This window comes from Indicator indicator, chromosome 6, assembly GCF_027791375.1.
Source record: "Indicator indicator isolate 239-I01 chromosome 6, UM_Iind_1.1, whole genome shotgun sequence".
Taxonomy (NCBI): domain Eukaryota; kingdom Metazoa; phylum Chordata; class Aves; order Piciformes; family Indicatoridae; genus Indicator; species Indicator indicator.
The window spans coordinates 6,195,240-6,439,425 of NC_072015.1; the positions used below are offsets into that span (position 1 = coordinate 6,195,240).

General features: G+C 42.3%; 5 protein-coding genes across 5 annotated transcripts; 1 reads left to right on the forward strand and 4 right to left on the reverse strand.

The window, feature by feature from the left end:
• Positions 1–5,352: 5,352 nt before the first annotated feature.
• LOC128967745 (MARVEL domain-containing protein 3-like) lies at positions 5,353–24,059 on the reverse strand. The gene is made up of 4 exons (XM_054381952.1): positions 23,903–24,059; positions 22,789–22,903; positions 18,983–19,152; positions 5,353–6,047 (listed from the first exon to the last, which is right to left on the reverse strand). The coding sequence occupies exons 1-4, from the start codon at positions 24,057–24,059 to the stop codon at positions 5,353–5,355; spliced, it is 1,137 nt and encodes a 378-aa protein (XP_054237927.1).
• Positions 24,060–49,926: 25,867 nt separating this feature from the next.
• On the reverse strand, positions 49,927–150,204 carry BCL2 (BCL2 apoptosis regulator). Its single transcript, XM_054381782.1, has 2 exons — positions 149,623–150,204; positions 49,927–50,061 (listed from the first exon to the last, which is right to left on the reverse strand). Exons 1-2 carry the CDS (start codon positions 150,202–150,204, stop codon positions 49,927–49,929), a joined length of 717 nt encoding a protein of 238 aa, XP_054237757.1.
• Positions 65,489–66,013, forward strand: LOC128967571 (peptidyl-tRNA hydrolase 2, mitochondrial-like). The gene has a single exon (XM_054381737.1). The coding sequence runs from the start codon at positions 65,489–65,491 to the stop codon at positions 66,011–66,013; it is 525 nt and encodes a 174-aa protein (XP_054237712.1).
• An 11,960-nt stretch (positions 150,205–162,164) lies between the features above and the next one.
• Positions 162,165–184,234, reverse strand: KDSR (3-ketodihydrosphingosine reductase). The gene is made up of 10 exons (XM_054381760.1): positions 184,127–184,234; positions 176,220–176,309; positions 175,012–175,068; positions 171,456–171,521; positions 171,209–171,304; positions 169,975–170,166; positions 168,146–168,229; positions 164,805–164,888; positions 162,606–162,707; positions 162,165–162,284 (listed from the first exon to the last, which is right to left on the reverse strand). Exons 1-10 carry the CDS (start codon positions 184,232–184,234, stop codon positions 162,165–162,167), a joined length of 999 nt encoding a protein of 332 aa, XP_054237735.1.
• Positions 184,235–200,699: 16,465 nt separating this feature from the next.
• Positions 200,700–223,582, reverse strand: VPS4B (vacuolar protein sorting 4 homolog B). The gene is made up of 11 exons (XM_054381661.1): positions 223,533–223,582; positions 221,043–221,154; positions 219,555–219,702; positions 218,243–218,310; positions 214,309–214,428; positions 213,961–214,117; positions 212,352–212,500; positions 212,102–212,183; positions 206,115–206,334; positions 203,439–203,576; positions 200,700–200,834 (listed from the first exon to the last, which is right to left on the reverse strand). Exons 1-11 carry the CDS (start codon positions 223,557–223,559, stop codon positions 200,733–200,735), a joined length of 1,323 nt encoding a protein of 440 aa, XP_054237636.1. The 5' UTR covers positions 223,560–223,582; the 3' UTR covers positions 200,700–200,732.
• Between the last annotated feature and the right edge of the window lie 20,604 nt (positions 223,583–244,186).

A 244,186-nucleotide genomic window follows, 5' to 3' on the forward strand; every position in this document is an offset into this window, starting at 1 on the left:
GACTCCGCGCGGGCGGGGACACGAGAGACGGCGGCAGTTTAACTGCTGTGTAGCTGCCATTGTGGCGGAGTCGCCCAGGCGAAGGGCTCCAGAGCGGACGAAGCTTCCCGAAGCGGCAAAAGAGCACAGAGAGGGAAGGCAAAAAGGGGGGGAAGAGCCAGGGGCTGCGTATCTCTCCGTCCTCCCCTCAGAACAAGACGAGCGTCAGCTCCTGGCTTCAGGCGGCTGCGACTCGCCGTGGGCAGGGACAAGAGAGCCGGCGGCATTTTAAACCTCGGTGTAGCTCCCATTTTGGCGAAGTCACCGAGGCGAGAGGCGCCACAGCGGAGGATCGCGGGGGAGGGATCTTCCCAAGGCGGCCAAATCGCGGCGAAAGAGCAAAAAGGGCGAAGGTGAAAGTACAGGTAGAGCCCAGGGTGTCCCTTGCTCCCCTCCAAGAGCGCGAAGAGTGTGAGCTTCTGGCCAGAGGCGGCTGCGACTCACCGGCGGCATGCGAGACGGCAGCAGTTTAACTCTTGTATAGCTGCCCTTGCGCGGAGGCGAAGCGCTCCAGGGCAGACGAAGCTTCCTAAAGCGGCAAAAGGGCGGGGAGAGCCAGAGGGGGTGTGTCTCTCCGTGCTCCCCTCAGAATAAGAACAGCCACAGCTCCTGGCTACGGGAGGCTCCGACTCACCTGGAGGCAGGTGAGAGCCTTGGTGTCCCTTGTTCCCCCTCACCCAGAGCGTGAAGAGTGTGAGCAAGAGAAATCAAAACAGATTTTAGGGCCTTGAGACAGTTGGTAAGGGAATCTGGGGCACAGGTTATTTTTCCTCTCTTTCCAATTGCGGGCAGTGACGTTGGAAGGAACAGGCAGATCCAGTCTGTTAAGATACGGCTCTCTGGCTGATGTCACCGCCAATTTTTTTTGTTTGTTTGTTTTTAACCAGCGGGATGGCCTACACAGCACCAGCCTTGCTCATATCTAATGGCAGACACCTTTCTTCAAGGGGAAGAGGGTTCTTGCTCAGGAGATTGTAGGGCTGATTGACAGAGCATTAAACTAGATGTGAAGGGGAAGAGGGATAGCAATATCAGGCTTGTCTGTGACAAACTATGGAATAACATCCCAGGGTAGATGGACAAGGTGCTAGTAAGGGCCCCTTAAGGGCTGTGCCCTTAAATGGCACAGCTAATTCAAGCAGGGACAGGTGTCTTGGGAAGAGTATAGGAATGATGTCCAGTTGTGTGGGGATGAGATCAGGAAGGCCAAAGGCAGCTGAACATGGCAAGGGAGATAAAAGAGTAACAAGAAGGGCTTCTACAGGTATGTCAACAAAGTTGAAGTGTACACCCCTGATGAGCAAGACTGAGAGTACCAACAGATGAGAACATCCTTCTTTCTAAGATGGAGAGAGATAAATTCGATGGCTGGACTGTTCAGTGGATAAGGAATTGGCTGGATAGTTGCATCCAGAGGGTAGTCATAAATGTCTCAAAATCCAGGTGGAGACTGGTGACAGGTGGGTCTGTACCTGGGATCACTGCTAGTTAAGGTCTCAATGATACAGACAGTGGGATCGAGTGCACCCTCAGAAAGTTTGCAGGTAACACCAAGCTGAATGGTGAGGTTGATAAGAGGGATGGGATGTCATCCAGAGGGACCTGGACAAGCTGCTGAAGTGGGTCTAGGTGAACTTCATGAGGTTCAGCACAGCCAAGTACAAGGTCCTGCACCTGGGTCAGGGCAATCCCCATTATTGGCTGGGGGATGATGTCAGAGAGAGCAGCCCTGGGGAAAAGGACTTGGGGCTACTGGTAAGTGAAAAGCTGGACATGAGCCAACAGTACTCACTCACAGCCCAGCAGGCTAGTCACAGCCTTGGCTGCATCAAAAGAAGTGTGGCCAGCAGACCAAAAGAGGTGACTATGCCATTCTGCTCTAGGGAAGCCTCACCTGGACTACTGTGGCCTGCTCTGGACCACTCAACACAAGAAGGTCATGGACCTGATGAAGAGGGTCCAGAGGAAGGCTACAAAAATTGATCAGAGGGCTGGAGAACCTCTCCTGTGAAGACTGGCATTAACACTGGAGAGGAGAAGGCTCTGGGGATACCTTACAGTAGACTTCCAGTACCTGAAGGGGCCTACAAGAAAGCCAGGGAGGGCCTATTTGCAAAGGTTTGTAGCACTAGGACAATGGACAGTGGTTTTAAACTACAGAAGGGTAGATCTAGATTGGACATTAGGAAAAATTCTTTACTATGTGGGTGTTAGGACACTGGAACAGGTTGCCCAGGATGGTGGCAGAGGCCCCATCCCTAGAGACATTCAAGGTCAGGCTTGATGGGGCTCTGAGCAACTGGATCTGCTCAGGGATGTCCTTGCAGCGGTATTAGACCTTTAGAGGTCTCTTCCAACCCAGTGCATTCTGTGATTTGTAGTAATGAAGGGCATCCTTTGACTTACCCATTTTGCACTGTCAGATGCCAGAACCATTTACATCAAATGCCTTGACAACGTATGGACCTTGGAAGGAGTCTCATGTTTTATTTATGATGGGTGATGGTGAGCATCTGTGACACTTTTTATGCTGTGCTGGCATTAAGCTGCTGCAGTACACTGAACACCAGCTTTCTTGGGAGCTGGATATTGTGAGAGATGACTAACAACAAATGTCACAGCTGTCATAAACAATACAGTCATAGCCCCTTCAGTAACTTACCTGAGTCTTGAAAAGGAGACACACAAGTTCTGCAGCTGAGTGGTCAGAGTTACTAACTGTTGTGTATCTATAGCTGTACTTGGCTTACAGTGAATGTAAGTTGGGGTAGGAAACTACAAGAGTAACATTAATGAAGATAAATCTGCACTGGGGGTAAATAATGGATCACAAAATTGATAAGGTTGGAAAAGACCTCTAAGATGCTTGAGTCTAACTGTTGACCTACCACCACCATGGTATCACAGTATATCAGAGGTTGGAAGGGACCTCAAGAGATCATCAGGTCCAACCCCCCTGCCAGAGCAGCATCACTTAGGGTAGTCTGCACAGGAACACATCCAGGTGGGTTTTGAAAGTCTCCAGAGAAGGAGACTCCACAACCCCCCTGGGCAGCCTGTTCCAGTGCTCTGTCACCCTCACTGTAAAGAAGTTTCTCCTCAAGGTGAAATCTTCTATGTTCTAGTTTGAACCCATTGTTCCTTGTCCTATCACTGTGAACCACTGAAAAGAGCCTGGCCCCCTCCTCCTGACACCCACCCCTCAGATATTTATAGACATTGATCAGATCCCCTCTCTGAGGGAAGTCTTCTCTTCTCAAGACTAAACAGCCCCAGGGATCTCAGTCTCTCTTCATAGGGGAGATGCTCAAGTCCCCCTAATTAACATTTGTACTGCACACGTATTTAAGGATTCAGTAAAGATTTAATTTTCTTATCTACAGCCTCTTCTAATCTTTTGAATGTGTCACTTCAAAGAGCAGATTTTTTTGTTTGCTTCAGTTAATACCAGTGTGTCATCATGTAACTAAGCTGGTGTTTAAAATGTGCAATATGTAGAGGTAGTGTAGGAACAAGTGTGCAAGCAGAAATGCCTAAGTGATTAGCTGTGGCGTTAGCTGCATGCCAGACATCCCTCTAACAGATTTCACAACTGTCTGCAGCATGCCACCAGAAGTCTAGGTTTGATCTAAGTGCTAGAAATCTAAGCCTTAATTTCATGAGAGTCGTAGCAAATTTGGAAAAACTCTCTTCACTCCTGGCTCTTCTTAAGCATAATAATGCTATGAAGCTTGTTGATGTTCAAAGTGTTAAAGAGATCTTTAAGATACTATATAAATGATAAATGCTTATTGTAAAGGCTTATGTAATCACTTCTAATCAGAGCCATAACATTTTGTTTGGCTTATGTAATACCTCAAACACATTCTTTAAAGATATATGTGTGTGTAAATATATATATGTATATTAAAAAAGTATATATATATATATGTATGTAAGCTCTACTATGGTTCAGTAGAGCCCCACCTGGGCAATTACACTAAGCCAGAGTGAGCATAGTGAGAATCAAAATTGCCTCTTCCCTCCTCTCAAGCTAACCAATCTTTTGTACTTCAAGAGCAGTCTTTTTTTCTCAATTCCTCATCTATGAACACTAGTCATTTATTTCATCTGCCTGAAACAATAGATAATTGAAAGATATTCTCTTAAAATTAATCTTCTCAACCCTGGGTTTATAGAATTACTGCTGTTCACTCATGTTTCATGTGTTTAGATACTAGGCAAGTGTTTTCTGTCAGTCTTACATCATGGCCATGGAAAACTCCAGGGTAGCCAGTGTGTTCTCTACTCAGGCTCTGCCACCACTGGCTGTGGAGTCAGCCAGCCAAACCTTGGTTTTAGGTATTTACAGAAGCAAGTGGTATATTTATTAAGCTGATAGCTGACCAATATGCTGCCTCCTAGGTTCTGATCCATGCTCAGTGAGGTAGGGAAAACTTAGTAGGGAACTGGAGGAGAAGCAAAATGCTGCTTTTGAAATAGCATCTAGTTCTTCCCAGCAGCGTTCCTCATGTAGCATGATTGGCATGTGCCAGCTCCCATAACTCAAAAGAGAAAACCTTTCACTAGCCCAAGTGAAGCAGGTGACATATGTGGATTTGGCTGTGATTCAGAAAAGCACTTGAGTGTCCTTTGTTTTGTGAGCGGTGTGGCGTAAAGCGATGGGGTGTATTGACAGGCACAGGATCTGTTGGAGGCTGCCCATCCTAGCTGTGTATTCAATTCCTTATGTCATGGGAGAGGAAAGGAAATGTTTGTTAGCACAAGTCCCACAGCATCTTAGTGTCCGACTTACAATTCCTTATGTCATGGGAGAGGAAAGGAAATGTTTGTTAGCACAAGTCCCACAGCACTTTGGTTGCGATCTAGTAACAGCCCATTGCTGTTTGGATTTTCTCTGTACAGGATGAAAACATTACAAACACATTTTATATGCTGGAGACCAGCCCATCCTAGCTGTGTATTCAATTCCTTATGTCATGGGAGAGGAAAGGAAGTGTTAGCACAAGTTCTACAGCACTTTGGTTGCGATCTAGTAACAGCCCATTGCTGTTTGGATTTTCTCTGTACAGGATGAAAACATTACAAATGCATTTCATATCCTGGAGTCCAGCTTGAGCAAGAAAACCTTGCTAAAATACCTGATCAATGTCAATTTAATTACATCAGGCAATAGCAGTATTGTTACATCTGGTGATTTGGTAACACACTTCAGCACCTTATAGGACAATACATTGTGGACCGGTCGCTTGTTTAGCATGTGACACCCAGTGTCTGGTACTCCAGCTCTCTGGCACAGTATCTGAGCTAACTTCACACTAATGTGGCAAGAGCCTGGATGTTGTGAGAGCTTGCAATGGTTCTGTGGGCGGCATGTTGGTTTCTGACACTTCTGTCTCTAAGGCTGCACTGAGCCTTAGCTATGTGGCTGTGGAAGGCCCGGACTGTTCGGATAGCAAGGATGCAGACCACAAAGCTGGCAAAGTACAAACAGGCAGCAGCGACACCAAAAAGGCCGACAGCTGCATCCCCACCCTGGACCACACAGTTCATTGAAGTATAACCACGTCGTGCATACAGTCTCTCGCGCCTCTTGCAGACTTCTGTGGAGTTCACCTGGCTGACAAAATGTAGATAGAGGCCGACTGCTATGATGTATGAAGTGCCAGCCAGCAGGTTGAAGGCACATTCACCTGCCAACAGCCCCATCCTCAGCTGTTGGATGGGTTTTGCCCCCACAACAAGGAAGACAAGGGTAAGTACTGCTGCTGCTAAGCTGAAGGAGACTCCACCATACACACAAGGAGCTCTCATCTGGGTGAACTGCATGTCTAGCTCCCTCACCTCCTGGAGCTCTGTGCCCTCAAAGGGGCTGTAGGCTGAATTCAGATTAAAGGATCCGATGCCAAAACCACCAAAGGATGTGAAGCCTGCAACAGAGGCTTGGGCAGCAGCCACACAAATCAGCACGAGGATGTTAACTGTGATTTCCACAAACTTCAAAATGCCTGTAAGGAGCCAAAAGATGGGAATAGGTGTAAAAATCTTGTGCAAACTGAGGGTGACAGAAGTACACCAGAAGCACAGACAGAGGACACGATTACTGAGGTAGTCGTCTTGGCTTAGAGCTACGGAAGAGCTCTGCTTTAATAAAAAGCAAGAGCTCTTATGGGTCTATTTCAGAGGTTGGGCAAGTAACTTCAAAAAAATTTGTCAGTGTGCTTGATAAATGGATCTTCATGTGGGGGAAGAAATCCATAAAAATTTTACTGTGCTTGTGTTATTGCCAAGTTAAGCACACAGGGACTGCCTTTTGGCCTGTAACTACTTGGCATAAACACATTGAGCAAGAAATTTCCAGTATGAACAAAATCCTGAGGAGAAAAGTGTCAAAAACCTAGAAGGTTCTAATGGCTTAAAATTGTGCAAGTTCTTTGGGTTCTTTAAAGCTTGTTTACTGTTTCTACTTACACTTTTTTTTGGGTCTAAGCTTTTATTAATTTAAACTTATTTGCTAACTAGATGGAAAGTCCTTCCAAGATAAAAATTTCTTCATGAATCTGAAGTAGTTCTTGATTGCACCAAAAACAGGAAAAGGGAATGAAGGAGGCAAAAAAACCCTTATATGCAGAGGTAAATTAATTTGATACTGAGTCATGAGGTCTCTTCCACACTACCACCTTCAGAAGAAACCTTTATGACTCCTGAGCTGTCTTGTCTTTTTCTTATGTTATGCTACCGTTAAAGGTAACCAAGGATTTTTAAGGGGGTATGGGGAAGGAAGTGGATAAATTACTTCTTTTTGTTCTGCCAGGAAGGTGCAGCGTCTGTTGGATAAATCTGATTATTCTATGACAGCTCACTAGGGGTCAGACTAAGATTAGTAAACATGATGGATGTTGCACCATAGCATAGCTAGAGTTGCCTATTCTGGAAATTAAACCCCTAGTGTATCATGCATGTTGCTCTTTGAGTTCTTAAATTAATTACAGAATGGTGAATCTTATTATTTCATGCAGTCTGACAGCCAAGAACATAAGAAGCCCAATGCTGTGGTCCTATATTTATCTTTAAAGTAGGGCAGATTCTGAAGTTTGCATACAGATTTGGATTTGATGCTGCTACCATTGATCATTGCGGCGTTTTCCTCTTGAGCAATGGCTCAGATGCTCTCAAAGCTGTACAGGCTCAAAAATAATGGGCTGAAGCAGCACATAGGGTAATTAGACAAATTCCTCTTGTGTTGCCAGATGTTTCTAATCAAAGGAAGCCAGTGACAGCCGCTATTGAAGGATTATTGGTTATTCACATTCTGTCCCTTTTTTTCCTTCACAGGCTGAGGTAATTAGCATCTTCCTGATGCTGCTTGCTTTTCATGGGAAGCTGGTTGCAATAGTTTGACAAGGATCTTTGGCCACTTCAGAAGTTCTCTGCTTTCCCTTGTACCCAGATTGGTCTTAGTTCTGCTAACCCAGCTGTAGGTAGGTACCAAGCCCATTCAGATCATGGCCTTGCAAACAGAAGTACAAAGAGAAGCACTGATAATGGTGGTAACACCTGGGAATAAAATATCTGATGCTCAGCACATTTGATTTTGTGTGTATATATATATGTATACACAAGTGCATTCACATACAGATTTCACATTCTACAAAGAATTAAGTAGAGCAGGCAGAGTAGACAGAGTGCTGTTTTTGAGGAGGAAATAAGTGTGGAGTTCTGTGTATGTGTTCTTCAGAAGCGATGTTGATTTCTGCATGACAGTGTGCCTTTTCTTTGACACTTCCTCACAACCCTTTCTGTGAAGCAAAGCAATAACCACGCTGGTTACCAAATCTGTTCAGGAGGCTTCACGTATTTCAAAGGAAATATTTGTGAAGTTAAATGTAAAGAGAAATTTAAATCTTGGTCCATGAGACAGGATCTGGAACTCCTTGTACCAAATTCAAACTGCAGCCAAAAGACTCCACGTTTTTAATGGGCACAGAGTCATTACTTTACCAGGACTGTTCAAAATATTGTGAAAGAATAATAGCTGTACAGGACATTCGTTGGAACTGGATCAGATATTTTTGTCTGCTCAGCTGAGTTGTACAATATGCCTTCCAAAAACAAGCAGTCAACTGAGGTCCTCAGGGCCCTTACTGTTTGACACAGAAGGCCACCTCCCTTTTTAAGGGCTGACTACTGATTTCATAGATGCTCCATCAGGAAGCAGTTCTTACCAAGTCTACAGGGAGGAAAGCCTGTTTGATTAAAGGAAACATAAATTTTAAATGTTCGGGAACTTAGAAGTTGGGAACTTAGAAGCTGGGAATTCATGGCCAGTCAGTCTTCTATCATAGAATTTCCTTTTTCTCTGTGAGTGGTGAGGCACTCTTATCTGTTGAGCATCACCTTTTCCTGTACATTAGTTTGCTGTGCTTCCAAAAAAGGCAATTTTCAGCTGTTGTATTCAGCACCTGCTGCTAACCTCCCCACATTTATAATAATCCCAATCCTCAATGACACTGCTACAAATCTATGTATTCACATAAATTCTGTATGCAATGCCTTAACTTTTAATTGGTAGTACCACACTAGAGCTGGCAAAATGTGTCTGCTCATGGAATGACAAATATGATCAGTGTAGGTTTACTGTATTTAACTGCAGCAGAAGATGCCTTAAAATGAGAGCCTTGGAAAAAATATCATTAGGGTGTTCAGGTTAGACAGGTTTTGTATGTACTTGAACAGTTTTCACATATGCCTGCTATAGAATTGATTAGAGTAACTAAACAATGGAGAAACATTCATTAGCAGTTACTCTACCAGTTATATATATCACACAGTTTAACTTAAAAAAAAAATTAAAAGTGCAATAACAAAAGCCTCCTGTATTAAAGAAAAGCCTAAAATGATAAGCAGTATGTAGAACCAGTTAAGAATTACAAGTCTACAGTGACAGCCAGAGGGTTTTTTGAAAATAGCATGCAGTTTGTGGAAATCTTTAAGGCTTTGCACATTCATTAGGGCTTTGATGGAAATATTAAGCCTATAGGATGTTCAGATCTTGATCCAGACACCCCAAAAGTCTCATGCAACCTTGATCTGCAATAGTTAAAGGTGATACCCAATCCTACTATACTAGTACAAACAGGATGGACAGACATGAGAAAATAAGGAATAAAAGGGGAGGTAAGTTTTCAATCTTAGCTCTGTCAAGGTGTGCTAGCACACACATACTGACCTGCACATAGCAGTATATTGCTGGATGAAAAGACTGAGTAAAAGCCATACTTCTGAGTCTCTGCTGCCATTCCTGCTTTCACAGGCCAATTAGCTCTGGCATCTTAAGAGTTATAGCTGCAGAAACTAGACTGCCAAAAGGTCTTCCTATGGGAAAGTTACTTATCTCTACAACTATTCCCTAATCCCATGCAACAATGAACACATTGCAAGACTTGAGTGTAAAAGGACAAAAGGTCTGAGTATCTCAGAATTCCAGTGGTTTGGTGGTGTTTTGTTTTGCTTTGCTTGGTTTTGTTGTTTCTTTTTTTCCCTTTGAAGTTCAAAATCTTCATCTGTCTAAAATTTTACTGATTTGTATTAAAATTAGCACAGTGAACAGTTCACCTGGTCAATTAACCCACTCCATACTGAACAAGTAACAAGACTCACTTCTATTTCCTTTTCCATGCTTCTTTCTAGCACCTTGTTTCAGTACTGAAGGTGAGGAGAATGGCTGCAATCTAAAAGCCAGTGGATATTGCTGGAGCTTTCTAGAGAATTATTTCATTCATTCCATAAAATCTAAATCTGCAATAGATAGTAACTTCAAAGTATCATATTTATTAACTTTGAATTCAGGTACATGCTGGGCTATTGTCAAAGTATTAACCCAGTGATCAATAGTTTTCACACAAATAATGAGCTCAGCAAAGCAGCCAGGCAGGCTGTTAAGAATACAGATCCACAGGCCACTGACCTTACTCTAATGACTTCTATCCTTGGCTGGGCAGTCACCACTTTTCTCCCCTGTCCAGTAATAACTCTGGTCTAGCATTAGGCCCTTCCAAGAGCTGTTTTAATACATTAAAATAGCAGGGGGAAAAAAAAAAACTAACCCTTTTCTTGTGTGCTGCTGTTTTTTCCTGCAACTTTAGCAACCTGAAGTGACTCATAGTGTATCTGATGAACAATCATGTTGGCATGAGTTTAGCTGGGGAAAAATAACACAGGATCATAGGAAAAATAGAAACTCTTTTTCAGGTGATTGTGAGCTGTTAAATCTGCATGCTCTGCCTCATGAAACTACACTGCAGCTAAATGTGTGGTACCTAGAAACTCAACTGTGTGCTCAAGTCTCCTATCAGAAGCTGTGAAGAGGCATCTTCATCCCAGAATTGTGGCAGGATCACCGTACGTGTACCTATGTGTGTACATAAAACGAAACAGGCAGTTCATGTTTGTTCCTGTGTTTCTGCAGCTGACAAGACTCAAACTGTAGGACAGTCACTTCTGACTCTGCTGAACCTACCCTAAGAGAGGACAGCCATCAGAGTGTCTCACTCTACTGCATCTTAGCACAGTAGTCACTTTTTTCACTTCTGCAAGCAACACATGGACTCTTTCCTTGACTCTTCTGGGATCATTCCCTCCCCTTGAGTTAACGTCCCTGTGTACTTCTGAGGTATTTTATGTTCATCATTCTCCACTCTGGCTTGCTTTCTGCCTTTGCAGGCCACATACTGATGGGACCAGCAGTACGCATCTGGCAGCCCAGGGTATGTCTAGCTGCCCCTTTCAGACACCTGGACCCAGCAGCAGGGCAGCAGCACTAGGATTTGCCCAGGTCAGTGGTGCCTGTGTCATATCCTGTTAGGGGTTACTCCAGGAGAAGGGAGGAGAGGAGTGAGAGGCTACAACACATGCATTAAAAAAATCATTCTCCCAACCATTCTCACTAAAAGTTGGGGTAGCTTTCTGCTTTTCAGAGTTTTGTTTTGGTTTTGTTCCCCCCTCAAAGGAGCGGACAAGTATTGTGACCATATATATAGTGACTTACAAAAGCAGTAATCAGTCCTGAAAAGGATCTCAAACTCTGGAATTCTCTTGCTAGGGCAGGTCTCCCATTCCTCGGAATGAAGGCACAGCTCAACGTGCAGCTTTGGTTACCTCTGCTAAACTGAGTTGATGGCAGGAGGAATAGATAGAGGAAGGTGGAGAAAATGTCAAAGGAAAGAGGGGGTTTGTTCTGCTTTTGGAAGGGGACAAAAATGTAACGAGTGAGGAGGAACAGTGAAGAGCTGAACAAGGGAAATATAACGGAGACAACAGTCACAACATTAAAATATTAGATCCAGATGCAAAGTATTAACACACCTTGCTATCAGTATTAATTCCTTTGTGTATGCCAGTACACAGCAAGAACTTAGTGAAACCATTCAGCCAACTTCACTGATGCAGGATCAGGCAATACATAACTTTGTCATAAACAAACAAATCCCTCCTAATCCTCCCACTGGTTTTGTAGGTTTCTGTGTTCTTCAGTCAGTGGTGGGATTTAGCTTTCACTGAATTATGCTAAATGGCATGTACATGCCAAACACATTTATAGTAACATAAGAACTCTTTCTTAATGGAAATTGATGGGAAAATAGTTAAAAACTGGGAAATTGAATTATTTGTGTGCTTTAGAAAGAAACATTATTATTATCTTTAATAAGTTGCCCCTCTTTACTCAAAATAGTCACTCAATGAGGAAATCTCAAAGGAAATCTCCTATTTTATACTGTCTCATCCTCTAAATAGTGCTGTTCAATTTTCACAGGAAAGGGTGGACCTTATTTGTAGAACTACTGCATCAGCCTCTATCCCCATCGTTTCCCACCACTGTTTCACACGAAGACTTACTTGCCATCAACACAATTTTGGTACAACTCATCCTCTGCCTGGGAACAACAACTTTGATTTATGTGTTCCCAGTAGTTCTTTAAAGCATAATTTCTAGCATGTTTCTGATTTCTCTCCTGTTAACCAAGCATTAGTCACCCTTCACGATCTTGGAAAGGATGGAAAGCAAAAGGTCTTGCATTAAATTGTAGCACTTGGCAATACTGATTTAAATGCAACAGCTGTAGAAGGCTGTATGTGTATTTGTAACACTGGTTGGTCTCTACAGGGTCATCTCACATTCTGTGTTTCAGGAAATGGCCTTTTTTGCCTAAGGTACCCATAGTTCTTTCAAATAGTAAATAAGTACTTTGTAACAAAAGAAACTTGCAGGAGTTTTTGAAAAAAAAAAAAAAAAAGAGTTCAGAAACCAATGAAAAACCCTTGTTCTTTATGCCAACTTTCCACAGCCACTCCCTCCACTTGAACTGAAACTGAGCCACCTTTAGAAAGTACAAAGATTGGAGTGTTATTGCTCTTTAAGTAATCATAGTCTGGCTGAAGGCAGGCCAGGTTGGAGGCTTCTGTGAACCTGAGCTCATCTGGTTCACTTTACCAGTTGTAGGTTGCCACACTTGGTGAGCAACATGCCTGACTGGGCGGATTTTCCTTCTTTACATGAGCTAAGATCTTCTGCTCAAGAAGTGGAGCTACATTCAATAAATACTCTGCTCTGTCAAGTAACTTTGAGAGCCACCTTCTAAAAGACAAGAGTTTTTCTTGCTTCCCAGAATTTGGGTCAGAGGTGGGGAAGATAAACCTAGTGGTCTTCCAATAAAGATGGTGCAAGTCCTGTTCTATGCTGGTAGAAAACACTTAACCAAGATTTCTCAGTCGGGAGGCGCAGACTAGAGTCTAACACATACCTAACAGCTAACATCAACTTTGCTAGTTCCCCTGCCAACTTTAGTGAGTCTTAGCAGCTGTAGTTCTCCCTTCTCTAAAAATAATAGTGTTCATGTTAGCACAGGGCCAAGTGGGGCATGAAAAAAACCTTGATAGAAAGATTTGGGCAGAGTGAAGTCCCATATTTTGGCAGGGTAATGGTTTGCTAACGGTAGCATTTAGCATCTGCAGCTAGTGTAGTTCCCCTGTATGTTTTTATAGAACTAACTGCCCGTGTCTATTTATATTGCACAGCAAACATGACTTACCTTCAAGTGAAATACTTTAACTGCAGAACACAGAGATTATCTTCAGCTTTTCCACTATACTTTGTTTACTGTGCAATTTTAATGATGCATTTTGAATAACTGGTATTATTTTAATCTGTACAGCTCCATCCAATTCTCACAACTAATATCCTCTGTCTTCACAATTACAGCATTAAAAAACTTGATGACAAATTCAGTTAGTTAGTCATCCTGTTTAAAATACACTTTGTAACAGCTAGGGGTGGGAAGTAATGACACTATAGGGGACCTTAGTGCTCTTTTCATACAGGAGAAATATGTTGAAATTAACTGCCACAGGAACAATGTCTGACAGATTTGAGGACAATTTAAAAGAGCCAAGTATGGCAGACTGTAGGGGCAAAATGCGAAGAAGGTGACTAAAAAACACAGTAATTTCTAATCCTATTGGATGCCTCCACAGAAACGTAAGTATCCTTCTGACCACTTCTGAAAAGATCTAATGCACACTACTGAACGCACTTGTCGAATGCTTGTTTTTTATCTACAACGTTATCTGCAGTATGTGCATTTAATGATCCTTCAGTGGTTTTGAATATACAGAAATGAAGCCACAGGATGTATTTTACTTCAGCCCACTAGACCACTAGTCTTCCCCAATATTTCCACAGCACTAGAAAGGTTATAAGTGCTCAGTAAATACTTCTCCCCTTCTGTTCCTAAATCCAACTCCAAGCATCAGGAGTGTATCAGGACATAACAGAGCCACACAGCAGCAGAATAATGATTATGAACAATGAAATAAATCAAACTGAGTGTCTACTGGTGTGAACCCTATGTTTAGGGTGACTTTTCATCTCAGTATTTTTTTTCTGGTCTATGAGGTTTTGCCAGCATGTATAGCTACAGGGAAAAAAATGAACTGTTCTGTAAAAACAAAAGCTTATAACTGTTTACATTTGAATTAATGCTGGCTTGTTAAGGCATGAACATATCCTGGAGAAAGTCATTCTTACTCCCTAATTCTATTTCCTCCTCCAAACAAATTCAGTTTGTTATTTCTTCCTGGCTATGCTTGAAATTTGAGAATTTTCTTGTTAGTAACCATAATGCTGTCTTTTTCTGAGAGGAAATTGGTCTGAAGGTTTTAACAATTATGGTTGTTAAAATGTAGGCTAAATGCATGATTGTTTGGAACAGCCTACAACATGCTTAAGAAATCTGATGCTATTCATAGTGCAAAGCTGTATTCATGGCAGCAAAGAACAGAGATTCAGTTATACTTGTTTCCCCACAGACTGTTTTCTAACCTTTTCAGTGTTGTCTCTATTAAATGCCAAGTGGGTTGAAGAATTAAAAAAAAAAAAAAAGTTATTAGCTCAGAAATTGTGACCAGTACAGTACAGTTCTCTACAAGGCAAAAGTGTAGTAACTTCTTAAGTCATGCACTGACCAAAGATAGGAGAAACTTAGTTTACCTTCCATGTTTATGCAAAACTAAAGGAAATATTTTTATGGCATTGCTCTACCTATTTCATACCAATATGCATAATAAAATGAGAAGTTTTCTAGGTCAAGTGACCAAACATTTATGACCAATTTAAGATCTGCTATTCAGTCTTCACTCAGATTTTGCTCTCTTAAGGTGAAAGAAGCAGCATTTCAGCCAGCCTTGAACAGTTCTCTCAATTGCACTGGTAACCAAAAGCACTGAGTGGTTATATTTTCAAAGGGCCCAAAAGGCAAGTGTGATTTCAAACTTCACATTTCTACAGCAAAGAGAGAACTAAGAAATTTTACCGGTGTTGCTAAAAGCAAGCTGAATGTTTTGTTCTGAAAGAAGTTCTGCTCTAATTATACCCTGGCCAAAAGTTCTTGTCTCTTTCAACATGTGCTTTAAATGGCATGCATTATTGGGCAGAAGTTGTAAGAATTTTTTGTTCACAAGCAGTAGTTACTTAGTTGATAAAAGGTCTGTCTTTATCAAGAACCGTTTATTTCTAATTCCCATATAATTATGTAGAGCATCTAGCCAGCTTGACACCAGTCTATAGGCAGTTCCTTAAGTTTCCCTCACTCCTACAGAAATGCAAGGTGGCAGACTTGTGTGTTTCTGTTCCCTCTTGAATCTAATATGCAGATCCACAAGAGTAACGTCCCAATGGAAAAAAAAAAACAAACAACCAAACATAGAGAAACGAGACATAAAGATAGTGTAACAGGGAAGAGTCAAAAGTTCATTAGAAGGAAGTCACCTGAAAGAAGCAGCAGATTACGAAGAAAGGCAGTCCAAGTGGTAGTGCTCTTAAATAAGTTCCTGTAAGATTAAAAGATTCTCTCACAGGTTAGCAGGAATAGTTACATGAAAATAAAGAGTAGGAGGAAACAAATAGTTTTCAAACGGTTAAGACAGAAATCTCTGGATTTTGCCTGCCTGACACTATTTGTGCCTATGTTAACAGTCCATTGGGAGTGGAGTCAGAGCTGAAGACCTAGGGGCTACATAATAGGCATTTTGTGGGGAGAAGTACTTCATTTTAGCTCAAGTTTGGGACAAGGGACCATAGTTAGATGTCACCCTTGGACTTAGTTGTAACTGAAGGAAATATAGTTTGTGCATCCTGAGATTGCTCTGCAACAGGGCCCAAAGAGCTCTAGTGAGGACTCCAAGCAAATTCAGCCCAAAAATACACACCAAAATAATATGGTAGATGCACAAAGTAATGACTTGAAAAGATTGAAAAGTGAAATGGTGAAATCTGTTTTCATAATCACTATTCTTTAGTCTTTAGAGGAAGCAATAGGAATATAGTGACAGAAAGAAAGGGAAGAGTTCACTCTACAACCATAAATCTCATGGAGAAATGAAATACTGCCTCTTCAAGTGGCACAAAACCTGTAGAACTTTGATAATGTGGAGGCCAAACATTCAAAAGGGGATTCAGAAAAGATTTAAATAAATTTGATACATCTGTAAAGGAATATTAAATGTAACAGAAGTGAATGCAGTTTTCCAGTTCAGAAAATTCCACTAGTCTGAAGTTAGCAGAGTATCCACAGAATTGTCAGGGTTGGAAGGGACCTCACGGACCATCCAGTTCCAATGCCCCTGCCATGGGCAGGGACACTTTCCACTAGATCAGGTTGCCCAGAGCCACATCCAGCCTAGCATTAAAGACTTCTAGGGATAAGGCTTCCACCACCTCTTTGGGCAACCTGTTCCAGTGTCTCACCAGGCTTATGGTGAAGAACTTCTTCCTAATGCGTAATCTAAATCTCCCCTCCTCTAGCTTGGATCCATTCCCCCTAGTCCTATCGCTACCTGACACCTTAAAAAGTCCCTCAGCAGCTTTCTCATAGGCCTCCTTCAGATACCAGAAGGCCACAATAACATCTCCTCTGAGCCTTCTCTTCTCCAAACTGAGGACAGCTCACTCTGTACTGGCCCGAACTCTTTTGGCCCTCACAAATCTGCACTCTGGTACATCGTTTGAAAAGATGTGTAATTAGGTGCCTTGTGTGTTCCAGTACTACTGCGCATGTGATCCTACCTGAATAGCTTTGAAATAGATATTGCTCATAAAACACTTTAACGTTCTTGCTCCCTTCTGTTGTCAAGATGAAAAGATTAAAAGGAGCAGAATGTTTTGAAGTTTCTTAGATAGTATCAAATGTCTCCACTGGCTAAAGGGATCAGTATTAATTGTTTCTTCCATTGTATCTAGATTTGGTTTATTTTCTTAACATGGTTGGGCAGCAAGGAATAGCAAAGATAGGAGAATGTCCTTTTTCTGCTGTTGCCTGCAGCTAAGGTATTTGAAGGATCCCTGCTAAAATAACTGCCTATTTCTGAAACTGAGCTTTAGTGTTTTGGGATATTGTTGGCAAAAAGCATGGCTGAAGAGGGAAGTATCTGGGTGGAGCAAATCCTTTTCAGAGCTCTGGTTGTTTAGAATTCCCCTCCAGTTTGCCAAACCAGTCAACATGCACAAAGAACATATTTCCTGGGCAAAATTAAAAACCAACAACAACCCCACAGTGAAAGCAGAATGATGTATGATCAGAAACTAAAGTCCAAATTTCAGTTGCTGCTTTGGAAAAGACTGTGCTACATCACTTATTTCCCAGCCCTGTTTGATACTAGTTTACTTCAGAATTATGATAATAGGGAAGGGGGATTTTACCAGAGTGCTGATAAATCATTGGTGAAGGAAAGTGATGGTTAACAAATGTTTAAAGGAAGTTATAACATGTGAGTTGGAGCTCACATGTACTGACATCTAGTAAACAATTCATGTAGCTTTTAATTTATAACATTTACTGTGACTGCAGGGAATTAAGAATTCTGCATAACAGTTCTAGGAAATTCTAAATCTTTTCAAATCAAACTGGGGAGTAGCACTGTCAATCTTATCACTCTTCAATATACTTTCATTTAAAAAAAATTAAACTGCTAATAAAAGTGTTTATTATCTACATGATTTATTTTTCCCCTTCCACTGCAAACTCAGACATTAAATTTTTGGAAAATACTGAGCAATACCTGGGGGACGGGTGGGAGTGAAATCATCATCATCAACTGATGCGTCCAAAACTAGACCATTATGAGAATATTAATGATGTTTAATGCACTGAAAGAAGTTAACATGAGGGTGAAAAACCCCAGCAAGTCACACTAAACTGTTAAGTCTAAACAACCAGTGAAACTGAAAACTAAAAATAACTCATCACTTTATTTTTCCAAATTTGTGATAAAGCATGAAATTTTCTAGAGCTTCTAAGACAAGTTAAAATAATTTACTGCTGTTGAAGAAGAGACCACTGATACAATTTTATCAGGGATAAAACATCAGTATGGCTTTACATTATTAAATTATACTCTACCAACTGCTGGACTTAAACCTCAAGATGGAAAACCAACTCTGTACAAATACACAGCACGTTTGTAAGAAAAAATAGTTCATCTCACTCTTAAAATTGTTCATAGACTCACGTACAGAGAAATATTAAGACGAAATTGTGTGTTATTTAACTTTCCCTCATGGAGTAAGAAAATAATCTAACATTATGTGTTTTAATTTACATCTAACACCTAAACTTTTCATGAGTTTCTCTACTGGCAGACACTGAAAAACTGTTTATAGACTCCAGCCAAAGACTTGGTACTCAGCTGCAAGTTTTAACTCAAGACTACAGTGGGCCTTTCCTATGAATAAGGTGAGAATTTGCATTGTCCTGAAAAAGGGAAAGCTTTAAAAGAGTAATGGATGTTTTAGCTTTTTTGTTTGTTTACAGGAATAAGTTTACTAAGTGTTAAGGCTGATTTTCTCCCACAATAATGCTAACTTCTCTGCTTCGGGTAGCTACTTTCTAGATAAGCAAAAATCAAGTTATTTCTCAAGAGCTGCTTTATAGGACTCTTGTCCACAAAATAGTTGTCTCTTGCAGTGTTGCTTTATAAAGATATATCAGTGATGACTGGATTAAATCCACAGTTGATAAAAAAAACTGAGAAGATTGTATCATAAATAAACAAACTGGTGTCAAAGCTTCAACATTTATCTTTAAATTGCCTACAGATGCAAATATCTATTCCTAAATCTTAAAGGTTAATCCTTGCTGGACAACCTGAGTGATTACCTACTGTGATGCTCTGGATGCATATTCCAGAGGTGTCTTTTCAAGTCTTGCCTTTAGGTGCCTAAAATGTGCTAGTAGTCTGTAGTCACTAAATTGAACTCCCCCAGTTTATGGTTTGAATTTTTTAAAATATTCTTCTATCTTTATTTTGTTGTGCTTCTAAACACAGAAACCAAAACTAAGACAAGTCCTTCGAATGAGAAGGGTAAATGGCAGGTGGTAATAATCTCACATACCTCTTGTTGTGCATACCTTTGAACACTTCATTGAGAAAGTTTCCTTAGGAGGATAACACTCTGGTGGTGGGCCAAAATACTCTCCTGCTGCTCCTGAGGTTTTAGAGTAAGCATCTGAACAAACAGTAGCAGTCCTGGAGTGCTGGCCAGGTTGGATGTCTTCTGTTGATCTACAATGGTTTAAACAACGAATGTGTATTTATTAGGTCATGCTCTCTTTCCTGAACATTAGAACATGAGAAAGTGAAGATGCTCCTATTAGTGGAACCAGCTCATCTGCTTCATAGCTATCTCACTTTTTTTTTTCTTGCATGTTTTGAAAGCAAATATTCCAAATACTTGCATAAATCCATGTTCATAAGGATATTTGCATTTTGATTATTCTTATTTTGGAAAACTGTACTCATGATTGAAGTGTGTAAAGTAGCACAACTATGTCACGGGCAAGCATTTTATCATGTTTGTACTTCAAATTACCATGCCTCACAAAGATGCCTTTTAAAAAAAATAAAGATTTTAAAAATGGGGGTTGGAGGGAAACCCTATTTAATTTTTTTTGAGGTCACTGATGATATTTAAAAAGGAATCCAAAATTGATCCCCCCAAAATAAATCAATTTCTCTCTCTCCAATTAGACTGTTCCTTTGTATACTTCAGAGTGGATAGTCCACTTTGCTGCAATGACATACAGCTCCACATCTGAAGCCTGACGATTTTTAAGGTTGGTGAGATTTAGACTATCCTATTGGAAAAGTGCTATTTGCCTTTTTTAAATTTGAGCTAACGCTCAGGTTAAATGAAACATGAGTTGTAAATTGTTGTGTCTGGTCTAATTTAAATGTTCTCCCTCATCTGAAGAATCAGGGTATGCCTTTTTCAAGGTACAGCTACAAGATTTTGTTATTAAATCATGTAATTTCAAGTCTCATTCAGCATTACTATTTTCAAAGGTCTTCTTCCTATTATTTTTTATCTTGAATTTCTTATTCAGCATTTTCAACTACAGTTTTGTTTCCTGCACTTCACTAAGGTTTACTTTAATCCACTTCCAGATTCAACTTACAAATATTATCTCATTCATCTACATTAAATCATGCTCTTTGTCATTTTCATTTTAAGATATTTAATAATAAGTCCAATGTGAACATCTCTGCATGTAGCTGCCAACAGCTCTATTTGGCCAAAACATTTCTGATTTTTCTGACCTTTGTCCTGTGTCTTGTGCAACCACCAAAGCATCCTGCGCAGCTGTGTCACATAAATTAAATAAACTGTGTGATTTATAAGACTTCCAGTTAACATGAAAGCAATCCCTTTGATACTTCTGATGCAGCTGCTTCTCTCTATTGTATCCTGCTACTTGCCAGAAAACAAGACAACACAACAAAAAATTACCAAAAACCTCCTAATGTTCAGCAACAAGAATATAATTAGGAAATGATATTTTTTTGTTTTAGAAGCATGTTTTAGGTGTTTTGGGTTTTTTTTTTTCCTCACAATGGCCACCTTTGCTCCTGTTTTTCTTCAAGATGTTCCACTTCTGGCCAGTGCAACTTCTCCTCAGTAATGAGATCATTATAGGAGTTTCAGACAGAAATGCATTTGGAACACGGTCTGGCTAGAAAGCTTTGCTCATAAGGAGCAAAAGCACCTGGCACCCAAATTAAAGCCTCCACCACACGCTTCCCATCTAATTCATTATAGTATCTGGAGGTCTTTTGGTCAATCAGCCTTACAAAAGCAGCTGGTTTTGTTGTGAGAGTTAAGCAGGAAATGCTGTTTTGCTGAGCCAAACTCCAATGCAACAAGTGATGGAAATGTATTTAGATTGATTGTAGTGAGGGCTGGTGCCCCCAGATTCTCAGCCTGACTCTTAAGAAATACCACCATGGCTATTACAGATTTGTAGCTACCATGTCCCTTTCTCTAATCCCTGGTGGGTACAAAGGTGTCCACTAATTTTCAGACTATGTGTTGAGTAATTTAAAACTAGCAGCAAAATCAGGATGTCCAAAGAAGTGCTTTAAGAAGTGGTGTTTTAATTTATAGCTATCCTTGCACAAATTGCTTATGTTATGCTATATATGAAAAATCCACATCAACATCCTAACACCTTTTTCTTTTTTTTTTTTTACCTCCCCACAGTGCAGTTAATACATTCTTGGCATTAGCTGCTCTCATTTCTAATATGTTCAAGGTAATTTAACTATATCCCCTCCTGATTACAGATTTTGCTAAGGACAGTAATTCTGTCCTGAGGATGATTCTTAGGCTGACCTTTGTTCCCATTTATCTCATATTCTTCATGATTTAAGTGAGACAGAGGAAGAATTTATTAGCTATTTTCAAAATACAGTAGGATTAACACCATCCAAATGTTTTATACTTAGCCATAAGTACTCCTCCTAGTCCATGCAGTACTCTTCACTGATGCTTTTATTCTCATTCTGGTTTTCTTGCTAAATGCATAATATCAGGGAGTATTTCAGTATGACAGATTTTCAATAATATTAATTATATTTATCTCCTCTCCTTCCTTGCCTCCATTCTTAAATTGCCCTACAATCATGCCCCCAGAGACTAACTGGGAATGATGAATACCTTACTGCCAATTTGACAGTGGTCTTTAGAATTACAGATGTCTCTCCCACAATGCAGTCATTTCAAGGAAAGCCCTTAAAGAAAAACATCCTATGCTCACTTATGACATACTATCGGCTATCCAGGCTGGAAGAGCAGTGTAGTATCCCAAGAAAGTATTTGTCACTTCAAACCTATTAGTTGTTCTGCTTTTTGCGTGGATAGGGCCTGACCCACTATCAAGTGACACAAAACAGCCTTAAGGTGTTTAAACAAGTACTTATATACTAACTGTGATTACTGAAATGAATTTTGGTTTAGATTAATATGAATTTGTTCACAGATGAACTGGAGCAGCTGGAGAGTTCAGTAAGTTCATCCACATTCTGGTCTCCATCACGTAGCATTCTCATTTAAGCAAGGCATATTTGGTAAGCCATGTCTTGCTGTCACCTACTGAGCAGTTTCTTCAGTAACTGTACTAAAACAAATGGTCATGCTTCACCCACTTGCAACCCAGCTTAGAATCAGAGAATCATTTAGGTTGGAAAAGACCTTTAAGATCTTCAAGTCCAATCATAAACTCTGCACAGCCAAGCAGTCCACCACTAAACTACGTCACTAAGCACCGTACCTACACATCTTTTGAGTGGATGATGACTCAACCACTTCCCTGGGCAGCCTGTTCCAGGGTTTGACAACCCTTTCAGGAAACAATTTTTTCCATAATGTCCAATCTAAACCTCCCCTGGCACTACTTGAGGCCATTTCCGCTAGGCCTATCACTTGTTCCTTGGAAGAGTAACACCTCTCTACAACTTCTTTTCAGGTAGAGAGCAGTAAGGTCTCCCCCTCAGCTTCCTTATTTCCAGACAGAACAACTCCTATTGCCTCAGCTGCTCCTTGGAAGACTTGTTCCCTAGACCATTCACTAGCTTCACTGCCCTTCTTTGGACAACTTGATCCAGTTAACCCCAGGAAAGTCACATCTCTGCCTGTGCTGCACAGCCTATCTTTCTGCTCGTTCTCAAACTCAATATAAGGAAAAAGGTTAATTTTCTACATGTAAAGTAGCTCCCTGATTCTAAATGTGATGTGCTTCTGCTTCATGATTTCAAGGCTGAGTAAATGCTTTACTATTGTAATATGAAGGTATTTAAAGGCAGACAAAGATGACATACACTACAGACCTGCTGTGAGGTTTCTCTAAGGTGGTAAAGACATACCTTCCGTTGTATGGGTAAAGCTTTCTCACTCTTCTGTCTTCCTTGTATCCGTGGTTCTCATGGTGCCTGTTCTGCTTTTCCTGGTATCGTCTCCCGGCATGAGACATCTTGTTTTCTTACCTGTATTCTGTCGTTCTAAAATAATTTCCTGAGCCAGAGAAATACAACTGCTTCATTTTATAGCCCTACTTAAAGTTACTCATTGACCAGCACTCGCATTCATTTCATACTGATTCAAAACTTGGTAGACTTCCTTAAAAACAGAAGGAAGTAAAACCCTTTAAGGTATGAGTAAAGTAACTTCATTAAAGGAGGAAGTTTTTCCTTGCATTTTTCTGTTCGTTGAGGAACTGGAATGTTTCTATATTCAATAATTATTGCACTTAGTTTATTTACTGGGTCTGCTCTGAATTTCCTGCCTTTTGCTGCACAGACAAGATGTGGTGTCCACTCAGAACATGAATTTTGGCTTCTCTGATGTTGTCTCTTACACAAAACATTAACCCCAGCAAACGCCAGTGCATTCCATGAGAATGCATACAACTGCCACACACAGCAGGCAAACCTGAGTGCATAGGTCACAGCAAAGGTCACCAGCTTTGTCCTGGAAGTTTCCAAGAGGAGGGTAACCATGGCTGTAAACAGATGCAGCACCAAATGTCACCTGAGATCTGGATAAACGTTAGGAATGGGCAAAGCTGGGCCGGGCCAAAAAATAAGTTGGTGAGAAGATACATTTTTGATAATTTATCAGATATTACAGGGATGTTATTTTCTGAAAGTGTCTTTACACTTTTGAGTGCAGTACATTTAAGCTCAAACCTGTAAAATACAGATATGTAGAGTTTAAACATCTAAGCAATCTTTATTTTCATTTGGCTTCATCACAGCTCTTCAGCATTACTGCAGAAACGCCTGCAGTTGATTAATTTTGACTGATCGAGCTGAGGACTTGCTTAATGACTTCCATCTCCTTTATTTGTTCTTGGCTAACAAGGAGTCAGTGTCTTCCTCTGCGGGAGCTGAGGTCCTCTGCTCTGGGCAAAAGCTATTTAGCGAGAAGCAAGCCCTGCACTTTTTCCCCATGGGCGGCTTTTGGTGTCGGTCCAATCACCTCCGCCACAAGCCTTCACCCACCGGGAGCGACCCTGCCAGTGGGGACCCGGCCTGAGGCCCCAGAGCTGAAGCCGCGGGCGCTGCCCCGTGGCCAACGCACACCCTGCACCTCCCCACGTCCCGCTGGGAAGGGAGCTGCGCCCTTCGCTATCCATCCGCCGGCCAGCAATAGCCCCGTGTCTCCCTCGCTGCCTCGGCACCCAGGAGGCGAGAGTCAGCGGCACCCACCCCTGCCGCCCCTCACCTGAGCCCGCCTAGCAGAAGCTCCCAGGAGCAGCCGGGCCGAGTCCGCCCTTCCTTCGTCTCCCTCTCTCCCTTCCTGCCCGCCCACCTCCGTCCTGCCTCCCTCCTACGGCGGGCCAGCCCCTGGCGCAGGTGCTGCCATCCACACCGGATCTGGGCGCTGGCGGGGCGTCCTCTCCTTCCTGGGGACGAGCGCTGTGGGATGACGGAGGGGCAACTGCTTCCCGGCCGCTCTGCCTGTCACCTGGGCTGCTGTTTACTGGATGAAATAAGGTCCCTGGTCACCATAGTGTTGAGGAAGAATATGGTAAGCAGGGCCCTGAGAAGATACAAAACTTGAAGGTTAATACAGTTAAAGTTCAAGGGTCCCACCAGTTGTCTGGGTTTGTTTTGGTTATGTTCTGTTTTTAAAAAGTCGACTTAATTGGCTCGCGTTGCACCGGGCGGGAAGATCTGCTTCAGGATGTACAAAGGATAGGGGCGAAAGAAAATGGGGGGAACTCGTCACCAGGAACAAGTGGATGGGAACAGGCTGTCTTATGCTAGGCATTGAAAAGGGAGGTAAGCAACCAAAGTCTCCACTGGTGTAAGGCCATATTTTAGCTGAGTGACCATTTGAATATGTATACTCTCATTTCTTGGTGCCCTTCTGTGGTGGATCTCCACGGGCTTTGTCTTCTGCAATGTTTCTCTTACAAAGGATGCAGTGTCCCCTCAGGATGCTTTCTGCTGGGGATATACCTATTTACCTATTTTTGTAGAGAACCTGGGGCAGACCGATGCACTGGTATTGCAGTGGGGGAGCTCACCTGACTGGAATGTGGTCACGGATGGCTATGTCCTTTTTAAGAAAGACAGGTCATCAAAGTGAGGTGGTGGAGTTGCTCTTTACATGAGGGAGCAACCAGAGTGTATCGGACTCTGTCCAGGGGTGGATGTTGAGAGTTTGTGGGTGCAAGTTAAGGGGCAGGCTAGCATAGCTGATACTGTTGTGGGTGTTTATTACAGACCACCTGTTTAGGACAAGGAAGTTGATGAGGCCTTCTACAGGCAGCTGACAGCAGCCTCGCAATCACAGGCCCTGGTTCTCATGGGGGGATTTTAGCTACCCAGGTATTTGCTGGAAGGCCTACCCAGCCAGTCAGCCAGCCACAGCCCAGGAGGTTCCTCCAGTGCTTTGATAATATCTTGATGCAAATGGTGGGTGAGCCAACTAGGAGAGGAGCACTATTGGACCTGATACTCACTAACAAGGGGGTTGCGGTTGAAGCGGTGAAGGTTGAGGGTAGTCTTGGCTGTAGTGATCTTGAGACGGTGGAGTTCAGGATCTTGTGTGGTAGGAACAGAACACCAAGCAGGATCACAACCTTGGACTTCAGCAGGGCCAACTTTGGCCTTTTCAAGCAATTGCTAGGGGAAATCTCATGGGGCAGAGTTCTAGAAGGCAAAGGAGCCCATGATAGTTGCTTAGTATTCAAGGACCACTTTTTCCAAACTCAAGATCAGAGCATTCCAACAAGTAGGAAGTTGAGAAAGGGATCCAGGAGACCCACATGATTAAATAGGGAACTGCTGAGCAAACTCAAGTTACAAGAAGAGAGTCTACAGATCATGGAAGGAGGGGCTGGCCACTTGGGAGGAGTATAAGACTGTTGTCAGAGGATGTAGGGAGACAACTAGGAAGGCTAAGGCCTCATTGCAGCTCGACCTTGCAAGGCACGTCAAGGACAACAGAAGGGGCTTCTTCAAATACCTTGCAGGAAAAGCTAGCAACAGAGGCAATGTAGGCCCACTGCTGAATGAGATGGGTGTCTTGGTGACAGAAGATACAAAGAAGGCAGATTTACTAAATGCCTTCTTCATCTCTATCTATGCTGCTGGAGACTGTCCTCAGGAGCCCCAGGCCCCTGAGGCGCCAGAGGAAGACATGACAAAGGAGGAGTTTTCCCAGGTTGATGAGGACCAGGTTAGAGAACAGTTAAGTCTTCTGGACATCCATAAATCCATGGGTCCTGATGGCATTCCTGGGGGTGCTGAGGTCATTGACAGACCATTCTGCACCATCTTTGGTAAGTCATGGTGGATAAGGGGTAATGGGTCGAAGTTGAGGCATAGGAAGTTCCATGGAAACATTAGGAAAATTTTTTTTTTCACTGTGAGGGTGACAGAAGACTGGAACAGGCTCCTCAGAGGTGTTGTGGAGTCTCCTTCTCTGGGGATATTCAAAACCCAGGATGCGTTCCTGTGTGATCTGGTACAGGTGATCCTGCTCTGGCAGGGGGGTTGGACTGGATGATCTTTTGAGGTCCCTTCCAGCCCCTAACATTCTGTGATTCTGTGCAAGCAGTCCTGGATACTTGCTCCAATGTAAGAAAACAAACCAAAACCCCCCTAACTAAAACCCAATGTAGGTATAAGGTACAAGGTCTATAAACAGACTTCCAGGGACAGATTTCTCCATCCAGCTAGGCGGGGCACTGCTGGAGTCTATTCAGACCAATGGGAACCCTGAGCTCCTGAGGTCAGCAGGACTTAAAATCAGGTTTGGAACATTATTTTCCCTACACTTTTGGTGTTGCTTTTACATTAGATCTGTTTTGTTATTGTTAAGAAAAGAATTTGAGTTGAAGCCTTTATTTTATTTTTAAGTTTTTCAAGAGATTTTGGTATCCCTTGGTTCTGGAATGGGAGATTGGGATCTAAGTAATTGGTTATGTGTTGGAGAATCTTTTCTGTCCTAGTGGAAAAAGAAATCACACTACCAAATACTGCTTCAGCAAAAGAAATATGAACGATCATGACAGATTTAGTATGAATATTGTGGCTTGGTATGTGCTATTACAAATACTGATTTTTTTTTTTTTTTTAAGCAATGGGAGTCATCTTTAGGCTTCTTTTATCGTCTTTAGTAACATGTGAATTTTTTTTGATTGGAAGTGGTTTCTATTCTAAGGATGAGTCCTTCCCAGCATCTTCTGAGCAAGTTCTGATTTAAAGATCTTACAAGAAAAGGTGTTTTTGTCACACTTAATCTAGAGACTGTCTGTGCAATAGCTGGCTTAGGGGACATGTCCAAAACAGACTGAAGGCAGTGAGGATGTTTTTCTTGAAAGCTTGAATCCTGAAAGACTGTTATTTGTTGGCCCTTTTGAATTTATGTGATATTGAAGCATGAACCTGTAACACCAGCCTAGGTAATGCTCTGCATCAGTACAGCTGTCACTTCATGCTGATTTTCCTCAAGTTCTGCTGTTGCTGGCCACTCAAGCTATATCTGAAACCTTAGCATTAATTTTTTCCCCCTATTCTGAAGTTGTAGTTGTAGTAGGGTGAAGCCATGTTTCCTCTTCTAAAATGATGAGCCAAAACCAAAACAGCTTTTGAAACCTGAAAAACTGTTAGCATTAAAATTTCTCCCTCATTTCTTAACAATCCTTTCTCACAAATTCCATCTCTATTGTGCTAAACTTGGGGGAACCCCTGTCTATCTTGGAGACTATCTGCAATCCTATGCTTAGCTCTCTATAATGTACCACTTTAAGGTAGAAGTATTTCAGCACTGAAATTTGCCTTCAGAGTAGACAATGAGTACTCTTGACTGCTCTAAAATGCCCTGTGCTGAATCTTCATGAGTTGCCCTGAAGGTTGGTTTTAGTAGTCCTGGGCTTATGATTCAGGATGCCAGCTTTGTAAATTGCACAAAACTGCAGTGAAAGGAGCTATCTGGCAGCTCATGCCTTTTCCCTGCCTCTTGGCATTATACCTTACATTCCATTTTATAGTAGTAAAATGTTTATGAAGTTTTATGAACATGGTAGGAGCTCTTGCTTCTTTTACAAGAGGCAGGAATTATGAGCAATCTGACTTCTCTCTCACTTAGTCTGCTTTCCCATCTAGTGATTTTCTTTTCTCCTCTGGATGTAGGGGATATTTGTTTGTGGTCAAACCCACCTGGGTTGGAGTCTACACTCTGGCAATCATTTGAAAAATTTCTTCTGCATAGAAAATTTATGAATGCATGGAGATCTGGGTTCAGTAAGCTTAACAGGTATCCACACGCTTTGTTCCTGATTGAGTGGACCTCAGAGCTATTTACATCTGGTTGATCTGTCTAGGTCTGTAATGTTGGCAACTGTATGCACTGAGAAGGGGAAAGAGGCATCAAATGTAGGTATGTAGTTCATGCAAATGATTTGTCACAGTTTCTCTTGACCTCCTGAAAAAGAAATCCAACAGTGGCATCCTGTGGCCCAAGCAGTTCATGGCAGGTGAGTCTGGTGTAGGACAGCATCTGCCTCTGAGGTCTTCCTGAACTGAGTGGGAAATGGATCAACTTGTTCCTAAGTTAGCTGACAACAAAAATTCTCCAGTAAACCAGGCCGTATTTTCAACTTGAAGTTCAAAGTCCTTATCTGCTTTTTGACAGGGACTTTCCACCAATTTACCTTGCATTCTGCTATTTATTTTTCTCCCAAACACTTAGATGTTTGGGACAGAGAGGATAACTTCAGTCGTGACCAAGGAGACAGGGCTTCTGTGTTGGTGTCTTTGTGCTGCTGAACATTTCCTCAGAAAAAAAAGGAGGAGAGAGTGTGAGTGCCATGTTTTGAACTAACCTGCAGTTTAGTGTGGCATGCTTGTTCTAACAATGAATGTTTCATGAAAGTCCATGGCAAGAAGACTAATAAGAGTTGTTTTTCCTCACACCAGCATCATATCCAAGTGGTTGCTCCCACACACACTCTGTGTGCATGTATCTGTGTGTCTCTTGCTTTTTTCAAAATCCTGGCCTTTACTTGTGATTTTTGTAGTTCCTCACCAGCAGATATTGGCAGCTGTGACTACCAGGCTCTCTGAAAGCTTGCAGGCATGCCAGAAGGCGCATTAGCAAGGACCATACAAGCTCACCTGCACTCCTGTGGGCAATTGCCAGGGAAGCTGCTGAGGGCCTCATGTTTTCCTTCTCTTCCTGGTTTTGCACTAGCTTCCCTTCTGTAAGAGAGGTGGTATTAAAGTGAAGTCTTTTAAAACCTCTTCCTAATTCTTACCTTTGTATGCAGAGGAGAAAATGCTACTGAAGGCTCAGCATCAGGCAGGAGCTTAATTGTTGCCTTTAATAACAAGTGAATACTCATTTGATTTTTATGAAATTGCTCAACTGAGCTTGCCACCAAAGTTTCTCGCTAGCATTAATCCCTGGTCTGCCTCTTAAAACATGAAAACAAACACATGTTAAGACTGACTGCAACTCCAGTGATGTTAACCCCTGCTCATTTTTGTCAGTTAAACTGACAGCCAAGATAAGAAGAGCCTGTGCTGGTATTGTCTCTTGCATAACAAACCACTCTTGACAAAAGAAGCAGCCTCCTGTCAAACGAATTTCCTTTACAACTGCCGAGGGAACTATTTTTAGTTTCATCTGATGTTCTTTACTCCTTAATCATCTGGTTCACTTTTCTCAGTATTTTTCTTTTTCTCCTTCTCTGCCAGCTTCATTGCTAGGTACTGCTAATAATATGCAGAGGAGCAAAAGGACAATAGGCTCTGAACCATTCCCTGTTAGCATATGTCTGCAATGGAATGTTACCAGCTTCTCCACATCCAGCTCAGCTCTGGTTTGTGACATGAGGGAGGCTTCAAACTTAGATTATGCCCCAAATCTAGATGATGGATGTACAAGACCAACAAGTATATGAGATCAGTTCTGGTCAGGAAAAGATTTTAGCTAAGGCTGCATTCAGAAAACACACTTTGAGTTGCAGGAGGGGAGCTGCAAATGTCCAGCATCAAAGCAACATCATAAGCTTATGACTTCAGGCAGTGAACTCTTCATATGCCATTAGCAAAGCCAGGCCAAGCCTCGCTTTTCTACTGGAGATAAAATTAGAGTGCCTTAGGAGTGATGGTGTTTATTCCGTAGGTTTTGACTCTACAGCACTGGCTGCATTCCCTTTTGGTCTGTTTGACCCACTGCATGTTTTTTGTCTGTTGAGCAGCAGAATGATTCCTGTCTGATAGCTGAGATATAAAACAGAAGTCCTGCCTATCTCCATTAGAGATTTTATAGTGTTATTTGCCAGAGTAAGAGTGTCTTAAGGCTTTGGTTGTTCAGAAAATGACACTGCTTTTCTTGGTTGCACATCATAGTTCAGTCAAGTCCATCATTCTTTGCACTATCTTTCTAAAGCCTAATTCATGTATTATGTATTCCATACCTTCTTCCTCCACAGTATGCAAGAGCTTGACAATAATGAGTAGTTGTATGCTCATGGTGTTTCTCTAAGGTACAACTTGCTATAATACCAGTTTTACAGCTGCATTTCAGCCTCATAGAGGCAAAGTGAATAGCCTGAAGTCAAAAAGGAAGCCTCTGACAGCAAAGGGAATTATGCCTCTGTCACTTGAGTGAATGTAGTGGTCCTGAAGTTAGTGTACTAGTTAACATTTTCCAGGGAAGAGACACAATTCTTATGAAGGAATTACTAGAAATGGTCAAAAATTTTAACCATCACTATTTTCTGAAGAAATTGTACAAAATTTTGCAGAAAATGCATGTGTTTCGAGAAAGTGAATTAAAATGTGTTGGATGCAAACCAAAATGAGTTAGGTTTATAATGTTCCAAGAGATCTGTTGTTCCCCAGTGGAAGAAAAAAAGGAAAAAAACCCTCTTGGGAAAGCATACAAAAATGGGACCTGGTTTCTCAAAGGGAATGAGAATGCAAATGTATCATTGATGGAAAAACAAAAGTTATGTCGCATCTTTTCTTCAGGCTTTCCTCTCTCCAGTCTTAGTCCTTTTGTAACTGCCTAGTGTAACTGCCTAGTGTAAGAGTGACTAATCTCCTTAACCCTAAAAAGTACACACCTGCACACTGAACAACACTCCTTAGCCAAGGAGAGTTATGAAAGAGTTGGGAAGAGGTCTTGTGACTGATGACAGTGGCTCCTTGGGTCTTCAGCTGCTTTACTGTCTGATAGAATTGAACAGGGATCTCCTTCCACTGCTTGAGTTTGGATTACATGGTGCACTCCAGATTCATGCACTTGTACTGGCAGTCACCTGGTGTAATTCCAGTTTAAGCATAGCAGAATTCTTTATGTGCTTCTCAAGGGTTAGTTACCCCTGCTGTGGTATACAGCACTGTGCAGCCTACAGGCTGACATAAAACTGTTCCTGCTATACTTTTCCCCTTTGTTCCATTGCTTTTGTCAGTGTAACTTTTTAGGTTCAGCTTTACCAAAGCCTTGGTGAGCTCTGTTTATTATTTTGTTCTTTTCAAACCCCTGAATTAGATTTTGTTTTAGGAGCTGGAAGTGGAGGAAGTACTAGAAGCAAGGTTGGGTTTGTATTTTTCACGGTGCTTGAAAAGTCTGCCAGAGAGCTGTCGGCTACTGATGATATGACATACTGAAGAAGACAAGCAAGAGTTCATGATCATTCAAGATCTGCTGAAAATCAGATTGAAACATGGCTAGCAGTGATGGCTTTTTAAAGAGAAAATGAGTATTATGGATGTTGAGACTTGTTAAGTGTATTTCAGCCCTTGCTGTGGGAAGAGCCTGTCATTTCAGCTTCACCTGCATCGCTTGAAATTTTCCTCTTTGCCTCTCTTACTCAGATTTTTAGTGTTTTCATCCAAGTTCAACTGTCACATCTCTTGCCTGGATGCCTGGAGGAGACACTGCCCTTATGTGCTGGCACATGCAGACTCCTGGTTTCCCTCCCACTTGTGCATATAAAGCCTTTCTTTCAGGCATTTATCCCCTTGCTCAGTAATCCACGTCCCTGCCTCTGTAGGCTTTTGTTTTCTATGAAAAGGAGCAGTTCCATCTTCTTTCATATCGGTGGCGTGAGAAGTAGCAAGAAACTTCTTGGTGGAGAGCCTAGTTCCACCAGGTGAAGAAGGTCTGACCTGCAAAATTTCTCATGGCATGTTAAGAGGTTTAGGGCAAAGATATCAGGAAGAAATTAAAAATCTACTTTCAGAATGGCTACGAAACAAGAAAGCCAGAGGGAAAAAGCAAATTTCCTCTTGCACCATGTAAAGAGTCTGGATACTGAAGACATCACTAGCTGAGTGCATATGAGAAGTCACTAGCAATCATTAAGATCAATTAGTCTTATTATTGAGCCCATGATAACATCTGTGGAATATTCAAAGTGATGGTAGGCAAGCAGAAGAGAAAAATTAAAGAAAAGAGGTTCTGCTGTGAACACTCATACCACCATCACCCAAACAATACTGTTATGTAGAAACTGGGTCAGAGATACTCTTCCCCCTCCATGCTGTCAAAGTTATTTGAGAACCCTCACAATAGAAAAGTTTGGCTTCTGCATTCACCGAGCAAAATTCATTTGTGTGTCTTGTTCAAAAAAAGATGCTGGGTAATGTTCAGTTGTGAGCACAATGTGACAGTTCAGCTGATCTCTAAAAGCTGGTTTCTTGGTGATTTTCTTTTTGCTTAATAAGGCACCACTGGTTTTGTTTAGCATTGCTAAATTGACATGCTGCATCTGTGTTTAGAAGCCTTAAATCTCTCTCTTCTCTGTGTTAGTTTTAGGAGATACAGCGATAGCCTTCATTCAAAGTTCAAAAGATTGCTTTAAGTCACTTGAGATGTTACTGTCTCTGTTGTCTTACTGATGTTATAATCCTAATTAGTTTATGATGGTATAAATCTAATTAGTTTATTTGCTTCAAGAATAATTGAAATCAAATGTATTTATTTGGAAGTACGGCTTGGATGTATTCAAACACAGCCCTCTGCATTCTTCTCACTGTCCTATTTAATCCTATATATGAGTCTTTCATCCTTGTCCCATTGGCAGTCATCCTTCCAGTGTGCCCTGGGATTTTTTTTGTCTTGTCTGTCTCGTCTCTTTCAGAAAGTCCCAGTGGGTCTAACCTGTCTAGAAAAGAAAACCAGGCTATGCTTCATACTTGCAAAAATGGTCTGCACAGGTTGTCAGTGAGCACAGAACCCGAGTTAGGCTTTCAGGACATTGTTTGGTGGTGGCTGTCAGCACTTGTTCTAAGGGAGACACAAGTGAAGTGAAATATCACAATCCAGAGGTCGAACCTGTTTTCTAGTATTCAATTGATATTTTCTATTTTATTCTCTATGTTCTATTATTACACTTTATTTTCTATTTACCTTCAAGCTGCCCTCAGCATGCAATTCTACAAAGTCAGCACATGTTCTTACATACTTTTTACAGAGAATGCCAAATTGCCTAACATGATGGACAGTGTTGCCTTCAGATGTCTGGGACACCTATTTGTTCAAAGAGCCAAGAAGGCTGTTTGAGCTATGGATGATGGGAATACCATACCCTAAGTAGTTGCAGTGCAATTTAAAGAGACATGATTGGGGGTGATGAAGGAGCAGGAGAAGGAACATAGTTTCCTTGCTTCTTGTGTAGCTTCATTCACTCCCTAGACAAGATAATTGTTATCAAGCAACAGTGAGAACCTTTCTGCCTATTCATGTCTAGCACAGTTCTGATTTTTCATCTTACTGTATGTTAGTGTCAAGGTTGGAAAAGACCTCAGAGATCATCAAGTCCAACCTATGACCCAGCATCTCATGACTAACTAAACCACGGCTTCAAGTGCCACATCCAATCCTTTTTTGAACACTTCCAGGGACGGTGACTCTACCAGCTCCCTGGGCAGCACATTCCAATGGCCAATCACTCTTTCTGTGAAGAACTTTCTCCTCACCTCCAGCCTAAACTTCCCCTGGCGCAGCTTGAGACTGTGTCCTCTTGTTCTGGTGCTGGTTGCCTGGGAGAAGAGACCAAACCCCACCTGGCTACAACCTCCCTTCAGGTAGTTGTGGGCAGCAATGAGGTCTCCCCTGAGCCTCCTCTTCTCCAGGCTAAACACCCCCAGCTCCCTCAGCCTCTCCTCACAGGGCTTGTTTCATCAGTGAGTATCTCTTGAGCTATATTTCTTAAACAGGTACACAGCTATTTCTGTCAACACATCTTCCCTGCATGCTCACTAGCAAGAAGGAATAGTAATTAATAGTAATTTTTGCCATTCCACCCTGTTGTCTACATTTCGGGTGAAACAAGAGGGAAAGCCATTTGCATGCTGAAGTTTGATGGCAGAATGACTTCTCTTGTTATTAAGGTTAATCACTTGCTGTCTCTGGCAAATACTCATCTATAATAATCAAGTTCAGTAGATATGACATAGTTTTTTGACAGGACAGTATTTCTTAATAATTTAGTAGCATTGCACACATAAAAAAATAGTTATAATTAACTCTCATCCCTAAAGTTGAAAGAACTTTTCGGTTCGTTGGAGGCTGCTGGCCAATTCTTTTATCTAATTGGATGAAGTTCCTACTTCTTCCCAGTTGTATGATGTCTGCTTTTAGACAGTCATTAAGTGCAGCTGTACTCAAAAGTTTGTAACACCAGCCCTGGTGAAGACTAGGCAGGAATTTAATAGCCATTTTGTTCTCTCTTTCTCATCTGATCTCAGTTCATTTTTAGAATCAGTCAGGGTTGGAAGGGGCCACAAGGATCATCTAGTTTGTGGTTGATGTGTGCCCAATCATCTTTTCCTCATACCGAATTCTCTCCCCTCCAGCTTTTTATTATGAATTATCTTAATAATTAGAAACTAGACAAATTGCATAAGATTCATCTGTCTGTTTTGAAACTGGAGAGTTTGCAACTTGCTTTCAAGGAAGAAGGATTTAAAGTAATTACTTGTTTCTGTGATGCATGAAAAGGTGATTTTTTTTTTCCCCTTCATTTTAAAGCTGGCATTAAGATGCAATCACCTAATTGCTGCAGTGTTCTTTAAATCTTCAGAGGTATTAAGCTGATTATACAGGTAGAACAGCAGTACCATAGTTATATTAAGCTTTTGCACTTAGATGGATTTTTTTTTTGCAAAATAAATACTTCTGTTTTTTTTTTCCAAAGCTCCACTTTTGTCAGTATAACTGCTTTTTAGTGACGTTCTTATTTGTAATTTTGAATTCTGCTTAGTAGAACATATATACATATATATATGTGTGTGTGTGTGTGGTTGGTTGGAAAGCTGCACCTTGGGAGAGGGACCTGGGGGTATTTGTTGCCAGTTGACTAAATATGAATCAGCAGTGTACCTAGGTGGCCAAGAAAGCCGATGGCATCCTGACTTGTATTAGAAACAGGTGGCCAGCAGGAACAGGGAGGTGATCATTCCCCTATACTCACCACTGCTGAGGCCACACCTTGAGTACTGTGCTCAGTATGGGCCCCTCACTATAAGAGGAGCATTGAGGTGCTGGAGCATGTCCACAGAAGGGCAATGAAGCTCATGATGGGCCTGGAGCACATGGCTTATGAGGAGCAGCTGAGGGAGCTGGGATGGTTCAGTCTGGGGAAGAGGAGGCTGAGAGGAGACCTCATCACTCTTTGCAACTCCCCGAAGGGAGGTTGGAGCAAGGAGGGGGTAGCCTCTTCTTGGTGTTAAGTGACAGGACCAGAGAAAATTGTTTCAAGCTGTGCCAGGGAAGGTTCAGGCTGAATGTTAGGAAATATTTTTTCCCTGGAAGGGTTATCAAACATTGGAATGTTCTGCCCAGGGCAGCAGTGGAATCACTGTCCCTGGAGGTGTTTAAGCAGTGTGTGGACCTGGTGCTTATGGAACATGGTTTAGTGTTGACCCTTCAGTGCTGGATGATGGATTGGACTGGATGATTATTGAGATCTCTTCCAACCAGGAGTATTCTGTGATTCTGTATTCTGTAATACAAAGTCTTCATCTGCAAAAACTTGATTTTGTCTATATGCAAATCACGTTTACAAAGTAAGATTCACCATGTCCTTCCTGCTATATAGATAGATCAGTTTTAGGAGTGATTTTATAACTTCCATGGACATTTTCCTTCCACCTGAGGACTATTCTAAGATTCCCTGCGGAACTTTGACCTGTATTATTACCTTCCCTTACCATGTTCCATCTTCCCATCAAATAAGGTCAGGGGACTGGAGGAAAGAAAAAAAAAAAAACAACCAAAACTTGGGGAGAATGTTGTCTCACAGCATTGATTGTTTTGTGAGAGAATTTAACTGTGATGGTAATCGTTGTCTGTGTAGTCTGGTGGCAGGGAGACCCTTCTTACAATAAGGAGGATATTCATCAGTGCTGGAGCCTTAAGTCACAGCTATGTATGTCTGCAGTGCAAAAGAGAGGAGACAGCAAAGGAGCAGAGTGAGACAGCAGTGGAGGAATTCGAAGGGACTCTCTCCTAAGCCAAATCCCAATAACGAGGAGAATTTCCTTCTGCTGGTGTGCCATCTCCCAGCATCAATATTCCCCTCAAGTTGCAATGCTCTCAAGACTTGACCCTTACAAGGTTCACAATGCCCTTAGCTCCACCTAGGAGATAAAGATGCAAGCGTCTTGCAAAATCCAAAGCCCATTATGAGTGGAGAGGACCTGCTGAATCTGCTTTACCTTATTGTCCTCCTTTGGTTCATGTAATTATAAAGAGATACTGGAATTGAACATGACATTTTGTTTCTGTTCCTGTGAGAGTATGAAAAATGAGGAATGTTGTAAGCATGTCCCTGGTTATTGCTGTCAGTAGACCTTTAGTGGAATTCATGTGTGGAGGTTGGTTATCAATCTTCTCTATAATGATACAAACAGGTGGCTTAATTGATTCTTCTCATATAAAACTTAATCTCACCTTGTCTCAGATGTAGTTTTGAATAATAAATGTTTTTACTTGAAGAATTAGAATCATAGAACATGAGAGGTTGGAAGGGACCAACCCCCTGCCAAAGCAGGATCACCTGGGGTGGTCTGCACAGGAATGTGTCCAGGCGGGTTTGGAAAGTCTCCGGAGAAGGAGATTCACAACCTCTCTGGGCAGCCTGTTCCAGTGCTCCATCACCCTCACTGTAAAGAAGTTTCTCCTCGTGTTGAGGTGGAATCTTCTATGTTCAAGTTTGTATCCATTGTTCCTTGGCTTATTACTGTGCACTGCCAAAAAAGAGCTTGGCCTCCTCCACTTGACACCCACCCCTCAGATATTTATAGACATTGATCAGATCTCCTCTCAGTCTTCTCTTCCCAAGACTAAGCTAATTAAATGTTAACATCTCTTATTTTCAGATAGTTGGCTCCATCTGTAGACATGTTTCATTGTGTGTTCAGCTTGTTTAGACAAATATGAAACATGAGTGTTCTTCTTGTTTAGAGTCCCATAGTTTTTGTTGTTTCCCTGTGGGGCTGCTGCCCCATGTGTGAATAAGATAAGCTTGCCTGACATTCATAAACGAGAACATTTAGTTCTCTTCTATCCAGTAAAGATAAATTTTATAACTGACTTCTACCACCCTGTTATCTTCAAAGTATGCAAGCTTATTTTTATAGGAAATACTTTACGTATTAAAACAGTTCAAATAACACTGTAACATTTGTTTTGTCAGCTACAGTCATCATAGGCACATCATTAAAATGACAACAGTAGCTGCTCTGTGCTAATTTTGTAATGTTTTGGCAGAACTGAAGACTTGTGCTACGAGTCATGGGTGATTCATGCCACTTAATTGGATGGGTCAATAAGATAAATACCTGTGGTCTTTGGGAAATGAAAATGACCATGAGCCAGCAATGCGCTCTTGTGGCTGAGACGGCCAGCGCCACTCTGGGGTGTATTAGAAGGGGTGCAGTTAGTAGGTCGAGAGAGTTTCTCTTCCCCCTCTACTCTGCCCTGGTGAGGCCACATCTGGAATATTGTGTCCAGTTCTGGGCTGCTCAGTTCAAGAAGAACAGGGAACTTCTTGAAAGAGTCCAGTGCAGAGCTGATGCTGAAGGGAGTGGAACATCTTTCTTATGAGGAAGGAGAGACTGAGGGAGCTGGGGCTCTTTAGCTTAAAGAGGAGCCTGAGGGGTGACCTCTTTCATGTTTGTAAATATGTCAAGGGTGAGTGCCAAGAGGATGGAGTCAGGCTCTTCTTAGTGATGCCCAGTGACAGGACAAGGGGCAATGGGTGGAAGCTGAGGTATAGAAAGTTCCATGGAAACATGAGGAAAAAATTTTTCACTGTGAGCGTGATGGAACACTGAAAGAGGCTGCCCAGGGAGTTGTGAAGTCTCCCTCTCAGAGATATTCAAGACCCGCCTGGATGCATTCCTGTGTGATCTGGTATAGGTGATCCTGCTCTGGCAGCAGGGTTGGACTGGATGATCTTTGGAGGTCCCTTCCAGCCCCTAACATTCTGTGATTCTGTGATTCTTTCTTTTGTGACTTGGAGTTTGTACACTGGTTTTGTTTAGTTGATGGAGATAATGGAAAAAGCGCTGACTGATTTTCCTAACACTTGTGTGGTGATAGTTGTTGGAGGATGTGGTGAAGAAAAGTGGGCTTTAATTTCGGATTTGAAGTGGGTGGGTGAATGGATCCTCAAGGCACATTAATGAAGTTATGCTTCTGTGAAGTGTGAAGTCTGTCTGTCATGTTCTCATTGCAGTGGATGTGTCTTTATGAGTAAATTGCATTGGAGATACCTCTGCAATTGTCAGCTGTAATTAAAGAAAAGGATGATTCCACAGTGGACATAGACTTGAAAATGAAGGACAATTGGGGTTTTTTTGTGTGGGTGTGTATGCTTCTCTTTGCCAAAAGTCACATCTTTTTTGACTAGCTAATTTTTCCCAAATAAAAAAACTAATTGAATCAAGGACTTTTTTTTTTTTTTTTTAAATAAATTTTCTTCCATAAGAGAGAATTTTAGGGCAAGTGAATGAAGACTTTTTGATCATGTTGGTGGTATTCTGGACATGCATAAAGAAATCACTTCCAGAAATCTTTTTGGAAAGCAAGAGGTAAAATGTCACTTGTCAAGCATGCAAAATAAGCAAAGAAACTGATACCACTTAGACCAGGGTATGTCTGTGTTTGCATATGTTGTGCTCACTTGTGGTACATGTCACAGCTCTGTGTCATGTTCCATTTTCCTAATATGTTTCTGACTGCATTATGAGTTTTGGTGTTGTTTTCAAAGAGGTTTGCAAGTATTGAAAGGAACAGCTGGGGTTTTGTCCTTATAATGGATAAGAAATTTGGGGTGGCTCTCTGTTTTGGTTGTTTTTTGTTCAGGCACAGAGCTTCCCAACACAATTAACTTGAACCTAAGAAAAATAGATATTTGAAGAAAGATGCATGTGTTTCTCAGTTAGCTGAATAACCTTGTGTAGCAGTTAAAGCTGTTCTGCAGCTATCAATGGCTCTGCTTCCAGAGCAAGTACTAAAATATCTTCTGGTAGGTCCAGCTGATATTAATGGGACTTTCCCATGTGCTGGGTAGATGGTGATGGGAGTAGTTTTCTAGTTGGTAGCATGCTTTGAAAAGCATATGATACGAAGAAGACCCTAGATCTGATGAACCTTGGATGCCATCTCATCTTGTTGAAGGTAGCTATGTAGTTTATTTCCTTTTCTGCTTCTTGAATATCTTTTATGACTTCGGGACTGACGTTCCTTTCCCCCTCCAGAAAACAAGGAAGCAGCTGCAAAGTTATGAGATCTAATTCCAGCACTGGAAGCTGTGACTTGGATGTAACTGGAAGCAGTGCTGTTTGTCCTTGGTTAAAGATTGATTTTTATGTCCCTAATGAAAACACTGGGAGAATTTATTGTGCTGATGTAGAATCAGAGAATAATAGAGTTGTCAGGGTTGGAAGGGACCTCAAGGATCATCTAGTTCCACCCCCCCGCCATGGGCAGGAACACCTCACACTAGATCAGGTTGCTCAGAGCCTGGTCTGGCCAGCCTGGCCTTAAAAACATCCAGGGATAGGGCTTCTGCCACCTCCCTGGGCAACTTGTTCCACTGTCTCACCACCCTCATGGTGAAGAACTCCTTCCTAACATCCAATCTGAATCTACCCATTTCTATTTTTGTTCCATACCCCCTGGTCCTATCATTACCTGACACCCTAAAAAGTCCCTCCCCTGCTTTCTTGAAGATGTAGATAGTAGTGAGAGTGCAGGGCTTGTTAGATACTTTTTGAGGCAGAGGAATGAGAAGGAGCTGAAAATGAGCAACTTTGTTTAAAATACTTCTATTTCTTTTCAAGAGCCCTGTTTTTAAAGTGTAAAATGTACCAGCTTCTTTTAGAGCTGTGTGTTGGAGGCAGTTGGGCCTGCTTCTAACAGGGAGTTACTTAATGGGAAGAAAATTTGCAAGGACTGGAAAGAAATAACAGCTGCTTCTTTAAAGTGAAAATGCCAACAAACCATAACATTTAAAAAACATAGCAAGACCAGGATTTTTTTTTTAAAAGCCCTGGATTAAAAGAAATTAGGGATTACTGAGTGGCCCAGTCATCTCACATGTATATTCTTAGCTGTGGAGGAAATTCAAAGTTTGATGCCATATAGAAAGTAAATCCAGAGCCACATGAACTACTGGCCAGTTTCCTTCAGCATTAATTTACAGTCTCATGAGAGAACAACTTGGTTTACTGCCAATTTTGGCTTCAAGTGAAATTATCGGAGGACAGAGGAGTGCAGGCAGTGGTCCCTTTTCGGCCACACCATCTGGGCAGTGGAGCAGGTGGCACAGGCTGCTGGCTGGGCTCTGTGGCAAGCATTATTGAGTATGTCTGCACCCCAGCTCCCACTGAAAACCAGCATTAATTATGCTGCCTCACTGCTGCTTCTCTTCTGCCTGTTGGGTATACTACAGGGGATTGTCATATTTATGCTACGAAAGTGGGCTTGCCAAAACTTGTGCTTGAGGTTGGTTGGCATCTTTTGTATTGCTGGGTTCTGCTGGTGGGTTCCTTAGCTGTTGTTTGGTTTGTTTTTTTGGGGGGGAGGGGAGATGCAATGGATGTGGCACTGTTCAGGAAGAGAGGCTGTTTAGCCAAAGTCACTTTGATATGCTATTTGCAGTGCTGTGGGATCCCATAGTAACATAACAGGTGTGAAGGTGTGATCACAGCATCACAGAATCTTAGGGGCTGGAAGGTACCTCCAAAGATCATCTAGTCCAACCCCGCTGCCAGAGCAGGATCACCTATACCAGATCACACAGGAATGCATCCAGGTGGGTCTTGAGTATCTCCAGAGAGGGAGACTCCCCTGGGTAGCCTCTTTCAGTGTTCCATCATCCTCACAGTGAAAATTTTTTTCCTCATGTTTCCATGGAACTTCCTATACCTCATCTTCCACCTATTGCCCCTTGTCCTGTCCTTGGGCATCACCAAGAAGAGCCTGACTCTATTCTTTTGGCATTCACCCTTGACATATTTATAAATGTTAATGAGCTCAACCCTCAGTCTCCTCTTCTTCTAGCTAAAGAGCCCCAGCTCCCTCAGTCTCTCCTCATAAGAAAGAGACTTCCTCAGTTTAGCTGTAAGGATGCTGTTGGAGATGATGTCAGATGCTTTACTGAAATCAAGATAAACCACATCCATTGCTCTACCATCATCTATCCACCTGGTTATGTCCTCATACCCATGCCTGCCCCCAATTTCCAGTGATATTGTCTTAAAAGAAGCACATTTCCAAACTGCCGTCTCACCTGTTAGGGTCTCCTGCTGTTTTCTTTCCAAACTATTCAGGAGTCATATGTAATTTTATTTTCTTCCCTATTTTATTTTTTTAAATACTTCTGCAATGCTACTAAGATTTGAGATGTGCAAGATTGTTAAAGAAGGTAAGTTAAGATCTGACATGAGGGTGGTGAGACACTGGCACAGGTTGCTCTGAGAAGTGGGTGCCTAGTCATTGGAATTGTTCAAGGTTAGGTTGGACAGAGCTCTGTGCAACCTCATCTAGTGGATGATGCCCCTGCCCATGGCAAGGCGGTGAACTTTGTATTAGATGATATTTGAAAGTTTCTCTCAAGCCAAACTATTCTCTGTTTCTATGAAATGCTGTGCAGTTCGAATGTTGCTAAGCAGAGACAACTAGAGGTATATACTGTCACAGAAGTTTCTTGGAGTGCTGAACTCCATAAGAGAGCAAGAGGTTTTTTGACAAGTGTGTTGTTTTCAGGGTTTTTTGAGTAAGCTTTTAGTAAACCAGGGATGATTATTTCTACTGCAACAGTAATATACAGACTAGTTTTTTTGTCCGTTTTAGTGCTAAATGTGACATTTGCTCCTTTCACAATTTCTGATGTAGTTGCCCCAACCAACATTTAAGGGTCTATCAAAGCTGTTGCCATCCCAGTGTCAATGGGTAACATTATAGCATGTCCATGGTCTGTAACAGACTGCATGTGCACGTGTTGACCTTTTATGTGTTTGCATCAGATATGATTATGTCTTAAGACATTGATATTGTGTTTCAATGGTACAGTAAATCTGATTATGGGATTTGTGATACATGACTGAAAGAGCAGTTTCTGAAGGAGTGGTTGCATGGGTTGCATATACTTAAATGCATTATACAAAGTGCTGCTCCACTGTAACCCCTGCTGGGTCAAGTTGACCAAACTTCCTTTTCCTCTCCTGTAAGTTAATTTTCTGCCACTTTTCTGTGGGAGAAAGTTAACTCACAGTAGAGTATGGTATCTGTGATGAAGCCTGTTAGTGCCATTCTACATAGATGATGCTGAGCCAGGTGTCATTCATCCCCCTGCAGTCTGAGTAAACTTTAGCATGGGCTGTGGCTGCTTTGACAGAAATGGCATCAGGTGTCTCTTCATGATCTGGATGAAGCTATCTCAAGGATGAAGCTATCTCAAGTCAGTGGTCTAGCAATGCAGAGACCACTACAGTGCTTCTGATCTTGCATAGCCCAAGATACCCACATTGGACAATATTGTTAATGATCCACTAATAGTATATTACACCTTATCTGCCAAAGGGTCTTCATTGTTCTCAGGGTGGTGAGAACAGTACTATTCTGGAAGGTACAGGTGGAGAAGGGAAAAGTTTACCTACTGGATATATTGAGGATCGGTAATCTTCATAGAGTAGGAATGGACAGGTGGGGAGAGATGCATGAAACTCCAGATGACCTCAAGAAAATTACTAACTAGGGAATTGGGCATCATGGAGAACAGGAGGCTCAGAGGAGACTTTACTGCTTTCTGCAGCTGCCTGAAAGGAGGTTGTAGCCAGGTGGGGGTTGGTCTCTTCTCCCATGCAACCAGCAACAGAACAAGAGGACAGAGTCTCAGGCTGTGCAGGGGGAAGTTTAGGTTTGATCTTAGAAAGAAGTTCTTCACAGAAAGAGTGATTGGCCATTGGAATGGGCTGCCCAGGGAGGTGGTGGGGTCAGCATCCCTGGAGGTGTTTAAGAAGAGACTGGATGAGGCACTTGGTGCCATGGTCTCGTTGATTAGTTAGGGTTCGGTGATCAGTTGGACTTGATGATCTTGGAGGTCTCTTCCAACCTGGTTGATTCTGTGATACTAGGAGACCAAAAGCCTGCTGCCACAGAGGTATTGTAGTGCACTGCCAGCAATGCAGCAACTATAGAGACTTAGAGTGCTTGAAGCCATTCAAGTGTATTTTGAGAAATGAACTTTCTGGTTTTGGCCCAGCAAAACTTGTTTTAAAGATGCTTCTACCCAATCTTTGATAGCCAAAACCCACCTTAGTAATCAGGACTAATGTTCATTTTGTCTTCATCCAGATTTATTCTCCCCATCTGTTCAGTGTGCTTGGTGTCAGTGATAAGGCAGGCATTTAATCATGGGTGCTAATCTGCTGGGTTTTTAGATGAGTCATCTGACTGGGCAGAAAGAGGAGAATCACTGAACTAACTCACCTGGTTTTGCTGAACTCTGTTTGCCTCCCTAGGGAAATTTAATCCCATTTTCCTTTGTTGGGTTTCAGCTAGAAAAAAAGACAGTGCTGAGGCTAATTTAATCCACATTTCCTTCTTTTTTCAGTCTCACTGAATAGTGGAGGGTAACTGTCCGTACTTGCAGAACTGCAAATTTGTTTACCTTCTGCCTTGCTGAGAATTTAGTAATCTTGTTCTCTGCCAGATGGTTTAATCCCAGAGCTCAGAGGACAGTCTATTAGTTGTGCTCTGCTGCTGCTTCTTTCAGTTTTGGGCTGACATCTTCCACCTTCTCTGTCTTTGGGGACACAGACAGAGGGGTACATGATTTGCATGTGTTTGAACTGTCCTTGGAAGGCGTTAAACTACTGACTTCAGGCATTCTCAATAAGCGTGTCCATGACAGCACAGTGCACATGCTAGGCTGCAAAACATGCTCAAGAAGCTGGGTAAATCCTTAGGGCAGTACAATAGAAGTTGCCTGAGCTCATTTAGCTATGTTCTACATGAACTAAAGCCACAGAAGATACATGGCAACAACTGCAATTTGAGGGCAAATGAATATGAGCAATATGCCTAAATAACTGCTGGTAACCAATCCTAACTGTAAGAAACCTTCAGTGGTAACAAATATACTTCTCTCCTGTTGAAACTTGCTAATATGCATTTCCAGCTCCTAGAAAGGACAAAAAGTAGTTTTAGCAAATAAATAGAAGAGTCAGTGGATGCAAACTTGAACATAGAAGGCTTCCCCTAAACATGAGGAGAAACTTCTTTACAGTGAGAGTGATGGAGCACTGGAACAGGCCAGGGGGGTTGTGGAGTTTCCTTCTCTGAAGACTTTAAAGACCCACCTGGATGTGTTCCTGTCTGGACTACCCTAGGTGATCCTGCTTTTGGCAGGGGGGTTGGACTCGATCTCTGGAGGTCCCTTCCAACCTCTGATATTCTTTGATTCTGTGCTGCACCTTGCGCAACACATCAGAAGTATGGGACAGCAGAATGGGTGGCACTGTGCTTAGGTCCCAAAGCGTGTGATACACCTGTGGTCTGTATTTCACACAGCAGCAGCTTATCTTATCAAACTTGGGTAATTGCATCTCGATGCACAGAGGTCTTTGAGGAAGGCTGGCAAATACTAAGCACTATTGAACAAAACATGTCCATAGAACTGTCAGGAAGGAAATGTCATGTTTCATTTATGGCATTACACTCAAAACGTTTGGGTAGGTTTTTTTTTTATCAGCAAATCCTAAACAATGAAACTGCAAACCAAGTAACTCACAGTGTGCTTTATTATTTTTTCCACAATATTAACTAGACAGACACAGAAAGTTTAATGGCAGCATGTTCTTATAACATTTTAAAGACAAAGAACAACATAACCATATTAAATGATGATAAACTGACAAACTACAATACCATACATACATCAAACGAAAGTACTGGATAAACAGTATCTGCTTATGTACATTTATGCTGGTGATAATTAAAACTCAAATGTTCAGGAGAAACAAAAAGAAAAAAAAGGAAAAAAGCTATTTAAATTATAAAAAAATACAGTTTTATGTGAAATGCTTAATGCTGTATAGCTTTCGGAAAAAGATTTCATTGTGTGATGAAGCTGCATTAAACCATAGAAGTATGGTTTAAACCCAATACGGATTAAAGTAGCTTTTTTTTTTTTTTTGTCTTCCTTGTTATTTCACCTTGTTTTTAAGAAAGACAGGAATGAAAAACAAAGCTTGGGTTTTGCAATGAATAATAATTTTTATACTCATAAATCAAAAGATTATTCATTTTTCATATAGTACTGAGCTGTAAACTCATAATACAAATGAATCATTTTGCTAGCTTGTTTAAAGATAGAGGATAAAAAGAGATAGGCTTTAACTGTGCTACTTCAGAATACCTTTAAACGACAGATCTTCTAGGTTTGCAGAGTGCAGGTGCACAGCTAAGCACAGTGTCATGCAAGCATGCAGGCCCTATGTATAGCTGACTCCCAATGCCTCAGCTAGGGACACTGCATGCATGGCAAGGACTGAGGGTACTGAGTCAGTCTATATGTTCTATGAACTGCATCAGCTTCATGTTTCCTTTGCACATCTGTTTTCAGATTTCCCCCCCCCCCCATAATTTCTCCTCCTTAGTGCAACCCTTCTCCAATCATGTGAACAAATCAACGAACTTTTACAATAATTGGATAATTTATAGGAATTTACAAATTGTTTTGTAATTGAAAATTTCAAATAATTTTAGTCATGTAGTGCACACATTTGTAGCTAGTTTTAGTTAAAAGTTATTTTCCAACCACCTTGGTGAACTCCTGTATCATTATGAAACTGTAGATTTTCTTACATACTGTTGTCATTCTCCATTATCTTCTAGTCCCCTTTTTTATCTCTGTATTGTGTTACTTCAACTGCCCCATTACTCCTTTAGTGAATCCAGTGCTGCTTCTACTAAGAAATGTACTCTGTGTCAGTTCTGATTTCAGAATACATAATGTGCAGAATTTATTCTTTTTCAATCTATTCCTAAGTTACTGATCTCTTACAGATTGTAGGCAGTCTTACAGATGATTTTTTTTTCAGAAGCAAACTATTTTCATCATTTTCTTAATAAATGGAATGAAAAAGAACTAACATCAAATAAAGTGAAGGCAGCAAAACGAACTATTTATCTTAAATTGCTCAGGATTTTCTGTTTTGCAAAAGACTGCCTTCAGAATTAGCAAAGTTTTATAGTGAAGAATAATTTGGGGGAATCTGTAATGTTTTCCTCTGCCCTTATATCATCTTTTTTTTTTTTCCAAGGGAAAGGATATGAGATGAACAAATTCCAAGTATCAGTCATTTTTAACCAAGGAGATATTTCAGTGATTTGTTTGTTTTCTTCTACTTCTTGACCTCCTCCTTTGTTTTCTTCCGACCTTCCACACCTAATCAACTTAAGAGTTGTCCTTCTTTTTTTCATTGTTTGCTTTTACAACTTGAGTCTGTTGGGAGTGGTCAGCTGTGTGTGCATACATAGTGACAGGGGATGGTGTCTCACTGAACTATAGTCTTGGAGCATCAAATTCTATAAGGCATTTTGTGGGGAAAAAAAAATCTTATGTGGAAGCGTAATGAACAACAGGAAAGACAGGAACTATTGCAAAAGAAATGCAAGAGGGAAAGGAGAGGATTTTATTAAGGAAGTTCAAGGTTTTATATACATTCAATGTTTCTAATATGTTTCTTAATAAATGTATTATTAACTATCATTATTCCTAATGCAGCCACAATACTGTACTATTCTGCAGTCAGGATGGGAAAGCTTCATTAGCTCTTTAATAAAATAAAATCATCAACAGTCATCATGACTCTTCTTTTTGCCTGGTATTAATACACTGGAAAGTCCAGTGAGTAGACACATCAGAACACAAAATCCTCAGTATTTATTTAAATGTGTATCATGTGTATTCTTCATATTATTTCTAAAGCAGCTTTAAAAAAAACTTTTGCCTTTGAAAGGTATTATAAAATAAACCCCATTCAAATTCTAATGGTAGTATAGCAGCACTGGAATTGATAGGTACTCTCTTACTACTTTTGACAATGTAAACCTTTAATAAAATAAACACTATTGAAACAATTCGAGGTCTAATAGTTCAGAAACTTTAATGGGCATATAGGCACAACTGAAACGAAGACCAGATTGTGAAACAGAACATTAACTCGATACTGGCTACCTCCAGTTGTGAAATTGGCTTGCATCAAATTCAGCTTGGAAGCTGAAAAAAGCCCCAAAGCCCACATTCAATTCACAACATTTGCTTGCTCCCACTTAAAATAATTTTCAGAGGAACTTTACATGAGCATGCCCACTTCTGACAGAAGCACTCTGAAAATATTACAAGTGCTTTTTTTGTTTTTGTTTTTTTTATGATGGGATTTTTCATTTTTGTTTCATGAAGCTTCGGTCACATTTTTTGAGTTCTTAGAAATATTTCCTTTCTATGTTTCTAGAAAATTAAAAGTAATTTCAAATTTGAAACGTAAGCTCACTCCATCTTTGCTCATACAAAGTGTAGGTGCCGTTAACTAAATAGCAGTAAAAAAGCTGAGATGTACAACTCTTAAAAAAAACCAAAACAAACAAAACCAAAAAACAACCAAACAACAAAACAAAAAGCAGCTTTGAAGACACAACATCAACTACAGCCTTAACATTGAACATATTACATTCCCAAGTTAATGGACATATTTTGCATATAATGCCACAAAGTTATTTGACTGAAATCATGAGGTTGGATCCACAGTTTATTCACTGTATTTTTTTTTAACCCTTAGAGCACTTATTTATGTATTGTACGGTGCATTTCATCCAGAGGTTTGCAACCTTTTCTTTTTATGTCTGGACGTCCACTTACCCACAAATCCCAGATTTCAAAAGTTTCATAGAAAAAATAGGAGTGCTTGACCTAAACATTTGAAGCTAGACATTTCCATGCCTCAGGGCAGCCCATGGGACACCCTTCAGACTCTTTGACATCTTTGGGACTCCTGGCGCCCATCCGAGTGCACGGAAAGCCCCACTCTACAATGCATTGACACATCTGGTTTCAGAACACGGGTCTGTTTATAAAATGTACTCAGTATATGGAGTACTCTGCGTTAATTTTACTTGAGTTGCATTTTGCAACGTGAGCAGATAACTTCACCCCCCTGATCCCTTTTCCTCCACCCTATTTTCGCTTGAAATGACAGTACCTGCGTGATTGAGGTGTCAGACAGTCTCTGTCCAGAGAGAGGATTTGGAGTTTCTTCATCATCTTTTCTTCTGCAGACAGTCTTAGGACATTATTAACATGAAATAATTTTGAGGGCGAGGGCAGGAGGATAAAGCTCACTTTCTTTTCCTGTTGTGAAAATGAACTTGCTTTTGGTGTACAGTTTGATAAACAAGGATAGTCAGAGCTAATCTGTAACTCAGCTGAGGTCTGCATCTTGCCAAATAAAATTAAGATCTTTTTCAACTTTCAGGGATTTAGAGACTGCATCTAATTGGTTTCAAACCCCTAGAGGAACTCAGTAAGTAAACAGGATTAGTTGCAGATATGAGCCCACTATAGTGGGACACAGGTCAGGTCTTCAGACTCCAGCTCTGCTCTGTTGAAGCAGGCACTTAAGGTCTCCTGATGTTTCTGTGTCAGTAGCCATAAAAAAAAAGTTTTACTTCTGAGAAAATCATTGGAACGGCAATTTCCTGCAAGCCCCACAGATTTAACTTCACACTTCTGTTAAAGAAAAAAAAGGCATTTGATTTGACATGGATTAGGAAATTGTGATTTTGATGTGATGGCACAACTGATAACTTGAAAATGCATGTTTACAAGGCATAGGCAATCATATTTCCAACTGTGTTCCTGTAGGCATAGTCAGATGTCCTTCAAGAAGTTGCCATCTTGACTCCATGTATGTACCATGTTGAATCATATACTTTATTAGTTCTTACCAGCAGGACAGGGTGAGACCTTTGTTCATGCTGACCTTGTCTTTCAGATCCCTCCCAGCCATCTGGAAAAATGGAAGGAAAATCAATACAATTATGCAGCCTTCAGCAGCTCAAGTAACTGCCCAGTAAGTATAAGCAGGTAAGTCTTTGTCAGTATATTTGCTCTTCAGTGATAAAATAATCCAGCCAGCTGCATCAATTGAAAAAAAAAAAAACAACCTACAAGACTTTGGGGCTTATTAAAGTTAAGAATAACAACATGATGTGATGACAGATACAACTTGCAGAGTTTCTGAAAATAGCAGGTTAAAATGTAAATATCTTTTAATAAATAATTTTCCTGCAGTGTAAAAATAAATGATATTTCCTTTGGCAGTAATAGCTGATTTAATCTTTAGCTGGGAAGTTGTTTTGCTCATAAAATATCATTGTGCTACAGAAAAGAAAAAAGAAAATTGTTTTGTTATTTTGAAAGACTTTTGTGATCCACGATAAACCGGCTGGCTCTACTTATGTCCGAGGTAAGCGCCAAGAGTGATGCAAGCTCCCACCAGAACCAGACTCAGGATAGTCTTCAGAGAGATCCAGGAGAAGTCAAACAAAGGCCTCATACTGTTGCCATACAACTCCACGAAGGCATCCTAGAAAGGAGAATAATGGAATATCAGAATTGTAGACAGAGAGAATCACAGAAACATTTGGGTTGGAAAAGACCCTTGGGATCACCAAGTCCAACTGATAACTCTTTCCTTGGAAAAGTTTTTCCTAATGTCCAGTCTAAACCTCCCCAGATGCAGCTTGAGGCCATTCCCTCTTGTTCTACCACTAATTAGCTGTCAGAAGAGACCAGCACCATGTCCTTTCATGTAGTTGTAGACAGCAGAGAGGTCTCTCCTCAGCCTCCTGGTCCTCTTTTCCAAACTAAACAGCCTCAGCTCCTTCGTAAGATTTTTTCTCCAGGCTCTCCACCAGCTTCGTTGCCCTCCTCTGCACTCACTCCAGCACCTCCATATCTCTCTTGTATTGAGGTGCCCAAAACTGAACACAATACTCAAGGTGTGGCCTCACCAGAGCTGAGTACAAGGGGACAATTGCCTCCCTACTCCTGCTGGACACAACATTTCTAATACAAGCCAGGATGCCACTGGCTTTCTTGGCCTCCTGGGCACGCTGCTTGCTCATATTCAGAGGGCAACTTCCTCACTCTCAGTGGTTATCCAGCAATCACACCAGCACAAAACCTGCCATACAAACCTCGTGGCATAGTGTTTTGGGAGCTGTGGTTTTTGTGCAGTGCTTAGCACCAATTCTTCTGCCTATTTCCTTACAAATATTCCTAGAATTACTTATGGTCATGACTTCTGCTCTAGGAAGACCCAGTCTAACAGCAAAGAGAGGTGCAGAATATGTAAATATGACTACCACCATTCTGGCTCCTGAATGTTGTATATGCAAACAAAGAAGGTAAATGGACGTTCATTCTCCAAACTTTTCGTTTCCTCTGGATATGGGGCATCTCTAATCCTGGTTGATTTTGCTGAAGATAAGGCAGTATTTATCTGGTTCCATTGGGATGGCTTCAGAAGACTGTGTAGTAGCCACAGATATTTCTTCCACATACATCGAAGCTTTAGGGATGTTACATATTTGATTCCTTTTGTCACCAAAGCAGGTGACACCTTGGATGTGGCAGTGGATTGGTTGTATGACCCATTGGGTCAACCAGATGACCTGATAGCCCTGCATAAAAAAGAGCTCTCTTGCCATGGGATCCTCTTGTCTGACTTGCCTCTCGTCCTACAACTAAGACATTCAGCCAGAAGAATCGGGGAAGTATACAGTGGTGCCATTTCTCACGGCTGCCCACAAGTCACCTGGTGTGAGGCCTAGGGGGAGTTCAGTCCCTCAGCCCAGCCCAGCCCAAACCACCTTAAGTTCCTCCTCAGAGCTGCAGTCATCCGTGTACGGAGAGTAGTTTTGTAAAGCTGCTCAGGGAAAGCCTGGAGGTGCATATAGACACCAAATGGACAGGCTGTTAAAGTAGCAAATAAGTTTTTGTGACTCATAAACTCAATGAGGTTTGATTGGGCTGAGCGGAGTAGTGGTACTCTGCATGTAAGGCTGCAATTCCTAACACACATGAAGTTTCAGACCGTTCCTGAGAGACAGATGAATTATACTGTATAGCATGAAAGCAGTAAAAATGCCCTAGTTAAATTACTTGAAAAGTGTAACACAACTGAGAGCATCATTTTAGGGAAACTGTTTTATTGTGTAGTCTACTCCCAAACTATTGAGATAAACTCATGATATATCTATTCAATGTGGGGGGTTTCTGTCTCAAACTTTATTACTCCAGACTTCGTGTTTTTGGCAGAAATTTAATATTTTCTTTTTATGTTGCAGTGCCTTTAGCTGTTTTATAATGTTTCTATGCTAGGAGGTAACCTTCCTTCTAAAAATGCATATATGTTATGGTTCACAGAAGGAATTAAGGAGAGAAGGGTCTCCATTATCAAGATCACAGTATGACAGCTTTACTGACATCCACTGCTCTTCCCTCATCTACCAGCTTGGTCATAACTTCATAGAAGGCTATCAGGTTAGTTAGACAAGATTTCCCCTTGGTAAATCCATGTTGGCTACTCCTGATAGCCTTCTTGTCTTCCATGTGGTTAGAGATGACCTCCAGGACAAGCTGCATCTTCCGGGCATGTTAATTTTCTGTAAATTATGTAGTTAAATTACCCTCCATCATTAGGCATCTCTAGTTACCGTCAGAAGAGCATTTGTGGGCTTACCACAAGAGGGCGCGTAAGGTTTTTTAAATATTTTGCCATTTTGACTCCTGTTCACTAGACACTGAGGTTGAAAGAAATAAATTACAGGTATTTCATTCCAAAATATGCTATCACATTAAGTAGTATTGCTGCATATTGTTGGTAAGAGTGGATGCCAGTAGGTAGGGGTCCGTAACAGAGCAGCTATAGACTTTGGCCAGCAGATTTGACCTGAAAAATACATCTGTGCCTCCGGCTATTTCTCAACGCTTGTTCCTCCAGGCTATCGTTTTCAAACTTGGATTCTTAAGTGAAAGCAGCTTAACCTTTGGGAAGTAAAGTTTTAATGCAAATTCTTCGTTCTGGAAAAGATTTGGCAACTTTTGCTCAGCTACTTAGTTTGTGAAATAGATGTTTGCAAACTCTGCCCTTAATTTTCTGCTGTGCTGTCGCAGAGATGAAAAGGCACACTCAGTTTGCTGTGTAGCTCTTTGTAAAGCTGCTTTTATTTCTCCTTAAGGCTATGAAGTAACATAATATCCTAAAACACTACAGACTGGGCTAAATCCTGTTGTCACCACTGCAGACCGAGCAACTTCCATGGGAGCTCTGTCTGCATAGGGAGTTCTAGAGTAGGCCTCTTAAAAATACAAGGGTAAGTTCAACAAATGGTAGTATTACTATGAGTAGAAAAGAGAGGAAATTAAAAACAAACACACAAACAAAACCCAGACACAAGCCCATGGAAATGCAAGTCATGTGAAAAGATTTTAACATTACAAACATTTCATGGTTTCTTTCCATGGGGAGGGTCTCAGTTCTGCCTATTCATGACAGCTGATGCTCCCTTCTATCCCCATTTAGAAACAGCCTCTCAACTTTGTCTGGGAGACCATTTCTAATGATTCAGTAGAGCTCCTGATATTGGGCATGAAGATGGATGAAAAGTTACAGTAAAACCTCAAGACAAGGCAAAAGTACAACTTAATACATGGCTCAAAAGAGGAATGTTAATGAAGTATGCAGTACAATATCAGAACAATAACATGAATCTAACTTAATGGTGTCTACACTATATATTACAAGTAGCTCTTTATGATTGTTCCCCCTCCCCTTCTCAAACATCCTGATTAGGCCTATTTCCGAAGCTTGTTTGAACAGCCTGTCACTATTTGTTTAAGTTTCAAACCTGTTTTAAATAAACACATCCATTTTATGTACTAAAACAAGGAGGGGGGGAGGGAACTATGCCTTGTTGCTGAAAACTATTTTAGCACAGAGCGACCCTAAACAGAATCTCAACTATTTTGTAAGGTTTGTCTCCTTCTGTAACAAACCCATGTATTTGTCACTAGATTTTTGTCACTTAAATGGTTCAGTTTAAAATAAGAGAATTTCTAGGTAAAATAAAATTAGGAAAGCTGCTTGAAACAATGTCCTCTGACAACTGCTCTTTATGATTAAAGCAAGGGACCCCTCAGCAAACAGTCTGGGCCAAATTCTGTCTTGGTCAGCCTTTCTGGAAGTCTTACACAATTGGAAAGGAAATGTTTGCAGGCCTTGCTTTTAAGACCTACCTATTCAAAATTCAATGGAAAGTTGCATCCTGGATGTAAAATTAGGATAGTCAGAAATTATATGGAAAAGATCTCTTCATTCAGCTCTGTAAGTTTTTAAAAAGTAATTTCTTAAGAAGATTTTATTGATCAAATCTGTCCACTGCTGATTGCCTATGCAATTTCATGTTGACTGTTTCTGCGAAGCATGAAAGATACTCTGCCTAAACTCCTCTTAGCACCAAAGCATTGGAGATGCCTGCCTCAACTACCTGGGCTTGACTGGCAGAGGCCAGGAAGATTGCCCTGAGGGCACTCCTTGCTCCCCTTTTGTCTGTTAAACTATATGCAGGGAGGACATAGGGTGATCCTGGCTGGAGTTCCTGGAATTAAAAGGGAGCACAGGGCAAAAATGGAGTTTGTCACCCTCAGAGGATTAAGAGGCAAAATAGTGTGCTAAGTCAGGCCAGTCTTAAGGCATTTGGACCACCCTACCCTGCTCTTCCACTGGCCCAAATTTGGCAGCTCTGATCCAAGAAACAAATGTCATCTTTAACTACACAGGGATTCGTTGCTTGTGCATTGAGTTTGTTTAGTCTCTGTCCTTTGGCAGCTCAGCCTTCATTCCTGCTTGAGAAGCAAGACATAGCTCCTGGACCACAGCAAAGTACCTACTTCCCATAGGCTGAGTCTAGCGAAGCATTATGGATCTGATGGCTCCTTACTGGAAATAGAGAGGGAGAAGGCCTGGCATTTCTGACTGAGAGGGCAGTGAGGAGAGCAAACATGAGGAAGTAAAGGCTTCCTTTTTCTACCTGAATCAAACAGCTGGTGAGGAAGTGACTTTATTTCCCTCGTTATCATTGGATTGGCAGGATATCCTCTTGAGCCACACTGTATTGAATGAAGAGCCAGCAAGACTTCCCCATTTTACTGAACAGCAATTACCTTCTGGCTATTTTATGCCTCTCTCCCTGTGACTCCAAAACAAACAAACAAACAAGCACACACATGCTAGCTCCTGGCTTCTGAAGAAACTTGCACAGGTCTGAACGAGGCAGCATGTCTATGTGATGTGGGCCAAGAGAGGGAATGGCATAAGCTCTGATGCAAATATTTAGGAGCTGAATGACTTTTCCCTCACCCCTGCTTCCATACCAACAATGTTCCCAAATGGTAACTCATTTCAGAAGAGTTTGTGGAGGTAGGGAGGGAACAGACAGAGCTGGTTAAATCATCCCACGTTTTCTATGCAGTGAAACTTCATTAAAATGTCATCTTGAAGCTAACAAGAAAAGTTCTTGGAACACAAAAAATAGACAAATCTGTAGCTGTTGTTTTCCCAAAGAGTTGATGAGTCTTTTACGTCAGGCTTAAGTTGTGACTGCATGCAAACGGGGCCAGCTCAGATCTTGACTGCGTTGTGCTGAGGTATGGTGTTTTGTGAGGTTAGTATCTTTCAAGTGACTACTATCTTTTCATGCCTGGGAGAGCCAGCATACTGGCAGTCCACCCAGATGCACATTATTGAATTACAATTGGAAGGAAAAGAAAGTGTCAGCAGGCAAATCCTGCTGACCATGGGCAGAGAACTTTCCTAGGGACTCACTTCAAATCCCCGTCTATATTTTTCTTTTCTCTCCTCACCTTTCCCTGTAGTAGAAATGAGTCTGTTTTAATTCTTTGTTTCCACAATGTCCAATACAACCTTAGGTCTGCATCTGATGTGTAGGTTGATGGCTGTATACACTTTTGTTTCTCCAGTGATATCTGAGGTTTTGACTGCACAAAACTTGTTCTCAGCACAGTGGTCTTGCCTAACGTCTTTGTTCCTTGTCCTTGCTATCTATTCATGTAACGTCAGCCTGTGATTTTAGGGGCTTATCTTGTAGGTTCTAGCCTTGAAGTGTGTATGTGAACAGAAATCAGTGGACTGACTAAACATGGCACTCAGATGGGGACATCTAAGAAGCAAGAACTCATTGTGGTTAGGTTTGTTCACAAAAACTGATGCATATGCCTAGAAATGCATAAATGAGGATGACTATTCCTCCTCTCCATGCTCCCAGAGAATGACTTCTCTGGACCTCTGTGAGATGAAGGACAAACCCAGGCTTTGGGAATTGGTCAAGGCACCTTTTTAAACACAGAATTTGTAAGGTGCTGGTAATTCAGCTTGCATGGAAACTCATGCTGTGTTCAGTCTAGGCTGCATTCTTGTTAAACCAAGTCAGCATGAGAAATGTTGCAGTAATTTAGTCTTGGCGTCTCTACTTAATTCAGTTAGATGTGGCTCTGCAATATGCAGAAGACCAGACCTAGTGGAGGCTGCCTTGTTTTCTCATTCCTGGAAAGGCCCACACTAAAATGAAGTATTTCTGGCTTCAACATAATGACTATAACATCACTATAGCAGCTAACTGTTGATACTTAATGTGTGCCACTTCTGAGGGAGCAATATTTGAACTATTAGACACTGGAATAAACTCCCAAGGGAGGTGAAGGATTCCCCTACATTAGACAGTTTCAAGACCCAGCATGACAGGCTGCTGGGCCATCTCATTTAAACTATATTCTTATCCTGAAAGGTTGGATTAGATGATCCTTGAGGTCCCTTCCAACCTGGTATTTTATGACTCTATGAATATTAGTATTTATGAGAGAAAGAAGGCAAGAAGGTCTTCTATACCACATGGTCAAAGCTGCTATACTTGATCTTCTACAGTTTTGGTTTTGTAATCTTCATGGGTTGATAATCTATTCAGTTAATTTGCTGTTTGTTTGCATCAATACTTAGCATTTTTTACTTTTATTTTCTGAGGGTGCTTGTCTTAGGTAAGTACTAGAAACTCTGTGTAACTCGTACCTAGAAAAAAAACATGTCCCTGCACGCGTTTTTCACGAATCTCAGTTACACTAGAAAACCACTCAGTTTTAGGTCACCTTCTCCATCCACTCAAATTTATCCAACTTGTTCTAGGGAGTTTGAATTCATATACAACAGTAAATTTTGCAAACACCCATGTATGGATTTTTGAATCACTTTGGAAAAGAGAACAGATGTCACAGTTGCTGGGGGAATTCACTTCATCCTATAACATCACTCTTACACCTGCATCTTCTGAAAAGAAGCTAGAGGCATTAAGACCCGTATCAAATCTTTAGAGTGGCTTTAAAATGAAAGTAATAACAAAACTGGTCTGAATGACAACGTAGGCCTGTTTCTCTCAAACTCACATCTGAAGTCTCTGTCTTGCTTGTAATCTACTTTCAATACAAGTACCCTTACACTGGATATAGCCTACCTAATTTAAAAGCCCCTGAGAGATCTGACTGCAGCAGTACATTGGCAGTAGAAGGAAATGTGAACACATGCCCTGTTATATTCCCTGTGGGCTCCAGCAGCCTGTGCTGCTCTCAGGCTGCCATGAAAGAGTTAAGTCACATAAAGTGCCTGAGAAATGGGAACTGAAAGTAGATGCTTGTAGAAATGCTCAGAGTGCTGTAGCACAGCGTTCCTCATCACAGCCAGGAAGGGTTTTATTCAACAAGTGCATCCAGCTGTGCCAGGCTCAAGGAGTGGGTAGAAGTGGAGGTAGGGAGGGGAAAGCAAGACAGCAAGGCTGTCAGTCTGGTGAAGAGGGCCTGGCTCAGGGCAGCCTCAGCCAGAAAAGGCAGAGTGTGTGTGTGTGAGCAAGGATGGAATCAAACCAGTCTGAGCAGGTTGTCCTGCTGGCTGAACCACAAGGGACCAGTCATGCATTTTTCTGCTTGTTTTAAGATCCCTAAGGGAAACACTCCATCCCATATTTGTTGTCTCAACACTCAGTTGAGCCCTTTGGCTTGACTAACTCAGGCTCAGCATTGAGCAAGAGTAACATTTTGCTGGAGCAACAGCCGTGGTGTGCCTTGGTGTTTCAGCAGTAACAGGTCATGCACAGCCACCAGCACCTTGGGCAGAAGTGCCACCTGTTCCTCACGTGACTTGAAGCAGACTCTTCCCCCCACCCCCGTCCTAGATCTTGTGACAATCAGCTGATTTACAGGAGTAATGAGACAACACAGCTAACTGATAAACTTCACAATAAATCTGCAACATAAAGAGTAAGTGCAAAAATAATGCTGTAGACTTCAGTGGCCAGTTACACTTCTACAAGCAGCCACCTGGAAAATATGAATTTGCATGTGTTTTCTTTGGCAGCCTACACCTAATTAGCAGCTCAAACCATTTGTGCTCACCTGTAAAAGCCTTATTTGAGGCAGAGAAGAGGCAGCAGGTTTTGGTTATTGCTTTCTCTTGCCATTTCCTAAGTCAGCCCTTGAGTACTGCACTCCACCAGGTGCTGTGTGTCAGCGTTAGCTGTAGGGGAGGCAGACATGTCATGGCAGTCAGGCAGCCTAATGGAGCAAGCTGCAAGTGTCCCCCTTCCTACCTGGTGCATGCAAGCCTCTCCGTGGCTTGCTCCATGTTTTCATCATTTCACAGCTAAGTGATAATGAGAAAATAAGGAGAAGCACCTGGTCTGCATCTGCTCAGAAGAGATTGGTTTTCAAGCCTCCCCTCCTCTCTCTCTTCTTGTCCCTTCTGTTCACCACTTCTGCAAAAGCTCAAGACCTGGGAGACAAATGGAAGGTGAAAGGACCAGGGAAAGGAATGAGGAGAGTCTGAGGCAAGTGAGAATTTAGATGAAAACAACTGTCTAACTAGGACAGGTGAAAACTGCTTCTTGCAACAATGAGTTGAATCCTACCTTTAAGCCAAGATAGCTTTATGAGTTGTCTTGCCTTATGGTGAGCTCATAGGTCAAGTGGCTGGTAAATCTCGAATTTTGGGGTTCATCCAGAAAGTTTTTGACAGATGTTACCAGGTATGAACTAATAGGGACCATATGAAAAAAGAAGGATGAGTCGGAATGTAAGAATACAACTCGTGAAGAGACTGAAGGACTTTGTTTTGTTATTTCAAATAGCTCCAATTCATTTGCATACACAGTTGTAATCTATTAACTATGACCACTAGATTTATTCAAATGCCACCAAGCAAAACCAAAATATGAAGACTCAAACAAATGCAAACCGCCTCTGCCTCTCCACCTCCAAAACCAACACCAAAACAAGCAACAGGCCCTACAGGAGAAGTGGGATCTTCTCCCATCCAAAAGTGAGTACCACTGGGATGTTTGAAAGCAACAACCTTCTACCCATATGCATACTTTAATTCCTCTGTAAAAGGAAATGTCATGCTGATAAAAGAAAGGGCACAAATTCTGTTGTGTTTCCTCTTAATAGGGTACTTTAAAACTGAAAAATGTTAGAGGCTAGCAGGAGAGAAGGAGTTATTCTGTACTTCAGGGAATTTGCTAGTGTCACTATTCTGGCCCAATCCCTTGATGGAGTCATGTCTTATATGAGCTGCAGGAGTCTGCCAGCATGGTTGAAGTACCTCCCAAGCAATGTGAGTTATACTGGCATAAGGACTCCCCTATTTGGTGTAAGTCTACATAGTGGGGAAGGGAATCATGCCAAAATAGTTATCTTTGTAGGCTTGGGATGTGATATTTTCCCCATGAGATAGTTATGCTGGCCAGACTTTGTCATGTAGACCTTAGGAACTTTTACTTGCAAAAGAAGACTGTAATTTATTTTAACCAGATGTTCAGCACTGATCTGTGTCTGTGCATTCACAGTGGACTGCAAGTGATTTTTACTGTGAAAGACATATACCTAGGATACCAGTAATATTTTTGAAACATAATGCTGAATCTTTAAAGCTACAGTGAGTCTTCTCTCTTTTTGGTGGTGATGGGCAATTCCCAATGAAGTAAGCTGGTGTTCTGGGTATTGAGTTTTGCTTCCATCAATCAGATCCCCTACAGGTCTTGTAAGGCAGAAGTCTCAGCTCTCCCATGTATCAGACACTCACATCAACTGCTGGAGCAAGTCATGCAAATCATGGTTGTTGGGATGAGAGGATGGTGACAGGATGAGAGCTGAGGTGACCTAGGATCTCTCCTTCTTTCAGTAAAAAGCAAAAGGTATGGGTGCCAGTCCTTTGAAACAACAAATCCCTCTTTGTTTTCTTGCATGGTTGGTGTTCTTGAGAGGAAGCAGGGGTTTGCTACAGGACAATGATCATTGGAGTGGTTACATAGCTGTCACTGGAGCCTGAAGTACCTACCACTATCAGCAAGTTGCACACAGGCATCCTTGGGAACAGCTGAAATACAGCTTCGCATGCATTCCTATGGCCAGTCATTCAAAACAGAAACTAAAGGATTTGGTTAACTGCTGTTTGTTTTTTTCATAAGCCTACATGTCCTTGCAGATCATTCACAAAGGGCTGAGTGTTTATATTTCCTGTTGACATCCTTTGAAAAGGAGATGCCAATGGAAATTGGATCTTTTAATGAACAATTTCTGTGGATAGCAAGTCAGATGAAAATTCATGAAGGATTTAAATCTATCACTGTGACCTTGAACTAACAGCATGAGGAAGGAGAAGGCTGTTAACTTAGGCAGGAAAGACTGGTAATTACTTCATGTGTTGGTGTTTCCAAGTTTACAGAAGTTTCATGCAAAATTTCAGATACTCAATGAAAAACAAAATCAGGAATATGAGCCAAGAAAAAAATGAATTACCTATGAAATCAGTCTTGAAAGCTTTCCCACTTTCTAAAATAAGACCCCCACAGACGGCAGATCAAAACTGATAAAGGTCCAAAGCTTTAGAATTTACATTTCTAAGTGCAGGTGGGTCTCAGTGCAGAGTGCAGTTCTGTGGAGAGGAAGATGAAGCTGATCTTGCACTTCTCTTCCTGGAGAAGAGGAGGCTCAGGGGAGACCTTATTGTCATCTACAACTACCTGAAAGGAGGCTGTAGCCAGGTGGGAGTCGGTCTCTTCTCCCAGGCAACCAGTGACAGAACAAGAGGACACAGTCTCAAGCTGTGCCAGGGGAAGTTTAGTCTGGATGTTAGGAAGAAAGTCTTCACAGGAAGAGTGATTGGCCATTGGAATGTGCTGCCCAGGGTGGTGGTGGAGTCACCATCCCTGAAAGTGTTTAAAAGAAGACTAGATGAGGCACTTAGTGCCATGGTTTAGTTGATTAGATGGTGTTGGGTGATAGGTTGGACTTGATGATCTTGAAGGTCTTTTCCAACCTGGTTAATTCTGTGATTCTGAGATTCTGAACAAGCAGGGGCAGGTATAGGAGTGCAACTACTATAGGCATATTGGAAATGTACTGCAGGTGGGCTAACTATTGCTGCTGTGAAACCAGTGCCACCACTATTCAGAGGCTGCTGAAGTGTCCCTGTGCAGAGCTGCAGTATGCTGTGTAGAAGTGCCTTGGGGCACTACTGGAGAAAAATCCATGGATCCTGCTACAGTCTTACAGCACCACCTTCCCTGCACAGCAGTGTGTGCTGTGACTCTTGTGCCAGCAGCTTCTGTTGGAAAGCCAACCTCTCTTGTCCAGTCACTTCAAAGTTGCCTCGAAAATCTCCTTAAAGCATTGATCTGCAATTAAAGAACTACCCTTGCATAAAGAGTCAGAGGAAGTGATTACAAGAGCTGAGGGATTCATATGTGGTAAAAGGAGAGGGATGAGATCTGCAAGTAGGTACAAGAACCATCTAGAGGATCACAATAATGCCTGTGTGCCACCACCTCCTGTGTCTGTCTCTCTTTGGGTGATGACCTGTGCCCATCTTGATGCTCTTTTCATTGGAGTTCTGCCATTGCTGTCAATGTGCTGCTTCTCCTTCAGATCTTCCATCACCCATATCTGCTGCTTCTACCCCTGAATGGGATGGTTTCCATCAGCTTGGCTATCAATTGGGGATTCCTGCCACAGGAGTAACTCTCAGCAGGCAAATTATGGAATCTGATGTAGAATTGACAAAACCCAGCCAGGAGCTGCCTTCAGAACCTCCTCTAATTAACTGTTGCTGCTATAAATTTAGGCAAACCCAGGAAATCACATGCAAAATTCTCTCTGATTTGCTATCTAATCTTCTTCTATCTAGGTTCTTATACCACACACACTTCTATGGTATCTGAGCATCTGGGTGCTGGATGCAACTGAGTTTAAACCCTTTTCAAGCTAGCAGTCTAAGCTGCAGTCCTGACACTTCTATGTATAGCCAACTGTTTTGCTGTGAGCAAATTGTGAAGAAGCTTCTTCAAAGGCTCCTTGAATGTACCAGCTTCTCTTCTCTTCCTTCCCCACACAATGTAAGATTGGGAAACTTGCCAAGCATCATGTTAAACTGAAAGAGATGTTCACATTGCAGTGAGCACAGGAACCAAGAGAGCCCAGTCTGCCAGAACCTTACCCTAGCATTCCCAAGAAGCTCATGGCATTAAGACTTCATTTTCTTGTGTGCCTGTAGGCTTGTCTAGGAGATGCTCCACAGAAGGCCAGAAAATCATTGCTTTCTCAATATTAAATACAAACCATTTGTTAGCTTCAACATTTTGAGTCAATTTTCTTTCTTTTTTTTAAGGTTGGAGGCATTTGATCCTGCGGTTGCTGTCACTTGAAACAGATCTTCTGCTTTCAGAGGATTTTAGCTATACCCTTTTCTGATGACTGCACAGTCAAAGCAAGAGCACAGACAGGGGCCAGCAGTCAAAAAGGTGATGAAAAGAACCTCTATCATTCTGGTTGAGAAATACTAGACACGGGTTTGATTGATTTAAGCCCAAGTAAGGCAAGAGAAAAATTTCAGAACTTATCTACACTTTAACAGTAAAGAAGCAATCCTCCCTCAGGGGGAAACATTCATACAGATATCAAAGTGTATTCTGACTCATTAACTGAAATATGTTGTGCTGGTGGAAGACAGTTAACTATCAGCAAGATTTTGTCTACATAAGGGTCTGCACCAGCAGAATTTATATCCATCCAAAAAGTCAGATGCATAACCAACATGGACACACCAGGCAAGGCATGAAACATGGGGGGAAATCTGCAGGCTGATGTTTTGGGCTCCATGTTTGATTTTTACAAATTTGTGGTTTAAAAGTTCCTGTAGGTCTATAATGAGAGCAGTTAAAATTAAAAGAAAAAACAAACAATCTGGAGTAAGACAAGCATCAAGAAACTGAAAGAAACATAAAGCTCCTTCCTTTTTTTTTTTTTTTTTGCTATTTATTCCCACAACTTTAGCCATAGAGGTGGGGGTAGGGGAGGGGAAGACGCTGAACTGAGCTCGTAAGCACAGCATTAAGTTGATTTGACTATTAGAAAACTTTAATTTAAAAGTTTTTCATGGGGTTTCTGGTATTTATTTCCTTATTTACTTCTTGACCCTATTTAATACTTTGACTTAAAGGAAGAAGGCTTTCCACAAGCAAGAGCATTAAAGGTTCAGATTAGTTAAAGATGAAATTAGACTATTGATTCATTAAAGCCCAGTGTCCTCAGCATCACCAGTGATACTATCATATATTAAGCATATCAAACTGTTAAGGTGCCTGAAGTGAAGAAAAAAGACACTTTCAGTATAGGCATGGCTTTTGACTGGAAAAAACACGCTACTGCTTTGCATTCTTTTTGCCTCATGTTTTCTGCCCCATCCAACTGGCCTTCCCATGTATGCAACAATCATGGGAGGGTTAGGGACTCTCTTCTCATGCCTGCCTAGCCCTGAACATTGATTTTCAGCCTAATTTTGTCATCTTTGTCCACTCTCAAGTTGTATCTCTGAACTTTCACCCTTTCAATAAATTGGATTTTTTTGCATGCTTTGTTCATGTACTCACTTTCCTCCTTCTGTGTTTCTTCAAGTATTCAAATGTGATTCCTTCGTTCTGTGCCTGTGTAACCATCCTTCATTCGTTACCTGTTTTCACTCTTCATTTTCACACAATCTGCCTTGCAGTTTCCATAAAGCATTGCAGTAGTGCCTTTCCTTGCCGATACATTGCTTATTCCGGTCTGCAGAGCTGAAGTTAGCAGATGCAAATACATGATTGTAATTGTGCTTGAGCTGGGGTCTCAGCAGGTTTTAACTGCAGCTGGCTGCCACAATGCTGAGTGCAGCCTAGGTGGATGTAATCGCCAAGTCTCCATGGGCATAGTGCCAAGGGGACTCTTCAAGGTTGTGATAGCTTGCAATTAAGACTATGCCTGCCTGTTACTTGGTAGGACCTCCAATACTCGATTTGTGTCTCAAATGAACCTAAGTTAAGGTGATGTTCCTCTAGAAGCAAACAGGGTCAGGTAGGAGTGTTTGAAACAAGGCTCAATGTAAACACCAGTCGTGTCTGGCTTGGGCACTGTATGGCTGTAGTTCAGTGCTGCCCAGTGAATCCCAGCGTGTGAAAGGCGCAGCAAATCTACGTGCTTTATCAGGAAGTTGGCAGCTGCTGTGCCGTATGAGAAGCTCTCTGAAGACTTTCACACTCCTGGGAGGAGGAGCAGCTCATAAAGCTGCTTCATACTGGTGAATTTTTAAGGGTACATGTAGGAGAAAGATGAAGTTGCTCTTTGTTGAGTTTCTTAGATACTGAAACATGTATTTATGTCTAATGCTAACATATGTTTGTAAGGAAAACTAAACAGCATCCCCTCACAGACATAAAACGTATGACCTATGAACATAGGAGCTGCTATACTGAATTAACCTTGTGGTCCACCTAGAAGTCAAGACTTAGTGAGTCAGCTACGATCTGTTTGTGATTAATTCCAGGTTGATTTGTTTCTTCCTTTTGTGTGTCACTTTTCCAGGATGCTGTCATGCCAAGTGTCAAGAAATCTCTCTCCTAATCTGTGTGCCTCTTGAGCTATTTGGCCAAGCATAGGGAAGTAGCCAAAGTCCCTATTACCACAATTTTAACAGTTCTTTTGCCTTCAACATTGCTCACTCCATTTCCTTTTCTTAAGCTGGATAATAGCAACAAAGACCTGCTAATGTCTTTCCAAAAGTTGTTAAAATGCTCTGGAATTTCTGTTTTAGCGTTTATTTATTAGTCTTCAGAGATTCAGTTGCCTAGTCCTCCCTATTTAAAGTTCAGCTAGAAAATGTTCATGCTATCCTTCCATACAGTTTGTAGGTAGATAATGATGATACTGTTCCACTACATTTCCCTGCTGCCCATTATTATTGAAACCATTCTCCTCAGCAAAATACTGATTGTTCTTTTGCTGTTGAGCTTTTTACAGATGTCTAAATACTTAAGACTTACTCAACTCCTTTTTCTGATACCTTTCTACTTCTACTGAATTCCCCTTTATGCATTTACCAAAATTATGACTCTCCAATGGTCATAACTGGCATCATGTTCTCTGAATTCACAAGATGCTACCATATATATACAGATGTCTTCAATAGGCATATCTGAGTAATATGTTCCCTAGATCCTCATAACTTCTGGCTTATTTGCAGAATCTACTTCTGTTCTGGTTCTCTCCATTTTCTAAGGCTCTTTTTATTTTTTTTCCCTTCCCCAGAAGGTTTCCTCACTCTATCTAACAAATTAAAACACTTTCTTGCGCAGTCTTTTCTGGCCTCATTCAGAACTGGCATAGATCTCACTGCATATGAAATGGGGAACAACTGAGCCAAAGCCATTAGCCTTGTCTCAGACCCAGAGGTTTTTATCTAGCCAAATGATGTTAGTTTCCAGACAGTTTCTCTTACTTAACAGTAAGAAAAGCTCATCCAGTGTCTCATGATATTCATTATTTTGGCTGAAATTAGGAAGCTTGCTGAATTAATATTCTTCATGACTCTGTTCCTGGGGACAGCAGGGGGCATTTATCTCACCAGTTTCATTTTGACCGGTGGCAAAAGCCATCTTCAGGCTGGGGCCTTCCTGGGAGACTTCAGCCAGCCCAAAGTCAGAACGGCTGCACCTGCCAACAGCCTGGGGAGTGAAGCTGACATCATGGGAGAGTCTGGGGAGTTCAAGATGGTGCTGATTGTCCACAATGATTTGAAGACGGGGAAGGGGAAATTAGCAGCACAGTGTTCCCCTGCTGCTGTTTCTGCCTACAAGCAAGTTCAGAGAAGAAAACTTGAGCTCCTGAAACAGTGGGAGTACTGTGGTCCTAAAGTGGTCCTCAAAGCTCCTGATGAAGACACTCTGATTCAGCTCCTGGCTGATGCTAAACACCTTGGACTGACTGTGAGCCTGATACAAGATGCAGGTCATACTCAGATAGCTCCAGGCTCCAGGACAGTCCTTGGTATTGGACCAGGACCAGCTGATTTAGTAGGTAAAATTTCTGGTGCGCTAAAACTCTTTTAAACTGGGCACCACAGAAATCTGAACACATTCGTGTCTATCAGTCCTGCAGGGATATACCCCAAGTTTGGGGATTTGTCCATATATTTTCTCAGTATAAATAAAATAACCACTTTTTTGTAAAAGAAATATATAATTTTTTCCCTGCCTGTGACAGGGGGGTTGGAACTAGATGATCCTTGAGGTCCCTTCCAACCCTGACAATTCTATGATTCTATGATTCACTCTCAAAGAATTGCATTTTCTGCTCTATCTGTGAAGTGTGATCTGACCCTCTGCTCTGTAGCTGAGCTTCTCTTCCAGAAACTGTTGTTCTTAAAACAAAGCACAGGCCTAAGTGCTGCTCTTCCCCTCACAGATGACCTTCCAGCTTCTGAGCTTCCTCAATTTCTCACAAACATCTGTGGGATTTCAGAACATTTGAAAGTAAAGAAGCAGAAGCTTTGTAGAGATCAAGGGTCTTTAAGAGAAGGTAAGATATTTTCTCCTGATCCCTAGTCAAAATAAGAGTTAATGCCTTTTAATCTATTTGCTTAAGTTTTAATAAAGTGGTGGGCTTTTTGGCTGGACAAATAACTGTCAGAACTGTATTGCCTAAGAGACTTCTTTCTCGTTCTTACTGTAATGTATCCTGTTTCCCTAAGGCTTCAAAAATATGCTTTCAACTTAGATTCTTAAACGCATAGGTAGACACATAAGTGAATAAAAGGAGTTTCACATGGGAGACCTCTTGCCTAGGTTGTCTGAGGTTAGGCAGGTGCATCAAAAATCTCGAGGCAAGTAATAACATTACAAAGCTACAGTTTGAATGGGGACAAAAGAAGCTAAATTCTTGAATTCTAACATTATGCATTGATAGTAATTTAATTAAAATTGTTGGGATTTAAAAAATACTTTCTAAAAAGTGTTTGAATTTCCTGCGTTATTTATTTGACAAGGATCAAAGTGCAGCAATGAGACTGTAAGAATAGAAAAAAATTTTCAATAGGAGGGCACAGGAACTAACCACATTAATTAGTAACCAGCTAACTGGAAAAGGAGTGAATAAGTGACAGGGAAAATGCAGGGTTAGAGATGCAGCACCCCCAGTCCTCATCATACAAGAAACAAAGATTTCAGTGATGTAAGTGAATATAGTAAATCCAAGGCTGGTAAGAGGAAGTACTGTTTTATTATATCAAGTATTTAGATTAGATGATTGTTACAGGATGTTGAGAAGCGAGTTGAGCAAGCTTCAAAGAATAATTATGTATTTCTACAGTGAACAAAAGCTGTTAATAGTTTTTCAAAATAATAGTAGTAGTAGCAGTAGTAATAATGGTGGTAATAGCAACAACAACAACACTACTACTACTAATACTAACAATGCTACCAATACTAATAAATACTACTACTAATACTAATAATAATGGAAGGATTATACTTAAAGTATTAAATCAATCTTTGAATTCTTGGGATTAGTGTGAAGTATTCAGGGGGACTATGCAGAACATGGGGAAGGATGGCAGAGAATAGCTTATCCTACATCCAGCTCTTGTGGCATTTCTTTGCCTTCATCTGAAACAGGCAGCACTGAGCACAGGCACAGAAACAGTCTGTGTGGAGTGGATCATGACTGGTGAAGAAGAACAATTTTTAATACTTGTGTATTAGCTGAGCAGGAGAGTTTTGTGTCCATCAATGTTTTTAAAAAAAAAAATTCTAAACTTTTGTGTTCATCTGACTAAAAAAAGACTCTGATTGAGACAAAAAGCTGTGGATTCCTAAAACAAGATTTTTTATAGAAATTGAAAAAAACTGAAGCAACACAGTACCTCTAACTTAAGGGAAAAAAACAGTATGTCTTTTCATCTGGAAAACAATGTCACTATTTAGTATTTTAAAAACCCAACAACCTGATGAAATGTAAATGCTAGTCATAATAAAAATATATTTAAAATGAGTAAATTCTTTAATTTTAAAAGGAACACTTTCATAAAATACATAATAAAAACAAGTAAGCAGAGTAAAATCAGTTTTCTCCATGCACCTTATCCAAAAGGAAGGAACTGAAATTAAGCATATCATGACAACAACATAAAAGGAAAGGGTTATATTAAAATAATAATAGTAATAAAAAAGCCCCCAGCTGCGTCCTCAACTGAAAATAAAGTAAATTGAAAGCTGTGGCAGTGTATAAAAATGCTACTGCTCACATATGGCTGCCTTCACTCCTTTGTCCAGTGTGGCTCTGATGGTTAGTTGTGGTTTTTTAACTGAATTATTTACAGCAGGGGACCATGCTCTCCCAGGCTGCTCTGAGGACCATCCCTTGCCACCTAGAGAGGCATCCCTGCACTGCATTGGACTGGGGTGGGTGCTGGAAGAGGCCACAGAGGTATAGCTGATGGTTCTGGGGCAGATAAAGCTCCACCAAGCTTCAGACAGACAATTGAATCCTGTGCTGTACCCAGGACCAGAGGGGCAGCCTGAGTGCAGATGCCCTCACTGAGAGCCACCCATAGCAGCCCCAGATGGTCTCCCTGCACATGATGGCACTGCAGAAGGCAACACAGAGTAAAGTCTGCAAGGCTGTATTGGTCTTTGTTTCTTCTCTACTCTCCCTAGAGGACTCCTGAGTTTACTTTCAATTTCTACCTTCCCGGAATCTTTCATTTCCTACCTTCCTTAATTATGCATCCATATATTACATATTTTAAGACTGAAGCTCATGAGTATTTTTAATGACATCAAGGCATCTAAAATTGCAGTTAATGTAGTGGTGTCTTTCTCATGGTCAGTCATTCTTCCCAGTCTTCCTCTGCCCTCCCTGCATACTTTCACTTACCTCTTTTCAGACCACTAAGCAACCACTATCAATCACCTTTCACGCCCCTTCCCACCACTTTCACTCTCAGTCATTTGCCCTCTGCCCTGACTCTGTCAGGATGCACCTCATCAAACCACAGCAGACGCCCACCCTTTCTTACTCACCTCCCAAACCCCTTCATACAGGCAAGCATGTTCAACAGCAGCTCAGCTACAGCTGTTGGTACTCTGGTAAATGTAGAGAATTCAGAACAAGAGAGGAGATAACTTAGTGAAATGTGCACTAGGTGGGAAATTCTTTACTCAGAAGATTTGGCAGGTCTGACTGTCTGAGAGGGATTGGGGAGTGCAGGAAACTCATCTGCTTGAAGCACTTCTGCAAAGCAACAACTACACCCAGAGGTGGGTCCCCTTAGGTTCAATAAATACAGTGACTGAGAGACAGAGAAATTCTTCCCAGAAGATGATTCAGAGAAGCAGCCTAATGTGTTTACCTCCAATCTACTCTCTGGAGAAACTTATCTTCCCCTCTGCTGAGTGTATATGGAAAGCCCTTGCTACCTACCTGAATGAGAATGCCTCTTGTAATCTTTGTATCTCGATACATCAACTCTGGATGGTGGGAACGAAGTGCTTAACTGGGGCTTGTGGGGAAGTGTTCCTGGAAAGTGAGTGCTACAGCAGCTGTGGAGGACTGCCCACAGCGGGAAATTACGAGTGCCTCTGCACGTGCACAGAGCTGGGAACTTCCCCCCACTGAGGTTGTCCATGCCTGCTCAGATCAAGGATGGATACTCTTCTGTCTCTTACTCTTGTAGATAGGATCATGGTACTTTTGGGGGGCAACTGTACATCATACCAAGTGGGTTTAGATTCCTGCATTAGTTTCCTGCAGTAAAAGAAAGACTGCCATTTGCATTTGCATATCGCCTCAGCTATTGAGTGGAGAATGGTAAGAAGTTTCTCAACGATTCTTCAACCTGAGAATTGGCTATCTTTTCTTTCAGCCAACTGTTGAATGAAATACCACTTCAAGCTAGGGGAGGCACTGTTTGACAGAACAATAGGTATCTCTCCACACCTGTCAAGTTAAAGAGTAACTGGAAGGCACTATATTCAGATCTGTTATTGTCTTAGGTAAATATTATGTGGAATCCAAACATGCTTTTCCCTATAAATAAATCTAGAGGCTAAACACTGGAGATATCTGTGTGTATATCTGTATAGCATATGTTTGTATCTGCATATGTGTATTACATACATGGCTATATGTACATCAATGCGTGTGTATGTATGCTGAATGGTTTGAACAACTGAGTGAATAATCAAGACCCTTGTAGAGAAATGCAATTTAGTATTTCGTTACTGTTTTCCCACCTAATGACCATCCTCTAAACTAGCCTGGTTCATTAGCAGAGTCCAGCATTGAATGGTTACAGATGCCATATATCCATCTTAGTGCAAAGGCTGAGTGCTAGAGCCTGCACTTCATTTAAGCACCTGTTTCTTACACAGCCTTGAGGTCAACAGAAAGAGTTCCCCTGTTTTCATTTGACTTTGATCAGGTCCTTGATGTGCTAAACTGAACTTTCTCACAGTTCAAAGACAAATCTCCCATCTGCATAAAGGACAACAGAGCAAAGCTTACTGCGTTATCAGGGGTATGAGGGTAGTATCGGCACAGAAACCAGACAGACCTTGGAAGTGAACCATCGACACTGTGCACTGAGGGTTTCAATTATGAGGTTCACCTAACCCCAAAAGCCTGCTGCTGCAGAAGACCACAGGTGTTTCATTACTCTTTCTTGGTTCTTCCTATCTTTGCAGACATCTCAGAGGCACCGTGCATAATTTGGGTTTATTCGAGCTTTCTGCCTGGGACTGTGACCTGACCCCACATCACTGAAGAACAGATCTCATCCCATCTAGCCTCTGTGAGATCTTACAGTTCTTGTCCTTCACAAATACTTCTTAGCCCCTCTATTGCCAATTAAATCAGCCTATTGTGAAGTAAAGAATGATAGCAGCATTTGCTATGTCCACACATCCCCTAAACCGATAAAATGCTCGCTATATATTAAGAATGTAAGTGCACTAAGTCCATTCACAACACACAATAAGTGCACAATTCAATTAACTAATGCAATTCATATTTCATTAGGATAGAAGCTGTTTGTGACCTTAAACGGACAACAATTCCATGACAGCATTGCAGAATTTTAATTAGACAGGGAAAATAACAAAGAAAAATGAAACAGAGGGAAAATGCACTGCCTGGCAGAATTGTTCCACAGAATTTAAAAACAAAAAATGCAGTTGTTCTAAGTCCTTCTCCTCCTTCCCCCTCTACTAATGATGTAGAGAACAAAACATTATTGCCTGCCATTGCCTCTGATTAACCATTTGGAGTGAAGGCCACCTCAGCACTTGTGGTATGCACCTTGTATTTATCTAAGCAAAGAGCAGCTCCCCTAGGCAGGATACAGGATATTTTTTTTTAAATCAGTTCTATTTTTCTATCAGTTTTGTTTCAAAGGTTAAAATACTGGGCCATAAAATAATTTGTGAAGGAAAGTGGTGAATCTGCAACAACAGATATTATTAATAAAATGTGAGTATGATTAATATAAAACAGCACACAAAATTTCAATATATAAAGGACTGTAACTTGAGAGGATTCCAATACTAAGCTGTGATTGCTGTAACATTTCTTTTTGTGATGTTCTTAAGAAAAAGAGATTAATAAGTTTAGTTATTATGGTCCTGCAGTAATTTCATCCTTAGTCCAAAGTATTACCATGTGTGCTGACCCTATGTGAGAAAAATGGCTCATTACAATTTGTAAATCAGTTTGATTGTTTTACTATCTAGTGCTCAAACTGCACTTTGTATTACAGAAAACATAAAAGGATAAGATCCCTTGGTTTTTGAGTAGTGCATTTAAAGATGACAGAAGGACGAAACTCCCAGATTAGAGTTTGTGGTCTGCAAAATATGCTCTCTCCCCTCTGCTCCTCTCCTGTACTGTGACTTGTGTTTTGAAGATAAAATCAGTAAACAATTTTTGCACAAAGCTGGCCAGATTTTGTATTAAAGGCAAGACGCTGTATAGGAAACAATTGGATATGTGGCAAGATGTGTCTGTTTAATCAGGGCATTTGTTGATCTGGGTCAATAACAGGACGGTTATTTGTCCCTGGACAGTGAGAGGCAATGGCAGCAAATGGCTTATAGTAGACCAGGATTGGGTTTGATAAACATGTCCAGATGGGTTTGATTTAAATCAGTAAATATATTGCTTGTAGAAAATTATATTTTTAAATCAATTTAAACCCAGTGTTTACATCTGCCAGTTGCTAGATGCCCCATGTATATCCTTAACATAATAGTTGAACCGAGAGTATAATCAGTAAAGGAAAATAGCTTTGCTTTCTCCGACCTGATGTTTTTCTTCTTTGTGATACATTAGGTCAGAGCCTTGCTGTCTGTATATTAATATCATTTAGTAGTGCTTTTCTCAAAATTACTGTGAGCTGAAGCTATTTCTACTGGAACAGATGAAGTTACTTTACTTGCAGTAATGTCAAATAACTTCTTGATGTTATGAAAGCGTCAAAACAGTACAGCTGCTAAACGCAAGAGATCGTAAAAAGGGAGTTTCCAGAACTCACTGATATTAGCTGCTCACCCATACATTCCCTTCCTCTCAAGTTTCAAGATGAGATTATTATATAAAAAGGCTAATTTGTAAAAAAAAAAAAAAAAAAAAGAAAAGAAACTGTCTGAACAACTCTGCAAATAAATGAACCTGGGGGAATTCCCACATCTGTATGTGACCTCTTGATCAAAATAAGCCATCCTCAACCCAATAAAAATTCTACTATTTTTTAAATACTTAAGTCTTCACTCGATCTGGTATCTGACCAGCACAGCTCATGCTTTAGCAAAGCTGAACTTTGACTGGCTCAGCCTGCACCAGACCCCTTACAGGCTAGAGGGGTGACTGCTCAAGGACAAGCAGTGCTGTGGGGACCAGGGTGGTGGCCACTGCTGCGCTGAGTCCCTGTACCATGGAAGAGTTCAGCCCAGGCTGTTTATTTGTAATGAGGACCATTGTGCAGCCAAATTGCTCTGTGCAGCTTCCTTTTAATTTTTTTCTTAAGTTTTTGGCTTGTCTGATGGAGGACGAGGAAACATATCCCAGAAAAACTGCCTCTCTTTGGACTTGAAGGGGCCTCTTGCTGGCCTTGAGCTGACGATGTTTGAGACATTGTGCTGTGATTATTTTTATTTTTTTTTTCCCACAGACTTCTTGCCAGGCTTTTTATTTTTTTCTTTTGCAGTACTGCAAAGCTAGAGCCACCCTAAGGCTGCGTTGGGATCTGCTCTGCACTGCCAGTGTTGCCACCGATGGCTTTTAGATAGAAGGAAGCTAAGGCTAAAGAGCAGAGAGTACTTCTCACCCCACATTGTTCTCAAGACTATTTCTGGTGCACAGGAAGGGCTCACAAAATGACCATCCAACTTATTTTAGCTAATTCCATACATGACTCAAAGTATTCCAGAGCTGTGCCTCAAGCCTTGGAGAACTGATGGCAAATTTTCTTCCCTGGTTAGACATAGAAATGAAAAGTATGACAATCCAGGAGCTGCCTGGAATTGCTTTATTATAAACAGGGGGGTAAAACAGCCTTCAAATGATACATGAGAATTTTAATGGGAGCAGGTCCAAATATTGTATTCTAAAATGAACACTCTGATAATCATAACAATGTGGTTTGAAAAGCATCACTTTAAAAGGTCAAGCTATACCACCCTCTGACTGCAGATTGAAAGCCTAGCGGATATATTGAGTCATACATATTGTTCATTGTCATTTGCATTTGGTGAAATCCCTGCATTTTACCCAATTTAGTAAGCAAGCACCGCCTTGGGCTCCCTTGGCAATACTTACCTTTAAATGCAGTTGGGCTAAACCAGCATCTCAGCCTAACCTGCACCAGTCAACCTCTTTTTGCTCTTTCGATCAGTGTTTGTCCTTCCAAGCCTCCGAGTCGTTTTGCGTTAAAGGAGAGGGAGCGGCACCCTGGAGTCCCGTAGGTATGCCAGGCTTCAGGATACTTTAGTGCATGCTGGTCCGAACAAAATGACCATCCCTATCAGTCTGCAGACAGCCACTAGAGCACCACCAAACTTCCTATTTGTGTGGTTAAATACCAGCTTAATTCTACCAACCCATGTGAGGGTATGTGTCATGTTTTTGGCCTTAACTGATGTCAAGCACACTTTTTGCATTCCAACCTTTTTTAAAAAACAATCCTCAGGATGTGACTGTGTGGCCTTTTCCCTGATGTTGCACATCAGAGAGTCACAGAATGTTAGGAGCCAGAAGGGACCTCGAAAGATCATCTAGTCCACCCCCCCCAGCCCTGGCCAGAGCAGGATCACCTATACCAGATCACGCAGGAACGCATCCAGCAGGTCTCGAGTATCTCCAGAGAAGGAGACTCCACACCCCCCCCGGGCAGCCTGTTCCAGTGTTCCATCACCTTCACAGTGAAAAAGTGCTTCCTCATGTTCACATGGAAAGTACCACCTATCAGGGACTGCTCAAATTTCCAATAACCATGTGAGTGACATAGCCAACTAGAATATGAAGGAAGCTGTCCTCACCCTTCTAGGGGCTACACCTGAAGAATAAGCAAATTCTGTGGGTGTTTAAGCTTTTTTTTAAAATTTCCTATGAACAATGTCAAAATGACTCATTTGTGCTTCAGCTGGAATGCATAGTTGGTAACCACTGGCAGGGAGCAATTGTATTTCTAGATTTGTAAATAAAACCAGTCCATACCATGCCAACTCTTGGGTCCTGTTACTGATGTGAGTTTTTGGTGGGAAGGGCAGGACAGGGGCTCAGTTGTGGCAGCTGGGTAGGTCTGGTAGCCACAGCCACTGCTCGCTGGCAGGGGAAATGAATTGTCCAGCTACAGGGAGACCAGGAGGAGGGAAAGGAGCAGACGCACTGATAGAGACTTTCCAAGCGTTTTGCAAATAAAGCCCAACAAAATCAAAACCCTTTACAGTGATGCATGGATTTGCAAAGGAATACAAAGCCTAATGCAAAGACCACTGAAGGCAAAGGAAGACTCCAGTCATGCATGTTCCAAACTGAACTCTGTGTGGAGGGCTGTCAAAACACATGCCTTGACAAACACACATTTTAAAACTAGCTGGTTTGCTGACTGAAGGAGTGTAAAAACACATATATATGCCATGCAGAAGAGCTTTCTCAGGAGAGAAATGACCTCAAAGTCCATTTATAAAACCTAATGCTTTTATACTGGCCTGGAAATAATAATGTTGTTTGAATATTCAATGAATATTCTCCATCCAAGAAGGTATGTCAGTCACATGCCTTCTCCCTAATATGGACAGAAAAGACAACGCTCAGAGGATTTCATTTAGACCCCTAACCGAACCAACTCAGATGGAAAATTTGCACTTGAAACCCACTGACTTGCTGCCTCTCTCCATCAGCCACCAAAAGGAGCACACTGGCACCATACTGGGCCAAAACACTGTGCCATCTGTGGATCCTTCTTGTTTTCCTACTCTTCTTGGGCTAGGGCAGCTGGGCTGCCATGCCCAGCTCTCTGAGTGCCTCATTTGCCCATTGACTCCCCAGTCCCCACCGAGGCTGCAGCTCATGCAGCTCTGCATCGCTTCCCTGCCACTGGGCCACACAAAGTTTCTCTGAGATTCACTACATCCCTTCAGTGATGCCTGTTCAGAGTTACCCACTGATGAGTAATAGTGTGTAAAAGTCAATTACATTCATATCCTTAGTTGCCTGCTACTTAAAATGTTAATGATGGGGAAACTTGCCCTACAGGAATGAGGATGGGGGCAAACTTTTATTAGCCCCACATGGGCGTTTATCTGTTTTTAATGCTACATTGTCCCAGGGAAAAAAAAGTGCCATTGTTAACAGCATTGCAGGCAGTCAGCTGCACTCAATTTAAAATTAAAAGGGGAAGAAAATATAAACGAAAAAGAGAAAAAAAAAAAAAAGGGTCTGCCTGGCACACTGCATTATGGCAGGCTATGATAACTTGCCCCAGAAATTTTTTATTGAATCCAGCCCTTCAGTACAAAAGAATTCATTAACTGCTTCATGACGTAAAGTCTGCTAAAGATATTACACTCACTGGCTAAAGTGAGGCTGTTCCCATTACCACCTAAGTGTTACCTTCACTGATCAGCATTGAGTCCCAATTTGCCTCTGTGAATCAAAATTATCATATTATGCACACAAATAGAGCGTCTCTGGTTCTGACTCGAGCCCATGCTATGTCCCTGCCCATCATAAAGCTGCTGAAGTTTGGGACTCCCAGAACTCAGCTCAGAAAAAGTCAGACTAGGAGTCTTATGTGCAAGACTAGTGTTTAAAATCAGCTGGGTCTGGGACTCTTGTGGGCTGAACTCCCTCACCACTCTCAATTGGTAGTGCAAACAGACTCCTCCTCCTACCTTCTCCAGCACACTGCTTGTGCCACACAGAGTGCACAGAAACCATTGTGCCAACTCTATGCACCACCGTCATCTCACATTGCTTAGTACACCTACTCTTGGGGCAGAGCAGGATCCACTCCAAAAAAGTTACATCACTGTAAAAACTAGCAGGAGCAGGTGTCTTCTGCATGAAAAACTGAACTACATGAATGCAACTTCTCTGTTACTGGGGGAACCTCACATTTGAAAATATTCTTTTTTTTTTTGGCCTTCAAAAGGCTGAGGACAAGAGAATCCAGTGTGAGTCTGGAAAGTCTGGATACTCTAGTATCTTCCCATCAATTTAAGGTTTCCATACATTTTCCAGTTTGCACATCACTGATGCACACATAGTGCTGAAAGAGATGTGGCAGTGGATGTTTATTATATTTACTGACCAGGTGGCCCTGGTCTAACTACCTGAATTACCCTTTGCTGCCTTCTATTCATCATGTCAATTTAATGAACAGAGAAGCTGGTGGCTGTCAAACAGCCAGCCAGGAGAAACAAAAGGGAAGTCAGGTACAGCGTCACCCATCTTGAACCAGCCCACTGGTATCTTTTATATGGCTATAACCATTCAGCTCCCCTGTGATCCCAGTGTGAATGAACCAGGGCCACTGCCAAGCAAACAGATAAGAGTCTAGAGGAACTGATCAATATATTTAGATAAGGTGCAACAGAAATACGTAGCAACCTGCCTCTTTGTCTATGCTTGATAAAGAGAGGACAGGAAAATAAAAATCCCTCTATTGGCTGCTTCAGGCTGACTTCTTCTCTGACTTGACAGTTAATTGACACCACTGTAACCATGGAGTTAGCCTAAGTTCAGGATAAGGCAGTAGCTTTATTAAGAAACTCTAGCACAGAAATGCAGTCCGAAAGTCCTAGGTCTCCTTGGCAAACAAATCCTTTGAACTCAGCTCAGCCACCTGCACCTTGATATACACCCTTTTTACACAGAAGATGTTGGAAGTTTAAAAATAATTCAAAATATGTCAGTCATGCTTGAAATAGCCAAATGAAGATTAGAGAAAAGCTGAAAAAAAAAAAAACACCAAAAACCCCAAACCCAACAGCTTAACTGAACATGATGTGACATTAAAGGGTATGTAAATATTTATACGTAATTTTATAGCACTCTGCCATATACTGTACTTCTTTTGCTCACACATCAATTCCTGCAGTAACTAATTGAAATTTCTGCAACTCTGAAAAGGACCTTTATTGGGACTAAGAAAACAAAAACTAGGACAGCACTGAATATGAACTACTTTTGAGACAAGAGCCACTTTTGTGACCAAGCCTGCATTCCATTCTTTTGCTGTTTTCTTGCAGAGAGGAGGCTGGGCAGTTTTAAATAATGGAAGAGTCTGTTTATAGAACAAACTGGAAATGAGACTTTACCTGCAGATGCTGAGTACATAGCCAAAGCCTTCCTCTGGCTTCTCTTGAGTTTATTGTAAAGCTGGAGAAGGCATATTTCATCTTCCTCAGCTACACGCATATACATGTGCACACAGAGGACAGAAAGAATAAGCCTTTTTGTATAAAATCCCTTCTGTATTTAGATGACCATTTTTCTGCTGTGTCAAATTCAGAACACAGTGCAAACCCAAAATATAGAGAAGAGTATTTTAAGATCTCTTTAGTTTTTCAGGGGATTTTTGCCTTACAGATAAAATGAAGACCATAAGCTTACCTGTGTCTTGTGTAAGAATCTCTCAGCCTTCTTTGACTGTATGTTTGTAGGACAAAGGCTTTAGCATAGGAAATTCCCTGGTTACATGTCACAAAAAGGCTGTTGCTAATCAAATTTAACAGAAAAACTAATTGCTTATGGGGGGAAAGGAGGGGGAGCCCCAGCTACATCGTGTAGCATCCATGTTTGTCCAAATGTATTTACTGCAAGCACACACTTGTATTTATTACCCACCAGAAAAAAACTCAACCCAACACTGAAGTGCAAGGTGTATGGACAGTTACTCCATCTACTCAGTTCTTTTAAAAACAACTTCTCCTCAGTTTACTAATGTACTTTATTTAGAGCCTGGCCCAAACTTTCAGCTGCAGTATTTTAGCCTCAGTTTTCATCCACTGAGTCCAGTAGATTCCAAGTATCATTTCAGCCTGAGAGATGTCATTCGTTCATCCCTTCGGACCTGCATTATCCTCATGCTACTACTCCCATTTTTGGGAGAATAAAGACTTGGTCCCTTCCTTGCTTACTACAAAATGACCTACAAACTACACTACAAGAGAGTGTCCCTTTTTAAGTGGATTTAAGTGGGTTATTGAAGCTTTCCCATTTTGTTTTAAAATTAGTCAGTAGAAGAGGATGAATCCCACATCTTGTGCCTGGGCCAACATCAGGTTGCAGGGTCGGTCTGCAATGATGTCTAACACAGTTACTCAAGGCAAAATGAAACAGCATTGACAGGAAACAACATAGATGAGGGCTTGCCACATAACTCAGGGCCATGGGAAGATTCCTCTGGGATGGCCACTGCAGACCTCGTTAAGTTAAGACCAGCTCAATGCTTCTTGAGCTTATGCTTCCAGACTGCAGGATGCAATATTCACAGTAATTACAACCCTAGCATTTGGACTCATAACAAAAAGAAGCAACTCATGGCCAAGTGCAATTGTAAGTACCACTTATATTTTAGCAAAGCCTAAGCCAACAGATACATCCCTACAATCCAGAAAATGCTGAGCTACAATGTTCCTTATTTGCCTGCTAGAGCCTGGGATGCTCTAATAACTATGACCTGCAATCACATACTTCTTTTTCTCTGAAAATTTGCTTTAAAGAATCCTAAATTAACTGTAGACATAATAACGATTCAAACTGTCTTGTGATCACCTAGGGCAGGCACGTTATCATCTGTCTGAGCACAACAGTGTGCACAGGTTGGGGTTTTTCTCCCAGGTCAAAAAGCAAAACCATTCTCTAGAAAAAAAAGTACTGCAGAATGTACTGTGACAGGGGTGGTAGTGACACTGTCTGGTTAGCAAAGACTAATGCTCACCTTTAGAAGCACTGTTTCAAGTGAGACGGAGATTCCTGGGGCAATCCCCATGCTGACTTTGCGATACTGGCTCCAAAGAAAGAAAAAAGTATCATTAAAATAGGGAGGCATCAAAGGCATGCAAGAGCAAAGCTCTTAAGGAGAGGACAGAGTGATTCACTATCCCCTCTGCCTCTAAGTCACCTGAAATTCTGAGAATAGCCCTCAACATCTGTTTCCCAGGACAGACACTTGAGGAAAAAAAAAAAAAAAAGAAAAGAAAAAAGAACATGACCCTGGGAGCGTTCTTAGCTGCACCTTCAGAGGCAGAGGGGCACATCCTACTCAGAACCCCCAAAAGCAGCTTCCTTTGTGCGGATGCAAAATGCCCCTCTCTTCTGCCCATGCTGCAGAGCAATTTCCAGCACAGGTAAAGATAAAGAACACCATGATAAAGTGCATTTTAACTGCACAGCCAAAATGCTCTACATCTGTTCAGCTTGGATGGGTTCAGTGATTCAGTTAATGTAAGCTCAGGCTAGACTGAGCCTATTAAGTGCTCAATTAAGCCAGATCCACTGCATCTCTTTCTTTATTTTCTGCATAACTGGATTCGTTTTTTTCCATGACACAAGCATTTCCCTAGCCTTTTGGAAAAGGCATTTAGTTGCAAAGCAGAGTAGTAGGAAATTGTTTGCTTTCGGTATGCTGTGACGGAAATAAAGTCACCATGATTGATTAGTGGAAGTTATTTTTCCCAAGATGTCAGGCTCGTGATTCAGAAATGAGCCATCTTGAGCGTCAGAGAAAGTACCTACAGAACCACCAAAATGTGCATGACGTACAGCAAAACAAATGCCAGAAAGAAAAAATGTGTTATAAGCTCGAGCTGAGCCATGCAAAGCCCAGCGAACGTTTGCTTGTCACAGTGCAAAGCAATGGTTACAGCACGCAGAGGAAATTCTGTCTACTCCGCAAGAGTGTGAGTCTGGACTTAAAACTAGGTGAATGGATCATAGCTTCATCTGGTGTAAGTCAGAAAAGCCTCAGAGATTTCAATCCAGTTATTCTTAATGAGCTCTTGTTGCGTATTGGCAGAGACAGTTGGTTTACAATGCCACAGCTTTGAAAACTCCTAAGAGAGGCTTCATCGTTTTAGACTTCTCCATCAGGACTTCTTTATACAGATTTGTTGTTTGATACTCCACAGGAGACAAAAAGCCAAATAACTCCTGTCTCATATGGCTACTGCCGACAAATTGACAAAAGCACTGACATAAAACTCTGCTCAATTAAATTTGGGAATGAAAGAAAAAACCTGATAGGGGGCAGTGAGGGGTAAAAAATAAAGCCCACATAGCAGATTGCCTCCAGCAGCTCTTACAGGTCCTAGGAGCTCCTGTGACACAGACAAACTGCACCTCCCGAAGCAGACATGACAGAGAGTTTCCCTTGAGGGCTGTGGCAGTAGCTTATGAATGTGCAACTTCATTAGCAGCTGGTGACCCCATTAGAGGAGGCTCTTCCTTTCTTGGCTTGGACAAAACTCTCCAGGGACTGCTATATGCCATGCTCAGAGATCTCATTGCTGGGGTGAGGTATAGGATGGCTTTCAAAGTCACCTTGAGGAAAGACTCAGTAATTCCAAGATCATCCTTTGGACTTGCAGAAAATAATAGCATTTCGGTTTGGGTTTTGCCAAATTGAATTGCTGTAACTTGTAGAGATACCTATTCTGCAGTATGGAAACCACACACTCATCCTCCCAGGTGAGGAGCTGACACTGAAAGTCTCATGTAGCCTAATAAAGCTCCTCTTTCTATAATTAGGGGAGAAGTGCAAGACTGTTTATTTCTAATGTGACTTTATACTGTGATTTTTTTTGTCAAAAAACAAACTGATACAACAAAGAAACTGATAAAAGAAAGCTCATAATGTAGATCAGTTACAGAAGAGCAACTGTGTTCTTCACAAAGGACTTTTGATGTAGGCAGACAGCAAACAGTGATTTAAGATGGGCTGGGCTTGTGGGGTGGTGATGGCAGGGGACATCTGTGGCAGGCCTGAACTCTTTGGCCGATTAGCTCAAACCATGACAGATCTCAGAATCCTGCTTTCTGGGGACAAGGGGTTTTTAGGAAGCCTGTGGCACTGTCTGACTAGTTGGGGGATGCTGCTGAGACCTGGCTCTGCCTTCTTGTCCCTTTACAAAATGGAGAAGAGGGAGTAAATCACCCTGCAATTAGTGCTCCTGGTGGGATGGAGGCAGCAAACTAAGCATAGCAGGCACTGAGACTAGGAAGATGGTAAAGAGTCAAAGATCTGCTGAGCAGAAAGAAGCTCTGAGAGCAGCAGGGAAGGAAAGCTCATGCTGAATGTCATGTTTCTCACTACTGAAATCTGTTGGGTCGTAGATGCTTTTACACAGCACATAATGCTTTAAGTTGGTTTGTTCAGTTAAGCACTGCTAAAGTTTTGACCCGAGTTTAAATTTTGGCTGGAGACACAAGCAACAGCAGTTGCATTCAGCAAAAGCCTACAGTGATAAAAAGATGTGGTGAACATTGTACTAACAGAGTTTCAACACTGTGCTCTGGCTGCTCCTGTGAGGTTCTCATATGTACTTTGGAGAGAAAGAGGATATATATGTTGTCACTTGTACATGATGTATCAACTGCTGCTCCAAATGCATTCATCTGGCATGATTTTTTGTTTCTTTCCTAAAAATCTCCTTTTATGGCTGCCATGCAGTAGATCTGTTATTTTTAAACTACTGCATTTTTCCCCCCCTTCTTAATACTCATCTGATTGTTCAGAGCTCAACCATGGATTCTCAAAATATACATCTGCATTCTTCCACAGCTTCATGCCGAGTTCATTCTAGATTTTTATCAGTAAGCCTGGGAGGTTTCATGGCTTCAGCCCTGGCAGCTACAGGTGGGAAGTGCTGATTCATTAGCAAGCAAAGTTTGAAGGCTGCAAAACAACCTTCTGCCATGGCACTGGAGCTGATCAGTAAGCTGTCTCGCTGACCTACTGGAGTTTCCAATGAAAGGCAGTTTTCAAGAAGTATCAGCAGTTTAGAACTGCTGGTATGAGTGAAGGGTAGTTTTTTAAAACTGCCCCAAACTCTCCCCTCTTCCCACTTTTGTGCTGCTGTTCTACTCTGGAAACTTCTTTTGTTGTTTGTTTCTTACTGCTGACACTTTCATTTAAGAGAGCTGTTCTTCAAGGCAGAGCTATGGCTGATGTGATGTGGTTGAGCTCTGCTGACTTTTCACTGGAGTTGCACCAGCTTGCACCACCTGGAACATAGCCCTCTCCACATTTTCAGACTCAGATTTGCTGTATTTAGAAGCAAAAATGAATTTCAACAGTTTCTTAATCTTGTTAGCTCTATAAAATTATGCAGCAGGGCAGTGAATAGCAGCTGGCAGGCATCTGTTACAGAACAAATTTTATCAGTGAATGGAACATCTCCTCAACCATCTGTTCGTAATGTGTAGAAAGAGGAATTTCCACTGCTAGTGACTTCAGCCACTGAGATATTTGCTGGAGATCTCATGTGGTCATTCAAAAAATACCTTCAACAGTCATCTAATCAGCATAATTCAGATGAGTATGGACCTCACTCAGATACACAAAAATGAAAGTTTACAGGTTGAAGAATTAGCACTGTGCATAACACTGACCATAGAATCATAAAATTATTGAAGTTGGAAAAGACCTCCAGGATCTTTAAGTCCAACTGTTAAAACAACACTGGCAAGTCCACCACTAAATCATGTCCTTAAGTGCCATAGCTAAATGCTTTCTGAACACCTCCTGGGATGCTGATTCAACCACTTCCCTAGGCAACCTGTTCCAATGTTTAACCATTCTTTCAGTGAAGATTTTCCTGATGTCCAGTCTAAACCTCCCCTGGTGCAACTTGAGGCCATTTGCTCTCAACCTGTTGCTTGTCACCTGAAAGAAGAGACCAACCCCCACCTCAATACAACAGAATCACAGAAACACAGAATTAACCAGGTTGGAGAAGACCAAGATCATCACTTCCAACTGATCACCCAACATCACCTAATCAACTAGACCATGGCACCAAGTGCCTCATCCAGTCTCTTCTTAAACACCTCCAGGGACGCTGACCCCACCACCTCCCTGGGCAGCCCATTCCAATGGCCAATTACTCTTTCTGTGAAGAACTTCTTTCTAAGATCAAGCCAGAACTTCCCCCTGCACAGCTTGAGACTGTGTCCTCTTGTTCTGCTGCTGGTTGCCTGGGAGAAGAGACCATGCCCCACCTGGCTACAGCCTCCCTTCAGGAAGTTGTAGAGAGCAATGAGGTCACCCCTGAGCCTCCTCTTCTCCAGGCTAAACAGTCCCAGCTCCCTCAGCCTCTCCTCACAGGGCTGTGCTCCAGACCCCTCACCAGTTTTGTTGCCCTTCTCTGGACACGTTCGAGCAACTCAACATCTTTCTTAAACTGAGGGGCCCAGAACTGGACACAGTACTCAAGGTGTGGCCTTACTAGTGCTGAATACAGGGGCAGAATGACTTCCCTGCTCCTGCTGGCCACAGTATTCCTGATACAGGCCAGGATGCTGTTGGCCTTTTTGGCCATCTGAGCACACTGCTGGCTGATGTTCAGCCAGCTGTCAGCCAGCACCCCCAAGTGCTTTTCCACTGGGTAGCTTTCCAGCCACTCTGCCCCAAGGCTGTAGCGCTGCATGGGGTTGTTGTGACCAAAAAGTGCAGAGCCCAGCACTTGGCCTTGCTGAACCTCACACCGCTGGCCTCAGCCCACTAATCAGCCTGTCCAGATCCCTTTGCAGAGCCTTCCTACCCTCAAGCAGACCAACACTTCCACCTAACGTGGTACCATGAACAAACTACTAAGGGTGCTCTCAAACCCCTTGTCCAGATCACTGATAAAGATACTAAACAGAACTGGCCCCAATACTGGTCCCCGGGGAACACCACTCATGAGTGGTCACCAATGGGATTTAACTTTGTTCATTACCATTCTTTGGGCTCAGCCATTAAGCCGGTTTTCTACCCAGTGAAGAGGACACCTGCCCAAACCATGAGTAGTCAGTTTCTCCAGGAGAATGCTGTGGGGGGTAGTGTCAAAGGCTTTACTAAAGTCCAGGTAGAAAGCATCCACAGCATTTCCCCCTCATCCACTAGGTGGGATACCTTAGAAGGAGATCAGGATCTGTGGCAGTTTAGGCTGGGTGCCTCCTGTTACTGCCACACAAGTTACACCTCCGGTGTCCCAAGTGTCCAACCCAATAAGGGGGACACAGGAAAGGGTGTACTTCTACCCATAAATCCTGTGCCATATAAATCCATCTGCAAAGTCATTCTCTCCCTCTTTCTTCCCTCTCTGCTCCTGGAGGAGATGCTCTCTTATCGGGTAACAGTGGGGGAGTATCTCATCTCAAGGCCTCTTAGGCCTAATGCCAGGAGGAGAAAGGAGAGTGGGGGCAGTCTCAGATCTGCCCAGCCTGAGACTTGCCTAGCAGTGGGAGGGGGAAGAGCGAGCCCTGGGGGTTTGGGTGGACACTCAGGTGGGGAGAAGGGAAGAGTTGGGAAGCCTTTGGGTGTTGTGTAAGGGACTCTGTATACTTTGGGATATTCTTGGCACTATGCTTGTAGTGTTTTGTAGTTTCACCAATTGCTTTTCCATTTAAACTTTCCATCTCTCTTCAGTCTATTTGTGTGAGTGTCATTCTTTTGTCCCTCTCCAGGCAAGAGAGGATCTGTCTTGCCTCAAACCAGCACAGGATCAATGAGAATATAGTATCAACCAAGGAAATGTATGACAGAAATTTAAATGCATCAGTATCCCTAAACTGATTGACAGCAAAAATTAGCAATAAAAAGAACTGATAAAAACAATTCCACAGCCAAGTTTAAAACAAACAAAGCCTAAAACTCTTAGTCTAGAAAGAGTGATCTTTCTATTAAAGAAAGAGATACAGAAGCAGTGTTAAAACATAGAATTGTAGGGGGGGGGACCAAAAAGACATAAATTCAGTTAGTATAGGATTCAGAAATCAGCATAGGAGTCTGGTGTGAAAAGCCTAATGCCTGTTTCCATGGTCCCAGCCCAGTCAAAGGAGTATGAGGTTTACCCAGGGGGGGAACACCACATTTGGGAGCCACGAGTGAGACTGTTGAGGGTAACGTGGCATGCTGCAACACTCCATTTGTCTCTGTCCTGGTTTGCTCTTGTGTTTCTGGACCCATAGCTAGCTTGGAGTCTTCACACCACTCCCCACACAATAATGGCACAGCGTGGTTTGGAAAGGTTCCACAGCTCAGAGACACATGGGAAAACTCAAGAGAGAATCAAAAAAATCATCCGGGGCTGGGAGACAAGACTACCACTGTGAACCATCTACCTGCTGTGATCATCTGTACAATGTTTCTGAGCCACTTTATGCCCCAAAACAATGCAATTTTCAGGCTTTTTGCATGGGTGAAATTTATGCATGACATGAAGGCAAGCAGTCCAGATGAATTAATAGTCACTATGCCTCTAAGGAGAATCTTACTCTTTCCCACAGATAAGAAGCATATTTAACTACCCTCTAACAAGCTCTTTCCCAGCCAGTGGCAGGTGACAATGCAGTAAGACTTACTCTTCATCTCCAGGCAGAAGGGATGCAATGCCACACTGGGGTTGGTCCAGTGGCAGAAGAACTGCACCAGCCCTAACAAACACAAGCTGGAAGGTGTTTAGATACTTCTACAGATATTGTAGTAGATTTGCCTACTCACACAGCCTTTGCAGTAAGTGGAGACCACAAGCTCTTAAAAAGAAGTATAGGCAGGAGAGATCTTGAGGGAGCAGGAGAGGATGCTTATAACCATTGGAGCTTCTGTCTGAGCCCCTTTTCACAGACAGGGAAAAAAAAGATCAATGGGAAGAAAGTTCAGCCATGAACCATCAAGAGCGACACTGCTGTGAGGAGGGCGAGTCTGGGTAGTGCTATAGGAGCACCACTGCTATACAGTACTGCCACTGGGCTGCTTAAATTTCAGAGTGGGGAGAGGGAGAGAGTCATATATTGTAACATGTGAAGGCTGAAAGGTTTTGCAATGAACCTGAAGGATCAACAGCTGTAGACATGGCATGGGTTGCACTGGGCCGACAGCTAGAAAAACAAAATCCTGTGGCATGGAGATCTTGAGAAAGATTTCTGTGGAGAACTTCAGAAAGATTGCTGATAACTAAGGACATCTTCACATATCCAAGTAGAGGGTATCAAAGCCACAGGCTTTCTAATCAGCCCCAATACTACATGTGCCTACCCACCTTGCCCAGGGACAGGCTTATCCATGACAGTCTCAAGTCTTGCAAGCACCTCGTCAACAGCATTGTGTCCAGACAACCCTACACGTGGTGCTGGGGCTGCCCTGCTCAGAGAAGAGGAAGTTTTAAACACTTAAGAAGGGACTTAGAGGAAATCTGCTGTCTGAGCAAAGAGCTAGCCCGAAGAAAACATAGGAGACAAAGCATGCCCTCAACCCAAGGCCAAAGTGTGAGGACAACTTAGGATTGCAGAGCAGTGCCTCTGTCCTCAGGGAGCTTAGCCACTTACATTTGGAAACACTTACTTTCCTTCAAAGAAAAAAATAACCCAGAGGCCTGTACATTCCTCTTCCTTCCAAAATTACTTCTCTGATCTAACTTGGGGGGTCTGGGCTCACCACACTCTGCAGGGATATGAGAAGACCTAGGATCATTCCTCTCCCAGCCCAAAGGGATTGCAGACCACCATATCTCACTTTGTTTCAAACCTGACACTGTGGGTTATCCTGAGGTGAAAATGCAGCAAGCCCCTCCTGCTCTATGGTTTCAACAGCTCACAGCTGAGCTATTCAGACAGAGGGAGGACCAAGCCCTGTGAGGGAGCAGCAGATGCCCTCCACCAGGAACAAGATGCAGCATATACTGCACCACAGAAGGGCTGCCTGCCCAAAAATTCATCTGTTCACCACCATCCACTAGAGCAGGAAGGTGATAAAGACATCATCCCTGCTTACAAACCCTGTCTCCCTCTAGTATTAGCATTTATTGGGGTAGGTAGCAAACTATAAATCCCCACATACCCTGCTTGGTAACTTGGGCCATAAAAATGCTTTATTATCACTGGTGCAGCTCCTTTAGAGGCATGCAACTGTGTTTTCCTTCCTTTCTTTGAAAGCTGGCAGGAGCATTCAAGGGAAAATAATTCCTTTATTCTTTGCTTTTGCAGAGGCTTTACCTTATGTATCTAACATTTCCCCTAGAACAAATCTACATCCCCACTCCTAAAGCTGTGAAGTGAGAGATGGATGTAAAGGAACTCTTGTAAAAATTAAAAGTTTTCACGTGCCTTTGAGGAAGTTTTATGTGTTTGTTTCTTTATGCAGTCATAGATACATTAGAAGGCAGTAGACAGAAGCAACAGAGTTTACTTAATTACTCTTTTTAAACACTTGCTCTGGATTTAGTTAGGTCCTGTGCTCTATAGCTCCTATATCTTCAGTTGGCTTAAAATTGGAACTATTGCTCTTTGACCTAGGACTGATTAGGGTTTTCTAGACTCTTGCCCTAGATGTTTGTAATACAACAACCCAGGTCACCCAATATCTAATTAAACACAGGTGGAGCTTGAATTTCTTACAGGAAGACAGTAGAAACCATTTTGAGCAGTTTGAAAGGGAAAAGAGTGCATTGGCAGGGAAGTGCAGAGAAGATGGTGGGGAGAGGAGATCACCTTTCCATTAAAGTCAGTTGCAGTGCATTTAACCTCTTCCAGAGTGTCACCTAGTATATTAATTTTGACTTTTACTAGCAGACATGTTCCTAAATATTTAACTGATCTGTATGTGAACTTTTTTGGGGGGTTTGCTAGTATCTCTTGCATTGCCAGTTTCTTTGTGTGGGTGAACAGCATTATCTGTAACCAGGAAGCAGCACTACAGCCCTCAGTTAGAAGATACAGGTAGCTAATCCTTACCCACATCTGTTTTTTTCTGAACCTCAAATGTATTTTGGATTAGGTTATTGATCCCTATAAAAAACATTTCATTTCCCACCTTCTCCTGCCTGCAACTTCATCAATGACAAAGTAAATGTCTAGGCTTATAGTAAAGAAAATACAAAAGCAAAGAGTTCTTTCAGTTCCACTTAAATATGCAGCTACTTCCAAATAAGCAGAGCAATCTTAGTAATTCTGTTCCAAGTAGACAGTTTCATACTCTGGTTCCAAACATGCCACAAAACTCCTTCACTGCAACTGAAAACTGCACTCAGAAAAGAGCTCAAACTCTGCTCCAGATTGATACCTCAGGCAACTCTTGCATTTTTTAGGTATTTAACAGTCTTAAAGACAATGGATTACAGACATGATGTTTTCTTGCTGCCAGAGTGTAGAGCTGGACTTCAAATGGGGGATTCCACCACTATGGTTGTGAGCCATGCTCCTTGCTTCCTCATCAAAACAGTACCAGGGCGTTGGATTTATACAGAGATTACTGTCACAGGTAAGAAGGGCAGGTGAACACCCATGTCTGTTGGCTGGCAATGGGTGCCTCATGTCCCCTCCAAATCCCCTGATGACATCCCAATTACAGCCAGGCACTTGCATGTGCTACAAAACCCTCTGAAGCCACCCTTTGTACAAACATCTTTGTGCCACCTTAACCTGAATTGCCTCCTCAGCACTCTCCTTTTGAGTGTGAGAAAACAGCAAGAGGTAGAAGGGGCCTTAGAGCCATCTAGATGAAAGTATTACTGGTCTGAGATGAAATGGGGGATAAAACTCACCACTTTGCTGTCAAGGGTCTCCAGCACAGCTGGTTTCAGGAGACCACCCAGCCAATGCCCTAAGAGACAGGGAGGTCAGAGTGACATCAGCCTTCTTGTAATAGTGAAACACTGGTGTCTGAGCCTCTGTATGATATTGCAATTTGTCTTGGGAACATGGAAAATGCTGTCAATGAGAGGCTGTGTTTCTACATGGAGGGAGTTGTTCGACACCTATGGGCATAAGCATTCAGTATGGACACAAAGTTTGCCCACATTATAGAATTATAGAATTGATAGGGTTGGAAGGGACCTCAAGGATCATCTAGTTCCAACCCCCTGCATGGGCAGGGACACCTCACACTAGATCAGGTTGCTCAGAGCCCCATCCAGCCTGGCCTTAAAAACCTCCAGGGATGAGGCTTTTACCACCTCCACAGGCAACCTTTAGTGGCCTCAAGCCATGAAACTCCCATGGAAAAATATCACAGCAGCTTCAGCTGTCAGCCCTGTGGGGACCTTCCCTGCCATTGGAAGCTGGCAACAGGGCAGGGGTGCCCTGCGTAGGTCTGTCAGAAGTACCAGGGCAGAGAGGTGAGGGTACATCAATCCTGCAGTCAGGGGCAAGGTCACTGTCACTGCAGAGGTTTTTCCTTCCACGCTCTCCTCCACCTGCAGGAAGCCTCTCCAGTGTGGCAGGGTGATGGGGCACAGCGCCAGCCCGCGCCTCCCCTGCTTCTGAGAACCCCCAGCTCTCACCACTACCGGCCTTCCGCGAGGCCAGGCACCACAGCCGGCACGGCGTTTCACCGGAATCCCTGACTTTTGGCTATTTACATCCTTTTCTTAGAGAGAGACAGGAAGCTGAGTGAATCAGAGCCATCTATGGTAACCTCCACCCCAGCTTTTTACAGGCTCCCCAGCAGCACCTTGCATCTCGATGGAGATACCTACAGTTGGGCTCATGCTTTGTACACCACTGTGACAGAAGTGCCCCAGTCTCCTCCAGCCCTCCTGCGGCAGCAGGGAGGGACCAGGCATCCTGTCTGCCCTGGTGCACAGGAACCTCCTTGGGTCCCCCATCCTTGCTAACTGACAAAGCTCCTGACAGCATTTCCCACAGGAGGCAAAAGCAGAAAGCAGAGAAAACAGGTCCCTGAGCAAGCCTGTGACATTCCCACTGCTGCAGTGAAAGCCTTAATCCCAGGCGTGCAGGGGCGTAAGCAAGGGGCTGGGAGGGAGAATGCAGGCAAAGTGCTTCACAGTAAGATGGCCAGTTTCACAGAAAACTAGAAAGCAACTTGTTTCTCTGAATGAGCATGTGGCATAGGAAAACACACCACCAGAGGAAATACAGCCTTCAGACTTCTCTTGCAATACCTGGCTGACACAGGGGGTTAAAGGCTTGTGGGCTCTGCTGCACATGTTCTGCAGAAAAGTTTTCTTCCCTCTGAAACCTTGAAGAACAAGCAAAGAGCATGGCAGCAGCTTACAGTGATGCTTCCCCTGAGACAAAACAAACTCAGCACAGGGACGGGGTGCTTCCTTTGTGTGAATGAATCGGATTTACTATCTCTCCTTCTGCCCATCAGATGGAGGAGGCTATCTCTGAACCCAAGTGATGCATCTGTGCACTTATCACTGCCCTGTTTTAAAGGACACCTCTTGCTTCAGGGAATCATTTTGTCTGCCAGAAAACAACTGCAAGGAGAAAACAAACACTGCATTTGGGCCACCTTTGTCTGATCCTCCTGTCATAGGCCTTATTAGCAGAGGGCTGGGGCTATGAAGAAGCTCAGCTAGGATCACTCACAGTTGCCGAGATTCCTGGCCCTGAAATAGGATTCCCATTGGCTCTGGAGGCAGCTCTCATCTGTACCAAACTCACTTGTGAAACACGTGTAGGGTCCAGAACACTAAGTAATGGCTGGGCGTTTTCCTGGCAGCTTCAGGGCCAGACCCTGGCAGTGCCATGCCTAATGCTGCAGCATGTGAGGTGAATTGGGCGATTTGCTGTGCAGACACAGAGTACTGCAGGAAAAGTCAGCTGCCTACACGTGGCACTTGCAGAATCTCAAGTATTTCCTATAAAGCTCTATCCAACGCCTGAAAGGTAGCAATGTTCAGCCAAGCAGGGAAACGATGCCAGGAAGCTCCCCTGTCACCCGAGAAAATGCCCTGTCCTGCAGGCTGCTGGCTCCTGCTTGTGCTGCTGGACACAGCTCCCAGACTATGTGCTGCCTCATGCAGCAGGTCCAGTACTTGGATGGGGAGCCAGAAACACTCAGGACTTACGAAGGCCAAGTCCTTTTTGCCAACATAAAAAATTTATTGGTGTGTCGGGAAGGCCAGAACAACACAACCTTTGTGTCTCAGCTGAATCTGCAAAACAAAGCATGTGTCTTCTCTTTTACTGTTCTGAACAGACTAATGAAAATTCAGGGAAGAAAGGATCCATAAGTCACAGTGACAGAACATCCAAAATAACCTCTCCAATCCAAAGAACCCTAAATTTGCAAAGGCTCCAAAGGTGGGAGAACTGAGGTTGCCTGTTCTACATCAGAAACAGTGGGCAATTGAAACAGAGGCCATATGTCCTGCCCCTCTCAAGAAGGGAAGACTGCATTCGCGAGCCACGCTGCACTGTCCTAAGGTACCTGGAGAGAACAAATGGAAATATTTTCTTCAGTGGCAGGGGAGTGACAGGGAAAGGTGAAGCCAAATCGCTCTGAGCCAAGTCGCTCTAGCCCTGCCACAGACCCTCCCACACCTAAACTCTGTCTCAGTGTGGGTCCTAGCAGACAAAACACAAAGCTCCAGTTTTACACCAGTCCAACTGCCATTATTAGAAGACAAGCAATCCCTTAGCTATAGAAGTCAGATTTTGTTTGTTTGTTTTTCAGGAAGGGAAAAAGGAAAGAGAAGAGAAGAGAAGAAAGGACTTTACGATAATTCATTATATGGCAGGATTTCACAGTAGTCACATTGCACAAAACCCAGCAACAAAGCAACGGTTTGGGTCTTTCCTGAACAGATACAGCAGAAGACACTTTTCTATCAGCATCATCAGAAGTGACAGGCTGTATTTTTTTAAACTAGCACCAGGATATATTTTCTGCATTGTGAATGTCGTCATAACAAGTCAATAGCTTGGGCTGTCAACTCCTTAGCCCCTACACTAATTCTGAAACTAAATACCCACACTTACAAACAAACCAAAATATTCTGGCAGCCCAAGCTCACATAGCTCTATAGAGTGCACACCCTTTTATTTTCTTCATCTAGCCTGCCTCCCAATAAACAATCATTTCATTAAAAAGGTACCTTGTTTAGAAATTCAGGCAGACTCTAGGATCCATACGTGTACCAAAGGAAAGGGTTTGTTTCAAAGTTTCATTTGCTCTGTGGTTTCAGTCATTCAGTTTATCAGAGGGTGTGATTTATTAGAAAAATACAGTTGCTGAATAGAAATTAAAAATCCAGTGACCTTTCAATGCAAGCAACAGCACTTTCACAATACGTTCCTGATTAGAAAAGAACATCAAATGACCCACATGCTGGTAGCTGAGCAACTGCAAAGCTGACTCTTTGCAATCTCCAGAATCACAGGATTTTTTTTTTCTTTAAAAAAACATAAACAGTCAGTGTTCATGTTCCCAAGTGGAAAAAGTGTCTGAGGACCTTATTTACAGACTTGGAAGGACAAGCTAATCCCTTGTCCTTGTAGCCAGTTTTAGGAACTTTCAGGTTTTTCTTGGCAAATACTCAAATGCAACACTGATGTCTTGCTCAGGGTAGCTTTAGTCAACATGTTTTCTGTTAAACTCACCTGCAGGGTGAATCGAGCAGTTGTGTGGCCGTATTACTACCAAACAGTTATTTCAAAGAGTAATCCTTATAGTTAACAAAATGACAGCGGAGGCCTTGGCTTAGATATGCACCAGGAAGAGAGCATTTTCTTAGAAAAGCATAGTTCTCAGTAAATGATAAACCACAGAGCTACTGCTGTGCACATTAAACCACAAGGCTATATTTATACAGAATTAAGGGTCTTAAATCCCACCTACACCCCCACTCCTCAGCTTCTGCCATCCAAAGGCAAGAATTTTCAGATGCACATCTAGCATTTTGACTCCCAGCACAACCTCCTGACCCACCCTATTAGGCATCCACGGGGAACAAACTCTTTTTCCATATGCCTGTTTAATTTTAGGCATTTGAAATGTCTCCACCACTTATTATTATTGATCTTCTGGGTTACAGTGGTGCCGAGAGGCCCTACTGTGCCAGTTCCATAGCAAAGTCAGAGTCCCTCCCTCACAGAGTTGCAGTCCAAATAGACCACAGAGACATCAGGAGTCAGAGGAAGCAAGTGCTCTGATCCCAAACACGTACAAGAGGAAATAAATCAGTCTCCAAAACAAGCAAGCATCTTGATTCAGAAATGCACAGTAAAAATACCCGCGCTTAACCCTTCACAGAGACCTGTGGGACTAACAAACTCCACAAACTCCTGCTTGGTATGTGCTACAGCCCAGTCTCAGCTGGTGCTGTTACCCCATGCAGTGGAGAACCATGAACAGCCTTTACAGCATGATGGTATCCAAAGTTGGGTCCACTTGAGCTGCATGGTTACACAAAGTACTTGGCAAAACAGTTTTTGTCCTGGGGGGAGGAGAGGGCAAGGCTCATGGAATGGGACAGCACAACAACCATGAAGATATCTTCCTATGCCTAATGCAACAAGCTGCCAGCAACATTACTTTTGTAAGCCTCTTTTTCACTCTTTCGCATAGGCAACAAGAAACAGTAACACTGCATCTGCATAGTGCTACCCACATCTGAGCTGCAGAGAAATAGAACATGCTCAAGGAGAAAGAGATTCATGGAGCACATCCTGCACTCCTCCAGGCTCATGCATGTCTGTCTTCTTCCCATAAAAAACAGGGGGAGGAGGAAAACGGCACATGGGTCTTGTCCTAGCACAACCTTTAGCCATCACTTGAAGACAAGGAGTCAGAAGGTAGAGAGACTCAATTGAGGCCCTGTTAGCATATTACATCATTTTAAGAGCAACACAGAGTTTTCTAGGTGACTATTGAGTCCAAGGTTAATCCTGCTGTCAAGTAGGAAAGGTATCTGAAAGAAAAGAGCACCTTCCAACGAAGCATTTATTGGCAGGGCTTCTCAAGAGACAAGAAGCTCTGTACGACCATGCACAAGACCCACTCTCAATCCAAGCTTGCAAAGACTGTGTTCTCCATCTGACAAAGTCTAACAAGGCCTATCTGTCAGAAGAGGCTCCTGGTGATAACAGTCAGAGTTTCTGGCCTTCAGCAATAAATACAGCAGAACTGAAAGCTGTTTCAATACTTCAACAGTAAAAACCAAGATGCTCTTCACAGGGTAAGGTGGCCATTGGTTGGACCAAAGCCTCAGAGCTACTATTGACATCTTCCCTCAATATATTTGTAATGTTGGACAGTATTTTCTGTAAAATTACAACTTCCTGCATCATATTGGTACAGACTAATGCTGGACATCCAAGTATCAGTGGAACAGGGCCCATGAAAAGCAGCAAGCAAAACAAAAACCAGTTTCACAACTCCCTCAAGAGAGCCAACTGAGCTGTGATCACAGAGGATAGAAATTAAAATGCAGTTATAAGCAGGACAGAGGCTGTGTAAAAGTGGGATGTGTCAGCTCACCCTGGCAGTGCCTGCCCAGGGCCCACAGACAGGGCTGGCGCAAGGCACAGCCCTGAGGAACTCTACAGTAGGTTGTGTCACAATCTAAACAGGCTATGGGCACTACTGAGCAGTTACTAATTATTACACTCATTAGTTTGAGTTGTACAAAGATTTTATGTATACACCTCTGACCCCATAAGGCTGACAGGTCTGGGAGGAAAGTGGAAAGACTCCAGCACTGCCTAGGAAAAAAAGCAAAACCATTGGGTGACTCACTTTTTTCATATTAAATATGATTGTTTTTATATCTGTAAAGATATTCAATCCCACAGAGACTCCTCGAACAAGTTTGCTCACTTCACAAAGCAAATAATTTTCTTCCTCTTCAATCAGCTGATTCAGTGGGGTACCTGTTATCAAGGAGGCACAAAACATGTGAGGCTGGGCTGAAGGTGTGAGGTTGACCAAGCCAAGACACTACATACTGCAATTTCCAGGCTGATGAGGAAAGATGCAAACATGGCTTAAAACTACTCAAATCACCCAATGTGGAAATACAAATCTAATTCTGGTATCAAATGAATTCTGTATTAACAACGTATTCACCGGCGGGAGGAGAGAATCATAGAATCATAGAATCAAGAAGGCTGGAAGAGACCTCAAAGATCATCGAGTCCAACCTGTCACCCTAAACCTCATGACTATCTAAACCATGGCACCAAGTGCCACGTCCAATCCCCTCTTGAACACCTCCAGGGATGGTGACTCCACCACCTCCCTGGGCAGCCCATTCCAATGGCCAACCACTCTCTCTGTGAAGAACTTTCTCCTCACCTCCAGCCTAAACCTCCCCTGGCGCAGCTTGAGACTATGTCCTCTTGTTCTGGTGCTGGTTGCCTGGGAGAAGAGACCAACCCCCTCCTGGCTACAACCTCCCTTCAGATAGTTGTAGACAGCAATGAGGTCTCCCCTGAGCCTCCTCTTCTCCAGGCTAAACACCCCCAGCTCCCTCAGCCTCTCCTCATAGGGCTTGTGCTCAAGGCCTCTCCCCAGCCTCGTTGCCCTTCTCTGGACATGCTCCAGCAATTCAACATCTTTCCTAAACTGAGGGGCCCAGAACTGGACACAGTACTCAAGGTGTGGCCTAACCAGTGCTGTGTACAGGGGTACAATGACCTCCCTGCTCCTGCTGGCCACACTATTCCTGATGCAGGCCAGGATGCCATTGGCTCTCTTGGCCACCTGGGCACACTGCTGGCTCATGTTCAGGCGGCTGTCAACCAGTGCCCCCAGGTCCCTTTCCACCTGGCTGCTCTCCAGCCACTCTGACCCCAGCCTGTAGCTCTGCATGGGGTTGTTGTGGCCCAAGTGGAGGACCCAGCACTTGGATTTGTTGAATGCCATCCTGTTGGACTCTGCCCATCTGTCCAGCCTGTCAAGGTCCCTCTGCAGAACCCTTCTACCTTCTAACAGATCAACACCTGCTCCCAGCTTGGTGTCATCTGCAAATTTACTGATGATGGACTCAATCCCCTCATCCAGATCATCAATAAAGATATTGAACAGGATGGGGCCCAGCACTGATCCCTGGGGGACACCACTAGTGACAGGCTGCCAGCTGGATGTGGCACCATTCACCACCACTCTCTGGGCTCTGCCCTCCAGCCAGTTCCTAACCCAGCGCAGAGTGCTGCTGTCCAAGCCACAGGCTGCCAGCTTGGCCAGGAGTTTGCTGTGGGGGACAGTGTCAAAGGCCTTGCTGAAGTCCAGGTAGACTACATCCACAGCCTGCCCCACATCCACCAGGCTGGTCACCTGATCATAGAAGGAGATCAGGTTGGTGAGGCAGGACCTGCCCTTCCTAAATCCATGTTGGCTGGGCCTGATTTCTTGGCGAGAGGAACATTTTCGTCACATCTTGAAGGCAAATGGGAAAGCAACCTTATGCTGGAAATACAAATACTGTTTCAGTAACCTATACTATATCTAAAGAGCTTTCTGTTTGGGGATAATTAACTTTCTTTCCCTCCAGGCGTTGCCTTATGTAAGTGCTTTAATAACAAGGAGAACAATGACTGAAAGTCATTGTGGTCTCTAAGCTCACATGCCCCATAACTTCCTAATGGGAGACACTTTACACAAGTTTTATTCCCTGATCTGCACATGCAGCCCCCACTGAAGTCAGTGAGAACCCCATTTATGCTTCCCCAAGAAGAATTTCACCCATAATGCTTAACTACAATGAGCATGAAACAAATCCATCTTACTGGCTGGAAAAATGCCCTAAGTATTTTTAGACAGTAACCTGGAGGACACTCCAGATCGCTGGGCTTACTGTGGCTCAGCTCTAATTTATGAAGCAAGAGTCTGGCGAGAAGAACAAAGGCACATGGATGCAGCTATTGCATATCTTATGATCAGTTCTTAAATGGAAAAATGGATGAGATACCTGAGCTCAGAATAAAACTGTTCCAGCCAAGGGAATACACGAACTGAGTGGGTCTTGAAATGTTTCAAGGCAGTAAGAAAACATGAATGTGCACTCTAACCCTACACCACTACGTATTACATAATTATTATTGTAAGAAGGAAAATACTCTCTTTTTTTGGTGAATTTACTGAACAAGGAAATCCTTGTTTCATTTATTCAAAACAAATCAGAAAGAAAAAAACCCCACCAAGCAGACCAGCAGTTAAGAGATGTGGAGAGGATAGACAGAATCTCCCACCCATGGATCTAAAACTGTGTGTTGGATAAGAGCATCACACAGGAGAAGTCACAGATGAGGGACCAAGCAGTTTGTGCTTGCCATTCAGATTATCCAGCACCAAAGATGAAAAGTTCAATTGCTCCATAAAAATAAGAGGGGGTTCTATCATATGTCTCTGGCCTAGCTGTTTATACACCTTTGGCATTTCTGTAATCTCAGGAACTTGCAAATATAAATTTAAAAGAGTGGCTTAGATCTGCAGAAACTTTAAAATGTAAGTGCCTGGGGAGATGAGGAATCCCTTTTTAAACGGAAAGGAAACTGTAAAAGGGAAAATATTAATGGACGTTTAGCAAAAGCCTTCCTGTTGAGATCAGTTCAGCTACAGAAGAAGTTAAAACACTGGATGTATATAAAATTTTACTGGCTGTCATAGATGTTTTGCATCCTCACTTGCAATCTTCTCTGGTTGGAGCTTCCTTTGTAACAGATCACAAAATCACAGAATCATCAGGGTTGGAAGGGACCTCGAGGATCATCTAGTTCCAACCCACCTGCCATGGGGGGGACACTTTCCACTAGATCAGGTTGCCCAGAGACACATCCAGGCTGGCCTTAAAAACTTCCAGGGATGGATAGGAACCATACATAGGAGCAAATAGTTTCCCAAATACTTCAATTATCAAAAAAATTAAGGTATGAGACAGGGGAAAAACTTTTCACTCTTGAAAGAGGCGAGCTGAACAAAATGCACAACACTCTGTGCCTTTTCAGCAAACCATAACCATTTTGCACAGAGCAGAGGAGGTAATTTTACCTCTTTGTTCAGGTACCAACAAATAGGAAGGCTGGGAGGAGAAAAGCTACCCAGCTGTTTCCAGAAATGTTAGTGGCATCAAAAAATGTTTGGTTTGATTCCCCATAACATCCCCAACTCCAAATAATCCTTCCTTTACCATCTCACCGGAGATTTGAAGAAAATTGCACCTCCTTGCAACTGTGGCAACTGAAAGGACCTTATTTAGATTCCTCCCCCTGGCTCCACTTTGCACTGCGAATACATGGCTTCAACAGCATTCACGAAGGGATTTTTTTCCTCCTCTGGCTTAAACAGTGAATGGCAGAGCTCCGAGTCTGAATAAACAGTGTGGGTGGTGACTGTTCTGTGAGGCCCATGTAAAGGATGCAATCATTTTCTGACTCTGTTCAGTATTAAATCATGTGAAACCAGCTTGATTACCACACATAACATTGACTCTGTTACAGGCTATAACGTACCGCGTATCCTTCCCTAACTTTGCAGAAGAAAAAAACCCCACAATTAATTCTCCTAGCTTCAAGTGTTTAATTGTGTATAAAGTTCATTGACCTCACTAGTTGCTGTCAGATGATCTTGCTAAGGCCTGTGAAAAACATCCCAGGAATGCAGTGATGTGGGCAGAAACAAAGTGAGTTCATGCCACAAAATGCTTTAAATGGAACAAAATCAGCAACCATCCAGAGAGCCTGCACTGAAAACAGGACTACAGAATAATTGCTGGTTTAAGCTCACCTAAGCACAGCTAGCCCTTGAAAAGGGACTATTATAAATCATAGCCTTTAAAAAATAAATCCTTTAGGGATCCTGCATGTGACTACATGAAGTAACTTTTGTTTACTGGGAAATCTTTGCAGCTGACTGGGAGTCAATGTTTTGGAATGACTGGTGAAACTGGGACACGTAGGAGATAAGCACCAAAGAAGGGAACCTGTTTCTGTGCGTTGTCCGGTTCTCATTAATGGCGACCACAGATAAGTAGGTTTGCCACAGCACAACTCTATTTATTCCTCAATAAAAATGGAAATAGGACTGCTTATCTACACGCAGACATGCGATGCTTTTTCTAGGCAGGGAAGCCACTGTTAGCAGGAGGAATTATCACGTATTTGACACGTACGTAAGCACGTACGCTGCTGCATTACAGACATCTCTCTGAAACGCAGCTTCTGAGCTGTGTTATGGGAAAGTTTGCCCTGAACGACCCCAAAGAAATGTGTTGTGTTGCCCATTTCATAGGCCATTACTGAACTAATAAGATGAGCATGAATTCTGTTGGTAGCGCCTATTAATATATAAACTGCTCCTATTACATACTTATCATGACCTACACAATTTCAGAGGGATGTCACAGCCCAACTTTCTAGAGAAGCAGTGCATGAACCACTCACTGATTAGATGGCAGCTTTCATTAAGCCTTACATCTTAGCACAAGTTGAAAACACATCTGCTAAGTCTCTGTCAGATAGTGAGATTTTTGGGACAGAGACCAAAACCACCTATGGGCATGGACAGCATTTTGACCATACCCACTCTGGGCTCAGGGTGATGCAGCCAGATGCAGGTTGCCCAGGAAGGTAGTTGAGGCCCCGGCCCTGCAGATATTCAAGGTGAGGCTTGACACAGCTCTGGGCAACCTCTTCTAGTTGAGGATTCCCCTGCTTACTGCAGAAGGGGTTGGACTAGATGACCTTTGGAGGTCCCCTCCAACCCAGACCACTCTATGATTCTATGAACTCCGTATCTCACCAGCACTCTCATAGAGTTCACTCCACTCCTAGTGGTTTTGTGAGTGCCTCCAGTAGAGAATAAGCTTTTCCATGAAGTGTGACCAGGCAAGTATCACTGCAGGTCCCTGCTTCATAGACATTGATTTCCCATCTTCTTCTGTACGGTTCTTGCTGCTCCTTCCCTTCTCTCCAAAGGCTGGACTACATGAGGAGGGAACATACAGCTAGTAGACAGTAACATGGTGATTGAAAAGCTCATCTGATGACCTAGGAAATGGGTTTTCATTGCATCTAGTATGTTGTATGACAGCAGCAATCATACTGCTGGGGTTTGGGGGAGGCACTATTGTATGAATCCTTTCCAATATGCTTCAGATATTTTGCATTTCTTATGGCGGCTATAAGAGATAAGCACCTGAGTAAATAATTCTGGTGTGACCATTTTCCATTTGGTTATTTGGTTCATTTTGGTGATCATAACAGGCTTGGATTATAACTCCTACCATCTGGAATTTAATCTTCTTCACAGACAGATAAAACCAGATAATAGCCATATTAAATTGTGGATTATGATTTCTCTTGGTATTAAGTTCTAAAGTCTTACCCCAGAAGGGTATGGGATTAAGACAACCTATACTATTAAGTGCACTGGAAAAGATGTAGTTTATAATTTCTTACATCTATTTTGTCTACTCATTATCAATGATAATAGTGGCCTTAATCTTTTAAGAAAATACTCCAATCAAATTCTGTACAAAGCATATGTGGGAGAAGGGGTTTTATTTAATTTTTGCTTTCCACTGCCCAGTTGCATGTTTGGGGGGAAGAAGAATAGAGGAGGAGGGAAAACCAGGAAGTATGATGCAACTTCGTGTTTATGGGAAAAATATTTAGAGGACAAGATATCTATGAAATCAATGGGTTCCAGGTCTCGGCCAGTGTTTCACGCTTCTCACAGATGATGACATATTGGAATGTTTTCACAAACAGCAAGAAGCCAAAATGGGGTTTCTGCAGCTGCAAATAGGTTAGAAAACTCTAACACAAAAATTCTAGAGGTACTTCTGAAAGAAAACTGTAATACACGACTACATACCATCCTTTTGGATTGTATTTTTGCTAAAAATAGAGCAAAATACCTAAGCATTAATGACAACAAATAGATTTCTGAGCAACACCCACACACTTAAAGGTACCATGAAGACTTGGGTTGAGTTCAATCATTTCCAAAGTTCAAGACAAATAAACTGTAACAAAGGACTTAACCTAAGAAAAAGCCTATTTTATTACTCAGAAAACTGTGCTCCACCAGAATAAACAGAGAGAACTCATGAGGTTTGTAGCTTCTCAAAAATGGAGAAGACATTAAACTTACCTTAGGGGAAATTCATACATATATATCTATATTTATATATATATTTATATTTTTAAAAAAATATATAAAACATATATTAAAATATATTTTTATATTAAAATATATAAATATACTTTTTATTTATAGATATTTATACTTTTTATTTATAGATATTAATATGTACATATATGTGTGTGTATATATATATAAAAATAAAAATTAATACACTATGCAATACCTGGACATTGAGATTTCCTCTTACTGGAAAATACCAGTCCCTTTTTGTTAGGACCTGAAAAATACAACACTAGTAATCCAAGATCAGCTGGTAAAACCCAGATAAACTCAGGAAATCATCTGCATATCAATTCAGAAATTCTTGCCACATCACACTCTTCAATTTTATTTTAGGAAATCTAACACATCAGGGAAGCAGAAGTTTTATGTTAAAAAAAAACCCTGTACTTCAATCATATTTGTTACTAAATAGCACCTTGAATCCTATCCTCCCATCTCCTGCCTGCTGTTTAAATCTTAAATGGTTTTAGCAGCCCACTAGCTAAAACGTCCTTGGGTTAGCAGCCCCTGTTTTGAACCATCTGAATGCTGCATTTCTAGACTGCATGATGAAGAGGGTTGCTATGTCTGATAGTTGCTGACACAATAGAGAGCAAAAGCAGGTTGAAATCTGAATTAAGATGACAAGCATTATCTATATATACATGAATAAAGTATTTTCTTTATGTAAGGTTAATAGATAGTATAGAGGTAGAACATTGTTTGGATACTGCTTCAAGATTATAATCCTAGTGTTCCCATGGGATACAGCAAGTGTTTCTATCCCTGGTCATTTATGAACCATTGGACCTTAAACCTCTTGCTGCTTCTTTTCCTTAGGAAAGTTTTGCTGGCTCAGGTCCAGCTCTGAACATAGCCGGTCCACAGCCTTTGATTATTAAAATATTCAGTGCCTGTTCATTTCAAGAAGTAAGTCTACACAATCCACTTCACAAGGCTGGATTTGTGAAGTCTGATCCAACCCCATCAGACTCAGCAGTGTTATCCTGATTTGCACCCCTTCAGGATTTTCAATCTGTTAACAAAACACCAAAAATTTATAAACAAACAAACTGACCCCACATTCTCATTAAGATAAAAAGGTGAATGGAATATAAAACAAAGGGAGATACTGCTGTCACTTCAAGGAATGAAGATTAAAGTACTCCAGTGGCCTCATCAGATAAGACTTAGGATTTTCTTGTCTGACACTCTGTTTTAATCCATTTTCCAGTTCTATATAAAATGAATTATAACTAGATCTGTATAGCATTTAAGGACATAAATCTATCTTACCGTGTATTTGAATTTAAAATATAGAGAGTCAAATATCTTTCATGCTTAAAAAAAAAAAAAAAGGAAGTGAAATCTCAGGGGGAACGGAGCAATTACCTATTTCAGTCAATGTGTGAAGATTAGTTGGGAACAGAGCAATTACCTATTTCAGTCAACGTGTGAAGATTAGTTGGGAACAGAGCAATTACCTATTTCAGTCAACGTGTGAAGATTAGTCAAATGAATGGGGCTAACAGGCCCACCAGCTGGAAAAATTAAACTGAAAGCCTGCTTCTGAATATATGCATTATATCACCCTTAGCCAGAATGGCTTTAATTATTCTTAAATATAGCAGTGGAATGAGAAATAAGAAAATCTTAAAGCTCTTTTCTTCTACAGCGCAGAAAGAGATGAAAAAATACTATCGCTATTATTTTTATTGCCTTCAGACAGATGGGTAGTCTTCCGAGTCATGGTAACCCTTCTTGGCTTTTTTATATCATCTACTTAGCCCAAGAAGCTAAAGATATTTTTTTAAGTGCTTGTGAATGCTGTCATTCACCCATCATGTGCTGGGTAGTAGAGTTGGGCCCATTTTGAAGGCAGGGATAAACACAGCTGCGTCAGTGACAAAGCATGACTGCTGGCTGAGCCCCTGCTGTCAGTCCCCTGCCTGGGCTATCAGGCCACTCAGAGAAGTCAAGAAACGTAGGGCAGGATACTTTTCACTTAGCTTCAGTTGTCTTAAAACTGCAAGTCTAGACAAAGTTAATCACGTAGATTTTTTCCTGGATGAATCATCGCCTACCTATTTTAGGACAAGATGAATCACTTTCTGAAAGCATCTGTCTGCTGGATGCCTAATTTTTAGGTATCTCAGATCCATCCTATGCAGAAATGCACAACCATCTCTAATTATTAAATATTTAATAAACTCTATGACGAATCTATCTAAGGCAAGTAACATGTTTTACTTAGTGTTTTTGATGGTAATTTTCATAATCTCAACAATTTCTCCTGACAGAAACAAACAAAAGAGCCATTACGCCTGAACAGAAAACACTTGAAGAAACTATTACTTCTTCAGACACACCACATAATTGAAATAAAATCTCTCAGTTCAGATGGTATGAAAAAGAATACAAACACATAATTGAACTCAGCAGCAAACATGCCTTTTTTTGGTAGCTGTTAGCTTTTTAGATATGTTTTAGGAGGGAATGAATTTACATTTGTGCTGTTTCTCCAACCATCTGCTACATGGGCTCCTTGAATACATGCTGTTGGGAGACCCAGTGTTGCCTGAAGCAACACAGAGCTCCTGGGTCAACCCTACTTTAATGCTACAGCTGGACACAAATCTCTGCTGCCTGCTAAAACCTGTTCTTGTTCTCCCTCTACTTTTGACATCCAGTCCCAATGAAGATGGTGAAGCTCAATACAGATTTAGCTGCAGAAATTAATTGCTTTAGGACAACAGAGATGATGGAGAGTTTCCCCTCTCAGGAGAACTCCCCAGTGAATTCCCATGTGAGAGCCCTTCCAAAGGAAGGAAATGGAAATCCTTTCCAAGCCACCAGTCAAAAAAAAAAAATCACATTGAGTTTTGGAAAAAGTAATTCTGAGAGGTTTATGTACCCTCTGCTTTTGACCCTTAAAGGTTGCACTGATGTTAAGTTTTCAGATGGCTTTTCCACAACCAAAAAACTTCTCTGCAACCAGCTCCAGCAGCAGAAGCCTTAAGGATATCAGTCAGAGTGAGACTCAGCCCCATAAGCCTTGGCAATGCTGCCAATGTATGTGAAACCCCAAAGGCCTGTATAACTCAGGAAGCCCATCTAAGCAGAACCAGAGACACACAAAAGCATTTTCACTCCCACAGGGATAAATGCCTTAGAGATATTCAAAAGGTACCCAAAACAGCAAGTCAACACAGTGCCTCAAACTCTAGCTAGTAAGTGTCTACTTCATGACTGATTTTACTCTTGCCGGTAATCCCCAGGGTAAAAAATTCTCCCTGTTTCATACCAAACTGCTACCAATAGGTTTTAGAGAGGTTCTGCACAGCTTGGGGATTTTTCTTCAGCATTCTAAAGCCTACACGATGAAAAGCAGTGACCAAAACTGAAAGCCTGGGCATTCTGCACCATATATTACTGCTTTGCCAGGGTTTTGGGGTTAGAGACTAGGAAATTATGACCTCCTGCTCATAAAGTTGCAGGTTTTTAGCATGCTCTGACTACTGCACCATTTGTTCTTTGATTTCATAGGCAGTAGGCACAGAGGTGGTATGGCTTTTTTTATTTAAATCTCTTTAAGAAAAATAATCCTTTAAAACCTCTCAGCAGAATTGGACTTGGAAGATGTGCAGAAATCACAGAAGGACTTCTCCCCTCGTCCCAAAGTGCAGCTTCGCTGCTCTTAACATTGTTCAGTTGCCTTTAAAGCAAAGCTTCTGAACGTTACCTGGTGTGACTAATATTCTCCAACCTAATAGCATAGTGGCAGAAAAAGATTAAAGCTCTGGGAACTACCCCAACTGAGCTATATGGACAACAGCATCAAATTATTGTATTGCTGATAATATTAATGGAACAAGTCCCTCCACAGGTGTATGGGAAAAGCCAGTGGTTACGGGTGAGCCTGAACAGAGCTGTACTTTCCACCAACCCTGTAATATCTTCTCTATATAAATTGCTGACAAAAACACAGAGGCTCTCGAATCTTCTTCTACTTAAGCACTGAAATCTAGGAAAGAGATTATATTGCATTTTACCTCACAATGAACTAATTTCTTCTCAGCATGTCCATTCCAGCACCAGGGTTGCAAGCTATGCTATGACAGTCAGAAAACCTGGCAGTAAGCACAGTTTACTGCTAAGGATGTTACTTAGCTTAAAAAAAAAAAACCAAAACAAAACAAAAAAAACAGCAAAAAGAGAGTTATAAAGTAAAAAATACTGTAAAGCAAGTTCTACTAAGATATCCAAATAAAAAGTGAATAAAGGGTGGTAAAACTGGAGGCACTGTTCCTATTCTAGGTGTCCCCATTATTTGGGAATAAGTTCTGTTTCGGATGGATGACAGAGTACACTGTGGATAAGAAGGAAATAATACACATTTTTGTGGCTACAAACACTAAACCAAAAAAACTAAACCATCTGGCTTTATATTCTAAAACACAGAGTTGTGGAAACACTGCTAAAGTTTTGTTGGTACAGCCTATGGTACTAATCTTCTCTTTCCTTTTCTGTTTTTTCCTCATTTTCTCCCCCCCTTCCCATCAACATTCAGTTTCTTTCTGTCTTCGAGCAAGGTCAGTTAGCAAGGAAGTCCTAATACAATCGTGATACTTTCCTGTCATCCTTCATTACTCTCTAAGGTTACAAAACCATAATGAATGATATAATTACTACTAAATAATTTCTGCACAGATTAGATTTCAATAGCTTCTTTTTCTTGTTTATTTTTTTAAGAATAACACTTCCTTTTTTCAACACAGCACAGAGAGAGTACAAGAACATCTACAACTGATCTCTGGACAACCTTTTTTTTTTTTTTTTGCTCTTCTCAGGCTGTGGCAGTGGCATCTCATGAAACCACCTTGGCAGTGTAGGGTGCTCGTCGGGTACACCAGTGGGCTGGCCCACTTTTCTGCACGCCATTAGCGCTGTGCCCTCAGGTGGGACACTGTCCTTTGAGATGGGCAGCTGCGTCCTGAAGGTCTTTGAGATGGACTGCAATCCTGCTGTCTCATACCTACTGGGGGAATGGAAACTGCAGCTTTGCTGCCAGCAGCGTGCTGCTGCACTCAACAAGAGGGTGGTGATGACCCCACCCCAGGATGCAGACAGACGTGGGATTAGCACATTTCTCTGAGGTATTTGACAAATAACTCAGGCCTAAATAACACAGACCTTAGAGTGGGAGCTGAGAGTGAAGAGGATTTTGAAACTCAGTGCTAGGCTTGAAAAAGAAAGTCCTAACTTCTCCTCTCCATTTGTCCCCAGCGTAAAGCTGTAGCCATACCAAGGTTGGTGCGATAAAGGAGGAGATATGTAGATACTGTGTCTACCACTTCCCCCTTGGCACTCTAGTACTGCTTCCATTACTTATTTCCATCTGTGCAAACTGCATGTAAAACAACTTAACCCCTTGCCAGCCAACCATTCAACCATGGGATTTGAATTGTTCTTGGTTCCTGGGCCTTCTTAAGTACATAAAAGCTGTGTCTGCGCTTCAGGAGGCAGCTGAATCACAGTCTTTGTGTGCTGGATGCAGGGGAAATGGAGCCTGCCTCTGGTCTTGTGCCAGCCCCTGCCAAGTAAGAGCTGGCATTGTCTGCCTAACGAAGCATCGACATTTCTTCCAAGCTCATTGAGTAAATTTTCAAATTCATAAGTAAGCTGTACATACTAAAATAAGCAAGACCAATTTTCCTAAAAGTAAGAAAGTCTACAATCAAAACACACAACAGAAAGACCTGGATTTCCTAGCCTGGGCAAAAAGTAGAGAAGGCAAAACGTTTAGACAGCAAAACTTTCAGAGCATCTTTGAATGTTGAGCTTTGAAGCATCCTCAGCTGCAGCACCCAGCGCCTGAAGAAAGGCAGCACAGTGAGAGTGAAGGATGCTCAGCACTGCAGGACATCACCAAGAGATTACAGATTCACAGAATCAACCAGGTTGGAAGAGTCCTCCAAGATCATCACTTCCAACTGATCACCCAACATCATCTAATCAACTAGACCATGGCACCAAGTGCCTCATCCAGTCTTAAACACCTCTTAAACACTTCCAGGGATGCTGACCCCACTACCTCCCTGGGCAGCCCATTCCAATGGCCAATTACTCTTTCTGTGAAGAACTTCTTTCTAAGATCAAGCCAGAACTTCCCCCTGCACAGCTTGAGACTGTGTCCTCTTGTTCTGGTGCTGGTTGCCTAGGAGAAGAGACCAGCCCTTACCTGGCTACAGCCTCCCTTCAGGTAGTTGTAGATGGCAATAAGGTCTCCCCTGAGCCTCCTCTTCTCCAGGCTAAATAACCCCAGCTCCCTCAGCCTCTCCTCATAGGGCTTGTGCTCCAGACCCCTCACCAGCTTTGTTGCCCTTCTCTGGATACATTCGAGCAACTCAACATCTTTCTTAAACTGAGGAGCCCAGAACTGGACACAGTACTCAAGGCGTGGCCTAACCAGTTCTGAGTACAGGGGCAGAATGACTTTCCTAGCCCTACTGGCCACACTATTCCTGATACTGGCCAAGATGCCATTGGCTTTCTTGGCCACCTGGGTATACTGGTGGCTCATCAGCCTACTGTCAACAGTACCCCCAGGTCCCTTTCTGTCTGGCTGCTCCCCAGCCACTCTGTCCCCAGCCTGCAGCGTTGCATGGTGTTGTTGTGGCCAAAGTGTAGAACCCAGCACTCAGATGCGTTAAATCTCATGCCACTGGACTCTGCCCATCAATAAAGATATTGAACGGGATGGGTCCCAACACTGATCCCTGGGGGACACCACTAGTGACTGGCTGTCAGCTGGCAGTGGCACCATTCACCACCACTTTCTGGGCCCAGCCTTCCTGCCAGTTCTTAGCCCAGCGCAGAGTGCAGATGCTCATGAGGAACACACTGGGTAGGGTTTGGAATGTAGCAGCTGTATGTTGTCTTGTTTCCACCAGGCATATGCACGCATCAGTCAGAATACTGAGCAGCAGCAAGCTCACACGACACAGCAGTACAGAAGCAGAGGAGGCTTAGGATGCAGCTGCTATTCCAGCATACATCCAAAGACAGGTGGAAAATAACTTTCAGTCTGCTATGTGAAAATGTCTTGCAGCAGAATTTTTCCATCTACACTGACATACATAAAGCTACATATTTGCAGTTAGTATGCCAGGGAGATAATCTGTGTATGTATGCACACAAAGTACGTTTAGACAAGAACTGGAATTTTCCTCTGCAAGTAGATAAGTATTTAAACAGTTAGAAGGGCAAACAATTAACAACAAGTCAGTAACAATCATCTTTCTCTCAGTTGCTGGTACTACTCACTGAGGAAAGTGTAAACCAGGGCTCAAGTAAACACTAAATTATTCCTTAAAACTGAACATAACAACTACCAAACAGCTATATGGAGTGCATGTAAGTGGCATATGCATACCTCCCTCAGACAAATCTACAAAAAGACAAGGCCAGTAAATTAGAGAGCTCACCATTTTTTCATGTACTGATCACCAAACACTTCTCTGATAAATTGTTATGCAAATTGATGCCTGATGGAATCACAGAATTACAGAATATCAGGTGGTTGGAAGGGACCTCCAAAGATCATCTAGCCCAATCCCCTTGCCAAAGCAGGATCACTTAGGGCAAGCCACACAGCAACACATCCAGGCACACTTTGAAAGTCTCCAGAGGAGACTCCACAACCTCTCTGAGCAGCCTGTTCCAGTGCTCCAGCACCCTCACCATAAAGAAGTGTTGAGATGAAACCTCCTGTGTTCTAGCTTGTACCTGTTGTTACTTGTCCTACCACTGGGCACCAACAAAAAGAGAATGGCATCTTCATCTTGACACCCACCCATCAGGTATTTATAGGCATTGATAAGATCCCCTCTCAGCCTTCTTTTCTCAAGACTAAACAGCCCCAGGTCTCTCAGCTTTTCTTCATAAAGCAGATGTTTCAGTCTCTTAATCATCCTCACAGCCCAATCCTCACTGACCAGCAAGAGCTCTTCTTCTATCAGACTTTCTCACTTAATTCCAGGGTCTGGGATTCCTGAAGGCTGAAGTTAGCAGTAAAGACCGAAGCAAAGAAAGCATTCAGTAACTCAGCCTTCTCTGCATCCTGTGTTACTAGGGTTCCCATCTCATTCAGCAGTGGGTCCACGTTTACCCTATTCTTCCTTTTGCCACTGATGTATTTGAAGTAGTCTTTCTTCTCTTTATTTCCTTTGCCAGATTTAATTCTATGAGGATTTTGGCCTTCCTTGTTGCATCCCCACGTATCCTGACAAGGATTCTATAATTCTCCCAAGTGATCTCTCCCTTTTTCCACATACTGTGAACGCCTTTCTTCCACATGACTTTTTCTAGCAGCTCTTTGCTCATCCATACAGGTCTCCTTCCCCCTCTACTCAATTTTTTTACTCAAAGGAATGCATGTAGGAGCTTGGAGGAAGTTTGGACTAATTGAAGGAGTTTGTACTAATTAAGGAGGAATTTGGACGAATTACATAGTCTTATGTCAGAGACAGACTCATAGAAGAGCCTTACATGGGTATTCAGCATTTCAGCAACTGCACCAATTTCTGCCTCTCAGCTGATGCTGTGCCCCACTGACAGTTCCTGATTGCTGGCTCCTTCATGAGTAATGACCTACCAGGCTGATTAGAAAGTCAATGGTATTTCATGGTGAAGAGCTGCTGTGCTACCCAGCGTGGGAGGGAAATGGGTGCAGGGAACAAGGGCAAGAAAGAAGCAAAGCACTGCAGATGTCCTGCCAGGGCAATGCTACATCCCAGCAAAGAAGGACACAAGTGTGAGCCCAAACAGGGTTTGTGTGCATTCAAAGAAATTGTTTTTGTATACAAAGAGGACTTCAGCTGCTGTGAGGCAGATGGAAGGCACTTCTGGCCAAGCTGAAATGTCTGGTCCTGCCTGCATTCAGATGCATGCGTGGGGCAAGAACAAAACAGTCTACTGTGCAATGAAATTGTCTGGTAAAAAATTAATTCAGCACAGAGCTTCCAAACCACAGGAAAACAAGGTGGGGTGGATGGCTTACCCTGTCACTCTGGCTCTTTCCTTTTTCCTAGCAGAAAGAGAACTGCTCACAATGCAGGTCATGAACCTGGGCAGCTCAAAGAAAGGTAAGCGGCAGCAAATGTAAGAAGGTAGCAGGAATCATAAGAAATTTCTGTTTAAGAGCAGAAGATGGAGAACAGGGAACAGCTACAAGCTTTTACCTTCAGCTCATCTCCATTAGCTGCCCGCAGCAGCTTCATGCTATAGGCTGGGAGAGGCACAGGCACCTCCAGCCAGCATCTACAACTCACTCTCCCTCTTCTCTGCTCTCCCTGAGGCTCCAAGGTGCATCTGCATGGCTTTCAGACTGGCATCAAACAGGTGAGCCAAAAGGGAAACCCATTTCCAGAAAGTTTGAGCAACTGTTTCCTAGACTAGTGAGTTCATCCTGCTAGAGCAACTGCATCACTTAAATATCCCTAAACAACAGGGCAAGTGTTTTCCTATTGAAGTTTGCAGGTCTCCATAGATCATTTACTTCCAGCACCCCATGCCTGTTTAAAATTTTTCTCCCAGTTCCATTTTGTATGGTGCTAATGTCAATCCACATCAAAGTCCACAGGAATTCTACACATGTGAATCCAAGTTTAAGCAAGAGGGGAAAAAAGTATAAAAAGGGCTCAGATTTTTATTACGTGAATGTTATTGGAACACTCCCTTCACGTCCCTACATATAGAACGGTGTCTGGATTCAGTTACAGTTGCATTTACTCCCACACATCTGCTTTCTCATTGTTATAGTTACCTTTTCCTGGGAGATTTAAGAAACCACCCCCCCAAAAAAAAAAAAAAAAAAAGTCCTCACCTTTAGGTCTGTGACGGTGACAATCAAAAAGCCTTCGGCATTTCTGCACCATGATATGAATTATGCTCTAAAGATGTTTAAAATTTGTTTTTCTAGCTCAAACGCTGCCATTTGACATCTGGGTTTCTAGCAGCTGTGTGCAGCAGGGCAAGTGCCCTTCCTCTCTGTGTAGGTGTACAGCTTTTGTTTTTAACACATAACCTGTCTATAGGTGGTGTTTCACTGAATGTTTCACCGTGCTCCTGCAGCGACTACAACCAACATGGCTATTACTGATCACAGGATGTTAGGGCTTGGAAGTGACCTTTGGAGATCATCGAGGCCAAACCCCCTGCCAGAGCAGGAGCATATAACCATATAACCTAGGCCACACAGGAATGCATTGGGATGGGTCTTGAAAGTCTCCAGAGAAGGAGACTCCACAACCTCTCTGGGGAGACTGTTCCAGTGCTCCATGACCCTTAACAGTAAAGAAGTTCCTCCTCATGTTGAGGTGGAACCTCCTGTGCTGTAGTTTATATCCATTGCCCTTGTCCTATCACAGGGCACAACTGAGAAGAACCTGTCCCCTCTTCTCTTGACACCCAGCAGTCTTCTCTTCTCCAGATTAAAAAGCCCCAGGTCTCTCAGCCTTTCCTCATAAGGCAGTGCTCCAGCTCTCTGTTGGACTCTCTCGAGCAGATCCCTGTCCCTCCTGAGCCCAAAACTGGATGCAATATTCCAGGTGAGGTCTCACTAGGGCAGAATAGAGGGGGCGGAGAACCTCCCTGACATGAAGAAAAAAAGGTGGTCCATTTTAGTTTGCTCTCATTAGCTGGTTAAAGCCAGCTAGTGTGATTTGGGGTTGTAGCTTGAACTGATTCAAGGACAGACACTGGTTGTGCTTTCCATATAGGAAATCACAAGCTAGATTCCAAAACAGACATTTCCCTGGAAGACAGTTTAAAAATACTTGAAGTATGGATGGGCGTGATTTAGAAGAACCAAACTGATATATCACAGAATCACAGAAACATTCAGGTTGGAAAAGACCCTCGGGATCACCACGGCCAACCGATAACCCTACTCTACAAGGTTCACCCCTAAACCATATCCCCAAGCACCACATCCAAACCACCTTTAAACACATCCAGGGTTGGTGACTCAACCACCTCGCTGGGCAGCACATTCCAATGCCTGACCACTCTTTCCACAAAAAATTTTTTTCCTAATGTCCAGTCCAAACCTACACAGTTGTAGGTTGAAGCTGTTCCCTCTTGTTCTATCACTAATTACCTGTGAGAAGAGATCAGCACCAGCCCCTCCACAACATCCCTTCAGGTAGTTGTAGAGAGCCATGAGGTCTCCCCTCAGCCTCCTCTTTTTCAGACTAAACAGCCCCAGCTCCCTCAGTCGCTCTTTATAAGGCCCTTCTCCAGCTTCATTGCCCTCCTCTACACTGGCTCCAGCACCTCCACATCTCTGTTGTATTGAGGTGACAAAAAATGAACACAATACTCAAGGTGTAGCCTCACTAGAGCTGAGTACAAGGGGACAATCACCTTTCTACTCATGCTGGACACAGCATTTCTGATATCAATAAACATATGCATGGTAGGGATAAAGATTAAGACACGGGGAAGCATAGCTTAGCTGAACTATCTCCTAAGAAGCCCTCAAGTGAGTTAACATTACCAAGCCTGAAATACTGCCAGCAGAGATGGGTGCAGGCTGCAAGGCCTTTGCCCTAGCCAATGTACTGACTGCCCTGGGAAGATGACAGTCTCAATGGCAATGTGTGTGTCATGCTCCCAACCATATAGTAGCAGTCCTGTCTGAGACCTGTAAGTAAGGAAAACCAGTGTTTTCCTCAGCTTGTAAATTAATTTAATTCCTGGAGTGCACTTACAGAGTAACGCCTGAGGCTTATGAAGGCAAAATGGAGCTCGAGACAGCACATTAGTCTCTAGAGAGACATACCAGCTGTTTCATGTCCTTAGAGGGGCAGGGTGGAAAACAGTTGCATTTGGTCTGCACCATCAACATGAAATTAGAATATTTTCCCCTTACTTTCCTATACTATTTTAAAAATATGTACTTCAATAAATACCACAAATCAGCAACTTCACAGAGATGCATTAAGTCCAAATGTAGCGGTGTATCTCAGAGGTGCAACGTGAAATGGAAACAGTAACCTTCTCCTAAAGAGCATTATCAAAAAAATGATTCTCTCTGGTGAAGAAACAGATTAAAAGGGACATTAAACTACAGATTTAATTTCAATACTAGTACACCCAAACCATCCTGTAAATACACCAATATCACCATCTGAATTAGGCATGAATAGAGAATTAATGTCAACCTTAAGAAAATTTTAAGCCTTAAGAAAACAGTCAATGAGTGTCCCTCCTTCAAATACGAGCCTATATTCAACCCTCTTAAAATGAAAATGATTAGGGACTGATGGCAAACAATTTTAATTTAATAAATATGTAAAGGTTTTCATTTCACTTAAGGGGCAGGATTGTCCCCAAAACTGAGATTCAAATGCTCCTAAATTTGTATCTAGACATTGTGACTAGCCCATATATTTTTAATAAGCTGTATCAAAAGCCTGCATTCAGACACCATATCATACTGAGACAGCTTAGATGCAAGCTCTTCTCTAGATCCTAAGCCTTGGTTTCCATAAGAAACCCCCTTCCAAAACCTTACAGTAAGTGTTAGGTGTTTCTGTTTTGGCACCCTCATTTCTGCCTCCCAATGAATGGCAGTTTGTGCAGCACTGAGTCAGAAGATCAAGTCTCCAGCTCAGCTTGAATCAGTCAGGTAAGGCACAATGCAGCTCATCACTTGGAGCACATAATTATAGCATCTCTGAGATGCTCAGATGATGCTGGCACTGACAAAGTGGGAAAGGCTAAAAGCATCATATTAAAATGTCATAAAACATTCATTTTGCATGATTAGAGAAACTGGCAATTAGCATTTTTCTTTTAGTGCTTGCCTTTTTATTCTAGTTGCTCTAATCCAGCTTCTTACTATGGCAATTATTGCCAGGAAAGCTGAATTTGGCATTCTTTTCATGTCCACTTTAAAGCCTGCTCTGTAATCTGTCAGCTAGGCAGGTCCTACATGCAGTATTTGAAAATAAATAGGGGAGTTTTATCCCCATAGTCAAATTATAATCATAGTAAACTTCAATTGCTAAACACTGAACTGTAGGAACATGGCCATAATCTATTAAATGAATCATATAAAACTGTTTGTTGTCTGTTAGTCTAGACTTAGCTCACCAAGGCTGAAGCTTTGTGTAAAAGGACTGAACCCAGGAGTGCATGGCAAGCTCAATCAAGCAAAAAGGGGGTGGGGGTGGGAGGGGAGGAAAAAAAAAAAAAAGGAAAAATTGAGCCATATCCTAACTTCCTAAGAATAATAGGATATTGATTGAATTATTAGAAAATTAAATAAACTAGACATTATTTTTTTAAACTGTGCTTTGAATGCTTCAGCCTTTCACTAGCCCTAGCTGTCTCTGAAAGTAAGGAGGAGAAAGAGCCCATTGCTAGAGGGCATGCAGATTTTAGGAGGCAATGTTCTGCCAAAGCTTTCTGAGTGACACTGGGTAAGTCACTGAAGCCTGGAGCATTTTGACATCTCATTTTCATCAAACTAATTGAGTTGTTGTAGGACTAAATAGAAACAAAGCCTGAGACTTCTGCAGAAGGAGAAGCTAAAGTCTGCTTCAATGGGTAAGGCAAGCAGCATATTGCTCTAGCAAAGAAGAGTGTGCACCCGTGACGCTCTGGCCTCTTGGAAAGTGAACACCAGCACCATCCTGTTAGGAGCACAGCTGGAAAACCTGGCTTGGGAAGCACTGGGAAATAGGTCACTGCAGGGCTCTGGCTGTGCACTGTTGCTGCAAGTGGTATCAAGAGAAAAAGACAAAAGCCACCAAGTATCTCCAAATCTAGTGGCTGCTTCTGACTTTCAGAGGGTCATATGCTACTTGGTGCAGACTGGCGTAACAGTGCCGTATTTGTACCACGGGTGGGGAATCAACAATCTGAGCATTTGTGGAGCCTCACTGGAGGCTGAAGTGGTCATCTATCCTTCCTCCATCTCTGAAGGTTTTTCATCTGGGCATCACTTATTTCTGGCTTTAGGAGAGATATCCCAGCTGATATTCTGCAAACAGTTTGCCACCTTTCGCTTCCCTCAGGAGAAAACTACAAACCCTAAAAGTTCTCAACCTACAGAAGGAAGATTTCTTTGCCACTTAAGCTACTTTTTTTTTTTCTTCTCTTTTTAGAGACAATCTGCCCCATCAAGTTCTTGGTGTCAGTCCCTATTATACTGGCCCTGCTCTCCATGAGTCAGTCCTGCTGGTCACCCGTGAAATGAACTGCCTGTATGCCAGTGGCAAGCCATGCATCCATGTCAGTGTGACACCTTACTCCAGCCACTGTCACCAGCTTCACAAGTACATTACCATGGGGACAGCCTCATGCTCATCCACATAGAATCACAGAATCATAGAATTGTTTGGGTTGGAAAAGACCTTTGAGATCATCCAGTTCAACCATCATCAAGCCCAATCCTCAAGACCTGTAATCCAGGCTGGAATGGACCTCCGACACCATCAAGTCCAGATAGATTTTGGACTGGAGCTGGCTTAACTTTCAAGCTGCCCTTGGTGAGTAAGTAGGGCAAGTGCAAGGTTGTGTGCATCACCCAGCTGTGACCTATGGACACTTAGAAAAACCACAGACATCTTTCCTCATACATGCAGCACAAAGGAATTCCAAACAGTAAGTCAGAGAGAATTGGGGTTGCTCAGCCTGGAGAAGAGAAGGCTCCAGAGAGACCTTAGAGTAATTAGCCTTCCAGTATTTGAAGGAAGTCTATGGGATAGCTAGAGAGGGACTTTGCAACAAAGGCAAGTAGTGACAGGATAAGAGGTAATGGCTTCAAACTGGAAGAAGCTGGACGGGGCCTTAAGCAAACTGGTCTAGTAGGAGGTGTCCCTACCCATGGTGGGGGGGCTGGAACTAGATGCTCTTTAAGGTCCCTTCCAATTCAAACTATTTTATGTTTTTTAGCACTCCTCCACTAACCTGCTTTCGTTGTTTCCTGAACCCCTGCAAAGCTATCAATCTCCTTCTGACAAAAAGCATCAATTTTCCAATTATATCAAAGGCTTACAGAAATTCCATAGCAATTCTTGGCTCATTAATAATTTCAGAGAAGTTACCACATTTTTCTTCTCTTGCATGATTTACAAGTTGGTTTGTCATCTCATATTAAATATCAAAGTTAGACATTAACTAACTAAACAGAGATACTCTTATTTCCCTAAAATAATGCTTTAGGGATTTGAAGTTCCAGTCACCTTTCTGGTGCCATATAAATTCCTCTAATTAAAAAAAGTAACTAATAAATGTTCTTCTTCAATGCATTAATAAGAAACCTCAGTATGCCTGCACACTGCCACAGTGCTCTTTAATACTACAGAAACTTAGAAAAGTGCTTGCATTATCTTCATTTACTCACAAAAAGGATCTTGCCAGCATTTGAGAGGAAAAACATGAAAATCAATACCAAGAAACATAAACACAAACAAGGAAGATATTAAATTAAGCCACATTTGTAAAGTTCCTACTCCAGCAAGTAGGAACATGGTGTGCCGCCAAAAACCTATTTTTATACTACAGAAAGTATTTAATGAGTACATCTGCAATAAGCTTCTGTGGGAACATATACTGGGGATCTTCTCCACACAACACACACAGGTGGGCTCACATTCAGACAGCAGACTCTGGAGCATCATGAGCCACCTTTGCCTCTTGCCCACCTACACACAGCTATGGAAAACTGCTTCAGCCTGACTTTCCAGCATTCTCTCTGTACATACAGCTGGGGATCTTCCTACTGCCTCTCTGGTTTTGCTGACAGGGACCGTGATTTCCAGCACATCGCTTTCCCCTTGCTATTTCCCTGTAGCATGCAGGCAAAAGTATTTCCTTTTGCCAAACGGAATTTTGAGCCTGCTGAATGTATCTGAGGAACGTCCCTGCCTTGTTCTCCTTCAACAGCTCCTCTCTTCTTGGGAGCCCACAGCCCTCCCATATTCGACCTGGCATGCCAGATTGATACAAAGGGCCCTCATGTTGCAAAGAGCTTCCTGGCAGCCGAAACTACTCCAGCGGAGCCGATTGCAACTCAATGCCCAAGGGAAACCGGCAATTGCTGACAGATACCATCTCCTGCCTTCAGATGCAACATCAGTAGTGCTCTTCGTTTTCCTCAGTGAGTGATAAGATGAAGTTGCAAGGTAATGTTGGACCTCACAGAAGAAACCTGAAGAGCAAGACTTCCACAGTTGAGGAAAAACATTCATTTTTAGTCACTCCTCTCTTCAGCTTGCAGAAACAGCAAGCTTAGTACATGTTTTCAATAGGATGTGATTCTTTTTTTGTGCAATTATAAATATTTTAACATATGACATCAGTACAATAACAATATGTTTTGATTGTGTTTAGATCTCTTTAATTAGGATGGGGCCCAAGTTCTCCTTGCTGTCTTTGGTACTTGGATTTGGCAACCGAATTTGTTTTGTCTCAACTCACTGCTCTTTCTTCCAGTGCAGAAGGAGGACTCCTTTTTTATTTATTGTTCTTGATAATTGGCTTCGTTTTCAGTCAGAACTGATCTGATCATCATGGAAAAAGAAATAAAACACATAAAAAAAACATTAAGGGATATTTATCTCCAAGTTAGAAGGGTAGTGAAAATAACCAGAAGGATGAGATAAGTGGTATTTCTAATCTAAAGGATAAAATCCCCACTTAAACATCTACAGATGATGATACAGCTTTCAAACACAACTATTTATGTCCTTTTATTTCTGGACCTTGTACTTAATATGGTGGTTAATTTATAGCAAGTAAAGGCATCATTTACAGGATTGCAATAAGCCAGGAGCCCAATCCCAATGTTAAAGAAGTCAATGACACAGCACCCATTTCCCCTCCATCACATGGGCCATAGCTGCATGCTGGGTCACACAGGGACAATGTTACCAGACACAGCCCTGGGTACTGACTGGAGTAGGGCCATCCCAGGCACCCACCACCTCCCTCCCCTCAGGTGAGGACCAGAGGAGGGTCCCATGCCACCCAGATGCTCCAAAAGCCCTCAACATTCTCCCAGTGCCAAGTCCTACCACCCTCTAGCCATGCTGGGAAACTTCAGGATTATTTAGCCCTCAGCTGGAGCCCTCATGTGCCACTTAGTAATGTGAGAAGTACCAGCAGAGGTACTTTCCATAGCTTGTTTGATGTTTCCTGGTAATCACTTAGCTGACAAGCAGGCCCAAAGGCTGGGCAAAGGGGACTGCTTTGCTGGGGCTTAAGTGAACATTCTGTGGTGGGCAGGAAATTTCTTTTTGGGTACATCTGACTACCCAAATTAATCATGCAATTTTTGCTTGCTTATTTGCAGTCATCAGAATTGCACTGCTACACCACATTATTAGTCAAGGCATTTTATCTAATAAAATTACCAAATTGCTAGAAGATGAAAAGAAGCTAGTTAGAGTGAAAGACTACAAATTAGTCAAGTACATGGAGTAAGAATGCAACTCCCTCTGCCAGCCAACACAGCAAGGATAACTGATTCTTTCCCCCTAAGCAAGCTAATGAGGAATGTTAAGCACAGCTCCATTTACTCTTGAGAGGGAGGGGCTTTCTAAGTAGATTTAAATGTATTAACTAACATACCAAGATGCTTTATGAGAAATTCTGGCAATAGAATTACAGAAGTTGACAGCACACTGAACATGAAAAATTAAATCATAAATGGTGTGCCCTGTCTAATCCCATTCATTTCAATCAATATGAGAGCAAAGTTTGGCACAGAAAGAACAAGCACTAAATGAAAAAGACACTTGGAGACTTTCTGGTTCTTTCCTTGATGTCTCCTAGGGGCATATAGAGGAATTTTCACCCTGTTATTCAGCCAACTGGCCAAAGATTGCATGTATCTGGGTTTGATTCTCTGTTCCCTGCCTGACTACAGGCACATCAATTCATGACCAGATCCAGAAATGGCAACTTCAACCATTAAGCAGGACACAGGCTCCAAGAGTCTCCGTAAGATCCACAGCAAGAAGCTGAAAGCCCATACTGGCAGCGCATATCCCTGGAGTCAGGAGAACCTGCTGGCTCACCATGATTTCACCTTTCAAAGCTGCCCAACCCAAGCAGATAGGACCTGTTGCCTATGGAACCAAACCAGTAGAACATGCCCAACCCATGCACAGGACTGGCTTCTCCCACGTTAATACCATTGCTTTCTTTTCTCTAAACAAAGAGCAATAGTCATCTCCAGGCCAGCAGTTAACACTTTGCTAAAGAATGGCTTTCTCTGCCTTCAGTCTGAAGGCTTTCAAGGTTTCCACCACCAAGGAAAGCACCCTAACCATCCAAACAATGGTGGGGGAGAGAATCCAAGTATAGAAAACAGGAGACAGTATTTTACAACCACACATGAACATTGAGAGTGTTGCCCTGTACAAGGTGTCTGGGAAATCAATGCTTATAGCATGTTCTTGTGGCAAAAGAATGCCAGGGCTGTGGATATAACAAAAATACATACTGTGGGTCTCCCTGAATTAAACATAAAGGTAAATGTATTTTCCTATACAGCCTTAAAGGCAGGAATATGACACCTGAAAGTCCTGAAATATTAACGTGAAGGTGCAGATATTTATGTTTAAAAATCTTGAAATATTATGTGACTTAGGAGTATTTTTCTGCAAGGATAAAAATTTCACAGAATCACAGAACGTTAGAGGTTGGAAGGGACCTCCAAAGATCACCTTAGTTCAACCCCGCTGCAGAGAGGATCGTGCCAGAGAGGATCACCTATACCAGATCACACACGAACACATCCAAGAGGGTCTTGAATATCTGCAGAGAGGGAGACTCCACAAGCCCCCTGGGCAGCCTGTTCCAGTGTTCTGTCACCCTCACAGTGAAAAAAAATTTCCTCCTGTTTCCATGGAACTTTCTGTGCCTCAACTTCCACCCACTGCCCCTTGTCCTGTCACTGGGCATCACCAAGAAGAACCTGCTCCATCCTCTTGGCACTCACCCTTGACATATTTACAAACATGAATGAGGTCACCCTTTAGTCTCCTCTTCTCCAAGCTAAAGAGCCCCAGCTCCCTCAGTCTCTCCTCATAAGAAAGATGTTCCACTCCCTTCAGCATCAGCTCTGCACTGGACTCTTTCAAGAAGTTCCCTGTTCTTCTTGAACTGAGCAGCCCAGAACTGGACACAATATTCCAGATGTGGCCTCACCAGGGCAGAGTAGAGGGGGAAGAGAAACTCTCTCGACCTACTAACTGCACCCCTTCTAATACACCCCAGAGTGGCATTGGTCTTCTTGTCCATAAGAGCACATTGCTGGCTCATGGTCAACCTTCCATCTGCTAGGACCTCCAGGTCCTTTTCCCCTTCACTGCTCTGCAGCAGGTCAGACCCCAACCTACATTAATACCTGGGGTTGTTCTTTCCCAGGTGCAAAACTCTACAGTTTCGGATGCAAAAGAGAGAAAACACCTGGACGATGAAAATAAGGAGGAGGAGCAACACCATCTTCAGTTCAGATCTTCCCTGAAGTTTTGAAAGCAACTGGGGAGGAAAGCAAAGGTAAGTTGAATAATTTATGGTCAACGACACCATAAGTTATTCAGTATAAATCTTTGAGAGCACATGTCTTTGAAGTACCATGGGGAAGGCTCAATCCTATTACAGCCCTCCTGAGGAAGTGTTAATCTTCTAGACAAAGCAACCAAGGCTGACTTTTTATGAATTCATATGTATTCTTGATTGCTTCTGGCTTAGTTTATTTGTTTCGTTAAGGTTTTGTCAAACCTGATTTTTTTTTTCTGAAGCACTGAATCTACAGTTCAGGTCAAAGGCAAGTGGAAGCTGCTAAGAAACAGCAGGCCTCTTTCTTTTAGGAAGGGTGAATTTACAGGGCTATATTTAACCATTACTGAGGAAATTTTGGCATTGTGGAAATCAATAAAATCACTGCCAAAAACGGCACCAGAATTTTCTTTTTGGTTTAGAAAATGCTGGCTATGGTCTGAAAAAAAAAAAAGACTAAAAGCATGCCTTTCAGGTTGACAAAAAAAAAGATGCAAGAAAAAATGCAGAGTGCTAGAAGATAAGCCATATTGATTAAATGTAATCCTTTTACGTTGGAATTAAAAAGGATTCAAGGTTTATATTTCTGGTGCCTTAGACTACATTTATCACAAATAAGCCAAGGTTAGTGTAACATCATGGCACTGTCTGCTGGAAAAAATTTACAGATCAGCCCCCTTTATTAGGATTACCATTATTACTTTAAGGGAGGACAATCAAATCCAAACTCTGGCTTTTTTTTTTTTTATCTTTCCGAGACAGATGAACAGCTTTTGGTTGGAGATTTTTTTTTTTTTAATTATAAAAAGCAATTACTGGTCTTGACTGAAGCTGAATTCAATTCCCTTTTTGATGTTCTGCAGTGCACTTCTGAGCAGCGTTTGCAAGCTATGACTAGCATGCAGCATTTGCAGTCCCTCCAACAAAACAGAAAATGTGTTTGTAAGCTCACTGCTACTAGAATAGCACAGACACAACAGTTTGGTTTTGCAGTGATGATGAAGAAAATTCACAGCATGAGCAAGAGGAAAATCACATTGACTGATTTCTGGTTAATTTCATCAGTTTCTGGGATTTTTTTTATGTTTAGGTGTGGATTCCTTATAGCAGGATGTTTTTCATCACCTTCACCTTCTTGCAGGAAGCCTGGAAGGCCCCAAAAGCAAGCTGCCCCCAAGGGCAGCATGCATCTTACACAAAGTCATACCCTTGCTCAGGAGGCCTTCAAATTGAGATTAGCAGATTTAAAGACATTTTGCCTTTCTTTTTCCCTTGTAAGGATCACTGATGCATTATTTGCCATGTTCACCCTTGCTCTTATTGACCAGGGTTTTGCCTGTCTGTGGTATGGCTTGCTGTTTCCTCCAGGGCTTAGCCTTGCTCCTGTGCTGTGCACTGTCCTGCCTGCTGTCAAACAAGAAATGCTGCATGTGGCCAACCCATGGAGAAGGAAAAAGATTTGCAACCTCCATGCAGGGTCCACCTGGTATCCAAGACCAGAATCAAGACTTAAAACGCAGCAAATGCATTTGTTGTGGTGCTAATGCTGTTACGCTTGTACACTGCAAGCTGCTCGGGTCGGATATTAAGTGGGGAAAAAATGCACCACAGAATTTAGTTTTTACGTTAATTTCATTTTGTTAGAACAGCAAGGGGGAATAAAAATGATCTATGAGAGCAGCTTCAGACATAAACAAGGAGCATATCCCGGTTTGGACAGCCTCACGCGCCGTCTATGGCACATGTAGTTTTCTTCTTTTTGTTTGTTGTTTTCAGTTTAGGTTTTATGCAATTATATATCTATTGTGTGACAGGCCTGGCATGAGAGATCCCATTTACAGGAAATATTTCTGAGATCACAGGCCCTGCAGGCTAAATGCAAACACTGGAGCAGATGGTAACTGATCCAGTAGAGCTGTACCTAGGGGTGCTGAAAGGGGAAAAAGACTTGGAAAGTAAATCTGCTAACAAAATAACCTTGCATTATTAGAAACTACAACCAAATCATCCCAGTGAGTAGCTAGAGACCTCATTAGGGATGCCTCTGACCACTGCTTGAGGGGCTACGGGGCAGGAGGGAAGACAGGCAAAAGAGATTGCTTGGTTATAAAATTACTTTCTACCTGCTTGAGAGGAGAGCAAAAGGAGTGTTTTTCCTATAGAGTAATCACCACTGGACAGCAGCAAAATTCTTAGAGAAGAAACACAAGAGCTAAATGTCAACCCACCCTTCAACACAGGCATTTGCTGGCTCTCCCTCTGGCACAGCTAGAGGATGCTGAGACTCATCCTGCGAGATGAGCTCCCTCCTCTACCTAACAATACAGTGAGCCCAGACATTCTGATGCTCCTGTTGAAGGGAGTGATCTCTAAGTTGCAATGCATCTTATGTTTACAGCAGCCCAGCCTGAGGCCAGGTCAGCACTAGGAACAGCTGACCAGTGGAACTACAACAGCTGAATCACACAGGTAAAGCTCAGTGCAAATGCTGTTTATCCTAGGGGAGGGTGGTGATTAAGAAAGGAAGCTAGCACTTTCTAGCAGAAAAAAAACCAAAAACAACCTTTTGTTTATAAAAATGCATTTACACTGGTGTTACAAAGTGTTGTGATGAGAAATCAAAGCCTCAATGAACTGTACTGTACCAGGAAAACAATTCAATCACAGACCTGTAAAAGCAGGTAACTGCTTCCCCTTATATTTAAGTAACATCTATTATAGTGAATTTCTGACCTGGTTACTATGACAGTATCTCACTATAGTGACGGCAGCTTTGGTTTCAAATACAAGGGGAAGCTCAGGGAGACTGGAGGATAAAAGTGAGATTCCAGACCAGTAAATGGGAACAGCTGACCAAAGCCCTTGAGAAATACTGACTCATTCACGATCACTATTTTAAAGGTTGGTAAAAGTTACATCACTTCATAAGGCAGACTGCAAAATATCAGCTTAAGTTACTTTACCTACTTTATTTGCTGGAGAGGGACTAATTATGTCCACTCACCTACATTAGTTGTACTATTTTGTCTTTACCAAATAAGGTTTCATTAAGCCAGAGGTGGTCCCTCAACTATACCTATGTCATTTTTGGCACTTCTGCTCTTGCCTTAACCCTTTTGGGCTCTGTGGATGCCACCCCTTATCCTGCCATCCCTTAGCCTTCCATGCTCCAAACAAGCAGTGTTTGCTCTGATTTTCCTTGTGGGCAATGCTCCCCAGGTCACAGGGAAGTCCTCTGGACTTCCTCTCAGACTGGTTGCCTGCTTTCTTTGTTAGAAGTGGGGCACAGCATTCAGCTGAGATTTCACCAGGATGGAGTCTCTGTATAAGGGTTTCTTCACACATCTTTCATCTCACTCTCCTCACGTGACTTTCTCACACTTTGGAATGCAAAAATAAGCCTTGATTTACATGAGGTTACCAGGATTCTCTAACACAAACCTCCTTGCTGCTGCAGAGCCTTGTTTAAATCAAGAGGCCTTCACACGGGTGAAGACATCTTAAAGATCAGGATATGACTCTGTCACAATGATTATGATTATGATTTGGTAACATTCAGCAGCTGTGGGTTTTTTTTGCTGTAGACATCATTTTTATAGTTGAAACTGTTCCTTTAATTTTTTTTTGCAAGAATGTTTTGCTATTTTTTTGGTCATTGTTGTTTCCTGGACTCCTAAATATAGCCAAGTGGAATAACTAGCACCTCTGTAAACTGTTGGTTAAATGCCACACTGAGTTTCATTTTGCACTCTGAAAGGCCATTTAAAACACATCAGACTTGTAAAGCTCAAAAGTTAGGAAATTATTTACATTCTGGGAATAACTTCTAACCATTTCCTCAGGCACTTCTGCCTTTAATACACCTTACTGCTACACCCACCAAATAAAAGTGTAGCCTGAAAAAGATCAGGTGTCAAAATAAATGGCATTTTAAGTTTAAAAAATACAGCTGAGAAATGGGAAAGCTGCAAAGGTTGCTCTGCCATCATGATGTGTTGCATGTTAAACAGCAAGTGGACCCCTTTGAGCTTCACTGAAAATTTCAGGCAAAGCCAGAAGGGCAAACACACTGGCAGCAAATGAAGCCACAGCTGCACTTAGCCCTAAGAAGCTGAGCTCATTAATGTCATTATTTAGTACAAAGGCACACTATCTCAAAAGTGAAACCATCACCCAATTGAGAGTTACGTTTCTGCCTGTAGGGGAAGTACAGGCAGTGGGTGAGTGCCAAGAGGATGGAGCCAGGCTCCTCTCGGCGATGTCCAATGACAGGACAAGGGGCAATGGGTGGAAGTTGAGGCACAGGAAGTTCCATGGAAACATAAAGAAAATTTTTTTCACTGTGAGGGTGATGGAACACTAAAAGAGGCTGCCCAGGCAGGTTGTGGAGTCTCCTTCTCTGGAGATATTCAAGACCCACCTGGATGCGATCCTGTGTGATCTGGTACAGGTGATCCTGCTGTGGCAGGGGGGTTGGACTGGATGATCTTTCGAGGTCCCTTCCAGCCCCTAACATTCTGTGATTTTGTGATGATGTCTATCTCTCTACTGTCTATAAAACACAGTGTGTAAGATGGCAAATGGTATGCGCATTGGAGGTAGGATGTAAATCTCTCACTGTTTTGCAACTCTATGCTCCTTCCTTCCCCCTGCCCCAATGGAAAGCAGAGGTATGGGAGTCAGTATTGGAAAGTACAGTGAGTCCTATGTGATTTAGAAGCCTCTGCCACATCCCTTGACTCCAAAGTCATTTGAAATAATGGAAGCTCTGAAGCGTCTTTGAAAATAAGACTTGCAGACCCACAGAGACTAAATCTTCTTATTTATTCAATTTTCTGTCAACATTTCAAAGGAATTATCATCCCCATTTTGCAGCAACTAAGATGATTGCCAAATGTCAGAGAGTGAATTCACTTTAAACTAGATTAGAGAGTATCATGGTTCCCATTCCTGTGGTCAACCCGCTAGCATCTGATTAGGTCACCCCAGTACATTTAATTTAATTTTTAAAAAAAATTTGAATCTAACACTCTGCCTGAGAAATGCTTGGGCCTTCAATAAAAAGTCATGTGAAAGTGAGAGAGGGAACAATAAAAAAGCCTTCTTAAGTCTCAGTAACTTGGAAATCCAAAGAAGCAAAGAGCAATGTAAAGCAGAGTACAGAAATATTGGCATTTGCTGCTAAAAAAAAAAAAAAAAAAAGTCACATAAATACTTTTGGCTTTTCAGGCACAAATGCAGCCTGCAGGGTCTGACCATTGTTGTGGTGTGCAGCTTCTCACCAATAGCCCCTGCAGTCCTCACCATCTGCAAAGGCATCACAGCTTGGCCAGAAGGAAGGTATCATGAAAATTAGGTAGAATTAATACCGCTCAAAATTACTTCTCATATTTTTCAGCTTTCAAACTGAGGATGGGCTACAGGACCTGTTTGGACACACAATGAAGACAGTCTTCTGCAGAAATACCAACTGCCCTGTGCTAGAAGGGAGACTTGAGAGCTTTTGAACTATGAACAAGGAAGATCTTTGCTAATTTTTTGGTATTTCTGAAAAGGGCTGGAGCTTCTCAGAAGAAGAGAAACACATGTTTTTGCAAAGTCCAGCTATTGCTTCTGTTACTATTGGCAAGCCAGCAAATAGCTGCCTGCCCAAACCAAACTGCAGCACCTCACATATGAGCACATGTATCCCTGTACATTTAATATTCTTAAACCAATCCTGATCTCTGAATCCGTACTTTGAAGCAGTAGGAAACTTACAAAGATTTTGCTGAAAATATATATTCAACATCAGTTGTTGACAATTCCAAACATCAAATAGCCTCCTGTAGCTGTTTGGTTATTTAAACAAAGCTTGTTCAGTTTGCCTGCCAAGCTAAATGTTTCTGAAGTCACTATTCAGACAACCACTAAGTAACATAAACTGTGAAGACAGGTCTTCAGAAGCCCCAAACGAAGCCCTGCAGCAGCACATCCACAAGAGTCCACTGAAAGAATAGAGCTTGGCTTTTTGTGGGATTACTGAAGAGAAGCTGTTTCTGAATTCCTTCATGAGTTGCCACTCCTGCTCTGCAATAAGAGTGCTTTGTTCCTCTTCAGCCAAAACCAATGCTGCAATACAGTTAAGACTGCTCAGGAGCAACCTGGCCTCCTTCCAAAAAAAGACTACTGGTTCATGGACTCTTGCCTCCATACCTCTGAGTAACATGCAAGTAGAATATACAAAATGTCTGGGAAATACAAAAATGTCTAGCTACGGACTAGTGAGATATGTTAGCCACCTATATGCAGCTTCTTTGGTACCAAAATGAGCACAGTGGATGTTCACTAACTGTCCTGGACGTGCTGTATGAAAAGCTGTTAGGAAAACAGAAGTGTCCCTGTAAAACCTTAGAGATCAAAGAGCGGAGTCTCTACTGGCAGAATCTCCGTAGCTTGCTCTATGGTAGCACCCTCCAGCTTACATACCACCAAATCATCACGGATTTTCATGGCCCCTCACTCTGCATACACATGATCCATCATGGACAGGCCTTTCTGCACAGAAGATGCATTCTCACATGAAAAAGCAATTTAGTTTGCATGTAAGTTCAGTCTTCATGTACTTAACATGCAAACAAGTGCACAAGGAATGTAGACATGCCAAATAGCTAAGCAGAATAGAATCAGAGACTCTTTTGGGTTGGAAGGGACCTTTAAAGGCCATTTTATCCAACCCACCCTGCAGCTAGCAGGGACAACTTCAACTAGCTCAGGTTGCTTAGAGCCTGGTTCAACCCCACCTTGAATATTTCCAGGGATGGGGCATACACAGCTTCTCTGGGCAACCTGTTTCGGTATTTTAGCATCCTCATTGTAAAAAAAGTCTTCTTTATTTCTAGTCTAAATCTACCCTCTTTTAATTTAAAACCATCAATCCTATCACAACAGGCCCTGCTAAAAACAGTGTTGTTATCTTTCTTATAGGCCCCTTTAAGTGTTGAAAGGCCACAATAGGATCTCCCCAGAGCCTTCTCTTCTCAAAACAGAACCTCAGCTCTCTCAGCTTTTCTTCATAGGATGATCTCATAGGATGATCTATCTCTTTCATAATTTTTATGGTCCTTTTCTGGACCTGCCCCAGCAAGTTCATATTTGTCTTGTGCTGAGGACTCCACACGCAGACACAGTACTCCAGGTGAGGATCTCACCTGAGCGGAGTAGATGGGGAGAATCACCTCTCTTCACCTGCAGGTCAACATTTCTCTTGATGCAGTCCAGGATACAGTTGGCTTTCCAGGCTGTGAGCAGACATTGTTGGCTTGTGTCCAACTTTTCATGCACCAGTAACCCCAAGTCCTTCTTTGAAAGACTGCTGTCAATGAACTACAATTCATATCTTTTAAGTTAATACTTTCTTTTCCTACTCTTGCCCCTCTGAAGATCTTTCTTAATTCATCAGAGTTAGCCACACTTACTTTCCTTCAAAACATTCCACAAAGGTTTGTGAATGTGTAACAAATACATAAGTCATGCCTCCTAGAAGTTGCACTAGTAAAGGGTAGGGCTGCATTTCAATCAAAAGAACAATAACTGTGTACTTAAAGAACCCTTTCTTAATGGGTAGGTAGCAGTGAATATTGTTCTCATGCATCTGTGCAATGTGGTCTCTGCCGACAAACATCTAGTGAGGCTTAATTATTTGCATGAAGAAGATAGAATCATAGAATCAGTCAGGGTTGGAAGGGACCACAAGGATCATCCAGTTCCAACCCCCCTGCCATGGGCAGGGACACCTCACACTAGAGCAGGCTGGCCAGAACCTCATCCAGCCTGGCCTTAAACACCTCCAGGGATGGGGCCTCAACCACCTCCCTGGACAACCCATTCCAGGCTCTCACCACTCTCATGGGGAAGAACTTCTTCCTCACGTCCAGTCTGAATCTCCCCACTTCCAGCTTTATTCCATTCCCCCCAGTCCTGTCACTACCTGAGATCCTAAAAAGTCCCTCCCCAGTTTTCTTGTAGGCTCCCTTCAGATATTGAAAGGCCACAATAATGTCACCTGGGAGCCTTCTCTTCTCCAGACTGAACAGCCCCAACTCTTTCAGTCTGTCCTCATAGGAGAGGTGCTCCAGCCCTCTGATCATCCTCGTGGCTCTTCTCTGGACACCTTCCAGCATGTCCATATCCCTCTTGTAATAGGGGCTCCAGAACTGGATGCAGTACTCCAGGTGGGGTCTCACCAGAGCTGAGTAGAGGGGGAGAATCACCTCCCTTGACCTGCTGGCCACACTTCTCTTGATGCAGCCCAGGCTCTGGTTGGCTTTCTGGGCTGCAAGTGCACATTCACAGCTCCTGGTGAGCTTCTCATCCACCAGCACCCCCAAGTCCCTCTCCTCAGGGCTGCTTTCCAGCCGGTCAAGACCCAGCTTGTATTTGTGCTTGGCATTGCCTCAACCCAGATGCAGGACCCTGCCCTTGGTCTTGTTGAACCTCATGCCTGGTGCCCACCTCTCCAGGTCCCTCTGGATGGATCCCTTCCCTCCAGCTGTCTGCTGCACCACACAGCTTGGTGTCATCAGCAAACTTGCTGAGGGTGCACTCAATGCCACTGTCCATGTCACTGACAAAGATATTGAACAAGACTGGTTCCAGGACTGACCCCTGAGGGACTCCACTTGTCACTGGCCTCCCCTGGGACATGGAGCCATTGACAGCCACTCTTTGGGTGCAGCCATCAAGCCAGTTCTTTATCCATCTCGTGGTCCACCCATCAAACCCATGTGTCACCAGTTTGGAGACCAGGGTGTGGTGTGGGACAGTGTCAAAGGCTTTGCTCAGCTCCAGGTAAATGATATCAGTTGCTCTCCCCTCATCTATTAATGTTGTCACCTGTTCATAGAAGGCCACCAGGTTTGTCAGGCAGGATTTGCCCTTGGTGAAGCCATGCTGACTGTACCCAATCACCTCTTCACTATTCTTCTGTCTCAAGATGTGGGATACCTTTCCTTGTGTCCACTTCCCTGGTTTGTGCACCTCTAAAACTCTGAAGGCAGCTCTACAGCACTGTTGGTAATCTCATCAACCAGTTTTACCAACCTGTTTCTCCAAACTCCCACATATCCAGCTTGTACCCACACCTTGTAGACTAGCATGGAAGAAAGCTTGAGAGCTACTGCTACACCCACAACCATTTCCACGAACCTGAAGCAGCCTAATTGTTTCTTTGAAGATAGACCATCCTTTTCCTGTGGCCTCATTTAGACTCAACATTAAATATATATAAAACTAAAAATGGAAAATCACTCATAATTAAACTTGTAAAATACAGAATCTATTTTTCATTAAACAATCGCAAATTCTTTTTTTCCTCATACAGATAGTTTCCTACCTCAGATGGAAAACACTCTAGCAATAACCTACTCAGTTATGAACTCCAGCATTTCTGACTTGTAGCAAGTAGGACACAATCTGAGGTGAAAACACCCAACTTTGAATCTGACTCAAAGCCTACCAAGGTCAAGTGAGAGTCCACTGGGACTGGAATCACACCCACAAAGGACTGCAGTCCTTCTGAGACAAAAGGAGTACATGACAGAAGAGCACAGAGGCAATAGCAGGAGGCCAATAAACACCGGCCTCTGGCTGAAAATGAGCAACTGCTGGGTGTTACGATAGGCCACTAAAATAATGCTGTTTACTGCCAGAGAGTAAGCAGTTTCAGAACATGCTTAGTAGAAGGAATATTGTCCTAGCAACACACAAGATTTTGAAACACAAAACATCTTCAATTTAGCAGGAGAAACAGAAGTTGCAGTACACTCAATAAGCTGTTTGGTTCAGAACTCAGGACCCAGGTTGTGCCCAGCTTATGGTAAGACCTCCACACAAAGAGCTAATAAAACACCCCCAAACAAGAAGTCATAATGAGTCCTCGCAAAACCTGGGAACTATGCTGTCCGTTCTTCAGCACCATCCTCTGGTACCATACCTAACATCAAACTATTTGCCTATGGATTGTGGCCAGCTGTCACTTGCCCATTCCTCCAAGAAAACCATGGACCCCATCAGGTCCAGGGTCCATCTGTCACTAACAAGAGCCTTCCTCACATGGCAGATACACCCTAATAACACTTCTGGGACTTACCAAACTCCTTGCCTTGCTGATACACCTAGAGTTTAGACTTCAACCAGCTCATACAATACCAGGGGCTCTGATTCAGGCTGTTTCAGCTCCAAGAATGAGATGTTTTCCCACGACCAAGGCATTCCTGACCATACCTGCAATACTGACCTATAAGTATCTTTGGATCTGCTGACCACAGAGTGCTATCTGCCAAGTGCTATCTTTCTTCCTCTTCATGCCTCTATTGCCTTTTGGGCTTCAGTTGCATCCAAGTGGCATCATCACATTTGAGCGACTTGGATGACAACACTCCACTCATTCAAGAACAACTTTAGGAGGACAAGAAACAAAGCACAAGGCATGGCAGCATCCTCAAGGATGGTACACAAGCTAACCACATGCAAACATATTAGCTTTGCATGGGGGAAGTGCAGACCACTCCATTTGAGCCTCCCTAAAATGTAAAGGTGTTTGAGTCTTGCAATGCAAGCTCTGAGCAGCACTTGTAAAACCAGCCCTCAGCTAATACTGGAAATTCAGGTTGCAGGTGGTTAGGCTGCTTCTGGAAAGCACAACAGTTGAAGGAAATGTTCTCATTAATAGAAAGAGGTTTTCTGGGATCACGTGGTCAATTCTTGAGACCAGTCAGTACAACACACAAGGCTCTCATCTCTGCTTCAGCGTCCTCAAGCCCTATTGTTTCACTGCTTTAGCTGAATGTTGGGAAAGTGTTGACAGGGATTTTCAAGGGACACTTTGAGTCTAAATACATAGTTGAATCCAAGCCCTTGGTAGTTGTTTTGTTGCACAAGGGAAAGGAGGGAAAACAAGCATGAAAAGCCCACTGCAAGCACTTTCCCAGGACACAGGCACAGCCACCCAAAGTGCTGCTCACCCACTGACTCACTTACAACCATCCCTACACCAGTTTCCAAGTGTCACACCACCAAACTGGTCAGCACTGTTTCAATTTTTCAAATGGGTACTGCGCAGGAGCTGATCAGCATCTTTGTTCTCCCAGTGCAAACACCCTGCTGTGCTTGGTCCTTCCCTTGCCAGACCAACATCCAGCTGGAAATAATGACTATTTTTCAGATATGCTGCTAGGGCTACTTAGTAGAACATAACCCGAAGAGAAGGTGAAAACTACCGCTGGCCAAAAACAAAATTCCACCTGGGATTTTTCAGCCTGTTTTGAAAAGACACAGTGTATGTGAAGACCTAAAAAAGAAAACCAAAACCACCTTTCTTATCCTATTGTGTCAAAAAGCACCTCTGAAGATTCAGAACAAACAAAATTTACCCCAATGGAGGGAAAAGAAGGATCCAAATAAAGATGGTAACAACTGATATTCCACTTTAAGCCTAATTTTCAGATCTGAACACAGAATTTAAATATCACAGTATCACAGTATATTAAAGGCTGGAAGGGACCTCAAGAGATCATCAGGTCCAACCCCCCTGCCAAAGTAGGATCACTTAGGGTAGTCTGCACAGGAATGCATCCATGTGGGTTTTGAAAGTCTCCAGAGAAGGAGACTCCACACCCCCCCTGGGCAGCCTGTTCCAGTGCTCTGTCACCCTCACTGTAAAGAAATTTCTCCTCAATACATGATGTAGGCAGAAGTGAATTTCACCCTCTGATACCTGTTTTTTTTTTTTTTCCTGTTTTGCTCAGGCATTTAAAAGGAACAACTCTCCCCTTGAACTCTAATCATTTTTGAATGAAATATTAAAAAGGCTGACTTTACAAGCTGATTTCCTTTTATATACAACAGCACACAAATAGAAGAGGAAACTGATTAAACAGGGAACATGACAGTACTCACTTGACAGCATACTTTGTAAAAACCAAATTGGGCATGTGTGGTGCACATGTGCACATCTGTGGGTGAGGAGGGCTGGTTTCGTTCTTCAGCCTTCTTATCTACAATAACTGTGTGCTGTTCTGGCACTTTTAATTTTAACATATCCTGCTATTATGATTTTTTTTTAAAGGTGGTAGTACTTCTTTAGAATCATAGAATTGTCAGGGTTGGAAGGGACTTCAAGAATCATCTAGTTCCAACCCCCTGCCATGGGCAGAAATAAGAGATAAAACATTTTAGCTTGTATTTACATTTATTTCCATTTTGATATAATGGAGCTTAAGTTGCAGTCTTTAATGGCTTGCATTTAATTAAAAAAAAATTACTAGTGATTCTGGAATATATAAATTATTCCTTCTGTGGCAGACTTTAGACTGTATTTGTAACAAAAAAACAAGGGATGCTGCCAGCTGTCTTTTGAAAAATCATAGCAATAAGATGCCTATGTTTTGTAATTTCATCTACTTATTCAAGACCAAGATATCTTTTGAAGTAAATTATAAGGATGCAGTACCTTGAAATTATTAAAAAAGAGCAAAATAGCTAAATATGCCTAATTTTTGCATGAAAGCAATCTGTGATATGGGACCAACCATGGGTTTTGTGTCCAGCTACTGAATACGCTGAGGCTCCCACTGACGACAGGGGAGGCAGAGCCATCCACCTCCTATGCCTCTCATTAAGGCATTTCTCACCTGTGTTACCTCTGCCTTTGCTTTGAAAGAACAATTTAATACAAAACATAGTAGACCAAGTTACCTTATCTCTGTGCTTCCTCTGCAAGGCATCTTTTTCAGATCCTTTCTGTCCATTTCTGTGGAGAGCATACACGTTCAGTGACTTACACATATGTCTATATTAGTCACTATTGGCTTCCCATACGAATTTCATTATAAAAATAAATAAATAATGAGGAACATGAACGTACTAGCCAGCCTGCTTTCAGAAAATTACAGATCCATGCAAGAGCATGATGACAAAGTGATTTTGAATGAAAATAACACCAACATAATCCAAGCCTAGGAAACTATTTCTTTGATATATTTTTGCCATAAAAACGATTAAGGGAGTGGAACATCTTCCTTATGAGGAGAGACTGAGGGAGCTGGGGCTCTTCAATTGGGAGGAGACTAAGGGGTGACCTCATTCATGTTTATAAATATGTAGAGTGAGTGCCAAGAGGATGGAGTCAGGCTCTTCTCAGTGATGCCCAATGACAGGACAAGGGGCAACGGGTAGAAGTTGAGGCACAGGAAGTTCCATGGAAACATGAGGAAAAAATTTTTTCACTGTGAGGGTGACAGTACTCTGAAATAGGCTGCCCAGGGGGGTTGTGGAGTCTCCCTCTCTGGGGATGTTCAAGACCTGCCTAGATGCATTCCTGTGTGATCTGGTATAGGTGATCCTGCTGTGGCAGGGGGGTTGGACTGGATGATCTTTCAAGGTCCCTTCCGGCCCCTAACATTCTGTGATATTACAGTCACAAAACACTAAGGATGATTTCTTTGGGTGCAAATCAGCCTGTGAATCTCAGTCTACATGGCCACCCAGAATGTTTTCAGTTATCTCTGTAAAACTCTCCTACATTCGGATGACCAGAGCAAACCTACTCATCACTTAATGCCAGCTCACTAGGAGAAGCAGTGCGCTGCCAATGCCTTGTCCTGACCCTCCGCACTGGGGTGAGTTCTGCCCACACTAAGTGGAGGGGACACCCTGCCAAGTGATACACCTAACACCAGCCAGGCAGATCACGTACCAAACGACTGCCTAATGGCACAGAGCAGACAGCATGTACCCTCTGCAGCACGCGAACCTGCAACCTCCAGTGATACTCACATCCAAAGACTGTTTGCCAAGATACTGACTGCTGCGCTGGGCCCTAGGGTCATACATCAAATGTTCACATGCACTGACAGATGTTTATGTTGGTCATCCGGATTTAACTCCCATTACATCATTTACCAAGCTACTGATGCTATCATAAACGATTAAACAAGCTGGCAAAGGAGACTCAAATACAAATTTGATTCCCTTGTGGTATGAGGGCATTACACTCCAGGCTGCGTCTTGCTCTTAAATCAAATTGAACAACTGTATTGATTGTTTAATTCATTTGAGTTCTGTATGAAAAAAGAGACTTTTCCAGTTTTTTTTTGTTTGGTTGGTTTTTTTAAAGATTGATTGCATTCACCATTTGACCACTGCAGGATGAATGAAAGGTAACTGTGGAGGAATCAGACTTTTTTTCACAAATTCTTGGTATAAAACTAAAAAGAGTTTTGTACTTAATTAAGGAGCCATGCAGGCTGGGATTCAGTTCAGCTACCTTAACTCCTGAACGTCTGCTGCATTATTCCATGCTTCCAGTCACTTCTGGTTCACGTCTGGAGTATTTTAATGTACTGAAAATTACTGAAAGTTTCAAGGGAGCAAAACTGTAAGCAGAGGAAGTCCCCAATCTAGTGTGTACCTAGCATGCTTGTGGCCTGTCACTGAAATACAGGCTTATTATCAAATACAAGGGGTTAATTTTAAACTCCATGATTGCCTCCCTGCTTGGCTGTCATTAAGTGTGGGGAGGGAGGAGGAAAACACTTCCCACATCTTGTTTTCAGCTTCTAATATATTTTTGCATTTTCTAGTGTGGGTTTTGCTTGGATGTGTAATCACTGTGGAATGGCTACTATACCCTTGCTACACTGCATAATACTTTCCCTTCTGCCTTCTGTAGGATTCTTCATGAAAAGAGGCACTTTGTGTTTTTGGCCCCAAGGACAGAACATAATGTACCATGTCTAGGAAAAACTCATTTTAAGAAATCATTAAAACGTTTTCCACTACTTAAAAAAAACCCCAACACATGAAGTACTACTGTATTTCTTTCACACACATGACCTCATAGATAGATGTGTGCATCCACACACACACACACAAATGCATTCAATTTTCAATTTAGCTATTTATAGAGCTCCATAATTTTTCCTGGCTCAAGTTTCAGTAAGCCTTCCCTGATGGAGTTCAGTTCACACGGTTTCACAGCCCATCATTTCACTTCGAGTTCACATCCATGGAACATCCCCTCCCTATTCCTGCCTCCTCCTAGAATCCCACTTAATGTTTTGCCAACTAAATTGGCCAGTTACTTTAATGAACTCATCAGAAAAACCAGTGAGTTTTTTTCCTTCCCTAGGAGCTGCGTGTGTTTTGTCAGTTTTTCTTGAAGTCTCCTAGGGGCAAAACTCACAGATGCAGTTGTGTCCATCTACAACCTTTTAATTGCTGATGTAACATTTGACGCAAATCTAGAGGGTTTTGGCAGAGAGCTGCATGGAGGTCTTCCAGCCCCACTGTGCTCTCCTAAGTAGGAGCAATGCAAGTTTTGGGAACATTTGAAAGTCATGGAACCTTCCAGCACAACTGGCAGCAGTTCTGAAAGATGGGCATCCCTTTCTTTGCTCCACTTCCAATGAGATGAGCAACAAGACTGAGAAAAAAACCTGAAGTGCTCAGAGACCCCAAGGCATGGAAAACTGCTCACATTGGAGGGAGTCTACACTTCAGCCCGCTCACATTTCAGTAAACTGGCTTGTCCCAGCGTGAGAACTCCCCTGGCTCATTTAGGACAGCTGAGTCTGGTGGTACTTCACCTTTTTCCATTCCCTTTCCAGGTCTCCAGGCTGGGAGGCAAGGCTGAACTGCACTGGAACCCAATAAGCTCCTGTTGCATGAATGCCCACTGAGAGCTAAATGTCTATTTGTGTAATTTCCAGCAATGCTCTGCTTTTTTTCTGGTAAGAAATCACCCCCCACAGCTGTGTCAAGGCGCAGTGCTGGAGCTCACAGGCACACAAAACCAAGAGAGAAACAACTGATTACTCCCTCTCCCAGCTTTGCAGAGCTCAGCTCACTTGGGCCAGAGGCATCCAAGCCTGTATAAAGGACAGAGAGGCAGAGCTCAGAAGGTAAAAAGCTATTAAAGCAAAAACTGGTGAGACAGATGACAGCTTGCTGTCAGACTTTTTGAAACTTAAGTGTTGACTGTTCAGAATTTATGTCTATTTTTTTCTTAAGAATGTAATTTCCTGGCACATGGTACAAGTTGCTCTAGACCTGCATGTCAGCACAGCAGGCATCCTGTTGCAAAGGTTATTATGGAACTATTGAATGTTTTCATGCCAAATCTGTCCAAATTAAACTGAGGCAAACGAAATACTTTCCCTGGATAGGTGGTGGCTGCATTAGGTGGGTTTGTTTATAAGGGGAATAAAAGTTACAGCTAAATATAAAAGCAGATATATTATAATATTGTCTGAGAACTTGAATAACATGTCATTCAGTCTGCGTGCTGTGGAAAGAACACGAAGGTCAAGTCTAAAATAAGATTAGTGACTGTTTGACAATAGAAACATGTAGGAGGTAGAACAGGAGAATTTTCCACATTTTTTTAAATTACATTTTTCTTTAAAAAATATTCTTTCCTGCCTTGCAATGGGTCTGATGCAAAACCCTACTGAACTTTGTGCAAAATGTACTGCTGAATTCAGCATGTTTTTGATCAACGCTCTGGCAAACCTGCATTAGTCATTTGTGCCAGCTGTTTACTTTTTGCATTATCTTCAGCTGGGAAAATGAAACAAGGATGCTGTGTTTCACTTTCTGCTTCAGCCCTCTCATCCTGCTTCTTTGGAAGTCAGAGACTTCAGTGAGGCTACTTCTACCTCTTAAAGATAAGTCTATCTGGGTTCACAGTGCTGGAGAGCTAGCAGGAAAAAAAAAAGGAAAAAAGGAAAGAAAAATTCTCAAACCACTACTTGAAGCACTTTATAAAATCCAAAGTGTTCCTTTTTCATTTTGCTCATCCACCAAAACCTAGGGTGACGATATGGTGTCAGACACCTGTCATTTCTGAGAGTGCAGCTATGGCAGAGATGTCAGTCTCTGCCCTTGTGGTAGGGGTAATCCGCCCCTCAGCAAGTCGTATAGGACAGACAGGGACTGTGCAGCCCCAGTTTTGACAGAGACATTTAGCATATTCGTTCAGTCACTGACATGAGAGGTACATTTCACAGAAACATTCGCGTTGGATAAGACCCTCAGGATCACCAAGGACAACCAATAACCCTACTCTACAAGGTTCACCCCTAAACCATATCCCCAAACACCACATTCAAGCCACCTTTAAACACATCCAGGGTTGGTGACTCAACCACCTCCCTGGGCAGCACACTCCAATGCCTGACCACTCTTGCTGTGAAAAATTTTTCCCTAATGTCCAATCTAAACTTACCCAGTTGTAGCTTGAGGCCATTACCTTTTGTTCTATCACTAATCACCTATGAGAAGAGACCAGCACCAGCCTCTCCACAAGGTCCTTTCAGGTAGTTGTAGACAGCAGTGAGGTCTCTCCTGAGCCTCCTCTTTTCCAAACTAAACAGCCCCAGCTCCCTCAGTCACTCCTCATCAGATTTATTCTCCAGGCCCTTCCGCAGCTTTGTTGTCCTCCTCTGCACTCACTCCAGCACCTCCACATCTCTTCTGCTGGACACAGCATTTCTGACACAAGCCAGGATGCCATTGGCTTTCTTGGCCACCTGGGCACACTGCTTGCTCATAGTCAGTTGCTTGTCAATTAGAACCCCCAGGTCCCTTTCTGCCAGACAGCTTTCCAGCCATACTTTCTCCTTCCTCCCTGATACTCACTTTTAAATATAGTTACAGATACCTCCCTGTAAAAGGAGTTACAAAAGGAGCTTTGTAAATGGCACAGTCCTTCTCCCCAACAACCCCACTGACAAAATCCCATTACTTTAAAGCAAAAGCAGCCACAGAAACTAGCCCAGAGTTAAGGTCTGAAGGCAGCTGCCCCATCTTTCCCCTGATCTGTGGCACATAGCCCATGTAGTTTATACAGCTAATGTTAAACATTCATTGCCAGCATACATGGCCTGAAGGAGGACTCAGGATTTCCAGGACAAAGGGTCTGGGGCAGAGGAGGGAGATGTCTTGATACAAGCATCCTCTCCACAGCTCCCCCAAGTTGTCCCTGTCCTCTGGAGACTGCACCAAAGCTCAGGGGGTGGTTGAGGGCTGTCAGTTGCCTGTTGTCAAACCACAGACCCACAGCCACTCTTGCTACCAGGCATCCCTACATTTCAAGTGGGAGCTCGTACCAAAACAAGCTACATGGCACTTTCTTGTTTCTCAAGAGCAAAGATGCCTCTCTGGAGCAGCAGGGAAAGGAAGGAAGGAAGGGAAGAGGTCTGCAAGGTCTCTGTTCAGGGGAGGACTTGTCTTCTCTGAGGGATTTCTGAGCAGGCTGCAGGAGAGGTAGAGCAAGGAGCTGGTGCTTTGTAGTGCACCAATCTTGCTGAGGCAGGGGTCAGGAGAATCCTCAGGCAGATTCCAGTCAGAGCCTACTGTGGGGCAGGGGTGCTACTTGGAGAGGTCCTGTTTGGATCTGTGTTCATAGCCCATTTTGCCTGACCTCCAAACCTGGGCGGTAGACATCACCAAAATTAGTATTAAATTGAAGGCTGGCATGTGATGGTTTTGACCCTAGCAATCCCACTGGCAACACAGTATTGTTCTGGTCCTATTAATATGAATTTGCATGTTGTCTAAAGGCCCTAGAAGGGGAAAGGGAAAAAAAAAAAAAAAAAAGTGGTAGGCCCTAAAGAAGGAGAAGAGAAAATGGGAGTGCTGCCATTTTCTTCTGAGAAACAGCAAAATAAGAAGGCTGACTTCCTTACAGAGCCAGAAGTAAAACTAGTCATTGCAAAATTATTTAACATCTAACACAATCATCCAGCCTTCAGCACTTCAAGGCACGGTTTTGAGCACCAGAGCCATCTAGCCCTATTGAAGAGCTCTTGTCAAACCAGGTGGGTAGGGACCTTCATCACAGGAAACTTGGGGTAGTAGGACCCCAACACTCTCCCAAGGTGCTGGTCACAGTGACCTTTCACAATAAGGAGCTGCTCTCAACAGAATTGTCTGAACTACAGAGACAAGGGACGCCTGCATGCTGCATTCCCCATCACATTTGGAGCCTTACATATAAAGAACAGTCAGTAACACCAAGCTGCCACAGTTTCAGTAATTTTTTCTGTTGAGAGGAGTTTCTTTAGGGATCAAAATGTCTTTAAAACTAAACAAACTGGCTGTCCATCCCTTCCAAGAGAACAGGTAGTTTATTCCAGCTGTCAGCGGCTGCAAAACAAACAGCTCCTCTCTCACTGTCAGTTTTAGCTCTAGGCCAGTTATTAAAATTAAACAGTTTCATTGTGAGAATGATGTATTTGTGTCTGCAGGGGGAAGAGAATGGAGCAGAGAGGGGAAAAAGAAGTAAGTTTTCTAAAACAAACCCTAAGCCTGTTTACACAGCCTAACAGCATGCCAGTGCTGTCTCCTCCTTCCTCTTAAACTGCCACAGAAGTCCCAGCCTGCAGGATGTGCTACCATGGCCCCAGAGTCCTTCTCACTGGCTTGGGGAAAATAAAATAAGTGGGGTTTTTTTCTTTTGTTTTGTTTTCTTTCAAAGTTATTAAAATTCCAACTACTTGCAGAATAAATACACCACTCCCTTGTGAAACAATCAACTTCAACAGGTAAGAAAAAAGGTACTATGAGATGCTTTGACAGGCTCCCCCACCACTTGTGCTACCCAGGTGGGAAAGCAGAGTGAGGGTGAAGGGATACTTGTCTCATGGTCCTAAAGCACCAGGGAGGCTCATCAGCACACCTCTGGAGCTAAGGTAATGGCTTGGTGAATGGAAGCACAATAATACATGTGCATGAAGATACCTTCTACAGATGCATGTAACACAGCTCCTTCTCCTGAAATGCCACAGCCAGCCTTTGGAATAGTGAGAATGGAAAAGGAAGGCCAAGTTCCTTCTTGAAACACCATATCAACTGTGGTGATACATAAAGGAAAAACACTGCCATTGTCAGTTGACTTTTCTCACACTGCTCACCCTTTTTGTAAATAAAATCTAGAAATCAACACCTGAAACTGAACTGTTTAATCTGTTTCCATCACAAGCACTGCTAAACACATTCAAAGAGTGGAGCTGAAAAGTTTAAGCCTAATTTCTGCTTAACTTTTTCTTTCTTTCCTCTACCTTCTCTCTCCACTGAAATCTCACCCTCAAGTTTTTTCACAATTTGACTCTCCTTGGCCTTTCCCAGGCTAGCAAGCTCCAGCAATAACAAAATGTAATGCCATAGATTTTGAACTTTATTCTAAGCCCCAAATTACCATGATGGACATTTTGTTCAATATTGTCCTTTGTCTGATTTTTTTTTTTTAATTAAAAACCATCAGCCCAATTCATGACAGCATGGTGGGCAATAATACATTTCCCAGACCTAGTGTGGTGGGTAGCTAGCAAGAATACTGTTTTCATAGTTGGGTTAACTGAAAAAGAGAGATATCAATGATTTGCACCATATCCTATCATGTACTTTGTATGAGAGGAAGCCAAGTTTTGACTCTCAGTAGCCTTCTTAATATCTATGTGGGGAAAATTGGGCCTCTTCTGTTTAGTTGTACACAGCCCACATTACTTACTGAAGTACTCTGAAACCCACCGAGTCGCTTTTTTAATCCACAAAACAGAACCCTGCTTTTTATGCTTCAATAAAACAAAAGAGCAATAAAATGTATGCACTGAAGGATGCTGACTATTTCTTTCAACAGATCTTCAGTCAGTGCAGGAGTAAACTCAGGGATGTAGCTGCTCTTAGCAACACAACTGCATGTAGAATTACCTTTACAAAACACATAGAGAAGCAAGAAGTTTGCCCCAGATGGATGAGACTGGCAGTGCCTACATCCCTGTCTGCCCAGTCACTGACCAGCATGAGGTTACTCTGGGGAAGAAGTAATGTAATAGACACACTTGAAACAGCATTCACCAGAAAGGTCTACCCTCAGCACCTGGTGATCTCATTTCAACAGCTGATGTAAAATTTACCCCAAGGTCTATGACTGCCCTTTCAAGCACTTTTATTTGAACGTAAGTATAGATGCTTCCCTTACCCTTATGAATACCTAAATCTTTCCTGAATGCAACTTAGTACTTCCACTCTGCTCTCCCATGAAAACAGCTTCCAAAGGTTAATCACGCATTTCAAAAAAGGCTGTTTTTCTCTGTTAGTTGAAAACCTGTGTTTTTTTAATTTGATCTTGTATTTGTTGCAATATACAAAGTAAACATAACTACAACTGCTCAATCGAGTGTCTTTTCCTGTTCCTATTCAAGTCAATGGCAACACTTTACAATCAGATTTGTTTTCTTACCCATTAACCATAAAACCCAGAAACCTGCATAAACTTTCCAGTGAGAAAGATTTAGCAAAGTCTGAGAGTAAACTAACACTACTATAAAATAACAGAAAATAAGTTCAAGTTTCAGATGCCTTTGGAAAAGTTATCTGGTTTCATAGGCTTTCAGGAAAGAAAAAATAAACAAACCAAACCAACTAAACAAAAAAACTCCAAACTATCAACTAAAAAAAAAGTGACTGAAAGCCAGTGTGGCCAGTGGCACCGCACACCTTTATCCATCAATCATTATAAACGGAATGGAAAATAAAACAGACCAGTACTGCCCTCAGAAACAGTCAGTATTTTGCTGCCACCAAACAGCAAGTGTTATTATTGTTATTACTACTAAACCAGCAGGACAGCAGCCATGAGGTGCTCACAAATAAATTATTTTTAAAAAAAACAACAAACCAAACCAGGTTGGACTCCACTCTCCCAAAGGTGTGAAGGAAAATAAAACAGGCCAGGGAGGGAGGTGGGAAGGAATGGACCCTGCAAACACTGCATCTGAAGGCTGGGTGGCACCACGAAGAACCACGTCCCACACTCAAATCCCAGTGCCAGCAATGGTGATGAAAAGGGATGGTTAGAAAGGCCTGCAGAAAGCCCAGGGACTGCCAGTCCTCCATGATGCAGAAAGACAAAACAGGTGAATCAGACACCTGCTAAATACAAGCACGCATACAACAGGAGCAGGGAATGTGCCCAGCCAGCATGCCATGAAGCACATGGCTGTACACTCACTCCTGCCCCATTCTACCCTTCACATAAGCTTGATCACCAAAAGGGATAGAAATGCAATAATCGTGGGGGCAGAGGAATCACTTTGCCGCAGGAGAGTTGCTCTTTAATCAGACCTATCACTGTTTTTTAGCTATGGCTGCTTGACTGCCAAGGCTGCTGACCCAGCCTCCAGGTCAGGCATGAGCACCCACCATGCCGCTGGCAGTCCCAGGGTAGGACCACAGAGCTAACATGTCACAGGCTAGCCTTGTGGGGTGGCTGCAGAATGTGACGGGAGACAAGGACACAGTAAGGCTGCTAGCAGATTGCATTAATGAGCAGAGAAGCATAGGGAGAACTGCCACTTCAGCTGGTCCTGGCACCCCTTGATGGCAACAGCAGAGCACAAGGCTGGCTCTCTGGTGTGCCAGGCACAAACCATCACAAGAGATCAAAAACACAGCAGAGGTTTTGGCGTGACAACTGAGTGCTGCTTTCATTTCTACATCCACTTCCCTCCACCTCCTTTCACCATCCCATCAAGGACACCTTTATTGGGCGCAACGGCTTAATGTTTGCTGGCGATGCAGTACAAAGTTCCCATGCTGCCTTAGGAAGCCCAGGCCCTGGTATCTGACTGCTGAGAAGATCCTTCTGCTCCACATGCAATTTCATACATCACTGCATGGGGCTTGTGATTCTTTTCCTAGAGCCACACTTTGCTATCTGAGAAACAGTCATGCCTCAGCAGAAAAATTCAACTGGGTTTTCTTTGTGGATTACCGACTCCAAATTTCAAGCTACATACTCAAAAAAACCTAAGCTACTTACTGCCCAGCAGAGCTAACACAGCTTGAGAGAGGCCTGTGTTAATGCAGGCACAGAACTAACTTCTTTCTCAATACTGAAAAGAAAGTAAAACTTTTTAATAGGATTCCTATTTGAACTTTATGGTTCTTTGCAAGATCAAGGCAAATGACATCATCTCCACAATCAAGACCCCTGGTTCTGAAATTTCAAAGGTCACAGGCAATAGATTATTTTTTGTTAATTCAAAAAGAGACAAAACATCTGAGAAAATATGCAGTCTAGATTTGTTGTTACAAACAAAGCTATTACAAAGGAAAGGGACTAGAGAATCACAATAATTTTCTCTTTCCACCCTATCTCTTTGCCTTGCTTCGGCACAGTAAAAAGAAAAATATTTTGATAATATTCTGAGAATTTGATTATAAACCCACAAAGCCACAAAAACTGGTAAAGGACGTAGATGCTGTTAACATTTGAAACTGCCAATTCATTTATTTAACTGAATGGATTTCAGATAGTTTCCTTTTACCAGTCAAACAGTGACTTGGGGTTAGCTCCTCTGGGGATTGAGTTGTCACAAGGCCACATGTCAAAGCACCTCTGCTCCAGCATGGGGCATCTGGCTCCAAGCAAGGCACTGTCCTGTGCCAGATGAGCAAGAGGCTTTTGCCTGGGACTTGTAAGAGAAGCAACATGGTGTGCAGGCCTGGACAAGCTACTGGGAGAACAGAGCCCAAAAGGGATGAGATTTTAGTCAGTACCCCATGCACACACGAGGGAAGGCCCTCTGTCATACCAATATCCCACCACCTCTAGCACTGTCCTGGAGGCAGACACATCTGCCATCCCTTGCCTTCATGAGAGGGCTATGCACTTTTGTAAGGCACAGCTACTCTCCATACCTCCTTTCCAAGGCATGCCACTGAGCAAAGAAAATTAATGGTTTACTGAGGAAAAAAAAAAAAAAAAAAAAAAAAAAAGAGAGAGGAAGGTCAGTGATTAGCGCTGTCAACCCAGAAGAGAAACCTGGAGTCTAGTTGCTGGTCCAAGAAGCATTTACGCATTTGGCTGTAGAAAGCCACCTAAGAAAACACATCAGACAGCAGGAATTTGATACCCTAGCTCTTTCTCCATCAAATGAAATTTCATCCCTGCAAAAGGAGCAGCTCTGCTGCCAAAGGGAAGGACACCTCAGCAAAACCAGCAGTTATCTGGCATGCAAAGCCTCCTTAGATGTTGAAGATGTGGGTGTAAACCCCACCCCAGGCTGGAAAACGTTTCTTAGGCAACTCTTCCACTACCTCAGGTGAGGGGCTTTAACCAAGCAGCTGCCAGGATCAGTGGAGGTTTCTCTCCAGTTACATTTGCACATAAGGATGACTTCTAAGTGACAACAACCGGGCAGAGGATGCCGGTTGGCTTCAGGACACAGTGTTGGGAACAGTGTTCCCTGCAGCATGCTGAGCAGCACTCCTGTCTCAGGCAGATGAAGCTCCTGGCTGGCTTGGGTGAGGAATGGCAGGAAGCTGGGGACTTCTGCCTCTGCTCTGGCCAGGGAGGCACTCCAAGGATGCAAGTGCTAATATTCCACCCAAACTCTGCTTTGGACCTCTAAATCCTTCCCCATATCTGGCCTTAAGATTTGAATTGAATAAAGAACTGCAGTAAAAGCCCAGTATCAGACAAAATCACATTACTACTGCATCCCTGGTTTGCATGTCAAGATTGTAATTTAAAATTATGCTTTCTCGGCTGTATTTTCAACACAACACTGCTTCTCTCACCTGGGCTTCTTTATCTACGCATATGTGATGGTGCCTGTGTCGTCTTCTATAGTTCTCATGCTCTTGCTTTTTCTTGAACAGCTCACAGAAGAAGCTGTATGTTGGACTACAAGTGCCCAGAGCAGAGAACAGCTCCCACTTACGCTGTGTGCCTAAACAGAGAATCCATCACTGCCAGACAAACATGGTTATTTCCTCTACACCGGCTGCATCACTTGCCAAGCCAGCCCTTCTGCAGCTAAAACATCAGGCTCTGAAAAGCGAAATGAAGCCATTAAACTGTCAATCAGAAAGCATACATTATACCATGAAACTGCAGAGATGAGCTGGTTCTCCTCATATTTCTTTAGTAACGTGATTAAGATGCTATCAAGTCAAAGTACAATATTGTGGTCTCCTGGTCTACGTGAAAATCTCCAAAAGCTGCATTTATTTGCCACCAGAACCACAAGCTAATAATACATCCTCCACATAGGCAGTCCCTATCTGTTGTTTTTTCTCAGTTTCAAACAAACTCATGATGCTGTGTATTGTAAGGGTATTAACAGTCCCCAGAAACCATTAATAGTGACATCGAGTGCCTAAAATTTATAGTCCCCAGCTATATCTCCTTCCAACCTGACGTTTGATATGCTTTCTTTCATTTGCCTTGCAATATAAAGACTTCATGTCCTGAAAAGACGTTGTCAGAATACCTTACAGAACTGATTCAGACCTAGCAGAAGACATGTCACCGAACTTCAGACCTGAACGTAAAACATAAGCCCATACTCAAAGCATGTGCTGCCCAGCTTACTCGGTGTGTAGCATATGCTTGTGACTAGTTCTGATGCTCTCTTCTCTACTACTACACAGCTTCTAATAAAATAATCACTCCACAACATACCAAGGAGCCACAACATAAACGAGGGAGAAGGCTACAACAGCAGGTGCTCCTGCTTGTTGCAGCAGTGTGTGTGATGAGGAGATCTTGCAGGCAGCCATGCTGAGGTCCTACAAAGCCTCGCCACCTACAAGGTGATCAGCTATTTTAGAAGAGCCATTTATCATGCTTCAGTAAGGTTTGTATATGGGGTATAGTGCAAATGCCAAACTTAAGACTGAGTGTATATATGAAAGCATCCTCTTCCACTGAAAGATCCTAAAAGCTAGAGAAAGGAAGGGAAAAAAAAAATCCACCACCCCATGTCTCCCTGTCTGGAGAGAAGAGCTTAAAAGCTGTATCAGCAACTTCATATTAGTCTTTTTCTATTCCTAACCAGCTATAAGTTTTTGCCTGTGTTTAATAACCTGTGGCTCAAAGGTACTAGCCATTTACCAGACAGACAGGTGAAAACTACCCTGGGGTAATATTTTGCACATCATCTTCCCTGTTTACATTACAAATAACATGTGACAGTAAATGGCATCACAAAATCTGAAGCTTTTGTTTATAGAAAGCTTCAATAAAAAACCTAAGCAGCTATCAATAAGAAGCATCTTTTCCTTTTAAAGGCAGTCAGTGTTTATAGTCCAGGTTTCTTGTATTACTAACCCTGGAGAAACAGCTCCAGCACCTGCCTCATCTGGCCAATCACACCTGGTAACACCTGTCTTTGCACATTCTCATTTTTATTCATTATTTATGTTTCTATTTACACAATACACCCACAGGACAATACATCTCCAGCATGCTTACAGATTTGATCCAAAGCACACTGGCTCTGGAGCAAACAGAAAGCCCCAGCTCAGCAAAGGGGCTTCCAGCCTGAGGGGGGACTTTCACACAAGTTAAGCATGACAACCCAGAAGTGCAATTGCAAAATCCCTAACTCTTTAAGCTGCTCATCTTTTAACCAGTCAAGGTCTCCAAAAGCTTGAACTACTTGCAGTTTTTTAATTCCCCAGTTATGTGTTTCCTAAAAAAAAGCCAATGCTGACAAACCCTCTGTAATGAGCCATGAAACAGGGAATCAAGGGATGGGACTCCTTCTTCCAGCCATGGTGCCAGCCACAAAATATTGGAGTAATTTTTTTTTGTGTGTATGTAGATACACATAGGTATGTGTGCCTCTGTATGTATCCACATTTGTAATCACGTATGTATATGTGTGTACAAACACACAGACGCACACATGCACACACACATTTTTTGCTCCCCCTTCTGGCCCCATGAATTTTGAATTTGTTTTCTTGGTGGAAGCAGGGGTGAGCAGAACGTGACTTCCAACATGACTTGTCACCAGGAATCTACAGCACTCTTCTGGGAGGCACACAATGTGGATTCCTGCTTAGGAAAGGACCCCAAAGCCTTACTCCCTCCATTACGGCAGCAAGTAGATGTCCCCTGGACACTACCCTCAGACATGTATAACCCTCAGTCCTGTATACCCTTTAGTCAGGAAGATTCAACAGTGAAAAGGCAGTATCTTCATTTTTTAGTAAAGAAACTCAATGCAGGTGGCACATTACTGAGCCTAACACTGACTCAGCAAGAGATCCAGCAACGCAAATTTAATGCAGTAATGCTTCACAAACATCAGGCTTGCAAACCATGTTAACAGGTACATGTATGCTGTACTTTACATTCCTTAACACATGCCTCTGAAAGGTGTGCTGTGGAATCAAGTCATCTCTGTATTTCGTGAGGGAGCAGACCTGAAATTGCTGGTGTCCAACCTAGCTGACCTCTATTTTGAGGTCACTTATTCCAGCTCTCAGCCCATGCGTAAAGTTTCTTCTTCAGTACAACTTTTGCCTTTTCTTCTTCCAAAGTATTAGTATCATAAACTCTACACATACAGGTTTGGGTTGTGGAAGGGCAGCGAGGACTGTATTTTGTTAGTGTGTATCGATTAGTATGGGGGAAAAAGGAAAGAAAGACTCTTCCAATTTCAATATGGTTATTCATTTTAGAAGGAAATAAAGATAAAAGGTAATGGCTACTACTGTAAAAGCTGCCCATCTTCTACAAGTGGAAATCTGCCCTTTCTGAATGATCACAGAATCACAGAATTGTTTTGTTTGGAAAAACCCTCTAAGATCAAGTCCAACTGTCAATCTAAGACCACCACGGCCAACAAACCAAGTCCCAAAGTGCCAGGTCCACGTGTTTCTTGAACACCTCCAGGGACCAATGATGCTGAAGCTAGCCTTGACCAGAGATGATCTCTACTCCAGAAACAGTCATCCATTGGATCACAACAAACACTCATTTTCCAGAACAATCTCACAGACATGGCTCCCAGCACCTTTATTTCACCTCAAGACAAAAAAAAAAAAATTCACACTAGACACATCCTATACTATAAAACCTCACTCCAGTTGCCACTGCAGCTGTAGACAGCAGCACCAATGGTCACCTGCTTGCCTGCAGCACCAGGATCTCATATTGACTGAGCATTTGCCTGGCACATCACCCCTAAAGGGCAGGGATGCCTGCATGCACACACATGGTCCCTGCTTGGCCCCACACCTGGGACCTGCTGGGATATGCCTACTCCTGGCACCTAGATAGGTGATTCTGCTGCCCCTTCCCACCCTGATGCAGGACCCTGACTTGGCCAAGGCTGCTGTTACCAGCAGGGGAGGTTAGACAAGGGTAGGAGAGCCAAGACAGAGGTTGCAAGAGGAAGAGGGTGTCTTCCTCATCCTTTTCACTCCTGACCTGAGGCTGTTTCCCTAACGCCAAACCACTTCACTGTAACTCCCCTAGGTGAAACTTGACAGCTGGCAAAAGGCCTGTGCTGCTTCAGCACATGTCAGTGCAGATGACCCCGTAGGCAAACCTTTTGCTTCCCCCGAGTGCAACCCCCTGGGCACTGCCCACCCTGAAGCCCCACTGGCTGTGGACCAGAGCCGGGGAAGAGAAGAAGCAATCAGGTGACATACCCAGCCTCCGTTGTCCTGGATCCAGTTGTGCAGGTGTCGGTTCAGGTACTCGGTCATCCAGGCAGCGATGCTGTCTACAAGGGAAGACATCTCCCGGTTGACACTCTCCACGCACATCACACCACCGAACTCGAAGAAGGCCACAATCCTGCCCCAGTTAACCCCATCTCGAAAGAGTTCCTCCACTACTGCCACAAAGCGGCCTCTGGCCGTGAAGGGCGTCAGGTGTAGCTGGCCAGACATTTGCGCAAAGTCCCTCTGGTAGCGTCGGGAGAACTCATCCCCTGCCTGGCGCAGGGCAAGGTGGACGACCTGGGGTGCAGGGCGCAGCCCCTCAGCTGGGGGCACATGGCTAGCAGCAGCTGAGCCGGGGGGCTCAGGGTGCGGAGGCACCAGGCCAGTGTGATCAGAGGAAGTCCCAGCAGCAGCAGGAACCGCAGCAGCAGTAGAAGAGAGACCTGGAGACAAGGGTGCTCTGTCCTCGCTGGCAGCCCAGTCGTATCCCCTCTGTGAGAGTTTATAGTGGATGTACTTCAGCACTATCTCCCGGTTATCATAGCCTCTTCTCCCCGGATGAGCCATAATTCCCAAGAGGAAGCAGCAAGAGGAAGGGAGAGAGGAAGAAGAGGAGCAGGATGAACCCAAAAAAGTAAAGCAGCCAATAGTAATAAAATTAGTAACACCAAAAATTATAATCCAGTTACTGTATCGGGCACGGTTTCATTCATGGTGGTGTGGGGGAGTTCTCAGGGTTTCAGAGGTACTTTAGTCTTCTCAGTGTTTCCTCCTCGGTTTGAGATGCACGGTATAAATAAGGATTAAAATGCTGTAAATACTTTACGTCCAGGTGCACATTTACTACTTATTACAAATTTACTTTAGGACCATTTCCTCCTCGGTTGTTGAAATACATCTTAAAAAAATATTCTACCGATTCAAAATCAGGTGCATTTTCCCTTAGGTGCTGACTACCATGGGCATGAAGGAGCAGATGAGCACACACTGTAAAAACTGCAATTCAATACGATTTACTAAACAGCCTTGGATGAATATTAATCCAACACACTTTAAGCTAGAAACCGCAAACTGCTTTTTTTTTTTTTTTTTTTTTTTTGGTTAAGTTACACAAACTAAATTTCCTCTGTAAAGTACTTACTTGGACTATAAATATGTTCCTCTGTCAAGTTTCCTCTAAAAAAAAATTTGTAATAACAAAACCCAAACATCCCAAGTCTTCAGAAACGTTAAGTTCTGGGTGCTTTGATGCTTCAAGTCACCAAGGTGATGGGAAAGGGACCAAAAAAAAAAAAGGAAAAAAGAAAGAAAAAAGAAAAAAAAAGAAAAAAGAAATAAAATAATTCTTTATGATTTCAAATGTTTTTTTCCAGACTTCTGTTTAACAGACATCTCCAAAGATACGCCAAAGCTTAGAAAATCCCGCCTCGCAGTCCAGGAAGGTGAACAACCCCAAGGAGACGGAAAATCCTGGAGACCAGATGAACCACATTTGAATCCAAGCTCTCGCAGAAGTGCTCCGTTTTTCCCTCCAGTGCAACGTACAGACATAGGCATTTACGTAGTTTCATTCAGACACCGATCGCAGGAGCCCGGTGCTTCCCCACACATACACGCACACACCAGGGGGAAAAAAAAAATGTATTTAGGAAACTAATTCTTTTCAGTAAGAAAGAGCGTAAAAAAATAATTTAAAAATTCATCAAAATAAAGAAGGAAAACTGCTTTTGACTGTGGCTCCGGGGAGAAATGCCATTTCCCGAGCAGCTTTGTATCAGAGGAGGAAGAGCCCCCGGCGCTGGCGAGGAGTGGCGCGGACGGGGCGTATGTGCGGTGTGACTGGTGCCGATGGGGACCGCGGCCACGGCGCCGCTGCCCGCCCGCCCGCGCAGCCCCGGAGCACCCCCGGCGCACCCCGCCGGCCCCGGGCGGCTTCTCGGGGCGCTCCGCGCTGCTGCTGCCGGCGGTGGCGGCGGCTCCGAGCGGCGGCGGCTCCGAGCGGCGGCGGCGGGCGCGGGCGGGGAGCTCTCCCGGCGGCGGTAGCGGCGGCGGGGCGGGGAGAGCGGAGCGGCGGAGGCGGGGAGAGGCAGGCTCCCTCTTCGGCCCCGAGCGGCGCAGCCGGGCGTGGTGGTTTCCTAGAGCTCCGCCTCACGCTCCATTCAAGAAAAGGGGGAAACGGGGAGGGGTGCTTAAAAAAAAAAAAAAAGAAAAAGGAAGACGGTGGTAGGCGGCGAGAAGCCCCGTGCACACCGGGCCCGCCCTCCATGGCTGCATTGGGCTGGGGCCGGCGGCGGGGCGGCTACTCGGTCTACGGGTGGTGGTGGAGGGCCGCGCCGCCCGCCTTCTCCCGCCTCCGCCCGAGCGAAGGAAGCGGGTGGCGTAGGCGGGCGGGAAGAGAAGGCAGAGCGGCGTGAGGCTGTGGGCTGCGCGGCCCTGCGCGGGGGAGTGCCCCTGGTCCGGCTGCGCGCCTCTGCCACCGCGCGCGGGACGGGTGAGGCAGCTGCAGCTGCGCGGGTTTACTGGGGAAAAAAAAAAAAAAAATATATATATATATTAAAGGGGATGCTCAGGTGTGAAGAGGAGAAAAAAACCCGAATGACGCTTTTTAAAGAGGAAAGTGGCCCGATGTAGGCGGGCAAGGCCTCCGAAGCGGAGTCGTTTGGGGCAGTCAGCCGTGGCAGCAGATGCTGCGCGGCAGGGGAGACCTTGTGGAGCCAGGAGCTGGGGACAGGTCGGAGCCGTGGGCCACCTCGGTGGATGTTCCCCCCGTGGTGCGAAATGCCGGACGCCTGCTCTATGCACGCCTCCCGGTCCGTTTTCAGCTGTGCCCAGGGTACAAGTGAGGAGGTGGATTTTTAGCCTTTCTGCAGAAACAGGACTTGGATTTATCCCCGCACCCGGCCTGAAAATTGGGGGTTTTAGACTGAAGAGGGGGGAAATTAACTGTTTAACAGATTGATTTGGAACTTGATCAAAGAAGCAGAGTTAACCTTCAAAGTAAGTAAACTAACAGCGCTTAGAATTAGTAAAATAGTGGTGGTTCAGCCCCTCTTCTATCCCAACAAGCAACATCAGGGCAGGGATGAGTGACGCTGTGACAGACCCTGCTGAAATGAGCCATCACAGGGTTAAACCCCAAGTGAATCTGAAGCAGGAGAACTCAGCACCTGTCCTGCTTAACGTGAGAGGGTTTGATAAGGTCTGCCAGTTTTTGTTGATACGTGGGTGTCTGGGATGATAATCTATATAAACTACTCTGAACCTACAAGGAATAAAAGGCCTAAATAAAGCTATGAACGTGAGTTTGCTTAGATAGGGGACATAGGGCATGAATCTGCATTCCGTCCCTGGAGTGGAGACCCTGCCCTCCGTCTCCATTTTCAGGGTCACGTTTTCTTCACGCATTGGCCCATCACACATGATTTATAGGCTGGCAGCTTCCCTACTTGAGGAAAACGCACTGGAGTGGGGTGGGTGGTCAGTTTTTGCTCCATTGAGAAGGGGATGTTCTGGCATCGAAACAGGAGTCCTCGTGCACTAATGGAGCTCGCTTGTGGCCTGGGTCATCTGGGGATTTGTTTCGAAGCTGCGGTGGGGAATTTGTCTTTTAACATGTACAAACCAGCACCTCTCCAGGTACCTGAAGAGGTGTTCGGGGTGTCTAATCGTTTTGGTGTCCCTTATTCAGGGGGGCACGGGAAAGTGCTCGGCCCCATACCCAGTGCTGGTATTTTCCACCTCCCTGCCAGCTCTCCTCGTACCTCCTTTCCACGTCGAAGTGCCGAACACCTGAGGAGCCCAAAGGGAGCGATGGCCTCGCTGGTCGAGGCTGCGGGGTACGGCGGGCGGCGCGAGGGCCGGCAGCGCCTCCCCGGCGCGCGGCTGTTGCCACCCAGCGGCCGCCGCTCTCTCCGGGCTCAGCCGCGGCAGCTGGGGACCCCCAACCCCGGCCTTGGGGCCTGACAGAAGCGAAAGGCCCAAGCGCCCAGGTGCCCCCTCCTCTGCCTCGTATTTATTCCTGCCTGCTGCTGTTCAATACAGGGCTGGTTGCGGTTGGTTGAATTCCCAAGAGATTGCAAGACAGCAGGTGAAGGGAGGTGAAAAAGACGGACCAGCTACAGGCTAACGGCTGTACACCACCAGGGCATGCGTGTAACTTGTGGCATAGTTAAATGCTGGAATGCAAATACATCTCAACTCTTGCTGTATAAAAAGACTTCACAAAGTAAAGCAGTTATGGGGAGCTGAGGGATTGCTTCTAATGGCACACATGTAGGTACCTGTCAATCAAGTAAAATCACTGCCTTTATATTCTTGCACCAAAAGAGAGAAAAAAAAAAGTCTGTTCTGCATGTAGAAAATCATCTGACATTTCCATGTAACATGCTGTGGTTTAACTGGAACAACACCTACAGAACAGCCATAACCAAGCTGACTGGTGAGGCTCAACAGGGCTCTGGGCAACCTGATCGAGTTGAGGATGCCCCTGCTTACTGCAGAGGGGGTTGGACTAGATGACCTTTGGAGGTCCCTTCCAACTCAGACCATTCTATGATTCTGTGATGATTACATCTGCCACTGTGCTGGTGACTGAATCTAATGTACTTGGTCCCACAACTGAAAATGCATCAGACGCAAATGTTAAGTTACACAGAAAAAGCGTCTGCATAAGCTGCACAACAACGTCATAGCAGGATGAGTTTTGAAGGCCAGAGAATAAATCAGACTGGGGCCGATGTGGAAAAGAGAGATAAATATTTTTAAAAAAAGGGAAAAAAAGGCTTTTGTAAGGAGAAATTAAAGCGATCACTGCATTTGCTTAGGGTATTAGGGTATTAAATGTAATTTTAATGCAAAATAGAGTTAAGACCAACTAAATCAACTGTGTAGTGAAAGCAGATATCAGTGAAAGAAAAATTTCAGAATTCTTAAGCAACTTCTGATCAAAATGGGTACAGCAAAACTTCATTATGTTCTCTGGAACACATTTAGTAATTATGCTTTCCCCCTACCTGCCCTATATTCAGCACTTTGTCATTGCAGTGATAGATCCCAGTCTTTTTAGAAGTTTAATAGGAAAATAATTGTCATGGTTCACAAGAAAGCTTGCTAACACCAAACACAGCTAAGACTGCATTTTACAAAATACCCCAGAAAAATAGAGGAGAAAATCCTAGGAACTGTTTGCTTTAAGTAAAGTTAGGGATGAATCACAGGAGAGAAAATCTGTGCCTTGAAGAATGACAAATTTGCACTCTGTATAAAAGCAAACCAAAATTACATATATGCATTGAAAGTTTTTTCTTGTTAAATAATGTAACAAAATGCATTGCATCTGACCTGCATCTACAGCTGTAATTGAAGGGAGTGGCATCTTAAAACCTATTATAACGCTGACTGAGTGGGTGATAAGCATACATTAAACTGTCACAAGTTTTCATCACAGTCCTGCTTTATACCTTGCTTGTTTGAACTGTTAAAAAAGACACCCTAAACCAAAAAAAAAAAGGCAGTATGTTTTAGGGAGGAGCTAGAAGAAACCAGCAAAAGAGGATCAGGACTTATCAAGGAGCATGGAATGAGCGCATGAAGTCAGCTAATAAATCATCACAGTGCTTTAAGGTATCAGAATAGCATGCTGACTACTGAAGATCTGATCCTGCAAATCCTTCCACACATACATTTACTTTTATGTAAGCCGGCCCACTGAAGTTAATCAGACTAGTAAGTATTAGCTGTGTAAAGAATTAGCACTCAGCTAGGAATACAGACAACAGCTCATGTGAAAAAGCACCCATGTCAATTCGAGAGGCCGGAACATTGACAAGCATCAGCCAGATCTGGCAGTGTAAAGGACAGATTATTTTCTTGAGATGGCTTCCTTATCCATGCTTGGGCAACTGAACAGAGAGGCAGGATCCTGCAAAGCTGTTTCTTTGGTAGGTTCTCAGAAGCCTGCTATACAGTAGATGCATTATTAAGAAATGATCTAGAAAAGTTTACAGTGCCTAGCAACACCGAACTTCCGGACAATGTGAAAGTGGACAGCTTTTCCCTGTATCTTTGTATTAACATCAACAGGATTTCAACAGCAACTTTGGTTCCTGGTGACCTGCCCACCCTTTTATTTCCTTGGCTCATGAGCAGGCAAGCTGGAGAGAAGCAAGCAATTGTTTAAAGCCCTGCCTGAGCAGGCATGAAGCAAGTTTGCAAGGTGTGACAGCACTCAAAGTGAGCAAAGACAATGCCACTTTTTATTTGCTGAAAATAAGCAATTTTCTATCCTAGAATAAACCAACAACCAAAAAAACCAGCCCCAAACCCTCTAAATTTGAGTGATCCAAAAGTAGTATTTAGTGGTACATGTAAATATAATTATGACAATTAAGGAGGTCCTTTGCTTTACAGTGTTTTAGCACAGCTTAAATACTGGTTTTATTGAGAGATTCCACTGAGATTGCGTCTGTGAGTTGGGAATTTACACACATGCAAATTAGCAGGCTGCTCCTTATATAGCCAGTGGCACTTTAAGTGCTTGTTGGTACTGTGTCCAGTGAGAGGCATTTGTCTGTGCCACCCACAGCAGTGCTTCCCTCTGTAAAGGCAGTTAGTGCTTCTCCCTTCCAAGCTAGCATGTATTTGCTCTGCATGCCTTCACGCCTGCAAGAACTTCCTAATTTGCTCTGACTAAACCACAGGATTTTGCATGTTTCTGTCCATGAGACCACCCTACCCATGGACTGATGGTGTATCTCTGCCAAGCTGCACGAAATGCTTTTAAGACAATGCTCTTCAAGAAACTTGCATGTGTGCATATAATTCTTCATTAGCTATACACCATTTATTGCTAAGACTGTCTTCATCCGTTTTGCTCAATGTGTTGCCCAACATCATCTAGGCAGCAGCTAGCTTCTGTTTTATACGATGCTTTTAAAAAGTTTTCTGCATGTAAAAGTAGAGAGAAGTAGAACCCATGAAGCTTGGATGCTTATTTTCTAATTTTTAACCAGGACAGCAGCAAGTTAACCTGAACAAACGTCTTCACTTCAAGTGCATTCCTGACATGGGAGATTTCCTTTCATCCTGCCAGTGCTGCAAATGCTAGAGGTGTGGAGTGGATCTTTTTTGTCTGGAAGCACTTGCAGTGCAGAGAATGCTACTGTAAAACATTTAAAAGCATGCTCAACCTGCAATTATAGTTTATTTCACAGCACTTAATTGTGCTCATCAGGAAAGGCAGCTGGATGAGATCCTCAGATAATATCTTTAGGGTCTGACATGGCAAACAGCTCCTGACTTTCAGACCTCTTTTACTGTACTCATCCATCAAACGTCTCATCAAGATAGAGGCCCCATGGTCTTCACTGGAAAGGAAGTACTACAACAACTGCATCTGGCTCTGGAAATCCTTCACTTTAACATCTCTGCTTCACTATGTGGCAACAGGATCTTGTCTTTACAGTACCTGAGCTGTCTCACCACCTTTTCACAAGGTATTAGTCAATTCTGGTGCTCTGGAAAATGCTCCCTGTGTCTGTCCTTTCTGCTATGGAAAAAGTCATCCAGGACCAACTTCCTAGCTGAGACAGCAGAAGTGTGAAGAAAACACATTCACCATGGAGGAAAAGGAATTGGGAGGACTCTGCTAGACAAAGAGGAATATCCATCAGATACATAAAATTTTGTTACACCTGTTAAAATTTCCTCAAAAGAGGAAAGCATTTATTTGAGTAAATACTTTGAAATAAAGACCAATACATCTCATTTTGACTACTTTCTTTGAAGCACCTGATTGCTTGTAAAAGGATTTTCCCCTCAGTTGCAAGTTACCTAGAACATTTAATTTTAGTATTATTTTTCTTTACATTAATAACCACTAGTATCTTTACAGATTTAACATCTTATTTTGGCCAAGGGAGTTTTTATGCTTGGTATCAGGATTTATTGCCATGTATGTTATGCCCCTGTGTTTATTTGCATTGCTGTAGCAACACAACAACAGAATGAACTTCATAGTTAGAACTTAAAGGGTTTACAATTAACATGGGAATTCCCCTCCAAGCTGAAAACAAACACATTTCCAACTTATAAAAAATAAAATTTAATGCTGGCTTAGTGGTATTCTGCCACAGAGGGGGTTTAATATTCCTTCATTGAGATTTCCTCAAACAGCAATCCTTTCCAATCAGCTTTAGGAAATGCTTCCCTACAGTCCCATCAAATTAGACATGCATCTTTGGTGTTCAAAACAAACAATCAAAAAGCATAAACCAACCAAACAACAAAAAACCCCACAACAAACGAACAAAGAAAACCCCCAAACCACCCAGGTATTTCTACTTTCCACTTCCTTCAGTGGAAGTTTCTGTACAGAAGCTCAATAATGTTATTCCACCTCCCACTGCAGAGTGCCAACAATGGGAAGATTAGCACAGCCTTCTTTTTTACCTATTTACTGTATCCAGATTGAAAGAAGGGAAATACGAGAAAGAGGATGGGAAGTGTAGTAAGACAAGACAGCTCATTTAAAAGGCTCTTGCAAGAGTCTCCCCCCAGTGACAGAGGATAGGAAATGACTTCTTGAGGTTTTACTACCAGCATTAACACACACCCCTACTCTTCAGAATGCTTGGTAATGGTCTGGCAGAAAAACAAACAAAAAAACGTGCTCCCAAACACAAAACCCAAACCAAACCGGAGCTACAGATAATTTAGCATTGTAACTGAAATCCAGTTATGAAAAGGAATGAAGAGCTATCTACTTTGGCCTGATAACTTTTATAGCAATTTTGTAGATAGCTGCCTGTTCAGCGATGGGACAGAAAGACAGCTACCTTCGCTATTATTTCCATTGTTTTCCACTAGAAGAACGAGCATCACTTGGCTTGTCAGAATTCACAGGCACTTCCAGAGAGCACAAGCACTAGTTATACACTAACAGCAGCTCCTGCAATAAAAACAGATTGTCCATTTTATCCCATTTTCATTACAGTTTGATGACACCAGGTCTGATGACAATTTTCACTCAAATTCTTTACATCCTTCATCTGCTGTGCCCCTCTGCCCTAAACTACTTAAATGGAGGGATATATTGCCCCTTCTGCTGTCTCACAAAATTAAGAGTTCCTGCTGCACTAATCCCAGATTTAAAAATAAAACAAAAAAAAACCCACAAAAAAACAAGACCACCATCAAGGTCCTGCAAATGAATTTACACTTTGAACTTCATCCCCTTAAAGAACTTAGAAGTTACACGCTTTGTTGATTCTCCATTTATTTTGAGAAATACAAAATATGAAAACTGGTTTACAGTTCTGGCACAAAAATGACAAAGCAATAAGCAGTTTCTTTTTACAAATAACGCTGTATCTTTTTACCATCTAAAAGTGCCTAGAGTTTTGTGATTTTTTTCACAGCAAATAAAGTTTATTTACCTCTATCTTTCTTCTTAGTAAAATATTAAATCTATTTAAATTGCACATATGAACACCTTGGTGAAGTAAACTATATATAAAGTTACAATAAATCTGTATTTAAAGCAGTCATTAGAAATTACATGGAATGGAAAAGACTATCAAAGCCTAAACTGAACCTTAAAGATTGATCAAGAAAACAAGAGACAAGACAGTGACTGATGGCACAAGTGATTAAATTATTGACAACATGACAAAATAATAACGCCTATGTGAAGTTCTTCACGTATCTAATACACTGCTAGAACATTTTGATGTAGAGGTTTTGTAACATTTAAACTGGCAAAACAGTTTTTTGGCTGCTAAATATTTTTCCACAAAATTACAAGGCATCTCCTTCACTGAATATACGGATAGAGAATGTGAGTAAGAAAACAAAATTTACACCAAAGGTTGCTGCAGTTGACAGTTTCTATATTTTGACAAGAGAACAGCTGAAAAGTTCATTCATCAGTTGAGGTTATCTGCATTAATTTACAACAGCAGAAACTAGAACAGTTAAAAACACTATTCTTTACGTGCTCCTTTAAAAACCTTTGTTCCAATTTCCACAATTGCTATGGAGTTCAACCTACAATTTTACCGTCAATACAACCACTTACACTATGCAAAGCCAAGTATGAACTGAAGTCTCTCTAGATCAGGGCATAGCTTTCATCCAGTATTCTTATTCCTTCTTCACATACGCTTATCAGTCATCATTTGGAGGACTCTTCATACGAGAAAGAGTGATCTAGGATGTCCAACTTGAAATATTTTCAAGAGGCTTAGCTGCCATAGTGTCTTCTGTGCGCTCTGACCTTCTAGATTATGTCTTAAATACAAGCATTTCAAGTTAAAGAACCAAAAATTCAAGTATCCAGAGTGTCTTACTCATTTTAAATCCTGACCTTTGAGAGATTGTGTTTATGTCAAGCCATTTACAGAAGCATTTCTTTCAAACTACAGCACAACGGATTCATCCATTTTGATATCTTTTGCAGGTGGTCAAAGAGCATTTTATTTGCACCAAAGTAAGAATTAACATAGATAATGGGGTCCAAATGGCATTGTTCTGTTGCTTTAAGAAACATAACATTGACAATGGATGTATGATAAATGGCCCATTTCGTCATTCACATAAAGCAGCACAGGAAATATATGCACACTATGTGTCTTTGCACTGAAGCCTAGCTGTTTAAAAATGCAGGAGTAGGCTCTATTCTCAAAATTAGTATTATATTATAGGCATGCACAGCTTCACATATCTAAACAAAATCAGGATGGAGGTCTTAAATCATAGGCTTTGTGAAAAATTCAACAATGCCTCAACATTTGTAATCTAATGCAAGTCTAACCACTTAAAACAAGAGTGCCAATGTGATCTCCCCCCCCAAATACCTTTGTAAACCAGGTATTAAAGCAAATTTAGTCAATGTGAAGAAAATTTGGAAAGCGATCAACCAATTTCAGAAGGGGAAAATAAACAGCCTAAATAATTTACACTTTAAAGGTTCTCCAGTCCAGTTAACTACCTACTATTTTTCATCTCAGTTCAACTGAATACCTCTTTTCTTAAATACAAACATCATAAGAGCAATCAATTTTGACCATTTTGTTCTTAAATACTACTTTAAAGGAAGTTAAAGTACCCTGTTTCATGAGTAATTTTAGATTCAGAGTATTGCCTGAAAGTGAAAACTATGACATTGAGAACATAGCAATGCTAACAAGTACAAAATATGCAGCTTTTGGAAAAAAAAAAAAAAAACAACAAAAAAACAAAACCAAAAAGCAACTCACAAGGCACTTGCTGTAGTGGTCCTTTACATAGTGTATATGTACAGTGCACCCTTAAAACATCATTGTTATGCATCACACTTTTTCAGTGTAAAGTTACAGTTATTAGAAACAACCACTGGGTTCTGTGTATTCTGAAGCAGTTATTGAGCAGCCTTGTTTCGTATAATGTATAAATGAAACAAATTACAAGTAGGGCATAGAAGGAGAGCATTTGAAGTAATTTCTTATCATGTGAAAGCTTTACTGTGTGGTGATAAACTTAAGAGTGGAATGCCATTCTGACAAACACCCTTCTCCCTCCGGACCCCTCTGCCTCAAAAGCTACATTCCTGCTACTAGAAGAGCCTGGCATTTTAATTACAATTGGTTCTATCATCAACTACTGGTTTGGCTCATCATTTGCAGCTTTGAAAAAATAATGTGCATAACAGTAGCGTTAAGCTACTTTCCTTTCCACAGCAAAAACTGGCAGATAAGTATCTGTAAAAATTTTACATAATTTCAATGGCTTAAAATGCTGAAAGTCAAGATCAACGTACTCGGTACTGATTTCCAACCCCCCCTGCCGCCCCAACATACTTCAAAGACCAAGAGAGCTACAGACCCAATCCCGTCTCCTAGCATTTTCTCTGTGGGAATGGGTTCTTCATCTCCCTTTAGAAAGTATGCACATATTAAAAGCATACTTTTTAATTACTCCCAGCCTGAGAAAGCTTGGATGGTACAAATGTACCTGCAATCTTAAGGTTTCCACAGTTGCATCTTGTATAGAATAAAGCAAGCTGTCACTGACAGAAGGATCTGTAGACTGGCCAAAGGAAAAGTTAACTCTCAAAATTAAAAACGGTCCCAAAACATTAGCAAAAGGTACCATCTTGTTCAGGGGATTTCAGTCAACTTCAGCCCAGTCTGTCATGGTACTTAGTTCATCCATAAGCACCAAAGTGAGAAAACTTAAGCATTTGTCCAGAATTACCACACATAGCTCACCTCAAATTTTGCTCTGCAGATCACTTACAAGTTCCCCAAATTCTCTCCAACTCAAATTACACAGTCACAAAAATGATACCGCTAATCCTCATTCACACTTTTGCATAGTTTGGCAGTTTCTGGAGTTTTACCTTTGTTTTCTTTCATAGCTTTTGAGGGGACTCATCTCTCACATATACCAAGTACTTCCACTCTAAATCCTTCAGAAGAAAAACTGAGTCCCACTTAAGCAGCAAGCTGTCCAGGACTGTTGGACATTCTTCTTTTAATTTAAAGCAAAGATTACTCAGTTTTATCTGCACTGTCAGATTTTTCTCTTTGCATCATGCAGCGACGAACTATGTTGTCAAAACTTCCTAGGTAAAATAGGCCAATGATGCGAAAAATGCCCATGCAAACAACCTGGAAACAGAAAGAAACGTTTTTCAACTCACTGAAGATCCCAAATTGCATCTTATTATTTATTTGTGAAATAAAAAGTGCCAGGCAGGTGTGTTATATAATCTCAAGAAAACAGACTTGTGGAAACTGTCATAACTGTGTAACAGCAGGTAGTAATCTTACCAATTTGCTGCTTCAGTTTGAAAATAAAACCAGGTCTCCACAGTATTAACAGCCATTTGATAGGAAAAATAAATTAATCAACATTTGCATAATGTTCTACATTTTAAAGTATTTTAAAGTATAAGAAACTGTGACTCTGGGCGGCTTCTCAAACCTTACCTGCTGAAGACCTTCTGTAATAGAAGTGACTGGTGACATTCCACTTGTCAGTATTGATAGCATGTAACCATCTGATCCAACAGAGCTGTTAAAATTCCCTTGCTGGATGGAAAGTAAATAGCAAATAAGAGAAAAAAGTAATTTACCCAGTTGTGGCAATTTGTGATGTGTCTTGTTTCATGTTCTTGAATATAGCTGATTGATGTAATTGGCAAACATTTTTATGCAAGAAAATATAACACAATTAAGAATCAAAATATTCAGGACTATTTTGTAGTAAATAGCACCATTCCAAAAGGCATTCACTTAAAAAATGGACAAGGAAGCTAACCTTTCTTTAGAGATGTGTGTTAAATTACTACAGATTTCTTTACAAACTAGAAAGGCTCTAAGTTTCTTCTTGTAGTATGCTTACTGATGGAGAAAATGCATGTTTGGATCCTGATATACATATATTTTAGAGACAGAATTACACACTAACTGTCAGATCACCAATCAATACTACAAGAGTATGATAAAATATTGCTTGCCTTTTGGTAAAATCAGTTTGTTATCACATGAGATTTGGCAGGGGGATGTATTTCAAATGCTAGGTAACACGTCTTTCTTCATCTATGCCAAGGATTTTTAGCTTGCCCTCCTCAAAATAGTGAGATATACAGCCTGCTAAGCAGTTCAGCTGGCAGAAGAAGGGGTACAGACAAAAGGAAAATGTTTGGTTGTTTGGTTTTTGACTACTCATTTTTTTCCACCAGACTTAATGCTGGAAAACAGACTTTCAAAAATGGCACAGTACTAAATCTATGGAATGCAGAAGTGAAAAAGAGAAGGTAGTGCACCTGAAACAGGGTTAGAAGTGGATCTATACAAAGTTGTAAAGAATTAGGAGATTTGGTTATTTCCCAAAACACACCTCAGAGGACTGTGAATTCCTACGGTACAGAGCTACCTTTTTTGTTTTAGTCTCTCAGTTGTCTGAACTAAGATATCATCCAAACTGCTCAAAAGCACAGTGTAGAAATACCAGATGCTTAAAATTAGAGATGATTATTTTCTTTAGCACCAAAAAGCAGAATACTGAAAACTCTGTGAGGTAATACTTGCTTTGAAAACTCCTCACCTCCAAAACAGACACAATTTTGTGTTTATGTGTTGCATCTTCAAGAAGAAAAAAAGAGCCCAACAAAGCTTTTGAGGTCAGACAAATGGTACTTGATACACAAGAATTCAACAGTTTAGTGCCTTGAAGTCTCAAAGGCAGATTCTGACTGACATTGCATCGTACTCATGCATCATTTGGTTCTGTCTAATATACAGCTTCAGATACTTTTTGGTTCCAAGTGATTGAATAAAATCATTTGCGGGCACAGTAGGAAAAGAATTAAATATTTCCTGGCCAAGCTATCCAACAAAGAGCACTGTGTCATGTTGTTATAGGTTAGAGACTAAGTGTCCTACCATAGAGATAAAAGTCCTCCAAAGACAGAGTCCAAGGGGGCTGGACAGTCCATCTCAGGGAGTGGACACAGGGTATCATAAATTTTTATTCCATCCTATAGCCTGCATCTCCCTATATAGGCAGACCTCACAGCCATTCTGTCTCTTTCTCCCTCCTCTCTGCTCCCTGCACAGGTGGCTACTCTCTCTTCGGTTTGTGAGGGAGTGTGGCCGTCTGCAGCCTGGTGGGCAAGCTATTTTCCTGCTGCACAGCTGGGCCTAGTGTGCCCGCTAGCGGAGGGAGCACTGAGGCTTGGGAGGGATGGAGGTGGGGGGCATTGAGGCTTGGCAGGCCTGTCCTGGGGGAGGGTCAGTTGGGCCTGCTCTGAGCCTACCAAGGCCTAGTTTGGTAGGGAGGTCTTGGCCTTGTTTCAGCCTGGTGGGCCCAGCTAGAGAGCTAGGCCTGAGCTGATTTTGATTGTGTGCATACGTAAGCCTTTTAAAAGCCTTTGTACCTTTTGTATTTTATTTACTTTTGTAAATAGTATTTCTACTTATCTCCAATTCTGTGCGAGTGTTTATTTACTCCTTTGGGGTAAATTCATTCTGCCCTCAGTCCAGAGCTGCTTCCAGCTCAAACCATGACACATGTAAATAGATTTTGCTCTTAACTTAACCCTTGTCTTACAGCCATAAACAAGCATCACATGCAATCCAAATCTCTGCAATGACAAACCCAGTTAAAAAAGGTAATTTACTTACTATGGCATCTTTGACTATAACTCTGGCAACTTGTTCTGCTTGGCAAACAGATGAGGTTTCAGAAATTAGCTTCGTCTCTAAGGGCTTTAGTAGAAAAACATCAATGTAAGTTTGACTAACAATACAAAGCAGACAAAAAATATGAAGGCCAAATTTTGCTTTTGGGTCTTTTGTCATGGATGACATCATTGTTAGCAAGTGGTATCACACTGTCACCCAGAGCATCCACTTAGAGATAAAAGCACCTCCATAAATAGTAGTCTAATATTTTATGAAGATAAATGCCAACTTTCCCCTCAGTAGCACTTCTCCCCCTCTATAGTTTAGTACTAATAAAATATGAAAGCATTATTTCCCCAAGTAACTTATTTTCAGCAATACTTAGACTATATCTCCTCGACAGACACCTGTATTAGTTAATTTAAGGGGGTTTTCTTAAATAGATGAAGTTAAGCCTATAATATTTTAAGATCCTATGAAACAACTTAAAAAAAATTCTCAAACTCCACACACTAGTATCCACCAAAATCTATCACTGTGTTTTATTTCTTCATGTTTCAGAGTGTATATGCCACTTTACCTAACTAGAAGAATGCAATTATGGCAGTTATTTTAGCAACCACAACTTCTTTCACACACACCAAAAAAAAAAAAAAAAAGCAGCTTCCAAACAAGTCTGGTCTGTTTAAAAAGAAACAGCAAAAATATGCTTTGAAGTTGTTAGAAACATGCTTGTCATTCCTGTCCTTTTAACAAATACAACAATGAGGGAGCTAACTGCACAGGAAGCTATTTAAATGCTCATATATGTTACAATAGATGGTTCTGTTGATGAAGAAAAAACAGTGCTAAAGTAGGGAGAATAGAGTACTTGGTCTCAAGTCAACGTGATGTAATGGCTAGTTCAGTTACATTTAATGAAGAGAGAAGGAAAAAAAATTAAAAATAAAACAAAAATCATTTGAGTCTAGTCAAATACCAGTAGTGTTTTAATAAAAGCACTTCTAGGAAAGAGTTGAGCAACCACAAGTTTCTCATTACCAATCCCAAGTGCTACAGAAATTAAATTTTAAAGAAACAGGCCTGTTTCCAAGTATCTGCAGGATTATGAATCTCAATTTCACTGACCAGGTTCAGCGATTTTTTTTTTTAGTTTCCCAGTCTGTGTATTTTAAAAGGGGAGGCAGAGGGGAAATCAGTGTCTTTGCCAGAAGAAACGACATACAAACACCTTTTACATGCTTTCTGACAGTCATACAGCTCATAACCCCTATGTACTTTTGAGCTTGCTGGACAGTATCAACTAATCTGAAAGAGATGTAGAGATGTCAACAGTAATTAAATACTATAACTTTGGGGGGAAAAATAGCAGCTGTTCGGAAGCAACAGGCTAAGGTCAATAACATGTTGAAAAAAAGGCAGTCAGAAAACAAATTAAATATTTCACCTGGCTAGCCAGCCAGCCAAAGCACAGCTGTCATTTGTAAAGCACTTACCTAAAAACCCCAAACCAAACAAATCATAGAATCAGTCAGGGTTGGAAGGGACCACAAGGATCATCTAGTTCCAACCCCCATGCCATGGGCAGGGACACCTCACACTAGAGCAGGCTGGCCTCCCCTGGGACATGGAGCCATTGACAGCCACTCTTTGGGTGCAGCCATCAAGCCAGTTCTTTATCCATTTCGTGGTCCACCCATCAAACCCATGTGTCACCGGTTTGGAGACCAGGATGTGGTGTGGGACAGTGTCAAAGGCTTTGCTCAGGTCCAGGTAAATGACATCAGTTGCTCTCCCCTCATCTAGTAATGTTGTCACCTGTTCATGGAAGGCCACCAGGTTTGTCAGGCAGGATTTGCCCTTTGTAAACCCATGCTGACTGTACCCAATCACCTCTTCACTATTCTTCTGTCTCAGTAGTGGTGAACGAAAATGAACAAAAACTCCACACACCTCCCAAACAAACAAAAAAACTTAATCATTAAACACAGGAAAACTGTATCCCAGTTTCTTACTTCCTGACATTTTCCTTTTTTTATATTCAATTATTACAAAAAGAAATGGTCTAGTACTAAAGAGGTGCAAACTACAGAGACAGATTTTTTCCACTAAGTAGTATTAAACAAATGCAACAATAATAAATGAGTATCCGAACTGTCAAAGCAGTGCAGTATTACATTTAAGGTGCATGACCTATCACAATACTTAATGTATGCTAAAACACAGCTTAAGTCTCTGCTTAAAAGACAACACTTTTTTCACAAATAAACCTCACTGAATGTCTTTAAAAGAGTAGTCTCAGATGAGCAGTGCTTTTTGCTGGTGACTTTATTCCCCTGAAATAGGCTATTATGAAGGGAAAACAAAACAAAAAAAAAGGCCAGAGCAGAGAATAAGCAAGCTATAGATATATCTGCATGTCTTACGCTGTGGAAGTGTACATTTAACACAGAGCATCTATAGCAAGGAAAGATGAAATAAGAATTGTGTTATATAATTCCTACTGATTCCTATACAATGGGTGAAAGACAAAACTTCCTATGATACATGATGGAGCACCTTGAAAAGGCTGACCTCTTTGGATATCAAGTTTCTAGTTCAGACTATGCAAATAAATACGATACCTGATACTTCAGTCTCAACAGGGAGCCAGAATGTAGTTTTTGGAACTATACTTCATGGGACATGCCAAATTATGAGAGATGACTAAAGGTTTGGAGGTCAAAACTTTCACTTTTAAGGAAAGCCAAATGAAAAAGTCCTCTGCTGACACAACCTTCTGAAACACAATACCATTATTTGCACTACAAAAGCAATGCAACAGAGTTTCCTTCCTCCTTTAATATTAGGCAACAGCCACTATTTGTGTGTCATTACATATATTTATTCAGCATGCTTAGTTTCCAAACTTCAGTGAAGGAACTGAGGTTTATTTTGATCTGTCACATCTATCAGAACAACTGCATATTATCGAGAGGCAAAATAGGAACTTTATTTTTAGCTCATTAGGCTTTGATATCAAAGTAAATAGTGGTTTCATAGCTTACCAGTCCACAACAGTATTTTGATTACATACAGAACAACTTTGCAGTGTTTCAGATATTAAAGGCAAGTAGTTCTTCCATTTAAAGCCAGGAGCAATAAACTATACTAAATTATTCTGCAAGCTATTTAACTCTGAGCAGTTAAGTTGATGAAACTGAACTGTTTAAAAATACTTCTTAAAATCTTAACATGCAGTGATTTCAGAAGTACAATGGAAGTGAATGAAAACTGCAATGCATTGCTTACTACAAAGTGAAGCTTTAAGAACATTACAGTATTACTGAAGGATAATTTACCTTTGTTTTGCTTTCTTCTGCAAAGCCAGGTGTGTCAGTATCTGGAGGATAAGCCACCGTTACGTAGATATTATAAGGTTTTACCTGTATTTTACAAAAGTAAGGGTTATCTTAATACTGACAGCCTTTAGATGTCCCTCATAACTTCATTAATTTATCTCACACAGAAGAAACAAAGTGAGCATGAATTAAATTGCTTCTAGTGTTTAATCACCCTCGCTCAGCACTAACAAAACTGGGAAAATTGTCCAATGAGAAAGCAGAACAGCAAACATTTTTAACCATGTTATGTTGGTTTGTTTCATAAAAATACCTAAAAAAATCAAATTATTTATACCAAATGCAGAGTTAAGTGTTTTTCAAGACATGTAGGAGGAACATGAAACTATTTTAGCTCTGTAATTTATTAATTTCAAATTTTAAAAAAGACTAAACAGTAGTATCCAACATTCATGAACACAAAGTCAGAAATGGCTTTCACTGAGGCTTGGTAGCACACTTTTTTATTGTTGCTCAAGTAAAAATATTTTCATTGATGAACAACTATGAGGAAAATCCACCAAAAATGTAAAATTCAAATTTGTTATTGTTAAGACGTATACTCAAGTCACAAGAATTTTCAACCCATGGTATAAACTTGAATGAGATCAAAGTCTAAGGAGAAGAAAGTAAAAAACTGAGGAAAAGTAGGTCTCATGTCAAGGACTGCGTTTAGTTATGTAATTCTATGACAAACACACAAAAAATACATCACTTATTGCACTACTGAAAAACTAATACAATGCAAATTCGTACTCCAATACAAATAAAGAAGCTTTTAATGAAAATATTCAGAGGGCTACAATAAAGTGAAGCATAAAGTGCTAAGAATTTTTACTTATATTGTTAAACATTCTATATTGAAAACACTAAAATACCACATCACAGGTCCACAAACACCTTGGTTTTAGTTTCGAATAATTCAATCTTCACAAAAATATTTGTCACCAGCCTAAGAAAGACACTGCTGTCACATTGTTCTATTTGGCAGTTTAAGACCTCATCCTTCGCCTGATCAAGGCATGCAACTACATTGAACAGAACAGGGACTATGCAAGAGTCTATATAGTAAGCGTCTGTGTTTGGTTCTAAACAGTTAACTAAAATACACACTCTCAACAGAAAAATAACGGAAGTAATTTCCAAATCAATTTTACCTGTCTTACTACAATGTACCTGCCAACCTCATTCCACTGAATAATAATAGTTTTTGAGTTCTAGTCTGGACTTAAGCATAAAATTAGATCATGGCACTATAAAAAGCTCATATATACCAAAATGTAGAAGGATGAACCACTGTCCACACAATTTCTGTGGACAATCCTCAGATTCCACCTTGCGAGCTTTACCGTTTCATATGGTTCACACACCACTTACCAAGGCCTCACAAACAAGCTGGGAATCACTGTCCCACCCCTCATGCATCTATGGGATCTTCAATACCATTCTGCTCTTAGAGCCTTGAAATTCAAAGACTTTTATTGAATATGACTTAAAATCCAAGTCCTTTTCAAAATAAGTAGTTCATAAAATTGTGGTCATCTTCAGCTCTAGAAACAGATTCAATCTTTCCTCTTACGCAACTGAAATCAGCTTAGTTTCTGCAACATCATACAGAGCAACAGGAAAGTATTTGCTGCCAAAAAGGGGGCCAGTGCAGCACTCCAATATTAGTGCTGCACAAGACAGAAAGAGAACTATTTAAATGAAAACGTGCTGTGCTGCTAGTTTAAAAAAAAAAAAAGTATTTATGTTTACAATCAAAAATACTTCAGTTATTGCACACATACCTCCATTTGCAGGGCTTCAGCCAACCCTCGAAGAGCAAACTTTGTTGGAGAATAAGCTGTATAACCAAACAGGCCTAGCTGCCCAGCCTGAGATGATACAAACACAATCCTTCCCATTCTTCGTTCCTTCATGGTAGCGATTACTGCTCGACTTGGGTAAACACTACCCAGGTAATTGACTGCCATTAATCTCTGTACAAACGATATTAATATATTTGAATCCCACATTCAGCTGTTTGGTATTATTTATATTAAAAAAAAAAATCTCTATTTCTGCTTGAACAATAAAGTTCACTAGACTTGCAGCTCTATCAGCTGACAAAAGAAACAATTGTTTTCTATTCTACAGCTTCATAAACTGTTTTATAGCTAAAAATCTCATATCAAGCCAAAAGAAATCCACTCTACCTGCATAACAGAAACTAGAAAAATGGTAATATGGTGAACCATATGGCATTCAACGGAAAGAATATATGAGGGAAAATTGAATTTAAATAGTGTTCAAAAAGCAATCCATTTACACATAATGTATTCATACATACTAAAATCAAAGTTTAAAGACATTTCTAAAACAGGAAACAGTAAAATTTTATTATATTTTTGCATTTCAAAGATCTTAATCTTTGGCAGGATAAGGAGAAATCTTTAATTTCTCTCTCTAGAAGGCCTAAACCAAAACTGACAGCCTATATAAGCAACAGAATGGATGACTCAAATTTATTACAATATGATGCTTATTTTGTATTTTCAGATGATTTAATATTATCTGTAGATAGGGCTCTGTTCATAAAGTAACCAATCTACAGGGGCTTGGCATTTTTGGGGGGTCTTTTAATCATCAGAACAGCAGCTTCTCAGCTGCAAACAATTTGTGCACCTCAGTGTTGAACACTGGTGACAGCTCATTTTTTTTCTTAAACAGGTTAGAAAAATTATTCAGCAGAAAAAAAATGAGACTACCTTTAACAGTGCATTGAATTGTAAAAATACATGCCAGACCTTTCTGCTCTCTTGAAGACTCTCCATTCCAGAGGGACAATTCACTGTTCTGACCCATGAGCGGACTAATAGTTGAGAAATTGGAGGGAGGCCTTACAAATCTAAGGATACCATCTCAAATCAAGCATGTAACTATTCATGCAAAGCAAAGTCAGCAAAGACACAGGAATGCAATCTAATTGCTAGAATGGCTGAATAAGAAATCATCACATAATAAAAAAGTATGCTCACTTACTTCAAAAGAATTCACTTCAATATCCTCAAATTTTCCTGTAACTGATGTTCCTGCACAGTTTACAAGCATGTCAACTGGCCCCAGCTTCTCCTGAGCCTGGAAGAAGTGATAGAGGTTAAGATGTTCTTTAGGAGGTAAAAACCCTTTCCTATAGAACAATATCATAATAAAAAAATATTTTCATTAGAAATATATCACATACAGATACACTTCTTAAGATACATAGATGAATCAGTTATTTCCTCACCTGTTTTAGAACATTCTCCACCTGTTCGTAGTCTTTAGACACATCAACAGAAATACATAATACAACCTAGAAAAGGAAAGCAAAAGAACACTTTTTACAACAGTAAGTCCAGTAACTTTCAAGAGGAAAAAAAGCCAATTGCTTATCCTTTCCAGAAAAGCAAGAAGTCTTTTTGACAGGACAGTTTGCACTTCTCCCACACTGAAGCAAGCAATTCCTGCCCCTGTGAGCATCTCCCCTCTCACTCATTCTAGTATACTAAAGATTACATTAAGAACAAATCAGCACTTCAATAAGATCAAAGCAGCTACTCCTGAGCAAAGCATCATTTCTAATTTACCTTAATAAGACACACTACAAGAAGTTATTTGCACAGAATAGTTTTTACTAAAGTTTAATTTGGGCAGACAAAATTCCATGGTGCTCCATTTAACTTTCAGCGGTGCTAAAAGCAAGTTGAACCATTCGTGTGGTTTAGGCTTATCTTTTTAAGAAAAAATATTTTTTCCCCCTACCACAGAAAAGCATTTGTTGTAGAGCATCATTCTGAAACTGTGGTATTGGTAGTGCAAAAAAACTTTTCCAAAATTTATAAAACAAGTTCTAACTTTTGGATGGGCAATTGGGACACTGCAAGGACAACATAGAAATTCTGTGAGAAACTGACTAGCTGTGCAGTGTCATAAACATCTAAAAAGTGAAGTAATGTATATAGGTTTGCTTCTTGTCTGGAAACCAGAGATTATGTGGTCTAGTTTGAAAGATATAGAACAAAATAAAATAAGCATTGGTCTGGTGAGAGAGGGAGGAGGGCTGGCAGGTCAGGATGACCAAAACCAGATGGCAACCATGTCTAAGTTTTGTGGTAGCTTGGCCAGGTGTTAACAAAAGCTGCCCTCTGAGCTGAGCAATCAGCCAAGCTTTGGGGCAGTTCATCTTGAAAAGCAATTTTCTTAGCACAATAAAAGAAGGTACTCTTGTATTCTATACCTTCTGTTACTTTGGTCAATTCATTTAAACTCAGTTTGAGGTGAAATTAAGGCATCACCAGTTTGTAATAAGCATCACCATGACCACTTGCCATGGAGACACGTGTATACACACCAAAAAAAGCCTACCATAGGGTAATTAGCTGCTTTGGTAGCTAGTCATTTGTCAGTTCTGCCTCTGGTCAGGCTGCAACATTTCTTAGCTGCATAAACAGAATATGCTTGCCTATCCTGTACAGCAGGTTGGCTATTCCTGCCTCCCAGCATTGTGTCTAGTTGGGTATCCCAGTAAACTTGGGGCACAAGTTATTGGCAGGTCTGCATGTATCTTCCCTAAGGGCATTTATTACACTTTGAAAATATTTATCTTTTACGTAAGTTTAACAACAAAATTGCAGTTGAGCAAAAACTACATTGTTTTATTATTTGGAGGTCTTTGCAAGGTCAGTGAGGTTAAAACTCGTAGCTCTGTATCAAAATTGAAGCAGTTGGTCAATGTATGGCATTAGTTATTCATAGCATGAACAACACATTCAGGAACTACCATTGATTTTATTGACTATCCCTTTGTACAATTCACCTCTTTGATTCTATTATTGTATGTTCTTTCTTCTGCTACAATATACTGATTACCTTCACTCCAAAGCATGCACCAGACCCACGCCTAAGACACAGAATATGCTGCCAGAAATAGTCGAATATCCCTAGCTCTGTTCCTCACCTTTTGTCCTGGTGCTGGATGATTAATAAAAAAGCTTCACAATAAAAGATCATTTCAACTCCCAGTGAAGTAACTGGGAATATAGTCTATTAGGAAAGGGATTTTAAAAAGTATTGCAGGCAAATCACCAAGGGCAAGGATTTTGTCCCACTGCACACCTATACCTACAGAGGCTGTAGTGTCAACACTCTAAATAAATCACATGCAAATGTCAAACCATAAAATGTACATTGATGTCAGCCCCTGGTTACCAATGTAATCTGTTTGCATGTATATATCCAAGAACTGAACAGGGACAGGATATGCTCATGTAAAAAAAATTAAAAATAGTATCTTACCTGAGGATCTCTGGCCTTTTAGCTTGACATCAAGTAAAAGTAACAGTCTCTGGCATACATGAGTTACCTCAGACAACTTTCTCTATGCTCTTTCAGCAGCGGTTCAGCTACCCTCACTTCCCAGCTTCTGATCTGCTGTTTCAGTGGCAGATCTGCCTTGGGACTCCCTGCTTCCCCCAGTTGCCCTTTGCGTTTAGATCACACAGGCTTTCTTTCAAGTGACCAAGAGCCAGCCTAACTGGCTGCAAATCTAAAGCTGCTTCTGCAAAAGCAGTCCTGTTCAGTCCACACTGGACCTTGCTCAACCTTGAAGGCACTTTTTGGAGGTTTTAACTGAAACTCTTATGAGCAGGCATCAAGTAATATTTTTTGAAGTCTGCATCTATCCAGTTTGTATAGATTTTAACAAGAACATCCTGACACGGTGTTTGAAAAGGGATTAACTTTAATGCTAAGCTTAGCAAACCACTAAAGCAGCTCAAAAAAAAAGTTATTGGTATTCATGTATCTATTTCAAATGGGCAAAACAGTTTCTCCTCACCTCAAATGGTTTAGTTTTTCAAATAAAGTTGATCTGAGTAAGGCAGCATGCATGGGGAAAAAAATAAATCACCTTGAGCCATTTGACAAAAATATAAGGAACTAGAGACAGAATCTTATAAATGGAGGTAGAAAGAAAATTTTGTATCAGCAAGTACTAATATTATTGCCTGTAAATATTTGGGTTTTTTTTTTTTCCATTGCTTCTTTTCAACAGAATACCAAATTTATCAATTCAAATCTCCTTTCCCAGATAAATAAATTGCTTGTATTTGTAATCATGAAAGTAACAACAGTACTGGAACAAGAAAGGAGACATCAAAAATGTCAACAGCCTCAACACTGTTTTTTTCCTCTCCCCTTGATTTCAATAATTTTAGCATTTCATCTTCATTGTAAGCTTACCTATTTTAAGCTAGTGCAAGCTCTAAAATAGTGCCTTTATGAACAAGTGCATCTATTCACCAAAGTAGCCTCAGTGTTTAGGAGTCACAAATTTAACTTGTATCTGCTAGAGTACTTCGGGAGGAAAAGGAACACGATTATGATGTAGTGAACTAAACCTTGAAACAAATATCTAAACCTCTTTCCCAAGACAATCACTGCATTCATGAATTGCAAAAACCAAGAGATTTGAAAATAAATTTGGTACTTCCAGTTCATTCCGAAGATCAGAAGCAATTGTTGAGTGACAGTAAACTGCAGTTCAATAAAACACATGACACCTACAGCTGAAGACATCAATCTCTTTCTCTAAGAAAAGCAGGCTAATGCACTACCCCTATAGGCAACATAAAATCTAGCAGAGTTCATAACGTCTTATGTAAGCAAATTGGTATTTTTTATCGAAATACCGAGTCCTCACTCCTTTTTGTCAAACAGCTGTTTCAAAGACAGGACTACTCAACTCTGTTGTAGTGACTACCTTAAACAAAACACACAACAGCTGCTGTTAGCAGTGATCTTACCTGCTTGTCATTTACACAATACTTCTCTATTTCCTTCTTTGTCTGCAACAGCTTGTTCTGAAATGGATACAAGAACAGCATTGCAGTTCTGAGAGCAATTTAGCCTTCAGTATTTAATCAAGGCTTAACAACATTGCCTAAAATCCAAAAAAGTTACCTTCAACTAGTTGTAACACTTTACTATTGTCATTTCACAGATAGGATGAAACCGTTAAATCCCTCTAGCTACCAGAACTTGCTTATCTGTTTTTCACTTCATCTTCTAAAGCCAATAATAATCCCTGCAGATTTAATGCTTTTGTTTCTTACAACTACACAGAGCATTTAAGACTAGGTATTAACTTTTTTCCCCTGTATTTTGGTTCTATTTTACATTTATGTAATATTACATGAACTAAGAACAATCACTGTCACAATTATAAAAATTAAACTAATATTCAGTAAATTCAAATTGCTATACTCTTTTCAAGAAAACTTGGGTTATTACAAGAAAAGTTGTGCTGATTTTGTCTGCATTCAAAGTTATGCAAAGTTCAAGTGTATGTAAAATACCAAAGACAGCTGGGACTGAGGCCTCACCCCAAAAAGGTTAAGTGTTTTTATTTCCTGAAAACTAGTTTTTTCTCTACAAATAAAATAACAACCCATTACGAAAACAGTCCCATTCCAACTAAATTCTGAATACCTTTTAGTTACCAAAAAACCAACTAATCCTTTTTCCTCCAGAGCTGTCTTGATGAACATGTTATAAATGGGCTGACAAGAAAATCTCTTAAAATCACTTTTTGCTAGTTTTTCACCAGCAAAAAGTATGGTATGATATAATGCTCATTAGACGACAAAATAATCTACGAATTTTAAGAATTGTCTTTAAGCCCCAAACTGTCAGTTACTGGAGAGAAACTCTACAGTTGTAAAGAATATAGGCTTTTTGTCCTCTGCCACAGATCTGGACAGTCAAGTAATGAATGCCATTAACAGAAGTCATACCACTGAAAGAATTTTAAGGCAAACTAACCATAAATTCCATGTTCAGCTACACTCCTAAAAAAGGCAGCCACCTCTGCTACTCAAAGGCATTAATTTGAAATGCTTAAGATTCCCCTTAAAATGTACACTGAAGAAACCATGAATAATTATAAATTCCAAAATTATGCCATGGGAGATTTTGTGAACAGTTTAGCCAGGAAAAATACACATACACTTACCTCATCCCTTGCAATCAGTGTTATGAAAGCACCTTGCTTGTAACATTCAATAGCAATACATTTTCCAATTCCACTGGAGCCTCCAGTTACCTAAGTTAGTTGGAAATAGCAGTGTTAGTCCACTATTCTCACCCCATCTCCCATATGATAACAGTCAAATCAAATGAAAAATTCTAAAAATATACTGGGTTTAGTATATCACCAAATGAAGTACAAACATAGAAGGTACATTCAAGTTAAGTTTATTTATTGAATATGAATGAAAAATTAATAGATTGATGACTGTTTATTTCTATTCCAAACCCAGTTTTATCTCAGTAGCATTTTTTTGCTCATTTCTCACATCAGACACTTAGACCCATGTGGGCATCCTCACATGCTTGACCAAGTTCTGTATGTTATTTCCAAAAGCCCAAGTAGTTAAGTATGAAATCACTGTTAATGTTAGTCACAAAAATACAATTACATACATACTGCCCCTTCATACTTGGTCCCAATAGAAATTATTTGTGAAATTAACAGTTGTAGATTGTCTGCTGAAGATACCATCAAACAAACGAACAGAAAATACCTTCTTTCTTATTAAAAAAAACCCAAACAAAAATTAAACAGCTGACTTTCTGTTCAGTATTTCTCAATCCCCTAGGTCCCCTGGACCTTGAACTGTGTGTGCTGTAATTCCAGTTTTATTTGGATGCCAACACCTATACTTCCATTACCTTTTCTTCTTCCTCTAAACTGTAGCACTGAGTAATTTTATATGCAAACAGTACATTAATAGTTCAGCAAGGCAATGACCACAGCCTGACACTGTATCTCGCATGAGAATGTGCTGCCAAATGATACTAATATACAGGTTAAAGTCATCTTAACACTGCTTTCAGTACCCTCCCCCCAATAAACCTAGTTAAGAACTCCATGTGGAACATGTAGGCATCAGTATCAACCCTGACCTCGCTTTTTGACTAATATGAAAACATCTGACACTGCCTTTAGATGACTGGTTCATTTAAGCCCAGCCTCAGTATGCACATGCCTTTGGTCCTATAAACAGTGGTATCTTCCTTATATTTACAATTATTGGAATTTTCTTTTAACAGCATATTGAAAGGTTATAGTTAAGAAAATATTGCAGCAAAATGCCTAAAAGCAGTTATTGTAAAAATAATTCTGCTGATGAAACAAGGTCTGAAATACAGATTTCCTAATAATTACAAAAAAGAAGTGATTCACACTGCTCTGTCAATTGTAATTTTTTGTCATCAAAAGCTTTCATAAGACTTCAGAGAAAGTAAGGTATCAACTCCGTTTTAAGTATGAGAAAACATATTGAGGAACCAAGGAAAATATACTGAGGAATTGAGTTAATCAGTGGGAGAGCAAAGATCCCAAGTTTCCAACTTCAAAACCCAGCAAAAGCCTTGTGTTGTTTCCTCATCTGCCAGCACCTCACTTTCATTTTCAGAGATGCATTATCCTTAATGATAATTCATTCCACTCCTGGAGACAGTAAAGTCAGAAGAGTCAGGAGAACACTCCCATGAGCCACTAAACTTCTTTCATATGAGTATTTTATCAATATTAATCTTCAAGAATAACCTACTCTAAGTCAAATAACCATCGCAAAGACTTATAACACAGTCAATGGTTTCTGCCTGGTTCATCTGCAGTCACAAATGGGCCAAGAACGGGTGTAACATTCACAAAGACTAATTTCAGTTCTTTAAGCTTCCTCTGTTATTAGACAGCAGCTTCAGGTTAGCTTCTAACTGATTCTCTCTGCAAGATCAGCTTCACACTACACTAACCTTTGAGGATGACTTCAAGATCCACGTCCTTTTTCTAGAGATGTGAAATCTGGTCTGCAGTGTTCTGAAGCAATGATGACTGCTTGCAAAGTTACATCAAATCTGTAAGGGTGTGTGTGCCAAGGATTTGGGACTTCAGCAGAATTCCAGAATTAAGAATATTGGCAAAACAGCTTTCAAGATTTGCCTCTGAAAAGATTAAAATACTCATTGTGATACATTCAGGCAGACCTCAGTTCCACAGCACTTGCGAGCTGCTTCTACAGGTTTTCAAGAGGAACCAGGTAACATCAGCACTTGAACTAATCAATGTGCATGGAAGACTGCTCCAATTTCAGGTTTTGGCACAGCACAGACAGATAGCTGATTACTACATCTGCAAACGGCTGAATATCATAAACAGGTCAACTACACCAGTGCTTGAGGAATTCTTTGAAGGTGAAGGTACTGCCAGTAAGCCTCTGGCTTGTCAAACAACGCTTACATTCATTTCAACAAGGCAAGGTCTGAAGTTATGCAAGGAAGAGGAAATGGAACTCTTCACTGACAGTTCTACCCAAGAACACTGCATATGATTCCTGTCAGAAAGGTCAGTGACAAAAGGCTCTCTCAATTAACTGGGAATGTTAGCATTTTAGGCAAAAGGCCATTGCTAGTGTGCGGGAGGTTGTTACTAATGCGCACATAGAATCATAGAATACATTGAGTCGGAAGGGACTGCTAAAGCTCATCTTGTCCAGCCCCCAGGCAGTAAAAGCAGGGACATCCCCAACTAGATCACGTTGCTCAGAGTCCCAAAAAACCAGACCCTGAATATCTTCAGTGATGGGGCCTCCACCACCTCCCTGGGCAACCTGTTCCAGTGTTCTACCACACTCACAGTAAATGTCTAATTTCCTGATGTCTAGTCTTTCAGGAACATTCACCACAAATGTTAAGGTAACAGGGGAAAAACAAACAAACAAACAAAACCCTACCACTAATGAAAACTGATTTGTGCTGCAATGAAGTCAGTCTAAGCAGATTTATAAGGTCTACTACGTAGGTAAGTCACTGACATAGGTGCTCAGAATTAAGGAAAAACACACATTTACTCCATTAAATAAGTTGTTACTGCAGTTACTTACTCTTGTGGCCAACAGTTCTATAGTACTACTGCACTTCATTAGTCCCAGACATTTGAATTGTCACTGATCCTGTTTTTAAATTTCACTGTAACCTAAGCCTCAGATGAGTTAGCAAAAATAAAAGCCTGGTCACAGCAACGCAAAACACAGACTAATTTCATGGCAGGAAGCAACAATTAGATCCTAGTATTAATTCAGATATTCAGAATGTAGTATTACCAGCCCTTGAGCACTGTTCAATAAAAACTCAATAGAGCTGTTTGTGTTTGAGAAGAACACAGCACCAAATTAGCTATTCCAAAAAAAGGTGAAGCTCCAGCATCTTGAGCTATGATCCGAGGTAACAGAGTTCCACTTGTATGGATCATAGGGTTTATTTTCCCCTTGATAAATGGAAATGTTGTGGTGAGGCACAGGGAATTGCTGTTTGACTTTCAGATTCAAAATATTGGGAATTTGCTTCAATTGATGAGACAGTCCAACTGCGAAGTACAGAGCTGTCAGCAGGAATGATCAAAATCAAGACCCAACTGATATGGTATCTCCAACAGAGATTATTAACTTTCACTTAGCACCAGATGCAAGCTGGCTTCATGCTTTTAAGGAGCGCTCTGACAGAAGATAACTAGTTTCACTCTAACAGTCCCTCTAATCTGCTCTATGTAGTTAGTATGCCTGATTAGACTCAAAATGACCTCTTGTCAAACTACTTAGATACATCCAAACCACAAGTGAAAGGACTCCCAACACAAGCTAAAATGCTGAGACACCAAGATTGGCTGCCCGTAAAGCTGACTGCAGTTACCAAGCTGGGCTCTGCACAGAAGTGGTGAAACTACTTCTAGACTAGAGATGTGAATTTGGAATGATCATCCTGAATCATGTGCAAATGAAGGCCCCTTTTCAATCTGAATGGGAAAATTGAAAGCAAAGAACATCTTTACATTTCCTTCCAATGTTAGTCCACAAGCTTTGAGAAACTGCATTCATATCACCAAGAACTCTGTTGGGTTTTTTTCCCACTGAAATTTCAACCTGGTTTTAGAAAGATTAAGGCTGAAACAAGAGGGGCAGTGCTGGCATTGGTATTTCAGCAAAGAGTTTCTAAACATCACTCCTGAAATTTACAGGAAGATGCTTTTGCTCTAACATCTACAGGCTTTGTTGCATTCTGCTCCATCAAGCAAAGGACCTCTGTAGAGAAATGGTGCAAATAGGGAGCAGAGAGAATGTGTGTAGGGCAGATGTAACATCCCAAAAAAAGCACAGTCAAATGTGATGCAAGTGAGCACGATGAACATGAAGCAGTGATAACTACATTAACGTATTTTCATTTTCCTGTCTCTTGTCACAACCAGATACAAAAATAATAGCTTATTCTCACAAAACAGGTGATGTGTGCTAGTATGTAGCCTGAGAACCATGGAGAAAGTTAAGGCAAAATAACAGATGTATGAAGTAAGTCTTCTGGATTTCAAAGCACAAAGCAGTTCAGCGCAAGAAGCAGCAGCTCTACGACCCCAAAGACTTTCAAAATATGCCTGCATGCATTTCTATGCAGCCTGCCCTAGGTGATCCTTCTTTGGCAGGGGTGTTGAATTATATGATCTCTGGCAGTCCCCTCCAACCCCTAACATTCTGTGATTCAAGAACACTTTCCTAGTTGTGCTAGAAACAATGCAAGTAGTATTAGACATCTAAAAAGCATTGTGTTTTTAAATAAGCTAAATTTGATGCTTGAGCTAATTTGATAACAGAGAAGCCCTTTTTATTTAATAATGCTCACTGAGGTCACTAAAATACCTGGCATGTAGGAAGGAGGGGGAGGAAAAAAAAAAAAAAGGAAAAGACAGAAAAAAAGATTAGACCATTAGTAATGTGGGCTGTAGATTCTCACTATGATTTACAGTCCTTTTCTAAGACTTCCATGATGATGATTCCCCCAGAAAGCACGTCTTGCCTAGAACAGAGAGTGCTTCCATTATGTAAATGACTCTGGGAAAGGACAGAGAGAAAAACTTAACAAGTTTACTGCTTCAAATTTCTATCCCAAATGGCAGCTGGAATCAGTTACATTCCTCTAATCCAAACATCTATTAACCACAATTGTTAAGAGTGAAGGGAAATACTTTTCATGAAGGATTAAGAGTGAAAAGAATGCTGACTTGAGTTGAAAATTCAGTAATTGGGTTTGTAGTAGCCTCAGAAGCTGCCCAATGACTTTCCTTCAAAAATACTAACAGATATATTTACATGACACTTTCAATAGGCCCCAAGACAGAATTTGTAAATAAGAGTGCCTCTGCTTCAGAAAAACAATTTATTCAAATTTATCTTCAAAAAATAATTTACTCTGCAATGATAATAATTTGCCCTCTTGAGAGAGCTAAACTGGCTAAATATGCAATTTGCAGGTCTTTAGTCCTTTATTTCAAGACTGGGTTCAACTAGGATTTGACAGATTACCAAATGCTAATCTACAGTCTTATCTAAATCAAACCATAAACAGATTTTGGTATTGTCCTGTGAGAAGACTTCAAAGAAGTCCCTCAATAATGTCATGGTGCTTATATATTTTCTTGAAGTCTCTTATCCATTTCACTTAGCAGAGAACATTTAGTCTCAGTATTCAGTGTAAGAATTCACTTTACACATGCAACATGGAAAACCTCCCTGAAAAACATTTCTGATTTATAGTACCATCAGCAAATATTTTTCCTTATACATCGCACTAGAAAATTTGGAACGTTAATATACAAATCTACAAATTTAAGAATTAGTGAACTCAAACAAATGCTCCATATTTCATTAGTTTACATGAATACTTTCAGAACATACCTAAAGTAAAAATAAAAAAAAGCAGTTCTGCTACTGGTGGCACCAATAAAATTGTTTGCAAGTGCATTTTGATTCGTATCAAGTTAAATATATCTACAGCTTTTACCTCCATCAATACATTAACGAAGTTACTCCTCTAGCTGTACTTCTAATTTTATAAGACTTCAAGCACACTGTTCTTAAGATTTCCACTGTTATCAAATTGAGCTTCAGTTATTAAAATAATTAGAGCCAAGAGTTATAGGCAGTGGCTATAGATTACTTCTCTAACAAGAATATTCTCATCATTTTCAACATGAGTGTTTCTAAATGAATCATTCTGATTAGAAGAACCAGCACAGGAGCCTTTAAAAAGAGTTTAAACACAAAAAGAACAGGCAAAACTTGGAATAACCAGTACATACATAGACACACACACACACATATATATATGTATACACACACACATATATATATAAAAGCAGCAAAATTTTTGAACAAAATCCATTAACTTTTTATTTCTTTCTATTCTATTTCTGCAAAGTCTCAGAAGGCCCTGGAGTCTGCTTTCCCTTTGCTTTTACACAGCACTGAAGAGTTCCTCCTTAAGAAGCATTACTTCTGTGGGAAGAGCCATAACCAGAGGACCTTAATGCAAGCTTGAACACACCTCATACAATACATGATGCTGTAAAGCCAGTTACAGAATCCAAGTAACACCTATTGCATAAAGCAACTTGAGAATACTGTTGTGATTTGGACAGGTCTAAATTATTCTGGGACAATTCCATCCTCCAGATATAATAAATCCAAAACAAAATAGAAAAGGCACTATAGAGAGTTAAAAATAGTAATTAAAAATCCCCTCAGCTGTAAATTCTCTTGCACCTAGAACACAGAACTTCTGGATTATCCCAAACCGCCACTGTAAGTAGAAGTGCTACTTGCTCCTTAAAAGCACATCTAACCAAACAGTAAACCAAAGCTTCTCTGCATAAAGCATAGAGATTTAAAGCTAAGTTTAAAGATAATTCCAAGACCCTGATTCTTTCTAATGTTTAATTGATTTGCTCTCATACATCTAAATTCACTACTTTGTGATCGGTATTGTTTCCTTCCCCCCAGCCAGCCACACACCCATAGAACTTCCAGGGGTGTACCATTGAAGAACTGTTTCAACAGTATTTTCTTCTGAAGACGTCCTTCTAAAGATTTAGTTCTATCGCCTTGACTACAGTCAAAGCCTATTGTCACAGACATCGTAATCTATGCACTTAAAAGAGTAAACGGTACCTGAGCATCGTCTGACCACTTCTCTTGTATCAATCATGGCATCTCCTCAAATCTGACTTGTCTTTTAGGACCATGTCAAACATACTTTGCCTTTTGTTTAGGAGCACACACACCACTGAAATACCTTGGGAGATGCTAAAACAAAACTCAAGGTAAGTGGCAACTTCGAGACTACGAAAGGAGTATCTCAAAAAGTCAACATTACGACTGCAGATGGTTTGCATTTCTGGTGACTCAGAAGATTGCCTTAAGCCAACCGAGATAGACAAGCGGTTGTCAGGAGACATCAGCACAGGTCATTTCCTTATCGTTCGGACTTGCGGCTCCCGTGTTTTGGTAGCTTGAGGTGATACAGCGAGCAGCCAGGATTCCTTGCAAACCAGAAGCACCCCTGACGCTGAACCTTGCCAGAGCAGGCCTTTTCCACCAGCCCAGACCCGGGTGGAGCTGAACACCAGCCCGCAAGGCAGCTACCGCCTGCGTTCTCCGTCAGTGTCCCCTTCCCCCGCCGCTCCCGTGATCGAGCGGCTTCCTCTGCTCACCCCTGATGGAGCGCGGCCTTCCCTGCGGGGGCCCCTAATGCCACCATACCCCGCGGCTGCCTGCCTGGCTGCCAGCGGGACACTCTTCCCCACAGCGCTGCGCGCCCATCTCGGAAGGAGCAGCCTCCCTCCCTTCCCCACGACCCAACGGACAAGGCGGAGCCCCCTCCCACCCATCGCATGGCGCGGCAGGGAAGACGCAGAGGCCGAACGGCGGCGACCCGCCAACCGCCTCGCTTCCTTGGCGCAGGGCTGAAAGGGGCAGCGAGAGGCACCCCTTCCTCGCACTTCGTGTACCCCTCCCGGGCCGCTTCACTCACCACGACGTGAGCACCAGGCAGCTTGAGAGGCTTGGGGCTGATGAGCGGCGACACAACGTAGAGAAGGAGGACGAAGGTCACGATGAATGCGACCGCCAGGAGCAGCATGGCTCGGGCTGTGCTCGCGGAAGGGTCGCAGCAAACAACGGCGCGAAACTCGTCAGGAGGCGGCTGCGGATGCTGCTGCTCCCGGCTGCTGCGGAAAGGGGTCGCCAACAGCAGCCCAGCACAGCAACCGCCCCGCCTGCGCCGCGGCACCTAGCGGGAGGGGAACAACGCTGCCACGGGGCCAGCCAGGAGGAGGAGAGTTCGGCAGCCATTCTGCCAGCTGATTGGCCAGCAAGGCGGGCGCGGGCCTGCGTTCTCGGATTGGCCGGCGAAGGAGGAAAGGTGCACACGGATTGGCAGAGAGGCGGGACAGGGCTCGGAGATTGGAGTCCGCGGGTGTTTGTAAGATCATCGTTGGAGGCAAAGAGCGGCGGGGAAGATAGAATCCATCTCGAGGAGGCGGGGATAGGATGGGTACCTCCTACGGGTGGAGCGGCAGCGCTTCGGCTACCACCCCTCGGGGTCCTTTGCCTGGGGCGGGGACTTTGACTCGTCACAAAGGGCAGGCGGTGGCTTCCCGCCGAAATGGGGGCGGAGGCGAGGCGGGGCTGTGGCGTCGTGCGGTGAGTGACACCTGGACGCCACTGCGGCCCTGCGAAGGGGACGCCGAGGGCGTGGTCTCTGGAGCCCGAGAGTGGAGTGAGGGCTTCTACGAAGGTGGCTGAGGACAAGCTTGGGGCTGAAAAGTTCGGCCCCTGTAGAGATACTGGCTCTTAGCGAGAGGCCTTCCTGGAGACGTCCCTTTCCAGCGGCTTGCCACTGCCGTCCCTCTGCAGCTGCCTGGTGTGAGCTAAGTGCTAAGCCTGAACACCCCTTTTATGGGGCAATAAATGCCAGGTTTAGGAGGAGATGAAAAAAAGAAAGGCTGTATTAAGCACTTGGATGCAGAAATGTCTTGAATATCAAGCACCTATTTGTACACAAACTTTTTAATACATTGCCCGAGGTTACCAAATTTCATCATTAAAATGGTGAGGTTGTGTCAGACATGCACTCAGAAAGGGACAGAAGCAGAGAATACTCCCTGGTATAGAAAAACATCACTTATCAGTGAAGAAGAAAACATAAACGTTTTATTAAAGATCTGACTTGAGAATGGGTGGGTGTTCAAACCTGGTTTACACCCTCACATCCAGTCAAAACAAATGTGGATTCAGTGAGACTTGGTTTTCAGAGCAGTTGAGCTCCACTGCTTTCCTCTGGCAGTTAATACTGCTCCGTTGTTCTAAAACCAAATCTAAATTGTGGGTTGTTTTTTTTTTTTTTTCCAACATACTGTTCCATGCAGGGTGAAATCACATTTTTTTGTGCTGTATGGAAAAATAAATTAAAAAAAAAAAAGCTGTAAACATATAATAGCAGAACAAAAATTAAAATGAAGGGAAAACCCCCCAAAAAACAATCTTCCAGAGCAGTCCATATATTTGATTTATTTATTTCATATATATGACTCCATTTAATATTTTTTTAAATTTGTGATGTAGTTATTTGTAACTGAAAAACTCCCTGAGATTACTGTTTCTCAGTAGTTGTTGACCTGTGCATAATAGTTTAAAAAAAAAAAAAATCAACAACCAAAAGGCCCTAGGCAAGAGGGTGTGCAGAAGGGTGTGAAAATAATATTGGAGAGGAGATTAGAAATCGTGAGTAGGCGGAAATGGGAACAGAGATGTGGGCAGGGATTATGCGCTTTTCAAAGTGAGAACAAAGGACCTGGGTTTGATGCACTAAAAGGATGCGAAACCAAGAATTAGTCCTGAAATGGGGTTGACCTGGAATATGCTTTTGTTGGCGTTTGGAGTACAGTGCTGCAGAGGCACGAGAAGGAAATTGTGCAGGAGTAGGGAAATGCTTGTGCGAGTAGGGAAATGCTTGTGCTCCTATACTTGGCTGTGGTGAGGCCACAACTTCAATACTGTGTTCAATTCTGGGTTCCACAGTATAAGAAAGACATTGAGGTCCTGGAGGGCATCCAGAAAAGAGCAATGAGGCTAGTGAGGGGTTTGGAGGGCATTTCATATGAGGAGTGGCTGAGGGAACTGGAGTTGTTCAGTCTGGAGAAGAGAAAGCTAAAGGGAGATGTTACTGTTCTCTACAACTACCTGAAATGAGGTTGTAGTGAGGCCAGTGTTGGTCTCTTCTCCCGAGTAACTAGCAATAGGACAAGAAAATGCGCTGAAATTGTGCCAGGGAGGTTTCAACTGGATATTGGGAAAACTTTCTTTACTGAAAGAGTGGTGAGGCATTGGAACAGGCTGCTCAGGGAGGTGGAGTTGTTCAAGAAGTGCATAGATGTAGTGCTTCAGGATATAGTTGGGTGGTCATGATAGTTGGGTTGATGGTTGGGCTCAATGATCTTAAAGGTCTTTTCCAACCTTTACGATTCTATGATTACGATACTAGATGCTACAGTGACAACAACAGAAATTGATTAGTGATACATCTAAGAAAACAGAGGATGTTAATTATATTGTTAGCAGAAGTCAGCATGAGATGTGGACAGGAAAAAGTAGCAATAAAATATGTTCATTTCCTTTTATACCCAGGGTAATCTATATATGTTATCTTTCCAACAATATTAATGCAAGAGAGATTAATCAGGTAGTATCTGTAGACTATTTATAGACTTCCACTGCAGAAGCTGATGAGACTTTCAAAGCTTGAATGTCAGCACTGTGGAGATAAAGCAAAGCAGACAAATCTGTCTTTCACAATATAATATCACTCAACATCAAGGTGAGGTGAGGGCATGGGTGCGAGAAATCATCTGCAGTCATTCCTAGTAAAACAAAGGTTAAATATATTGGTAGAAGGGCTTTAGAAGCCTTGGACACATGATGTGGTCCTGATCAAAGTTATGTGACACACACACACATCTTACTAGCCACATTTTGAAAGCTCTTCAAGATTAGTGTGGAGTTCCCTTATAGTAGATTTTATGGAGAAATTAATACTGTGGGTTTTTTTCTTTTGGCTTACAGGCCACCTTACAACATTGGACTTGACTTAAGCTCTGGTGATAGTCTGCTGTTACTTTGTTCTCTGTGTTGTAAAGTGTCATATATTCAAAAGCAAAGACCCTATGGACTGCATAGATTTCACCAATGAATTCCCCAGCACATTTTATTGATTCTTCTATGGTATGCCAGTGGAAACTAAGGTTTGCCCTCCTTCAGTTTTCTGCTTTGCGTTCATCTCATATGACCTCATTCACTGGGAAAATGCATTCCTAGCACAAGGGAATTGTTTACTATAGAGTTGTTTTCTCAATGATTGTAGAACTAGAAATTGAGCTCTAATGTAATCATTGCTTTCCACATAAAGCAATACTTAATTAATCTGACTTTCATAAATAACTTCACAAAGTGTGTAATTTTAAAGAGTAAGCTGACCAATATCTGTGTATACCCTGAGGATGGGAAGGAAAAAGAATGGATAAAGCATGCTCATTGATTTGCTAATTAATCTTTAGAAGAGGCTTCAATAAAACAGTGATATGTTTAGAGAAGGAATACAAGTGAGATGAAAGTGGCCAAACCATAAGAGTTGCTGCAGCTGTGGTTTTCTGCTCCTTCAGTTTTGTTAAGTCCTTCAATAGACTTTTGCAATAATAATTGTGTGAATTGAGATTTTATAATATGAACCAAAGTATAGCAACTAAAGAATCAAAGTAGTCATTTAAACACAGGAACAAATTTGTGAATTGGTAATACACAGCACAAAGGGCTGGTATTACAAGTGTCCTTTTAGAATCATAGAATCAGTCAGGGTTGAAAGGGACCACAAGGATCAGCCAGTTCCAAACCCCTGTCATGGGCAGGGACACCTCACACTAGGTCAGGCTGGCCAGAGCCTCATCCAGCCTGGCCTTAAATACCTCCAGGCATGGGGCCTCAACCACCTCCCTGGACAACCCATTCCAGGCTCTCTCCACTCTCATGGTGAAGAACTTCTTCCTCACTTCCAGCCTGAATCTCCCCACTTCCAGCTTTGTTCCATTCCCCCTAGTCCTATCACTACTTGATATCCTAAAAAGTCCCTCCCCAGCTTTCTTGTAGGCCCCCTTCAGATACTGGAAGTCCATAAAAGATAAATGCTCCCAAAACACACTAGGTAGAATCAGAAGAAACATAGCTTGTTTTATGATGCCTTCAGGAGAATGGATGATGTTTCAGAAGAACAGGTAACAGGGTTGCAGCCTGTAGCCTCTCGAGTCACTTGTAGCATGCATCTACTCACCTCCTGAATTTTCTGCTTGTGTCTTCTGCATATTGGGAAGGTGAAGGAGAAACCAGGATCCATAGACTATACCATGAGAAAGCTGGAAACTTTTTGAAGTGATTTCCATCCAGCTTGTCCTACTGCATTTAGAAAAAGAAACAGCAGTGAGAGTCACTTCAATTCTTTCAGCCTGTCTTCATAGGAGAGGTTCTCCACTCCTCTGACCATCTCGGTTGCTGTCCTCTGAACCCACTCCAGCAGGTCCATGTCCCTCTTGTGTTGTGGGCCCCAGAGCAGGACACAATACTCCAGGTGAGGTCTCACCAGAGCAGAGTGGCAGAATCACCTCTCTTGACCTGCTGGCCATGCTTCTTTTAATGCAACCCACATTGTGATTTGCCTTCTGGGCTGCAAGCTCATGCCCAATTTCTCATTCACCTGTACCCCCAAGTCCTTTTCTGCAGGACTGCTCTCAATTTCATCATCCCCTGGCCTGTACTGATATCAAGGATTGCCCCGACCTAGGTGCAGGACCTTGCACTTTGAACCTCATGTTGTGGGAGACTGTGTCAAAGGCTTTACAAAAGTCCAGATAGATGACATCAGTTGTCTTCTCCTGTCCACTGATGTAGTTACACCACCATAGGACGTCACTAGGCGGGGTCAGGCAGGACTTGTCCTTAATGAAGCCATGCTGGCTGTCTCAAATCACCTTCTTGTGCTACTTCTACTTTTATAGTGAATTTTCCTGTGCATGTTCAATTGTGGTGGCCCAGCAGTGGATTCCTACGGACTGTGTGCAATGTAGTGGGATATGCAGCGAGGTGCTGGGCGTATTTTACAGCCTGTCATGGCTTCTGGGTTAAGTAAATAAAGACTTTGTTTCTGTGGCCTCTTCTAGTCAGACAACTGTTGTCAATAATGTCATGTGTGCTGTCTTGTAACATGGACTTCCATTGTAATCATCTGCTCAAACATTACTTTTTGAGGCAATAAGAACAACTGAGCACGGGTGCTCCTGTGTCCAGAAACAGAATTAACGTACAAAAAGCCTGTGTTCCCTTCTTACAGATGCTTAAAAGTTTCAGCACTGAGCCTTCCAGTGCAAAGGAAGGTTATGAAGACAGACGTTCCTTCTGTGCCCATTCCTGCCTGTGTTCAGCTTGCTCCCATGTGTTTTCCATGCCATCCAAGGAGAAAGAGGCTGCTCAGACTTCTCCCTCAACGCAAAATCCACAGCATCCCTAGGAATATTTAGCAACCTAAAGGCATCTCTTATGTCCCAGTGTGAACATCAAATTGTTCCAGTGTGAAGGCTGGTATAAGTAGATGTACCAAATGAAAAGAAACGTAGCTACTAAATGAAGTTGAGGAGCATCTTGGTACCAATTTTAATTTATGCCTTTTTAAATTAGACACTAAACACTTCCTTTTACTACTGGGTTGTCATTAATTTTATTTCAATAGATCTAGTACTCAATATGCAAAATAAACAGTCCAGTTACCTCTTTGGCATCAAATAAAAAATAATCATAACACATATAATTCACAATTAATGAGTTGTTATTTTTGGATGTTGATTTACCTTTTAAACATTAAACAGTGAAATAAGCTTGAAGAACAGCGTGAAGACAAAAATCTGATTCAAACTTTGCTTTCAGCATTTTTGTTTCCAGTACATTCATGCCAAAACAGCTGCAGAAGCCCTGGGAAACTAGGCAGGCAGCAGGGCTAAATATGTAGATGTCACCTGCTTTTGTATCACACAGTCAGTCACCAACACCTCCTCTGCTCCCAGGAAGCAGACTTGGTTCAACCTAAGCCCAGGCTGCCTACAAACACCATCTGCCTGTGTGCTGGCAACCTTGGGGATTGATTCTGCTGAAGCTTGTGGGCTACCAGCCCTTCTGCCTCAGTTCATCATGATCAGGACACCTGGAGGCTGTGAGAGACCTGGGCTCTGTCCCTTCTGCAAGCAAGCACCTATTGGATGTACTGAGCATGGCAGCATTGTAAATCTCTCTTGGGATAAGCCTGACAGCTCTCCATCAGAGAAAGCACCTAGTCAGGGCATTCTGGCCTGAACAGCACCCTGCAGTGCAAGGACAGTTGTATGATCTCTGCCCAGCAGGACGACCAAGTGCACAGGCTGATGTCAGTCTACAGGGGGCCCATGTCTGTCCTTGGGGAAGCAGAACCAGGCAGACAACTGGCATGTATTTCTGTTATGTATTTCTGCCACACAACATTAGTCACCATTTCTGTCCTCTGTAGACAACTGCAAGGGGCAGACGGTATGTTAGATGCTTTTATAATCAAATGCAGCAGACCTTATGTTCCTATTGGCTATTCCTCCTCAAGAGCTAAGGGATCAAGAAGGTTGGTTGACAGGAACCACCCATCTAGACTGCCACTATTCTAAAACCTGGAGCTTCACAAGAGTCCCAGAATTACTAACATGGGACTAACCTCTTGTAGCCATTAATGCTTATTTCTCAAGAAAGCTGTTAGATGCCACATCTATGGTTACTACAGAAAAAAGGGGAAAGCCTAGAAAAGAAAGCAAGTTAATTTGGAAGGATAAAAGGAAAAAGTTGTTTCCTTGGCCATAGAAGTGACTCTCACTGCTGTTTCTTTTTCTAAATGCAGTAGGACAAGCTGGATGGAAATCACTTCAAAAAGTTTCCAGCTTTCTCATGGTATAGTCTATAGATCCTGGTTTCTCCTTCACCTTCCCAATATGCAGAAGACACAACCATAAGATTCAGGAGGTGAGTAGATGCATACTACAAGTGACTCGAGAGGCTACAGGCTGCAACCCTGTTACCTGTTCTTCTGAAACATCATCCATTCTCCTGAAGGCATCTTAAAATGAGCCTGGAGAGGGGAAGGGTCTGGGGAGACCATACAGCTACGTTTCAGTGTCTGAAGGGGACCTACAGGAAGGCTGGGGAAGAACTGTTTAGAAAGGCCTGTAGTGATAGGAGGAGGGGCAATGGTTTTAAACGGTAGCAGGGGAGATTTAGGTTAGACATAAAAAGGAAGTTCTTCACAACGAGAGTGGCAAAATGCTGGAACAGGTTGTCCAGAGATGTGGTTGAGGCCCCATCCCTGAAGAAATTAAAGGTCAGACTTGCCCAGGCCCTGGGGAGCCTGATCTAGTTGGAGGTGTCCCTGCTTACTGCAGGAGTGTTAGACAAGATGACCTTTGAGGGTCCCTTCCAACCCAGTGCAATCTGTGAAAGTCTGGGGAAGTACACTGGTGAGTTTGAAAATGTAGTTGGCCAAAACTGCCTTTCTCTTAGGTTTAGTAAAGCAAGCGTGATTTTCTCTATTCTACCTTGCATTTTTTAAAAATTCCTAATGAAAAAATTACTGCTTGCCTAATAGCAGGCGTGCAGAAAGCTTCTACCTTGAAGGCCTTCATCCTAAAATTTGTCTGCAGAGCTATTCTTGCAGTTACAGTATTTCAAGATGTGAGACATACCAGTCTTCCCTGGAGATGCTTTAGCTTTCTGTGCCTTCCTCCTGCAGCCTTCCACTTCTCAGCACTGCAGTAGAGCCTTTCCTGCTTTGCCAGATGCTGAAGCTCCTATCCTGCCTCACAGTTCTCTGCGCTGGTGGCAGCTACTCCCTTTTCTCAGTGTCATAGGAAAAAGCTGAACTGGGAGTGCATGAAGCCAAGATCTGCTGACTGGATGGCACAAAGAAGTTGTGCTTCAACAGGGAACTTGTGCTTTGGGAGGATGGACGAGGAGAAGATGCCAATGATGTGCTTACAGTATCACAGTACATGAGAGGTTGGAAGGGGCCTCCAGAGATCATCAGGTCCAACCCCCCTGCCAAAGCAGGATCACCTAGGGTAGTCTGCACAGGAATGTGTCCATATTGGTTTTGAATGTGTCCAGAGGAGACTCCACAACCTCACTGGGCAGCTTGTTCCAGTGCTCTGTCTTCCTCACTGTAAAGAAGTTTCTCCTCATGTTGAGGTGAAATCTTCTATGTTCAAGCTTTTACCTATTGTTCCTTGTCTTATTATTGTGCACCACTGAAAAGAGATTGGCCCCCTCCACTTGACACCCACCCCTCAGTGGAGTGCTGCCTACCTCCCACTGGAAAACTGGATAAAGATAGAAAGGGAAGAGCCTTACAGGCCAAAGAAACCCCACTGACTCCTTGTTTAACAAACTGAGGGCAGTAAAATGAGGATTACCATGATTTCTTCTGTCCCTACCTGTCTAGGAAATCCACAGCTGCTGCAGCTTGCAGTTAGCATCTCTAGGCTCATGTTGTGATACTGCAACAGGCAAGCATTAATAGAGGATTTTATCTGTGGAAAAAAATAGCTCCTTGGTCACCCTATATTTTTAGATTTTGAAACAGTAGTTCTAGGTGGATAGCTGAGGAAGCCTTTCCTGGCTGTTTTGCATTAAGTCCTTCAGGAGTTACCATTGAAACTATCCCCTTGCTTGAGCAAAGTTTGTGTCATGTTTTGCCTTTGCTCAGAGGCACTCTTTCACCTACTACTGTCATTGCTACCTTCCTGTATATGTATCTTCAGGAATGCTTTCACTTTTTAGCCAGGTAGGGAGCTTTTTTATCATTACATTTTCAGCAACTTCTAGTCCATTTCTTTCACTTTAGCCAATTTCTGCATCAGCATCTTGATGGTAAAGTTGCTCCCACCAAGGCTGCTACTGCTATTTTTCCCAAACAGGCATAATTTTGTGCTTTATAGCATGCCTCTGGAAACATACCTCTAGGTAATCCAGAAATCTACATGAGTTTGCTCTGCTTTGGTATTAAGCTACCAGTTATACCACCTCAAGTCAAGCCATGTCTATTACAGGCACACTGACACGACACACTCATATTATTACAGAAGGCCAAATTAATGATTTTCAGTCTTGACAGACCTCTGGTTTCTCAAAAGTTACCTTTTGTAGGTGACCTTATTAGGTAGTTTCTCTGCTTGTAAAGCTACAGCATTGCTCTCCAGATCTTCATGCCTCTGCTTGAAAATGTTTCACCTTTCAAGAGCTTCCTGACCTACCCCACATTGCTGTGTGGGAGAGCTTCATACTCTTCCATTGCTCTTTGCTTTGTGGGCTGCACTCTTGAAAACACTCGAAGAACTGAAATTACCTCCATCCGGGTTTGTGCTAGGTTCTCTTTCAAAGTAATTCAGAGAACTCTGCTCAGTCTTTTTACATGACTTAAGTCTATTTCCAGTTCCAGGTAACACACTGGATATACACAGCACTGCCAAGAGGCTGGTGTTTATTTCTTGGATGCAATTACACAACAGCTGCCTTTGTTATCAGCCCCTGATAAATTATGCAGTTCACAGAAGTTGAGGTTATGCAATGGAAATTTAGAAGATCTCTTCTATATATCTTGGTTCTCCTCCTCTAACCGAAGAAACGAGTATAAAGTAGCTTGCTGAAAACAAGCAGTTCAACCATTTCTCCCCCTTGCATTACTGAGATACATCAGAATTACTTGCACTCCTCAAAGTCTGTCTCCATGCTCTAACAGCACAGCTAATTGCCATCCTGCTGTCAGCCAGCAGAAGGACAGCAGTACGGGTGGGCTCTGTCGCCTTGAAAGGAGAAAGGGAAAGCAGAGACACTCTTGTCAGCTTTCACTTTGCTGCATGTAAGCTTGCTTTGCTATAAACATTAGAGAAATACAGGAACATACAGAGCTTTGAAATAACATTTAAAAAGGAATCAGTGCCTTATCTTACACCTGGGGGGCGGGGGAGGATGGTGTGAAGGACAGAAGGTGAATCAGGCAAAACAAGAAAGCAAAATTAGAAAGATGAAGAAAAAAAGAAAAACTACTCAGAAGCAATAGGGAAGAGGCAGGCTTAGGCTGCGAGTTAACACTGCACATCAAAAGAAAACTAATCAAAACATTTTTCTTCTTTGAAGGAGCATTGTGCATTTCCAGTATCTATTGTGGTGAAGTGAGCACACTTTACATGAAAGAAAGTCCAAGAGAGTGAGCCTCATGGACACAAAACATGAAAACCATTTTATGCAGCTGACAACTAGGACAGAAACCCATAGGAGCCCCAGAGCATCAGCATTCCTAGCCTCATTCACCAGTGAATTTCCACCCTATGCCAGCTACAGAAATGTGAGGCACAAACCAGTGTTTGTCACTGAAATGTGTCTCTGTAGGTGCAGGTACTACATAATGAGCCTCAGACTGCCTAGGAAGACCACTGCCACTACACCCCCCCAAAAACAATCCACAAATGCTCCAAAATGTTTGATCCCTGCTGGGCTGAGCCCACCTAAACCTGGAACAAGCAGGTACATCACAGTGCTACAAGTGCTGGATGAAGGCAAGTTTGTAGTGACTACCTCTTGTGCATTTGGTGGTGTCACACAGGTACACACACCTTTTTGAGGTGTTTGTGGCTAACATATACCTATATGGATTTGCAGGTGCATCACAGCCCCCTGTGTGTCTTTGTATCTGTCCTGAATTCATAGAATGGTTTGGGTTGGAAGGGACCTTAAAGATCATCTAGGTACAACACCCCTGCCATGGACAGGGACCCCTTCCAGAAAGCCACGTTGCTCAGGGCCTCATCTAGCCTGATCTTGAACACCTTCAGAGAGAGGGCATCTACAACCTCCCTGGGCAACCTGTTCCACTGTCTCACCATCCTTACTGTAAAGAGTGTCTTTCTAATATCCAGTCCAGATCTGCCATCCCCAAAGCTTGAATCCATTCCCTCTTAAATTGTGATGGAACAGTGAACACGAAGGGCAGGTGGAAGATTTTAGGTTCTGTCAAGAGGCCCTGTGACTCCCACGGAAATTTGCTAGGCTGCAACTACATAGTGTTTGCTGTCAGACAGGCAAACCACCTCCTTGTTTCCATACCTAGAGTAGACACCTGCATCCTGGGCATGAGGTTTTCAGGCAGGGAAAAAACAAACTAAACTAAACAATTTTAAATTACAGAGACAGAATAAAGTTGGACACAAACACAGAAGTCCACATCAAGCAAAAGCAGGTGTAAAGATTAAAAAAACCCCAGTAACTGCATTCTGGGGAGGTTCTCCTCCCATCTACACTGTCCTGGGGAGACCACACCTGGAATACTCTATCCAGTTTTGGGCTCCCCAATTCAAGAGAGACAGGGATCTACTGGAGAGGGTATGAAGATGATTAAGGGACTGGAACATCTCTCTTGTGAAGAAAGACGAGAGAATAGGGACTGTTTAGCCTGGAGAAGAGAAGGCTGAGAAGGGACCTTATAATAATGTCTGTAAATATCTAGGGGTGGGTGTCAAAAGGAAGGGGACAGGCCCTTCTCAGTAGCACCTGGTAATAGGACAAGGAATAAAGGATATAAGATAGAACCCAGGAAGTTCCACCTCGACATGAGAAGAAACTTCTTTACTGCGAGGGTGATGAAGCACTGGAACAGGCTTCCCAAACAGGCTGTGGAGTCTCCTTGTCTGGAAACTTTCAAAGCCAATCTGGACATGTTCCTGTGTGGCCTGCCCTAGGTGATCCTGCTGTGGGAGAGGGGTGGGACCCAATGATCTCTGAAGGTCCCTTCCAATCCCTAACATTCTGTGATGCTGTGATTCCAGAATTATTGTTCAGTTGTGTACAGACCAATCCATGACTGTGATTAATTCATCAAAATATTACTAAAAGTCACAAGTGAGATCAGGCTCAGCCAGGCAGGAACATGAGCATTGCAAGTGGCATTTCAGATGGCACATTTCAAAACAGTAGTCAGGCTACTTCTCCAGATTTTCTAAAATCTTGCCTTAAAATATCTCACAGAACAAAAAAAAGCCTTGAGAAGTCAGAGCTCCCTGGCTACAGCCCATGGAGACTTCCAGGAGGGAAGGAGAAATGATTATTTGAATTCCTGTATATTTTTTTCTTCTAACTTTTTTTGGACAAACAATTCACTTGACTCTTCCAGGGCCCAAGACACAGCTCTAAGTAACTGTTCTCATTTGCCATTATATTTCATGTATGAGATGGTGATATTTATAGCAACTTTCTCAGTCCCTCCTGTAGCTGACTCGTTGCTGCTGAGGCACTGGCAGAGCAGTAGCAGAAGGTAACTAAAGCCAAGATTTTTGTAACAAATTACCTGTGGACAGTCCTTGGCTGACAGAGTGAGTCAGAGGAAATTATTGTTTATAGTTTACAGAACACATGTGACACAGAGCATGTTTGAAAGCTAAGTCCCTGCCTTGAATAGCTGAGATTTAAATTAGCTGAGGCAGCAGAGGAGGAGGGTAAGCAAAAGCAAGTCTTGGCAATTCATGGCACAGTGCCTGCTAATAGGTCACCAAACAGGAAAGAAACTCTGACTTCATTATCAACATCAGGCCTGTGTGCAGGTGTTGGTGACTTACTTCCTGGAGGTGTCTCAAAACACAACCAAGGTCTTTTTAGACAAGAACTGCATCATAGCAGGAGCTGTCACATTCTGTTTTCATGACTGATGATTGAGAAGTCCAAATAAATGAGCCCTAAAACCTCAAGTATGTCTGCAAAACACTGGCAGATTGTACATGTGCCATGTCCCATGCACATATGGTATGGACAGGTGGACTCTGCCATCCCTAAACTCTGTTCATGGGATGAAGGAAGTATCCTTGAGCACTCATTCATCAAGTTGAAGCCTCTTAGGTAGGATGAAGGATGCAAGGGTGAGTAAACAGAAAATGGCACAAAGCAGAGACCTAGTCAAAGGCTACTATCAGAAGGGCGTGTGTGTGTGTGTGTGTAGAGATAAGGGAGAGAGAGGAAGAATTGTAATTAGGTCACAGGGACCAAAAGACAGCAGGACAAGCTTATCTAATATCTGTACTGTCAGTACACAAATTCCAGCAGCACACGGGATGAATGAATAGTAAGAGTTCTTACACAGCTAATTATGACAGAGAATTTGTGGAATAATGTCACTAGATTAAAATATTGTTAATTAAAAGCTAAAGAAAAATAAAACAGGAAAACACTGGAGTAGGCCACAAAAACTACAACAAAAGCTACCCGCACAGAATAAAAGCAAGAATGTCTTTGTAAGAATTAAATACCTGTTGGAAAAGTGGTACAGTAGGAAACAAACAGTTCACCAAGGTCTTGCAATAGTTTATGTAAGTTACAGAAATGGCTTTAACCCAACCATGATTACTAGGATGAACCTGATTAAGACCAAAAACATGTATGGAAGCCAATCATGAAACCAGATTGTCATTTTGGGAGAAGATGACAAAATAGTAAAATAATGTTCTGGCATATTCCAACAAATTCAGAACTATTAGAAGCAGAAACCTCAAAAATAACATGAAAAAAAAATAGTCAGAATACATTCTTACTAGGAAGAACATTAAATAGACACAGAGTAGGTCAAAATGCCTGGCCGGAGAACATTCAGCAGTTTGTTTCTTTCAGCTGACAGAGAAAACTATGATCAGATACCCCTAAGAGACAGAAGTATGAACAAAAGCTGATTCAAGAGTATCTCCCCAAACTAGAGGTGTTCTGGCCCATTAACTAAAACAAAAGCATATTCAAAGACCAGCAGATACTTTGAAAAATAAACCAAAACAAATAACAAAGGAAACTTGTACATTTCCATTGTGCTAGAGAATGACAAAACAAAGCCAACAGGTAAATCCTCGAAGAAACAAGACTTTGAAATTTGAGATCAGTCAGGCAACAGAGGAAGAAAGACAACAATTTACTGAGCTTTCCTTACCCTCTGAGTATATGCTTTGAGATGTATACCACAAGCTCCAGGAAATCCAAAGTTTAATGTCAAGGTGAAGAAACTGTCTGTGAACGATGTAACTGCTTTCAATTGAAAAACTGCTTTCAGTTGAAAAACTACTTAGCTCACATGAAGGAAAACGACATTTTTTCATATTCCTGTTTACTCTGACTGCAATACTAAATTAAGAAAAAAAAGTATTTGAAGCTAACTAGCCAAAGACAAATCATACATCAGAACTTATGAAAAACTGTACAACTAATTCATCCAGTATTTATTATGTAAAGCAAATACAACCTTTCATAAATTCTTTATTTTCAATTAACACTGTAAAGAAAATAGTGATTTTGCAGGCCCCCCTCCCCCAGTTTGGCTGTCATATATTCTGTGATAACAGCAAATCAAAGGTTGTCCTTGTAGCAGCAATGTTTATTTGCAATGTATTTCTAAAAACAACTTTAAACATCAGACATTAATGCTTCTGTTCAAAATGTCATCCCATAACTGAGCAAACAGCAAAACGTTCATTTAAAACAGAGCATACTTTTTCCACTGTTAATGGTAAGAGATTACAGAATTAAGCTTATGGAAACCCATAGGAAAGAACAAAACCAAAAGTATTCCTGAGAATTTTAAGATTGCAGTAAAAAAAGGTCAAGTGGCAGGTACTTCAGAAAGTAGCCTCGAACCTCTGAGTGAGAGCCCTGCCAATATGTGGCTCACTTCTAAAGCATTCACAAGAGGCAGCTATGAAAAAGCAATCCTGTTGCAACAAGGATTAAGTTTACTAGCCACAGCTGTCTGCACCTACACTTGAATTCTTATTATCCCCCTGCCACACCCCAAAGGTCCACAAAAAGATTTACAGTTCACTGATTGACATTTACATCTTCCAAAGCAAGACAAAGGTAAAGCTGTATCTGAATCATTTTAGAAAGAGTCACAACAGTAAACGAAAGCTCAGCACCTTGCAGATCAAAGAAATTTTAAAGTAGTTTGCTTAGCTGTTCAAAACATAGAAACCAAAGTCTAAAAATAAAACCAAGCAGCAAATACGTGAATATAACATGGAAGAAATACTCAAAGAACATAGCTGATGTTGTACTGCAACATTTTACTTCATTTAAATACAGCAAATTTCCCCTGTCCCATGATTTATAAAGTACACAAAATATGTACATAAAGGAAACCAAAGCCCGTCAGGAGATGATCATCTATTTGTATATGTACATATACACACACAAAAATGTGCAATTTTTTTAAATGCAAGTTAAACAAAGCATATGCAGGACAGAGTTGAACAATAACAATGGAACACAGGAGTATTCTAGGTATCCTGATGATTTTTCATATGTACAGCCAGTGCAAACTTACAAGGCACAAACCTCAGTGCTTAGTGTTGTAAGTTAACATTCAGGCACATGTCAATTCTTAGTTCTTCAGAAAAAGATCACTGGAAGTGCTACTTCTATGCTAAAGTCCCAGCCTTCTCTTGAAGTTTAAGCACTAAATTGATGTAACCTATATGCAATAGTTATCAGTGGGCTTCTGAGTTAATTTGCCACTGGAAAGTCTGTATTTAAAACATCTGTGAAAGTCTCCTCGCATGTGAAAATATGCTATTTCCCAAAATACCTCCCCATACATTCTCTGAAGATTATCTGTACTTTGCCAGCCCTGACATGTGGAATCTTAGAGGTTATTACTAATGATCTTCTCTAACTTTAGTCAAACTCCTGCAGGAGGTAAATCCAGATTGGGGGAAAAAAATCAACCAGAAAAAACAAAACAAAACCCAACAAAAAACACACCCCCCAAAAAAGACCCCCAACCTCAACAGGCAGCAAAACATTCTGAGATACTTGCATTTAACAAACTTTTGCTAAACTGCATAGTTGCAGCGTATACTATCCAGAAAAGAGTTAAAAAGCTTGCTGTTTAAAGCAAAAATTTAACACAGCACAGTGGAAAAAGCCAAATAATAGTACCATCAGTATTTAAAGTACCACAAAGTACTGGCCCATGTAGTCTTATGCTCACAGTGTTTTCTTTCTTACTTTAAGAGCAAACCACACTTGCATTAGCGTATTTTGTTGTATTTTTCTACATGAAATGAGAGCAATTTATTCGTAGGCCGATTGACTGATACTGAAAACACCCAACAAAAAAGGGGGTTTTGAGCCTATTTGGCTTTTAAAACTCACTTTTATCCAGGTCTAGGAAAATACCTAAAATTGGACTATAGTAGACATTATGACATCACTTTGTCTCACCCTAAAATTGTGTTTTCATCTTATTTTTCAATAAAAGACATTTAATAGACATCTGAGCAAAACAGTACATTACAAAAGGCTTGAAAGTCTTTGCAAAGGTATCCTCTATTCCTTCTGCAAAGAGAGGAGTGACTTTATTGGTATTTGTTTGAAGTACCATCAATAAAGACACAAGAATACTTCAGAAAGAAAAAAAAAAAAAGAAAATGTTCTTATGTTCCACATTGATCTTCACTTTAACCTTCCTGCCCAAAGTCTTCTGTAAACTTCTTTAACTTCTCCAGGTCCTGTTCGTTAACGGTTGGTTTTGTGCTAGCTAGCGACCTGAGCATATCGCCCTGTCAGGAAAACAAACAGAGTTAGGTGTTTGCAGAACCAAATACAGTGTCACCACTAACAACATTGTTGCCACACTTAAAAAGCCTGTTCAAATAAGATGACCATAGGGGAGCCTTAAAGACTTTAAGCCTTAAAGATCTCTGCCCAGAAGAGAAGCTGGAGAAGTGGGCCCAGGTGAACCTCATGAGATTCAACAAGGCCAAATGCCAGCTCCTGTACCTGGGTAAGAACAATCCTCATTATCAGTACAGGCTGGGGGATGATGTGGTAGAGATCAGCCCTGTGGAAAAAGGACTTGGGGATACTGGTGGATGAGAAGCTGGACATGAGCCAACAATGTGCACTTGCAGCCCAGAAGGCAAATTGCATCCTGGGCTGCATCAAGAGAAGCATAGCCAGCATATGGAGAGAGGTGATTCTGCTCTTCTGCACTGGTGAGACCTCACCTGGAGTACTGTGTCCAGCTCTGGGGCCCCCAACACCAGAAAGACATGGATCTGATGGATTGGGTCCAGAGGAAGGCCACAAAAATGATCAGAGGGCTGGAGAACCTCTCCTACGAAGACAGGCAGAGTTGGGGTTGTTCAGCCTGGAGAAAGGGCTCTGGGGTGACCTCATCGCAGCCTTCCAGTACCTGAAGGGGGCCTACACAAAAGCTGGGGAGGAATTATTTACAAAAGCATGTAGCACTAGGACAAGGGTCAATGGTTTTAAACTAGAGAAGGGTGGATTTACATTGGACACTAGGAAGAAGTTCTTTACTATGAGGGTGGTGGAACACTGAAACAGATTGCCCAGGGAGGTGGTGGGAGCCCCATCCCCAAAGACATTCAAGGTCAGGCTTGATGGAGCTCTGAGCAACCTGATCTAGTTGGGGATGTCCCTGCTTACTACATGGGGGTTGGACTAGATGAGCTTTAGAGGTCCTTTCTAACCCATTACATTCTATGGACCCTATGATTCATAATCACAACCTCTAGTTTAGATTTAAAGTACTCATCTATTCAAGTTCTCTTCATCTCTTTTTACTGAAAAGAATTGATTTTCCTTTTTGTTGTCACTGTTTTCACCAAATCTTTAACTACAGCAGTTTGAAGTGGAAAATAATCAGAGGGGCTCATTTATTCTTTATATTCCAACAATTTAGAATAATAGTTTATGATGAATCTCTAGCAAAGTTTTACTGCTCATGAGCAGTATTTTCTCTCTCTCCAGTCCATTTCCTAGATAGCCATTTAGATACTAGAAAATGTAGTTCAGAAAAATCACAGGTCTGTGAAGTTGGAAGCAGCAGTTAAAATACCCTATGAATAAAACGGGGCAAGAGAACTAAACAAGTCCTTGTCAAAGGCACTGGAAAAAGTAGATGCCTACCACCTCACATTGCTATAAATAAAAAAAAGGTAATACCAAAAGTTAACATTATGATTTTGTAGACTTTTAGATTTGTCTCATAAGACTAGAAAGACCCTGCTTAGAAAGAATTAAAGCCTAATCTATTTAAGGAGAAGAACTGGTTTTGGACACTGAAACACCTGGCTATGCAACTTCAGTGCATCAGACCCCAAGTACCATTAGGAGCACAGAAGGAGTTTTTATGTTTAATTCCAGGGAACACCCTGGACTATTCAGGCAGAAGTTTTAGGGCAGGTCCTGCAGCTGCATACATCCTTTTGTGCTTCTTGAGTATGCAAACACACGCAGAAAATTCTTTTCTGCAACATAGTGGTGGTTATATTTACAAGGCAGTGCCTACTGTTTTAAAGGCTTGTGTCCCCATGAAACGCACTGATTTCTTTCATTCATTACAGGACTTTCTTACACACAAAATGTCAGCAGCAGAGATCTCTTATCAAGTCCTTCCCTCAAACATTGTACTTAAAATTCAGAATCTCACTCTTGAGGAAAACCACAAGATGAGTACCTAGGGTTTTGTTTTTTTTTTTTTAGCAGAACTACAATTTCAATTGGTCTTAAAAAGGCATTTTTTATTCCCTAGACCAGAAGAAATATTTTAACATGCACAAAGAAAACAGCTGATAGAGCTGTATTATCTATGATGAAATTAATCCAAAACTACCATTACACCCCTGATTTTTTTTTACATTTTGCATGTAAGTCAGTCACAGAATGACTTAGGTTGGAAGGGACCTTAGAGATCATGGGCTCCATTTCATGGGCAATATTTACCTACAGCACATCACTACCCAATTTATACTGAATATAATTTCCATTTCCCAGTATCAGTATCAATATGATGGGAAGTATATCATGAGATAGAGATCCTGGAGGTTTTAAATGACTGAAAAACAAATACAAGAGCCAGATGCCGCTTGTGGATGAAAGGACAGCAGCTACATGCCAGCCAATAAGAACAATAAGAAATGCTTATCAGGGATGGAGAAGTGTCTTTTTCACAAGCAAGCCATGTTGTAGTGCTGTATACTGGGAATTCAAATGTTATCTGGTAAGTCCTGTATTTCTGAAAACAAACAACTTGACCAACTGCCTTATAAAACCATTTGAAAAAAAACCCCACTTTACCTTAAAGCCTTTTCAGTGTTCTGCAAAGCAAGAAGGAAATGGTACAAAAGAACACATACCATGGAAACTTGAGGCTCCTGTAGCTGATCACCTGGGACATCCATCCATGTCATTTCTATGGCTCCAGAATCACCTGGAGAGCAAGGGGTGAACAAATCGACCATTGTATTTGGATCAGATACTGATGGTCCTTTTACCTAAAAATAAGAAAACACTCAGTTTATAGGAGTTACTTTAAAGACAAAACCCAGAAGCTGAAGAGCATCTTTAGAGCAAAAAGATTCCTTGACTTTGTGTGGATATCCCAGCCATTGGGAAGATGTGTCCTGTGAAAGACAAACTGCATACATGTACTGGCATCACCCATTTTCAAAACATACAGCTGTAGCCAGATACTGAAATTCCTATTGAGTCAAATCAAGGAGTCGCTTCCCCCTGAGGTTCAGGACTTCTGTGGAAAACTACCATGCCAGGATATCTAGTCTCTGGTCACTTTGGGGGTTCATTCATCGCTGGTTAACAGCTTTCTAAAAACTACTCTGGAGTTAGGAAGCCAGAGATGTTTTTTTCAAACTTGTACATACTGCACTCTAGTCCTGAGCACCGTTTCTGACGTCACCTCAGCAGCACTCGATTGAACACAGGGCCATCTAGTGGGAGAACAGTATCCATCATGTTTTTTCCAGGCACAGGGACAGACCCGAGCAAGCCCCCCCAGGTGTCAGTTCTCTTTCTGCAGCATGTTACCTGGGACCACCGTTTTATTTCCCTTTGTCTTTACCTGAGGCATCACACATCCAAAGCTATTACACAACACATAAACTTGCTATTTTTCATAGCAGAGAATTGGATTTGCTGTTCTAAACTGCATCTAAAGAGCACAGGTTGCTCTTTTCAAAATTCACTCTAACAACTCTATTGTCACATAGAGCAAGGAATGGTTTATAATGGATTAGTAATAATTGAGGCAAAGCACTGATCAGATGAGGCAAGTTGTCTGTTGTGATGCAAACAATAAAGCTAAGATTTTGCTTATAAAAACAGGAGATCATATCTAGTTCAGGTACAGTGCAAGTGGAATTGGCTTATGTCAGAGCCCTCACAGTACTTCAGTTGTGGGTTTTTTTTTTCCTTTCTTTTTGGTGGACTAAAGAAGGTAAGAGATCAGAATTCCTTTTGGGTTGCTTTGCTAACTGTGACAAGACAACTGAGGTTATTTTCTTGCTCTGTGGTAGTCTGAGACATGCCTCAGATTATTCCAGATTTGAACAGAAAAGCTAAAAGGTAACAGCCCTTTAGCCAAAAATGTCACTGTCACTAAAGGTCATCAATGGATAAATACTTCAGGCATCGCTGCTTAAGGAAGCATCTAGAAAAATTCTTGATATTTAAAAATAGTTGCTTATTACAAAAGCTCCTCCAATACCCTTTTTCTTTATTTTATTTTTGGGGACTTGTGGTTTTTTTTTTAAAAAAAAAAAAAGACAGGCTGCAGGTTTATTACAATAACTATAGTGTTAACCAAAGTTTCTTCAATGCACTTTGGAAACTTACTTGGTCCTCTCATATTCTGGACCATATTGGTTTCAAGCACTCCTTTCTCTTTGACTCTTAAGCTGAATGTGCTCATTTGAAGAAACTACATGGAAAAAAAACCCAGAATCTATATTCAGTTCAAAATAACTGTAGTTGTTCAGTTTAGGGCCTTTAATGCTTTTATGCCAGCCTGAATTACTGGTAAAAAAAAAAAAAAAAAAAAAAAAAAAAAGGTAGATGTAATATTTCTTCACTGAAAGGGTTGTCAAACATTGGAATGGTCTTGCCAGGGCAGCAGTGGAGTCACCATCCCTGGAGGTGTCTAAGCAGTGTGTGGCCCTGGTGCTTAGGGAGATGGTTTGGTGATGACCCTTCAGTGCTGGGTCAAATGATGATCTTGAAGGTCTCTTCCAACCAGATGTATTCTGCGATTGTGTGATCTAATGGATTTACATTGGTTCTAAAGAACTCCAGTTGGTTCTTTGCCAGTTTCTGAGTCACAAACATTCAGAAGAAACATTTTTTAGGTCAGTATGTAGAAGTAACTGCAAGATAAGCTAAACAAAACTGTATTGTTAGTCTCTTTCAAAAGTGCAACTAAGTAAATGTACACTGTAGGATGCTATGTGCTGCCCAACCAATGAAACACACTTTCTTCAGTTATCTTCCATTTTTTCTACTGTCACAAGTAACATTGCTTCATTTTTACCAGAACTTGAAAATAACCTTTATTTTTCTGTTGAAAAATATGCCAAAATAAACCTAGTGTGCCTAATTATAATCCATCTGTTCCCGCATGGATAAGGGATAAGTCTATTTAAAAATGCTAGAAAATCGTGATGAACTACATAACCTGATTGAGAAAAAAAGCACCTCTGGAACATTCCCATTTAAGTCTAACTTCAAACTGACTGCTTTTTACATGAAGAGTCACCAGAACTTGATTTAAACAGCTTGAATACCCAGAAACTAGTTCCATCAGACTTCTGGCAGCACTAGGGGGAAAGAAAAGGGAAGGGGGGAAAAAAAAAAAAAAAAAAAAAAAGGAAGGAAATACCAAAGTTCTCCCCAGCTGATAAAAAGGACTTTCATAAGCAGTTATTACTCAACACCAAATTCAGTTTACTTGTAAAAAATTTTCAAATTAAGATAGCTCCCAGAGATGAAAAATCTCCAAAGATTTTCTGATTCCTACTTACTTTTTTAAAGTGAGTGGCTGATTGCACTTTCCTAACAGGCTGCATCAACGCATCCCGCACAACGATGCTTATATCTGCACCAGAATAGCCATCAGTTCTCTTTCCAAGCTCTCGATAATCTGCTTCCTCTAGGAGATTGGGAGTTGACCCAAGGTGAAGTTTGAACATTGCAGCCCTGGCATGTTCATCAGGTAAAGGAATATAAATACGCTTCTCAAACCTGATTTAAAAAACAAAACAAAAAACAAAGTGTTCCGCTCATGCAAGGTGCACAGTGGAAATAAGCTTAGGCAAGTAAGTATATTGTTGGTTCCTAACAATACTAGAAAGAAGCAGTTTCAGTATTATAAACCTATTAAAAAACCACAAAATCCAAACCAAACAAAACCCAAGCAAAACCACCACCAAAAAAAGCCACACACAAACAACAAAAAACACAAACAAACAAACCAACCCACCACCAAAAACCAAATCAACCAAACCCCAACCAAAACCCCACCAACAAATAAAACAGCAGAAAACCCCTCAGGCAAATACTCAACAGCCTATTCTCATACATAATAATACAGTAACCTAACACCCAGAATGTAACAGCTTCCAGGGCAGTTTTCAGCAGTCCCTTGTAGCAATCTTCCCAGAACTTGGTGCATGGTAAGGGGTATTATACACCCACTCAATGCCACTCTCTTTGGCCCAGGTGTCTATGAGGCTGTTCCAAGAGCGAGTCCTCTTGTCCCTCTGGGGTGCCATGGGACTGTAAGATCTGCTTTTCACGACCCAGGACAGTGTGAGACCCTGAGTGTTTTCGTTGGCTCAAACAGCACCACTAAGGGGCAGGGCTGCACACAGTACTTTGCGGATGGTGCCCTCGGCCTGCCCCTGCGGCAGGGGGTGTGAAGAAAACAACTGGGGGGCTTTCCGGGGAAGTGGGGGCAGCAGGGGGCAAGAGAGGAAGCCTCGTGGACCCTCCACTCCACTGCATGGCAGAGCTCTGCTAGGCCTCTCCACTCACTGCCTGCAGCCTGCAGACAAGCCCTGTGGCACAGCTCTGCTTGGCCTCTCCACTCACTGCCTGCAGCCTGCAGACAAGCCCTGTGGCACAGCTCTGCTTGGCCTCTCCACTCACTGCCTGCAGCCTGCAGACAAGCCCTGTGGCACAGCTCTGCTTGGCCTCTCCACTCACTGCCTGCACACAAGCCCTGTGGCACAGCTCTGCTTGGCCTCTCCACCCACTGCCTGCAGACAAGCCCTGTGGCACAGCTCTGCTTGGCCTCTCCACCCACTGCCTGCAGACAAGCCCTGTGGCACAGCTCTGCTTGGCCTCTCCACTCACTGCCTGCAGCCTGCACACAAGCCCTGTGGCACAGCTCTGCTTGGCCTCTCCACTCACCTGCCTGCACACAAGCCCTGTGGCACAGCTCTGCTTGGCCTCTCCACTCCCTGCCTGCACACAAGCCCTGTGGCACAGCTCTGCTTGGCCTCTCCACTCCCTGCCTGCACACAAGCCCTGTGGCACAGCTCTGCTTGGCCTCTCCACTCCCTGCCTGCACACAAGCCCTGTGGCACAGCTCTGCTTGGCCTCTCCACTCCCTGCCTGCAGCCTGCACACAAGCCCTGTGGCACAGCTCTGCTTGGCCTCTCCACTCACTGCCTGCAGCCTGCAGACAAGCCCTGTGGCACAGCTCTGCTTGGCCTCTCCACTCACTGCCTGCAGCCTGCAGACAAGCCCTGTGGCACAGCTCTGCTTGGCCTCTCCACTCACTGCCTGCAGCCTGCAGACAAGCCCTGTGGCACAGCTCTGCTTGGCCTCTCCACTCCCTGCCTGCACACAAGCCCTGTGGCACAGCTCTGCTTGGCCTCTCCACTCCCTGCCTGCAGCCTGCACACAAGCCCTGTGGCACAGCTCTGCTTGGCCTCTCCACTCACTGCCTGCAGCCTGCAGACAAGCCCTGTGGCACAGCTCTGCTTGGCCTCTCCACTCCCTGCCTGCAGCCTGCAGACAAGCCCTGTGGCACAGCTCTGCTTGGCCTCTCCACTCACTGCCTGCAGCCTGCAGACAAGCCCTGTGGCACAGCTCTGCTTGGCCTCTCCACTCACTGCCTGCAGCCTGCACACAAGCCCTGTGGCACAGCTCTGCTTGGCCTCTCCACTCCCTGCCTGCAGCCTGCACACAAGCCCTGTGGCACAGCTCTGCTTGGCCTCTCCACTCCCTGCCTGCAGCCTGCAGACAAGCCCTGTGGCACAGCTCTGCTTGGCCTCTCCACTCCCTGCCTGCACACAAGCCCTGTGGCACAGCTCTGCTTGGCCTCTCCACTCCCTGCCTGCACACAAGCCCTGTGGCACAGCTCTGCTTGGCCTCTCCACTCCCTGCCTGCACACAAGCCCTGTGGCACAGCTCTGCTTGGCCTCTCCACTCCCTGCCTGCACACAAGCCCTGTGGCACAGCTCTGCTTGGCCTCTCCACTCCCTGCCTGCACACAAGCCCTGTGGCACAGCTCTGCTTGGCCTCTCCACTCACTGCCTGCACACAAGCCCTGTGGCACAGCTCTGCTTGGCCTCTCCACTCACTGCCTGCACAAAAGCCCTGTGGCACAGCTCTGCTTGGCCTCTCCACTCCCTGCCTGCACACAAGCCCTGTGGCACAGCTCTGCTTGGCCTCTCCACTCCCTGCCTGCACACAAGCCCTGTGGCACAGCTCTGCTTGGCCTCTCCACTCCCTGCCTGCACACAAGCCCTGTGGCACAGCTCTGCTTGGCCTCTCCACTCACTGCCTGCACACAAGCCCTGTGGCACAGCTCTGCTTGGCCTCTCCACTCACTGCCTGCAGCCTGCACACAAGCCCTGTGGCACAGCTCTGCTTGGCCTCTCCACTCCCTGCCTGCACACAAGCCCTGTGGCACAGCTCTGCTTGGCCTCTCCACTCACTGCCTGTACACAAGCCCTGTGGCACAGCTCTGCTTGGCCTCTCCACTCCCTGCCTGCACACAAGCCCTGTGGCACAGCTCTGCTTGGCCTCTCCACTCCCTGCCTGTACACAAGCCCTGTGGCACAGCTCTGCTTGGCCTCTCCACTCCCTGCCTGCACACAAGCCCTGTGGCACAGCTCTGCTTGGCCTCTCCACTCCCTGCCTGCACACAAGCCCTGTGGCACAGCTCTGCTTGGCCTCTCCACTCCCTGCCTGCACACAAGCCCTGTGGCACAGCTCTGCTTGGCCTCTCCACTCCCTGCCTGCACACAAGCCCTGTGGCACAGCTCTGCTTGGCCTCTCCACTCCCTGCCTGCACACAAGCCCTGTGGCACAGCTCTGCTTGGCCTCTCCACTCACTGCCTGCACACAAGCCCTGTGGCACAGCTCTGCTTGGCCTCTCCACTCACTGCCTGCACACAAGCCCTGTGGCACGGCTCTGCTTCGTGCTGCCTGCGGCCTGGACTCCACACAGCAGCCTTCCACCTTTGGTATTTTCCCACAATGTGACAGGACCCATCCGTGAACAGGGCACATCACTTCTCATTATCTGGCAGTCTGTTACATGGTGGGGCTTTTTCAGCATGTGTTACCTACTCCTCCTCTGGCAACATCACCAAGTATTTGCCCTCTGACTAGTTTGTAATCACTTCCAAGATTCCTGGGTGGCTAGCACTCCCTACTGGAGCCTGTTCTGTAATCACTGAAACCCATTTAACTCCACATGGCACCAGCTGTCTGGTGTGTAGAGGAAACCCTCTCTTTGAGCATCCAGGCCAGCACTAGCAGTCAGGGTGCCAGGGGGAACTCTGCTTCAGTACCAACTACTTCCAGGACAGCTTGAGCAGCTCCATACACTGCCAGTATCTCTTCTTCAGCTGGAGTGTAGTTGGCCTCAGATCCTTTGTATCCCCAACTCCAAAATCCTAGGGGCTGGCCTTGGTGTCCCCAGCTGCTTTCTGCCAGGTATGACCATTCTTCCTGGCTATGGTGCAAAGTACATTTTAAACATCTTGTCCTGCCTGGACTGGTCTGGAGGCTACTGCATGCACAATCTCCTTTAACATCATATGATTATCATTATTTTTTCAAAAGCTTGACACTGCTCAAGGCCCCACTGTCCTTTAGTCATCCTTCCAGGACACTACTGCCAGTGAGTTGGCACATGACAGTGATGCACTTCATAGAAACTTCTGCCACATGGGTGGTGCACATTGGACTTCCTCAGGATCTGTAGGTGACTGGATCTGCAGGTGACTGGATCTGCAATCTGATCATTATAAATCACCTGCAGTACAGCTAATTCCCTCAGGTACTGGACACCTCTCTCTATGGTGGTCCCACCTGTTTAGCTGACAGGCAACACATTCCTTGAAGGGGCAACTTTCCTTCATGCCTGAAAGAGATACCTTCAGAGGCTTAGGGCTTGTCTCTTTTCCAGTCACCTTGTTAATGTCCTCTTCTCCAGAGAGGGAACTCATTTGCTTGGCTTCCCTGCCCTCTAAATTCCAAGCTATTATCCCAGCACTGAGACTCACCTGGATGGCAGCTGAAATTTTCACGTATCTCACAGCTCACTCAAGGATAGGGATCAAGTGATTAACTCTGGCTCTTCCTCCTGTTCTTGTGATGGCCCTGGTTCATTGTCACTCCTCATGAAATAAAGTGATTTTCTTGTGTATTTCTTTTCCTGTATAGGGATGACTAATACTAGCATAGGCTGCTCCTCTGGTGCAGCTGCAGCACCCACTGCTCTGTTTTTAAGTCCAGTGACCACATCTTTCCTTTGAGGGCACCGAGTAGTGTTGAGAAGGGCTCAGTAGGCATGGGCAAGGCCCCAGCACATCACAGTAATTTGTCTCTCTTGGGAATTGCCAGGTGACAACATACTTTTTCCAAGTATTTTACTATTTGATCAGGATTCTGCACTTGTTCAGGAGTGAAATTCCAAAACACTGGAGGTGACCACTGTCCTACGTTCCACACACACCCAGCTGCTCAGAACTGTCCAGCCTTGGGGCAGACCTCTGGGTAGTATTCTTGGGAAAAATTTATGTAACCCTAATGTATTTATATAACCTAATTGGGACACAATCAGAAGACGTAGCAACAAGAACAAGTCTGGCTTGGACATCCTAAGGATGTTCACAATTTTTCAAAGCTGAGAAAGTGTCCTCCCCTGTTTCACCCATAGATTGAGTGCGTTTACTAATAGACAACAATGCCACATACAATAAATGCCTCCTTACCCTCATGGCCATGCTACAATCATATATCATAAGCTGACAATATTCAATACAGCAATATGATGGACTTGATCCGTTTCCCTGAGACATCACCACAGGAAATACACACAATACAGAGATTTACAAAACACAACCATGAAAATAAATGGACAAACGCTGCAAACAAGTTACTCAACTAACAAAATGTGCATATTAAAAATTTGGGTTTACACATTGGGCACCAAAAAGAACCATCCTGGTTTAGATCTAGCTAGCAACTGGGTGCCACACAGCAGCTCACGCACTGGCTTCTCACCCCCTGTGGTGAGATATGAAGGAAAATTGGAAGCAAAAGGCAAAACTCTGCCCTGTGCATTCAGACTAGAAGAGTTTAATAGAACACCACAAAGACTGAAGAAACAAGAGGAACAACAATAATACTAATGAAGTAATACATAAAGGGAGTGATAAAAATCACCCCTCATGTAGCAGGTATGAGTCAGTATGGTATTGAATATCTCACTGGCTGGTTCAGCTGGCTATCCTGGCTGTTGCCCTTCCCAGCTTCTTGTGAGAAAATTAACCCTACCTTAGCTAAACCCAGTACAGCAACCTACCTCTTAAAGAGGAAAGGAGCTATTAATTTGGCTCAATCTCATGGAATTGAGTTGTGCATTAGCCATGTCTGCAAACATGAACTGGATTACTACTTCAAGCAGGACCCTCAGACTGAACCCTCACAATTGCAAATATCATACCATGAAAAAAAAAAAAAAAAACAAAAAAAGCCACCATACCTTCTCCTGATAGCAGAATCTAAAACCCAGGGTATGTTTGTTGCTCCTAAGACCAAGATTCCTTCATTGTTAGTACCAACTCCTGTAACAGGGCAGAAATAATTTCACTGTTTAGACAGTAAACAGAAACTGTTTTAAAATGCCATCAAAATTTAACAGGGTGGAACTGCAGATCTTTTTAACATTTTCATGCAAGCCATGCTTAAAGTTTGTGTCTTAATTCCTCTCACTGAAAACCAAGTAAACTTACCTTGCATCTGGACTAGAAATTCTGTTCTTATTCGTCTAGCACCCTCACTTTCATTTTCACTTCTTGACCCACAGAGGGAATCAATCTCATCAATGAAGATAATAGAAGGTTTGTTTTCTCTAGCAAGCTGGAACAAGTTTTTCACTAATCTTAAAAAGAGGAGACAGTTTTGGTTATTTTACTAATTACACCAGAAAAACACAAGTAATTTATGATACAGTTACTTCCTCTAGAGAAAGCTTAAAAAAAATAAAATAGAAAAAAAAAAGTATAAACATAAAGCTACTCAAAGATACAACATTGTTCCAAGCTCTGAGACTCAGCATTATGCTGAGACAGCATATACTTCACAGAAGTCCAGGTATGGCTTTGCAAGAAAATGCCCTTTTTCAGTTTGCATCTCTACAAGACAGCCTGGACTATACACTCTAGAGAGATTCAAAAGAACATGGCTTTCCCTATTTTAACATTTTAAACCTAATCAAAGATTTTTTTTTTTAAGAAATAACACATACATTTACTTTATACAACTTTACTGAATATTTTTTATATGACAAGAAAAACTGTCTTGCCAAAAAGCACAAAAAAAAACCCTAGACACGTCTTATTGACAGGTTTTACTAAGTTAAAAAGGAAAATAAATAGGAACCTACTGGGAAATTCTTCACATTGCCAGCACTAAATTTCAGGCAACAGTCTCAAATGAAGTCAAATGAAAAATGTCAAGCTGGATGTCAGTTCTGTTTTCCTTTTGCAACAGAAGAAAAGCAGCTTAAGATTTCCAGCTTTGAGGGGAAAAAGACCCCAATGTTTCAAACACTTTATCCAATGGCCTTTCCTCCTCATCTTATCAACTTTAAATAGTGTTGCTGAGTTGTTCCATACCTGAAGCTACTAAAGTGTGGTTTTGGCAAGTATTCTCATCATCATACGAAACGTCCTTTCTGTACAACACACTCATTAGTTTTTAATACAGGCAGTCTCCATTGGAAACCTAGACAGAGATATCCCTGCACTTCTAGACTGAAGCTTGCATGTCACTTCCTGGTCTTCTTCACACATCACACAGAAATAAACAGAATCAGCATGGGGAACCATGAAACTTTCTTTCATGGATGTTCCTCTCATTTAACCTATTTTTGAAAGTCTCTTATGTCTTACAGATTTTGTTTGAAACAGGATAAAGAAAAAGGATAAAGAAAAGTCACCTCCAAAGGAACAAAGAAATGCCATGTGTTAACAGCACAGTCATTGGGACAGATCACTGGGGAGATGCCAAAAGGCAGAGCACCCCAACACTTCAAGCTGATGTAGTGTGCAATCACAACTGAGTTCAGAAGGGGAATGAGCTTCATGGTGCTCCCAAAACCTTTCTGAAGTATTTCTGAAAGTAACTTCAGCACTGAAGAGAGGTCCAGCTCTTCAGTGGCAGTACAAAACACAGTGCGTGCTGGTATCTTTACATCAGCATGAAGCACAGAAACACCTTAGATTTGTTTAAGATACTCGACCCTTCCCTCAAATGCAATTTCTTTACAGAAACTTATCTAGCTCCATATTAATTTCTTCTTGCCAATGTCTTCCTGGACCTCTGGTGATTCCAACTTACTTTTCACTTTCACCTAGCCACTTCGAGACAAGGTCAGAGGAAGATACTGCGAAGAAGGTGGAGTTGTTTGCTTCTGTTGCCACCGCTTTTGCTAAGTAAGACTTCCCTGTTCCTGGTGGTCCAAACAGAAGAATTCCTCTCCAGGGTGTTCTCTTTCCTGCGAGAGAGAAATCAGCAGACTTTAAAACACTGTAGAAAGACTGAACCCATTTTACTCATAAAGCCCCTCTAATTTGCTCAGAGATTTTCCATGTCTACCTATGAAACTTCTGTCAGATGGATCACAATCTCTGCTAAGAGCTCAGCTTGAGTCTCCAACACGCTGGCCTAACACGCTTTTGTTCTGACCTGTAAACAGATGTGGAAATTTAATGGGCAAGATCACTGCTTCTTTAAGTGCTTCTTTGGCACCTTCAAGGCCAGCAACATCACTCCATTTGACATTTGGCCGCTCCATAACAATTGCTCCTGTAAGAAAAGATTGTATAAATTAGTGATGCACACCTCTCTTCATAACTCAAATTTCATTTCAGAAAAAAAAAAACCCACACACCACCACAAAACCAAAACATTAAGAAATCTATGCCTACATCCATACTGAATAAAAACAAGGCACTTCTAAATAGATGTAAAAACAGTGACTACTCTTAATCAGATGTTATTTCTACACAAGTCTGTTTCATTGTTTTACCACAATAAACCATGAATGCTTGAGAATTAGGAGAAGTCCTGCAATGGTCAAAATTAGTCCATAATCAACCAGCAAATGTGTGTTTAGCAGGCACACAGGAGTACCTTTTCTAAGAGGTACCCAGGTACCATCTCCTCACTAAACCACTACTGCATTTCCCTGAAATTTGAAATTTCATTTCAAACAGAGGAAGCAACGTAGCTGCACTAGTGCAGAACTTAAAAGATTCTCCAAAAGATTAAGCAACTTGTTGGGTATCTCCAGACATGCAGAAGTGACATCATCTAATGAATCTCTAAAGAGCTTTGAGAGCTAGGGCTGAAAGCATCAGGAAGGTTATATGGAGCCTGTTTAGCTGCAGGAGTATATTCTTAGTCATCTTCTCTCAAAATTTATTACCAATTCTCATCTTGTTCAGTCAAGAAGTTCAGCTGCATTTTAGCGAGCTGAGTTGTAATAAATCAACCTTCTCTTCATACTTCAGATTGGTTACTGTGACATGCTAAAAATGTTTTTTTTCTTGACTGCTTTTAAACGGGACAACTTGGATCTGAGGGAATAAGTGAATATTAGATCTTGTAATCCTAGCCATAGCAAACCCAAAGGTAGAAATTTTCTCAGATGAACAAATGCCAACTAACCCAACACTTATTATCTAAGCACTCAAACACACTAGAAGTTTTAGTTGCTCTATTTCTTTACAAAAGCTTTATATAATTTCACAATTGGCTTTCACCAGCTGTTTTCTTGACACTTTCATTTTCTGCCTTCAGAACTCTGTGAAGTAATTTTTCTTCTCCAGGATTGACACTTTACTGTTACTGATTAATGAATAAAGCAAATAACATTTGCTTACTTTTTAAGTGTCTCCTTTGAGATTTTTTCTTTTGCTGTATTTCTATCATATCAAAATGAACAATTTCTGTTGACAGTTGCAACTGTTAACCATTTTGAATTTAGAGTCCAAAAGCAATACCATATTGTTAAAGACACTGAAAATGTTACAGAGAAAGTTGATTGCAAACAGTCTAATTTTGCAATTCATATACTGGAATTAATTCAACCACCCACTTTCAATGCATTAAATTATTTTGCTGGGTTGATTACATCTCTGTTTTTCTTACAGTAAACAGCTATGAGCTCTGTCACCAAAATAATTAGCAGAACAGGTAACAGTTTGGATAGCAACAGGAGATGATTTCAAAAATGGAAATACAGAATGGTCTGGGTTGGAAGGGACCTCCAAAGGTCATCCGGTCCAACCCCCTCTGCAGTCAGCAGGGGCATCCTCAAATAGATCAGGCTGCCCAGAGCCCTGTTGAGCCCCACTTAGAATATCTCCAGAGATGAGGCCCCAACCACCTCCGTGGGCAACGTGTTCCAGTGTTCCACCACCCTCATAGTAAAGAACCTGTTCCTAGCATCCAATCTAAATCTGCTCTTTTCTACTTTGAAGCCTTTGCCTCTCATCCTACCACTACAGGCCTTTGTAAACAGTCTCTCTCCATCCTTGTATCAGTTATCTGCACCAGATGTGCCATGGGAAATCACTGCACTGCAAGAGATTACATGTACCAGGACACAAATGGAACTGGAATCACAGGCTTCCCAATTTTGTAGGTGTAAATAAATAGCTGGAAGAATAAGCAATAGAGTGCAAAAGGTCTTTAAAACAGATCCACAACTACAATCCAGTTCGAATGTTACTGGTCACTTCTCCCACAACAAGCCAAGTTGCTATTATAATTAAAATCTTGAAAATATTTGGAAAGATCTGTAAGACAAATTCAGCTAGGAATAACAAGGCAACAAAATTAAATACAGGAAATCTCTTTATAGTGAGATTCAGGATAAGAGTACAATGCTCATAATTTTTCAGTAATTTTAAAATACAGCGAAGTACCCCTTATAACTGTGCCTAGGATTAAATAAATATGCAGTGAAGTAGAGAAAGTGTGGTGATGTTTCCAAATATGATTGTTACAGGTTTAAGACTAATATCTTAATTGTAAATAAGTTTTTTCCAGAGAATTCAAGAGAGTCCAGGGGGATAGACAGTCCCCAGGGGGCTGAACAGAACGTAAGAGACGTTTCTCCCATTTCATCAGTCTGCAAAATTTCTGTATAATCTGAAACAGAGCTTGGTTTGTTCTCTTTCTTGCTTCTTCTTCCCTCTGGCTCTACTTCTGACCTTGCCTGCTCGTTTCTGTTTGGGTTATGGTAAGAAACAGGGGCATGGATGGGAGAGAGAGAATTTGTTAGCTGGTAACAGCCCTCTGGGCTATGGTGTATAGGGGGAACTGTACAGGGGGGTAGCTAGGCCATTGTCTAGTTGTATATATTTATCTGTGTATGTTTATTACCTTTTATATTTAGCCTAAATTTGTAAATACTAATTTCATTTAGCTTCCAAGTTCTGTGTATTGTGGCCTTCCAGTATCTGAAGGGGGCCTACAAAAAAGCTGGGGAGGGACTTTTAGGATATCAGGTAGTGACAGGACGAGGGGGAATGGAATAAAGTTGGAAGTGGGGAGATTCAGACTGGACATAAGGAAGAAGTTCTTCACCATGAGAGTGGTGAGAGCCTGGAATGGGTTGTTCAGGGAGGTGGTTGGGGCCCCATCCCTGGAGGTGTTTAAGGCCAGGCTGGATGAGGCTCTGGCCAGCCTGCTCTAGTGTGAGGTGTCCCTGCCCATGGCAGGGGGGTTGGAACTAGATGATCTTTGTGGTCCCTTCCAACCCTGACTGATTCTATGATTCTAATTTACTCCTCGGGGTAAATTCCAAATTGCTGTGTGGTGCAAAACCAAACCACAACAATGATACAACAACTCCTGAAATTACACAGGCAGAGGGATCTGGTAAATGCACCTGATCTTTGTTGCACTGAAAAACAGGGAAAGAACAACAAAGTTTCTTCAGATCCATTAAGCACCACCTACCAGGGAAGCTCTGAACAGTTCCATCACCATTAAAGGGTAATAAGTATCAAACAAAGCCTCCTTTACACTGTGTACAAAACTACTGGTAGCTGCCACACATTACATTACTGACTGTACTCAGCCCAAGTTCAAAACCCCAAACTATTATGTTACTCAACTGGGTAAGCATCATCACTGCATATGAGAAAATGCTGCCCGTTACTGTAAATGGACAAGAAACCATGTTCTCAACTCCTAAAGCTCAGCATGAGATCTTTTGTGAAAATGGTTGTGCTTACCCAAAGCATTTGCACAAATTACCCTTAGGCTCCAGGCAATACCCTAATGCACTTAAAAATGAAAAAATACTGATTCAGTCTAGCCAGCTGCTACCTAAGATCTTTCAGCTTCTTCCCTTTGGAAAATGCTATCCTGATAAATGATACCATTTTAACATGAAGCACAGGGTACAGAAGATGCATTTCAACATAGACATTGTATAATTTCGTAGTAGACAAGTCTATACTTCCATACTTTTATATGTGAAGAGTACATACTAATTGAGCCACTTCCAGATAGTAAGCTGACCCATAACATTAGGTAGCAAAAATACAGGCATTTGCTTGACTGAAGTCACCCCTATTTAAAGAAAAGGATGCTTCAAAATTACCTTGAAGTTGATTCTGTAGCTTCTTTTTTTCAGGATCCTCTGATTCCCCTTCCCCATCACTGTCAGTCCTGATTTATAAATAAGAAAAAAAAATGTTGAAATATGAGAGGATATTGCTCTCTTAGGATAAAAATCAGAATACAAAAAAGCAGAACCTTGAGATGTCTTCAGATCTCTGCAAGTTTACTTCATTCTACTCCTGTTTTTCTACACCATGTTCTAATTCACGCTCCTCATTATTTCAACTTCCTCTTATGTGTCTGAGCCCCCTTAACACACTTCTACAGGCTCTCAGCCAGCCTTTAAACAAAAGCGAAGGTTTGCAAGAGCAACTTGGAAACGCTAAAATGGTTTATTTGCAGACACTGGCACTTGTCTCCTGTCTGGAATTGCAACAAGACTTGGTCAAGTCCATTTAGTACTATGAAACACTATGTCCTCATCTTGTCAGAGCAAAGAAAATTGGAAGTTAAAGAAGGAAAAAGAGACTACACAGTGCACAATAGAGTGGAGGTCATGAAAATACATGTAACCTCTGTGATATTACCAATTTCTTCTATTATAAACCAACAGAACACAGGACAACTCAAAAAATAAAACTGATGAAAGAAGGAGACAATGAAGGAGACTGAAAATCAGGTAAAGTTTCAAGAGACAACTGAGCAACTCTAGCTGTTCAGGACTGCTAAAAAGGCCAATCCCACCAGAAGGTATCATCCTGAAAAATCCCTCTTTCCTGTCTCCATTGAGGCAGTAGCAAATGGAAAAGAGGCTCTGCTTGTTCAGGTAGCTCTGCTTGTCCAGCTCTGACATGCAAAGTTAACACCAAATCTAATAAAAGCAAAGCAGCAGACATATTAGACACTAGCAAGGCATTAGAGTGACTCAGTCCCTCTTACAGAATTTCACCCTACACAGATCTTTGCACCTCTTACCACGAATGAGGCAGATCAAACTTGGGCCCCTGTAATCAGTAGTCTGAACATATTTTCTACTTAGTATTTAAATGCAGAAAAAATTTAAGGGTCATTTGGCTCACTGTCATTGAATCCAATAATCACAGGTTAGCCTGAAACAGCTTCCCTTCTTCAGTAAATTTCCTATGCAGACGTTGACACATTTTAGTAAATAAGCACAGAAATGCCTGTGGTACTAATTTATGTTGTTTTCCTTTTATCAGCCCACTATATTTCAGCATCAGTAGTCACCTGAAGTATTTCAAAAACACTAGTTAAAATGATCCTCAAAAAGTTGAATTTTAGAATAAGCTGAGTTTAGGAAGTATTTTGCTTTACCTTCTCCAAAAACATACCCTTTTCCATCAGTAGGACCAGACTCTTTAACTGGTTTTGGTGCAGTTTTTTCTTTTTTCAGATAGTCTTTCAGCTTTTCTGCTCTGTCCAAGTATTCTGTACATTTCGTTCTAATGCTCTGTTTCATTTTATCACCCTGTGCTTCATCTAAGAATTTGGAGAGAAACAATGCTTTTTTAAGAGCAAAACACATGTGCATCGATCAGAAAGCAAAATGAAATCTCTGTCTTATTTATATCTTATCAATATACCCCTCTCAGGACTCAGCACTTAACCAAACATCTTAACCGCAAGGTTCCACTATACCATGGAAAGAAGTGACAGGAAGGATGTCATCACATACCAGAAATTAAATATACATTAGAACATCGCTTTGGCTTAAAATTTGACTGTAAAGGATTAACAACAATGGCACTGGAAGCTTTTCTATCAGCCTTTCAGGTTTGTTTTCTAAAACAGCCAACCAAGAAGCTGCTTGTGCTAAGCAAACTTTTTTTTTTCCATAGATAGTTTTAAAAAATATTAAAAAAGATATTAAAAAGATTTTAAAAGATATTCACATTAAAAATATAAAATACATAAAACACATGAAAGAGGTGTGGCTTAACAGCCACACTTTTTTAGCACATCACTATTGTTCAAAGCACAGAAAGTGGTATTCTGATAAAGTCCATGTGGCTGTTCAGATATAAATGGATAGAAAGCGATAAACACGAGTTATCCTAAGTGGCTATAAAGAAAATATTTTTTTTTTCCCCAAATCATGGAGATCTGTAAGTGCACTTACATCAGGTGAGCAACCCTAGTCCATTTAGGTTAGGGCTGACCTACATTAAGAAAGCACACTCCTTACATATAAAGACTGAACATGACACAAAAGGTACACAAAAATGTGAAAATGCATAAAATAATGAGAAGATGGCAACTGAAGAAAAATTATGGCATATGAATTAATTTCATACATTTTGTTGGCCAAGATGAACAGCAAGACTATGACATTAAGGAGCAAAAAACGCCAGCAGAGAGGTTGCAGAACAGCAAGCAGCAGGAGTTAAGGAACACAAAAACCCCTGCTCCATAGATACAGTGAAAGCTTCTTGCGTAACACGAGGGTTTCAGCACAAGAGAAATAGACGGATCCCCGCAATTATTGTCACATTTCCTTGTGGAGTACCCAGCCTAAAACGTTGCTAACAAAAGTCCAGTGGAAAGAAAGTAAACTCCTGCCTTCCTGTCTTAAAAAACTCTAAACCAGAACACAAATTAAAAAACCCCAAAACCCCAAGTGATTTCGTACGAAACCAGAGCAAGCACACAACAGAGTAAAGGCATAAGGCTACAAAATATATAACCTTAATTAAACTACAATTAGCTGCAAGTATTAACTGATGATGAAAGTAAAAGTTATAGTACTGATGGCAAAATAGGAGATTACTCTGTTTTGACTACTAAACTCTATATTTAATCATGCAATACATTACACTTACATTTAACAACATGGAGAAAATACCGCACAGCTTGTTGGTACAAGCAGAAGGCTTCCTCGTAGTTTCCTGCTTTATCTTCTTGTGCTGCCTTATTAGCAAGGCTTATTGCTTTCTGTAACGCAAGCAAATAATTAACTGCTGTGAGAGTATTTTACACAGTCAAAGGGAAATCTGAAGCTGTTGCTGTCTGGTTTTAGCTGGTCAGTTTTTCTGTTCTTCAACATTTACCCCCAAAAAGCTGAAGGCAACTGATTGCAAGTCTTAAAAATACGTCATTTAGAAAGCACCACCTATCGTTTTATGATTGGTGATTAACACACTGCTGAAATTTACAAGCACACAGAAAAGTCTGAGTGAGAAGAACAAGATTCTTTGTACTAAGTTGGAACTACTACTGGTTTTTCTTACCACTCCTTAGCACTTATTAGAGAAAATTTTAGAAATCCATTCTAAGTTTTGGGGTTCTTTTAATCACAGACCCAGCCTCTTTGAACTATGACTGATGACGTCTGTAAACCCTGTCAACAGCACAGTCAATACAGGAAGCATGCACTAAAACTAACACTATCAATCTGCCAACCTTATGATGGGAGATGTCTTCAAAGGCCATTTCATTGCCTTCCCTAGAAAGTTTTTTGATATCCAAGTGAGAAATTCTGTTTACCACTCCTGTGAAAGGGGAGAATAAAACCCACCAGAGAGAATGTAACCAAATCACAAGAAAAGGTCTAGAAGTTCTTGGAGGATGATCAGAGTGCTGGAGCAGCTCTCCTGTGAAGACAGACTGAGAGAGTTGGGGTTGTTCAGTTTGGTGAAGAGAAGGCTCTGAGGACACCTTATTGTGACCTTCCAGTATTTGAAGGGGGCCAACAAGAAAGCTGGTGAGGGACTTTTTAGGGTGTCGGGTAGTGACAGGACTAAGGGGAATGGATCCAAGCTAGAAAAGGGGAGATTTAGATTAGACATTAGAAAGTTCTTTACCATGAGGGCGGTGAGACTCTTGAACAAGTTGGCCAGAGAGGTGGTGGAGGCCCTATCCCTGGAGGTTTTTAAGGCCAGGCTCGATGTGGCTCTGGGTAACCTGATCTAGTGGAAGGTGTTCCTGCCCATGGCAGGGGGGTTAGGCCCAGGTGATCCTTGAGGTCCTTCCAACCCTGACAATTCTATGATTCTGTGAGTTAGGGATTAATTTTTAATTTATTTGCTGATCCTATTTCAAATAAAGCTGACTGCAATCTAAGCCACTGTATTGCATACACTATCCTGTGGATTTGTTGGCATTCCTGTTACTCCTTTGCTCTTAAATGCTTATTACCTTTCATTACATTTTGCTCCTTGGAATGCCTATACCACTTCAGAACAATTAAAACTGTCAGTTTGAACGACTAGTTCATTTAAGTTTAAAAAGAGGCAATGGGTTAGGCAGTTAACTAACACTAACTAACGCTAACCAACACTTTTGTGACCCCCACATGTATTTTTCCATATTCAGTCAATTTATTTTCTTAAGTATTGTCAGTATTCTCAAGATGGTTATGGTAATGTGGAGTGCTTCAACTGCATCAAGAAGCTCTCGTTAAGGCATTAGATTCTCTAGTAATTCATGACATCAGCCTGTTGCTGTGATGAAGGATACTGCTATCAAGCAGGACACAGTATGAACTAGTGCACAGGAAACATGCTCTGACTATCCATGAGGCACAACATGTATTTATCAGGCTTTGGTTTGCTAGCTTGATGAAAACTGTCCTCAGAAGGAACCTCAGCATGCACAGTTTTCGTTCTCCTTATTTTAGGCCCTGTGCTATCTCCTCTAGCTTTGCCTCTGTAAGCATTATATGGCTGTAATGAGCTTACAAAAACGATCACGGTTCAAAAAGCTAAAGAAAAAATGACTACTTTTAACACAGGCCATTTCTGTGTCTGTTTTGCGAACCAACTGCAGAACAGATTGTACAGCCCCAATGGAGGCTTAACGCGAATAAAAAAAAGAACGAGCAGGCAAAGACTTCCTACTGTCAGTAGTCTTACGAAAACAAACAAACAAACAAGACAAACTACGCAACTAGACCACAAGAGGCAACAGTGGTCACCAGGCCCCGCTGCTCAAACGCCTCGCAAGGCTGGTGCGACCGCCGGCCCGGCGGGTCCCCGTCCCCTCCTCAGGGCCTCAGTTCCCGCCGCCAGCAGAGGCCAGTGTCGATGAGGGGATTGACCTGCGGCCAGCTACTTCCGAGCCCCAAGCTGTCTCCTTTCCACAGCCCCTTCCGGAAGCGCCTGCCTCCAGAGGCAGCCTGTGTCCCTGCCGCTGGTCCCGCAAGCAGGAGGTATTTGCGCTCCCTGTTGCCCTGGCCCACCCGGGACACTTGAGGACAGCCGGGCGGCGGAAGCACCCCCAGCTCCATTCTGCCCTGTCCGCTGCCACCCGGCCGCCGCCGCCTGCCGACCCCACCCCCTCCCCCGCCCCGGGAAGGGTCAGCGCCACTCTACCTGCAGGTTGTCGGTATTGCCCGCCATAGAAGAGCAGTGGAGGACGGGAAGCAGACTCAAGGAGAGGGCCTAAGCCCACAGCTGCCGGCGACAGAGCTCCCCTTTAGCCTGCCGCCCACAGAACCGAAATCCAAGCCTCGAGCAGTCACTTCCGCACCCCTAACACCAACCAACCCGCTTCCGGGCACCGCCCCATGCGTCTCGTCTCAGGTCAGCACCATGCGCCCTGCGCCGTGCTCGTCTCGTCCCGCCCCCTGCCCGGTGTCCATTCCGGTGCCCATCCCGCCTCCTAACCGGTACTCATCCCGCCCCCTGCCCGGTGCCCATCCTGCACTCTGCATCCCGCCCCCTGCCCGGTGTCCATTCTGCCGTCTGCCTCCCGCTCCCTGCCCGGTGTCCATTCCGGTGTCCATCCCGCCCCCTAACCGGTACTCATCCCGCCCCCCTGCCCGGTGCCCATCGCGTCCTCTGCGCCCCGCCTCGCTCTCTGCACCCCATCCCCGCCCTGCGCCCCGCCCCGCCGCCGCGGGAGCTCTGCGCATGGGTGCCTGTTCCACAGCTCCATGGAGCGGCGGAACCGTGAACTGTTGCTTGCGTTGCTTCTCTGAAGTCTTGAGATCGTTGCTAAGATTTGGGGTGAAATTATTTTTTTTACTTCTCACGCTGTGTTTAAGGAATTTTCTTATACGTCTGCTCTGCCATCTGCCAAGCTTTAGTTGTCCTCAGTAGCATTGTCTTCTACATAACCTGATACAAGTGTAGAAAACTTTTATTCACTGAACCAGTTTGCAAGAAAAACAGCCATGAGCTGTGAAGTGTTACTCACTTGTGAGTAATAAAACCTAGGTAATAAGAATCTGATGAAGTGACTCGGAACGTGTTGTAAACTACACAGCAGTTTCGTAAAGTTACCTCACTGCACAGATTGATCAACATTGCTAAATTAGCTCCATAGAATTGTTAGGGTTGGAAGGGACCTCAAGGATCATCTAGTTCCAAACCCCCTGCCATGGGCAGGGACACCTCACACTAGATCAGGTTGCTCAGAGCCACATCCAGCCTGGCCTTAAAAACCTCCAGGGATGAGGCTTCTACCACCTCCCTGGGCGACCTGCTCCAGGGTCTCACTACCCTCATGGAGAAGAACTTCTTCCTAACATCCAATCCGAAGATACCCGCTTCCAGCTTTGTTCCATTCCCCCTAGTCCTATTACTACCTGACACTCTAAAAAGTCCCTCACCGTCTTTCTTGTAGGCCCCCTTAAGATACTGGAAGGCCACAATAAGGTCACTTCGGAGCCTTCTCTTCTCCAGACTGAATAGCCCCAACTCTTTCAGTCTGTCTTCACAGGAGAGGTGCTCCAGCCCTCTGATCATTCTCATGGATCTTCTCTGGACACACTCCAGCACATCCAGATCCTTCTTATAATAGGGGCTCCAGAGCTGAACACAGTACTCTGGGTGGGGTCTCACCAGAGTGGAGTAGACGGGGAGAATCACCTCCCTCGACCTGCTGGGTATACTTCTCTTGATGCAGACCAGGATGTGATTGGCTTTCTGGGCTGCAAGTGCACACTGGTGGCTCACGTTGAGCTTCTCATCCACCAGCACCCCCAAGTCCTTTTCTTCAGGGCTGCTCTCAAGCCAATCCCTGTCCAGCTTATATAGGTGCTTGGGATTGCCCCGACCCAGATGCAGGACCTTGCATATGGCCGTATCCTTCCCCATGCTCCTGTAACTCCTTTAGGGCAGAAAAAGGAATATCTGGGAAACTTCACTAGATTAATAAACCCTATTCTTCCAACTAGCTCCATGTAAATCTGATTTAATAATTTAATTGTCACTTTTTCATTTAATTTTGTAATAAAACAGTTCACTGAACCTACTTGATACTGTCAGTAGGCTACCTGTTCTGGGCAGGGAGGTAAAAGGGACATTCCTAGTCAGTCCTATACCTGAGAAGGTTGTGGTAATCACTTGCTCAAGTCTCTTTGCCTCCGTCTAGTTTTTTTCTGGGTACCTGCTCTCCTGAGCTGAAAGATAGGCATAGGTAGCAGAATGAAGCCACCTTAATCCAAGAGGAGATGGTCAGCAACCTGCTCCACTTAGACACATACAAGTCTATGGGGTGGATAGCATACACCTAAGGGTACCAAGGGAACTGGCAGAAGTGCTCATCAAGCCGCTTTCTATCATTTACCAGCACTCCTGGATAAGCAGGGAGGTCCCAGCTGCATGAAGATTGGCAAACGTGATGACTATCTACAAGAAAGGCCAGAAGGAGGATGCAGGGAATGACAGACCTATCAGTCTGAGCTCAGTGCCAGGGAAAGTCATGGAGCAGATCATCTCAAGTGCCATTATGACATTATACAGCATGTGCAAGACAACTAGGTGATCAGGCACAGTCAGCGTAGGTTCATGAAAGGCAGGTTCTGCTTGACAAACCTGATCTTCTACAACAAGGTGACCTGCTTAATGGGTGAAGAAAAAGCTGTGGATGTTGTTTACCTGGAATTCAGTAAAGCCTTTGATACTGTTCTCCACAGTATCCTCATGAAAAAAATGTCTGTCCTAGACCTGGACAGGTGTACACTCTGGTGAATCAAACACTGGCTGGGTTGCCAGGCACAGAGAGTGGTAGTCAGTGGAGTTAAATCCAGTTGGCAGCTGGTCACTAGCGGTGTTCCCCAGGGCTCAGTGCTGGGGCCACTCCTTTTTAATATCTTCATGAACGGTCTTGATGAGGCGATTGAGAGCACCCTCAGTAAATCTGCAAGTTAGGTGGGAACATTGATCTGCTGGAGGGTAGGAAGGCTCTTCAGAGGGACCTGGACAGTCTTGATCAATGCGCTGAGGCCAATTATATGGGCTTCAACAGGGCCAAGTGCCAGGTTCTGCACATGGGCCACAGCAACCCCATGCAACGCTACAGGTTGGGGCTGTGTGGCTGGAAAGCTGCCTGGCAGAAAGGCACCTTGGGTGCTGATTGACAGCTGGCCGAACATGAGCCAGCAGTGTGCCCAGGTAGCTGAGAAAGCCAACAGCATCCTGGCCTGCATCAGGAATAGTGTGGCCAGCAGGACTAGCAAGGTGATTGTGCTACTGTACTCATCACTGGTGAGGCTGCACCTTGAGTACTGTGTCCATTTTTGGTCACCACAGTACAAGAGAGTCATTGAGGTGCTGGGGTAGGTCCAGAGAAAGAGAGAAAGGCAATGAAGCTGGTGAAGGGTCTTGAGAATAAGTCTTAACAAGGAGGGGCTAAGGGAGCTGTGGCTGTTTAGTCTGAAAAAAAGGAGAAAAACTCCACACAGTATTGGATAGAAAAACAGAATATTATTGGAAGTGCTATTCATAAACTATGTGCTACAGTGCCAAGAATATAGAATACAAGAAATCCATAGTCATTAAGTCAATCATAGACATTTGTGCTGGTTTGGGGCCAGACAGATCGTCTCTTGCCCCGAAAGGGACAAAAGAATGACACTCACAAACGGATTGGAGAGTGATGGAAAGTTTAAATGGAAAAGCGATTGGTGAAGCTACAAAAGAGTACAAAGGATAGTGCCAAGAATATCCCAAAAGCATACAGAACCCCTCACAGAATTCCCAAAGCTTCCCAATCCTTCCCTTTTCCCCACCTGAGGGTAAACCCAAACCCCCAGGGCTCTTTCTTCCCCCTCCCTCCCACTGCTAGGCAAGTCTCAGGCTGGCCAGGTCTGAGACTGCCCCCCCCCTCCATTCTCCTCCTGGCATTAGGCCTACACAGGCCTAAGAGGCCTTGAGGATACTCCCCCGGCATTACCTGATAAGAGAGGAAGTCTCCCAGGGGAGCAGAGAGGGAAGAAAGAGGAAGAAAATGACTCTGCAGATGGCTTTATAGGGCGCAGGATTTATGGGTAGAAATATGTTGTTTCCTGTGTCCACCCCTGTGGGTGGGCACCCAGGACACCAGAGGTGTATCTCATGCAGCAGTGGCAGGGGGCACCCAGCCTAAACTGCCACAACATTAAGTCAAAGCTTTCCCCAACCTCCACCAAACCAGGCCAAAAATATGCAGGCCTCAAATGCCACATGCCCCCCCAGCCATGCCTCTCTGCACTCCCCCATTACTGAACCCATGGGACATAGCTAAAATTTGTCTTGCCAGGTTCAGGCCCCTACCAAGACTGCTCAAGGCCTCACTCCCCCACATTGCAAAGATAAAGGAGCAGCATCAGGAAGGAGAGAGAGAGAGAGGAAAAGGGGGAAAAGGGGAAGGAACAGCTTGTGCTGTCTGCTTGTAAAAGCTAGATGCAGTCATTCTGGGAATGAAATAACAAAAGATGACAATTTATGGTCCACCCATGGACACTCTGGACCTCCTGGAAGTCCTCAACTTTATGGTTCTTAAAGGCACCCATGTCAAACCATGACAATACCACAGTGATTGTGTACAGCTAAATGTATTGAAAATAAAACACATTAAAGATGGTAATATAGGTAGCTACTGTCCTCAGCTGAGCCCATCTTCTAATGTCCTGGGACACTGTTACTCACGTGGCGTGCATGGTCTCCTGTGTTTCTTAAGGCTGAGTAAGCTGGCAGGGGGAACTCTTCCTGTTACTATCTCTTGGTATGGAAGAAAAGGGCCCACACTGCATTTTGCATGAACACCTTGGGCAAAGAACAGATGGATACATCAATAAACAAGTCAAGATTACAGCACAGCCAGGACTCATATTTTCAATTCTCCTCCACTGTGGCATCTGAGAAGTAGATAAAGATTACTCAGGAACAACATTTTTTTTCTTAGGTTTTCTTAGCTGAAATAGTATTTTCTTAGCTTTACCTTTGTTGTCTTCAAGGGTAATATTTGACCTATTCAGCATAAGTCTGAGGGTTTCCAAGGCTTTCCTCATCATGAACTTACCAGACAGAGAGACTCCTCTTGGCATTCTGTGTACAAGTGTTCAAATGTTGGGTCTTGCTAACGCATTGAGATTGGATGGAATAAAACCCCTTTGATGATGACTTCATGCATGATTGAGCAGATGTGGATTCAGGGATGCATTTGTACAGTGTGACCACTGTATCTTTTTCAGGCTGAGTATATCTTTGTATACTTTATGTTGGCATTGATCAGTTTTTCTGTTTCATTAAATCTTTCTTCATTGTAACTCACAGGTCTTCTTTCTGATTTCCCTTCTCTGCTGGAGAGGGTTCTTTGAGTGATAGAGCAACTGCTATAGTTTAGCCACAGATAGGAGCTTAAAGTAGACAATCACAGTATCACAGTATATCAGAGGTTGGAAGGGACCTCGAGAGATCATCAGGTCCAACCCCCCTGCCACAGCAGGATCACTTAGGGTAGTCTGCACGGGAACTTATCCAGGTGGGTTCTGAAAGTCTCCAGAGAAGGAGACTCTACAGCCCCCCTGGGCAGCCTGTTCCAGTGCTCTGTCACCCTCACTGTAAAGAAGTTTCTCCTTAAGTTGAGATGAAATCTTCTATGTTCAAGTTTGAACCCATTGTTCCTTGTCTTATCACTGTGAACCATTGAAAAGAGATTGATTCCATCTACTTAACATCCACCCCTCAGATATTTATAGACATTGATCAGATCCCCTCTCAGTTTTCTCTTCTCCAGACTAAACAGCCCCAGGTCTCTCAGTCTCTCTTCACAGGGGAGATGCTCAAGTGCCCTAATCATCCTCATGGCTCTCCGTTGGATTCTCTGCAGCAGTTCTCTGTCTGTCTTGAACTGGACAATGAGTAAGTTTTAAAAATGATGTGCTACCTTTGATACTCCCAGCAGACTTTAATCTCATGCTAAATTCAAAGTGGTATTTTGCTTCTGTGACTCTAGAGAGCAGTGTTTACAACACTATGAATGACTTGAAGTCTGAATGAATAAGGGGGAAGAGAACTGGTCTGAGACTAGACATACTACAGCTCCTTCAAATAATTTTCCTTCTGAATGGTGGTTTGTCTCATCATTTTCTTCAAAATGGTATTTGAAGAAGTATCTAACCATACCCTCTGCTTCAGAGTTGCAGAAAACCTTAAGTATAGAAGAACTCATAGTTTGTTGGTTTGTGGGTGTCATCCAAGGTGTCTTCCAACTACTATGTTAACTCTTTCTACAGTATGGAAGATGCAGTGGTGGTGTGCAGGAGGATGAGCACTGGTGAGACACTTGCTGCTGCAATTCTCACTTACGCAGGCTCAGGGAGCACAAGGAAGTCCTACAACTACTAAAGGCAATCAACCATACTAGGAGTAGTAGGCTGTGCAGCTACTGCAGTCTAGTCTGCGCTAGATTTCTGGGCTAGCATTTCCCTCTCAGATCCCTCTTTATTAATCCCTAAGCCTTTTAATTAGGTCTTCTATGGAAAGGAGCAGAAACTGGATAGATAAGTCATTCAACTTTCTCTTCAGCCAAGCTACTCTTAGCAGAATAATTTTCATTTTAAGCAGGAAGCTCTTTGAACCAGGCTCTTATTCTACCGTAAACTGTCTATATTCCTCCCACATGTACAACACTTTCTCCTCACCTTTCAATACAATTCTCACTAACAAGTCTGTTGCTTTGTTCTACCTAAACCACACTGAAGTCAGTAGCCACCTTCACAGTGGGGTTTGAATCTTGACCTCAGTCAGCCAGATGGCTGGTTATTTGTATTGCCACGAGTTCCTATAGACCTAATTACATCTTTATGTCCCACTCCTTTTATATAAACGTTAATGCTATTGTGATAATAAGTTTTAATTTACTGGAATATGCATGTACTGCCCTTTGAAATTGCCCCATAGGGTTTAATAGGACCATTAGATCTCAGAAGGACTGAAGAAGATAGTTACCTATCACCTGGGTGAATGTAACTGAAAAGGTGAAAAGCAAGCATTCTGTTATCCAGTCCTAACACTTTCTTTTGTAAAATATAGAATAATTCTTTATAATTTAAAACCTTTTAATGCTTTTTCTATTATGACCTAATATAATATTCTTTCTAATGTGTTTTGTGATGCAAGTCTAGTGTTCCTGGGTTGGTGGTGATATGAGCTGAATCAACTGCTGTGTATGGGAACAGTTCCTTTGCTTTTATGGGCACCAATCAGTTTACATTAGCTGAGTTTTGGACCATTAGTTGTATGTTTTATATCTGGAAGTCAAGATAGGTTTGCACGTTTAACTTCTCTAATTTACTGATCATGCAGACAATGTGCAGGCTGTGTTCCTTCAAGTAGTGGCTAAGAATGCACACTGATTTGATTGCCTTTAACAGATCTGCCAAAGACCAACTAGAGAAGCAAGAATTAACATGTTCATGCCTCGTTTTAGCTATGATCAGGGATAAAAAAAAGCTTAATCTCTGTCTTCCACTGAAAACACAGAGCAGGAGAAAATTCAGCCTATGAGCACCCATTTCCAGTGAAATCCTCAACAAATACTGGTTGTATGCTTTTATTTTGCTTTAATATGCATATATCCAGGTTATGAAACTGCAATAAGCAACTCTGGGAAAGTGTGTGCCTTCATCTGCATTAATCACACAGACAAATAACTACTTGGGTTACAAAATAAAGTGACTCACTGATGACAATGGATAAAAATAAGAGGAAGGAAAAAAGCAACTCCAATTCTCATACTCCTTTCCTCTGTATGTTATGAGACACTTTAGGGACTATTAGATGCAATGAGCTGGAAGGGAAGCTGTGTGTCAGAGTCTAGGTTTGCTGTGGTGGACAGAGAAGGTAATGTAATCCCTTCCAGAAACTGGTGAAGTTCTGAGTTAAAACTAGTTTTGTGTCTGAGGGAGAGGACTACTTGCTCCCTTGACTCCTCTTGGGAAAGGTACTTCTGCTAAATTACCTCATGGCAATGCATTCTCCTCCCTTTAGAGTTTCCACATTTATCTAGGAGCAATCCTATTCCCCTATAGATAGTATTTTACTAGACAAAGGAAGATAATTCTAACATTGCTCCTGTGCTCAGTTACAAGCTTACTGATGGATTGTTATGATGCCAAGAATTCACCAGTTGAGGTCCTCCACAGTTCTATACTTCAAGCACAATATATTGTGGATGTGTAGAGAAAGCACCACTGGTGCTACCTTGGTAAGGTAGTTTCAATAAGGTGGATTCATTCACCTAAGCAATACTAGGGAGTGGCCCTTCAAAGACTTGAAAGTATCACTAAAACGAAAAAAAAATACTGAGGAAACATGACAAACATGAATGTGCCTGCATTTTTTTCCTAAGACAAGTGTAAGGCAGGTGATTTTGAGTCATAGTTCCAGCCTGGCAAAGGAAGGTGGTGCAGTAACTGCAGGCATCAGTGATGAAGGGAAGAGAGTATTATCTGTGTCACCATGAAATGGCACACTGAACCAGCACTGCATACAGGGATGGGTTAAAAACATTGTCTTCCTGGAAAGAGGGGATCACAGATGCTTTAGTGAAAAGTAATTAATCCAAAGTAATCTAAAGCATTGTCTCTCTACTTTCGTTTCACTGAATCTCAGTCTTTTTACAGTGGGGAAAAGAGAAAGTTTCAAAATAACACGTAAGGGGATTTTTGTCTCTTTTGCATCTCTGGATTTCCCCTCGTATTTTGACTTCCTAGTGAGGCTATTTTCACAGGCTCTTCCAGCTAGTCAGTCAAATCTATCTCTTAAGGTGATTTATTTGTATTACACCAAGCATTATGCCTGGTGCTAAATCTTGGGAGCAATGCCTTTAAGGAAAATCCTCAAGAAACTGATTCCAATGCATGGGGTTATTCATTTTGCATTTGCAAAATTAAAGGCTTTGTTCTCACTGAAAGCCGCCAGTTGTTTGGTTGCCTACTTAATTTTTTTCTCCAATGAAATGTATACCCCAGTCAAGAGTGGTGTCATTAAAAAAAAACCCAAAAGTGAGCACGTTAAGTATGAGAATTAATTTCCTGTCTGTTATTAGAAGTAATCACCGGTGAGTAATACTTCTATGTCAGCAGACGTGTCTGAAGAAAACTGTATTGCTACTATACACATTGAATCAGTGTGTTGCTATGTGACACCATCTTTTATGCCTATCAGTGCAAACACTTTGGGAAGAAAGAGAAAAGGGACAGAGACAGCTTCTTACTGTTCAAGTTATGTCTCTCTCAATGGACCCATAGAACAGCACTTTATTATTGTTCTGCTTTTCTTTCAAATTAACTTGTGGCTTGTAACTGTCTGATTTTTGCTAGCATTTCTTATGAAACTGAAAAATATTTTGGCTATGGCTTAATCTAACTGCTAATTCTTATGCTAAATAGTAATCTAGACCCATGTGAAGAACATGAAAAGTTCTTGTATGTACCTGTTAACAGGCACCACAATCTTACCCTTTGAATATTTATTATTGTGTTAAACTCGGAGGTCACTGAATCAAAACAAAAGTGTATGAATGACCTCCTGTCACTGGCTTCCTTGCAATATCCAAAGCTTATCATGAAAGCTGTACCTCAGTTAGAGGACCTTTCGTGACTGGCAGTGTAGAAAGAATGCACCAGTTTGTTCCATTCATTATTCAGGCCCACTTGTAGATGATTTCCCATGTGGTCTCCAAAGCATGACAGCATTAATTGCAATCAGGCATACACTGAACATTAGTGAGTTTGGGAGAAGGAAAAAAAAAAAGACTATAGTGGATTCTCTGAGTCTCTGAAATAGTTGAATCACATCAACGTCTATAAATATCTGAGGGGTGGGTGTCAAGTGGAGGGGCCAAGCTCTTTTCGGTGGTTCACAGTAGTAAGACAGGAAACAACGGGTTCAAACCTGAACATAGAAGATTTCACCTCAGCATAAGGAGAAACTTCTTTGCAGTGAGGGTGACAGAGCACTGGAACAGGCTGCCCAGGGAGGTTGTGGAGTCTCCTTCTCTGGAGACTTTCAAAACCCACCTGGATGCATTCCTGTGTGGACTACTCTAAGTGATCCTGTTTTGGCAGGAGCTTGGACTCAATGATCTCTTGAGGTCCCTTCCAACCTCTAATATACTGTGATACTGTGACACTGTGAATTAGTTCTCCATTGTGTTTTGAGCAGCAGGATTATTCCCTTCCCCCAAATGATCCTTTTCAAAGAGCAGAGAGAAGGCTATTTTCCTTTCCCATTCAGCAGCATGTAGGGACAAGCACTTGGAGGTGTTCAAAGGGAGTGGCAGGGAGAGCTGATGGGAGCAAGGGCAGAAAGCAGGCTGAGTAACAGGAGAGTCACCTGGCTGCTTGCATCCCTTTTGCAATGAAGCATGTCTGGCTTGCTGGTTCATAGGTGAAGACATGTATATGTAACTGCTGGATCCTAGTATACAGCAGCATCTTAGCTTGTGTTGTATATTGGGCTGTTGAAGACCTGGAAGAGTGAGGACAAGATCTTAGTTGTTGCTTTATCAGTAGACTGTAAGTTATCAGTGTGCCAAGCCTTCAGACTTTAATAGTCAAAAGTGTTCCATTGTTTTGGCCTTATTTTCTGAGATAATATCACAGTAGGATGTGTCCAACTCACAGAGGACTTAAAAACAGTTTTGATTTTTTTTGATAAGGAAAAATCCTGTTATTAGTTCTATTATACATGACAGAAATACAGGTATAATAGATGTGTGTTGCAAATACCTTGAGCTCAAACTGAACAATAGTAATTCAGTGAAAGGTAAATGCAAGAGCTTGGGAAGCTGATGCAAGTAGTTGTCATTTAGTCAGACTGAGAAAGTGAGAATTGCTTCACTTCTCTCTTGCAAACCTGAACTACCTGAGGTTAAGCATGTTCTGCTTTTCAGTTAGCATCAAGGGGCAATGGATGTAAACTACAGCACAGGAAAATTCACCTCAATATGAGGAAGAACTTCTTTACTATAAGGGTCACAGAGCACTGGAACAGGCTCCACACAGAGGTTGTGGAGTTTCCTTCTTGGAGACTTTCAAGACCTGTCTGGATGTGTTCCTGTGTGACCTGCACTAGATTATATGGTCCTGCTCTGGCAGGGGGATTGGACTCAAAGATCTCCAGAAATCCCTTCCAACCCCTAACAACCTGTGATCCTGTGATCTTCTGTTTTTCCACATCTTCCTGGTTGATAAGTAAGACTCAGTCATATGTCAGGAACTCTCATAAATAAGAATAAGAAGCTATTGGGAATTCACCATTATTTTATCATCACCTCCAACAGCAAATAAGCCCAAAATACCCATTCTTGGGAGAAATAGGCCTGCCCTCCTAGCCACTCCATTACCAGTGCCAGTGTGGACCCCTTCATTTGAATCATCACAATTAGCAATCATTATTAGTTTCATGGTACTACCATGACCAGAAATAATTAATTTCTCAGCAGTAACTAGGCCAGGTTGAAGGACTCCATACAGCTGTGTAGTGCTAGACATCAGCTACCACAGAGCAGTAATCTAGTGGAGGCTGAGTGATGTTTGAACATCACTAGCTTGGCAATGTAGAGGCCTTTCTAGCCTTTAAAAGAAATTGTTGTACCTACTTATATCTCTGTTTCCCATGTATCAGTAGCAAGGAAATGGATCTGGTGAGTTGTGCTGTCTCTCTTAAGGCAGTCTCTCTGCTGACCACACCCCTGCAGTTTATCCAGAAGCTTCTGAGTCACTTTACAGTGAACCTACTTGGTAGACCTGGGTCTGAAGGAACTCCTGCAGAGATGACAATGTTTGGTTTTAGATTACCTGCAGCTATGTGAGAAGAGTCTGGTAGCCAATGTTACTGTGGATTTTCATCAAAATTTCTTTTGCAGAAGGCATAATTAGATACATAGAATGATGGTCCAGATGTCACAGTTTAGCCAGCTGACCTTTATCTTATTTTGACACTTAAATATATCCATGCCTTGTCTTTGTTATGGACTTATGGCAAGGCATAGAAAATTTACATTTGTTGTCTGGTAATGCTGGAAGGTGAACCCCATCTGCATCACAGTAAGTAAAATGTAATTTCTTTTGGGTAATAGAAGCTTAGGAGGCTTTTGGAAGGAAACATGGGTAGGACCTAATCAGGACACCATGGCATGATTTATGCTCAAAGCAACACAGGAACGTGTCAGTCCAGACAGAGATAACAGCTTCCCAGTTCCCACTGTCACCATGGATGCACTGTGTCGGTGGTGAAAACAAATCCTTTGGTTTCCTAGCCCTTTCATTTGGGCAGCTGAGCGTGCCAGCACTGCAAATCTGAATGCAAACTCAATTACCTAGCATTTACCTTTTAGAGCCTAAAAGTATGCAGGGCCACTTGGGGTTATTGATGTGTGAACTTGAGCTGTGCCTATTATATAGCCCTGTTTCTTCTACAGGGACTGAAGTGTAGCCATGGCCTTCCAGGAAGTACTCGCTGTGTTCCCTGCTGTGGGTAGCTTGGCTGCCCAACCAGGGAATGCTGTGGACCAGGGATAGGCCATCTCTTCCTTGCTAAGAACTGAATGTACATCTTTCAAATATAAATAGACCTGGTGCACTAGACCATCATCTTTCTCTTTCTCACTTTCTTCTCTCATCCTGTCACATTCATCAGTAGTAATGTGGACTGTATGACATAAACCCAGCAACCTGCATCCTGGAAGTGAAGGGACCAGACTTTCTGTTCCAGTCCCTCCTCTGGAGACAGCTAGCAGCATGGAATGTTGCTCCCCTGCCGAGGACCTGGCTGCCTATGGGAGTAAGCTCTTGCTTTATGGTAACAAGGACAGATATTTTTCCTTGAGTGTTAACTCCATTCTGGCCTTGGGCTTTAAAGCCACCTAATACACACATATGCCCCTTACAAAGACAGATTTAAGACACTCTTAATGCACATACAGATGCAAAGCCTGCAGCCATGCACTCCCTACCCGTTTTGGTTGTGTTCCTGGATGTCTTCTTCACAATTACAATTTTTCTGCAAAGAGCAGCAACTCGAATGTAACTTGGGACTATTGGTTTTATTCAGAAGGTCTTTTAATTGCTCATCTGCTGCCACAGTCTCACCTTCATAGTCTTCGTTCATTCTTGCCTAGTGCCTTTTGTACTGCACTTGCCGAAGGCAATGCACAAAGGCTGCTCTTTCCTGCTAGAGCTTGTTGTCATCAGTAGCTGGGCAGGCAAAGACAACTCTGGTGTGAATCATTTTCTCCTCCAGTGTAGGAGTTGCCACTAAGGATGATTAAGGGAGGGAAAAAAAAGAAAGCGAGAGTGAGAGGGAGTAGGGAGTGTTGTGTGTGTGTGCACAAATTAAGGCAAGCAGCAAGCTAACAGAGACTCCTGCTCAAGCAAGGTTTCACCACGGCTAGCTACTTCTTCGTGCTGTATCCATTCCATTGATTTGTTTACCAGGATTATAGCCTTGCAAAGTAAGTACAGCTTTTTTTCCCCTCTTCTTCTGATACTTTAATTGATGCCTAACTAATAGTTAACAAATCTCCATTGTGAAATTTGATCACCTAGAGGGAGCAGGATCAGGAAATTTGTACAAAAAGATGGCACCTGGAATTAAAAAGCTTTCCTAAACTACAACATTTTGGTTTAGTCACAGAATTGCTGCCTTTACTGTCCTAGATTTCTTTCCCCTGAAAAGATTCATTGGAAGCAATGAATAGGATGTGGCAGGTGAGAGAAGGAGGGCATTAGGAATTAGTAAAATATGGTGGCTTGTTGCAAATGGCTTTCCCCATCTCAGAAAGAGGATCTCACGTATGATGCTGGGAAAGTGCTTCATGTGTCAAAGTAGGATTTAGGCTGTTTTGTAAGTCTCTGTTCAGAGGAATATTCCTCTCCTTTTCTGCAAAGGTGTGTACGCTCTGCTCTGTTTACTTTGAGTTATTAATCAAGTGACTAATCTGCACTTCTTTAAAGTCAAGAGCAGGAACTTAGGTCCAGTAATTACCAATTTATTTTCAGCGTGACCATTTGGTTTGAAGAGTTCACTGCTATTGAGGTACAACAAAGCATATTGTGGTGGCTTGTTTCTCTCTCTCCTTCTTGGACTGCCTTTCCTTGCTGTATCACTGACAGTGCTTTTTCTCCAAACATACAAGACGCTTTGGTCCCACAGCCCTCCAATGTCTTTTGTTCCTCAAAGAAATATCTGTTCAGAGTAAATTGTGTCCTCGCTGCACAGCCAGGTAGTCTACCAGGTAGAAAGTTGTCATTTGTGTAGAAGTAAGAAGAAAAGGCTCTCAGAAGTTTTTTGGTTCCTTTATATGTTGTGTTTGCTGAAGAAAGCTGAAGTAGGGTCATGATAAGTGCTTGAGCTAGTTTCAAATATTAATGCCTCACTTATGAAACATGTGTGTGGGGGTGTTTCATGTAATTTATCCTGTCAGTTGAAGTTTGTTTGAACTGATTACAGGGCTGGCACTCACAGCTCCTGAGCTGTAAAATCCACATGGCCTGCCAGCATCGAGTGGCCAGTACTTCCCAGGCTTTATCTGCCACAGGTGTCTCCTCCTGGAAGAGCTGCTTAGCTGAGACAAGAATAAAATTAATACTTGTTCTGCTTTATCAAATGATCCTTACTTTATAGATAATGTCTGACATGTCAATTTTCCACACAGACATGGCTATTCTCCTGACTATATTTTTTAAATATAAGCTTTATTTAGCTTTTCTCTTAGTAAGCAGATAGCAAAGAGGCAAAAGCCTCTTTGGTTTCTGATTTTTTTTTTGTTTGTTTTTATTGTTGTTGTTGCATTCGAGAGTGACTAAGGGAAAATTCTGTCTTATACCAATAAGCAAGTTTAAATCAGGTTTTTCTAAACTGGTTCAGTAGCCTTTCAGCTCCCTCCAGTGTCTGAAAGTGTTTCTATAATGCTGTGGCAGAGTCACAGTTTAAAGCAAAGCTGAGTGAATCACAAGCTATGTGTGCTTAGAAGATGCCCCAGTGCTGCAGGCCTCTCTGGAAATGCTGACATATGGCTTTCCCAGGCAAGGAAAGACTCAGCAAGAATCCATTCAGCAGACCTTTTTTAAATTTAATTTTCAGTTTTCTGACTCCTCCCTTTTTGAGGGTTCCCTGTGATTACTGATGCAGGAGTTGATTTCTAAGACTGCTAATGTGCAGCTAATGGCTTGAAGTTCTTGGCAGGAGCTCGACTGGAACTGGCTTCAATTCACAAGGCTTGGGACACTCCAGGCTTTAACAAGATTGAGACATTGTAATACTTAATACAGTAAATTATTTTCAAGAATATGGATGTCATGATCTCCTGTGGTGGGTTGAAATTACCCCCCAAAATAAAATTGCCAGACCAGCTCAGTTGAAAAGCAAATGAAGCTATATCTACAAGCAAAACTACAATCTAGAAATATGAAATGCAATGAATATGTACAAAATACACAATGTTTACCTATATTTATAAACAACACAAGAACCCCCCCTGGATAAAACCAGGGGCTACCAATAGCTTCTTCCTCTCCCCCTCTCCTTCCCTTCTGTACAAGGGACAAGAGAAAAGAGGAGAAAAGCAGAGAGTAGCTTGATAGTACTTAGCCACAACAAGAACGCAGCCAAGGACAGCAAGAGCCAAGCAAAAGCAACCAGCTAGTATCAGCTAGAGCAAAGAGCCAAAAAAGAGACTGAATAATTTATACAACTAACTTCATGTTAGTTATCAGGCCAATGGGATTATTTAGACCTTATTTTTATTTTCCCTTTACATCCAATTGTAATTTATTTAGGTTCTACTACTTTCTACTCAATCTGTGGAAATTTTTCCTAGGCCTCAGCCTAAAACTGCCATATCTCCTAAATATCATACATCATTAATACATGGAGAATAAAAAAACTTGACTGACCAGGTGCAACTGAAAAAGATGGTGGAACAGAGATTATTTGTTGCTATCCAGCTCATCATTCAAGATTAAGGGTGTGTCATGGTTTTGCTGGGACAGAATCCTAGGTCAGCAATGGTATGCAGGCTGTTAGCAGAGGCAGCTGAATGCTAAGAGATGGTGTTAGCCAACCAGGAGCTGGCTAAGAGGTGTATCCCATACCATAAAATGAATGCTCTTTATAAAGGAGGAAATTTGCTGAGGATGGGGGGTTGTATGTCTCTCCTGCTCCTGAGGACTGCCTTCCTGTTTATTGTGACCACTGTATCTTTACTGAGTATAACTTTGTATGGTTTCTAGTGGCATTGATATTAGTATTGCTGTTTCATTATTTTCATTTCAATACATCGGTCTTCCCTCCCTTTCCCAGTTCTCTTTTGCTGCTCAGGAGGGATTACTAGGTGATACAGCAACTTCTAGAGTTTAGCCCTGGCTATGGGCTAAACCTAGATGGGGTGAAACTGAGCTTTTATCCCAAATAAAATTATCTGAATGGGCTATTATTAGAATAGGAGTGAAAGAAAGGGAGAGCTTTACCACAACCATAAATAGTTTCACTTGGCACAACAAAAGCTTTTAGAGTAATAGCAGTTGCTGGATGAACAAAAGGTTCACCATTAAATACTTCCCATTTTTCCTCACTGAAAAGGAACATCAATACTTTATAGAAATTGAATCAACATGAACAGCATCAGAGTTCCAATGAGATCAGTAAAGAAGAGTTTTTAAGCTGTGGTACAGCTTTCCACCGGCAAAAGGAAGAAGAGTTTCACTACATTTTGCAAAATTTCCTATTTTCTTTTCTTACTCTGAATCTCTTGCAGCCCGAGGAAGCAAAACACTCATAGCACATACAAAAAATCATCCCAGGTTTGCCAATATAACTGAAAATATTAATGTTAGAATGGCAGCGTAGAATTTGCAATTTTAAGCCAGAAAGAAACTTTTAAGCATATTGATTTTCAGCCTGTAAGGAAGATCTAGAGTCCTAAATAGAATTATATCAGGCTAGCCAGCACTCAACAGTGATATTCTACTCCACTAGCAGGTAAGAGTTATTTTGTTGGTTTGTTGCCTTTTTTTTTTTTTCTCCAGGTGAACTGCATGCCTCATTTTGCATTGGGAGGGTCCTCCTATTGTTTGTCTTCATGAGGGTGGTAGATGTTGAATGACACATTCTTGGTTCCTTGGGTAATTTTCCACCAGCTCCTTAGTAAGAAATACCTGGGAAGTTGGTACTTGCCCAAATCTTCACACTGTAGCTGGGGTGAGGGGTAGGGAGAGAGAGGTAGACAAATATATGCATGCATTTTGTGTTCACGTGTGAATAGTTGAGTTGATTGGGAAGATGAGAGGTAGCCTGCAAGGGAGTTTAAGACATGCACAGGCACAAAGGTGCATGTCTGGGATGAGCAACTGCAGAGAGGCATTTTAAATGACAACTTTACATTTGCTCCTTTGCCCCTGTTGCTCCAAGTTATTCCCTCAGGAGCAGTCTCAGTCCTTCCAATTTGCCACTGTTTTGCCCAAAGCCGTACTCCTTTAAGGTGTGTGGTGAGCCCATGGTTTCTGGCAAGCTTGACTTTTCTGGTAAGTAGTGGCTTTCATACATGAGAAACTGTGACTATGTGAATGAGATAGATGGCTGCAGTGCTGGGCTGGCTCTGAGTTCTCCATTTATGCCCATAAGATCTCTGACATCAGCTCGTGACCTGCTGACACTGTCAAATGGGATCTCCCATGAATAATTTCTCTTGTCCAAGCAGCTGCTGGGCTTGTTAGAGTGCAGTGCTGGTTATATGTGCTTTTCAAACATGGATTAAAAAAGCTTTGGATTTATGCCAGTATCTTTTTTTTTTTTCTTTTTCTTTTTGGCTTAATAAGGTTATGCAATGCATTTCAATAACTTTTTAGAACAGCATCTTTAACCCCAAACAAGCCAGCTGCCAAATAAATCAACTGCTTTACCAAACACATCCATGTATAAGTTAATTAAAATTAAAATAATTTATTTTGTAAAAAGCCTTCTCTAACCAAACAGGCCTTAGGAGTAAATCAAAGTGTTTTCTCTCCTCTTTCAGAAGTAAATGATGCACCCATTTCTTTACTCTTATAATAATGTATAAATACCACAGATGATTTGGAAGTCATTCACTACTGTCAGGTATCACAACTGCTCCACACTATATCTTTACAATGGTGTCAGGTGTTCAGCTAAGTTTGGCCAGTATCACAGTATCACAGTACATCAGAGGTTGGAAGGGACCTCCAGAGATCACCTAGGGTAGTCCACACAGGAATGCATCCAGATGGGGTTTGAGTGTATCCAGAGGAGGGGACTCTACAACCCCCCTGGGCATCCTGTTCCACTGTTCTGTCACCCTCACTGTAAAGAAGTTTCTCCTGATGCTGAGGTGAAATCTTCTATGTTCAAGTTTGAACCCTTTGTTCCTTGTCTTATTACTGTGCACCACCAAAAGAGCCTGGCCCCTTCCACTTGACACCCACCCCTCAGATATTTATAGACATTGATCAGATCCCTTCCCCTTGACACCCACCCCTCAGATATTTATAGACATTGATCAGATCCCTCTCAGTCTTCTCTTCTCAAGACTAAACAGCCCCAGCTCTCTCAGTCTCTCTTCACAGGGCAGATGCTCAAGTCCCCTAAGCATCCTCATGGCTTTCCATTGGACTCTTTCCAGCAGGTCTCTGTCTCTTGAACTGGGGACAGCATTCCAGGTATGATCTCACCAGGGCAGAGTAAAGGGGAAGAAGAACTTCCCTAGACCTGCTGGACACACTTTTCTTGATGCACCCCAGGATACCATTGGCTCTCTTGGCCACAAGGGCACATTGTTGTCCCATGGAGAACTTGCTGTCCACTAGGACTCCTAGGTCTTTCTCTGTGGAGCTGCTTTTCAGCAGGGCAGCCTCTAACCTGTACTGGTGCCTGACAAGTGTATGACACATGCACTCAAATAAGAGACTGTTCTAATTCAAAATGCTTTTCCTAACCAGGATCACAGTGAACAGTCAAGAAAGGTGCCTTGCTGGAGACAGTTCCCTGTTCATATGTTCCCCCTTCCCCTTTCTGTCTTCTCATAACCTTCTCTCCTCACCCAATGAGGTCTTTCCTGGCTGGGATGGAAATTATATGAACTAGGTAAGTAAATGCAGTATTAAGTAATCAGCTATAGGAAAGAAATCACAGAATGGTAGGGGTTGGAAGGGACTTCCAGAGATCATCTAGTCCAATAACCCTGCTAAAGCAGGTATGCCTAGATCAGGTTGCACAGGAATGCATTTTCTAGGTAGGTTTTGAAACTGTAAACTGTCCAGAGAAGGAGACTCCATGACTTTTCTGGGCAGCTTATTCCAATGCTCTGTCACGCTCAAAGTTTAAGTTCAAGTGAAACCTCTTGTGTTCCAGTTTGTATCCATTGCCCCTTGTCCTGTCATTGGGCACCAGTAGAAAGAGCCCAGCCCCATCCTCATGACCTCCACCCTTTAGCATTTATTAGGTTTAAGCATTTATAAGGTCTCCTCTCTGTCTTCTCTTTTCCAGGCTAAAATGCCACAGATTTCTCAGCTTCTCCTTATAAGAGAGATGCTCCAGTCCTCTTATCATCCTTGTGGTCCTCCATTGGACTCTCTCCAGTAGTTCTTGTCTCTCTTGAACTGGATACAATGCTCTGGGTGCAGCCTCATTAGGACAGAGTAGAGGGGAAGGAGAATCTCCCTTGACCTGCTGACCACTCTCTTAATGCACTCCAGAGTACTGTTGGCCCTCTTGGCCATGAGAGCACACAGTTGGCTCCTGGTCAACTTGTTCACCAACGCTCCCAGGTCCTTCTCTGTAGAGCTGCTTTACTGTAGGTCATGCCCTCACCTGTACTTATGCATGGGGTTATTTCTTCCTAGGTGCAGGATTCTACATTTGCCCTTGTTGGACTTAATGAGGTTCACCTCTGCCCAACTCTCCAGCCTGTCCAGGTCTTGCTGAATTGCAGCACAGCCTTCTATTGTGTCAGCCACTTCTCCCAGTTTTGTATCATCAGCAAACTTGCTGAGAGTATGCTCAGGTCCTTCATGAACACCACTGGAGTCAGTACTGATCCCTGGGGAACACCACTAGCCACAGGCCTCCAACTGCATCCTGCATGTTAATCAGAACCCTCTGAGTTCTGTCATTCAACCAGTTCTCAATCCACCTCACTGTCCACTCATCTAACCCACACTTCCTAAGCTTACCTATGAGGATGTTATGGGAGACTGTGGCAAAAGCCTTGCCAAAGTCAGGGTAGACAACATCCACTGCTCTCCCCTAATCTATCCAGATGTTCTACACCATCATAGAAGGCTATCAGATTGGTCAAGCATTTCCCCTCTGTGAATCCATGCTGGCTTCTGCTGACAATCCTTTCCTTTGTGTGCTTACAGACGACCTCCAAAATGAGCTGTTCCAATCACTTTTCCAAGAATGGTGGTGAGGGTTACTGGCCTGTAGTTTCCTGACTTATCCTTCTTGTCCTTTTGGAGATTGGAGCTACACTGACTTTTCTCCAGTCCTCAGGCACCTCCCCTGTTCTCCATGACCTTTCAAAAATGAAAGAATGGCTTAGCAATAACCTTGGCCACCTCCTTCAGCACTCATGGGTGCATACCTTTGGGACCCATGGATCTGTGGGTGTCCAGCTTGTCTAGGTGATCTCTAATCCAGTCCTCTTCCACTGAAGGAGAGTCTTCCTTCCTCCAGACTTTCTCTCTTGCCTCCAGGGACTGGGATTCCTGAGGGCTGGCCTGATCAGTAAAGAC

Coding starts and splice junctions, on each gene's coding strand:
- KDSR (XM_054381760.1), bottom strand. CDS start 184,234: ATGCTGCTCCTGGCGGTCGCATTCATCGTGACCTTCGTCCTCCTTCTC. Junction 171,305..171,455: donor TGGAGAATGTTCTAAAACAG/GTGAGGAAATAA, acceptor CACTTCTTCCAG/GCTCAGGAGAAGCTGGGGCC. Junction 168,230..169,974: donor CTGAAGCCCTGCAAATGGAG/GTATGTGTGCAA, acceptor TGTAAAATACAG/GTAAAACCTTATAATATCTA.
- VPS4B (XM_054381661.1), bottom strand. CDS start 223,559: ATGGCGGGCAATACCGACAACCTGCAG. Junction 221,155..223,532: donor GCAATACCGACAACCTGCAG/GTAGAGTGGCGC, acceptor CTTGCGTTACAG/AAAGCAATAAGCCTTGCTAA. Junction 218,311..219,554: donor GGTCCTACTGATGGAAAAGG/GTATGTTTTTGG, acceptor TTTATAAATCAG/GACTGACAGTGATGGGGAAG.
- LOC128967745 (XM_054381952.1), bottom strand. CDS start 24,059: ATGGATAGCGAAGGGCGCAGCTCCCTTCCCAGCGGGACGTGGGGAGGT. Junction 22,904..23,902: donor GGTGAAGGCTTGTGGCGGAG/GTGATTGGACCG, acceptor AATACAGGTAAG/AAAACAAGATGTCTCATGCC. Junction 6,048..18,982: donor AAAGGTATGCACAACAAGAG/GTATGTGAGATT, acceptor GGCTCCTTACAG/GCATTTTGAAGTTTGTGGAA.
- LOC128967571 (XM_054381737.1), top strand. CDS start 65,489: ATGACTCTGTTCCTGGGGACAGCAGGGGGCATTTATCTCACCAGTTTC.
- BCL2 (XM_054381782.1), bottom strand. CDS start 150,204: ATGGCTCATCCGGGGAGAAGAGGCTATGATAACCGGGAGATAGTGCTG. Junction 50,062..149,622: donor TCCAGGACAACGGAGGCTGG/GTATGTCACCTG, acceptor TCTCCTTTCTAG/GATGCCTTCGTGGAGTTGTA.